Raw genomic sequence first — 202666 nt, forward strand, 5'->3', positions numbered from 1 at the left:
TATATCATATTATTATATCGAAGATATGATTGTATTAGTCCCCCAAAAATGGGGGATTTAGGGGGCAACTCCAAAATGTTTAATTTAAACCCCCTTCAAGTGAGACCTCATTTTAAAGTGTTTACAAAATCTTAAAGAATGGTGAAAACCAGAGTTCGCTATCTCTACTCTGTCCAAAATGGTAGCCAATATTACAATTACGAACTAATATTTACCATTGATTTTCCATAACATTTGACGGGCTACCATTTTGGATAGAGATGAAATAGCAAACTCTGGTTTTCACCATTCTTTAAGATTTTGTAAACGCTTTAAAATGAGGTGTCACTTGAAGGGATTTACATTAAAACACTTTGAGTTTCTCCCAAAATCCCCTCTTTTTGGGGGACATTTACAAATTTCAAAATCATAAAATGAAACTTTCTGCTAAGATTGCACGACCATCAAAAGGATATTCTGTATATTTACTTAGAAAAATATTAGATAGGGGAGTCTTAACTTTTTATTCAACCTGTAGATTTACAAATTTATTTATGAATAAATCCCAACATTTGCATACATCTGCTATAAAATCTAACTACTCTCACAAGACGGTAAAATAACCATCACCAACCAAGCTTCTGCAAGTGTCGATGAAATATTGTTTCTCCAACTTATAATTTATAGATAAAAACAATCATCTGCAATGCTATTACATCCGCATTGGACACGCTGCACAATAGTGGTTGACATTGAAACGTTTCAACTCATAATCGCAGCCATTACTCCATGGAAGCGAAATCAGCTGATCGTACATAGAGGTGAATGGCGATTACATAGAGTTATCTTGCACAATGAATAGCATCTGCCTCTTCAAAGGCAAGTTGCTCTGTGCATAATGATGATCAGATACGCGTTGTGGTTGTGTCCTTGTCTTTACTGTGTTGTTTAAACTCTTATATGTGGTTAGAGATGCTCAACAATTGCAATGTTATGCAGTGATGATCATAAAGTCGATCTTTAACGCTGCAGTGGCTTTACTGCGTTGAATCACTCTTCCTTGCAGTATTTTGTTACATGTAAAAAAATCTCAGCTTTCAGAAAATTTAACAGTTTATATTAAAATCGCTATAAGTGTTTTCGTCTTATTGTGGTTACCAAAACTAGTTATGTTTTAATAGGTAGACTTCCATATCTGTTGGCACAAGCAACCGAATGAAAATATTGATTATTCGATTGTTTCATTCGATACATCGTTTGGTTAGTTAGGTTAACTTTACCTAACTAACCAAACGATATAGGTATCGAGTAATCGATATATCGAACGATATTTTCATTCGGTTGTTTGTACAATCAGATACGGAAGTCTACCCGATTTAATATCAAATTATAATTCAATTTATGGAAAACGCTTTTCTCAAACAATCCAATTTTTTTTAGACTTCTAGTTCGATTCCTGAATCAGCCTTTTACCATCACAACGTACAGGGTTAGGTTTAATAATTCAGTTTTGAATTTGTGCAGCTATATTTTAGTGAATATCACAAATTGGCTATAAAACTCCCCTTCGGAAATGAGGATGGTTAAAGCTGTGAGCCTAGGTCGTGGAGATTGAGGTTCGAATCCCGCAAAATCACCAACCACAGTTAACAGAGTAAAAATGTCCTATTCTGGTTTTCGGGGCCCACCAATACCATTCAGGTCCACTTAACAAGTCAAAAGTTAGGTTGTGAGAATTATCGCTTTATATGAGTTCTCCCCGCAAAAATTGCACGAATTTTAACTGTTCATTTGACCGAGAAACACGCAATTTAGGACGATTCGAGCTAAAAATAAAAATAATAAACATACCTGAGCAATATGATAGATAACACCGTTATCACTTGTGTAGGAAGGTCATTTAGTTTAAAGATTAGAGTGAATTGCGTAAACAATGACGTACTTAATTCACCCCCGCACACTTGAGTGCATCATGCTTATCTAATGTTAATTTAGATGATTTTATATAGTTTTTAATCTGTACGTTGATACTTGTTTGGGGTCTTTTCAAGATAAGGACCGTCATGATTAAAATTTGTGTCATGCAAATGAAGGTGGTTTTAATACGGCTAGGTTAAGTTAAGTTGTGCTAGGTTAGGTTTTTTAGCCCAAGTTCCTGTTTCATAACTTAGGTTAGTTTGAGATGGGCTATCTCCAGGACCAGACATGTCAACCAAAGCTTATTGCATGGTTGATGAGAAGAAGCACAGGTTATATTAGGTTTGGATAGGTTAGGTTGAGAGGGGTGGACTCAAGGTTCGAAGACGCAAAATTGTGTTAGGTTCGGTTAGGTTAGGGTGAGAGGGGTGCACTCAAGGTTCGAATACGTAACATTATGTTAGGTTCGGTTAGGTTAGGTTGAGAGAGGTGGACTCAAGTTCCGAAGACGCAAAATTGTGTTAGGTTCGGTTAGGTTAGGGTGAGAGGGGTGCACTCAAGGTTTGAATACGTAACATTATGTTAGGTTCGGTTAAGTTAGGTTGAGAGAGGTGGACTCAAGTTCCGAAGACGCAAAATTGTGTTAGGTTCGGTTAGGTTAGGGTGAGAGGGGTGCACTCAAGGTTCGAATACGTAACATTATGTTAGGTTCAGTTAGGTTAGGTTGAGAGAGGTGGACTCAAGTTCCGAAGACGCAAAATTGTGTTAGGTTCGGTTAGGTTAGGTTGAGAGGGGTGCACTCAAGGTTCGAATACGTAACATTATGTTAGGTTCGGTTAAGTTAGGTTGAGAGAGGTGGACTCAAGTTCCGAAGACGCAAAATTGTGTTAGGTTCGGTTAGGTTAGGGTGAGAGGGGTGCACTCAAGGTTCGAATACGTAACATTATGTTAGGTTCGGTTAGGTTAGGTTGAGAGAGGTGGACTCAAGTTCCGAAGACGCAAAATTGTGTTAGGTTCGGTTAGGTTAGGTTGAGAGGGGTGGACTCAAGGTTCGAAGACGCAAAATTGTGTTAGGTTCGGTTATGTTAGGTTGAGAGGGGTGAACTCAAGTTCCGAAGACGCAAAATTGTGTTAGGTTCGGTTAGGTTAGGTTGAGAGGGGTGGACTCAAGTTCCGAAGATGTGAAATTATGTTAGGTTCGGTTAGGTTTGGTTGAGAGGGGTGCACTCAAGGTCCGAAGATGTAAAATTATGTTAGGTTCGGTTAGGTTAGGTTGAGAGGGGTGGACTCAAGTTCCGAAGATGTAAAATTATGTTAGGTTCGGTTAGGTTTGGTTGAGAGGGGTGGACTTAAGTCCCGAAGACGCAAAAATTGTGTTAGGTTCGGTTAGGTTAGGTTGAGAGGGGTTGACTCAAGGTCCAAAGACGCACAGGCTATTTTAGGTTCGGTTAGGTTAGGTTGGGAGGGAAGCACTCAAGGTCCGACGAATTTTAAGCAACAGTATTTAATTCTGTTTATTGCATGTATATAAATTAATTGTAAAATTCCCTCTTATTTGGATCAATATTGTTGGCTCTCTTCTTGAAAAGGTCAATTATTTTGTAGGTTGCGTGTAATTTGTTTAGGATTCCCATTAAATCGAACAACACGTCGCCATAGACTCGGTGATCTAAATACAGAGATGTACTGTTACAGTATTAGTCACATAGCTTAGTCAGTGATGACTGTGAGGACAATATAGTGCGTCCAGTGCAGGCTGGCTGGTTTCGAATCATCTTTGTCTGGCTTTTCAGCCCAATACGCTATAGTCTGTGTGATGGAACCTTTCTCCTGACCCTCCGCATGTAGGGATTGGCCAATGGTTAAGACCCGGGATAGTCCAGTAGAAAGGTTCCGTCATACTGATTATGCCTCCGAGCTACCGTGGTCTGTATATTACACAGCAAACCATCTATTAAACTATTTTGTGTTGATTTTAAAATATTGATATACATTTCGTTAAGTTTAGTTAAAAGTATTAATGTAAACTGATTTGTTTGATCATTTAGTTACCTGGTTTAATTATAACTTTTTTATTCTGTTATACTTACGTAGTTAAACAACTATTATTTATTAAATACGCTAAAATTGTTACTTTGTAATAATCCTACTAATATTATAAATTAGAAAGTTTTGATGAATGGATGTATATATGTTTGTGACAAGTAAACGCGAAAAATACTGGTCGGATTGGGCTGAAATTTGGTGTGATGATAGCTCACATTCCCGATAAAAATATAGACGCCTCAAAAGTCCTTTCGGGCTCTGCCCCAGTGGCTCCCATGTTAGTTTAGTCCCATGGAGTTTCCCATGTTAACCTTATAAGTAATCATATTTAAAAGGAATAAAACCATTTCGTCAGCTGTTTCAAATACACAAATTGGTTCTATGATATTAAATGACATTAACAAGTTATAAGGTTTACCAACAGGGTGCAGTACTATTAATTTTAATATAAAAGTTCATTATAGAATATTTTTTTAATTTATGTCAATGGATACTAAAGTGCAGCCGAATTTTGTTTCTACAAGCGTTGGTGGATGTGAAACTTTTTTATACAACAAATGTAAAGATCAAAATGTTTCTATTTTGTGTCCTATTCCCGTTGCAAAGCACGGGTACAGCAGCTAGTAGGTAAATAAATTACAACTTGTTACCTAGATAAAATAGAAATAAGTTCAGTTACACTACAACTTAATTAAGTTGCCTAGTTTGATTGTTACTTAGTTATGGTACCCTATTAAACTAGAATCGATTGTATTAAATCCAGTTACTATAGCTGAATGAACTATTCCGTAACTTGTAACCTGGTTAAACTAAAACTTAGTTAATTTACCTAGTTGTATACCTCTCTTAGGGTATGTACTGTACCATGTAAAAGTTTTTCTTTGCTATTTAATAAACTGAGTCCAGTTTACATCGTTAAGCTAGTACTACCTATATCAGTAAGTTACGTAATTAAAACTTAGCTTAATTTCAAACTAGGTCAGTTTTATTCTTACGTACAATGATTGTTGAATCGATGAAAATAGTCAACGTTTTAAGTTGTAAATATAATTAAAATCTATAAAATATTACAATATTATTGGTGTTTTTAAACGAAGACAAGAAAACATAAAAGGTTCTTGCTGAAAAATAGTCACAGATTGAACTGCATGTTTTCGTATGTAGCATTACTCTAGTAAATAATAAATTAGTTACTATACAAACCTTAATCATAATCAAGTATGGAATGACGTTAAAATCATTTTATCATGACGTTTAATCAATTATAAATTATTTAGGATGGGGACCACCACTAGGTCCGTATTTTAACCCAAATATGAGTGAAGGATGAGTGTATGATGAGTGGCGCGATCTTGTAGTTGTCATGTAGTCTTGTAGATCTATGTACTGATGCCAACATATTCCTTAGACACAACTGTTAATTGATAGCCCAAACAGGTAATGACAACTAAGGGGTAGTTTATAGTGCAATCCGAACCACATTCTTGCCTTGGTATTAACGAATTGGTTTAATCATCAGGATAGTACTGCGGATAGTCGTAGTACTCGGGTCCACACCAGGGAGTATCGCATCCACAGTGTATCTCTATAAATATCCACAATTCGTGACCTCCTAGTAGTTGAAGCTGAAATACAGGACCACGCCACCCGTCCCAGTCAAGTAAGGAATAAGGCTAAACGAATTAGTACATTAACGGTTAACATCGGCCAGTTGTTAATTTAACAAATTAATATTTTAGTTATTGCAAATATTACCATATTAAGTTTAAAGATTCAAGAACCTACCGATGGTTTACCCTCAAACCCAAAGCCGATTCTTGGCAAAGCATTAGTATTCCCGCTCAAATTAACAGTTTAGTTACAAATTTAGCGAATTCAACGCCTACAACGATTTTTCCTCACACCCATAAAACCTTAAGTACTTGCGATTCACGCCCAAACCATCAGAACCTTGAGAAATATTTGTTTAATCATGGCAAACCATTAGTATTTCCTGTAGACAAATGCCTACGCGAAAACAATCGTACAACTTGTCCGAGATTTAAATTGCACGCATAAACTATATTCTGTGCCATAAATTTCATTATTATGCGTTATTCATTTTCTGATTACCAGCTTCGCATGGCAGTGCGACTTCTGTGTGTTCAACTACAAGCATCCGGCATGTGATAAATGAAGTAATAAATATAACTAGATGATGGCCGAGTGGTTAACATAACTTGCTGTGTTACCACACTGAAAAACGTAAATTCCCTAGTTTCTTGTTTTTCCCATTCATTCTTGAGTTTATTTATATCTGGACAATTTCGTGTCCCTTAGGTTACAGTACAGAAGGGTGTATCCTTATACATTCCATCCCCATGTTAAATTTGTAGCCAGCTTTTTTTACCAAAATCGTCGTAGTTGATGTGAGCCACCGACAGATTGTGCTAAATTACTGATTTCTGTCGTATACACGATCTTTTTTAACAATTTGAACTAATGGAAGTGTGAGCTGTAGCAACTGTTATGACCAGTCTTACATCAACTTGGCCAGCAACAAAAATAAGGGTAGAAAATAGAGTTTTAGTCACTAGCGTATTCTGTATCTGGCTCACACAACTAAGCTATTTAAAAAAAAAAATTGTTACAGCTGGTCCATATAGATGGTACGTCTACTTATGTATCGTAAGGATGGTTAGGTATTTGTTTTGGTAGGCAACTCCATAAAGCTGTGACGAATTTGTTTTTGAGGTAAAAAAGTTTCTTATTCAAGTCTAATCATAAATTATCTTCATACACATTAACGGTTTCAAACTACAAAAGATGTTAGAGATTTTTTAACAGTCAAAGAATTATCATAATTACATATAAACCAGTCCAATAGTGTTTTCCCCATCCCTCAGAAAAATTCTCATTTTTTCCAATTAGTAACTAAACAAAGTGTTTAACTAGACAATTCGTTGTGTTACTCATAACATTATCCAATTCATGTTTCATGATAGTCAACAAAGACAAAAATCCAAATTGGTTCTGAATGTTGACAGGGGTATTGCATGGTCCCAGGTTATTAAATTACTAATTAATTAAACGTTTTAGGTTTTAATTTGGACAGCACATCACCGCCCTCTAAAATAAAATTTACAAATTTTTACACCAAGTGATTTTTTTCAAATCTTTGTAATATTTAACATGAAGCCCTAATACAATCGTGAGCCTATTTAGCTAAATCGTGGAACTTTGAACACAAACAGAAATTAATGATTTTAACAAGATACGAAATCCTCGTGTTGAACCGACCTGTCCAAAACATTGATAAATTCTGACACTTCAGTGATATAATTTGTTGCTCCATTCCTTGTAGCATTAAACCCAATCGTTGATATGTATATTCTGATAATTAGTGACCAAACCGTATATTTACTCAATGATGAAAAAACCCTAATTTCCAACAAAAAATCCCAAATTTTTTGTCGTTCAAAGTGTTTTTGATAAGACAGTTTGTTGTGTTATTCACAACATTCAACCATCCCGTTTAAGAATATTTAGCACAGACAAAAGATTATAAATTAGTTGTCAAACAAAAAACAACTTAATCAAGTAAACAACATACACAACTCATTAGTCCAACCGATTATTTTTACATGCTTCCAAAAAATATCAAATAATGGATTAAATATGAGATTCTATGTGTTTTTTGACTAGGCAATTAATTAAATATTGGAACTTTTTGCCTATGGTAACAGTTAATTTTCTTGGAAACCTAAGACACTAATCGTTATATAGTCGTGAACCCAAACCGAAAAACTATTTGTTTTTCACCTTCTCCCCCCTATACATAATATGGAGAACTGTTTTCGTAAGAATTTTCGAGTTTGAGTTTTGAGTGTATATATCTTTTTTGGTGCAGGGGGACCCAAAAAAGATATATTTTTGAGTGTATATCTTTTTTGGGTCCCCCTGACCCCAAAAAAGTGGTTTTCGAAGTGATGCCTGCATGTGTGTATGTGTACAGAGCTACGGAAGCCACCTGTGGTCCAATTTTGCAACTTATGTGATTTTTAACTAATATCATATTTACTCCCACCGCTTACCCATGATAAAGGTTGTTGACAAGCTTATGGGAGAAAGTATGTATCAGAATGCTGACACTGTTTATTTTAATATTTATCATAAATAACAACTAATCACCGAAACAAAACCCTAATTTCTAAAGTAATTAGTTCTAACCCAATTTACTACAATAATTAACAATTTTAATCGTAAACATAATATTCAACCAAATAGTTGTGTAACATTTAACACAAACGTTGATTAATCGCATATAAAACCCTAATGTCCTACCTGCCCTCCCCCCCCTTTGATAGGTGGTATCACTCCCATTGTTGATGGGGGGGGGGGGGAGTTCAGTTAGTGACACAGTGACAGTTCAGTTTTCAGTCTGCCGTGTATGCCCGCGCTGTTCAGACATGTGTGTTATAGTGTAGTGTCCCGTGCGTCGAATTCGATCACTCCATAGATTGTGCAACTCGGTAAGTTCTTTCTGTATAGTAAATATGGTTGTGTAAAGTATTATTTAGATAAGACTTTGCACAAGATAGTGTTAGTCAAATAAGGAGGTTTGTTGTGATAGCATTATGGGATTTGAAGGATAAGTTCATTTAGTTGTTTGTTTATGTAACATTAAAGGTGCTAATATTTTTGGTTCTTAAGTAAACACTCAGGCTTCGTATAAAATTTGTAAGTAAATTAAGAAAATTGAGCATACAATAGTGTGAAACATTTAAATAATCAGGGTTCAAATATTATTTTAGTAGATTTTTAATTATTGTTAGGCTTATGGGCTGATTTACATATATATGCTGCATACAAATGAATCAATGGCTCCTCTTGTTAATGGTTATAAGTTAAATAATAATCATTCACTACTCTAATGGACATAAAAAAGGTATTAGGTATATACGAGGCTATAAACAGTAAATTAAACCAACATAAAATACGTTAATTAATTGATTTGTGACCACAGTAGCCTAGTAAACATTATAAAATGTGTAGTTTGTGTTTAGGTTTAAAAAAGTCATAATAATATTTTCCTATTATTTTAGCGCGTTATAAAATTTGGCACACCCTTGCTGATAACTTTCTTGGCAATAACGCTGCCCAAACCAACTTGAAATGTCAAAGTTAAATTGTAGAAGCATTCGTTAGCTATAATATTTATCCCATCCTTATTTTTCGCACTTTATTTATTGCACACTCCCACTTAATGTTTTACCACGCTAGGAACCCAGTAAGTTAAGTAATACAAGTTATTCAGTAGACTTCCTATTTCATGTAAAAAATTGAAGCCAAAAAACGTGGTGCAATCTGTTGAAATGATTACCAACTACTGACAATATTCTGTGTTTAAGTGATACAGTTAATCAATCAGCTGTTCGCTATGATACTGCATTGGTTTAATATTCAACCCAATACACTAGTAAACTCTGGTGAGATGGTGCTGAACTTCATTTATTTTCTTGGATTCAAATTGTTATATCACATGGGAAGTCTAGACATAATCAACCTCCCAGCATTGATATACATCAATGGATTGACCGTATACAAATAGGTATGTTAACACGATGGTATAAATAGCTGTATAAAGACGAGTAAATATCAATATAAAGATATCCATACATTGTAGAGGTACTTTGGATTAGGAAGGTAGAAATACAAACAAGACTCTCATGGGGATTATTAAAAAAGACTTGTTATCAAGGTCAACTTCTTATCGAGGTTTGCAATGACATATGATTAGGTCTAAAATAAAATTCAAGGGGCTTAGAAAATTACACTTGATAAAAAGGGTGACTTGTTATCGAAGGTCTTGTTATCAAGGTTCCACTGTGGGATATACATAATATACATTTCTTCTAATATACATATAGATATCCCTGTATAGCGGGTTACATATCCAATGAAGATGCAAATTCTGATTTTGAAAGTATAATTCTTAACTTTTTGATTCTCATCGAGATAGCTAAGTCATTTTATCAAATTATTCAAGCAGTTTTTTTTGTTTTTTTTCCTCGAATCCTTAAAACCTCCAATTAAACAAACAGAAACAGAAAACACTGTTGTTCTTCGCAAATAACCATCTAACCATCCACAAACTATCATGTATTTATAATATTACATTCATTATAGTATGATCATTCATAACCTATTACATATGTTTTTTAAGAGTCAATAAAGAATAAACCCAAACGAAAGCATAGGAGTTTGCGGGTTCCGCGTGCGGTTTCAAGTATGATCCAAGTATGAGCCGAGTATGACTCCGCCACCAAGTATGTGGTTGCGGTCGTCCAGTTTTATGTGGCCATTTCGTGTAATTCTGTGCCATCTAGATAACATCGTCGGTGACACGTTACTGTAAATCCGCTTGACAGCGCGCATTTTGTAAGCTGAAGTTTGTGGACGTTTAAACTATGACGTCATACATTTAGCGTTTGTAAACTTGCCTAAATGGTTTACTATTACTTTGTTTCATAAATAATTGTCTAAGAAAATTCATGTTATTGATGTACTAACGCTGAGAAATTCGGATACGGTACTGCTAGTTTGGATTACTTGTATTATAATTATTTTTGTGTATCTTTCAACCTTACACGTTTTCCTAATATTTGTGTAACCCATGTTTTTAAGAGTCTTCATCAGTGGTAGCCATATTGGATTTTTGTCCCATAAGAGCAATGTTAACATTGAAACAGAATTTCTAAAAAAAAAACCTGTTGTGATAAAATAATGGTTGAGGTGTTAAGATTAAGGTTTAGTGGCCCTCTAGGGAGTGAGGATTTTAGTTTTGTAATTTTTCCTTAACTTAATGTTATTGATCATTAAATAGGCTGTAAATTAAATAATTTACTAAGAAAATATAAAAACTAATATTTGAAATATAACTTCCTCATTCAATAGAGCTCTATGTTATAAACCTAATTATTATAATTTTTCAAAACTATATCTTTATTAATAACATTGGTATGCTACTTCCAATGAGTTCTGTCAAATTTAACATTGCTCTTATGAGACTAAAATCCAATATGGCTACCACTGATGAAGACTTTTAAATACAGTTTTCTATTGAACATTTTTTTTTAAATAAAACTCTTAAACTCTGTTAAGTATAGATGAATCATAGGTATCTATTGTGCAATATCTGAGACAAATAGTTTATGTGTTTGAAATACGCTTGGTACATACGTTTGTGCTGCTTACTGTAAATATTATTATTTTAATTCTGATCCTTTATAGTTTGACTCTGGTGATAATTTACTGTACATCGCGAAATATACATTCCATTTACATGTAAACTAATTTAAGTCAGTTTCAATTGATTTTAAACTAGCCTAAATGGGCCACCATCATATGGTATGTTTTCTGTAATGTACAATTTTATTTAACTTGGCTATTTTACACACGTACCTAAAAGGAAACTTACTACGAATTGTAGCATTAGCTCATCATCAAAGAAAGGCCTTTCTGGAAGAAGAGATCCTTATTCGACACGTTGTAACAAGTTAAATAGATTGTCTAGTCTAGTAGTTCAAACAGAGTTCGTCCTCGTATGTAAAGTCAACGATTTTATCGATTAAATTTCATCTGACACCAAGGCAGCTTTGTTTGTAGTCGTGTTCGTTTGTTTTCTACAGGACTCGTCTGCAGAGGATGTCAAACAATTTGCCGTGTTTGTTCTTCCCTTGCTGTGTTTGTTTTCGGTTACCTGTGTTGATCTGACCTACAAAGTCTGGGAATTGACAAAGCTTCTGAATCTTGCGTCCAAAATGTGTTTCTGTAGTTCAGGGTCGTTTTTAAATCCTTCAAATGTAATAGTTTGCGATATTTTGGTCAAACAGCATTTTTATCGTGAATAGTCCTTATCGTCATTTTAAAAAGTGTTTTAGTGTTTGCTCCCATAAGCCATCGATTTGGTGAAAATGGTTACTTCTTTGAATTAGCATTTTTAGTAAGGTAGTTAAATTTCCTAATACGCGAAAGTTGAGAAAACCTTTTTGGTTCGTTTTCTGAATAAGTTCCTGAATACATTTTTTTAAGTTAATCATAGTTATGTATGGACAAAGTTCTTTCACAATTCACGGAATTCCAACCTCGAGATTGGAACAAAGGCCCCATGGTCAGCAGATCTCTAAATCCCACGAAAATATTTTTAAATTTAATTAGTCCCACATCTTGTTAATATTAGTAGTGTTCAGTAACTTTTACGTAACTTACTTTTGTACCTACATACGTTCTTTTGAGTTTTTATATTTATGGGGAATCCAGAGCAGTGAGCTTACTTCAATTGTACTTCAAAGTATTTTCCTGCATCTAATCAATGTTGCTTTCCCCATAAAGCGATCAAAGTCACAGCATATTTTATAATACTTCCAGTTCTAGGAGTTATAGTTGAAACTGTTAGAGTAATGAATGATGACTTTGACTTTATTAGAACAAACGTATCCACATTCAAAATTATTTTGTATTAATTAAAAGTGGCTACACAAATTATATGAAGCTAATTTAAGTCGAACCTCGTTATTAAGAACCTTGGTAAAACGAATTCCTAGATAGACGGATTTTATTATCCCCTTGAAACTTTTAAAAAGGCAATGTCAAAACACCTAGAGGAATTTGGCAAATTTCTCTGAACCATAGTACATAGTTTTCAAAACAAACAGAAGCTTGTCTCAAAATGAAACCCCCACCCAACCGTCTTCCTTCCTCGAAGTTAAATCAGAGGGAGGAGAAACCTCGGTAAGACGAATAACGGTAGTATTTCACCTTCAAACGAACTTCTTCATTAAGAAGACCTCGATGATACGAATCCCTCCCCCTGCAATTCGTCTTAATGACGTTCTACTGTATTGAAAAGTGTTAATTGGGACAAGAGGCAAACCCATAAACAGATTTTCAGTTACAAACCCCTATTGAATTGTAGTCCCCTACACACAGATTCCCTAAGAACACGATCACTGTGTGTCAAATTCTTCTTCTCCAAATGACGTCGTCTGCTAATGCCACAACGTAATGCAAAGTCCGTATGAATATTAACAGCCTTCAGTCGTGTCGCACCACCTACGTTTATACGTTTATCGAATACTGACCCTCGATAAATCGACCCCGACATTCACCGTATTTGTTATAAATGGCATTTTAACTGCGCTGCTTTCAGATGTTTCAATTATCCGCCAGATGTCTTAGGTGACCAACTGTATATTGAGTCTCGCAGGAAAAGTTTACGTAACGGATCGTCATAGTGGCGTCATATTTAAATGACTAGTGTTGACTTTGAATGCAAGTCTGCAACTTTGTTAGCATTTTTAGTTTGTAAAATTGTGATTGAGTAACTCAATAAATCATTTATTTAATCAAGTAAGACATATTTACATGTATTTATCAACTCAAACTAGCATAAAGTGTCATTAAGAATAAACATACAGTGTAGCTGTATCACCCTTATACTTCAGCTCAAGACTTCAAGATAGTCTTTAGGTAGTTATTGCCACTATAACATTATATAGGTTTATTTAGAAAGCACTGTTAATACTATTTGTTTCTGTTTTGGATCGGTGATTAATCATATATTACCCGGAGACCGAGCTTTGCTCGGGGGATAATCATTAGTTTACTCTGAAAGCAGTCTTCGTATAGCAGATACATTAATCCATTCCCAAACTCCACACTGCTTGCCTTTACCACTTCCATCACCACTCCTCACATCGTAGACATGTTTCCCTCCCTTCCCATGGCATTTTAGGATTGTATATACCTTAATCTAATAGTCATAAACAGTTCCTAAAAATATTGCTGGTACTATAACAACCAAAGTAGAACATTGCTCAGTTTAAGATGAGGAGTACAGTTTAAAATCAATGATAGTCTGAAGATCTTGTTTATCTTTAAGTATGCTGTCGACCAAATGTTTCTGTGTTATTTTATGGGGTTTCTTGGTACCTTTAATTGTAATACAAAAGACAAGCGGTCTTTAACGATTGTTATATTTACTTCAATGTATTTTAAAGATTTTTAAGCGACAGGAAAAATGTAGTGACCAGCAAAACCCCCTTCCTCTCTACATAGATCGGACGATAACGTACACAAAATAATGTACTTGATCCACAAAATAATCAATCTATGTAATTTTCAGACAAATTTCCATGACCATGGAAATTATTGACATAGTATACGATATTAACAAGTATCAAACGTTATTTCTCTATTGACAAATATTCTTAGCTAGTTTTCTGCATTGTTAGAATAAACTTGGGATAATGTACAAGGAGAAGAAGAAGAATCGCGTTTCGGTTTCCGAGAATTTCATGGAGTCAAAAGTCTGCATTGTTTCTGTTGAAACCAAATTTTCTATTCCAAAGTCTAACATTCCAGTTCACAGGTGTTATTTCTAGCTAGATTTAGTTTAATTCTGCTACGTGAAGTGTTTCAACTCCAAAGTCCTCTTGCTATTGAACAAAAGTCAAAGTTTGAAATGTACGAAAAGCCCACCTTTCTTTAAGGTCAAACACTTCTTAGTTGATCAAAGTACACCTATTTAAACTAACACTCTCATTCAAGGAAGGAACCGTTTGAATATATTCTATGCTGTAATCTTGAACATGTACCTTACTCAGTAAAGAAGAGTTAACCTTGAAGAGCTTAACTCAGTAAATAACGTCTCTTAAAACTGTTAAAGCTTATACATTCTTCATGCATAGAATATGGAAAATACTCTACGGGAAAATATTCTCGGTCCTGGCAGGTGATACATCTTTAAAATGTTCGAGTCACCCATTCAACATTCAGCTAAGACTCGGTTAAAACAAGTTCTTAAATAAGTTCTTGATTATTCATTCACCTATTGGGTCTGATGATGATTGGAGTGTCCAATCAAAATCTATCAGCACTTACCATCTTTTAAATGTGTCTTGTGTGTAAGTACAAGTCTAAATATATGTTTAAGTGTTATTAGACGTAATTTTGTTTAACTTTCTCTACTAAACGTATTCGCATAGCTCTATTTAAACTCATAACTCGATGTAAACAAAATTTGAAATGTGGAAAATGAACTTGTAAAAATATTTAAGGGTATTATTTAACCCAGTACAGAAAAAATGTTGTTTAAATGCGAGGATTACCAAATAAACTTACAGTCGAAATACTTAAAAGTGCAGCACCATCTTTTTTAGTTTATGGACTCCTACTGTGTTTTGACTACTCTACTTTTCGGAAGGAAACTCATTCCGTTTTCAAGTGAGTGACTATTAATCAACATTTACCTAACTTGATCCAACCTAACCTACATAAACTTGTTTCCCCACATTAATAACATTTCATGAACCACGAAACACCTAATAAGTTGTTGAGTTTCAAATCTATATATACTACAATGATCAAACTGTCTGTCTCGACTACATGCACTACGGAACTGTAACTGGTTTTTACCTTCTAAAATAGAGTTTTGACGGATTCCTCTGGGTCAGTAATAACCTTCTGAAGGGCATCCAAAGCTTTGTCCTTCAACTCGGAAGTGCCTAATTACTCGGGTTGACATTCTGGGATTATACTCCTGACGCCGCTGTCGAAAGTTCTTCAAACCCAAGAATTTATTGATCCTGGCGGCGGTGACCGAGGACTCCTGACGCCAGAGGTCCAGGTAGAGCAGACAAGTCTGGCTGTGGTCGTCTACTAGTAGGTCAGGGGGAAACGGTGTTACCAACTGTACAGGTGACAATGCCCTTTTAAAGGTTGAAACTTTGAAATTCCCTTTTGTCTTTGAGGTGAATCAAAAGAGATTGTTCAGTCTTGCCAGTTACCTTCGGCTCCGTAGGTTAGGATAGTTTCAGTGCATAATTTATGTGTTTTATGGGAAAATAATTTTATCTTCAAAGTTATGAAAATTAATAATAAACCTAATCTGATCCAAATGTTCAAGTAGTTTGTGACTGACAACAGTTTTTGGCAATATTGATTTTTGTAACGCTATTTTTGACAAACAATAATTTTGTCTTCGAAGTTATGAAAATTAATAATAAGCCTAATCTGATCCAACTGTTCAAGTAGTTTGTAACAGTTTTGGACAATATTGATTTTCTCTAACGCTATTTTTGACAAACAATACTTTTGTCTTCGAAGTTATGAAAATTAATAATAAACCTAATCTGATCCAACTGTTCAAGTAGTTTGTAACAGTTTTGGACAATATTGATTTTCTCTAACGCTATTTTTTACAAACAATAATTTTGTCTTCGAGGTTATGAAAATTAATAATAAACCTAATCTGATCCAACTGTTCAAGTAGTTTGTGACTGACAACAGTTTTTGATAATATTGATTTTCTCTAACGCTATTTTTGACAAACAATAATTTTGTCTTCGAAGTTATGAAAATTAATAATAAACCTAATCTGATCCAACTGTTCAAGTAGTTTGTGTCTGACAACAGTTTTTGATAATATAGATTTTTTTGTAACGCTATTTTTGACAAACAGTACATTTAAATAAACTCGGGTTGCGGTAAGTTTACTTCTAGTCCTGTTCTAAAATCATGACGCATTTACTTGTTCGTTCAATTTTGACAGAGGAGTGTGTATCGTATACCGAACGATACGCCCTTATTTGAGCTTATTTCTATATATTTGACATTTTATGACTGTGCTTTGCTTTTTGGTGCCAGAGGACTATAGTTTACATATCTAATAATAGAGATCGTCTAATAATAGAGAATATGCAATATTTTTGTCGAGCAAAATATCGTTAAAATTAGTTTTCAAGTTCGTTAAACAAGAAAGAGATACTAAACATCCATTTAATCTCAAGTGTGACCAGTGGGAGTACTTATAGTTGTTGTACATAGTTTGAAAGCGAAACTCAAACACAATTCTACTGTAATCCAAGCTAACTTTGTTTATTTGTACACATGGGGTTGTGTTAGTCTAGCTTATCTATAGACAAACACTGGAATCTTAAGAAGTATCGCTTTGCTAACTTTGTCAAAGATATGTCCAATTATATTATATTAACTTACGCAACTATTCTACAAATGAATCATACTTCAGAATTAGTATAACTTAAATATTTGTTTCGGTAGTCCAAAGCAATATGCACGGATTAAAATTTTTTTTGCATCACTCATTATTTAAATAAACTATGTATTTATTTGGTTTTGTTTTGATTACAGCTTAAACAATGTTTTTCTGACGGCAAAATAGTGTATTAAATTTTATAACACTCTTTGTTTACTACACGATGGTAAAATAGTATATTACGTTACTAGTCCTGAAAATAAGTGTTTACCGGACGAGTGTTGTCGTTACCATACCTGTATCGATTACCATACGAGTCCGGTACACACATTTTGTTCGAGTTACGTGCGATAGTTTACGCCATACTACTAAATCTGCAAAAATCCTTATATATTTCCACCAAGTAAAGGACTAAAAATCACTAGTCATAACCTCTAAGAGAGGTTAGAGGTTATGTTTTTGTTAACCACTCATTGCCACCTAAATACAGTATTAATCAGCTGATTGGTGTCCGGTAAAATCCATTACAGTACAGTAGTACGCAATGAAACCCCATTTGATTAAGCTGGCGGCAAACAGCTGTTTTCTGGACTAAATCCTTGCATAGGAAGTTCGCCAAAATTGTGTATTGTGGCGTAAAACTAATTTTAGGATCACAATAAAGTGCAAATAAGGTGCATGTCGAAATTCTTAGGAAACAAGTTGTTCCTAGTATAACGCCCCCCCCCCCCCATAATATTGACCCTAGTGGTAAATGTAACATCCGATTTCTGATGAATTCTGAAGTGAAAGGTAACATGTTACTCACTGTTGTAACGTTTCCGGACTTACGTTGGCATAATTGATTCCACGAAGGGAAAATATAGGTACTGATTGAGAGTGTGGTTGTCGAAAGAACATGTACCACTTAAAGTATTTCCACTGTTCAAGTGGTCCAAAATCGGTTTTGGTTGATTGAAAGTGGCGAAGTGGTATTAATTTGGCAAATATTGACATTAGTTGTATTGTGACAGATTCCGAATTTAAAATTTCTTTTTCTGAGTAAGTCCACTACCATTAAATCGTTATGTCTATTTTATGCCATATCAGGGTATTGCCTAACCAATATTTTCTTATGTAGGTGGTCGTATTTATTTAGATTTACCGTATTGAGGTTTTACAGTAGGAAACTACTTTCAAGTACTCTAACAACGTGTATCCAAGTGCCTCAGATAATACTGTAAAGTACATAAAAGCGTGTTTAAAGTTGATTTATTCTTTACTGCTGACTCTCAACGTACCACCCTTAGCTGTTTTTTCCGCAAACTTAACATAAATCATCTATAGTTCTAGTATGATTTGTAACTGCGTGGTTCAAGATGCCGTTTTCTGTTTCCAATGTAGATTTTTTCTTCACTTTTCAATGTCAACGCACTACTCTCAGCTAGTTGGACACAAACTGAACATAATTCATCTGTAGTTACAGGTGATTTGTGACGACGTGGGGCAAGCCTAGTTCCATACAATTTTGTTTTCTGATTGGCCGTGGCCTTCAGCTATCAGGTGGGCAGTTCAACCTACCAAGTGTCATATTATTTGTAACCGTCCGCATACTGTACCTGTGCCAGGACAATGTGACTGCTCCAAACAGCTGTTTTCTTTAGCTGACAGTTAAAAAACTGTTAACTAAATGCGTGTTGGTAAATTTACCTTTAGGAAAAGAGGTTTTTCTGGAATTTCTGGTAACATCTAGATACCGGACTGATGTACTTTTTGTTTAATGTTCCTACATGTCAAAATTACATGATTTTCAATGAATTATTATCAAATTATAACTAAGTATGTGTCCTTACGCGAAAGAACATTTTGTAAAATATCTTCAATTGACAAAGGTTCGTAAACCAGATCGTTTGCACCATATGGGAGGGTTGATCCAAAAACGAAGTTATTTTATTCCCACATAAAACTAAAATAAACATTTGCCAGGTATTTAAAAATTGATAAAAATCCCAAAATGTAAATCATATTACATTTGTATTGAATATCTATTTATTACCTAGTATTAAGAGTCTCGCTTAGATTACCTAAATTTTAACCTCGTGAAGAAAGAAATACAGTAATTCCATACATATTGATCCTGAACGCATTTATCTTCATAAAAATCAGTTTTGTCTCCTCCGATTGCAGTAAAGCAAACACTCATTGAAAGGAATAAAAAGACGTGAAAGAAGTCAGCTGTTGTATGACGTAATCAGGTGTCAGGTGGAGCTATGGGAAAACAGCTGATGAGCAACCAACCAGCACCGTAGGATCGCATGACTCTGTATCATCGGTGGAAGTCGGTTAACACGCTCGACAATGTTTAACTGTTCTAATGTAAATAAATAAATAGTTAACTGTTGTTTTAATCATTGAACACAGAAGGTTAATTTGTTAGCGTTGTTTTAGCTATTTTTAATTAATTAAAAACTCAGACGTGAATTTAGTTTAGTGACTTTGATCTAAGTTTATTTTCCTGATTCAGTTGGGATTGTATATACTCGTATTTTGTATGTGTGGGGTGACTTTTAGTAATTGAACCTGTGGTTGCATAAAAGTTTGCTCATCATGTGTGATAGAGTGAGTACTTAAACTTATCTTATGTATTCTCGGTTGAAAATCGTAGGCCTAATAAATTGACTCGTCTCATTTAGTTTTGTATATATTTATTTGAAAGTATGAAATTTAATATAGTATATCATTGTAAAATAAATATTTAATTGCAAATACTTGAGATATAAATCCGTAAATTGCATACAGATTCATACGTAGAACTATAGATAAAAGGAGTGTAGAACTGTTGAAATCACATCGAAATCCGTTGTAAACGTTTTTCCCTGAACATTTGAACTGTACCTATAACATTGATTTATTTATTTCTGGGGAAATTGTTCATATATGCTTAATAAAACTGATGGAAATAGTCACCGATGGTTCATTCAAAACACAACTTCCACTTCATCAAAAATAAAAAGAGCAAAAGTATTATGAAATATAGAACAAAAACTTGTTTAAACCATAAGGGTCACGTCATAGTTTTTACGACACACACGAACAAATAATATGGACAAAAATACATTTAAGTAGGCCTACTAACTAATTTATGGTAAACGGTCGTCACAACATAGTACAGATCTGATCAGTCGAGTCTCGGCATGCGATCAGATCTGTACTATGTTGTGACGACCGTTTACCATAAATTAGTTAGTAGGCCTACTTAAATGTATTTTTGTCCATATTATTTGTTCGTGTGTGTCGTAAAAACTATGACGTGACCCTTATGGTTTAAACAAGTTTTTGTAGATTTGACAATGACGCATTGACGTCGAAACGTACGTAATCCTAGATTTTGGACTACATGGATCACTTGGCGATTAAGGTAATGTAACCTCATATATATATTATATCTCAGTGGTTCAGAAAAACAACATACAACATGAAGTATAGAACAAAGTTTATTGAACTCTTATTTTCCGCTAAAAGTCAACTTTTTCCCTCCAAAAGTGACTGAAGTATCGTCTGCACAGTGTTCAGTATTCACCGCGCATGCGTGAAACGGTTTTACAGCTGTCACCGTGGAGACAAAGCATGATTTCCTTTAAAAGAGGTAAAATATTACCAAAATATGCAAGAAACTACTTGACATCTCATTTCCCGCCAGAAGTGGACTCTTTCCCTCCAAAATAGTACTCCAGTGTCGTCTGCAGTGTTTAGTATTCACCGCGCTCACCTAGAACAGGTGTCAACTGCCGGGAGAAAGCAATAGACAGATTAAAGTATTGCCCAGCTGATGCAAATGTGAGTGAAGAGCAAGTAGTTCTGGTCCGGCTGATAATGTGACCTTAGTGATAACACACACCGCTGACCTTCTTATCACTACACTCTCGGTGATGGTGCGAAGCTGGTGGACTGGGAGTTTTGGAGAGAGGAAAAATGTCATAAATCCATCTGGAGAGGAATGTAACTATTCTTTTTATATTTTCATAGTAGAGCACCACCAAAATTAATTTTTTTTTGGCACACGAAGACAATGTTACCTTTAACTAAAAAAAAACTAAGCTAAAAACTAAAACTAAAAACTTAAACCTTACCTAACTTGCATTCGGTAATTCTAATACTGCGGTGACCCTCTTCTTGAAAAGATTCCATTTTTATGACTAATGAAAATCATAGTTTTAACCTCTTAAAATGAACAGGGGAAAGTGTTACTTGGTTTCCCAATTTCTTGATTTACTTCCTCTTCTTCTCAGTCAGTTTTCCATTTGGCCATTTAAAATATTCCATTTTTATTGGATTTTATATAACGATTATCGAAATTCTGAGTGTATTTGCGTCTTGATGAAAAGTATAGCATACTTGTGGCTTAGCATAGCTTACTAAAGTTTGTTCTATAGAATCCCATATTCTGTTATGGCTTTTTGGTTCACATGCCTTCATTGTGCTCTAGAAAATGCTACTATCGGCACCTGAACTATAATAATTACAAAATTATCTAAACATGAATTGCGTAGCCTTTTCGTTGTTTCTTACTTTCAATATTTGTGTGTTTATTGTCGTGAGTTGGATAGATATTGTAGTAAGTGGATTTTTAAAGGTGTTTTAAAAAGTTAAAGAGGAAACACATTCAAATTTTAGTATAAATATTTCTCGTTAAGGACTCGTCCTGGACTTTATATGAATTACGATTTCTTTTTCTATCAAGTAACAATCTTTTGTGAAAGTGAGTGAAATGCCCTTGATTGCGATTGGATCAAAAAGATTTCGGTGTTTGAAGAGTTGATTACGTCACAACCAGCTGCTGGTAATTCCGACCAGCTACCAGCCTGGTTCTGGTTCCTCTGGACTGGTTGAGCCAGTCCAGGCTTATGTCAAATACTGGCTCTGAAAGTTAAGGGGGGATAATTATTTATTATCAATTTATGATTGTGCATGAGGTAATCTTTTGCTAGTTCAATCATAATTACTTCAAGTTCGTCGTTTAAATAATCCCCTAAAGACTCATAGGTGAGGTGTATTTTATATAAACCCCATTGTTGATCCATATTAAGGTAAACGCACCAGTAGCTGACAGTATAAGAAACTATACGCACTTAATAATCCGTGGTTTTGAATAAATAGGAACTAAAGAGATATTACGGGATTTATGTGATTCTAAATTTAGTGTATTTTTCAAATTTGTCATAGAAAAAGGGTTTTTTAAATATATTTTACAACATTTTTAAACTTAATTCAACCTTTGTACGTGTTCCAGTGGCTGACAGTGAAAAAAGTGCTTGTACCAGTAGTTGACTGTCAGTTGTCCCAGTAGCTGACACTGGAACTAAAAATGTACTAAGTAGCTGCTAAACCTAAGGGTTTTATAATTTATAAGACGAATAAAATCTAACTTAATAATTATTAAATTATGAAATCACGTAAAACGTAAAAAAAAAAAAATATTTTACATATTTTAAAATAAATAATATTTACATTAAAAAATATATATATATATTTTATATATATAAAAAATATACATTTTTTAAGATAATTTGGCTTATAAATTAAAAAATTAAAATCATTTTATAAAACTGTGAGATCAAATAAATTATAAATAGCATGCAAATTTCGATGGGTAAAACCAATTTGATATCGTGCAAGTAGCAAATATCCCCTGTCAGCTAGTGGAACTTGTATGGCTTTTGTGTTCCAAAGCCTGACATTGATATAATTTTAAATCCAAAACTCCTAACACCCCAATTTTATCATGAAATTGTCAACAAAGGTATAATTAATAAAAATAATGAGCCTAATCATTAATACTATTTAAGAAATTTAGCGAAATGACAAAAAACCAAACTTACTTTCTTAACAATTTCATTAAGGGAATCGACTAAATGTGATGTGTACAGACAGGGTCGCTTTCAAACCACCACCATTCCGCGAGTATGGGCTAAATTTAACTGATTTGTTTGTAAACAAATCAAGAATAAACATATGTTCTTCTAACAATGCAATCATGTGTAAATATTTTTAAGAGACCACATTATAATGTTAAGAAACTCAAACTGTCAGCTTCTGGAGCACTGTCAGCTACTGGTGCATATGTATTAAAAGTGGGAACAGCTGTTTATTTCATTATCGTTGATGCACTGTAGGTTTTCGTAAATCTTGCATGACCAGTTTCAAGTTGGAATTAAAGGATAGAATACTACAAACATTCAAAGTTAACATTGGAAATGTCTAAAATCGTACTAAACAAATTTGTATGAACCCAGATTAACAAATATGACCTCAGAATAAAGAGACAAACAGCTTCTCTTTATTCTATGACATAACTAATTTCGTATATCTTGTAACTAAGCAAATTTCCAAAACAAGTTATTTTTTTGGACTATGGCACGAATGAGCAATGAAAAGCAATCAAAATTATCAGACTGCCCTAGGGTTAAGTAGTATTTTCAAGGTTTCTGTGGTATTTTAAACTAAACTAAATTATATTAAATCGTAAAAAATGTACAATTTATTTGTTTGTAAAAAATGTATCCCATTGAATAATTTTCTTGTCTAAGAAGTTATCATTTTCATGGAGTTTAATATTTAACTCATTTTGTACACAATTCCTGACAATTGTTATCTTAGAGTTAATTTAATTTAAAATAGACCTAAGAGTAAAAAATCTCACACAAAATGTATTTTTATAAAATTAACTGACACGTTTTCAGAAATTAAATTTCACCCTTATAACTAGAAAATCTCCCAAAGCATACCACAGAGGCTACTTCTGCTCCAGCCAACATCACTAACCTACTTTAGGAAGCTAATAAGTAGAATACTTAGGATTTAAGCTGCCTTCTTTTTACTAAAATTGCAAATACCTTCGTCTCGACCAGACATTCCTACAGCATTCTGTTGAATGCTGTACATTTTCTTGGCTGGTGCTTAGAATGTTTTTCTTTGCAGTTGTAAATTCTTGTTAGCAAGTACTATGGCTCTGTTTACATTCCTTAATTATATTAATCCTAGAAAGGGAATAGCTGGAGCATCTACTCCTTTGCAGAGTTTATAACCTTTATAGGTCAATTTAAGTCCATAATTAATTATGCACGATGACAATCTAATGCGTTATGTTTATGTTTTGCTATGATCATGCCAAACAAATGTTTCTCCTCCGCTAAAACCAAACATTTGGTCGTCCAATTAATGTATTTTTGTGAACTTTTAAAGGGTGCAAGTTTATAGTTCTTAGTCAATTTGTGTCAACCAAAGTTCATACTGTGCTCTCTCAACGGAATTAATAATTTGGAAAAAAATAATTTGGACAACAAGTTGTAGGCCCATATTTTTATTGATAGTGTTAAAACTTAAGTGTGTATCCATGGTTTACCTACAGCAAGTCTGAATACTTTCATAGAGGAAAATCCAGTTAAATAAACGATCAAGAATTTGTATTGCCTTTGGTATTTGATCACAAAATGTTAATATTAAAAAGGGAAGCCAATCATTTTTCTTTCAAAACTCATATGGAATCTTGGATTCCATTTCGGAATATTTTTTTTTTTTTATTTAAGCGCAGAATAATTTTTTTTTGCTAGAAAGAACATTTATTTTATTTACGAGTAAACGCTGTCTGGAGCAAAAATTTGTTAGAGTGAGATTAATATAACTCTGAGATAAACTCAATTTTTTTCGGAAGAAATAGGGGTACCGGTGTTAACATTTCCCCCCAGATTCGTTTCTTACTCCGATTTTCCTGTTATATACCCATTAAGCTATCGGCAGACTAAAGACAGACACAACAGTAGACTTCTTATCATTTGATCCTGTTACAACTTCGTAGTGTCGTCAGAGCCAAATAGAAACACAGTTATCAGCAACAACGTTATCTCATATCACTAGTGCCATCGAGATACATGTACTACACATGTAGCCGTCAATCACCCGCCTTTATGGAGGCTTACGGTCCGAATTGGAGGGAAATATGGTCGAGTTGTGGTTAGTTTGGGGTCTGTTGATTATTGTGCGATTTTTAGGTCAAAGAGTAAAAATTGTATTTAGTGCCATCGAGATACCTGTGAAGGCCTACACATATAGTCGGCAATAACAATAACGGTTGGGATGTGGTTAGTTGGGGTTTTTCCAGTCTTTTGGTTGATTTTTGGGTAAATTTAATGCGGTTGAAGCGTTGAAAACTGTTTTAAGTAGGCTATGAAATTAGTTTTTTTTTTTTTTTTTTTACTAAGTATATCTTCAAGTATTTTTTTTTCAACAGTAACAGATAAAAAAATTCACGATTGTATAGAAAATATTAATTAGTTTAGCTAAACTATAAGAACAATTTAAATTACGTGCGATTCTTATTTTTCTTGTTTATAAACAAAGCTACAAATACTACTTTTATGTTCAGTTAAATGGGGAGTCAGCTGGTCTAGCTGCACTTTTAGCCCCTGAGTCCCGGGTTCAAATACCGCCAAATCACCAATGGATTTTATCTAAGTTATAATGCCGCAACCCCTAGGTCTAGCCTGAAGTAATGTGAAAAACAATACCAGGCTCGTGACTAGCGTCTTAGGGCAACAACAAAAAACTATAATGCATTTTAAGGAATATTAACATGCTAATATTAAGGACAAAAAAGAAAAATGCTCAGCTAAAAAGTATTCACCTTTTTCTTTATTTTACTATATCGCTAAGTTTATTTAGCCATAAATGTGTATTGCTTTGGCCTATTTTGTGTTTTTACGATCTATATATTTTCTTGCGTCAAAATAAATAACATGTAAATAAATATCTACAACACTAACTCCCAACACATTGGTAAAACTTTTTAGAACTATAATAAACTAGCTGTTATCCGTCGGCTTTGCCCGACCTTTAAACAAATGTCTTAAAGGTCGATTAATACTTCATAAATACTTGACAAAAGACAAACAAGCATACATTGGATTTTTCAATTCATCCCGTATTGCACGTGTGTTGTGTGTTTCCCACATAAACCCCAGCTTGTAATGCAGACCAATCAGCATAATTCATTCTACTTTTTCACCTGTTCAATCCATAAACATCACCAGATCACTATCTGCTATTTAAATATGCGATTGCGGCAGGCAACAATCGAATGAATACTAATAGTGCATATTTATATGCGATGTGGTTTTTATCGGTAATTGTGGTGGGTTTTAGTAACTCTATCAAAGGGGAAATGGTAATTCGATACTTAGTAATCGATATTAACTGCGTTTGAGTCACGCGAAGACTCACGCACGCGCAACCGCGTGTGCGATCACTTCATCAAAATAGTCCGTACACGATGAAATTGTACCATTAAAAACAGTACAAACTGTACAAAAATTGATAATTTGTCGTATGAATTGTCCCAAATTGTGTCTCTTAAAAAGAATTCAACCAAGAGCTGCGGATTGTTATTTTACTCTAAAATAATTCTTTGTTTGAAGTAGATTTTTTTTGTAAAGGTAAGATGATGTTTGTGGGATTACTGCGGAAATTTACCATATTCAAATCCAGTACCCCCACCACAGCAAATCTGCAGACTAAGCGAATTTCCACTCGTTTGATTATATTTTTAATAAAATATTTCCATAAATAAGACATATTTATTCCCAGTTTAAATAGGATTAGATTGAATGAGTGCTTAGGTTTGCTGCTACGGGAAAGGTAAAATGTGTTTTTTGACAAAATGTCAATAGTGTAGTATGAAATAAATAAATTTGCCAAATTTAATCAACTTATATCCATAAAAAGCTAAACTACAACAGTTTTCATTTTCCCCATAAGAATAACATGTGAATTTGAAATTTACACTTTTTTGAATTTTCTCTGTAACCATTAGGCATACAACAATATACTAAATTATTTCTTTTTTAAGCTCCACAAAATGGTTGGGAAAGATATTCCAAAATCTTATGTTTCAGGGTCAAAATGGGGAAAACCCATTTTTACCCCATAAAACCCCCCATAAACCCCCGTTCCCATGGTCCGATCATGCTGGTTCGCGAACTAGTTCGAACAAATGTAGGTTTACACGTTTATACAACATTTTATCACGGATGGTGGTTTTGGTCTCTAGGGACCTCAAAAGGAAAAAGTAAATCGCTCCAGAGTCCAGATCTTACCATGAGACCTACGGTAATAGCTTATTCCCTATATGGGAAATTCCCTAAAATGGATCTAAAAGTATATTTTTATCTACTGAAAATGGTGCATGTCTACATTTTTACCCTATTGGCAGATTATGATTGGTTCCAGTGACAGTGCTAATTATATATTTTATTGACAGTATTTTACAATTTTCGACGTTTAATTGCTTATATGATAACTCATTTAGACCGATTAGCTGAATTTTGTATTTTTTTAATTATATCCAAGGATAAAAAAGAGGAAACTTCTACCCTCAAAGATCAAATTTAATCAGGTTCCAGTACACAGTCATATCGAAGAGTATAAAAGGAATATCTTTTATATTTTCTTGTAGGCAGACGAAACAAGAGAATAAATGTAATTCGACAATCGCAGCTAGGGTTGGAGGGTTGCCAGTAAGGGTGCACTCTGCCAATTGGTGTTGGACCATCCCTAAATCACAGCCATCTCGAATAATTCTTCGAATAAACAGCAACGACATTGTATCCACTACGATATCCTCCAGATGTTTTATGTTTAAACTGTTATTTGAACGTTATAGTCTGTATAATGGAACTTGTCCCACCGTCTAACTAGAGAACAGGGGTCAGTACCAGGCAGACAGGTTCCATTTTACAGACTATAACACACAATTTTAGAGTTTGCACTGTTTAAACATTTAAGCAAAGATTTTTTAAATTTTGTATATTATTTATTATGGGTGAACATTTTTAAGCCTTTTGATTTCCTCTTTTATTACATATCTGTAAATTACAAATAGTAAAATTGATCTTAAGAAAATAAAATAAACACATTTAGTCTATATCTGCACACTAAAACTTCATCATCACGAAACATAGTAAAACAAGCATACAATTTATCCATATTATTAGAAACCTTCATACACCATTCAGTTATTTTATTATTTACAACTATTATTCATTTATTCACTCCATAAGCATACATGAACGATGTGTCAAACTGTTTGGTATATTATTTGTGTACTTTTGTAAAGTGGAACCTCGATAACAAGTCACCCTTGATAACAAGTGTCATTTCCGAATCCCCTTGAATTTATTTTACCCCTAATCACATGTTTTCGCAAACCTCGATAAGAAGCGAACCTTGATAACAAGACCTATTTAATAATCCCCATGAGAATCTTGTTATCGAGGTTCCTAGTAGCATTCACGTTTTTGTTAAGTAACCTTAAAATTTTACTTAAATATTTTATACCACGAACAAACATGAAACTAATTGTCCAAGCACAACCGGTAGCCATTCTCGTGGTTTATAACAGTAGCATTATGTGAAGTACACTAGACCACTTAGGCCAATCAGCCAATATAAACTGACCACTTGCTCATTATCAGCATAAACAAGGACGACAAAAACGCTAATGTGTAATTTATTTTATTGGTCTTTGAGCAGAGAACGCGCACCGTGCAAAGACCTCTAAACGATCAGCTGTTTCAGTTGAATCATTACGTTGTAAATTAGTTTTTGTCGTTTATAGACGTTGATGCTCCCTTAGGTAAAAATGTGCTAACTGGTTTTCGAATAGATTTTTAGGGTTTAAAAACTAATATAGGTTTATTGTTATTTAAACAATTAAACAATATTGTTATTAATCAATATTTATATAAACAATATTATACAGCATTTTGTGCGAAACGAAACTACTTTGTATTGTTGTAGATGTTGGTTTATTATAGGCAATACGTTAGTACAAAAGGGGGTCTTATCAATCTGAGTACAATAATGCATTTATTTAAAGATTACTAATAATTGTTTACATCATTTTTTGTGTATGTTTGACATAAAACTGATTTTGTAATATTGTTTTTGTTTTTAACTGTTCCTAAATACATTCATTTTATAAAAAAGCTAAATATTTTATCAAAACTTGAATGAAATTAAGATTTTATTTCCATTACGGAAATTTGTCATCAGATATTACAAAAACAAAAGCTTTCCGTACAATGGAAATATAGGCTACCTTTGCAAAATTATTTAGAGACTTTCAACCCACACCGCTTTGCAATAGACGTGTTATGTTCTGTTTACATATACATATTCATATATTTATTAATTTTTGCGGGGTTTTTATACGTTTTTGTGTATTTATTACCCTCGTCTGAACTACATATTGAGATAACTGAAGATGACACATTTGTGGCGAATCATGAACAATCCTTAAGCTAACCATGGTTTAGTAAGTAGTGTATTTTTTTCAATAATAATATCGAATCCATACAATTACAAGGTTTAAATTTTGAGCCTCCGCGGCACCAACCCGGACCTATGCTTGGCTCTAGTCCAATGGGCGCCGAAAATGAGCGAGATTTGAGGGCGGGGCAGGCCCACAAGCATTCTTAGTGGCGTACCGGTGCTGGGCAATGCCAGTGGTATGTCTGGGTACAAACTGATATTACATTTTTAAGGTACCAAAAAGGGTTTTCCCGTAACACCAATATCTGTCATCATATTAGGTTTTAGCAAATTTCCCCTATAGGGAATAAGCTATTACCGTAGTAGTCATGGTAAAACCTGGACCCGGGACCGATTTACTTTTTTCGTTTTGTGGTCCCTAGAGACCAAAAACACCATCCGTTTAAATTCATATATATATATATTTATATATGTGTCCGTTAGCGCGATAACTCGAGCAAAAAACATCCGGTTTTGATGCAATTTGGTATAACTGTGTAAACCTACGTTTATTCGAACGAGTTCGCGAACCAGCATGATCGGACTATGGGAACAGGGGTTTATGGGGGGTTTTATGGGGCAAAAATTGGTTTTTCCCAATTTGACCCTAAAACTTAAAATTTAGCATTTTCTTTCCCAACCATTTTGTAGAGCTTAAAAAACTAATAATTTAGTATATTGAAGCGTTATTATGCGCCTAATGGTTACGGAGAAAATTACAAAACACTGTAAATTTAAAATTCCCATGTTATTCTTATGGAGAATAAGTAAACTGTTGTAGTTTGCTTGTTTATGATCATATTTTGATCAAATTTGGGAAATGCATTCATTTCATACTAAACTATTAACATGGAAAAAACACCTTTTTACCCTCCTTGTTGCAGCAAACCTAAGCACTTGTTAAACTAATGTTATTTAAATGGGAAATAAATGTAATATTTTTAAGGAGATATTTTAGAGTAAATCCAATCAGGCAAATGGAAATTCGTGTAGTCTGCAGGTTTGCTGCGGCGGGGGTATTTTTCATTCTTTCTTTCAAATTTCAGACCCCTGTTAATTCATAGATCCGGATTAATAAGGGTCTACCCTATCTAGCTGACTTTGAAGCACGATATAAACACTCAATATTCCAAACACACCTTCTGATAGTAGTTGAAGAGTTTCGCGGAACTACAGCGGTTGCACGTGCGCCTTGCCTGGAACGCTGCGCGCGCATAATCTGTGCGCAGGTGTTCCTAGTTCTACGCAAGCGCAGAACACTGCGCGCATAAAACTGTTATATTGGCGCATAACATGACCGTCGTATATAGTTGATAGTGAGTACACTTTTGAGTCATGATATCATTGGTATTGAGTGCACTACTTTCATGATATAAATTTATATTGATTACACTTTAATTTATACTATGTGATTGGAATTTCTTCCATTTGTTTTGATTTTCTGTTTTTATTTCGTCACAAGCATGGCAACCCATAAGGCCCATGTTATTTTTTATAAAATCCAACTGTATGCGTAGATTTTCCCTACGATGCACACTAAACTGAGAAAAAAAGTTTTTAAAAAATTTGCTTGCCTATTAATATATGGATTGATTTGTGGTTGTAGTGTTTTAGTATTTGACTTATAATATATTTTAAGTCAATGCATTACCAATAAAGTCAATGCCAACATTTCAAAAAACAACCGCACAGGACTAACCTTAAAATTCTTAGAATCCATAAGGGTAAAATGGTCGTCTTGATTATGATATGAGAGTAAATTTAGAAAGCAAGTAGCCTACAACAAATCAAATAAAATTTTCAAAAGCCAAGAATAACTAAATATTTTTTGTAAAATTTTATTATCTTACAACGTTCAACACAGCATCTCGTTGCTTTTCCAGTTAACATCACTAACTTAAAGAAGCTAATAACTGAAATTCTCTGTATTTAAGCTTCCTTCGTTTTGCTAATATTGTAAATACCTCGTCTCTATTTTACATTCCCTTGTAGCGTTAAACATCTTGGAATTCTTTTCACTTCAGCTTGCAGTCTTGTTAGCAAGTACTAGGGAGTTCTTGGCAAAGTTAACATTCTTCAAGACGCTGTTTTAATATTAATCGTCGAAGGAATAGCTGTACTACATTGCCCTGTGCCTTATAGATTTATCATGATATCAGCTTAAGAGACCGTATCTATAGAGAATAACCGGAATTTTTAAGTATACACGAAACAAGATGCACTTTGTGAGTCAACATTTCAAGGATTAAATTCTAAAAAAAATTAATTGAGGTATAATTTTATGTTGTAGTTAAATATGTTCAGTTTCTCGTGTTCCATCAGTGATGATAATTAAAGCTCTGTTCAGTGATAATTTCTCCCAGAACATACACTTATACCAACACCTCTTTTTATACAAGAGGTTACCTTAAAATCTGGATATTAAATATCTTTTAAAAATACACCCTTTTGTAAACTATGCTCAGAAAGATATCCAGCCACTCCAGTAAGGCGTAATTCCGAAAAGCACTTCCCTATAATGTTTTCGGAGCACTGCTTGACCTTGCCAATTCTTTCAAAATAGTGATTTTCGGAGAAATTCTCAGGTACGTTTTATTTCATTTTATAAACTCAAAAATTTAATTTTGACCGCAAACACATTCTATCTGTTTAACCACACGTAGTACAAATTATAATACACCAAGCAAGTACATTTACATATCAACAACTCAACAAAAGCCTGAGTGCCTCTTAAATCTTTTATATCACATCGGAATGCCCGACAAAGACTTTGCATTCTTGCGATAAAACCCTTGATTCGAGTACTCATATCGAATAAGTGTCGATTACTCATTCGATAATCGTGAATCGATTTATTTTATACTTGAATAGGTGCCTAAGCTGAACGTTTAAAGCAGGTAGAATTTTTGGACGAGTGGAATTGTATCAATATAGGAATTGACTTTGGCGTTTCGACTTATCGATCGCAATCTTCGATTGTTCCATTCGGTTGTTCCGCGAAGGTCGACTAGTTGATTTAGCCAGTTACAGCGTGGGTAGACTGGTCCAAGCCGAGTCATTAAAATCTATTTTGTTTCTGCATTCCTTCAGTAGTTGGTTGTTTCAACACTTGTTTTGGACAAAATTATCGTTATCGCATTCCAATATATTTTAAATAAGTAATCCTTTAAAAATCATTTAACCCTATGAGAATGACTATATTTAATAAAATAAAGTATTCCATATGTCCTTAAGATGTATTACTTGATCATTGAAATTTCTTATGACGAAAAAAACCAACTTTATTTTCAATATCGATGTTATTCTTATGTACTACTAGCTGTAACCCGCGGGATTTGCCCCGTTTAACTTCTTAATTTTCAAGATTATCTCGTTCACATGGCTCAATCACGTCCTGGTTGAAGTTTGCTCGCTACGCTCACTCACCTTTAGGTTGGAGCTCGTTCGCTGCGCTCACTTGCCTTCAGGTTAGCTCGTTCGCTACGCTAACTCGCCTCCAGGTTGAAGTTCGTTCGCTACGCTCACTCACCTTTTGGTTGCTAATTAGCTGTTGTCATAAATGTAAAAGAAATAATAGTGCTGCACCCTGTTGGTAATCCTTGTAACTTTAATGCTATTGAACATCATAGAACAGAACCAACTTGTTTAATTGAAACAGCTGTTAAGATTCAATGATTCCATTTCTCATAAGGTTAACATGGGAAACTCCAGAGCCACTGGGGCGAAGCCCGAAAGGATTTTTGAAATAAGAATATGCCTATATGTTAATCGGGAATGTGAGCTATCATCATGCCAAATTTCAGCCCTATCCGACCAGTATTTTTCGCGTTCACTTGTCACAAACATACATCCATACATCCATCCATACATCTAAACTTTCTCATTTATAATATTAGTAAGATATAAAATAAATAGAATAACAATTAAAAAAAAATTGAATTGTTGAAACAATTTTTTTTACCTAAAAACAAAATTTTCTAACAATTCATCTATTAATGTATTTTTGTCATATTTAAAACAATTTCAAAACATAGCTACGAGAAAGAAATTGTAAAAAACAAAACGCTCTTTTCAAATACTGGGAAGAACCAGCATAAGTATAAAAAGTGTATAAGAAGTTTCTTTTTACTCCGACTGCAATAACTTGTACGACAAGTTTCGAATAAAAATCAACTCAAAACATTTATAATTAACGAAAACCAAAATTAATCATCCAACAATAAAAATACCTCAAATAAATCGTTGTATCTCTAGCAGAGATAGCCTTTACTCCTTGATAAGTGAGCGACGCAATGACCAATATTGCGATTTCTGTAACTTCGCGTTCTTTGAGAACATACGTTTATATAATTAATAGTGCAGTTCCTAGCAATCCATAATTAGTCTAGACTGTTGTGATTCCAATAGTTGTTTATTAGGCGCATAGTTCATCTATCTGTCGTTTGTTTCTTAACCGTATAATTGCTGAGGAAAATTGCAAAACGATATGATTAAGCGTTTGAGTTTATTAATGGTTGCAGCAACGTTTAAGGTGTTTAAAATTATTTTGTCTAATTTATTGGATGTTTGATTGTATACGATGTGGAAAAGTATATCGCTATTAGAAGAGTGATAAGGAGTTTTTCGATTTAAATGCGAATGGAAGATCGTTTGGGATTAGTGAGATTTGTGTAATTTTCTTACTGACTTAGATCAAAAGTTTTTTTAGTCAGGAACATTAAAAACCCCAATAATAAAGATCACCTGGACCAAGTTGCGAATGTGGCTATTGGTAATATCAACTCGTATCGTAAGTAAAAGAATTGTTGATAGAAAATTATTTTACAAATTATATATTTTTAATATCATAAAAATAGATTGTTAAAATTTGACAATGAAGTCAGGGATAGAAAACGTTTACACTGGTACAGTCTTTAAAAGTTAAATCTACTGTAATAATTACCAACTAAATACTTCTGTATGAATCCTTTTTACCACTCTAGGTTTAAAATCAAATTTATGTTTGTATGTTAGGAAAACATAAGGAAAACTATTTACTTTTAAAATTGACAATCCATAGCGGACAACATTTCTTACCATTTAGGAACCTTAAAAGAATCCAAGTTTTGTTGTTTGCTAAATTAAACAATTTTAACTACTGTAGTTTTAATAATAATAAACTTTAACTACATAAACATGCAGATATTTACAGTGGTATTCATTTATCTAGAATTATTTGTTTTACGATGTAGTGTTCATATACAGAGAAACAAACAAAATGTAAACCATTTATCGTTGACCACCTATAAAAATTTTTTTAACTAGAGGAAATCATTTTAAAATTCTCATTTACATTACAAATAAATCTCGAGAAGCAAAAGTACACGAATTTCGAAATAATTCATAATCTAAAAATAAATGTTCAACGAGTCGTTGAACACCGCAGTTTCTCCGCATGACAACAAGACGATTAATTGTAACAAGCCTGGTGATGCAAATACGCGACAGGGGCAATCAACGAAAAAACCTTTAAGATAAACACAGGCCAGCGATCAGCGACGTAAATCATCTGAGAGCAAATAATTAGCGCTAGGAACAGCTGATCAATCACGTGACGAGGCCAGGTGATGTTGTGACTACATAGAGTATAGAGTGTTTGGTTATATGTGACTTATATTATATTAGAGTGAATCTTTAATTCGCCAAAAATAGTTAATTTTGTTAAGCTTTTTCATAATCTGTAAACTTAGATTTAAATCCTTATAAAGTGAAACATTATACACATATAGTTTTCTTCATGTGGGTATTGGAGTCAGTTTTACGTTTATAACTTTTAATCCTTTCGTTACCTCAACTATCATTAAAAAAGTTGATGCAACAGTTCATCTTAAAATGAAATGAAAGTTTTTTAACATTCGATGTCACGTGGATATTTTATGCAAGCCGCGAGCTATAACAGAGCCATATGGTTGTTTCAGTTAAATATGTATTCAACAATTAATTTGAAAAATTAACATTACCTTGAGTAATAACATTACCAGCTGATGCAAGACGCAAAACAGCTGATCTTCGCTCGTTAGTCGCTGCCAATCTCACATTGAACATCTGACTAATTACGCGTTGTAAGATTGTTTGCAGTTAGAAGATTTATCTAAGATCTCATCCCGGGTAATCGTTCTCGTGGCAGTTTTGCATAAACCAACTAGTTGCAATTACTGAAGGCAACTGAGTTTCCTGGTTTGATTGTTGAAACGGGAGGCGTTTAAATAATGCTGTGACGAATCATGAAGTTGTACACCGTATTTTTCAAAGATTAAAACTTTTAAAAACTTAAAAAAAATTAATTTCGGTACTAGAGTGAAGCTATTGTGTTTTTTGGGTGATTTATTACTTCTTTTGAAAAAGGAAGAACTATTAGTAAACAAAGGTTTATACTGTCATGTTATATTTCTAGCAAGTCATTTTATGTAGGCATTCTTAAAAAATCTAACTTCAAAATATTTTTACAAATTTTATGTTTTTACTAGAGTATGACCACAGTACTTTAAAACCAATAGATAACTATTTTCCAAAGTAGTGAAAGCATGCCCATTTTAAACATTGTTGTTTGATTGCAGTTATGAAATATAAGGTTAAAGTCGTTTAGTATCATAATGACTATAGCTGTAAGTTTTGATGATTTAATACAGAGTTATTTCATTTCCGTACGGTTTGTCTGCTATTGTTAATTTTTTTCATCTACAGTAATACGTATAGTACTAAGTTACGGAGTGTTTACTTTTGTCAGAGTCACGGGTTCAAATCCATCCAATAACTAATGGCTAAGTAAAAATTCTTTGTCCCAGTGGTTCAGAACCCACTTTCAGTTGGACTACCAAAACAGCAACACAAGTTGGTATCCCAACCAAAGATAACTTTACACCCTACAAAGGCTACTGTCAAAGTTTACACGACGAGTCATTCCATCTGCGATATCTATTGACCAAGCTCCTGTGAGAGGAAGTGAAGCCACACGCCGGTAACACCACACCGTCACCGTGTAGGGCCTCTAGAAAGAAAAGAGGCGCCGACCAGACACCTTGAAGGGCGCCGTAAGGTGTAATGTTGTCTACAGTCATGACACATACAAAAGTGTAATACAATGTAAATTTTGTTAATTTAATATTTTATTTAAATAACTTCTTGATCAGCATCGTACGTTAAATTAACTGAAAGCACAAAAATACGTCAAATAACACTTGCAATAATGTATTTATACTTAAGCTGTTTACTCAAAAGATGGTAAGTACAAATAAAAGATGGTGAGTGGTGATCGATTTTGATTGGACACTCCAATCTTACCACCATCTTTTATATATTCACCTTCTTGTAAGTAAACAGTACATGTGTAAATGTATTATTACAAGTGGTATCTGACTATTTTTTGTACTTTCAGGTAATTTCTTTGCGAGGAACGGTTCTGTTATACAATACGTTGCTGTGGTTAGGTTAGTGACACAAAATTTACTTTTAGTAGGCCAATTACAACATTTACTTTTTACTAAATAAAAACAATAGAAAGCGAGTAAAAATTGACGTTAATACGTCTCTTTAACAATTTCAAATTACACAAGATCACAACATTTGTTTTTTTTTATGTCACCTTGTCTAAAACCTGACACGTCTTGGATTAAGAATATAATAAATGTACAGAAAAGTCCTTGTTCAGGCAAAATTTGATTCTTTAATATTACTTATCTTTTACAAGTAGCATATTTATTATATTCTACGATTAATATGTTCTTGTTACACACGCCTACGTATGTACCTTGCCAAGCTATGATGAATTGAGTGGTGATATTACAGTTTGAACATTGTATTGCAATGTAGGAAAATAAACGATCAAATAATTATTTTAAATTATGTAAACACGACAAATTACATCTAATACTCAACTAATTACACTATATAGCATAATTAAATAATTTATGCAGCAATTATTCCAATCTCTTCCGTTTAGGTTAAGGTTGAGGTAGATATTTTTTGTCCTTACCTATTAGTTTCCTGGTTCCTGCATATATTCTTTGGTAATTGATTTAATAAGTTTTGCTTTTATCAAATGCTCCTTAAATTGCGTAATTTTTTTTAAATATGACTCTTTCGCTATTTTTGGTATATTTAATAGATATTTTACTGGTGTGATAGTTAAGTTTGCAAATTCACTCTGGAAATATTTACGTGGCCCTCTGATAACTTTCAAGGGTTAGTTCAAAAGTTTATGTTTTAAGGGATTTGCGTAAATTTTTATCTTATTCTAAGACAGCCTTTCTGTTTTTTAGGATTTATAAAAAGTATCCTTTGGTCAATGTCAAAGCTACTCAATAGATCTACAACTTTCTTGGTGTTGGAACAAATTTCCTCTCAAGTTAGTTGTATGAAGTAAAAGAGAAATTGCTAGAAAATTAATGACTGTATATTGATCCATCCGGTAAAAACTTCAAACCATGGACATTGGTCTGATTAGCTCCATTAAACTATTTACAATCTCGAAATCATGACATTCAGGAACATTTAATGAAATATCTTTCACGTCTAAACTAATTGAAGATTCATCTATAACCGGCTGAATCACTATCAATATTTACACACCCAAACTACCGCATAGCTTTCTTGGTGACAGCTAGTTTATTCTACAAGGCTAAAACATCCAGCTAATTTCCATAAATATAGCTTCCAGTTAACACAGCTGAGGACAAATCCGGCTTTGGGACATTCAAAGAATTTCCTCCGACAAACTCCTAAAAGGAATCCACTCTAATCGGTCAAGAACTCCTCGAGTCCAGTTGTAAAACAAATGTGCCTTATCTGGACATTAAAGTATCCGGGACTTAGGGGGGGAGGGGGGCTGATAAAGCCATTAGCCTGAGAGCGGCGATCAGCTGTTATCTCACATCAGCTGTGTTATAAAACAATCTGAGAGTTCTCAAGGTCACCAGCTGTCCCAAGGTCAAGGTCAATATCTGAATATTAGAAGACCTAATAAAAATGGTTCGATAATTGGTGGGTTCAAACATTTCGTTAGATTACCTTAAATAGCGAAATTAAATTTTATTCATATTCGTGCAACTCTGAATTGAAATAGGTTGTAATGGAATAAATTAATACAAGAGGTTCTACCCGCGAATTCACGGGTGTACAGAAGCCACCATTAAATTAATTTAATCAACTTTGACTTTATATTTCATTTAAAGGGCCCAAGCTCGAGAAATTGTCGTCTTAAAGGATGTTAAAAGCAGTGGAACCTTCATACCTTACGTCCTGAGGTGGCCGAGGTGCGTACGGTTGTACCTGAACTCGCCGCTCTCCTCCACGACGTCTGTAATACTTTAATACTTTTCAATGAAATGGCAACCTGTTAAAGATCGGTGACAAACTCTTGGAACGAAAAAAACATACATGGTTTGTTAATCTCATATTCATCGTGTTTCGATCATCTTTAATCACCCACTTGTATCAAACAGCTAGAAATAGCTTCACTGTCCACTCACCGAACCTGTTTTAAGAACACAAAACTAAATAAGAAAATAAGTAAACAAAAATGTAAACAAACAAACTATATTGTCAATTGCATTGGCCAGCTGTTGTTCACTAAATTAATCGAATAACTTTAACTTCCAAAACATGCAAGGCGTAGCCCTTTGGAAATCAGCCTGTGGGGCAGAGCCCTTAGGGAGTTCGTCCATATCAATACTTTTCGGCAAATCTACACACTCTGAGCTTCATGTTGATATGCCATATGCCTATATTTTCACTTGATAAATGGCCTTAACCGTTTACATAAAATTTGATTGTATCACTTTAATAATATAATAGATGGTGTTTCCTCTACATTCAGCACAATTAGTTGAGAACAAAGAGAACTTATGTACAAGCGTTAGATCATCGTTTATTGCTCTTACATATGAGTACTTGGAACGCAGTTCTCCAATTTATATATATTTCAACGCATCCTTTGAATATCTTTATTATATGTCCTCAAAATGTTTGATTTTGAAGTAAACCTTTTTTGGAGGACCCACATGCAGTTTTTTAACAACCCATCTCAAACCCCGTTTTCAAGATAGCTAGTAAATCTAAAGTGTAAAATTTGATGGTTCAAAGTATGTAACTATTGAAATTAAAGTGAAAAATCGAGGTAATATTTTTATTAAATAATTTACCCTCATATGCTAGAATTATTTTTCTTTAATCACAAACCGTAGTAAGGTATATTTTTAGCTATTTTATCCTCTAACAGAGAAAACTCGGATTCTCATCAGTACCGTTTTTCCTTAAGTAAAAAATAGCATTTCGTCAACAGAGATTCATTGACCCACGAGAAAAGCCATTGACTACGGAGAAATTCCCATAAATTGACTAGTAAATAACTAGTTTCTACGCTGTTATTTTCCTCCAGAAAAATATTTCGTTTCTACTATTGAACATAGTTGTTGTATATTATGTATAGGCCTACGGTATCTACTTTCATCGTAATGCTGTACTTTAAATTTTGGATGACTATCTCTTTTTTCTGCTTTAAAATTTTAATAGGTATACGGTTGAGAAGAATTATAAAAACGCATACTTAACTTCTTGAACCAAAATCGTCATACAATTTAAGATTTTGACAGTAGCCACAACATAGTTCCTGGATTTGCCAAGAAACCATTCATTTAATGAAGGTTCCTTCTAAAAGATACTAAAATAAAAGTTGAATGAAAATATAAATTTAAGGTGGCACACTGATATGAGAGGGACTCTCTTATTTCCTCTTTGAAAAATATTACACCTGATTCTTATACGTTGTATGCACTCTTCCATGGCCTCCTGGAATACAGGAACACGAAAAGAGAAAAGTGGCAACGCCGCAGCTCCGGCCTATACAACAGCTGTTGCACGATAACCCATAGTGGAGCCTCTCAACTGTGTTTATGTTTCCACGTATGTTATTATCATGGCAGGCCAGCCGCTGCGACGTTGCCAAACCAACACAGGTCCGGCCTTGTAAAAAGGGAGCTATGACTTTTCCACCACACAAAGTCTATGGTAAAACGTAAACATAATTAATAACTCCACATTACTCCATTTAATAGCGACATAATAAATAGCTTAGGGACCTGAACTAATGGATAAAACACGTGAAAACACGTCTTTGATAACATCTAGCCAGTGTTCGAAAAGTAATGTATCTTGGAGTTGCTGAAAGCTTACAACAGCTTGTAGATCTGGAGCGCCATCAGCTGGAATAAATCAAACAGCTGGACCAGTGAGATTACACAAATTAAAAGCCGACCGAGACTTGACATTCCCGCCAAAATGAACCGTTCTAATCGGTAATTATACGTGGGATATTTGGAAAGGCGAGAAACAGGTTGGCAGCAATGACCGGTTGCGGAAGGTTTGCCCAGGGCTACCAACCTCGCCGGTCATTACCAGTGTTGCCACCAGGAAGAAGTTTAATTTAGCGTGATCATATGTTGAAGAGTGAATAATAAGTAATAAACGCAAGAGATTTAAAAGTTACAATGTTTCTATAGAGGTTTGATCTTTGGCTAAACTTACTTGTGCATGCGAAAAAAGTATGTAGAAATCAATCTTTAGGGTGAATTTATTTGCACTATGCCGTACGAGATCCCCAGTTATTACGAATATCTTTATTTTAAATAAATATTATTTTGGAGGGAAAACTGATTGTTCTATCTTTACTTTCCCCATTTAATGCTTGGTTCATGTTTAATGTGTTTGTCTTAAAAACTGTTTAATTTACAAATGCTGTCTAGTCAAAAAGCTATTTGGTTGACCAAATCGTACATGCTGTTTATAATTTTCTTCATTTCTGCTTACACAACATGGTGTGTAGATAGACAGGTTGGTAAGCCATATAAGTTGTAAAATGCCTGTTGAGTCAATAGAAAATGTTTTCTTACAAATTCCAAACTTAAATAATATTAATCCATGATACAAATTGTTTATACCAGTAACTCCTGAGAAGAAATAATCTAAATCTGTTACCTAACAAAGGAGTACGTAATTATTGTTTGAGTAGCATCAGTATATTTTCTGATGTCATACAACGGGATAGTCCGATCAGATTCTTTAAAGTTTGATTCATGTTCTGAAAGATATCGTATATTACCAGTTGTCTTTGGATCTGTGTCGTATTGCATTGAATATAAACTTATGCATTGAATATAAACTTATCCATTGGGACATTCCAATATGAGTTGTACTGGAAAGAAATAATTAGAAAAAAAATTATAACATCGTATTCGATCAGCTGTGTAGGGAGGCTGCGTGGACCTGTATTTCTGTCTAGATATCTGAGCAGCTTTCTACAGTTTAGTTCCTGGAATCACATCTCTCCGATTGTCCTGGTTAGAATCTCGAGTAGGCAAAGTGTATTGCAGACACAGTATACCTTGTGAACTCGTTGTCTTGATGTATGAAACACTAAAACGATTAAAATTAAAAGATCTATTGGGTCAATGGAATTAAAAGTTCCAGCATAGTATAGCATCAATTTGAAACTTTAATACTAAGTACTTTAAAACTACCAATTCTTTCTCAAATTTGTTATACCATCTTGAAAATTTGTGCGCTACTTACTGTCACAAAATGAGCGAAAACGTTCTACGATCACAGATCTTTTGTTGTAGTTATAATGAAACACGTAAACTTCAAGATCAATCTAATGTGTTTTTTCTTGCGTTTGTTTGTTTATCCCAAGAAAGTTCGAGGAACACAACTCTGCTTCTTGTTGCTTACTTGTTTTAATTTCAAAGTATATTCATGAAAACAATCTGTGTCTTTTCTAAGGGCCTTGACATTATATGCGTATTTGTTATTGCAATAGTTTGTATTCATGAAGTTATAAGAACACGATCAGACTATTATTTTTTTCTCACTTTCTTGTACTTGTAAAGCCTTGAGAAAGAGATATTTAAAATCGTGTTTTAAATTATTTGTACTTATACTAGTTGAATTTCAACACCTTCATGACTCAACATACTTGGCTCAACATGGTTGCCTTGAAGGTTACATGCAGGCTTTGACTATTAATACCACTTCAGTATCCAATAGTCAAATGAGACAGGTTACCCTAGCAAGGGATCAATGGATCTCCAAAGAAAAACTGTCTTATTCTTGCTTGTTCTTAGTCAAGAATAGTTAAAGAAACAATATTTTATTCATCTATGTGATAACCGCATCTTTGTTCTTTCTTGTTTATTATAATGTAAAAACCTTTAAGGAAGCGATCTTTTTTGATCGCTGGTTTTTTTGAACCAATGAATTTTTTGACCAATGGTTGATCAATTCTAATTGCTCTAATAAATTGCTCTAATTTCTAATTGCTTTTCATAGTGAGGAATCGAAGATCCTCGATGAAGCGATCTAAGATTCTTTGTTCTTGTTTTTCCTACGGATCCACAAGGAGATTATCTCTATTTGGCTCTTATTTGTTATAATTCCTGTATTTGTTTCTATGAAATTTAGGATCTTCAAAGAAACAGTCTCTAATTATTTGTTCTTTTTTATAGTCATGACATTTAGGATCTTCAAGGGAGCAGTCTAATTCTTTGTTCTTGTATGTAGTCATGAAATTTAGGATCTTCAAGGAAGCAGTCTCTAATTCTTTTTTCTTGTTTGTGGTCATGTCCTGGCGAGGCCAAGGCTGTGGCCAAGAGAAAGCCTCTTGATTGACACCACAGTTCTGGACCTGGAGTCTGTAGTCTCAACCGTGCTGTAATTAATGGCTTCTTGTCTCGTCTGGACTCTGTAGACTCAACTACCGGTCCACGTGTTCGACTACTCGGCCACGTATATCGGATGAACCAATCGGTTACTCAATCGGTTGTGTATCAATCGATCCACCTTACAACTTGTATGAAGATTTAAATTTTGTGGATTGTGGGTGGAAAATAGACCCTCGCACACTCTTTGAGATTTCTAAGATTGACTTCACTGTATATATTGAGAAAAGCTAAACTTTTCACAATTGAGCCACATACAAACCAATGTTAATTAGACGAGCGTTCTATTTATTCTATGGTATACTGACCGATTTCGTAGGAACACCCGTAAACGTGGTTAGATTTTTCAACTATTTAACCACTTTTTTACTTATCGTATAAAATAATCACGGCTTGTTATTTTTAGCTAAGACACTTCACAAGATTATTGGGTGCTTGGTCAAATTCAAATTCACCAAATCACTGTGGACCTAATGATCGAACGGGCATATTCTGATGAATAGATGATCTTGATTTCTTGACGCAACTATCTTTTATTCTGAGCCATTCCTATTGACCAATGGTACATCTCTCGACTTCAACCGAAATCAATCCCTTCATAGCTAATTTCCTTGATAATAACCACCGAGAATTGTAATTTTGTACGATTATCAACGCCTTCAAGAGGCCGAGCCCGAGGACAAAGCTTGGAACACCGATTGTTTTCACAAACTCACAATAAACTAACTACTGAGAGAAAGAAACCATTCTAATTGCCTACAAGATGGCGGCCCATTGTATGTGCGATGGCCAATTATTGCTGGCCTGAGGCGGTTTTACCCATCAGCTTCTGTACTACGTCGCTGGAAGCTTCGCAGGCAATACGCATGCGCGCAAGGCTACACAGCTGCGTAGACATTACGCATGCGTACAAACAACACAGCTTCGTACAAAAGCTGCGTAAGAGTGCTACGCTTCCTGGTCCCAAAAAACCTAAGATTTAACATTCAACTGTTTTAAATCTGTGCCATGTATTTATTTTAATCGCATTCTGTACTTGTTAAGCTGGACAACATTTTTCGTTAAGAGATTTGCCAATAGTTTTTAAGCGAGGATTTCAGCGTTAATCAGTTGTTGATAAATGACGTTAGTAGAAAATCCTCCTCAAAACTCATTTTATACAAACAAATTGTAATCAAATTGTATCTTTACTGTCAGCCTCTATGAGAGTAAAAATATGGCCTTCATAATTGTTCATCAGAGTAAAGCACATTATATAATTTAGATAAACATTTCGTAGAAGATGAAAGAAACGCCATAAGCTTTAAATTTTACGATATGACGAAGACTACTAGCAAAAAAAAATTAAAATGGTATTTACAAATTATCCTTCTCCTTGAAACCTGGGAGATTTTTAGTCAATTCCGCTTGAAATTTTGAAGATCACCATGAATAAAAATAGTGAGTTGATTGAACTCTCGAGATAACCCGGTTAGAAACGTTTACTAATCGAATGAGACGTTACAATCCACCAGTCTCAGTTGAATAGAACGTGATTACAGGCTTAATTTTGTCGTAAATCTGTTTCCTAAACTTCAAAAAAGACCTTTTGGGTGGATAATGTCTTTTAAAATTCGATATAGTAGTCATAAAAGACTCTAAATGTGCTGAACAACCTTGCCTCCATCCTATGGAAAACAAACTGTCGCCCGTTGTAGTAAATTTCCGAAATGACTCACCCTAGAAAAATCCGACCTTGCCAACCACTCTGCTCGCCAACCATTTGTAAGCTGTCTGAGATGTCTGTTTGGTTGTTTGTTTGTTTGTTCACCTTGTTGGCTGGCGGGAGGTCTTGAACTTTACTACCAGACAAGTAGTCGGGTTTAGGAGACACAAAAATTATATTTTTGAATTCGAATCACTGGTCTATTGTGTAAGTTTACCCCAAACAACAGCAACCAGAAACTTTCCTTGATTCTCTGTGGGAAAAAAAATCTTAGTCCAATTGCTTTCGTAATTAATCCTCACAATTAGCATTCCCATTCGTGTGAATCCAATAGAAATCAGAGTATTTTTAACTCAACGCTCTCCCTTCAAGTAGAGATATTCAATCCATCCTTACCGATTAAGGTTGACCTATTTACTGTAGTGTGAACGTGCAATCCAAGTAAAATCCAAATCCATACTTGAAAAACCCATAAAATCCTTTTTGGCCTTAGCTCATCTTGCTTTCATCATTAATACTTCATCAAATCAATAATCTGTCACCTCATTAATTTACTAAATAAAATTTTATCCTGCGTTATTCCTTTTTCCATTCAAAGGTCATTTCTCTTTGATTTGCCGCTCTAAGAAATGTTGTTGACAGCTTTTATGGTTATTTTATTCATTGACCGCTGCGTTTGCAGTTTCTTCCCAACTAGTTGCAACAAAGTTAAAGTTTATTAGTGCAGGGGTCGACGTTATCATTCTTTTGATTAAATTTTACGACTTATTTACCACGAAGATTGTATGGTGAAATGCGCTTTTCATTTAAGCTAAAGCTACGTTGAAATCACTGAATAAAGATATATAGGTTTTAAAATCACTTATAACAATTACAGTTTTTGGTGAGCACTACAGGGTGGAAAGTTACAAGTTTGAAAGGTTGTAGCAGTTTACGTACACAACTCATAAGGCTTTGTTATCCATAAATATCAAACACGTACATTTTAATATCAGTAAGATAGTTTAAGTTTCAAGTATAATGCATTGCCAAAAAATAAAAGTATCAGTATTAGCAAAACTATGCAGCGCTTATCTGAAACACTTTTAACCGTACACCTCAGTCATACCGTCTAAGATTTAATTTTTCAATTTCTAACTTTTTCCACGTAGACAGTTAGTTTACAACGGGTGAAAAACATTTGTACGGTAATGTATTTTGATAAATAATTGCTCCAAAATAAACTTCTACAAGCAGTGACAGTTTCAGTATACTCCACGTCAACATTTCAGAAATTCAGAATACAACGACCTAATTATTATCAGTTGCAGAAGATCTAACAATTTTGTTTTTCCACTCTAAAACTTCCGATGATGCAGTTAGTTTCTCATCACTGGGAAGGCCAAACAAGCGGGGAGCAAAAAACAAAACGGCCACACACAAACGGCCGGACCGAAAGTAATGGTTAAATTGACCCAACACAGGGCCTTGCCGCCCTTTGGCCCACGAGGTTAGACAGCCGTGAAAATCGTCGGTTCCCAGAAGATCGTCATGAATGAGGTGCGCGGGTTGAATGGACGCTCGGCCAATGGGAAGAGGGTGGTTGCTGAGGGGCGGAGCTTGCAGTACGCAGGCGCTTCGCTCTTCTGATCCCCTGATCCGACGATGAGTCAGTTGTTTCCCACGTGCTCTGCCACCCTGTTCCTACATTTCACAGGTGCTATAATAGAATCTAAGTCAATCTAGAGTCGCTCCATACTGTTCCACCATTGCACAGGTAACTTTAATTGATTTGGATTACCCTTAGAAATTGTTCTGTATTTTCACAGGTGCCTTCCTACTTTCTTAACCCTCCCTAAAATTGTCCCAGCTGATTTTTGTCAACGTCTTGCATCTTATCATGTGACCTCTGAATCTGATGGTTTGTATGTTAACCTCTGTGCATGAATCTTTACTTCAGTTTACTCCTTGATTCATTATTTACTCATAAACAAGAATTCGTTCTTTGGATCAATTGATACGTAACTTCAGACTATCTGCACTTAACTAACTTCTGCAGGTAACTTCTGACATTCACTTCTTTAGACTAAAATTTAATTTGTTCCTCTTGAATCTTTTAATTGCTTCTAAACATGAATCAATTTTTTTATCAGTTCCCCACATGCCTTCCAAAGTTTTTTTTTCTCGCTTTCCATTTTCTTACCGTCTTATCGTTATTCTTTACACGAGTTTTTAATTTTAATTTCCTTCAATTATACTAATTGCTCCTAGACTAATCCCATCCCCTGAAGCCCTTCCCTTGCACCTATTCCATTTACTTCTGATGTTGTATTCGCACTCCTTAACACATGTTTTTAATTCAATCTACCCCTTATTTCTTGTAATTGCTCCGAGACAGGAATCCAAATTTTCCATCATCAATTACGTGACCTTTAGAGCTTTCTTTTGCTTATCCTTGTAAATTCCAAATTATATACTATCAATTAAGTCCTCTGGCATCATATCACAACTGTTTATGGCCCTAACATTTCTAGCATTTATGCTTCTGACTGCCTATTCTTCCTGGAGACATAACCTCTGACCTCCTGTTCTGTTTCAGAAGCCATGCTGTTCCTTGCCTCATTGCTCCTGGTGCTGAGTGGTCTTCAGGTTATGCCTGATGCTGAGAGCTTGATTGTGGGTAAGTAGTACTTTATTTGTTTTAAATACATTATTTTTATGTCCGCATCCTTTGCTACTATAAAACTTCTCGTTGTTTCACGGTATGATGTCTTGGATTCAGCATCGAGGAGGAAGTTTTTTTTAGCTCTAATGATGATGTAGTTTTTAAATATAAAAAGAATTATGAAGAATCTTGTGAAGATCTCTTCTGTAATTTCTTATCAATCTATGTACTGTACATACTTTGCCCTTATTTTAATTTTTATGAAAAAAATGTTCTTAAGGTAGGCCTACTTTATAAATAAATACGCTTAGGTATTTTATGTTGTATGGAGTAAGATTATTTCTTGAATACCAGTTACAAATAGTTAATTATTTGAATACTAGTAGTTGCATTGCAAGTAACGTGTAGTGACGAAAAATCTTCGCAAAAAGTCTTGCAAGGCTGCAGTGGGCTGAAAATTTTTAACCAGGAAGAATTGCAACCATTATACTATGGATGTCGAGTTGAAAAGAGACTTTAGACCTTAGTGATGAAATATACTATTTCTAAAGGGTTTAGTATATTGAGTCAAACACAAAACCAAGAACTATTCTCAAGAAATAAATAGAAAATAGAAAACAAGGAACTTCATCTACCAACCAAACTATTCTCAACTCCAGCTCACGTTTACCAACCGTATATCTCTCCCAATAGAGGATGGCCAGTTTATAACTAAGATAAATGATTGAACAAACCCCGCCAACATTGTATGGTCAATGCCGAATCTATGTTTGACAACATAATTTAGTCGACGCCAGTTGACTCCAATCTCGTGAATCTGAACTTTAGCACAGATAATTGGTCAAACTTGCGAGGTCGATCACTTTGAGAACGCTTTGTCTTCGGAATAATTCGATCCACATCACTTTGGTGCATTGGAGTATTTGCGAGGTGGTAAAGTCGACCAGTTTTTGGCTTGTGTTTCCTTAATAAGACAAATTGTTTTCCGCTTGAATCGGTATATAATGCTGTGTTTCCGTGAAATTTAGACATCCATCAGTACTAAGTCGAAGTAATATTGGCCTTTTAAATAATTTATACCATTCATCGAAAGATCATTTATATCACTTAATGGTGGTGGTTCAGTAATTGGATTTAATTTAACTGTATGTACCTAAGCTGAAGAAATATTGTAATAGTTTTTATGTTACCTAGTTTGTGGTTTGTTGGTAAATAATTGAATAACAATTTCGATAACTGAAACATCGAACTCACTTTTATATGTTTGCAGTCTTTTAGCTCATTTGAATTCCGATAGTGCACATTTATAAGTTAAAGAAATATATCGAAAGTGGTGATATTTCAACTGAGAATGATAATTTCAAACTTCCATTACTTCTTTTAAGTTTTTAAACCCTTATATTTCAACACAATTAAGTACTTTACTTTCTTAGGTCGATCATATAATCTGAGCTTTACCGTTTTAGTTAATTATATTAAATACATTTTTTGCTTCAATAATTGTTGGCCGGGATTATAAGAGCTCGTATAGTTCTCTCTGCTAAATGTGGCATAGTGCCTTTAATGAAATTCAACAAACTTTGCATTCGACTTATGTTAATTAAGTAGGTAGCTATTATGATAACGTATATGCAAGTATTAAAATAATCTCGTAATAGTTTGCGATTCCCTAAAATTTGTATTTGTGCTAAATGTTTGAAGACGTTTTAAATTCCCTTTGATTGTATTTTGTAAGTAAACAAAGGAAACTTTCAAAACTACAGCTCCGTAAAGATGCGTTTCTAAGGCATTGGTCCGAAAGAGTGTGACCGGCCGGATACCTCAGTCATTACAGGATTCCTAAATTCACAACTCCGAAGAACCCACAACTGAAGCACTGTTTCGAAAATTCGGAGCAGCGCCTCTCAAAGCAATACTGGACCTCGTCCATCTCAGGCTCATATAATCGTTAGATCGAGTCGTAATTATTTAAGTCAAACAGGTTTGCAGCGTGTTAAAGTTTGAAGGCCCTGAACCTGATTATGCAAGATAGGAGAAACCAATAGTTTCCATCCCTTCTCTTCCACGGGGTTTCATTAAAATATTAATAGACCGGTCGGCAATTTATACGCGGTCATTTGAAATCCTGGTTGTTTAGTGTGGAGAGGCTACTCTAGAACTGGGCCCATAAATAGCTCGTTTCGGAAAAAAATTATTCTAAATTGTTCCAGTGAAGACGTTCAGAGTGTTTATGTATTTATGATAAATTTGAAGTAACAACTTTGAGAAGTAAGTAGCATACAATACTGCTAGTTTGATTTATCTTACAAGCTACAATAGGTTTGATTGATCTTCACAAAATAATGGGGGTGCTTTATATCCATTGCATATTGTGATCAATTAAAAATTACAGATACTCAATCATATACTCTTATATGGACAATGTTTTGCTTGTATGAATGTATGTATGCTTTCACAAGTTCACGGCTTCGAAGATTTCCTTCAAATGTTGTAACTAATTTATATCTGTCCTAAAACTTGTTTACTGCTGTTAAAACTACCAACAAATAACTAAATACGAAAAAAATCAAATTAAAAGTCAAAATTTTTTAACATTGGCCTAATGGGTTGCCAAGTAACCATGTTGGTTGAATAAAATAACAAGCAATAGGTAAACAAAAGACTTGTAACATGTGTTTATAACAAGCCATCCACAGTATACTAGCACATTACAAAGAACAGTACAAAAGGAAAAAACATCAGTTGGTACTATTGAGCAAAGATTACACGGATATTACTCGATATAGGGGTACAATGTAAATAAACTACCAAACCATTGATCGGTCCCCAGGTACTAATAATTAGTTTTTACTATCATAATTGCTACAATCTGTTCAAAGTTGTTAATTGGTGAAGCTACTTTCCCTCACTTAGTAAATGTCTGCAGTAATTCAAAATTTTATGGATTTACCAAGTTTTGACGTCTCTATGAGTAAAGTAAAATACCCAAAATAAAACAATTTACATTCCAAAATTCCTTTACTCACATGTAAACCAAGACCTCCCTGTGAGTTGTTATCTGTTTAACATGTAGCTGCTAAAAGAAGAAAGTAAAAGCCTAACTAATTAGCACTTCCATGCTCGGTGTATCAAAGGAATTTTGATAAGTTTTGGTCAACAAGGGTTAAGCAGACAGTTTAGGTTTATGTAACTCACTTAACATTCCATGGTAACAAGAGATGTTTGGTATACTAATTCTACCAAAAGTGTTTGTCTACATGGTTTAAGAGCATGGTTTCTACGATCAACATGCGTACATATTTTAAATTAAATGTAATTTGTGCTAAGAATGAGGCAATGTCTTGTATTTGAATGGCTCTATAACATTTTGCACTTACTTTCAAGAAAGGATTCAAAACGATAGAAATAATTTGTTAGTGTTTCAGCAACTGAGCATAGCGAAATCCGTTTAATTTTTTTGTTTGTTTTAATTGTTTTTATCTAGATGACATAATACTTTAAAATGTTATTACATCAACTACCTACAGTACTTGTTTTTTGTGAATACGGTGTATCCATCCTACACATGCGTGAAATACTAATTGTAAGTACAAAAATATTTACTTTGGATACTCCAAGGGTAGACTTTACAACCGAATGTAAAAAATTGGCCTTTTTCGTATTTATTTGTCTTTTAATTAAAGTGCATGTACAAGGTTACCCTTGACAGTAATGACAGAGGACTAGTAATTGCAAGAAAATTTAGTGTTTTATTATGTTTAACAAGAAATAAACCGTAACAAACACTACTCTAAAATATACGGATGGAAATGCCTTTCGTCCTAAGCTGATCCACAAGATATAAAACCTACAAATAAGTACAGAATATGGATTTAGATTAAATTTATAAGACAATTAAATGGGGGTTTCAATACACTTTAGAGGCCATTTTGTCGTTTCCCACGTTTTTTGTTATTATATCAGTGTTGTTATTAGTTGCTGTTAATTCACTGTATATAATAATCTATTTGTAAACTATTTCATGTTTTCTAGCATTATAACCCACTATTAGGGAACAAATCTTAAAATGTCCCATTAAATAGGAGAAACACAAGCCTAATCTGCACACTACACACTGAAACCATTATAGCAGGATAAAGATTTTACTAGCATTATTCAAAAATGTTTTTCATGTATGCAAATAAACACAATTTCTACAAATTCGTCAGTGTACCAACACGACACAACGATTTTCCCACAATTCCCCATTGGATAAATTTCTCCCCGCTTTCTACCATGCTGCTGATCTTGCGATACTATCGGAATAATTACCCCCCCCCCCTTCCCCTAACAAGTCTCATTACAGTTTTATTGGCTTGCTTGTTTTTGCTGCAGTAAGATGGGATCTCCCTCGTTTATCGGTCGTGTCTCAGTCTGCTGACGTCGTTCTGTCTTCTGGGAATATTAAGAAAATGTCTATTGGTTATAGCGAATTTCCCATATTGGGAATAAGCTATTACTAAGTACTCTTGGTAAGACCTGGGCCCGGGACCGATTTACTTTTTCGTTTTGAGGTCCCCGCCAAAAACGCCATCCGTCCGTTTGCACGATAACTCGAGCAAAAACGATCCGATTTGATGAAATTTGGTACAAACGTGTAAACCTACGTTTATTCGAATGAGCTCGAGAACCAGCATAATCGGACTATGGGAACGGGGGTTTATGGGGGGTTTAATGGGGCAAAAATTGGGTTTTCACATTTTTACTCTAAAAACATATTTCACAATTTTTTTCCAAACCATTTTGTAGAGCTAAGAAAATAAATAATTTTGTATATTAAAGCGGTGTTGTATGCCCCACGGTTACGGAGATAGTTAAACAGATTGTTAATTTAAGATTCCCATGTTATTCTTATGGAGAATAAATAAACTGTTTTACTTTGTTTATGGATATATTTTAATCCAATTTGCCAATTTTGTTTTATTTCATACTGAGCGATCAACATTTCAATAAAAAAACCCATCTCAATATCTTCAATGTAGCAGCAAACCTCACTAAAATTAATGTTATTTAAATAGGAAATAAATCTGAAAATTTTAGTAGAAATCCAGCCGGGTAAATGGAAATTCGCTTAGTCTGCAGGTTTGCTGCGGTAAGGGTATTATTTTATTGCAATATAATTTTTGGGTAGTATTTCACCGATATTTTAATTGTTAATTGTCAAGGACATGGCTCTGTGAATTATTGGTCTTTTAACCGTTGTGATCGGAAAGTAAATATACGGTGGCGTAGAGGATCGACCCTACTTCAGGGCTCTGTCAATATTTTGAGTCTTGTAAACATCACAGACCAACCTGGCCTAAAACCGAAGAGTTAGACTGTTAAACTTTCATTTTTCTTAAAGATGACTTTCCATAGTCAGAAGATTCTCATAGGCCAGTTATTTGTACCTATTTCTGTTATTCTTACCATTCCGCAGATTTTCACCTGTTTTTCTACTCATATTTGCCCGATTCCCACTGTCTAAAACATCGAACTTCCTCTCTTTTGAAGGGTGGTTTCATTAAACATTCTTGCTCTAATGTCTAATTTTTCTATTCTGCGCGTTTCTTCCCCTTCTTTTCTAAACTAACATCCCTAAACTCAAAACGCCATGTTTTGAAACATTAACACTTCTCTTTTTGAATTACAGTTTCCTTAATCGCTAGATTCTCAAATCTATTTCTTGTTCTTCTTATGTGTGATTGATTTTCCCTTCTATTTGCTGTTGGTTTTGCCATTTTGCCCATTATTATATCATTTTCTTTTATCATTTTCTATGCATATAATCCCTACTTCCTCTTTTTTAAAGGATGGTTTCTATTAACATTTCATTCTTACTATAATCTCTTCGGACATCCCTCTGGATGTAAATTTTGCTTTTCTACAAATTTCTTATTTTTCTGCATGTCTACTTCTCTATATTCCAAACCTAGTCATAAGAGAAGCCCTTCTTTTTTAAGATGGGTTTCTCCACTCACTAGATTCTCAAACCCATTTCTCTTTATTCCTTCTAATTTCTTCTTCATTGCTGTAAGTTTTCCAATTCTGCAGGTCTTCTTACCATTCTTTATGCTTACTCTTCTTCTATAAAACAAAACCCAAACATAAACCCTCCTCACTAAAGTCTTCTCACTCACTGGATTCAGAACCCCATTTCTTTTCCTCTTCTTGTTAGTTTTTCCAAGTTGCAGGTTTTCTCTCTTAAACCCAGAACCCCATTTCTTTTCCTCTTGTTAGTTTTTCCAAGTTGCAGGTTTTCGCTCTTAAACCTAAGTTTTTTTCTTCCTTCTCAATCTTCTTCTCTTCTAAGTCTTGCCACGTTGCAGTTTTTCTCTCTTAAACCCAAGTTTTCTTCTTCCTTCTCAATATTCTTCTCTTGCTGTTCGTTTTGTCACGTTGCAGTTTTTCCCTTCTTAAAAACATTTCTTTTCCTTCCTCACCACTTCTTCTTGCTGTTAGTTTTGCCATGCCGCAGTTTTTCCCTCCCATCCTGCCAGACCACAGACCCTAGGCACACAACCTACAATTATTCCGGGGTCGCGACGTGGGCGATCCCGACCTCGCTATCGCGTCATCTTAACTGGCTCGTGCGATACCTGACTGAACTAACCTCTCAATCAAACCTCCGTGGAGGGAGATTAACCAATCAAACGCGGCAAGAACATCACAGGGGATCCCGAGTTGTTTGCACAACAGACTACTTGTGTTGGAGAAAGAGGAATTTGATGGTTGTTGATGCTTGTTGATTCACAAAATGATAATTTCAATCAGAGTATGTTGGATTGGACACTGTTGGATATTTCTTTACTATATTGTTATCCTCGAACTGCTAGCTCAATAAAGTCCGTACTGTTTATTGAGAAATGATAGTTACAGTATGGATTATGTGTGTAAATAATTTTTCACTAAAACCTAAAAATTCAAAAAATATGTTTAAGTTACCTGTGTTGCTGTTTTCAATCCGTTGAGTAATTTAACTACAGCCCTACAGCTGTATCGTGATGGGATGAGCGAAAACTAACTGGGACGGGTGGCGTCGTCCTGTAATCCAGCTAAAATGTTACGAATTGTGGATATTTATACGCATGCACTGTGGATGCAATACTCCTTGGTGTGGATTAACGTCCGCACGAGTGAGTACTACAACTACCCGCAGTACTATCTTGAAATGTTTACCAATTCGTATATACCAAGGTTCGGATTCCACTATAAACTGTAGGTCCCTTAGTTGCCATTAGCTTTATGGGCTATTAATTAACAGCTGTTTCTAAGGAATATGTCGGCCTTAGTCACTAACAAGACTTTTGGCTTGAAATACCTACTTTGTATGGTTGCCATTTTTCAATGAAAAGTATTAAAGAATGGTGGTTTTCCGCAGGGTTGGCGGATGTAATGCTGGAAGTTATAATCAGTAACAAATATAATCAATATTTGGATCCGTAGCAATGTCTCAATACATGTAGCAGCTACGGTATCACATAGTCAGGGACAGTTTTTTTCTGCTTTTCCTAATGGAATTTATTGATCTTTACAAAGCAAACAGGACTTGCTATGGCTTGGATTGTTGATTGTTGGATTGTTGTTGTTTTTGTCTGAGAAGGGAGGTCTTATTTGACTGTGTTCATTTATGTATTCGATCTTTTCTGGCGGTTTCAGCTGAACGCAAGATGCTATTGGTTTGTTTTGCATTTTAATGATGACACTGCAATCTATTACGAGTTGACACAAACATATTGTCTGCGGGTTTCGCCTCTCTGAATCTGCAGGTTGCTGCGGGAGATACTAAATATCATCCTCTGTCGCCGCTTCGCTGTAGGTAAAGTCCCGGACTCAATTATCCCCCCCAAAGTTTTGACAGCTCACCTCTTTGTTTATTCTGTCAGCGCCCCCCCCCCCTCTTGGTCCGCCGTTTAGACATTAATAACCCTGTAAATTCCTCTGACCGGAGGCAGGTTCTTGTTTTTCCTTTTTTTATCCTCGAGAAGTCCCGAGGTAGTAAAGCCGTGACGACAGCCACTAAACTGTTTGCCGATGTTCGGCAAGCTTTAATGTCGGTTTTGACTAAGAGCTTTCGGTTTGAAATTTGCACTAATTTATGGTTGGTTTTGCATATACGGTGTGCTTGGATTCAAATAGGTTTTTCGTCGTACTGTAACTACTAAATGCTATTTTGGGGTGGATACAGTTAGTTTACATTGGTCTATAATTAAAAGGTACAAGCACTAATTACTATATTTTGTTCACAATATTTAGGCGATTTGAGGTGAAGTCCCCCACTACTTTCTTTTATTTAATGTATTTTGCTTAATCAGTTGTTGAGCTATTATTTTAAAGGAAAGGGTCAAGCGGAGGGGATATTTCTTCCCCTAAAACCGCCTTAATATTGTGATTGAAGTATAATATACTTTTGTCAAGACAATTTAAAGAAAGTAAAACAAAAATCAATTCAATTAAAGAAAATGAATGCTTTCAAACTTTGTAACTTTTTCAACTTCTCTTTCACTTGTGTAGTAAATCTACAGCAGATTTTTTTGGGGTGCACTTGGAACCCCACATATCAAAACATAAAATTATCATAACACCGTTTTAGAGTTATATTTATATACAGCGTTACTTGAAGGTTGAAAACAGCGTGTAGTTAAAAAGACGCAGGTGACAACCAGCAAGCTCACTTGAACAAACTCAATACCTTCACTTGTATTCGTTACAAACCCGATTACATGCAGGGAGAAACTAACATTACCGGATTGGTAAAGAGAGAAATAAAATCAGTACAAGCTGTCTTGCCAAATTGAGAAGTTGTACTAGTTCTGTGCTCTTTGAAAACGCCGCATTTTTTCCAGCTTTGAAACATGAGTGTGATCGGCTTAGTCGCACGTTTGAAAAGCATTACAAAGTGAAAATAAAAAATACAACACACTACGGACAATCCGAATCATTGTGGATAAAAAAATCAGAGATAATACAAAAACACTATACACAACACAGATAATGCAAAAACACCAAAAAACGCCGCAAATTCAAAACACAATGGAAAACGCCATAGATAAATCTAAAACTACCATGGATAAACCAACACGGTGATCATGCAAAAAAACAATCATGATATAATGCAACAACATCATAGACAGAATACCCTGGATAATGCAAAACTGCTATAGACCAAACCGCCACATATAATGTAAAAACGTCAAAAATAAGATTCTGCCACTGCAAAAACACCATTAATCAAAATACTTTTTTGATTTCTTTTAAAATAATCCAATCAAAATATCTGTTGGGATTATCGCAATACAATGAGCGGATTTCAAAATTCCTCTGATTTGAAAACAAGAACTATTAAGTTAAATTTCCAAAATCATTCTTACAGTTCCATTTTTCATCTCAATTTCTTCCGGAATTTCCTTCATTCTCTCCAATCCCGCGAACTCTTCTCCACTCAATTTCACCAGGAACCTAGAAAAAATTCTCAATGAATAGTTCAACAATACTCTTCAAAAACAAAAGAATTCCTCTCGCCCTCTGAATTCCTCCAAATCCTGAATGAAGCCCAGGTGCTTGGCCACTTAGTCGATGTTATCTTGGGCGGCAGAAAACAAAAGGCGGTATCATTTTGTTCCTAATTAAGGGATTGTGGGCAGGGGGTGGTTCTTCGAAAGGGCGCGTTTTGGGCGAAATTAAAGCGACGCCGAAGGACATGAGAAATGCATTAGTCTTCAAGGAGGTCCCCAAGGTTCGTTATAACAAGATGTCTTTGTCTTCCACATTCCTATGTCATTTACATTGTCAGATCCGCTGGGAATATCCTGGGAGGTTGGTAGAGGTGTTTTGTGTTTGGATCTGGGACTTTCTAGTAGAGTAGTTGGTTTTCATTTTTTTTATTTGCAAAGATCTCGATTTTCTAATATTATGGACAAAAGATTTTAAGCTGTGCACACTGTTCAGAGGAGATTAATTCATACATATTAGGAGAGCAGCAAAGAAAATGTCTTTGATTACGAACATTTTCTTTGTCTTTTATATGAAGTTAGAAAGTAAAATATGTTAATACCAATAAAATAAGTACCAATAAACGAAGGTACACAAGACCTCTCACTTAATTTTACACTCATCCTTCACCCATTTTTGTGTTGAAAAGTCACTTTATACCAGATATCTTACCCTAAGGCAAAACGCCATAATCCTTTATGTCAAAATTATGTCAACTAATCATCACGGGCTTAAATGTTTGCTTCGGGATTGGAAATCAAAACCATCTCTTAAGAAACCTTATTCACCTTACCAGAAATCTTATGTCCACCTCTCCTTAAGGCAAGTAAAGTAAGGCAAGTAAAGTAAGGCAAGTAAGAGTAATCCTTAAGTCATCACCAATCACCATCCTGGGTTTGCATGGGGTTTGAAAAAAAATCGTCAGCTCTTAAGTCACCAAAGTCCCCATTTTACCAGGAATCTCACTACAGGCTCAAGACTCCCTAAAATTTTGGTACTACCCATCACCATCCTAGGTTTGCTTGGAGCTAGAAATCAAAATCGTCAACCCTTGTGAAACAAGTCACATTTTTTACCGATTCCCACCCTAGGCCCGAGACGACCTATATTTACCCTAATTGGACTTACCTGCCCAGAGCCACCTGTTTGTAATTAGTCCTAGTCCGACGTAGCCTCGGCCAATTAAATTAATTATAATTGTGACCGCCTCAATTTGGCCTGTCGGGATGCGACACAAATATACGTAATTGACCCCCTCCCTTCGTCCAATCGGAATCCAAGCTGTGTGTTGTGCCGACTTGGAGGGTAAACATTCTGTAATACACAACGTTGATTTGTAAGGTGAAAATACAACTTTGTAATTGTAAATAATCAATAAATAGATCCAATATTAGATTTTAAGGTAAAATTAGCAATTTTTTACATTGATAGTTGCAGTTTAACAGATTGTAAACCGAACATTTTTTATTTTATAATATATGTTTGTCAAATATTATTTTAAGTATTGTTTGTTCCAACTTTAAATTCGTCAGGTTTTTAAATTACAACGGATTCATGACTTGGTTTCATAAACTGGTTTCAAGTAAAATGCTTAGTTCAAAAATAATAATGTGCATATTCACAATGAGTGTTTTTAATGCATTGACATTGTCGATGGGTCATTTTATATACGTCAACCTAACAATTGCAGTTTAAACAAAGGTTAAAGACAAACATTGTAATATTACTCGAAAATGATGTTCTTTTTTATGTATTTTGATTTATTTGTAGGTTCAATAGTAGAGTTTGTTGTTTATATTAAACACTAGCTGTACCCTCGGGCTTTGCCCCGTTTAACTTCATAAATTCGCATGGCTCATTCACGTCCTGGTTGAAGTTTGTTCGCTACGCTCACTCACCTTTAGGTTGGAGCTCGTTCGCTGCGCTCACTTGCCTTCAGGTTAGCTCGTTCGCTACGCTAACTCGCCTCCAGGTTGAAGTTCGTTCGCTACGCTCACTCACCTTTTGGTTGGAAATTGGCTGTTGTCATAAATTAAAAAAAAAATAGTGCTGCACCCTGTTGGAAATCCTTGTAACCTTGATGCTATTGAACATCATAGAACAGAACCAACTTATTAATTGAAACAGCTGTTAAGATTCATTAATTCCTTTTAAATATGAAAAATCATAAGGTTAACATGGGGAACTACAGAGCCACTGGGGCGGAGCCCGAAAGGATTTTTGATACTGTAAGAATATGCTTTAATGTTAATCGGGAATGTGAGCTATCATCATGCCAAATTTCAGCCCAATCCGTCCAGTAGTTTATGCGTGATTGAGCAACACACACACACAAACTCACAAACTTTCAGATTTATAATATTAGTAAGATTATTGTGTAGGAATCGTAAGAGTTAAACCAGTGAGTTTTGAATCGATATGTTTCTAACATTTAAGTTAAACGATTCTGTAAACGTGATTTTGTGACGTGTTTTGACTTAAATTTATAAGTCAGCTCCCATAAGAGCTCCCTTCTTGTTTCGTCACTACGAACATCTGTATCTGTGATTTGCAACGTTTAATACAATTTACCTCATTGGTACTTTCCTGTTAAAGGGAACATTCATTATTATCGATGATTTTTTCGATATATCGATATTTTTTACCGATCCATTACATATTGACAACTAATCTTGTTTAGGCTAAAATAGTCTATTATATGGATTAAGAAATGAAACTGTTCTAAGCTAACCTAACCTAACCAACCAAACTTGCTGTACTATTTAAAAATTCCTTTTGATAACAGAAAAGGCAAGTTAAACATGGAATGTTACACAGCAAGTTTGGTTAGTTATGTTAGGTTATTTTTTTTAGAACAGTTTCATTCATTATTGTTTGTTGATACTGAACAATATTTATCGTAGTTGTCAGCTGATATGTTTCAATTTGTTAATATCGATATATCGAGGATAAAATCATAGATAATAATGAATGTTCCCTTTAACAGGAAAGTACCAATGAGGTAAATTCTTATTATAAATCAATTTGTTTAAATTACAAACTAAGGGGTAATTACTTAGTAAAATATATCAACATGATGCAAACATAAACAAACAAATTATAATAACAGAATGGTATTATTTTCTTTTAATTGGAACTATTTTCCTCGGCATAGTAGGCGGACTAATTTTAAAAGTACATTTTGCCCTTGGGGAAACAGAACTACTTTAGCCCACAACTTAAAATATTTATTGAAAACAGCCTTGTTTTCCTGCTGTATGCCAAAATTACATTGAAGTCATCAATTAGGTACCCTAAACAGATTCTAGTATGGACACTAACTTTATAATTTTACTCGATATTTTAAAAACTGCTTGAATAGTTTTGAATCATAATTGAAATTCGAAGGGTACAAGAACACTACCACATCTTTATAAGTAGACCACTTAAGTTTCCCTCACAACGTTCGTAATAATGAACAATATAGGTACTTTTATGAACTCAGGTGACGTCATCGTATCACGTGACCGATTACGTCACCGTCAGCTGTTCTCACGGTGGTCGGCGGGTCGCAAGGGACAGCTATTAACATAAATGGGATGAAAAACAATGATAACAGTCGGCCGGTTGAAAGTGCATCACTGTGGTCCTCACCCCCCCCCCTCCCCCTCTAAATGTGGGGGGCATATTTATGGCCGTGTGATTGTAGGCCCTACATTAGGTCCTGTTATTTACCGTGCTCGAACTAGCTGGCTTCCATATTAATTGTAAATTGTGCCGGTGAGTAATTTTATGGGTTGTTTGTAATTGACTGGAGCTTTTGAGAGTGTTTTCTGTTTCTGGTTATAGTAGTATTTTACATTAGTTTACCAACATGATGAAAAAGATTTGCCATATAATATACATAAATACATGTAAACAAATTATGTGTTATGTTTGGTGTTGTCTAATGTTCATTTAGTGACCATAAAATAGTAGTTTACTTAATTACTTTATGGCGTTTTAAGAAGTTTCATCTGGGCCTCGAAACGATTTTCTTGGTATCAAATTTTCAACTTTGAGATATATTTAAAAGCGTTGAAAATGTTTCATTGTTTACCTTTTGAAACTCTGTAACGGTTTCATTTTTATCCCTTTGTTTGAAATTTATCGTAGATTGATTTAGTAAATAACTATTTTACACTCAAACCATATTTCATTTTAACTTACATGTCCATCTCCCCCCAAAACCCGACGCTCAAAGTGGTACAACCTTTTACCGAACATTATGGGGATTCTTTTAAAACATTTTGAGTCAAAAGTTAGCTTGTACTTTCTATGTTGGGGTTTGGCCGTTTTTTGGGGTAATTGCACCGTTTGGATTATTAAAATGTTGTCATGAAACAATATTTTATCAAATAAAAAGTCCCGAGAAAGTAAACTGTTGCATATTTTTGCAACATCTTCTAAGTACTTTATTGTAGCCTGTATAAAATTAAATATACAGTACTTTAATATTGGGGAGCGAGCTGACGTAGTGGTTAGAGCGCGGGACTTCAGTCCCTGGGGTCCCAGGTTCGATCCCCGCCAAGTTACCAATGGATTTTATCCAAGTGATAATGCCGCAACCCCTAGGTCTAGCCAGAAGTAATGTAAAAAACAATCCCCGGCTCGTGCCTAGCGTCCTAGGACAAAAAAACTTTAATATTAAAATAAACAACATAACGGACAAAAGGACAACTTACAGTTAAGGAAATATCGATTTGATCAAATTATAATCACAAGTTCACTCTAAAGCATATTTGCGAAACCCCTCGAAATTTTTTTGTAGTGAGTTTATCGTATATCATTCAATAAAGCAGTATATGGACATAAGCATTCGAACAGAACGAGATGTATCCCTATAAAAGTCTATCTCGATTCTCGTCAGTATCATGTAGATTTATGGGGCAGTTAAAGCCAAGATGCGGAATAATATTGCCGTCGGGAGTGGAAACATAGCTTGTTTCTATAGTTTTAGCACTATAAAAATGTATTTGTAATTTTTACCACAGGTTCAACTTACTTTTCTAGATGTATCCGAATTGATCAGTTGATAATTTTACGGTCAGTTCTGTGCAAAGAGCATTTTGTTGTTTATTTTTTTCTCTCGATATTTAACTTTAAAGCCCAAGACATATATTAATGAATATGACAAAACGTCGATTAAATTATGATTCATTAAATGTATAATATCATATATAGGGTGTTAAAAAAAGGTGGGGACATAATTTACGTAGTGATTCCTTGGGTAAAAATAAAGAGAAAATCAAGAATAACATTTTTTCCAAAATCGCTTCGTGAACCAGATATCCGCCAATTTGTAATTTTTACATAAGCATTTTTATCTTTGATTTTTTTCGACCGATTTTTATGAAACTTGGTATGTGTGTTTAGGTACAAGAGACACATGTTGGAAAAATACCCCCGCCGCAGCAAACCTGCCGACTAAGCGAATTTCCATTTGTCTGAATTGATTTTCAGTTAAATATATTTTAATAACATTAGGTTTAACGAGTACCTAGGTTTGCTGATACAAGGAAACTAATAAAGTGTGTTTTTGAGTAAAATATTGATAGCTTAGTACAAAATAAATAAATTTGCCAAGTTTGATCAAAATATATTCATAAACAAGCAAACTACAACATTTGACAATATTCTCCATAAGAATAACATGGGAATTTTAAAATTACAATTTTTTTAATTTTCTCCGTTACTAATAATCGAACAAAAATACTTTTATATACTAAATTATTTGTTTTTTTAAGCTCTTTAAAAAGGTCTAAAGAGAAATTGGGAAATTTTGTGTTTTGAGGGTCAAAAGTGAGAAAAACCAATTTTTACCCCATAAAACCCCCCGTAAAGCCCCGTTCCCATGGTCCGATCGTGCTGGTTCGCAAACTCATTCAAGTTTATCCCGCTTTACACCTTTAAACCAAATTTCATCAAAATCGGACAAAAATTACTCAAGTTATCGCGTTCACGGACGTATATATATATATATATATATATAAGTCTATATATATATACATATATAAAAATTTGAACGAATAGTGTTTTTGGCCTCTGGGGACATCAAAATGAAAAAGTAAATCGGTCCCGGGTCTAGGTCTTACCGTGCCACCTACGGTAATAGCTACTTCCCTATAGGGAAATTCGCTAAAATCATCTTGAGTCGACTTAAAATTTCAAAATGGCGGCCATTTTAATTTTTTAAACTTAAATTACACAAAAACGGCTGATTTTATGAAATAATGGCAAGAACACTTTTATTTAGCATTTTTTAATTCCGTATCAAACGGTAGCAAGTTCAAAATGATCGAATAAGAAATAGCTGAAATATAAAGACTTTTAGTAGAAAAATGGGGCAAACCGGACCATCTTAGCCTTATTGTACCCCATTTTACAACTAAAAATCGTACATTTTTAGTAGAAAGTTAAATAGACTTTAAACCCCTGACCTCCTATAAAAAATCTCATCCATAAAAATTTTACAACATTAGTAGCCTAGATGCAAACAAGTAAATACAATCTATTAATACATATTCAAATGCTTGAAATATGACAGTTTTGAGTGGTTTAACCGTCCCATATTTCTCAATCCGCGAAATCCTAGCGAAACCTTTCAAATTATATCCCCCTTCACTGTCGATACGACGTTATGTCTCCAATAAAAAGTGAAGTTGGTTTCTATAAAAGTTGGAGAAGTACTCTCCACTATATTATTGAGACTTTTACAGCTTGGAAACTTTAAACAGCTCCATAAATCTGAATATATTCGACAACCTCAAGGCGAAATCTTTCGCAGAACTTTCATCTTTCTATCCATAATACAATCGTGACATTTATTGATGTCTTAAAGTCGTCACTAGTTACATTAGTATGAAAATCTATTTATATTGTTTATTTGTTGTTTATTTACCGTACAAAATTAATTTTACTAATTCCTAAACGTTGAAAAAGAAAACTTTGGGTGTATTTAGGAAATACATTTAATCGAATGTATTTTTAACAGTTGTGGCGACTCATAATGCTGTGTATAATATAAAAACAGTGGGCAGGATAAATCATACAGCAAAGTTATGGACTGGGTCCTTACCGGCTTTTTCATGGACTGGATTTGAACTAGATAACACTCTTGAATTTAAGGAATAGTCCGAAAATGATGTCCTAATCCTGAAGTATAAAGTGAACACTTTTTCAGCTTGGTGGAATTAATTTACAAAATTTAGAGGGTAGGCCTAAACATTTTGTCTTCCAACCTAACGCTAAATTAGACGCTGCAAGGATCAATAATTGAGCAAATGGTTGCTTAGCCTGCTTCGAAATGTTGTTTTATATGTGTCAGAAATTAGCTCAAGTATACCTAATCTGTCAAAATTCTTGTTTCGTATATAGATCATAGTTGGTTTTCTTGTTGTTGCTACGGAGACCAATAAAAATTTACTTTTTAAAGACCCTCGAAAATTAGGGCTTCAAAACCCGAGGCGTATCCTGAGTAAATTTATAGATGAATTGGATCACAAGTTAACCTATTTAAAAAATAAACATTTGTGTAAAATGTTTCCTAGTCGGTACAGTAGTGTTTGCGTCAGTCCGCAGCAATATATATTTTATAATATTTTAAATTACTATCAATTTATTTTATTTCAACTTTTCCATATTCATTTAAGTCCGCACATAATTAATACTTACATCGCAAAATCTTATACAATATCTATAATCACATCTCAACCTTTGAACAATTCCAAGTTGCAATTTACCTTTTCAGTTTCCCCTGTCGGCGCCATTTTGTCGAGCCTTGGGCGGTAAGTCGTCAAGGAAACCAAGTGATCCCAGGATAAGTTACAAATCAGATCCTTATAATCAGCTGACCAACAATACATCAGCTGGCCTTGAAATCTGCACTGAAAGGCGGTTAATTCTACCTAACAGGCGCCACAAGCAGATTAATTCTGTTTTCTAGACAATTGCGATAGTATCTGTGCCTTAATTGACTGAAATACTTGCGATTTTTATTGCCCTGCAATGTATACATTAGGAGCGTGGAAACTTCCATATTTGGAATGGTTTTGCAACTAGGTGTTGTATGAACGAAGTTACAATCAAGATTGTGAATGAACGGTTGAGGAAAAAGTCAACGTAAACTTCATCAGTAGGCTAAAACTTATTTTATTCTTTTGCCCTGATACACATATTTTATTGATGATTTTGGTTGTAAGTTTATATTCTATAGAAAACTCAAAAATATAATCGATATTATTTTCTAGCCTTTAAAATAACATGTTTACTTGATATGTTTATCTGCATATTTAAATATTTTAATATCAAGGGTTGTTTCTTTGTTTGAAGTTCATTGTCGGTGATGGTAAGTTAATGTTGTCCAAAGGTTTATTGCGGACATTTTCCATCACGATGGTTACCCATTTACACTACACCTTTTATATACTATAGTGTTTTGTGATTGGTTATTATTTGCATGTTGTATCATGACTGCTATACAGTGCATATTTTTTGACTGCTACTCTCTGTAGTGTATTCCAACTTAGGTTGGACGTTTAGATGTAATGTGTTATTTACTAACGATTACTAATCATTACAAGCAACATCAAACCGATTCAAAGCTTTAAAACAGACCACCTAATTAGCTTTCAGAAAATTTATCATTGTAAAAAACTGAAATATAGCTTCAAAACAAGCCATACAATTTATTACCACTAAATATCACTATCAAATCCAAACCAATTAAAATGCTATTAAAATAATATTAAACTTATTATCACCCCAAACCCAGCAGTAACATAAAACTAATTAAAAAGCTACGAAACATGCTGTACAATCACTATAAACTATCAACATTAATCCAATTAACAACTAATAATACAATAAAACATCCAATAAAAATGTTTTAAATAGTTACCAATTAACTATCAATAAAATATTAATAGCAACATCAAACCAATATGAATCAAGTTAATCAGCATTGTCTCATCAAAACTAACAGCCAAATATTCAATAAAACTCACTTATGAAATCTTTACGATTTAGCTTCTTCAAATGTTTAGCAAATGATATGAAACGTTTGTTCGATTGTTAACAAACATCGAGCAAACATTGTTTGTTAATAAACAATCGGCGCAAACAGGCGCACGCACGCACATGAGCAAACTATTGCGCGCTTGCTACTGAATGATTGTTCAATCTAGCAATTTATGTGCAATACTTTGTAATGTAACCAATATAGATTAGTTATGTAGTAAAAAATGTGTATTCGAGAACAAATTAATCGGCAATTCTTTTTGCATGATTCAATCAAACTCAGTATAGCGTTTGAGAACGGTACTACAGCGTATTTAAAATTAACATTTTACTTAACTTATTTTACTTTTATGGTAAGACCTGGACCCAGTACAACTATACTTATTCGTTGTGATGTTCTCAGAAGGCAAAAACACCATCTGTTTGAATTCATATGTCGGTTAGCACTAACTGGAGTAAAATCTTGTGAATCATCCGATTTTGATGAGATTTGGTGCAAACGTGAAAACCTATGTTTATAGTAACGAGTTTGTGAACAACCATGATCGAACTATATGGTACATTTTGGGTTTTCTAATTTTTGGCCCTCAAAATATAAGATTTAGCAGTTTCTTTTCGAACCATTTTGTACAGCTAAAATATACAGGGTGTCCCGGAACTCTACCAATATTTTAGGGCATTGCTCCTGGGTAAGAAACATACCTAAATGTCATATTTAAATTGTCCGGAAGTCCTTAGTTACTCACACAGGCGCCATTTTGTTTTTTTTCAGTTATTATTTTTTTCTAAAGAATGGTTAAACATACGAAATGGAAACTTTGCACAAACATTTATGACAACTAGACAAAGCTACAAAAAAATTATGACGATTTTTCAAATTCATAAAACAAAATAGCGGCCATTTAAAATTTTAGTAAAATCAACGGTTTTTGAGTTATTTAAGAAACAAAATTTTAAAAGGCCGCCATATTGTTTTATGAATTTGAAAAATCGTCATAATTTTTTTGTAGCTTTGTCTAGTTGTCATGAATGTTTGTGCAAAGTTTCCATTTCGTATGTTTAACCATTCTTTAGAAAAAAATTTATAACTGAAAAAAACAAAATGGTGGCTGTGTGAGTAACTAAGGACTTCCGGACAATTTAAATATGATATTTAGGTATGTTTCTTACCCAGGAGCAATGCCCTAAAATATTGGTAGAGAGTTCCGGGCCACCCTGTATAATTCAGTATATCGAAGTGGCGTAGCACACCTAGTGGTTATGCAAAAAAAAAGCTAAATTACAAAATTTTTCCTGTGTGTTGTTTTTATGGAGACTGTTGTACTGAAATAATTGTAGTTTACTTCTTTATGCATATATTTTGAAAAACATAGTGAAATATTTGATCTCATACTATCTATTTTACATTTAAATAAAAAAAAACACCTTATGCCGTTCCTTGTATTAGCAAACTTAAGTGTTGTATATTTTTTTTGTATGTGCTCAAAATTAGCAAAAATATTCAGATTTCTCCCCAATCTTTCTTTGTGCTCCAAGTAAAATTAAATTCATGACAACTTTATTACAATTTAATTTATTTGTGGTATTACGTCGTTTACTATGAAATCCGCCAATCTATAAAGAGTCCAAAGACGTACAAAGAGCACGCAATGATCAATGCTAGCCAAGTCTAAGTGCAGTTACAAACATTATTGCCCCGGTTGTTTGATATGTGTCATCTAGTTGTCTTTTTGTTGACTATAAACAGCAAAGTCCACAAAACATATGGTCTGTGGTGTGTAAATCTAATATTTTGTATTGAACGGTTGAAAACCTAATGTTCTAGGTTTATGTGTATTCACTTGTTTCATTCGCTTTTAGAATCCATTCTTATTTTGGGATCTAATTCACTGAATGGGAAATTCGTTAATAAACTCAGTGGAAAAGTTTCGGTGCGTTTTTTCACACTGGGGCATTTCTAAACGGAAATTCCCCCATTATTGTAGTAATGAGAAATGAAATCCAATGCGGTGACGATGTTCGCGGTTTTCATCAAGGTTTAGCGGTCTCTGACGAACTAGGAGCACAAGTAAATAATGTACTTTAAACGTCTTTGGATTAGTAGTTAGATAAACCCCTTCGACTTAGAAACTGAATTAGATATGGTTTTTTATTAATTATATACAGTACCGGTACGTCTATGTTAAATTTGTGTTTTATGTCAGTTCCAGGAAAATAAAATATGCTCTTGTAATGTCCCACCTTTACTTCCCAGTAAGCTATGTTCCAGCCCGTGATGGTTTTCACATAACTTCAAGCTATGGCTACAGGTTGCGGCATTATCACTTAGAAAAACCAGTTGATGATTGGCGGGATTTGAACCCGGGACCTCAAAGACCGAAGTCAAGCACTCTACCCCTACCAGCTCGTTTCCCGGTTGCATAACCACTTAACACGAATCTTTGATTAAAAATGCATCGCTTGTGGTATAACCAAACATTAACACACTTTGTTAAGTAAGAACGCAAGAAACACACCAGTTTCCATCCAACTGCTAAGAAAATATTAGTTTTCTATTTATTCCAGAAATTACACACATTTCTTATATTCGTTGTACTGTTCAGACTACAAAGTGAAGAAGAAAAGAAGCAAAACAAAATGTGAAGTCAAGAAATATTGAAATACCACTAGGAGTAACCTGTAGTGTGTGTTGGCACGGTAGCGAACACACCTACGTTGTGATACTGTTTACATGTGGGACAAACATTGGGAGGCTATGCAGACTTCGGAGAATAGCCTCAACACAGAACTTAGTGAGGCAATGTTGTGGTACTCATTAATTAGTCCACTGGTTCGTTCCTGAGAATTAACCTTTGATTGGATTCGGACGAGTTTTCATTGCTTGGACTTTAAATAAATGGTGGCTTAAACAGCTGATTTGAAGAAGAATAGGAATACAGATGATATGATTTCATTCTACACTCAACACACACTCAAGTCCCGTGCTAACTCATTAAAACAAGCTTCCACAACTAGGAGTTACCAGGTAAAAAGAAAATACCCTCCAAAATTATACGTGGTTTGTTTTCCCCATTTTTCTCCCTTTTAAATTTTTTTGTACAAGGGTTTTATGAGGTTGTGCAGGAGCCTTAAAGCTATAAAAAGGGATAAAAACCTGAAAAATTCATTTTTTTTTTTTTTGCTACGAGGTTTGCAAATAATTATCAAGGACTGATGAGTCCAGTTTCGAACGATCAAAAAGCTGCTAGCTTTTCTCAACGCATCCGGCATCCTTTTCTTTGGAAACTACGGTCTTGTTCTGGTTATGAATGCATCTTAATTCGGTTCAGGTGTTAAATAAAAATTTACAGTTTCTTACAAAAAATGTTTGAATGGTCATTGAGTAAGTATGCTATGAGAAATCTCTGGTTTCAATCTATATTTGAGTTTATACTGCAGATAATGATTTAATTAAACGCCCCTCGGATTAAATATAACATTAACCCACAACGTTAGAACGCACGAATTAACACCATTTTGAACACGGGTTTTATTCGCGAATTTAACGCGGCTTTTGAGACTAAACAGTGCCGCACTTAAACTCAATATCAACATTGTCAAGAGCTTTGCGAGGACTCGACCATCGGTGTGGTCGTTAAGTCTCGAAAAGTACTCAATAATCGATAAACAATCGATAAGTGTGTCGCGAAATGCGGTTGTACATCGGCTTTATTGCAAATAAATGCCGATTAAACGATTATTTAAAGTTCTTAACAGTACAGTAGGTAGTTTGAAAGTATTTTACGTATATACAATATCCTTAAACACGAATTTCCCTTGGTAGCCAATAAAAACTACTCAAAAGTAGGCCTATAGTAAAAAAATATTTATGTCACGAAAATAAAATAAAAATCATTCTGTAGCTGACATTGATAAACCAAAGTGCATCGTACGGTAGCCTAAAGGACTGTTAAGACAATGATAAACTTATTAGGTAAATAAAATAAACTGGAAACTATTTGGGATACTATATAATCAGTTTTATGAAATAACATGGTACTGGGTTAACAAGCTCAATCGTAATTGTTCGTAAGTAATTTTCTTCGCTGACTATTATCATAGACTAACCAACACAAGTATGTTTTATCTATGCTATTATTAGCTAGTTAGCTAGTATATTGGTTTATTTAGTATATCCATAGCTAGTATATTAGCTAGTACAATTACAGTATTAGCTATTTGATCAGGAATACAATTGTTTTGGACATAAATACAGCTATTTTTCTAAATAAACATTTCCTAATGGGCCTGTAGAAATATATTCAAAATTGAAAAAAAACATTTGTGTTTTTTAAAATTGGTTGATTAACCAAGTCTAGCTTGTTTCAGACATAGCTCTTCTTTGAAGTATGGGTTTTTCTTGTTTTTTTCTACACCATAGGCATTTCACGAGAGAACAAATGTTTAGTACCTATGTGCTGAACCTTTTCTGTACGTAGCTCCTTTCTGATCAAAGACGTTTACCATGAACAATAATCCAAAACTCATTCAATGTTTTAGCTTGATTAGTAAAACCCCGGTGAAGTAGAAATTCAATAAGCAGAAATGTAAAGTACTGTCCGTACTGTATTATTGATATAGAAATTATACTAAAATTTGAGTATGGATCTAGTAGTTTAATAGTTTTAGAGACGCGTGTAAAGACTGAATCTTCACCTACTGCAATCGTTTCCAAGAACCAATCACATTCGGCCGTGAGTCGAGAAGGTCGGATTGCGTACGAGAAATGGTTGGCTGAAACTGGGTTGGAAATAGCTTGTGGATAATACGACTCAAACATTGTAAATCCTATTTAACTTTTAGTTTAGCAATGAAATTCACTGCTAAATATTGTTACGTCAGATTGAACGTTGTTTCGTCTCCTTTGTTTATTCAGGTTAACTTCCAACACATCAAGTTCGTTCTCTCTTCTAAATTTTCTATTTTATTTTCAAGAATTTATGATTTTTGTGTTTTATCGAATTTCCAATATAGGGAATAAGCTATTACCATTGGTATCATGATAAGACCTGGACCCGGGGCCGATTTAATTTTTCGTTTTGAGGTCCCCAGAGGCTAAAAACACCATACGTTAAAATTCATATACAAATATATATATATTAAAAATTAAAAACATAGTTAACAAAGTGAACGTATCCATATCACAAAGTAGTCTAAGGCTTTTTTAGGGAAATTCCTTCCTGAGCTGCTCGTGGAGAGCATAGAACCACAGACAATATAATAGAACTATGTTTATAGTTCTATGGTGGAGAACCGTATCCACTGAGTTTTTATTATAAATTGATTTTAACAGGCTAAAAACTAATGTATTATCGTACGGTGACCTACTTTGTGAACATTTGTAACAATGAAGATTGACAGTCAAACTAATAATGTGAGAAAACCCTTAATTTCTTTATGCAATTGTGTATGCCAGCTATAAAGAGAATTTAAAAAATTCAAGGTGCTTCCCTCAATATTTTTTCGTGCTACGCCCCTGGCTGAGGCTACTTTATCAGTAGGTCAGTTTATTGGTTGGGTAGGCAGGCTTATAAGGTTAGGTTAGATTATGTTAGGTTAGGTTATGTTAGGCTAGGTTAGGTTAGGCTAGGTTAGGTTAGGCTAGGTTAGGTTAGGCTAGGTTAGGTTAGGTTATGTTAGATTAGGTTAGGTTAGGATCGTGCTGAGGCTACTTTTTCAGCAGTTTATTGGTTAGGTAGGCCTATGTAGATTTATAAGGTTAGGTTACAAAATTTAACTTATGCAGAGCTAGGCTGGGCTAGGCGAGGCGAGGCTATGTTAGGTTAAACTAGACAAGTTGAGGTTAGGTTATACCACTTTTACAACGCTCTACAAACACTATGCAACTGTGTAGTGGAACGTAAACGCGCGAACACGTGCGGTGTAGCCCAAGTTATAATTGTTGTCCCGTTGTAGGTCGATATTTGGCAGACGCTGCCCAGTCTAAACATTTTGGCATTTTGCAACAAACTGCGCGTGTTTACGTTTGTTTGGAGATGCACACGCGCCCGCCTCTCCCGCCACCGTGCGTCAGGACCCGCCAAAACTGACTGAGCAAGTGTTGCCAACTTAGGAAAATTTTTGGAAAGAGTCAAGTAGACATTACTTAACTTATAGAGTAACCGTGCTTCAAAAGAGACGATGCAGTTTTACCAACTGTCTGTTGGATACATTATTAAATAACTTCTTGATCAGCATTGTACGTGTTATTAAATTTACGGAAAGTAAATAAAGATACGTCTTATAACACTTAAAACATATATTTACGCTTATACTGTTACTCACAAGACGGTAAATATACAAAAGATGGTAAGTGGTGATCGATTTCAATTGGACACTCCAATCATCCTCAGACCCAATAGGCGAATGTAGGTGACATTATTAAATCGAATCCTACAAAGTAAGTTATTCGACGACCATACTGAACTAGCTTGTGAGTTATAGTTTGTGAATAGTATATAGAATTTTCTTTTACTTGGTCTGTAGCATACAAAAGTATAAGCCTTAGATTTTTTACATATATTAAATACCCAAAAATCCAAATTAAAAACTCTTCTTCATATTATTGCGTAAATCATATCACTTATTGTATAATAAGTATTATAAGAAGAGTTCAAGTAGATAAGGAAATGATAAATTAGGCTATGTTATGTCTAGAGCTAGACTAAATCAAGTTAAGCTGGGTTAGGTTAGGTTTAGTTTGGTCAGATTAAATTATACACGTTTTTATAAACACTGACCAACTCTACAATCGAAAGACGATCATTTGTGTACTGAAGATGACTCTATTTATTAACTTATTAATAACTAATTTCGCAAGTCTATCTGAATTAGGACCTAATTACTGTATGGATTCGCATCAGTTCTCTCAAATAAAAATATATACATATATTTAACAGTGAACTCTTGAAGAACATGTAGTCAACCAACAATTCTTTTCCCCTATAGTATGTTTTTTAAGTAAATTAACCAATTTAAGAAGTTATGAGTAACAAAAACTAAACATTTTACAAACATTGTTTCAAACTCAAGTAAACAAAATTATGAACAATTAGAACATGAATCATATAAACCGTAACTATATACAACTGAACAAATAACCTAAAATTTTAAAACAACCCTTTAAACAGGTAAAAATCAACCTTAAACCCTGAAATACTTTAAATTCTTGCATGGTTATTTTTTCACACTTAAATGAATTCAAGCACTTGGTCTATCCTCAATTTTTAAATGACTCCTCCTCACCATAAAGCACCATAAACTGACCATAAACTAGTGTTGCGTTTTGGCAACGCATTGTAATCCTGGGGGGTTGAGGGGGGGCAAGGGGGGGTATGACGTAGATGCAGCTCCACCGTGCCAACATCCCAAAGTTTAACGCAGTGAACCGTAGGGGGCATCGTGGGCCACACCCTTACAACTTTATGCTACTATCAATTTTAACTGTCGATCTACTTCAAAAAGTACGTTAAGCTCTGCAGGAGTTCTACTCTTTGCGGCATAGTGGAAATAGGTTAACTCGTAGCTATTAATTTTGTGGACCAGGCCGTATTCTATAGTTTATTCGACGAAGACCGGCGGGGAATGAATACACACCTTATTTATTGACCACAGATTTAAGAATATAGGTCCCATTCCACCGCCTTCTTTATTTGAACAAACCATAGTGTTGTAAGGTTCAAAATATTTTTAGACATTTTGTTGGATATTTTGACGGTTGGAGGAATTGGAGCTTGCAGTGTTGAATTGTAACAAGTATATGCACAAATTCCAAAAGATTAAAAACTTAGAAAAATATTTACTATCATATAACAAACAACACAAGTGTGTTTGGTTTTGTCTATGTTATTATATATTTCCCACTATTGTTTCTAACCATAAATATGGGTTTAAATTGTAAATAACAAGAGGTGTGTATTTTTCTTTAACACTAACATTAAATTGAGTATATTTACAAATAAACTAGAAGATTAATATCACGATTATTATGGTATTACGTCCATCCTTCATATTAATTGTATATATTTTAACCCTAATTTTCATTTAGACGATTTGGCCTTCCCAATCATTCAAGGGTTTGCTGTAGTTACGGTTTTCAAGGTGAAGAACTAACAAGACTACAAGATCGCGCCACTCATCCTTCACTCACATTTGGGTTAAAATACACACATAGTGGCGTCCCCATCTTAAATAAATGATAATTGATAATTGAACTAATCTTAATAGAATTCTTAGGAAAACCATATCATAATTGCAGTTTAGTATAACATCTCGTGTTTTCCCAGGTGTCGGAGTAACGGGCAAGACAGAATCCTGCATCAACGAAGGAGAAGTTGTAAACACTGACAACATCAGCAAATCACGATGTTTTACATGCACTTGCAAGGTAAATATTTATATAGAAAATGTTAGTGAATTCCCCATAGAGTTAATTATTACTGTAGTCATGGTCTAAGACCTATACTGGAAACAGATTTAGGTCCTCAGAGGGGAAAACCACCATCTATTCATGATAACTTGAGAAAAAAACATTAGATTTCGATGCAATTTTGTACAATTTTGAAAATCTACGTTTACGTAAGGAATCAGCATAACCGAATAATGGAAACAGGGTGTTATTGAATAGATTGTTTCTCATTTTTGACCCTCTAAACATAGAATTTACCTCTTGAGAATTTCAATAGTAAAATGTGTATGTATATCTGCATTCATGCGATCCATAATATTGCAAATGCACAAAGATTCAACAAACTTAAGTCATCCTCATGCCATTACCACATTATTATTATAACATTATTATTATAATAATAACATAATAATAATAATACATAATAATACATAATTATAATAATACATTATTATTATAATGTATTGTCACTTCATTTGAAGGTCGTCAAAATTAACGGTAATTTATGACACATGCGTGCTCTTAAAAGAAGAACATTCAAAAGACAAAAACACTTGTAATACTTGTACGTAAGACATGACATGATCGGGCAGAAGTTATACACTTGTAGACTCTGAAAATAACATGATCATACACATGTCATTTTCATAATAAATAATCAAATGCAGGCAATGCAAATACGACCAAATGTGGCAAGCAAATCTTGAAAGGCAAATAGGGACAAAGAGGATCGGACCAGGTGGAAGGAAGAACGGTCTGAACGACATTGACCTGGAGGTTAAGGTCAAGGGCATTGACAAGGTCACAGCTGGTATATGTCCCAAGGTCACCGAAGACCCCGGTTAAGGACGTTAAAGAAATACTTGTAGAAATTTGATACCTGGAGATTCAGGTGTATTGGAATCGGCTACTTTTTTCATTAACATAACTCATTCGCATCCAACAGTGGTATATTTTGCCTAGATAGCTGAGTAGATTAAGTGCATCAGTCAGTGACCAGTTCGATTCTGAGAAAAGAAAAGGATTTTTTGTTAGACCCTGCTGACCTTAATCGTTGGGAGAATAATGTTGCGCTAACAAAGGTGTCATCTTATTCATTCAATCCTCATCTTAGTTAAATACGAATCCCGGTGTTGACGTTGTTTGAATAGAAAAGTTATTATTTACTCTTTTGTTGTTCAAACCTTAGGAATACACAGTTATTTATTGGTTATAGAATGATTATATTAAATGATTAGAGTGTTGAACCCCATTTTGTGGGCACCCCTTGGAATAATGCTGTTTGAACTAACACTGACCTAACCTAACCTAACCTTTCATAAACAAAACAAGCCAAAGCTTATGCTAAGTACTGCCCAAGTAGACAGAACCTAAATGCATAAAATGTGCTAGTTGAAATATAAGTGGTAAGAAAATTAAGTCTCGAATATCTAGTAAGCTATTTGATACGGCTTTGTCAAAATTTACCTAGTAGTAAATAGATAGACAGTTTATGTTTCCATTAATCAAAATAATGCGATGGCTTAAAGCTATCAGTTGTTAAAATATTGTGAAGCTGTTACTTTTTCAACGTGAAGTCACTCAAGACGGCACCAGGGATCTCAAAGAAGTTCATTACACAACGCTGTTCCATGATAGTTTGAAAGTACTGATTAAACGCTTATGAACTTTAAACGAATTTCCAAATTACTTACCTTAGATTTACACACTCAGGTGTAAGAAATTTCAAATAATGAAATAATCTGGATGTTTAAAATTTCTGCGCTATTCTGGCGCAAGTTTCTTCATTCATGACGTTTCTCACTGAATTTTTAACCCTGAGCTGGAATTTTAAAGATCATTTATATACCCACAGAAGTTAGAACATCGGCTTGAAAATTAGAAGATCCTTTTACTTTAGACATAAAAAATAGTTTTACAAATTTTCATAGACCACTTTAAACTCCTCTGAAAATACTTCCGCGTAGTGACATAAAGATTCTCATTGACTTCCGCTATCGAAATGTTTCTGTTGTGGACATTTGCCTTGTTGGCTGTAGTGACTTTTCAAAATTTTGCGAATTTTCAAAGTTCCATTGGTAGCCATGTTGTAGACTCATTGATGTCGATGCACTATGAGACTTTGGTATTCAGTTGTCCAAGTAGAGCGCAGCGAGTCGAGGCGCCGCTGGCCTGGTTTTGGTTCTGAAGCGGTCAGGGACACCATAGATCACAGAGAAATATCGCAAGGACGTACCATAGTTTGCAAAATACATAAGTTTTAGCGGCGTAAAGTGTACTCTATGTTCGATTGTTTTGCTCAAGGAGGAAAATGTCAATGTTAATCTAGTTGCAAGTTGCGCTCCATCAAGTAATTGGTTGTATCATTGACTTTCGGTATAGATTAAACTTACTCGTGAATTTTATCATCTTTATGAATCAACTAAAGACAATGATAGGTGAAAGATCGTAGTTTTCAAATATATGCATGTACTGGAGTGATTTTGAAAATAAAGTGGTTTAAAGGCACATGTGTTTCGCAATTCTGTTATAAACATCCGATTAGCAATACTTAGCTACAGTTTTATTGTTTTTAAAAGGCAAATCCTTTTTACTAAAGTTATTTTTAAACGTTTTAGTTTGAATTTTGTAAAAGAGGCAGCTTTGAAATGGTAACAGCTAGAAACATAAAATTTATTACGTTGGTTTTTAACACACATAAGTGTCCAGTTTGTATCTCAGAGTCGTGCGTTATTAAGAAGTTGGCAAAAATCACAAACCCACAAACAAACGGATAGTTACACTCTTTTGGTCTACGTTTGTATTGTAAAATATTTTAGGGGAAAACGAGGAACAAATCCACAAAATTATAGAGATAAAAAACACCCTGTGAAATGATGCGTCAAACCTATCGGCAATTTTGAACATTTAAAGTGTTGCTTCAGTCGTTCTATTATTATTGTCTTTCATCACACAACACCGTACTTCAACACCAGTTCATGCAGTACATCATCTTATAGGCCATGGTGCATGGTTCGGCCTTGCATGAAGTATAGCAAATATCACTTATCAGAACATAGGTTTCACTTGCAAATTGCATCATTTGTGGTCTTGAAAGGGTTAAACGTAAATGGCTGTTTGTTTTATATTTTGTGTGTGAAAGAGTGAATTGTCATTGAATTGGTTACAATGATAGTTGACAAACTGCATAGTGCTTCTGGGTCCAGTTTTGAGCCAGTTTGAGATCGAACTAAATACCCTTCCGATTGAAGGCAAAACTGTTGATTTCATCATATCTTTTTATTTTAATCGGACAACAACAATTTATTGAAATTCTCCGTCATGATTCAAAACTGTGAATATTACAGAGCTAGGAAGAGACTAGGAGGATCTTCCAACCTTGGAGTAGAGGAATGCTTTATGGCATATAACCAAAGCTGCAACCGTACTCTTGCAACTACAGTTTGCTTTGTACTCAATGGACTTAAGATTAATAGGTCAAAGAAGCCATAAAGAGATCCAGACATAAGTAGGACTATTGACACAATTGTGAAGAGACTTCTCGTCCCATTGTAAATCTAATGCTTTTATTTGTGTTTCATGTTGGTAATGTTTAGACTGCGTTGATGTTGAGTACACGTTAAACTGTATTTTGTAATGTAGATTTTACTAGTTTTACTCATAAAAACAGAGGACCAACTAGAAATAACATAACCTAAAACAGCAACACCATGAACCACTTCTTTCAATACAGACCCTAGTAACAATAAAGTCAATTAATTGTCTCAATGAACTACTTCAGAGAATCCATTGGTAAACAAATCTCGCATGCTGTTAAATAATGTTGTTCGCGAACTCTGACCACTTTCCTGTGATAAGGATATCGAAATAGACCGCTTCCGCATGATAGTGTGAATAGCAACGCGCATGAACATACTTGGATGAGTGTGAGTGTGTACACATAGTGAGTGTGTAAGTATGCGTGGATGGCTATCAAAGTAAACAATGGATACTTACGTTTAAACGCCAGAAACCGCGTACTACAAGGCTGTTACTAACAGAGGATAATGAAAAGACATGTGATTATTTTCTAAGTAGTCTGTTGAAACTGCAGTTCATCACTGTCTTTGAAATGATGCTTTATGTGTTGAGAGAGTGTATTTTATGTTTGTCTTTGTGTTTTGTAAATGTGTTGTTGTATGTGTTTGTAAGTGTGTTGAGTGGATGGAGTATGTGTTGGTGTGTTGAGTGGATGGAGTATGTGTTGGTGTGTTGAGTGGATGGAGTATGTGTTGGTGTGTTGAGTGGATGGAGTATGTGTTGGAAAGTGTGTTGAGTGGATGGAGTATGTGTTGGTGTGTTGAGTGGATGGAGTATGTGTTGGTGTGTTGAGTGGATGGAGTATGTGTTGGTGTGTTGAGTGGATGGAGTATGTGTTGGTGTGTTGAGTGGATGGAGTATGTGTTGGAAAGTGTGTTGAGTGGATGGAGTATGTGTTGGTGTGTTGAGTGGATGGAGTATGTGTGGGTTGTGTTGAGTGGATGGAGTATGTGTTGGTAAGTGAGTTGAGTGAATGGAGTATGTGTTGGTAACTGAGTTGAGTGGATGGAGTATGTGTTGGTAACTGAGTTGAGTGAATGAAGTATGTGTTAGTAACTGTGCTGAGTGGATGGAGTATGTGTTAGTAACTGTGTTGAGTGAATGGAGTATGTGTTGGTAAGTATGTTGAGTGGATGGAGTATGTGTTGGTAACTGTGTTGAGTGAATGGAGAATTTGTTGGTAAGTGTGTTGAGTGGATGGAGTATGTGTTGGTAACTGTGTTGAGTGGATGGAGTATGTGTTGGTAACTGTGTTGAGTGGATGGTGTATGTGTTGGTAACTGTGTTGAGTGGATGGAGTATTTGTTGGTAAGTGTGTTGAGTGGATGGATTATGTGTTGGTAAGTGAGTTGAGTGAATGGAGTATGTGTTGAGTGGATGGAGTATGTGTTGGTAACTGTGTTGAGTGAATGGAGAATTTGTTGGTAAGTGTGTTGAGTGGATGGAGTATGTGTAGGTAACTGTGTTGAGTGGATGGAGTATGTGTTGGTAACTGTGTGGAGTGGATGGTGTATGTGTTGGTAACTGTGTTGAGTGGATGGAGTATTTGTTGGTAAGTGTGTTGAGTGGATGGATTATGTGTTGGTAAGTGAGTTGAGTGAATGGAGTATGTGTTGAGTGGATGGAGTATGTGTTGTTAAGTGTGTTGAGTGGAGCACATACGTGTTGGTAAGTGTAAGTAAGTGTTGTGTGGTGGAAAGTATGTCAGATAGTCGTGATGTAAGGTGTAAGGTAGCGAGCGGAGTAGCCAGTGTTGAGCAACCATTGGCCTTCCACTGTAACCTGGAATACTCACAAGATAGCGAACTGTTAAGCATTTTAGAGCCTAGATCGTGGAACGAGCGTATAAAGCAATACGATAAAATACTTTAACAGAAAGTAATGAAGTCGCGTGGAACGGGTTTTCCACCTTCACCTTAATGTTCTCTGGAGTGTCAGCTTCGTATAAAATCGAATCCAATCCAACATAATTTCACAACATGATGTCGTGTGCTTAACAATATCGATGGTGATCATGATGAATCAACTTTTAAGGTATCATTGAAAACAAGTCGTTTTGTTAATGGTCCGAGACGTATACTGTCATGGCAGTGAGAGTTTATGTTTTAAGGGCTATTGCTCTAATTTCGTTTTTAATTTATTTGGCATTTATAAATTGGAAACTCAATCCTATAGTAAAATGATCTCCAAACAGTTATTTGTAAGTATCCTAGTCAAAGCCTTATACCCAACAAAGAGGCCGCCAACCTCTTTAAAAAAAAAAAAAAAAACAACAACCAAACAAGTGTACCGACCAACTTTTATTTTCGTCTAAGGATTTACATTTTTTTGTTTATTATGGGGTATTTGGCCACGAGAAATCGATTGGAGTTGGTCACAAGGCTGGGAAACATCCAGTTTCTACCCTACAGCCCTTGAGTGCTCATGTTAATACCTTTTTGTAGCTGCAGTTAATATAACTGCTGATACAGGTAGTTTTTATTGCAAATGTATTTATAAAGGTGTATTAAAATGTTTCCTTTGAATCATCAAAGATTTGTTCACATTGATTACCGTACATAATAAACATTTTTATGCTAAATAACTTATCTCATAAATGTAATGCCTAATTCAATCCGAGCAAAGCTGTCTGGTGGTATTAAATAAATTAAACACATTTCTTCATACTTTCCAACAATATAGTATCATTTTATGTGCTACAGCTCTCATTTTTGTTGTCCAAAGATTGGTCGGGTAACATAAATCGGTGTTGCAATGACGAGTGACATCAAGATCCAGATACGGCCCAGGTTCAAATCAGCAAATTGAAAACAATTTCACGTTATTGAAATATGAAATACAGTACTAAAGATTAATCTACGGCTACTTAAACAAGAAAAGAATACTTTATTGATTCGTAAGACTCATTTTGGATGGAATTAGTTTGAAACAGCCCTACATACAGCCGGACGTTGGTTCTTGTAGTAAAGTAAATTAAAGTGGTTCGTACAATGGAGTAATATTTTACGGTTGGTTCTCACAATAATTTTTGCTAAGTGTCACAGCTAAGTGTCTGACGTATGCTCTCAGCGAGCAGGGACTTTAAAAGAAGTGGCGCAAGTCGCCACAGTCAACAAGACTTGGACTTTGACTTGGAAGTGTTCAAAAATTATTTTTCATGTCGGTTCTCGTAGTAAAGTTGGACTCTGACGTTGGTTCTCGTGGTGAAGTTCGACTCTGACGTTGGTTCTCGTGGTGAAGTTTGACTCTGACATTGGTTCTCGTGGTAAAGTTGGACTCTGACGTTGGTTCTCGTGGTAAATTTGGACTCTGACGTTGGTTCTCGTGGTAAAGTTCGACTCTGACGTTGGCTCTCGTAGTAAAGTTCGACTCTGACGTTGGTTTCCGTGGTAAAGTTCGACTCTGACGTTGGCTCTCGTTGTAAAGTTCGACTCTGACGTTGGTTCTCGTTGTAAAGTTCGACTCTGACGTTGGTTCTCGTTGTAAAGTTCGACTCTGACGTTGGTTCTCGTTGTAAAGTTCGACTCTGACGTTGGTTCTCGTTGTAAAGTTCGACTCTGACGTTGGTTCTCGTTGTAAAGTTCGACTCTGACGTTGGTTCTCGTTGTAAAGTTCGACTCTGACGTTGGTTCTCGTTGTAAAGTTCGACTCTGACGTTGGTTCTCGTTGTAAAGTTCGACTCTGACGTTGGCTCTCGTTGTAAAGTTCGTCTCTGACGTTGGTTCTCGTTGTAAAGTTCGACTCTGACGTTGGCTCTCGTGGTAAAGTTCGACTCTGACGTTGGTTCTCGTTGTAAAGTTCGACTCTGACGTTGGTTCTCGTTGTAAAGTTCGACTCTGACGTTGGTTCTCGTTGTAAAGTTCGACTCTGACGTTGGTTCTCGTTGTAAAGTTCGACTCTGACGTTGGTTTCCGTGGTAAAGTTCAACTCTGACGTTGGTTCTCGTGGTAGAGTTCAACTCTGACGTCGGTTCTCGTGGTAAAGTTGGACTCTGACGTTGGTTCTCGTGGTAAAGTTGGACTCTGACGTTGGTTCTCGTGGTAAAGTTGGACTCTGACGTTGGTTCTCGTGGTAAAGTTACACTCTGACGTTGGTTCTCGTGGTAAAGTTGGACTCTGACGTTGGTTCTCGTGGTAAAGTTGGACTCTGACGTCGGTTCTCGTGGTAAAGTTGGACTCTGACGTTGGTTCTCGTGGTAAAGTTGGACTCTGACGTAGGTTCTCGTGGTAAAGTTGGACTCTGACGTTGGTTCTCGTGGTAAAGTTGGACTCTGACGTTGGTTCTCGTGGTAAAGTTGGACTCTGACGTCGGTTCTCGTGGTAAAGTTGGACTCTGACGTCGGTTCTCGTGGTAAAGTTGGACTCTGACGTTGGTTCTCGTGGTAAAGTTCGACTCTGACGTTGGTTCTCGTGGTAAAGTTCAACTCTGACGTTGGTTCTCGTGGTAAAGTTCAACTCTGACGTTGGTTCTCGTGGTAGAGTTGGACTCTGACGTTGGTTCTCGCAGTAGTAAGTTTCTCCCGGGTGGTGCAGCGGCCGGACAGGTGCGCCGTGCGGCTTTGCAAGTGGTACAACGCTAGCCTGGGGCAAGGCCGGATCAGCAACATTCCCGTTCGCTCTCTCCCTCTCCCGTCTCCTCTTTTCTCTCTCCTCTCTTTACGTATCTGTTTTCTTAATACACAAAGGTCAATAGTCATAAATTTCTATTAAAATGCTCTGTCCACCAAAACTGTTTATCCGCCACCTGTAACGTGAGGTATTTGTTTTGGGTTAATGTTTAATAGTATTTACATATTTTCTTGTATCTCTCTTTTGTATCTGTTTTCTTGATATTCTAAGATCAATAGCGGTAAATTGTTATAAGATAATCAAATATTTTTATTAATTTTGTTATAAATATTATGTTTACCAACCAGCAAAATAGGAACTGGCGTGTCGTGGGTTTTTTTTTTTAATTTTGACCCTTAAAACATAAATATTACCAATTTGCATTACCCCCATCAATCTGTGTAAATGTTTAAAAGCAAATCATTTTATATTGGAACGTTGTTGTGAAATTAAAGGTTACGGAGAAATTTCAAAAAATTGTATGGGTATTTAAAATTCCCAAATTTTTTTTATAGGGAAAAAAGTAAACTGTTGTAATATTCTTGTTATTGATACATTTTTGTCAACTTTGGCAATGATTTATTTCATACTATAACCATTAACTGTCAACATTCTACAACAACAAAAAACACTTGTATTCTCTGTAGTAACAAGCCTAATCTAAATAATATGATTGAATAGGGAATAAAATTGACAAGTTAAGAGAATATTTAGGTATAAATCCATAGAGAGGAATATAAATTCGCTTAGGTTTGCTGTGGTGGGGTTGTTTTATTTATTAGCCATTTTACAAACTTTAAAAGTCTACGTCCTAAAAGAACGATTTACCAGTAAAGTGTTGCTTGTTGCTTTCATTTCGTACCAATGAGTAAATTATTCATAATGTACTTAATAATATGAGAGCAACATTTAGCTTACACCAACACATCCAAATGTAATCAGTAATTTATTGTAACAAACGTCCACGTGGTAAAAACGCTTCAGACTGTACAATATGGTTATAAGTCTTCCTCTAACTAAATTCAATTCAGTAAAAATCACACTTTAAATTATCCCTCAGTGTTTCAGGAAATAGTTTGCAACAACTCAATACAAATCACAATAAAACTCCAGTTGCAGTATCCTTATTCCTAAGTCATTGAATTACTACTTCATGGAAGAAAGTCAAACATTTTTAAGAGAACCGTTACGCCGTCGACACGAGAGAAGGCTGTTGTAAACAGACTGTCGAGTTTGTTTGTCCAGCAGAAAAATCGGAACTGTTTGGAAAAGAAACGCTGATTGAGACTCCCGAGTGATTGGAGTGGCCGAAGTGATTGATATGATAATGTAAACCGCAGTCCGCTCCATAGCGAACCATTGATCACCTCCCGCTATCTGAGCAAAGTCTACTCTCTTGCTTTCACATGTCTTTCGTGGTAGGAATGTTGTTTTGGTTTAAAAAAATATCAGGTACAATTTAGGAAATCGCAGATGATATTCTTAGCGTCACATTTTATTCAAGGACATCCTAGGGCGCTAGGTTCTTTCCAAAAACTGTATTACAAATACAACAATTACAATTACAATTTCAATTACAATTTCTGTATTACAATTTCATAGGGTATGGCTAGTCCTAGAGGGTCCCGGAATTATATAGACCCATTGATTGGCGGGATTTGAACCCTGGACCTTGGGCTCAGAAGCCCCACTAAACCAGCTCACTCCCTAGATGATATTAAGATCGGTGGGTATTCTTGATTTGGGAAATTTAAAATTGTTTTAATTTGAAAGACAACTAGAAACGAATCTTCATGCAGTGTAAAGCATACATTAGATGTTATGCTAACGGGTTCCACGATTGCTGCGTAAGATTCTGACAAAAGACAGAGACAATGGTCTTCCTTGAAGCTCGAGACCATCCGACGCCCTGGGAACGCGTGCCTAGAGGACAGGGACCCTGGAGTTCCAGGAACCTTTGGAGTTCCAGGTTTCCTGGAGCAACCACCTTCACAGCTGTGTCTAGAGGAAGGATGAAATCATCCAGACAGGGTAACGAAATTCCTGCAATCTCAGTTGTTGGGAATCAAGAAAGAATTCATAAAAGCTATCTAGCAATAAAAATTTGTACGTACAGTTCAATTGGGATGAAAACTAAATTAAATATTATTTCCAGCAATAACAGAGTGTTTAACGTTTATTGATTACGAAAAGACTGGGATTGTAGTTTATATTCTACATAAGGTTTGGGAAACGCCAACACACAGGGTGAGGGAAGGCGAAGATGAAGGATGAATGTTGAAAGAATTAGATCGTAGCTTTGGCGTTTCTTTAGTCATTGAAAACATAAGGTCTAGGACAGCTAAGTCCAGTTTCCATCCATCCACAAGCAGTCAATGCAACATCTGCTAAATATTTGGGTCTCAACTAGACTTGTCTGCCTCTAGATTGCATTCGCTCTTGAACGGCGCTGCCAATCACTACACAACAAATTCCCAATAACCCTGCGTCAACTATGCTAAAATTCATATCAGCTGTTTGCCAGTGTGAATAAAGCAGGGCTGCCAATATATCAGCGTGTTTTGTCCCTGGGCAGTTAATCTATGTGGTACTTTTAAATTAGGTTGCGGTAAAACATCTCATTTGTGATCATGAGAGCCTTAATTAAACTTAAACAGGTCACATAGATTGATATTCTTTTTTTGTTCCAGAACGGCTATGTTGAATGTGCCAAGGAAAGATGTCTGGGTGCTGAAGGTTGCTATATGTTGCTGGACCATTCCAACGATGGCTGCTGCTACAAATGCAAGGGTAAGTATTTTCAGAGCTTTTTAGCTCTCTTCAGTTTATTCCCTCGTTTTTACTAGTAGTTCAGCTCTTTAATTCTTCAAACTCTCAGGAAAAGTTGCAAAAATGATTTTTGAATTTGACCTGTCTCCTTTCCGAGAAACTACGTAAAAATAATCTAGTACACACTCTATATTGCACTCATCCTATGCAATAATGTTGATTCAAGCGTTGTGAAAATGAACACCTTCTTGATTTCTGACGATGAAATTGATCAGTCATGATGCCAATAAACACTATTAAAGGATATTTAAACGGGAGAAGGAGCTAAAGACTTACAACACCAAACGCACAGGATTATCCAGTGTGTCTTTGACATATCCTTGTTGTCCCCAACGGCGACAACTGTCAAGCACAAACCCTGCACTTCATATCAGAATCTACCCCTCCCAGTCAAACTGTCCAACTACAGATTTTAGTATGGATGTATAAATTAAACGGTAAATGCTGATCAAGAGGCCTCCTTTAACATATCATGTGCCTACTGTTTCATACGAGTGTTAAAGTATTTTAACTTCTCTGATTTACGTAAAATCCACTCGGAGTAGAAAGGTTTAAGGAGGAAAAGTCAAAGCACATCAGTTATTGTCTTTGACGTTAATCATATAAAGTTGAAAATTGAACACGAAAGAGGATTAATCAAAATAAAAAAATTATATGAAACCAAAAATAATCGATTGGAAAATCTTTTTAAGGAAAACAAATATTTTGAACAGACATTGGGTTCTGGTGAGGACTCTCTCTAATCCACGAGTTGTACATCCCCATTAAGATGCTGGAACAAAAGCGAATCAAGAACAAAAGGAACAAACAAAGATGACTGGAATTTTTGTTTTGATTTGTTTGAGAACACCCTGTGAGGCCGGTTCTGTTGGAATAGTTAATATATGCAAATTACAATTAATATTCGTGTCCCGGCTCTCCGCATTCCTACCAAGGCAGACAGCCCGTCAGTGCCAAGATGGCCATAATGGCGTGGTATACGGTAACACAGTGTAATATTTCTTAATTTGTTCTCTTACGAATTTGGTGTCACACAAGATAATATCTAATCATGGTGGTAGATATCAACATAGTAAATATACACATTTTCCATAACCTAACCTAAGCATTTACTGCGTGCTAAAGAGATCTCCCAGCAATTGTTATCTAGGAGTACCTTAATATTCGTATAGGATTCAAATATCGTATTTAACATGTATACCAGCATAGAACATGCTATGAACTATTAACAAATAAACCCCTCTCCGTCAATCCAACCCAATCTAAAACTTATACTCAAAAACTAAATTAATGACAAAATTTTAAGCTAACAAAAGCCATCAGTGACACGATCATGTACAGTGTAGAAACTCTTGACCATAAGTAATTTTTGATTTGCCTTTTTAAGCTGCTCAAGTCCATCACCAGTTGGGAGGGAGGAAGTAAATTTAAATCATGGGGCTTTTTTAAAAGGTTTTTATTTCGAGTCCATCGTGATAATCAGCAAACAAGCGAACTTTACAAACTGATGGACTTACAACTGAAAGATCATTTACAAAGACAATAAATAACACCGGACCTAGGACTGACCCCTGAGGAACGCCACCGGACTATGTGTATAAGACGGCTCCGATATTAGGTTGAGATATTATCAATTGTGTATCATACCACTCTGTTAACGTTTGTTAAACCACAGTATTTGGCACATATCATTGCCTTGACCTAACTACTACCTAACCTAACCTAAGAAAAAACGCATTGTCTTTGCAAAGGTCCTTATGAAGTATTTTCATGTAATGTTTTCTTGTTTAACATTTAAACCACTATTTAACATCACAACGTTTTTACCATTCCCTTTATGAACCATAACCCGTCCTAACCAAAACATAACCTAACCCAACCTAACATTCGTTCAATGACGCTGACATGACGTATTTCCCTTCAAAGATTGACGCTTCTTCAGGTACGGAGTTCGATCCTCACCCAACTGAAGATTGATAACAGTGATAAAGGCCTCATGTCCAGCGGTTATCAAGGAAGCTGTGGCTGATAGCTTATCAACCACGCTCGCGCTACTTTACATATATTTTCGCACTTGCTATCTTCAAGGACACGACTTTGTCTATTTAAATTTTACATATTTATCAATGCAAGCCAAAATATGATTAATTGAAAGTATTCAATAACTCTTAGCTAGAAAACTAAACAGTGGTGTTTTTGTATGTGAAGAATTATTAAAACTTTTGCTAGGTTCCTGCATGCTTTCTAGTGTGGATTAAAAATATGCTTCAACTAATTCTAATAACAGCTTACGAGAAAAAATACAGCATAAAATTGAATGCTTATCTTGTCGACGAAAACATTTCGAACAAAACATGAGAACTACAGTATTATTTTTAATTGTAACATCAGATCCTTCGCCAAGAATGTTAAGGAAACCTCCCTTGGAATTAATTAAGTGTTTAAAGTTGATGTTCTGTTGTTTTAAAACCCTCCGGTTTTACCATACTATGAATACAAAACGTAAGTAGACCATTAATTGTTTAGTCCTCGATGAGAAAATTGCTAAAAGAAACCTTTTTGCAATTGTTGAAATGATTTATTATTATTTGCATACTATTTCATGTAGAAAATATATGAATTAAAATGGGGTTTCTCCTCAGTTTCCTTGAGAGAAAAATTTTTACAGCTTAACAATTCGTCAGTGGCTTAGTTAAAAGCTAGGTATTTTTTCTCTCACTTTTTAACGACGACTTTATCCTCAAAATGGGATCTTTAATTTACAATCGTGTATATTCTAAGGTTTGGAAAATTCGTTTTTTTATCATATAAATTATTTAATTCGATGTAACACAAACTCCAACATCATAATGCACATTTTATGTATCCACTCAGACTATTTACTTCGTGAGTGGTGAATCGAGTGAAAACAAACAACACGATAATCGAAAACAAGTTGATAATCACTACCTTGACCCAGCATCCCATCAGAGAGAAGAAAAAGAACAATCCGTGTGGTCGACCAAAGTTTATCCACTTCCAGCAAAACCTTTTACCGAGCGGCAGAAGCGCGGCGATAAAATGTAATTGGACAAAAGAGTTTTGCAGTGTTGTTACCAACGGGATTCGTGTTGAATTGTAGTGGGAAACGGTTTTGTGTTTGGGGGGAATTAGTCAATGACAACGCTTTTAGTTGATTATGTTTACGGGGGGGGGGGGGGGCCAGACTCAACAACCTTTGATTTTTTTTATACAGTAATCTTAAACACACTAAGGTTCATTCACTTATGGTAATTTCAAAGTAGCTACTAAGACGTATTATTTAAATATTTTTTACCGGTAAAGTTGATAAAATCATCTACTACTACGTACTGCGGAGCCATCATGGTTTTTATGCTTACTATAAAGGCTTGGAATATGGTAAAATGTTCATCTTAAAATAGTCTCATCTGGCCCAATTGGATTTATCAAATTTCCCCCTAAATGTGTGTTTTTTTGTTGTTTTTTTTTTTTTTTGTTAAAATTTACGCTAATAAACAATACACTTTGAACAGAAACATTCATTCTGTCGGTACAAGAAATTTAGCTGTTAACTCGAATATAAGACTGATTCGTCCGACCATAGTGAGTCTTGTAAGGGGAATCGTTCACTAAATTACTCATTTTTTCAGTTTCAGCTTTGACTATCAATTCAACTTCAGTATCCAATAGTCATTGGTTTCAGTTTCGAAGATAAAAGACTGATTAGTGATTTGTCAGTACTGATTCATCTGATTTTAGAAGTCGAACTAACTATCTTACCTTGCAAGTCTTGTAAGGGGAATCGTTCACTAAATTACTCATTTTCCTCCGTTTCAAATCTCGAAGATACAAGACTGTTTCGTCAGTAATGATTCGTTAGGAGTCAAACTATCCCACCTAGCAAGTCTTGTAAGGGAATTCGTTCACTAAATTACTCATTTTTCTTCGTTTTAAGTCTCAAAGATACAAGGCTGATTTGTCTGATTTTAGAAGTCGAACTAACTATCCCACCTTTCAAGTTTTGTAAGGGGAATCGTTCACCAAATTACTCATTTTCCTTCGTTTTAAGTCTCAGAGATATTCGTCAGTACTGATTCGTTAGGAGTCAAACTATCCCACCTAGCAAGTCTTGTAAGGGGAATCGTTCACTAAATTACTCATTTTCCTTCGTTTTAACTCTCAAAGATACATGACTGATTCGTCAGTACTGATTCATCTGATTTTAGAAGTCGAACTAACTATCCCACCTTGCAAGTCTTGTAAGGGGAATCGTTCACTTAATTACTCATTATTCATCAGTACTGATTCGTTAGGAGTCGAACTATACCACCTAGCAAGTCTTGTAAGGGGAATCGTTTACTAAATTACTCATTTTCTTTCGTTTTAAGTCTCAAAGATACAAGACTGATTCGTCAGTACTGATTCGTTTCGAGTCGAACTATCCCACGAGTCTCAAATTCTCAAGAACGGTCCGTTAGCGACTCAACTGGGTTGTCCAGCTAATCCTCGCCTAATCATTCTCAAACTCATTTTCTGAGTAGCAGCCCAGAAGAAGAGAGCCGACTCATTTGGCAATGCTGATTAAGTACAATCACCAAATGATCCTTTAGTGCCCTGTTCCCTGTTGCAGGCTGTCTGCACGAAGGTGTCTACCGGGAGAGTGGCTCACAGTGGCGTGACCCCCGACGTTCCTGTCGCATACTCAGCTGCAAGGCGGGGGTCGTCACCGAGACCGAGGAGGTCTGCTACACACCCTGCGCCAACCCTCGACCACCCAGGGACGGCCAGTGCTGCGGCATGTGCAAAGGTGAGTGGACCGAGCTTTGGGTAGAGGAAAGACGGAGTAAGGCATCGAGCTTTGGGTAGAGGAAGGATGGAGTGTGTCAAGGTGTGTGGGGCGCCGAGCTTGGGTAGAGGAAGGCCGGAGAGTGTTAAGGAGTGTGGGGCGTCGTGTAAAGGAAGCCCATTTTGAATGTGTGGAGGTCTTAGTGGGGGCCGAGCCTGAGCAGACGATGGTCTCAGAATGTGATAAGGTGTGTATAGGACCTAGCATAGGTAGAGGAAGCTCATTTTGAGTGTGCGGGTATGAGTGGGGGTGGAGCTTAAGTATATGAAGGCCAGATTGTGATAAGGTGTGTATAGGACCTAGCATAGGTAGAAGAAGCTCATTTTGAGTGTGTGAATGTATGGGTGGGGGCCGAGCTCAAGTATATGAAGGTCAGAGTGTGAAAGATTGTGACTGGGGACCGAGCGTGGGTAGAGGAAGGAAAGCTCAACTTGCTAATATGAACGGAAGTGGAAGCTTAGATGAAGGCAGTTCAGTTAGTAGAGGGACAAAATGAATGAGGTATGAGTTTGAGTAGATGGCGGTAAGTTTAAGTGTGCGAATGTGAGTGGGGGGTTGAGCTTGGTCAAAGGAAGGTATTTAGAGTGTGGGGGGACTGAGCTTAGGACGGTCACATAGAGTGTGTAAAAAGGTACGAGGGTCGCGTTTGGGTAGAGGTAGGTCGGAAGGTCACTTTAGTGTGTGGGGACTGATGGGTTTTCTTTTAAAGGGTTTAGGTTTACAAAACATTGTTTGTTAATAACATTTTAAATATTTTATAATTTTTTCCGTGAACAATTTTAATATTTCGTCGACTGTAGCAGTCATCGCACAATAAATATTATGTTTAAGTGTTATTTGTTATGGCAAGTTTAAGCTATACCTTACGCTACTAAACAGATTAAGTACCATCAGATTACATATTTTGAAACGCCATGAAAACATTTGTTACTAACTTCGATAGGAAACGTTCGCAATGGCTCCCCTAAAAAGTGAATGCTGTGTAGGTGGTTGAAATTAATTAACCGTAGAAACGTTTGCAAGTGTTTGTTTGTGGACAAAAATACAACGACCTTGCATCCAGCCCAGACACAACGCTCGGTACATTGTTGTTAACGAAACTGAAACCAAACTATGGTTAGCGCCAAAAGAGATTTCCTACTCAACAAGTGATATATGTATATCCACTTTGATGTACTATATTACTTGGGGGATTTTAGATTCAAATCATTTTATGGAAATACGCAAAAAAATTAGCGTTTTGTTTATTTGTATAAAATGTATTTCTAGACATTGCACTATGTGTTGTACTGGGTAATTGTCAGACAACTTTAACTCAAACAATTAAAAACTGTTTGTTAAATGAAAACAGTACGATACAATAAAACAGTAATAAACACGATTACCAATACCAGTCTGTGTATACTATTATAATTTCGTACTAATTATTATTTCACGGTATAACTGTTGTTGAGTATCAGTATTTCCACTATCCATACAGAACTTTTATAAGCTTTTGAATACATTTTTGCAATACAATTTAGTTTTGGATCGTAGGAAATCTGTGTGTGATGATGCATGCTCGATTTGAAGAATTAATAAAGGTGTTTAAATCAAATACTTGGAAGTCATTCCACGATTTCAGATTTTTTCACATTTGAACCATATAACTTTTCCTTGTAAAAGAATGTCATAAGTGGTAAAGTCACAAATAATTATTTCTAAAAATTAATTACATCATATCCTATAAATTTTTAATTGATGAAGATTTTTCATAGAATAATACTTCTAGTATTTTACAAGCTTTCCAGAAAATTAAGAAGTTAAAACTTAAAAAAATCTTAAATTTCTTTGTAAATCAATGTCAGAAATGGAAAAGTAATTACACCAAGAAATTTAGTGTTGCAAATAATTCTGACCAAATAAATTACATAATCACAAAACATGTTATAATTGGTTGGATATTTTCTGAATATACTCTTAGTCTTCTATAGCTATTTTATTTCCCAGAAATATAAAAGGTTTAAACTTTGACCAATCGTAAAACTAACAGTCAAAAATCGTAGTCATCAAACTAAGAGTTGTTACGAATAACGCTGGTCAATAAATTACATAATATCAAAAAATTTTATCTCTGGGGAATTTCATTGCCCTTTGGACATTGTTGACGCCTTAGGTGCTGTGACCCGTGGGCCCCCTTTTGATCAAACCCCTTCAAAACTCACACGAGAACATAGCCTTATCTGAACCTGATAAGTGAACGGCGGTTCCTTTGAAAGCCCAATTATGAGCGTGCTAATTATTTTCAATAAACCGAAAAACAACTGAACCAGTTAAAGGGATTATTGGCACTTTTGCTGTTTTTCTCATTTTTAATTTTGGTCGAGATAAAGGTGTTAACAATTTTTTTGAGGAATTTTCTCCCAAAAATGGGTTATTTTGTAAATATTTACAACGAAATCAAGAGAGTTTTTTTTTTGCAAAGAAAATGATGTTCTCCAGTAGATATTTTAATTATTGTTCCGAATATAAAAGTTAAATTTAAAATTTGACTATTATTACATTTAATTTTAAATCCACTACCAAAATAGGAAAATCGTCAATCTTATAAATGCCATGTTACAGACAATTATTTAAAATTAGTTAATTTCGGTACTTTCCTGTTATACCGACTACATCAAGTTAGGCTTGATAAACAAACATTTTAATAAAGTAAAGATTTTTTATACGTACAAATAACCTATTCTAATCTAATCCATATAGGTTGCAGAAAAAAGTATCTCAATTTTCAACCATGGACAGACATTTTTAAAGAAATTTTGTTTTGTTTATGGATTTACAAATAGGTATCCACTAGCCATATTTTTACGTTTTAATCCCTTAAAAATTGTTTAGCTATCTTTGAATATAATCCAGCAACTAAACACCATTCCCAACACTGGACAAGATACAATCCAAGCTCCTTCCTTGAAAGATTACACTCAAATACGTCATCACGTTGTAAACCATCACTCACAGCCTTCTAGATCGTCGTAATGACGTCATCCGAGAGGCGACGACGTGATTCAGTTGGCTGACTCAACAATGCTCTTAGAATCAGTAGGCAGTGGAATTCCTTTCGTCCTGCATCCTATTATGGAGTTAGCGACAGTTCTACTTTGTCTCCAACTCAATGTGTTCCGTTTTGCCATTTATATCCGTTAAATGAGTGAGGAAAATAGGAAATTGTAAAAACGGAATTAATTTATGATCAATTTCATGACTATTTTTATCTTTTAGTTCAGCCGCGTATAAAAATTTGACTCAGGAAGGAAACTTCGAGTTAGTTTGTATTGATACATTATTAATACATTATCGTAAGTTTGTAATAGACAAAAGAGCAAATAATAAGTTATACAATACAATATAAAACATCATTGACATTTCTGCATTACAAACAAACAATTCCACACTGAAAACAATTGTTGTTGATTTGTTTTACCAAAACAAGCTGACAGAAATGTCTTGGGAGATTTACAGATGAAATGCATTCAAACGAGGAAATATTAGGTATTCGTATCTTTACTACCTAATACATACGTGTATAACTGTGGGGTAGCTAGCTGGTCTAGTAGTTAGAGCACGGGACTTCGGTTCCAGAGGTCCCGGGTTCAAATCCTGCCAAATCACCAATGGATTTTATTCTAAGTGATAATGCCGCAACCCCTAGTTCCAGCCTTAAGTAATGTGAAAAACAATCCCAGGCTTGTGCCTAGCGTCTTAGCGCAACAAAAAAAAATTTAATAATTTGATAAGGAATATTATCATTTAGTAAACAACATATCATGTGTATTAAACAGTGTACTCTAAAAAAATTTCTCATCACTTGAATAATCTATTATTTTCCCCTAATACTTGAACAACGACTTAGGTTGACCTTCGAGCCGCTGGGTACAGTTATAAGACAACTTAAAGTCTCTAGTGACTGGCGGGATTTGAACCCACAACTCAAGGACCGAAGTCCCATGCTCATTGCTCAACCCATGTGACTAGTTACAGCTCGTTATAATTCATTGGGACAATATAATTAGTAAATAAAAAATATTATTTTTATTCATTATACCATTGTTTTAGATTTTTCAAATTAATCTAAAATCTTGCATATGATTGTCATAACTATACCATTTTAATTACCACTTTATTTTACCATTGTGTACAAAACCAAGCTACAATCTTTTCCAACCCCCTCCAGCTTCCCCCTTGCGAATTCCAAACGCCAGATCACCACTTTGGACATCAATTATTCATAACACACACGATGAATTATTAATGCCGGTTATTTATCGTCCGATGTTAGACCGTATTACGGTTATTACGGTGTAATGCCGTGTTTTCGCCGGCGTTCCGCGATTTATGCCGTTTTAATGTCGGTGATTAAGGACGCGGAAGTCGACGACATCTAGTCTGCCGTGGGGACGCCGTCGGATTACTACAATTATTTTTTATAATAATTCCGTCTATACGCCGGCGTCTAAAGATTGTAAATAGTGCAATACGTTTGAATCGGTGGTAGACGTGTACGGATGTTTTTGTTTTAGTGACTTTAAATTAAGTAGACTTCTCAAAATATATTTTTTTTAGTTATTTGTATGTTTTGTGTTTGAGTGGTATTGTTGACTATTTTTTCTCTTATTTTAGGTTAATATGCTTCATTTCGTGTATTGCCTTGTAGGTTACTTCCAAAATTATATACACAAGTTTAAGTCACATTTTCTTTCCAAGTAATCATTGAAGATTAAGCTCCTCATAAATTTGCCATGTATGTTTTTGCCATTGGGTGAAAAAGCACCCATTTTACCAATTTAAAATTATAAAACCTGCCATTTTTGCTAAGGAGACATAGCGACTTCAGGTTTGCACCATTGCTTATGTCTTGACAGCCCCTTCAAAATGAGGGGTCACTCAATAAGTGTTGTCGTAAAAAAAGGTCACCCCCAATCCCCTACCCTGTTAGGGGGACTAAAAAAGATTTTTGGTGTAAAAGATGGCGGATCCTTTGTTAAAAATCAATGCCACAAACACAATATTTCTATCTATTTCTCTTTAAAAAAATACAGATTTGTTTTCAATACTTAATTTACACGTATATAGGTAGTGCTAGTATAGGTATTGTCAAATACAATTTATTTTCTTCTGTTTCAAACAAGTGGTTTATTATAACTATCGTTCCTTGTAAAATGTCGTAAGTTAAAAACCCCTTTTTAGTGAAATCAAACAGTAGCACAATCTATGCGTAGCTAATTTAACTACGGGTTATTTGGGTAGGGAATTGTGGATCTAAAATCCAAAATTTCTTCTGGTACTTTTCAGAATCCTCCCAATTTGCATCCACAATGAAATGGTATTATCGTTGAGTCTAAAACGCGCAGCAACAATGAACATTGCAACAGCTGATCTACTATATTTACAGTTTTTCCAATTTTCCAGCGTACACGATCGCATAGCCGTTATGTTTTGAGGTTAAACACTTAAGTTTGACAAAATAAAAATAGTTCACAAGTGAAATAGTGTAGAAACATTTTTCGTTTTGTAATTAGTGCAAAAAATAGCCACTTAGTGAGGAGGCAGGTAAACATAAATTCTATCAAGTCTAACCTTTACAGAGGCGCAATCGATCCATTGAGTAGACGACTTTCAAGGTAATTGTATTGAAAAATAAAACAGGATGTGGCGGCGCAAATGAATAAGACAATGAGACTAAGTATATCGGCTACAGGCCCTATTAGGAAACAGGGCGTTAGGAATCCCGTCTGAATCACCGTACTGGTTAGTTGTTACTGAATCGAGACAATAGTATTGTGGAAACATAGGTAAGGATATCAATTAATTCAACTTTAATTTGACATTTTTGTCTGTCAATACTGTAAATTAATTATACGATCGATTTATACTCTTAGATTAAACATACTATTTTATTATATACTAGCTGGCCCGACAGACGTCGTCCTGTCCTAATGTGGTTCCATGCCAAATGCTCGTTCATTTTCAAGATGAGCTCGTTCGCATGGCTCAATCACGTCCTGGTTGAAGTTCGTTCGCTACGCTCACTCCTCTTTAGGTTGGAGCTCGTTCGCTACGCTAACTCGCATCCAGGTCGAAGTTCGTTCGCTACGCTCACTCACCTTTTGGTTGCAAATAAGCTGTTGTCATAAATTTAAAAAATAATAGTGCTGCACCCTGTTTGTAAGCCTATTAACTTTTTAATGCTATTGAACATCACAGAATCAAATTGTTCAGTTTAACCAGCTGTTAAGATTCTTTAATTCCATTTAAATATGAGTACTCATAAGGTTAACATGGGAAACTCCAGAGCCACTGGGGCGGAGCCCTTTTGACGGATCTGCACCAAACTTCACACAAACCATCCTTGAATAATGCCTGAAAGTTTCATTACAATCTGTCAAGCGGTTTCGGAGTCCATAAAGGACAAACATACATACATACATACATAAATACAAACAAACATACATTGGATTTTATATACCGTATATAGATTTATAAGTTTACTTGCCACACAAATACTAAACATTTGCCTATTTTCTTAAAATTATTTTCTATCAGATTATTTTCAGACATATTTTTTAATTAAATGTATTTATACACAAAAATTACTAAATATGTACTATTTTAATTGAATTTTCATCAACTTCTGATTACATTTAAGCTGCTTACACTACTATTCATCAAAGTTTAAGCTGATAGGTATTATAAAGCATCATATGAAAAAGTTAAAACTTGTATAGTACCCAGGTTTGCTGTAGCGTGGTGTTATTATTTAACAAGAAAGCTTGGCAGCACTTTAACGCGTGGTTGTATGTATCAATAATTACACGTTATTATTTAAATAATAACGCAGGCTATTAACAAATAATAGTTTAATTTCAAGGTCCAGGAACCGATCTTGACTGTTGGCGCCATTTTATCAGGGTTTTTAATTCGAGAGATTAGGCTAACTTATGAATAAATATTCTTATTCATGACCATTTTTGGGTTCAATTAAAAATTCGTATTTAATTCGTATGGGATAGTTAATTCGAATATTCATATTTTAATAATTTCTCCTGCATAGGTAGTTGGAAAGCAATTAAAAATCTCTCGATGTTGTATTATGTAATTGATGTTTTTACGTGGTAATAACATAAAAATGTCCGTGTTTGCATTTTAAAATGTTTTAAATTTAATCTAGTGAACATTTTATTCGATTGTCAGGTTTGCTAATTTTACAATACAATGAATTACGTTACTGACAGAGTTACTGTTTTAGCCACTGACTTTTTAATTAAACTGAAAGTACTTATTACTGAGCACTCCTGTATGGTCTTGTCAACAACCCAAGAGGAAATCAATTTACAGTCAACCTTTTAAGTGGCTTATTAAACTATGTTCTGTTTTGATACAAATTTTACTAATCTGTTTGATTGGGATTTGTACTTCAGTATTTAATAGCTTTGACTAGTATAGTTCACTATTGAATACCCAAAGCTATTTAATAGTGAAAGCTAAGCCACACAGGTGATTTAAAAAAGCTGAAATAAACAAAGCAGAATACAGTAATACAAACAATCACACCTGATTTTAATAAGGTATTAAACTAAAAGAATAACATACAAATAAGTACAGGTATTTTTAACACTAGGTATATGAAAAGTTCCCTTTAGAAAGAATTACGACCTCAATGGGCTTTTAATTTAATTTATGAAATAATTGATAGTTTAACGCAAGGTTTCTCGTCATGATGAACATTTTAAGTATTTGGATTATGTGGGTGTGACTTGTAGTTTTCTCAAAAGTTCATGGGTACTTTGGGATTCATATGGATTTTGTAAGAATGATTTCATTGACAGAATGAACGCTAAATTCTACAAACAAAATTGCTGTTTTGATACGATCTAGCTTTAACATTAAATGTTTCCTTGTTCACGCCTTGAATATCACGAAGCTACTCCTAAATTGGGAGCGATTAGTAGTGCGGACCCTTTAATCCTCAAAGTTACGGGCTCAAATCCCGCCAATCACTAATTGATATGTGATAATTCCATGATCAAGCCTGAATATAAACCCTTGAGAGCCTGGCGTCTTCAGAGCGTCTTACGACGCGAAGGGCATAAAGCATAATAAACTAATAAATGCAAAATAAAATCACACACGTCGCAAAATGGATTCCGAACCACCTGGTTGGCGGCATTACAGACTTGTGACATGGTGCTTGCAAACACAAAGCGTATAAACACCGGTAATTGCGGCCTAGAACCCACCATAGACCGGCAGAATGGACCATAAACGGCAGGTGTACGGAACTGTATAGAGTACACCGACCCTAGCGACCCTAGCGGCTTATCTTTGTTGCCGTTCGTGTCCAGAATTGTGGAAAACGTCAATAGAGTTGTGAGATTAGGTTTATTTTCATTTTTTCTTGACACGTAAAAAATTAATCAGCGCTCTATGTGGATTTATTTTGCGCTAAATGCGTATACAAGGATTTAGATGTACGGTAGTTGACTTTGGTGTTAAAAATTCGAATTAAATTTTAGATTATTTTTCTTTTGAGATGTATTTGATATGGTCCTATTTCAGTGTGGTTGCACAACTGGAGTTTTGTTCTTTGGTTACATGCCTAATACGAGGAAACGCATGTGTTTACAAATTCATCGTTTTTATCTAAAGCAATAGTTTTCCATCCAAAAATTGATTTTCGTTAAGATTTTACCGGCGACAGACGACCGCATATATTCAGCTACTGTATTCAGTATGAATAAAACAAATTAACAATGTTTTTCTGTAAGATTCCATTAAACGAGAAACTTTTTGAACATTATGCAACAATCTAGGGTTTTTGGATACAATATGAACTTTACTTTATCATCTGCTGTTATTTAGGTTGTAAGCGGACTTTTTAGCCCTGTTAATGTTGAGGCAACGTTGTAATTCAAATATTGAACTAATTTACAGTAGGCCTAATCCTATTTCCATCGTTGGGTTTTGATTTTAGAGATATTTCAGCGAAAATACAACTTGGTTAGCGTCTTGGACTTCGTTGCGGGAGCGACGGGTTCAATTACCATTACATGCACAACACAATATGGACACTAAAAGCGATTAAAAGTACTTCCACCTGTAAAGTCATCCCGTGAAAAACTACCGTAGAAGACTAGAAAATCAGTGTTGTTGATTTATATAAAAGCGTAACCTAATGGAGGAAAATGGTAAAACCATCAAATTCCTCTCAACAACGTGATTCGAAAACTATTCGAACGGTATATCTCCCGCCAATTATCCGCGCGGGAACAAACATGGGAGGCAGGCGCACCGCAACAAACCAAGGCAGGCGCGGACCAGTAACGAAGCGAAGGCAGGCCGAGGCCGCTTGTGTGGTCTGCACAAAGCTTTACTGTCATTCCCGGGAATTAATAATACATTGTGTGCTAGTTTCATTAGGCTTCGGTGATTAATGCGCTGAGCAAACGTTGGATACGATCTCCTCCCCTCCCCCCCACCTGCTGGATGGTAACGACTTTATTCTTCTTACCAGACGAAGGGAGTGTGGCAAGTGTGGAAGAGCAGAATATGTATGGAACACGATAACTCGAGTAATTTTGGTCGAATTTTGATGAAATTTTGCATGAATGTGTACAGCTGGATAAACTTTGGGTTCTCGAACCAGCAGGATAGGGTCATAGGATGTTATGGGGTTTTGAAATATTTGTGTTTTTTTTTTCAAATGTTTACCCTTAATGTCAAATTTTCGTCTACAATTCAAAACCATCGTGTAGAGCTGTAAAAAAACAATTTTGTACGTTGAGGCATTGTTGTACAATTAATTTAAAGATCTATACACTTAAAAATTCTATGTAATTCTTCTGGAGAAATAGTAGATGTGTTTAGTTATCTTATTTATAGATATATTGATCAATTTTAGTAAATTAAATCTACACTATACGTTTATTAAAAGCACTTTTGTTCTTTGCCTGTAACAGCAAACCCAAGTACTCGTTAATGGTAAAATACATTTTCGTAACACAATAAAAACTCCGTCCCCACAGTACGATCATGCTGGAAAACCCCGCACCTTTTTACTCTACTCTACATCTACATCCAATACATAATTACAAATTAACCTAATTATTGTTGACCGTTCTGCTTTTCTATCTTGGATCTTGTTTTGTGTGAAACTAATCCACTAATGCATTCTACTGCCAGTTGTAATTCCTGCATCGACTTGTCTAATCTATCTTATCCCAAAGGTCACCAAGTTGTTTCAGTTCTTTATCACTTCGGCCTCCTACACTAGTAAATTAATCTATTGATTGCTATGTCTTCGTGTTTTGCCATTCGTTGCCGATTAGTGTGGAACAATCCACTAGTGTGGTTAGTGTGGAACTGAGACATATTACTTATCTTAAACACAGTTCCACTAAAATAATTATGTAGTTGATGTCTTGCATTTTAGTTGCATCGGCTAATCTATCTTATCTCAAAAGGTCAACAAGATGTAATAGTAGTTAACTCTTCGTTTTCCTCCTACACAAAAGAATCAATGATCTTTTCCTCGAGTTTTCTGAATCTGTTTTGCCATTAATTTTCGATTAGTCGAGTTGTGTGCATTTTTTTGACATCTGCGAAAATTTGTGTTTGTATTAGTAGAGGTAAGATTCATGCTGATAGTGAAACTTGAGCAGAATTCGATAAGTTACCTATCAACCTATGTGGCAAAACTATGTTTATCGGTATTCTTAAATCGACTCTTGACGAAAATCGTCTAAACCTCAATGAAACAGGTAATACACGTGATCTCCTACAGCCTGAATGTAACTTATAGCTCAGAGTGATGCAATTTGTACCTTACGTCATACAAGCTGCAGAAACATTGCTAGATCCTGCTGAGAAACATGATTCACGATAACTCGTATATTCTGATTCTTGATGATCAAACTGTTTAATTTCTTGAGTCATCCGCAATTGTCATCAATTGTTTGGATCAAGAGTTCCCAAGAGTTTTTGGATCAAAAGTGATAGTTTGGAAGGTATATAGATTGAGGACGAGCCAAACATTAGGGCATTTTTCCCAAAATGTAAATGTGATAGTTAACAATACACAATTAGAATTTGTAGGTTAAACCTAACAAAAGATTAAATAACCACTGATCTAGAAATACAACAGGTAGCACTGACAATTCTTCTATAAAATCGAGACGAGGTAATTTTGTTAGGTTGACACCAACTAGGGAAACAGCTCGGCTCAAATCTTTATGTATGTTCTATTTCTCAATCCCTTAGTACAAATGGTGGCCAACGTCTTGAAACTCTATAATTCAGTGCACAGTTGTATCTCTAACTCAGTGTAAATACCCCTACTATAAACAGGAATTGATATTTATAACATTCAAACATAAAAAAAACTTAATGTTAGTGTTGAAGAATAAGGCTTAAATTAAGGAATACACCATTCTAAAAAGTTGTTCAAGTTGTTGATTTAAGGGTATAATTGTATTTTTTTTTTACTTGTTATGAGAGATATTTATTGAAGAAAATCGGTCAAACGACGTTTATTTATTTCTTATAATATATTTATGAAATGACTAGCTGTAACCCGCGGGCTTTGCCCCGTTTAACTTCTTAATTTTCAAGAGTATCTCGTTCGCATGGCTCAATCACGTCCTGGTTGAAGTTTGTTCGCTACGCTCACTCACCTTTAGGTTGGAGCTCGTTCGCTGCGCTCACTTGCCTTCAGGTTAGCTCGTTCGCTACGCTAACTCGCCTCCAGGTTGAAGTTCGTTCGCTACGCTCACTCACCTTTTGGTTGCAAATTAGCTGTTGTCATAAATGTAAAAGAAATAGTAGTGCTGCACCCTGTTGGTAATTTTTGTAACTTTAATGCTATTGAACATCACAGAACAGAACCAACTTGTTTAATTGAAACAGCTGTTAAGATTCAATAATTTCATTTCTCATCAGGTTAACATGGGAAACTCCAGAGCCACTGGGGCGGAGCCCGAAAGGATTTTTGAAATAAGAATATGCCTATGTTAATCGGGAATGTGAGCTATCATCATGCCAAATTTCAGCCCAATCCGACCAGTATTTTTCGCGTTCACTTGTCACAAACATACATCCATACATCCATCCATACATCCATACATCCAAACTTTCTCATTTATAATATTAGTAGGATGAACTCTTATTTTCTTTGTACGTATTTACTGAATACCTAACCAAACCCAGTAGTTCCGAACAATCCTACTAAACAGCTGATCTTAGTCACAAAGCTAATAGGCCTATCATCTAACTCCAATCCACACATATTTGGGTTAAAATACGCACCTAGGTGGCGTCCTCATCTCAATTGATAATGAAATAATAACTAGGGTTGCTTTCAGAGAGGTGAAAGCCAGTTGAGCGGAACAAACGTAATATTGATATTTGTATAAGTAACTAAATGTAAAAAGGTTAATAGATTTATTTACTAATGCTGGTTTTAAAGATTAAAATTATAATAATTCAAATTTACCTCTTCGAGAAGTGCATTATGGTAGTTTTGACCAGGAAAATATTACAGTAGTTGGAATCTGATATTAACATCCAAAAAGGGCATTAAAGTATAAAAAAGAGAAAGGAAATTTAACATTCAAATTTAACTGTAGCCTACAACAAAAACATTGGACTTCATTTTTCACCCTTACAATTGGTTAAAGTATTTAAGTATAAAAAAACAGTACCTATTAAAAACAAGTATTGTATAACAACAGGAGAGGAAATGTGACATTTAAATTCAACTGTGCAGCATAAACATCGGTTAAACTCAGCTTTCTTTGCTGGAAATAATTTATGATTGTTAATACCAAGTATTCTTGATGGAGGATATGATTGTAAAGTAACTGGAATGTAGGTCTTCTGCCATTATTAGGACGATTTAGCGACGGCATTTTAATACTGGCCTTAATAATACCATTGGCCATTGAATACAGTAGATTTTGATGAAAATGCTGGCTACAAATTCAACATGGGGATGGAATGTCTAGTTGTATTGATAGTCAAAGATAAAACATAGGCCTACGAAAAATGTAGGGCTATTTTAATGTAAGACTCAAATGTAAAACACCTTTAAAAGACTAAAATAAACTGAATTATCAGTCATGTATTTCAATGTGTAAAAACGTAAAAACTGCAAAAAGACTTACTTATTGAACAATAAAATAAGATGGCTGAAATGTAGGCATAAACATAAGTAAGAAGTAAACATCGCATTCAGCTGATTTAAGTGAAAACAGAATAATATAATAAGTAGAGAAGACATGCCTTAAATATACAATGTAGATAATACAATTCGAAATTAGTAGCCTACTTCTGGACAGGCCTAGACAATTATCCATACCGTGGTTGAAAATGTACTTCTATAAGCCCAGGTTTACTTATTACGGTTGTAACTGGACGTATGTATAGTCCGTGGCTTGGCAATCAAATAACAGTATTTATATAGGATAGGCTACTGTTATCAACATTTGAAATGACTGAATTGTTACCAAATTACTGTTTCACAAAATGCAGATTCCATTTTCAGCCGAGCCATGAAAATGAGGATTTGCCGAACAATTATTAATATTACAGAATAGTATATAATGATATACAACTTTTCACATTCCATAAATTATATGTTAGTTTTGCTATGGTCAAAGGTCCAAATCCAAATGTTCTCTTTTCTTTTGGTCAGTATGTAATAATTTGCTAGAATCATTGACTTTATATAAAGTCAAAGCTAGAATACTGTAGATGGTTTGTTAAGTTAAGACCATATGCAAGCATTTTTGAAATCGTTTCCCCGTTTATCCTTAACCAACTATTTCATTCCAAAAGATAAAAATTATATGGTGCAACACAAATAAACAACCCGATCACCTACCTATAACCTACACTTTACCTTCTTAATCTAACCTTACTTCAAAACACTTAATGCTCACGAATGCTCATAAACCCCGACCTACCTTCCCCACATGCCTAAATTTGATCAGTGTTCAATCTGCGTTTTATCAATAAGTGTAATAACTTACTGTAACCGTCGATGTAATTCAACATAATATAACCTATGAGGTATTATCGGATTAAATACCGATTTCGATGCGGTTCGATATATCGCTTATTAAATCCTGATTTCTAACATCGGCTGTTTCTAATCAGCTGGCAACACAAATAGGTTCCCAAGAAAGTAGTCACCGGTCAGTATCCCTCCGCTCCTTGTTTATGCTCCGCGCATTGAGAAAGTAGTTCCGTATATTTTCTCGATTTTCAGTGAATTCCGCGCCTTAAAAAAGTGTTTTAATGGCATTTTCTTGTTTATTAAAATCATAGGAATGGTTTAAAAACGTTTAAAAGAAAAGTATAGAAAGTTCAGAAATACCTTATGATTCTCTTGTTTACATTTTTCTTGTAAACAAAAAAACTGTCATAGCTACTTTAGTCCCATAAGCCTAATGTTAAAAATTAGAAATTTTAAGTTCGTTTTAAATTGCATTAGCATTATCTAATTGAAATTTGTTTGTTTACAAACCATCTCATTATTAGTCTAAGTAGTCTTGTTAAGTTTGGCTAAAATGTGTTCAGCCGTTATTGAGTGATGGCGTTATATTGTTTGCATTGAAGTTGATCCCAAAGAGCTTCGCTCGCTTCGCTCGCTCCGCTCAATAATCATCATACTGTAAAATACAAAAATCAACACAATTATCTGTGCATTTTAGTTTATACCGACAGTTTGAAGTGAGCTTCCATACTCTCCCCACTATCAAATGCCACTTGTATATTTGAGGTTAGATTTTTTATCGCTGGAAGCTTTCTCCGATAGCTATGAGAAAGCTTCGTAGACATAGACCTGTACCGGAGAAAAGGATTCTATCTTTACAGTCTTGCTTTTACTTCCGGATAGTTGGTATTCCTGCTCTTATTTTGTGTTGGCACCATGGCTGTGTAATAGACCCGATTGGTACATTTCGTACTTGATGAAATTGTTTTCTATATTGTTGTTTTAGGATATTTTTTAATATGTGAGGGATTTTTCTCCGTTTCTTTTTCGCCTGTCCTACTTAACCGGTTTTACTGATTGAGGTGACATTTAAAGCTCATGATCAAACAAAAGGACAAATGGTAACTAAAAAGATAATTTAATTTATGGCTTCGCCCCCTAGAGCTTGATATATTTCCAGAGTTTGTTATGAAATATCCAAAGATCCTGACCTAATTCATTTTCAACGGTTTTATACAGTACCTATGTTAATTTAGGAACAGCTGAAAAGATCCTTCAGTTTAATTTTTAAGCACGGTCTGATAGGAAACTAGAGGCGACACAGTTTGTGATATTGGTTTCTTTAAGCGTGATAATTTGTAACCTGATTGAATTAAATCACTCTTAGTTGAATAAATCAACAATCGACTATTTTATTTCGTTGTTGTTATAAACATGTCAAATTTCTTGTAGTCTTGTAAGATGTTTTATTGGGTAGGGAAGTTTTATTGTGGGGAAGTATTTATGACCCTAAACTTGATTGTAATATTTTAATTTGGTTTGCTGACGATAGTTCTAAAATCTTGGATTATAAGTTCCAAATTATCGCACGAAGTGAGGTTTTTGTGGCGCCTTCGTACACGGTCAGGAATAAACTTCAACCCACAATTATGCGTGTTGCATTACGATGTTTGCAGGCACTTTTCCAGTTTACACGGAGAAACTGAAGAAACCTTAGTTCAACTGTAGTGGGCAGTTAAAGTTTTTGGTGGAAAATAGGGAATTTATCAAGTAAAGTTAGTTTATTTTATAAAATCAATATAGGGATGGTTATTGATTGTACGTTGTTAATTTTTGGCCGAAACAAAGAATAGTAAAGTTTACAAATTAAAATTAAACTTATTGGGCTCTGATAATTGTAAGAAGTTAGCTTTTTCAGGTGAAAGAAATAAAACAGAGAATTTTATGGCTAGTATACTACTGACAGAAATCACTCAACTTCATACTATCAATATATTTTGTTCGGTATAAAAGTGGATGAGAAATTTTTCTTGAAACAGTTTTGTAATTGTTCTGTATGTAAACTTTTGTATTTCCTCAGTTTCTCACACACACTTTGTAAAACTTCTTTTCAAATTATACATTTGAATTATTTTCAACACCCTTCATTCTTACCGGACATTGGACCAATAAACAAACATCAACACGTTATTCAGATTGGACGATGACCAGCAAAGCCAGTGATAATAAAGTTATTCGTCATACAGGCAGTGGCCACTAATATTTTCAGGCACCTGCCACTGCCACCGTAATTTAATCGCCGCAGTCAGGGTGGCCGTGGCAAGCTGGTTACCCTTTGATAGATCGCGGTCAAAAAGAAATCAACTTTTGTTTCTCCGTTGAATTCATAGGCATTCCTTGAGTCAACATTCCATCCCCGCCATATGACCCCTGCTGCGCCGATCTTTTGTCTTAGATAAAAAGAGGACCGGACTTTTGTTTTGTTTGTTTTCCACAGATGAACATGTCAGCGTTTTTACTGCTCCTTAATGACCCCTATCTCGCTGTATCTCTGGCGGCTGCCACAATCAAATAATTACCTCCGTTGGATCGTATATTTACAAGGATCTGTTTATTGCTTGCGTTTTAGTGGGTTGTTCTTTCAGGGAAGTTATGGCAGTCCTAGTATTGTTTTGAATTTATGTTTGTGTAACACTTGGTAGGATAACAAATCACACTAAGTTTTTCGTAAATAACTTCTTGATCAGCATTGTACGTGTTAAATATACTACGGAAAGGGGAAGTGAGGAAAATACGTCTAACACTACTTGAAACATACATTTACACACACTGTTTAACATGACTTCAAAGATAAAGAGGGTATAGTTGAGATCTCAATTGGACCCTCCAATCATCATCAGGGAATTCACATATCGGGTCTGATGTTTGGAGTGTCCAATCCAAATCGATCACCTCTTACCATCTTTTATATGTATTTACAGTCTTGTGAGTTAACATTGTAAGTGTAAATATAGGTTTCAAGACAAATTTTCTCTCACTTTCAGTAAGTTATTTGTGTAATCATATTCAGAAGTTTTTTCCTGATTTAATTTTGGGCAAATCATCTTGATGCTTGTAATCTAAACTGAATCATTATACGCATTTCACATAGAAAAAGTTATACGCAATAGTTAAAACCATAAAACCCAATTTCATCCGAGCGAAAATTTTACTTCCACTAAGGATTCTTTTGTATCAAAATGTCACTTTAGTTTATACACAGTTAAGAAGGTACAGAGGAAAAATTCAAAACACCTAAGTGGTGTCTAGCACCAGTGCTGGTGTCTAGGACAAAGTCCATCACCACTCCCTCACCCTAAAGTACTACAACGCTCACGGTGGATGAAAACCTTGTGCTCTGTGCGATAGGAATTTCAGCAGTGCTCACCACTCAGGCCCTTCCTTGCCACAAGTATATTTCCGGCACAACATACTAGAGCTTAAAGCGCAAGTTTTCTCTGTGGTTTATACTGTTTGCAAATTTCCTTCAAAGCTCCTAACGCAGTCGTTTGCAGGGTGTCAGATCAATGGACAAGTGGTAACATCCGAGCGCAACGTCACTTCCACTGAAGACCCTTGTATCAAGTGTCACTGCCAAGACGGGCACATGACCTGCACCAAGAAGGCCTGCCCTGTCCTCAACTGTCCAGACTCAGCTGTTGAATACAACAAGGGAGAATGCTGTCCCAAGTGCAAAGGTGAGTGTGGATTTTACTAATTTTTACTTCCAAAATTTGGCCTAAACAACAAAGTCTTCCAGTTCTCAGAATTTTCTTTAGTCTTAACTATCTTCATATTGGTCATATTTTCACCAACTTTGTTCTTCTAACTTTAGAATGTTCAGGAAGTTTTCTTCCAGGGGGAGTAAGTTCAATGTAATGTTCAAGTGCATATAATGAATGAATTGTATATTTTTTTTTATTTGATTTTATGTATGTAACACAATTCTTTCTCTCGCTGTCAAAAGGATGCTAATTCCCTTTGGACTAGTTGCTGTCTTTAAAAGACGATGGAATTTATTAAAGAAAGTCTTGATCTGATTTTGAGTTAAGTAAAATATATATAGTAGGCTAAAATTCAACTTTAAAAGGAAAATTTTTCAAGTTCTGCTCGCCTACTTTTGGAATTGGTCGTTTACCGGGTATTTTCTTGACCATTGAAACCTCAGCGGTGTTTAGCTACGTCGACAATGGTGTAATTTTTTCTGCTGATTAAAGTGAAGTGCCAAGTCTAATGGTCTTTTTAACTTCACTATAGTGCTTCCACTTCTTAGTCATTGAACCACCTAAAGACATAGGCTTGTCCCTACATGGTATAAAGGGAGTGCTAAAAAGTATCTACAGGGTTTTACTTTAAGACAGCATCTTTTTTGCTCCCTATCGTGGACTTTTCTTAATTCTCCTTTTGTTAAAAATGAGTTTATGTCAGTCAGTATTAACTTCTCTGTTTTTAAAAGTTATGAGCATTAATGAAAGTCTGTACATGTAACACACACCTTTCTACTTGTTTTTTAGCGAATTTCCCATATAGGGAATAAGCTATTACCGTAGTACTCATGGTAAGACCTGGACGCGGGACCGTTTTTTTTTTCGTTTTGAGGTCCCTAGAGGCCAAAAACACCATCCGTTCAAATTCATATATATATATATATATATTTATATATTTATATATATATGTGTCCGTCAGCACGATAACTCAAGCAAAAATGATCCGATTTTGATGAAATTTGGTACAAACGTGTAAACGTACGTTTATTCGAACGAGTTCGCGATCCAGCATGATCGGACCATGGGAACTGGGGTTTACGGGGGGTTTTATGGGGTAAAAATAGGTTTTTCCCATTTTTGACCCAAAAAACATAAAATTTTGCAATTTCTTTCCAAACCATTTTGTAGAGCTTAAAAAAACAAATAATTTGGTATATTGAAGCGTTATTATGCGCCTAATAGTTACGGAGAAAATTCCAAAAAATTGTAAATTTAAAATTCCCATGTTATTCTTATGGAGAAATAGTAAACTGTTGTAGTTTGCTTGTTTGTGAACATATTTTGATCAAATTTGGAAAATGTTTTTATTTCTTACTAACTATTCACATTTTACAAAAAAAAAAAAAAAAAAAACACAGTTTTATCCTCGCTTATTCAGCAAACCTAAGTACTTGTTAAACAAATTTTATTTAAATCAAGAATAAATGTTATATTTTTAAGTAGACATTTCAGTGTAAATCCAATCAGTCAAATGGAAATTCGCTTAGTATGCAGGTTTGCTGCGGCGGGGGTATTAATTTAAATTTATCCAAAATGTGATTTTTCTTTACAAACTTTTCCCTCTCTTTTTTATTGCAATCGTTTCAACTTTAATAGCTCTTCTGTCTGCTTCTCTTTTACAGTTAATTGCAATTTGCCACATTTTCTCTCATTTTTTGTTTAACCTTTTCTGTCAGTTTTTTCAATCTTTCCTTTTCTTCTTGTGTTGCTGCCACTTTGTAATTTTTTTATCATCCTATATTTTGCTTTCATTTCCTTTTCTTTCTTTTAAGTTTTATCAACCAATTTCATTGCTAAAACTACAGCTACATACTTGTTCTCAGGTTCCCGTCGACTGATCGAGCCGCCCAAAGGCAGTTGTCTACTGAAGCTCGGTCTGCACCAGTCCGGTAAGACGTTCCAACACGACGATTGTACAGTCTGTGCTTGTAACAACGGCACCCTCCACTGCCACCGGGCATCTTGCCCACCCCTAGACTGCCCGGAGGAGATGCAGGTCAGAGTGCCCGGCATCTGCTGCCCGTACTGCCCGAGGAAACCAACACTGCCTAAGGGAGAGTTGTACACTTCTTGCCGAGTGGGAGGTCGCACTTATGAGGTAGAAATCGTTAAATTAGATTATAATGTGATTATTTTTACGTTAGTAACACACCAGGTTGTGTATTTTAAGGTGAAAATAAAATCCGATGAGTGATGAATGAATGTGATAACAGATGACAGTTTTGTTACCGACTAAGATGATCAGCTGGTTCATTAGCCAGGATTATTTATTAAAAACCCAATACTGAGACAGCTGGGTCCAGTTTCACACAGAATCTACTCGTTGCTGTTAAGTGAAACTTAACCTTTGAGGAAATGCTAAGACATTATCCTTCTTATAATAATGGATATCGATTTTTCATCCACCATGCTGGAACAACTTCTTAACTGAGATTACTAACTATTTCAACACTTTTCTTATGGTTAACTTTGAGAGCAAAATCGACCCCTTCACTTTTGTTCAACCTCTCCTTGAATATTTGCACCCCCTCCCCCTAACGATATGACTAATACAACAAAATATTTTCTTCATAACTACAACTTCTATAGAACTAAAACTCCAAATCATATACTTCAATACAATTATTATTTCCTGTCGTCAATACAGAAGGATTCTCACCGCAAACTCTCTCTTGAACAGATGTTCGAGGTTGAAAATATGTATCATTTGGAGAAGAAATTCAACAAAACAGTTTATTAGAATTACAAATATCTGTGATGACTTGACGGGGCAAGGAGAACCGGTCGGTGGCCGTGAAACTGGTCGACAACCGCCAGGTCAATCAATCTACCGCAAATTAATGGTCTTTGAATTATATCTGTCATAAACTATACCCACTTGTCGAGAATTTACAAAAAGGGAAGTGTTTTTACACTTCTGATTGCTATCTTTTGATCGTTTGATGTTTATCATGAGTTGAACGGACATGAGATTGTTGTTATTGGCAATTTAGATTTTTTTCAGTTAAGCGCAGATTAGTGATCAGCTGTTGGATTGTTTGTTCAAGTTGTAGAACTTGTATATGCTTGGACATTGGCAAACTTATAAACATGTTTTGTTTGGTTTGGAATTTTAATTGAAGTAATTTTAAATTTTATATGAAAAATTATAATGCTCTTTTAGTGTCTGATACTTAGTTAGTTAACTCATTTTAAATCAATTTGGCATGATTTGAAAGTAGGTGAACCTAATTTCCAAGCCAATACTCATTCTTTAAATTGATCTGTTTTTTTTTTTTTTTTTAAATAGTAGTAGTATTATTTATACATTTTTTATGGAAGGGTCTTAGAGTTATAGTGGAGGATGGAAAATAGGAACCATAGTAGACAATAGACGAGTTGGTACCTCAAAACGCTCTAAATTATTCGATAAACTGTCTCGCATTGCTATTTGAGTCCATTCTGGTCTCACACGTCACTAATTCTGGAATTCCCGGATGTGTTTGCAGGATGGAGAGACCTGGAAGCTGGATCAGTGCAAGTCTTGTGCCTGTTCCGGGGGATTGATCCGTTGCGCGATGCCGGAATGCCCTCAAGTAGGCACGTGTCCTCCGAGGTTCAAATTACAACGAGAGCCTGGCCAGTGCTGTCCCAAGTGTGTGGAGGGTGAGTTAAAAGAATGTTAAGTTAGACCTCTATATTTTTAAAGAAAATCCTATTTTCTAGTTAAGAGTTATTTAATGAATACCCATGTAGCACAGATGGTTGGGCCAACGTTGGCCAACTGTCGGACAGTTGGTCGATGGTTGGTTGGAGCTTCCACAACCAACCAACCGTTGTCCAACTGTATATCTCGTAGTTGGGCCAACCAATATTTACAACTGTGGACCAACATCGGTTCATTGTTAATGAAATACATTAATATGCATTGTTGGGTATCATACATCAAGCCAACCGTTGTCCAACCGTTTTTCACTCCGTTGGACCAACAAAAGATACTTTTGTTGGACCAACGATGGTCCATAGTTGAGTTTACACGACTTTCATTCTCTGGGTCTAGCTTTCACAACATAATTATAATAAAATATCTGGTTTTACAATACCTTTATCAGTTCCAAAAGTTTCCAAAAGTTTTTGGAACTGATAAAGGTATTGTAAAACCAGATATTTTATATATTACAGTTCCGGGGCTACAACAATGAATTTTAATAATTATAATAATGCAAATATTTTTTAAATTAATATTCTTTAACTTATTTGCAACAATTTAAGGGGAAAGAGTAATTAATCATATAACAGTCAATTATAATAGCATTAATAATCTAACGGTAATTAATTAATCTATATTCAAATACCAGTATCCTCTCTAACTCCAAAAAAAAAATAACTACTTATGATGCCTTAACAGATTAACAGAATCATATTATACTGTGTAGTATCAAAAATGTTTGAAGTATTGCGACCATTGCAACTGTCGGCTACTCTTTCACCACTTGAAAACTCTCTGTATCAACAATCACAGATAGCTCAGTGGTAAGGTAAGAGGCTCATAAGTCGAAGGACTCGGGTTCGAGACCCATCTGAACCAAAAAATTTTGTTCCAGCTTTTTTTCAAAATTTGTTTTATGAACTATTTAATCAATTTACTCAACTAATAATTATGCTTTTCGTACTAAATCTTTATTATTTTGTGTGAAATAATTTTGGTTGGGCCATTGTTGGACAAAGGTTGGCTGGAAAACGGTTTAAAGAGGTGACATTTCTACCGTTGGCCAACTGTGTGGCTCCACAATTTACCAACGTTGGCCCAACCATCTGTGCTACATGGGTAAAGTTCAGCTAGCTGAAAAGGTATTCAAATGAAATATCAGTGTTATGTGACACTCTTTTATTTACAGAGGACGGAGTTTGCACAGTGTTTGGCGACCCACACTACAAGACGTTTGACGGAAAGTTCTTCAGCTTCCAAGGATCTTGCAAGTATCAACTCGTCGCAGACTGCAGTAAGGAGAAGAGTTTTAACATCCGAGTGACAAACGATGCGAGAAATACTAAAACATCGTCGTGGACCAAAACTGTATCTCTTAAGGTGACTTAACGATTGCAACTTTTTGTTTTGTAAAATCTTTCTTTTCATATTAAATTTATTGTTTAGGTAGCCGAGTGGTTAGGGCTCGCCTTCAAATATGAAAATTGCTGGTTGGTTATAAGAGAAATCAACTCTTGACCCAGATGCCATTTGCCTTTGTGATAGCAATTAATGACACTATAAAACATTTTTGTCAACTGTGGGATGGTTTAATTGAGCGTATTCTTTTTTCTGGAACACAGTACTTTTACTCTGCTTTGTGAACGTTAATCCTAATTGATTAAAATGTTTTGGCTCTATTTTGGTACCGTATTAGATACAAAAACAAGTGCACAACTGTGTCATACATTAACACAAAGGCAAAACGCATGTGCCGCCCATTATTTTTGTATAATTCCATGTAGAACAATTTATTGTGTTTAATTAGTGATGTAAAATACCCAGGTATTTAAAACTCAGGGTAAATACCCTGGGTATTTACCCGGGTAAATACCCAAAATCCATAAATACCCGGGTATTTTGGGTATTTATGAAATCGATTGAAATTCATTTTTATCCACCCCTAAATATGTTATGGTTATCATTACATGATTAATTAGGATAGTCTATAACACCTTTTACAGTAACTTGAAGCTTTGCTAGTACCTTTTATTTAAAGATTTAGGCCCTAGCACTTTTTTTGATGAAATCAAGACAACACCTCATCAGAGAAATAGTGAACCTTAACCTACTTCTTCTGTTATTAAATTATGATAGTTAAAAATTGTATTTTGTAAAATGGCTTGGAAGGCTAGACAGACCCAAGGCCTGATTGATGTAGGCAGAATGGCAGAATACTGAAAGTACAGTAGACTCCCTCTTATCCGGACTCCTCGGGACAGAGGCTAGTCCAGATAACGGTTTTTCTGGTTAACCCGACGTCCCCAAAAACTTGTTAAAACGGAAACCGTGTACCGGTACTGTCATACTCGACTTTAATTTAGGAGAGCATTGTATTTAGATACGTAATCACTGGTCTCAAATCTTTCCCACGAGAACAGTCGTTTCAGTACCGCTCACTTCTTGCCAATCTAGTCAGGTTAAACCAATGGGCTGATAAAAATTGTCCGGTTAAAAGGTGTCCGGATAAGAGGGAGTCTACATTAAACTTTTCTGTGTTACCGCTTAGTTGGGAACAATAATATATTTGGATAAACCTACTAAAAAATGTATCTCCTGTTTTTTGGTCTAACTTTGATATATTTTTGAAAGATTTATTGTGCTATAGATTCAAACTTTTTGTATCACAAGTTTATGAAATTAGTTTTATTTTTATTTTGATACCAACAAAAGATCTAGAACAAAAATATTATTAAATCCTGCCATACTACAGTTTGAATTTTAATTATTTTCTATCATAGAAATTAAAAAATCATTAGTAGTCAGGACCAGTGCAACCATGCGACCAGGGTATTTATGCCGATTATGCTTTATGCTCAGACCTGGGTATTTATGGTGATCATACCGAGAAGTAAAATGCTAGTAGTGACCATATGAAATTTTGTTTAACACATTTTATTATCATTTTGCTATCTTTACAAGGTAATAATTGCAAAAAAACATCTCAATCTTCTCTAACTTTAATACAAATTATAAATACCCAGTTTTTGGGTATTTACCCGGGCCTGGGGTAAATACCCAGGTAAATACCCAATTTATATTTACCTACCCACTGGGTATTTACCCGGCCCACATCACTATGTTTAATCATTATTATTTATTATATGTGAAATGATTTATTGACAGGTCGGAGGTATTAAAGTGAACCTCGGTGAGAGACAGAGGGTGAAGATAAATGGGGTGAAAGTGACGATCCCGTACAGAATGTCCAGTGGCCAAGTGACCGTGAGAAGAGAAGATGAAACGTTACACGTTCACACACATCTGGGGGTGAAGGTGAGGCTCCTTAATTACATACTTACTTAATTCTTGCTCTTCACTGCCTCTGTCCTTAGACTGGGGGTTCGTCAGGGTAGTTTTGGGCCAATCCACTTCAGGTTCGGTTATAATTGTTATGCCCGAAACTTCTTATTTTTGTAGTCTAGCCGAACACCTACCAACTACAATTTGATACATTTCTGTCACAAGTTAACAAGATTTTTTTTAACCACTCATAGAGAAGTAATAGCCCAGTCAATAAAGACACAAAAACAACCAACGTCGGAACAAATTAGTGACAAGCAAAACTATATACCACTGGATAGTACATATAGAGATGTACATTTTCCCAAAAGTCCCCTAAAATCCCCCCGGTGCTTTCCCCCCCACCCCCCCTCAAAGTCAGGAATTGCAAGGTTTTACTAAATCACGCTTAAGTCCAGTATGGTTTATCCGATTGTAACCATTTATAGCTCGTTATATTCCTAAATAAATTGTCTAAAATAAGTTCCTTTACACTTTTGCGTTAAATCCAATACTTTCTTCAAAATTTAATGATAAACTCAAAAAATAAGCAAATCTTTAAGTTGATATTTCAGTTTTTCTGCCGTAGTTTTTTAAATAGTAGAAAAAATGGAAAACGCCTTCTCCAAAGGTTGTAAAGAATGTCTTTCTGAACATTTTCATATAAATAAGTATAGGATTGTGATATAAATATGGGCAGGGGAACGGTAAAACGAGACGAGAGTCTGGGCCTCGACGACGCAGCGCAGCCGTCGTGCCGCGCGCCGCCTTATAACCGCGAGTGAAGTTATCCACCCTGGGTAAGGTACAGTACAGAATGAGTTTGTTATGCAAAATCAATTATCTATTAATGAGGTTTGAACTAATACTGTCAGAGACTACACAGTAGACTTTAGTGTTATACCTATTATTTATTTATTTATCTAATTTCTTATAATCTTTAATGAAACTTTAAATATCGCCCTAGTTTCAAATAATTACAAATGCCAGTATGCCTGTAATTAATTATATGAACTCTTATTAAATTATAGTTTAAGATAATGGATAGAGAATATTGTTCCAACAATCACACGTTGCGAGGTTCCAGACGGAAGGCCTAGAGACTCAGTGAGGGTGTGGGGCTACTGACACTTACCCCATTTATGACGTGTCAATCAAGTTCGGTGGCTCGCTTTTAGCACCTAAAACAGCTGTTGAAGTTCTGTGTCTCGTCAGTCTTAGGTGGAGAGTTATTGTGAACGGTGCTGATAAAGTCTTGATTTGCTAAAAAGTTTACAACTTTAATGTGCGGTTTCAAGAAGTAATTCAGTGAAAGGCGTATGACAGTACAAGAAGTAGTACAGTGGCGTGATGTACAATTAATTTTGACAAGTGATTTAGTTTTTGGATATTCTAACTAGAAGGTTGGTTATATCCATTATAAGATTGGTTACTGAAACTAAAAGACTATTTGAGCTTCGAGTTAGCTGCAAGACCCCCTTCAATCCTTGATGACGTCTCCATTAGAAAAACGACCAAGTCTTCATTGATGAAAATCTTCGAGTGCGGCATTGATGATCATACAGATACAACTGATGTGACCTATGTTGTTGATGGAGGATTCTTAATCCATTATGTTAAATGGCCCGAAAATTCTACCTATGGAGGAATCATAAATAATTACTGTTACTATGTAATATCCAAATACGGAGAAAATGTAACAGTTGTGTTCGACGGCTATCCAGAACATTCAACGATTAAGCATGAAGAGCAACTTAGGAGGGCTTCTAGTAAAACGCCATGTGAAATCTTATTCGAAGACACTACAAGATGTTCAACTTTAAAAGAAAACTTCCTGGGAAACAGAAAGAATAAGAAAAGATTGTTGCTGGCGGTTTCAATGGAGATGCAAAGGCGCGGAATAACTACGCACACTGCCGAAGAAGACGCCGACTATGACATTGTTGATGTGGCTTTGCGAAAGTGCATCAACAACACAAAAGTCTTTGTTGTTGGCACAGACACATACCTACTTGTTATGCTAGTATCTCTGGCTCCCCCTGACAGTAAATTATTCTTTTGTAAACCAAAAGTTGGACAAAATGACCCAATCATTTATAATGTGGAGAAACTGGTGCATAATTTAAATGAAATCCGAAGCGACTTGTTATTTGCACACGCAATAAGTGGATGCGATACCACCTCATCTTTTTATGGTTTGGGCAAGTTAAAGGTGATTGAAAAGTTAAAGTCATCCGAAGAGACTATGAGTCAGGCCCTGGTGTTTAGTAACAGCGATGTTCCAAAGGAAGAGTTGTTAAATAACGGAGAAAAGTTTGTTCTTGGACTGTATGGAATGGATAGGTTCTCGAGCCTTAATGAAGCTCGATACTTCAAATTCAATCTGATGACGAAAAAAGCTAACTTAAGAACAAATTTTGATCTAGCCAGACTACCCCCGACAACAGAAGCTTGCCAGCAACATATACTGAGAGTGTACCTCCAAGTACAAAGATGGATGGGAAATAAGTTGGTGCCAACTGAATGGGGATGGAAACTGGAATCTGTAAAAGAAAATGGAGAAGAAAAAAAAGTTCTCAAGCCAGTAACCAGTGTGAAGCCACTTGCACCAAACGATATCCTACAAATGGTCTCGTGCTCGTGCAAACAAAATTGTGGGAACTATTGTGGATGCCGTAAGCTTGGCTTGAACTGTTCGTCAATGTGTGAGCATTGTAACGGTCTGAGTTGCCATAATACAGCAAGTATGGAGGAAGAACAAGACGAAGATGAACTATAATTAGGTAATACCTTATCATAAAAAACCTACTTAACAACAACAGCAAAGTAACAACGAAACTTACAACTAAAAAAAGATTGCCTCAACAAAACGAATGTAGATATTAAAGTCTCTAACAACTCTTATTATATTTATGTTATTAATTAAGAGTAATTAGGAATTCATAGCTACCGGTTTTTGCCAGTCCGGGACACGGCGGGTCCATAGGTGGTGGATAATGGAAATACCTTTAAAAGGGTTAGGAGCAAGACTTCCCCGAACCAAAACTGGCACAAAGAATATACTCATTATTAATAAGTTTTACTTTAAAATTAAATAATAAACTTACAATGAATTGCCTTCATCTTATGTATTTCTTAATAACAAGAAATAATACAAGTTTAGGTTTAAAGCCAACCAATCAATGTTATCTCTGACAGTATAAGTTCAAACCTCATTAATAGATAATTGATTTTGCATAACAAACTCATTCTGTACTGTACCTTACCCAGGGTGGATAACTTCACTCGCGGTTATAAGGCGGCGCGCGGCACGACGGCTGCGCTGCGTCGTCGAGGCCCAGACTCTCGTCTCGTTTTACCGTTCCCCTGCCCATATTTATATCACAATCCTATACTTATTTATATGAAAATGTTCAAAAAGACATTCTCTACAACCTTTGGAGAAGGCGTTTTTCATTTTTTCTACTATTTAAAAAACTACGGCAGAAAAACTGAAATATCGGCTTAAAGATTTGCTTATTTTTAGAGTTTATCATTAAATTTTGAAGAAAATATTGGATTTAACGCAAAAGTGTAAAGGAACTTATTTTAGACAATTTATTTAGGAGTATAACGAGCTATAAATGATTACAATCGGATAAACCATACTGGACTTAAGCGTGATTTAGTAAAACCTTGCAATTCCTGACTTTGAGGGGTGGTGGGGGGGGAAGCACCGGGGGGATTTTAGGGGACTTTTGGGAAAATGTACATCTCTGAGTGTACTATCCAGTGGTATATAGTTTTGCTTGTCACTAATTTGTTCCGACATAAAACCTTTATTGACTGGGCTATAAGGTACAGAAGATAAACCTTTATGGGCTTAGCTCTGGTATGTTGTGCCAGGAGTATACATGTGACGAGCAAAGAAGAAACGGCTAGCACTGTGTGGAAATCCTTATCCCACTGGGGACAGGGTCTTCCCCCACCATAAGCGTTGTAGTAATGAGGGCTCTGGGGTTGTGTTAGACTTTAACACTTGTGTAACACTAACACAAGGACACAAGAACACATTTTTCATTATTTTGAGAATTAATAGGCAATATTTTTCTCTACAGCTCTTTTGGATAAACCAAAGCTAATCGTCTCATTTGTATTTTCTGCAGGTGGTGTGGGACGGAATGAGTTTCTTGGAAGTCTCCGTCCCGGCTAAGTACAAAGGCAAGCTGTGTGGTCTCTGCGGAAACTTCAACTCAATGTCTCGAGACGACCTGATGACAAGGCGAGGCAGAGTAAGTGTTCGGAAGAAATCTTTTGTTTTTATTGTAAAATATATTATATTTTAGGTTATGTTCTATGTATTTAATTTATAACAACTTCTGTCCTTTGCAGGTTGTACTTGACCCAGACAAGTTCGGTGCGTCTTGGAGAGTTGGCGGCAAACGAGCCTGCATGCGCAATAATGAGCCACCCACAAGAGCTATCCAGTGTAGCCAACATCTTCCACAGCGAAGGTACCAACACAGCAAAACAAAAACTTAGATTGTGTCAATTAGGATGGAGTGTAGGGAAAGTTATGGGATAGCGACAGAAAACTCCCCCCCCCCCTTCACTCTTCTCTTTCTTAATATGTATATATTAAAATTAAATGAGATCTTTGATGAATCTACATAATAACAAAATGGTGGTATGGTTCTAATGTCGGGTCACCAATCTAAATTATTCAATCTATATACTGTATTTCCAAATACTTAAATCAACAATTCTTCTATTTCAGTTTAACTACTACAATGAAAATACCGACAAACTTAATTTTTTAGTCTGGAATTGTTTTCCACATTTTGCTTCAGGCTAAGAGGTCACATTATCGCTTGGATAAAATCCGTTGGTGTTTGGTGGAATTTAAACCCAGAACCTCGGGGACCAAAATCCTGCACTCAAAGTATCACTAGACCAGCTTGCTACCCACCTAAACGCTTAATAAACTCTTTTAAATATTTCCACCATCATTTTTGTAAAATGTGTAGTACCTATCAAGCTTTGGATAACATAGTTAATTGGCTTCAGTGCAGTGGTGGATCTAGAACAGTCACATGGGGGGGGGGGGCTAACCAGGGGGTACCCCCCCCCCCCGAAAAATTTGTGTAGACTCAGTCTCCAAAATGGCAGTTTTATACAATTTCTTTGTCAAAAGTGACAAATTACTTTACACAATGTGTATGCACTACTGTATTACATGCAGAAAAAATAATGTACATGTATGCCCGAGGGGGAGGGCAGTCGCCTCTCCTCTGGATCCGCCACTGCTTCAGTGCAGCCAACACAGCAAAAAAAAAAAAATCCTTTTCCAAGTATATGCCTTTTAAAACTTTGCTAAACAACTAATTCTTAAATTTCAGTACAGTAATAAATAATAATAACACCTTATAAACTCTTCAAAATGTTATAAAGTGCACCTATTACCTTTTCATCAAAGGTATCAACACAAATACTCACGTACAGTAGTCTTATAATGCTGTCATCTTTAAAATATTTAAACACAAGCTGCTATACCCGTGCTTTGCAACGGGAAGAACACGTGACCTAGAGAGCTATTAAAGTGGTGCTGATGTGTGTTTTAAAATACATACAGCAACTCTATGATATAGTTTGAAAATATAAACTGATTTAAAAGCGTAAACTTACTTACTTTCAAACCCCTACTTTTGATGTTATAGATCCCTAAGAATATGACAACATACCTTAGTGCAGCAATAGCATCAATTATTGCTTCATATTGATGCTTTATGAATGACATGTTTTATCATTTTCTTCAATTGTATTCAAGCTTCTTCAAATGTAAATTAGTATATAAATACAAAAATGAAATTTTGAGCAATACTTTACAAAACATACAACCTCACTTTAAAACCAAACATAACCCTCCTCAATATACATAAAGCGTCACAAACATCTTATTCGAGTAAATAAACAAACACCAGTTCATTGTACTGACCAGCTGTTTCATCAACTAAATTAAATTAAATCATGTAAACATTGGAAGCATGCCAGGCGCAGCCCTTTGTGAATCAGCCTGTGGGGCAGAGCCCTTAGGAAATTCGTCCATATCAATACTTTTCAGCAAATCTACACACTCTAAAGGATTCATAGTCAATGCTGTAAGCTTCATTTTGATGTGCCATATGCCTATATTTTTATTTGGTAAATGGCCTTAACCGTTTACATAAAATTTAGTTGTATCACTTTAATAATATAATAGATGATTTTTTTATTGTTTATATGTAATATGAGTATTGTATGTTGTTTATTAAGTAATATATTGTAAATTTACATGCTTAAAGAAAGTATGTTTAGCTGCTTGTTATGTCGTTCTAATGAAATTCTTTTTTCAGGTATCGGGACCGGCTTTGCAAGCCTTTGAGGACAGAGGTTTTTGCTCCGTGCCACAAGAGGCTGAATTACGCAATGTATTTCAAGTGAGTATAAATATAACTAAGCAGGGCCGTCCCTAGGGTTGGCGGCGCCCAGAGCAAACGTGGTCGTGGCGCCCCCTCCCTCCCAGCAGTAATAGTTGCATTCGCAAATTTTAATACTATGTTAATACAAATAGCCGCTGCGCGGCGCCCCCTCAGCCACAGCGCTCGGGGCAGCTTGACCCGGTTGCCCCCCCCCCCCTTCGGTCGGCCCTGTAACTAAGTGTGCAGTTTGAAATTATCAAATTTATGTCACATTTAGTTGTAATATTTTGTGAATATCGTTTTAAAGAGTTGGTTAGCAGAAAACCTATACCCGACAGGAATATTCACCTAGGAAGCAGAGACTACTTTCCACCGACGAAGGTCACGACTCATTTTGTGTTTCAAGTGTTCAAATTTTGTATAGTACGTGTTTTCGCCAGTATTGATGTTTTGACTGTCTGCTCGAGAATTTTTTCTTCTCATGTTTTCTATGGTAAATATATTCATCCCTTTAGCCGCGTTAACATGAGTCCAGTAGAGCAGGCAGGTTACTTGCCTCTAATGTATTTCAAGTTACATGGGGCAAATATCCTGCCCGCCTACTGGCTTCGTATAGACATAAACGCGGCTTTTGAGATAAAACACTTCACTGCTGTGTACCGTATCCAATTTACAAATAACAAAAAATACTATCTCGTTGCGATGTATCCGATTTTAGTATCAGCCAAATATAAAGTCAGTATGAACAATAAGTCGTCCAATCAGTTTCAGTGATTCACATCAGTGTACTCTGTACTACTATGTAAATATTTTAATTTTCATCATTTTAAAACAAAGTAAATTAAATGAGCACTTAGGATAAAATACAGTATATGATATAATTTGTTGTTTGGTTAAGAAGAGCAAATCACTCTAACCTGTTGGCAATCCTGAAAATCAGCTGTCCTTGGTCAAAGATTAGATTCATGGTAAAGTCATTAGTTCAGTGCTAGTTCATGTCTGGGCCCCATAGCAAACACACACTCGTTGTCATAACCAGTTTCAAGTGTGCTGTGGCTATCAATTTGACAACTCGAATCCGAGCCCTGGGGTACCAGTCCGGTGCTATATTTGCAAGTCTACTGACTAAAGTAAGACTGTTCTTATTTATATTAGAAGTAATTAGTTACAAGAAGTAATGTACTTAGAAGGGAAGAATTTGATTTAATTAAATGTCATGTATATTACTATGAAGATCATTGATTGCTCACCATTTAACCAATTGTAGTATAGCCTATGAATATCTGAAGAAGAAAATAATATTTAATATTAAAAAAGGCTAGACAAGGCAAAATTAAATAGTAAAGTACTGTTTGTTCCAAAATTGGCATATAATTGGGCAAAGTGATACATGGGGAAGCAACACTACTGCTATCTTAAACATCTTATAAATTACCCTATATCATCAAGTGTTTGAACAAAAAGTGCAAACTATGCAATTAATCATTTTACCATCAAATGCAAGCACTTGGTTCAAGGCTTGCGGTACATAAAAGTGCGCAACTCTGCTAACTTGTCAACTTGCCAAATTTAAAAAAATTAAATATTTATTTAACAAGCAAACTTCAAGCTAAATACAAATCAGACTGTCAATATTATATGAAGTGATTATATTTCAAGCATAATAATCACAGGGAAATTAAATGGTGAATTAAATTTAATAATAATTTTCCGTAATGGAAAAATTCAATATTAATTATTTGAGTAAGGACGAACTCAAATATGAGATTTTGTGTAGAAATCAAGAATCTACACATGATAATGTAGAAGCATTAAGAAAGGAACTACGGTGTATTTTAAGTACATTGCCAGATATATCTAACTTAACTGGCAAACTTAGTGTAAATGAAGAATTTAACACAGTACAGGCCAAAATAGACTTACTAGGGTTATTGATTGAACAAGCTGAAGAAAATCCTACTAACCTACAAATAGCTAAGATAAAGGCTAAGTTAAGTCATATACAGTTAAGAATCACTAACCTAAAACAATGTCAAGTCATCCCAAGTTTAGCAAACACACTAGGGCAGCTAGAATCAAAGATAAGAGATCTGTCAGAGAAATTTTTAATAGTTAAAAATAAAATATCTGATCAGGATTTAGAAATCTATCAAGAAAATCTAAATAAATCATTATTAGAAGAAGAGGAAAAATAAATGCTAAATCAGATTTAGATGTAAATGTAATGACAACATCCAATGAAAGCTCCACTCCCATTAAACAAAATCAAGTAATAGTTAATGAAGCTAAAACTACACTTGAAGCTAACCCAAACTTTTACCCAATGATTCCAGTAAATGTGCAAGACCCATCAATTCAAGTAGCTATGTTAAACTCACAGCAAGCTCCAAACTCAAATCCAAATCTAAGTATTTTCAATAAATTATCTAACCCAGCTGAAGCTTATTTACATAATATAACAATCACAAATGGACTTGACATAAACCCATTACTCGCATTTTTAAGAAATTTGGTTAAAATAAGATCTGAAACCAATTTAACAGACTTCCAACTTTATGAAATTTTGCCAAGCTATTCGCAACCTCCCCTCAGTACAAAAATATTACAAGGGAAAATGCAGGGAATAACTTTGGATAAAGTACATGAAGATATTGTCAACACATTCATTCCAATAACATTGAGAGAAAAACTTAAGCAAGAATTAATATACAGACCCCAATACCCAAATGAACCGTTATCTTTGTACATAAATGAGGTCAAGATAAGCAATCAGATCCTTAAAACTAAGTTATCTGAACCTGAGCTTATTTGTTTCATCAAGAACGGATTGAGACCAGAAATTAGGAATCAAATAATTTTTGAAAGTAATCCTAAAACATTCAGTGACCTAGAGCAATTATGTATAAGCCTCAACAACATTGGATACAATGATTACTTACGGAATAACATGTTTCCTAACCAAACTCAAGTCCATAACTTCACACCTCAGCAATATTGTCAACCCACCAGCAATAACTTGAGACCTAATTTCACACCTCAGTGTAATCAGCATTCTAAACCTCACCAAAATCAAGCTAGACCATATTATTCAAGCTCTAATCATGATGCTAGGATTAAAACATGTTTTAATTGCAATAGAACAGGTCATATTGCTAGCCAATGTTATAGGAAGAAAAAAAACTCATAAATGAGGGAGTATTGAGTAATACTAACTTAAATACTTGTATTCCCGATGACACCAAGATATCTAATACTGAAAATCAATCACCTGAATATAAAACTGAGTTGAGAAAAATAATAAAGGATTGGAATAAATTCAGGAATGTAAAACATAACCGAGTGAAAGTATATGTAAATAATAAGCTACCTTGTATTCAAGTCAATGTACATAAAAATTTAATTGTAAATACCTTATTGGATACTGGAGCCAGCCAAAACTTCATAACACATGACCTATATAAGCAACTTAATAAATTAAAGGTTGTAAAGTCATTAACAAATTGGAAAGGTACCATGTTCGCTGCTAACAATAGCGAAATAAACGTGTTGGGTAAATGTAAATTTAAAATCAAGATTGGTTCATTTACTTGGAGGGAGGAATTTTTGGTCATGAAACATGACAACTATGACATGATTTTAGGCATGCCATTTATGTCAGACAAAGGATTGATAATTGATTTAGAGAATAATGTTTGCTACTTCAAATATAAGCCTGGAAAAATAATAAAGCTTAACAATTCATTAAATGAAGAAAATGAATCATTAAATGAAATGTTAATTGGTTGTTCTGACATGAGACAGGAAGTTAACAAATTAATAAATAAGTATCAAAATGTATTCACAGATAAAATTGGTTCTGCATTAAATCTAGAGGTGAAACTTGAAGTTACAGATAACATTCCAGTAAGTTCCAGACCTTACTACTTAAGTCCACCAAACTTACAAAAAATGAAAACCATAGTTGACGATTTATTAGCTCAAGATATCATTGAAGTATCGACTAGTCCATATTCATCACCCGCATTCCTCACCAAAAAGGATCGATTAGTTATAAACTATACAGAACTAAATAAGAAACTCGTAAAAATGGATTACCCGATAGGTGACCTAAATAACCTATACCAACATCTACAAGGAGCCCGATATTTTTCTGTAATAGACCTGAACAAAGCATTTTTACAATGCCCTTTAACAAAGGACAGCCGCCATTTAACAGCTTTTTGCACATCATTTGGTAAATACCAATATAAGCGAGTCAGCTTTGGACTTCAAGTAGGTAGCAGCGTATTATCGAGTTATCTTGATGGTTTATTTCACGACATAAACTTTGTATATTTAATAAAATTCCTGGATGACATTGTAATATATAGCAAGGACAAAGAAGATCATCTAAAGCATTTAAAGGAAGTAATAAACCGCTTATCTCAAAACAACCTTACCGTAAGTGTAGAAAAAGCCAAATTTTTCTGCAGGGAGATAAATTTTCTTGGCCATCGCATAAAAGATAACACTATATGCATTGATCCCGAGCGCACCGTGGCCATTAAAGATTTTCCCGTACCGAACACAGTAAAACAGGTACCTACGCAGATTCGTAGGTATGTGCGGATACTGGAGCCGATATATCCCGAGATACTCAGATATATGCGCGCCATTGCATCGACTAAAGAGAAAGGGTGTTAAATTTAAATGGGATAATGAATGTCAGGAAGCATTTGAAAAACTAAAGCAACACATAAGTAACCCACCGTTATTGCAACTGGCAGATTTTAACAAACCATTTGTACTACAAACGGATGCTTCTAGCATAGGTGCTGGTGCTGTACTCTTACAAGCCAATGACTTAGAAGATTTATTACCGATAGGATATTTTTCCCGAAAATTTACAGATGCAGAATTAAAATATTCCATCTATGAGAAGGAAGCCTTAAGCGCTATATATGCCATGGAACATTTTCACCAATATTTGGAAGTGAGAAAATTTAAACTGATTACTGACAATCAAGCTTTAAGTTATGTCCTAAACACAAAACGCAAGATTGGACGTTTAGCTCGTTGGGTAGAGCGATTAATAAATCTAGATTACAGTGTTGAATTTCGTCATGGTTCCGAAAATATACTGGCGGATTGTTTATCAAGATTATATGCGGAAACTGCTAATGAAGATGATCAAATAACTTCGGAGTCACATCAAGAAATAAATATGATATTAAATAAGTGCAAAACTGATAAGAAGAATGCAACCCAAAATCACACTAGAACAAAGTCTATGAATGAAGGAGATAACAGATCACCGAAGTCATCCATTGAAGATAAACATTTTTGCAATTTAGTAGATGAAATTCCCTTAGCATTCACACAATTGGAATACCAACAGAATAATGACGCGGACTGTACTAAGATAAAAGCTAGTATAACAAAAGGAGAACATAGTAACTGTTATTTCATGAAGAACAATATTTTAATGTACAAAAATAGCAAAGATAAACCACGGATCTACTTGCCTGAAAAGTTATTTAATCTAATATTTACATTTTACCACAACACCATTTTTGGAGCTCACTTTGGAATTGCAAGAACTACTGCCAGAATAAATGAATATTTTTACCATCCTCAGTTAAATAACTTCATAGCACAAAAAGTAAAAGGCTGTAACATTTGCATGATGTCAAAAAGTACACAAAGAAAATATGAGGGAAAATTAATTTCAATTACTGCTGAAAATGCTATGGATACAATATACATGGATGTATTAGGACCTCTAGTACGTTCCAAAAAAGGGAACAAATATATATTAGCATTACACGATGCATTCACGAGGTATACTTGGCTATATACATTGAAGGAATGCAATTCAAAATCCATTATTGAAAAATTGAAATGGACATTTGCCAACTTTTCTATACCAAAAACAATTGTTACAGATAATGCTAGTTATTTCGTATCAAACCAATTTAAGTCATATTTATTTAAACATTTTATCAGCCAAAGATGTACTCCTGCATACAAAAGTGGTGGAAACAAAACGGAACGCATTTTTAGAGACCTAGGAGCCGTATTAAGAAGTTTTTATCATGATAAACAAACTGAATGGGATACAGAGCTGGATTTAATTCAGATTAGTCTCAACACAGCTGTAAACTCTTCAACAAAATCCAGTAGCTTCAAACTGATGTTTAACCACGAGCCTAGCTGCGCCTTGACTAACCTATGGGACATCAAGAGCCTAATTTCATCGGAATTAACCTTAGAAGAAAGAAAAGAAAATCTGAAGAAAGCTATAATGAATGCAAGAAAAAGTATCCAATTCAACCGAAACCGTCAGAGATTCTCCGCTTCAAGAACTAAACATCCATTTAAGCTAAATTGTTTAGTATATGTCAGAACGCATTATTTAAGTAGCAAAGTTAACAAGTTTTGTAAGAAACTAGCCCCCAGATACATAGGAATTTTTCGCATAATACATTGGTTAACTGATGTGACATGTTTGATACAACGAACAAGTGACCCACTTGATGTTAGGAAGGTACATATAATAGATTTGAAATTATATGAACCAGGTTAATTGAAACGAGTCTAAGAATTGTACTTTGTATTATAATCGCAGTACTAGAAAATGTAAATAAGAAAAAAGGTTAAGATGCAAAACATTACTGGGAATACTTGGAATTTTAACTTGTTAAGTCATGTAGGGAAAAGTTAACATGAGATAACATGATGAGATTCAGAGATTGAGAAGGGAATTAATTATTTTATGTATGTTATTTAGGGATGATTTAAGGTCGTAATACAATAATTGTGTAACGTAACGATTTGGATTAGAGTTTACAACGCGAAAGATTTCGGATATTAAAAGGTTAAATCACAAGAGGGATGCATGACTTGAGTTAATGTGTTGTATGCTAGATGATGAATGTGATGCGAAAGTTGTATATTTGTGTATAAATGTAGAGAGAGAATGAGAATTAGTATTAGGAGACATTAATTGCTGTACATAACACTTCACTACACCGAACGATTGTATATAAATGAATTTTAAACACTAAAAACACACGATTTAACACAAACACAACACGACACACGCACACGTTAAACAGATACATAATGAAAAAGAAGAATGTGTAGCTAGGAATAAAACAATATCTGAAATCACGCGACCAGTATTGCCAACGCAACTTGTTTCCTTGTTTGAGAAATACAGAAATGTTGTATTTAAATAAATGTATTACGATTTTAAACTCACAGACATGGTTTGGTTTATATTATAATAATGAATTTTCTTGTAAATAGAGGTCGTTTAGTAATTTGAAGGGCAAAATGTATCAGTTATGAAACTCATATCGGTGAAATGGATGCAATTAAATAAGTTGTATGTAAAACATGAGGTTGGTATTACAGTAATAACGCAATGACCCGCCGCCTGGTCAGTGCTGCGCTCAGACAGCAAAAGATGTGTACTATTGCAGGTTATCAGCTGTGCAGTACGTTGTCTTAGCATTGTTGATAGAAAGGCACGAATTCAAATGATAAATGAAAAGAAGGAAATATTATTTTAAGTTATAATAGTTCATAAGTGAAAGTGTTTAGTTTTAAAATAGCTGAAAATTGAGAAGCGTGGGGATATTTTGTACTACTATGTAAATATTTTAATTTTCATCATTTTAAAACAAAGTAAATTAAATGAGCACTTAGGATAAAATACAGTATATGATATAATTTGTTGTTTGGTTAAGAAGAGCAAATCACTCTAACCTGTTGGCTATCCTGCAAATCAGCTGTTATCATCCTTGGTCAAAGATTAGATTCATGGTAAAGTCATTAGTTCAGTGCTAGTTCATGTCTGGGCCCCATAGCAAACACACACTCGTTGTCATAACCAGTTTCAAGTGTGCTGTGGCTATCAATTTGACAACTCGAATCCGAGCCCTGGGGTACCAGTCCGGTGCTATATTTGCAAGTCTACTGACTAAAGTAAGACTGTTCTTATTTATATTAGAAGTAATTAGTTACAAGAAGTAATGTACTTAGAAGGGAAGAATTTGATTTAATTAAATGTCATGTATATTACTATGAAGATCATTGATTGCTCACCATTTAACCAATTGTAGTATAGCCTATGAATATCTGAAGAAGAAAATAATATTTAATATTAAAAAAGGCTAGACAAGGCAAAATTAAATAGTAAAGTACTGTTTGTTCCAAAATTGGCATATAATTGGGCAAAGTGATACATGGGGAAGCAACACTACTGCTATCTTAAACATCTTATAAATTACCCTATATCATCAAGTGTTTGAACAAAAAGTGCAAACTATGCAATTAATCATTTTACCATCAAATGCAAGCACTTGGTTCAAGGCTTGCGGTACAACTCCCGAACTCCGTTGGTAACTCAATTCAACTACTATTTTGATTCAAAGGCAAGCGACAACTCCATAGGTATAGTATGTCTAGTTTAATAGTCAAAGCTTCAAAAGACAGTCGCTTTTATGTATTTCTGAAGAAATAATAACATTTTTTATTCGCAGGTCCTGCTTGCTAGACATGTGTGAATGTCCTGGCCGCAAGTGCTATTGTGAGTCGTTCACAGCGTATGCTCACGAGTGCGCGAGGCTTGGTGTCAACCTACCGTCGTGGCGTGAGGACACTGGCTGTCACGCGCTCTACTGAGTGCTGCTCCTCTCGCGCTCGAGCGCAATACCCACTCACTAGTCAACTCCTCTCCCCCTACCCCCACCCCTCACCTAGCGCCAGTTAATTGTGAGTATAAATAATTTAATATAGAGCTAGGTTGATTTTTTTGGTTTCTTCATTAGTTGCATTTTTATGTAAGATTATTTAGTGGTTAGAGCTAGGTTTACCTAACCACAGAAGCAGAGTGCAGATAAGCGATTTTCCGCTTGTCTGCTCTGCTTCTAGGAAAACGATACCATTAAAATTACCAAGAACAAGAGGAGAGCAGACTCCGCTCGTAGTAAACCCCAGCTTTAATGAAAGTAGTAAAAACCCCTTAAAATTATTGGAATATATTGCGTATCGAACTTATCCTCCAGCACCAAGTCCAATAATTTATAGTAATCTGTGCTTGTTCAGATGACAGACAAATATAAATTACTAGAAATCGCTAGCATAAGATAAAAGTTTTGTTTACGTCAATGAACAAAAGTAATATGTGGTATTTGATGAATACTTTAATATTGTTCATGATAAATTTATGTCTGAAAATATTTTTTTTCTTTAGTTGATCATAAGTTTTGTGACATTTGTATCTGAACGTGTCTTTAGATGTTTGTACATCCACCTTACGTGGGAAGGAACCTAGAAAAATGTCCAGTTGTCAGACTTGGAGCCAGTCCCTTGTCAGATTTTTTTTCTGAGCAGGACGCTAGCCTCTAGCTTTGGATAGAATAATTTCTTATCCATATCATTGTTGTTGTTGCAGATACCAGTGAGATCGGCGCATTGTTGTTGTTGTTAGTCGTTGTCGTGTCAGTATTCCCGCTTTGCCGGATGTGGAGCACAATTTCGACCAACCGTTGACATTCTGCTCCGGCATCCTTGTAGTTAGTGACTGGATCACGTGTTGTATATATTTATACAGTTGCAAACTAAGTGTATTTTATTTATGTTAAATAAAAATACAGCGAGAGGCCGAAAAACATTTGAGAGAAGCTGAGAGCAATGTAGGAATTTAACTTGTCAACAATGTATATAACTTTGAAAGAAATTGTAAAAAGTGATGTGACAAAAATACATAAAAAATCATTAAAATTTAAAATTGGAAAGAAATACTTTTACCTTTTTAAAACACTGTTAAGGAATCTATCAACCAATGATGTTACTTAATAAAAAGTAAAATTATAAACTCTTGAACCATTTTATTGTTATTGAGTTGGAATTAGTATTGTTCCGCCCTAAAAAATCTTTACACAATATCAAAATGAATTCACGAAGCTTCAAATTTAAACAAAATGTTTTTCGGCTTTACACAAAATGTTTAATATATTAAATTGTTTATTTGATAAGTATTAAAGTAGATATAGCAAGTTATATACCATTAAGCCTAGTTTAATGATTATTTTTATAATTAGAGTAGGATTATAGGACCTAAATGTTTACCTTTTGATTCACTGTTTACAATTATCTACCAAAGACAAATGTAATCGTTCATTCACTCATAAAAACTCATCGTTCAATAATCATCAATTTTTTCCTTTGTTTATGTTGAAGTTTATTTGTAGAGTGTCAATGTATGTTTGATTGAACAATTTTACTTTCTTGATTGCTATATTTTTTTTAAGGTTGGCAGCCTCTTGGAACAAGAAACTTTGGATTGTGCTTGACTAGAGGTCTATGGTCTAAGTCTAGAGGACTAGAACACTATTAATTATTTATTTTGAAAAATCTCTTAGAGGTTGAAAAATGTTTTATATGAGATATACGATAACAATAATATGTTATAATATATTTTTAATATCGTTGAGTGGAAAATGACAAATGTTATTGCTTGGAATGATTTATAATTACTTTTATACTAAAGTATTAAACGTTGAAAGAATGTATACAAAAGAAAAATGAACAAACAAGGTATCTTCGACAAGAACCTCTTTTTAAAAATCCTTGCATTTATTTATTTGATAGGAATTTATTGTTTTGGCTGGTCCAAATTTAATGTAAGTTTTTTTTACGTTGTGTTTGATGAACAAACCTATGTGAACATAAGAAGCATACTGAAATTAATAGAATTATGAAATTAAATGTAATAACTTAGGTTATGAAATATTTCTATAGCTCTGTTAACTTTTTTAACTGTGCTGTTATTCCCCTCTCTGAGGAGTATACTGTTAGGATGTACATTTTTACACGTCTTACTTTTCTCTTTATTTTTCTGTTTACTATTACAATACTTCCCTTATACTACTGAAAACTCTACTATATAGTGCAATACTTGATCGATAATAAGAAAAATGTTCTTCTTTCCATAATTGCCATCAATTTAATTAAAATAAGCACAAACTGAAAAAAAAAACAGCCAAAATATTCATTATTAATATATTATAAAGCTACAAATTCTTTGAATATTTAATATCGGGCTGATGATTTTTAATTTGTAATTTTACAAAATAATACGCAGGTTAAATAAAATTTATAAAATTACAAAGTATAGAGCTTTACTTCATTGTGCTGTTTATATGTTAAGTTATTTAGATGTGTTGTATTAAGCGTTGAACCTATTAAGAATCAATTTAAAAATGTTATGTGAACTTTTTGTCTTATGATAAACTCCTTAATGCCTTAAAAGGTGATTAAATAAATTGATGAATTTTCTAAATGTTTATCCACATTAAAGCATACGAGAAAGGGCATGTAGTTAGTATACAGTAAAATTTCTTAACTTTAGAATATGTTTGTCTTTAAGAAACTTCAATTTTGGATAAGCATGGATTTTATCCTCTTGAAATATTTCTTACTATTAAATCTACTAGGTTTTACTTCCTTAACCCACAAAAATTTCTTCAATTTTTTAAAGACCTTTTAGATAAAAATTAGAAAGAATTTTAATAATTTTAAAATTGTAATGATTTTCTCCAATCAAAAGGAGACAGTTGTAAAGATCTCATGATATCCATCACCATGTCTGTAAATAGCCATAATTTCAAGCAATGTGTTCCTAATGTATTTTACTATATTAATATATTTTAGGTAGTATTTTTATTTGGTTTGTAACTATTGTACGAACTGGAAATATCTCTATAGTGTAATTATTTTTGTACATAGCCTAGTGAAAATTATTTAAGAAGAGGTGCAATTGTATGTAACTTGTTCGATGTAATTTGATTCATTCCTATAAAATATTAAATAAATTCTTCAACTCTATTCTCAAGAGAAATGTGATCTTATGAGGTATTTGTACTGTAATTGATAATGTTTCCTTCTTCAACTCCTTAACATTATATTACAACTAGTTCTTTGTTAATTTTTGATGATGGTGGGTTTTTGCCTTTGGGTTTGATGATTATTAATGGGGACCTGGGTGTGTATTTTTACCCAAACATGAGTGAAGGATGAGTGTAGAATGGTGTGTGATGACATTTGTAGCTTCGTTACTGACTAAGATAAGCGGTTTCAGTAGCCGGGATCATTTATTAACAGGGACAACTGGGTCCAGACTCGAACCATCAAAAAGCTACTGACTTTTCTCAGGATTGACCCGGCGACCTTTTGATTGTTAGACGAGCACTATAACAACTGAGCTACCCATCCATGTGAATAGTGTTTGAGATATTACTGCGGACATTTTACATAAAGATTGGTGAAAAAAAACTTTCAATACACTACATGGAAATGATCGCATTGCCACACCTGTTAACAATACTCAAATTAACTAATTTACGCTTTATTCATTTGTGCACTATTCCTGCACGCTAAATCAGCTGATTTCACTTGTTCATGTTTCTATAAGACACTTAATATCTGGTAAGCAAATAACATAACCTACTGTAGGGCCACGAGAGTCTGCAGTTGAAGGAGGAGCCTATGTATCACATGACTTCCAAGTAGCCAATGAGGCCATTGTTGCCAAATCTAATAATAGATTAATATATGTTTAGTTTACATACATTATCTTTTCATTCATATATCAATCTATACTCTGGTTATTTCTGTCATATCTTATTTACTTTAGTTTGACCAATTACGTTAGTTGTTTAGTTTGACAAATGTGTTTCAACGGTGGAAATTTATAACAGCTGAGTTGAAAATCTTGTTTGTGTAATTTAAATAATGTTGCCACGGCCCCGTGAGAGCAGGCGATGTGGCAACGACACGCTAATCCGATCTTGGTATTGGCTGCCTACAACTGCAGACTCTCGTGGCCAGTACAACGAATGACATTTTATATACGGCTAAAAAGTTAATCTCTGTTTTATTATAAGTCCATTATGGTGCTAGGAAAAATCTGTGAGTATTACGATCAAAAACAGTCATCACTGCTCTCAAAATGTATGTCCACACTCAGCTTAAGGTTTGTGTGGCCATCTACAGTTCTTGGGCATCAATGACGTAATTTGCGCTCTTAATACACAAATAGCTATTTAAAAACATTTCAGGGTCTGGAATGATCCCGTCCTCAAGTGGGAAAGTATAACGAACAACGATGGTTATTTGGTGCAGTTGGTTTCTGCTATAGAAAGATACCTTACTTTTAAAATACAGTACCTTATAAAACGTAGTGAAATAAAATGTTAGATGGATTAGAAAGGGTAATAAAATAACTCAAGTAATTATAGCTTCATACAGTGAAAATGCATTTGTACTTTTAAAGTAATGGATATATTTACATCAATAGACTAAACAATAGACTTAACACTAATAGAAATCTTCTTCAGCCACTTTATTCGAATCCTGTTGGTTTTTTATTTGGTCTTGATTTTTGTACATGTCTGCAATCTGTGAAAGGAAAAGTAGTAATTATTTAATTAACTAAGGAAACTCATGGTTTTAAGCTATTAAACGCCATGAGAAATTTCATTTGTGATTTATTAGTAACTTCAACTACAATATAAAGGGTTTTCTTCACTATAAAATATTAAATTTGAATTTTATTATGTTTTTTTTTGTTTTAACTTTAACTTTGCTGATAACCTAACCTGACCTAAAATAACCTTACCGTAAACATGTCTGTACATAACAACATTCCTAAGTGAAAAACTCATAGTGGTAGTGAATTAACGGAAAAGGTCCGCAAGTTTTGTCCGAATGTAAAGATAATTTATACCTGTTGCGCAGATGTCGCTTCTTCCGCTGATTTGTCCTCTCGCACTCTCATAAACCGAGGGAATCTCAGCGAAATGCCTTTGTCTGGATCGACCTGTCAGCAAATAGTCTTGAATAGCATCATTTTTTTATAAAAAAATAGGGCTATAATCTAACTTGGCCAAGAATAAAGGATGTAACATAGATGGTAATTTTTAAGACTTTTTTGTGGGGATAGCATACTTATCTGAATGGGAAAGATGAACTGGCAACACAAACACAAAACTTTACACTACACAAAATATTAGAATTTGTTACTGCCGCTGACAGCATTTTCAACCAGGAGCGTTTTGAGTAGGGAAGAGAGAGTTCATTATGACTATTTTCAGCAAAAGGCCAGCATACTTCACTGATAAAAATACAAAGGATCTGAAATAAGAAGGCAGCTGGTAGGTTAGGTAAGTTCAAATACCTTCCTGGATCAAATACGCACCTAGGTGGCGTCCCCATCACAATCTTAATAATAAATGTGAAAGTTTGGATGTTTGTGAGTATGTCTCGTTTCGATTATTCCAATAGAGCTGAATATACCACAGATGAACATAAGACTATTCTTATTTTGAAACACTGCTAGGACTCTGCCACACGGGCTTCCAAAGTTGCCGTGTTATTCTTATGATACGAGTAAATTGGTGTCAACCAGCTGTTTGTCAATATTTTTGTTGGTTTATTTACAATAATTGGGTTTGACCATTAACTTTGGATACCAAAGTACACATCCCAACCCAGCTGAATAAAACACAGTTAAATGAGCCACTCACTGAATAAACTAAAATCGTAAATTCTACCTACTTTGATTTTTGTTACTGAAATAGTTGATGTGACATAAAAGATGCTAAAGCTGATGTTAAGTCAGTTTACGCAAGTTTCGTAGGCGTATTGAACTATAATTTACATCAGCATATTCTGTCATTCTGTCGGTGGTTCAATTGTACAGCAATATTTTTAAAACTGGTGACAACATTAACATGGGGTTGGAACGTCTAGCTCTATCAATATTTGGTATTTTTACTTAGACCAGTTCCTGATGTCACTTACGATGCCGATAGCAGCGTGATGTACAGGAGACAAAGACAAGTCCGCACACTTGACCTCCCAAACTTGCGCTGCGTCGAACCAGTGATCGGGCTCGTGGCCGGAGTCGTAGCGATAGTACGGTCGAGGACTCGGAATAATGGATGTCTTCAATGTTTCGGAATGTTTTTGTAGAGCCTCGTCACTGAAGCCGGTACCAATCTGTGAAAAAATGTTCTTTTGAATGTCTCACTCAAATAGGCTTAGTAATAGGCTTAGTAAATAGGCCTTAGGCCAGCCTACTAATTATTGTATTCTTTAAATTAAATATCCTTGTTTAGCAATTACTGTATTGTGTACCTGATTGTTTTAATACCACAAACATTGATAAGCTGATGTTCATTATTCTAGATACAGTACAACTCCGGGAATTTTAAAGAAAAGTCCTTATTTTCGGTACTAAATGAACTTTTAATTAATAATAAATGAAATCAGAACATTTTTACAGTTTACAATGCTCATAGTACAAGTGTTCTGTACATGTTATTAACCTTTCAGAGGGCGCATTGGTTTTTAAAACGGGAGAGGGCGCACCCGGAGGTTACTTCCGGGTCAATAAAAACCAACATTTATGAAGTAAAATTTGTATTTTAGTACACAAATTAAGTTTTATTTTTAATTTTAAACATAAAAAATATGTTTAGTGAACTCTTAATTGTACAATAATTTAATTTAGATTTTATAAATATAAAATGAAACTATTATTCTATCAAATTTTCTAACATAAAAGTATATGAAGAAATCTTTTACAAGAATATATTCAAGAAGTTAATTTAAATTTTACCACAATGTCCTATAATGTGGTTTTAATTGATAACACTCTCAATACCCAATGTTTTAAGTAATTTAAGATAATGGGTATCTTAATACTAAATGGCTCTGTACATACGTCGTTCGTGAATCTCCCTTTCAGCATGGCTAAGAGAGTAAGAGTGTTGCAATTCGAAATTTATCTTCTTCTGCCATCTTGTAAAAACTATATATTTACTAAATGATGACATGAATCGTAAAAAAATAATTATTTACAGTAATAGTTTACACGCAATAATGAACTAAACTAGAGGTCGCATCACGGAAGTTGCCTTCAGGCTGTACGAGAATCGGCAGAGCGCACACGGAAGTTACTTCCAGCCTCTTACAAAACTGAACAAAACTAACAAATATAAAATAGTAGGGGTGAGTTTTGACCTTCACTCTATTCTAGGAATGAGGTGCGTAAGGTACAGTGACACTCATACTGCCGACACCACTCAAAATAATATAATCGCGAAAAATAAAACATCTCTAGAGGTTACTTCCGTGATGCGACCTCTGGAAGGTTAAGTAAATAGTGTCCCATCAAAGTCCAAAATTACACACTGGCTAAATGTGTTTAATAACAATTCTTTGGTATTTTGCAAAACTTATTACTGTAGCTTTACGTTTTTAAAATTGATGAAGTAAGCGATTCGGATAATCGGCGATTCGGTTAATTGGAATTCTACTGTAATTAATTTTTCAAGATTTGAGCTATTTCAGCTAATAGAAAATTGATAAGGCAAATCAAATCCAAGTTCATTTTAACTTATTTTAAGTGATTTAAAAAATTGAAATAAGTTTACTAATGATTCTTTTCCACTAAAATGCTTAATATGTTTAGCAATAATTAATAATTGAAACAAATTTAAACTCTTATTGGACCTTTGTCATTAAATTGACTAACCCCTGTAAGTTGTATGCAACACTAAAAAAAAAAAAAAAAACCAATGGTAGTGAATTAACAGAAAACAGAGTATAATAGAGAGAGAGTATAATACTACTCAGACTAGCATAATCATATTTAAAAATTTTCAAAAACACTAACAAATGTGAGGATGATATAGCTCCACCAGACTGCAGGATTTCCTGAGCGCTCCTCGAGCTCTGAGCTTTCAATTAAATTAAAATAATTAACTAGGCAAAACCGTAGAACATTGTATCGCACCTTGCATTTCATCAGCTCCTTCTGAGCACTCCGGAGAAGAAATTTAAGTGTTGCTGGTTTAGAGATAGGCGTAGCCTGTTTTGCGAATTTATTCTCCCCTCAGAATTTACGTCACAAATGAAGTAAAGAAATCAGGGCTGCTAACATGTGAGCTTGTTTTGTCTCTACTTTACGATGAAACAATATGAATCGTTCTATGATGAAAATACTTTTTACACTTCCTTACTCACCTTGCAGACTGTTTGATAGGCGTAGCCTGTTTTGCGAATTTATTCTCCCCTCAGAATTTACGTCACAAATGAAGTAAAGAAATCAGGGCTGCTAACATGTGAGCTTGTTTTGTCTCTACTTTACGATGAAACAATATGAATCGTTCTATGATGAAAATACTTTTTACACTTCCTTACTCACCTTGCAGACTGTTTGATATTCCTCAGTGTCGGGGTTGTAGCAAGCCAGAAGGAATCCTCCGTACACCCCCGCCCTCTTCCCCTTCCCCAGGTATCCCCCGACCACCACCAGGTCCAAAGTGTCCCCGACGCCGTCCAGGTAATCCTTCTTTAACTTGAGCCAATTGCGGGACCTCTTTGCAATTTCGTATGTAGCGTCCGTCTCCAATGTCTTGACCATTAGCCCTTCGCAGTTGCCTAGTGCAAAAACACAACTTTTACAATCTTTGAAAATATTTTGATCTCATCTATATAATTAATATAATAAGCACAACAATATCTAATACAATATCTATATAGGCTACAATAAGGGTTTTTTGTAATGTCTCTTTTTTCTTTTTGCCTGTCCTTCTTAACCGAGTTTTTCAATTGAGGTGTCAATTTAAAGCTTATGATCTAGCGAAGGGAAGAATTGTAAGTGAAAAGATATTGTCTAGGGGTTTCCCCCCCGTTTGATTATTTCTAGGGTCCACTTTCAAAGATCCAGTAATGCTGATCAACTTTCTTATTACGGTTTTGAATGTGAATTGTGATTTATTTACAGCTGACCTTTAAGTTAAATGTTTAGCCACAGTCAGATGGTAAATAAGAGACAAAACAGTTTATGAAAATGGGTTCTAAATAGCTTAAACGCTACTTTTCTGGATAGTAACCTGAATGCGGCAAATAAATCACTCTTTGCGGCAAAGATCTACAGATTACATTTATTGCAAATTAGTAGTTTTTCACCTAATAACAGCCGTAAACAATCGTTATCTTTGAAAGGTGAAAAGGTATTGCTTTGTTCGTTTTGCCTCGGACACAATTGTGAACTCGATTTAAGTGCCCAAAGAGGCTTTTGTATGACGATTTTTGTAAATCTAAGATCTGCTTAGAAGTAGGGAGATTCTCATGTATACAAACATTGTTACATTGGCTAGTAATTTTGAACAACTCTGTTCTGGGTGAATCCATTTATGAGTTTTTACTAGAATTTCCTTTACCCAATCCAAGCAAACACCCCATTTTGATTCAGTCTCAAACTTAAAATGATCAATATAACTAGCCTAAACCAACTTTAAAAAACACATCTTTTATATTTTTAACCCTTTGTAAATAATTATAATGTAGAACCATCTTGTGCGTATGTGTAGTAGGCCTACACTTAGTTTACCTAATTGTGTCTGTTAAACCATTATATTGTTTATTTAACACTTTTGCTGCGGCATGTCAAATGGCAGGCATATCCCCAGTGCGGCGCAGCCCGCAGCGTCGAACAAACCCGATTGCCGTGTGTGATTGGCTTTCCAATTTCGGTCTGACGAATAGCAAATAACGTGCGGTGATGTCCTGCTTTACAACGAGAGTCAACGTAGTTCGCTAAACACCCACAGATAGCAGCACTGCTTGGAACGTAGCCGGTCCCATTGGAATTGAATTGCCAAATGGAGGGAAAAAGACGGGACAAAAATTTAATTTTTAAGCTAGCCAGACGGGGATTTTACGGGGAAATTTACTACCAACAAACACCACTTAAAAGTGCAAGTCACACACTACACGCTAACGTGGTATAGGTCCGCTTTTGACCGACGCTAGAGCAAAAACGAAGATATACAAAAGGCATTGCCGACCGTTCCAGCATTGCCGTTCGGGTATGGACGCATCGTACAGGGGCCGAGCACCATACCCGATCAGGAACGGCCACACTCATCGTGTTAAGGGCTATTGTTTTGATTTTTGTTTGATATCCGTACAGTTTACTCTGAGCGTGTGTGTGTTTTCTTTGTGATTTTTGTTTTTATTGGATTTGTGATTTGTGATCTACTCTTGTTATGTTTTAGGTACTTTATTATCTGTATTTGAACACCAACTATGATGCTAATCAAAACATGAGAAGTAATTAGGTTCCTAACCCCAGAACTTTTTTTCCTTCTCTGAGCAAAACATGTGTTTGAGGAAATATGATATTTGAGAACAATTTGAAATTTAACATTTATTTGTTGTAAAAACCAACCTTTGACAGATCCGTCGAGGAATTCCTGCATCTCCTCCAATATACTGGTGTCGAGACTGGTCGCAAACTCAAACTGTTCCGCGACTACTTGGAAGTTCTCTCTGAGCAGTTCTCGGCGCTCGACCAACGGTTTCTTGACCAACGACTCTCCGTTGAGGTAGAGCAAGTCAAACATGAACACGCACACCTGCACCTTGATCTCGCTTTCCACACAATCCTGTAACAGATTAAATATCTGTTCAGTATTCATTAAGTAGGCCAGCTGATCTGAGTTTTTGTGACTTCTAACGACTGATGTTTTTTTCCCCGCAGGAGACGATGATGATGTCTGCAAGATTATGAAAGATGTTCAAGATTTAGCGTCAATCACGGAAGACGAAGATGTATTCCCAATTTACAATTTTTGATATCACGGACGATGTCAGAAATGAAATTCAGTCAATGAAAAATAAGGAAGATAATTTTGAAGATTTATTTAAACATTGGAAATGAGCTTGTGTTCTTAACAAAACAAAACAACAAACTAAACTTGATTACGATTTATAATTTAAACACAATACTGTATTGAAAAAAAAATCTTTCAGCAATAAATAAAAGGAGTTTTACTGTACTGTTTACTTGTGGACTGAAATAAGTTTGCGTTTGATTTCAATATCTAGAAGCGCAGTTACCTTTTTCTTCCTAGTACTGAGGACTTGGAAGGGTTGTATCCGTTTGTTGACCTTGTCCCAGGCTACGGCCTCCGTGTCCAGGACACACGACTTGACCTTTGGCCTCAGACAACTCGGCAGTCTACTGACTATGTCTGGGTACTTGCCTGTGTTGTCTTCCTGGTTACGACTGTAGATGCTCACCTTGCCATCTTCACCTAGGTGAATCTGAACAGACATTTTGAATTGTGTAAAATTATTTTGCGACACTGTTTTCATTAAATTTCCATGTATTTAATCCCAAAAACAGCAGTTTGCCATAATCTTTAATCAGCTGTTGTACAATTTTGTAAAATTTATTACTGTAGGCCTACAGTAAAGAACTCATTCCAGACTTCAGCTGGTTCTAATATTTTTTTTTTAAATAGTCATCAAACAAAATTTAATTTATACTAAACTCAATTCTGAAGATAAACATCACCAAAAAGAAAAAGTTTCAGAGTAACGAGACTAATATTCTATTGGCAGTGAGTAGTTAGAAACAAAAACATAACCTCTCCTCTCAGAGAAATTGTTCGTAGTGATTGTTGTGAAGTCCTTGAGTCCGTTTGTGATTTTGACTGTTTCCAAAATGGTGACACTTTGGAAGATTGATCCAAACAAACTATTGTAAGTGTTGCACAAATATACAAAACCTAAAAAAATAAATTATTCTTAACTGAGTTTTCACTCCTCACCTGAGCTCTCTCTCCGTCGTACTTCCACTCACAGGTGAATCGAAGGCCGTCAAACCGCTGCAGCACTTCCGACACCCCTTTGGACGGATGCGCCAACATAGGCTTGAGCGGGACGCCCGGAGTAAGGCGGCAATGTTCCGGTAACGCTCTGACACCCTCCGACAGGATAACCGGGATGATCAAATCGTAGTTGGGACACTCACTGAGAAGGAATTATGCTATTCAATTATTAAATTCTTTGAGACACACTTTTGTGTATTTTAAGCTGAATATGAACGCAAAGTGAGAATAAAATAGAGTGAGAAGATCTGTGTAGCTTTGTCACTGACTGAGCAGAAACTTCAGTCAGGACTATTTATTAAAAGCCCAATGACTGAGGACAGCTGGACCCAGTTTTGAAGCATTAAAGCAATTGACTTTTTACAGGATTGAACTGGCAGCCCTCTGACCATTAGGCAAGCACACTCAGATAGGCATTAAGAAATTGTATTAAGAAATTCCGGGTTCTCTAGCAATTCATTGTCACAATTACTAGAATAGCCTATGAAAGCTTAATAATCCTAATAAAATTTCTGAGGTGAAATGAAATAGTACGCTTTTATCAATTTGCCCATATTTGGATCACAGACGAAGATGGCATAACCTAACATAAACTAAAAAAAAACATAAAATTTTAAAACTTAACCTTTAATGTTCCTGGGTTTTATCTTAGAGGTCAGAAATCAAACCTTTATCATCATCCAACTATTCCATAGAATTTAAAAACGTTCAGTCCATGAGATTAAAATAAATACAATTTTAAACTAACATCTACAAAATATGGAAATTTCAAACCAAACTGACCAATATGTTGTTTTGATAATAAGGGCTTCTTCGTCGAGTTTTGACTTGAATGAGTCCGCAGACATTGATTTCGCCACATCGATCGTCTCTGGAGGGTATTCTTGACCTGGAGGTGTCGTCACACAAGCCAAGGCTAGCGCCTGGATAGACAGTAATACACAATATAAACAAAGCGAACAACATCCTCGGATTCTACAGCCCTGGGGGTTTCCCATATAGGGAATAAGCTATTGCCGTAGGTCTTTAGACCCAGGACCGATTTATTTTTTTGTTTTGATCAGGTTTCAGTTTGGCCAAAAAAACCATTTGTTCAAATTCTACGATTACAACTCTGAGCTCTCCTCACCTAGTACTGAGCTCTCCAAGATCTCATCTATCCAGATTGTCTAATTGTCTATTGTCTATTGTACATTTAACGTGCTTTTTTCAAATAAATGTATTTTTTTATGCTTTGTAATGAATAATGTTTTATTTTTATTTTTTAAGGCAAAACATTTTAAGTTGTAAAAGAAATTATCAGGAATTATTAAGGGTCTGAGTAGGGTAATTAATAAACATAATCAGTTATCAATTTTATCCTGCCACATAGCTGGTTGAATAAAACCGAAGAGGTTAATTATAAAACTAAGTAAGTAGTACAGAGTTTTGTTTCCGCCAATAGTACGTGAGAAACTGTTTTCTACAATTAGAATCAAGATTTTGTTAAAGGGTTTATTGGAATAGTAGACTTAAAACCAAAATCAGATTAATGTATTCAAACCAAAATCAGGTATTAAACATTTCACAACTTACTATGTAAGATAGAAAAAGCCAAAATTCTTTTTGGAATATTTTCTAGTTATTCAGTGATACTTAGAGTAAATATATTTACTTACCTGAAGAACCGATTGCTCAGCCAACCCGATGCGGAGTTTTCCAGCGAGAGATCGAATCAAAAACCGGGCTTCCGAATAGCGACAGGCTACAAACATCGACTGAATCTTGTCCACTTTCTTTCCCATCGACTGAAAAAAATAAACACTTCAGACATAATAGTTATTTACAATTTAATACATTTCTACTCTGCAGCGCCAGATTCCCAGCCATACTTCATTTAAGATGTTCATACAAAGCTCAACATTTACAATGCTTTAATATATTAAATAATTCCATATGGTGCAGGTACATGGGTATTTGGCAAAGGAAAATAAAGCCTTGAAGATAGTATTTGGACCAACAAGAGAAAATGGAAAATTTAGGATTAAACGCAACAAGGAAATTAAGAGACCTGTATTATACTCCAGACATTATAGATGATGAAAAAAGTGGTTTGCACATGTTATTAGAGGAAATGCTGGGGCTTTGAAAAAGTAAGTGTGGTGTAAAACCTGGAAGCAGATCTTCTGGATGTCCAATGAAGGGATGGAAAGATGAAGTACATAAACATTTTTAAATTATTGAGGCATTGTCATCTGTAGGCCCCAAAATATCTTGAAATAAAATATGTACAGCAAAATCTGGTACTGCTTACCTATTATAATGTTAAATCATAAAATACTCTACCAAAAGTTTTGTCTTTTAGCGAATTTCCCTATAGGGAAGTAGCTATTTAGCGAATTTCCCTATAGGGAAGTAGCTATTACCGTAGGTGGCACGGTAAGACCTAGACCCGGGACCGATTTACTTTTTCATTTTGATGTCCCCAGAGGCCAAAAACACTATTCGTTCAAATTTTTATATAAGTATATATATATATAGACTTATATATATATATATATACGTCCGTGAACGCGATAACTTGAGTAATTTTTGTCCGATTTTGATGAAATTTGGTTTAAAGGTGTAAAGCGGGATAAACTTGAATGAGTTCGCGAACCAGCACGATCGGACCATGGGAACGGGGCTTTACGGGGGGTTTTATGGAGTAAAAATTGGTTTTTCTCACTTTTGACCCTCAAAACACAAAATTTCCCGATTTCTCTTTAGATTTTTTTAAAGAGCTTAAAAAAACAAATAATTTAGTATATAAAAGTATTTTTGTTCGATTATTAGTAACGGAGAAAATTAAACAAATTGTATAAATTTAAAATTTCCATGTTATTCTTATGGAGAATATTGTCAAATGTTGTAGTTTGCTTGTTTATGAATATATTTTGATCAAACTTGGCAAATTTATTTATTTTGTACTAAGCTATCAATATTTTACTCAAAAACACACTTTATTAGTTATTAATAAATCTATTATCCTTGTAGCAGCAAACCTAGGTACTCGTTAAACCTAATGTTATTAAAATATATTTAACTGAAAATCAATTCAGACAAATGGAAATTCGCTTAGTCGGCAGGTTTGCTGCGGCGGGGGTATTTTTAGTTGTTTTTTCCAAATAATCAATTACTCTACAATTAATAACCCACCGCTTGTCCAGTCATCTGCGCGATATCCTTGAGTTTGTCGAAGACTCCGCGCACTGTAAGAGCCGCAGGTTTGAACATCATTCTCTGTGTGGAGCGACTCTGCTCAGCCACGATGCCCAGATCTCCCGCGGCAGCAGCGTCTGACTTGATCTGAGCCATGGACCGACCAGTGCTCTGAGCTATAGCCTGGCAGAAATAACATGGAAAGAGCTACATTAATAATGGTCTAAATATAGATTTTGTTTATCTGTGAGGGTTTACTTTTGAGATTACAGAAGATTCCTGGTTGGAAGATAGGATTTAATTAAGAAATGCAGTTCAACTTGTTTTATCAACACAATATTTTATATTGACAACACATACAACTACAAAACTCCAACTATCCTAACTCTAATCATCAGGATCGCCAGATATCTGAATCACTTCAAGCAGAAAAAACCTAATAAAAATTAAAAACAAAGATTTTCATTGCAGTTTATTAAAGTTAGCAGGAATCCATAAAAAATTTTAACGTGAGCTAATTGTGTCCATCAGGTGGCAAGTCTATTGTAGTCTCATATCAATCGGTGTGTGGCGAGTCATCTGCTTAGTGCCAATTTAAACGTCCGGATAAGGTTCAATCAATCCCAACTGATCGGTAGGTATAGTTGACCCTTTAATGTAGTTATTTATATTAAAACACATAAGAAAATACAAGAATCTTGTAGTCAAGTTTACCTGCTGTAAACTTGTATCCAAACATTAGAATTTTCTCACAATCATTTTACATTGTGTTATAATCCAAACATATTCAGTATATGAATTATGTAATCATCAATGTTTGGATGTACCTATAGCAGCCTATTCTTTTTTTATGAGGTTGACAGCTCTTTGAATCTCACATATGCTCAGGGTCTATGCGTGGAACGTATTTTTAGCAAAGCAACGAGTCAGTACAGTACAAGGGTGAAAACCCGATAAAATTTAGTGGTAGGCACCAGGATCCGAACCTATCGCTATGACATCCCTATCTTCGAAGGTCATCCCGCTGCCAACTGTCCCACCTACGTATTATACCAATGGCAGAGATACACCCATCATACATAAGAAAAACTTCAAAACATTTCTCAAAAGAAAACTAAGAACGTAACAGGAATTATTGTACCTTTAACATAGTGGTTTCTGCCACACCCAACTCCAGACTGTGGTAGGCCGGAGCGAGCTTGTTAAGACACAGGTAGACGGAAGGTAAGAGGTCGTCAGGACTAAGTACGATGACTGAGCGAAGGTAGTTCGACAGAATCTCAATCATTTTGAGTCGGGCACTCACATTCTCAATCTCTTCCATCGTCCGAGCTAAAGCTAGGTACGGAACTCTGTAATAAGGAATAGAACATGTATCAGTAAAAACAGGTGAAGATTGGCTTCAAATGGAACAGTCGAAAAGGGAAAACAGGGATAAGTACAATAAGAAAGAGAGGAATGCCATTCTTTGGACATTTATTAAGCTCTCCAATATCCAGAATAAAAGGAGAGATTGCAGAAAATTGTGGAACAGAAAAAGCATAAATAAAAGGAGAGCAGAAACATGGATCTAAGTTAGATAGAATATTCAGTATTCAAAGTTCAAGGTGAACCCCATTTTTGCTAAACAAAAAGATTAAAAATACTTACTTGTCTTTATGCTTCCAAAACGCATCATCTATGGGGTGGTATTTGCTTTTTGCCGGGTTGTAGCTAGCGCCTGGATCTTGAGGTGGGGGAATGGCCTTCCCATCTTTGTCTTTCTTAGGGGCTGAAAATTATGAACAAGGGTAAAATTAGGTAATGTGATTTGTTTTTAAATCGTAAGATAAGTATTTACTATATTTTACTTTAAATTGAGAGTTGATCATAAACAAAGGTCTTCAAAGTTTCAAAAGGTCTTTGGACGTTCCAACCAATCCTAATGGGACATAACAATTGCGTTAGTGTTGAACTGAAAACTTGTACTTCTCATACAAAAAGGTGTAATAATTTTATCTTATTACCATACGAAAAGCTTCTATCTATTCCTACCAATATTTGAAATTGTCATGCTCTTAGAAGAATAAATTTAATTTAATAAGCTTGCTTGCAAGCTATGTTTTACAGTCAGTTGTGTAATGGAAACGGGAACGCATGGAATAGTTATTAGTTATAGTTCTTCCAACAGTTATACAGTAGAACCTTGAAAACTAGACTCTCATAGGGATTATAAAATAATGCTTGTTATCAAGGTTGACTTCTTATTGAGGCTTGCAATAACATGTGATTAGGGGTGAAATAATTTCAAGGGGATTTTAAAATGACCATTGTTATCAAGGTTCTACTGTATAGGCCTAATAATCCTACATGTAAGTCGGTTCTAAGACTCTGAGCATTCCCACACTGGACATTTTACGACCACACCACTGTTTACTTTACAGCACTCTAATAAATAATTCAGTGTATTAAAATTCCAATATTTGTATCCAATTAGGTCTTTGATCTTTACACAAGCTAGAGAGGCAACTTCAGTTAAAATCATTGTTCTAGGATTCACACTTCATGTTGAACATTCTTTTTACTCACCAAAAAATGAAAGCAATTCTTTTTTCTTTACTGAAGAGTCTGATGAAGTGATGTTTGACTTAGGAGAATTATTTTCTTTCTCTTCTTTGACATCTTTCTCTTTTTTTACATCTTTTTCTTCTTCGACGCCTTTTTCTTCTTTGACATCCTTTGCATTTGTTTCTGTTTCTTCGATAGGTTCCTTAACCTCTTTCTCTTCTGATTTAATCTCTTCTTTAACTTTAGGTGATAATGTAGAGGATTTTGTATTCTTAAACATACTTAACTTTGATTTTGGTGACTGTTTCTTTCTTTTAGTTTTACTGTTTGAACTACTTTTAGACTTCTTGCTTTCTTTTGAACTTTCTCCACCAGGCGGTGATTTTGATGCTGAGGTCTCTGAATCTTCAGACACCTTTTTAGGGGGGCTACTTTCCATTTTTTCTTCCTGACTCTTATTGTCTTGAAGTGGTTTAATGTCTGTTTCCAGTGATTCGTCATCATTTTTATCTGAAATCAAAACACACCATTCTTTAAAATGTTTGATAGGCCTTGAGGAAAATAAAATTCTTAAGCTGTTTTAATTTAATTACTTTGAATAATGGCAATTTTGGTATGGATCTAGTTTGTGGCTAATTTTAACAAGGTTTTAGAAATACACAAAAGATATAAACTTCCGATAAACAATTTTAGTTGATTTTTGCATTTTGTTGAAGTAACTTATATAGATCCTTTGAGCTTCAGAAAAAATGGGGCCATTTTCTTCTTAGGTACATAATGAAAAGGTCTAAAAAATGTTTTTAAACGGAAAAAAATAAACCAACCATATTGGATTGTATATGTCAATGCTTCATGCAAACTAATAAGTCAATCAACGTAACTAAAAGGTGATAAAAATTATCAAGTAACCTGGAAAAATATGTCTAAGTTTTACAGTAACTATTATATTAAACAAAAATAGTTTTGTTACCCTACTAACTACCCAACTTACCATGACACAGTATTAAACCCACTGCTATAATCTGTTCACAAAGTTTAGACATTTTAGGGGAAGCGATTTCAACGCCTCCACCTCATCCTAGGTTTGAAGAAAACAGCAGACAGCTGATCAGCTGGTATATGCATTAAGCTAAAAAAAATGGTGTTGTAACCCAGGAAACCTTCCCCTTAAACTGCCTAAATTTTGTGAACGGTCTATAGTGCACTAAGATAGTAGGATAGTAGGATCTAGCCTACTCAGGATAAAGTGATTATGTACCTTCTGAAGTGCTAGATTTTCTTTTAAAACATCCTCTCTCTTCCAATATTTTCTTGATATTGGGACTAAGAGTATTGCCCGGGGGTAAGGTTCTAGGAGCTGAAAAATGTCCATTATGTTTCAAGATTAACAAATGAAGAAAGTGTCAGAAAGAATCTAGTGTAGCCTAACCTTCAATTATGTAACCTAATCCTAACCTTAATTATGTACAATTTTATTATCCATGTGACTGAATAGGGGCAATCTAGAAGTATGGGCAACAACATAAACAAAAACGGGAATATTTTATTGATGGGATGGTAAAATACTGAAAAAAGCTGAACTAACTACTTAGTGTGCACTTTTACTTTTCTCCTGTTCGTCATACTAAAAATATGTACCCAAAAAACAAGCCCAAACTTCAGAAATTAATCCCTCAGTCCAAAAAAAATTATGAGACGATTAGAAACAAAGGCAGCCTTTAGAGAACAGTTTAGGTACAACAGAACAGTGTCAAACTGAAATTTCCAAATTAAGCTTAGAGTGGTTTGGTTACGTATAAGGGATGAAGAAGTCTTGCTATAATCTAGCTCTAGATAGGAATAGGATACTTGGAATAACACAATAGAAGTGGCAGGAATTGTAAAAGATGACTTTAAAAGGTGTAAGAGAAATGTAGATAAAGAACATAACAAATGTGGATTTTCCAATCATTTTGAGCCTCAATTCAGTTTCATCTTTCATGAAAGTGAAGAGGTTAAATTCTCAAGTAAAGTCAAGATAGAGCAGTCATAATTTCTTTTCAGATCATGGAAATTGAATAGTAATTGGATTTACCAGTTTTTCTTATAGGTTTTCCATCTTCTTTTGAAAAATCCAACAAAGGCGAATGTGCTCGTTTTCTTTCCTCTGGCGATTCAAGTTTTTCATTTTCAGATTTTATATTTTCTTCACTTTTGGATTTTTCAGGGATTTCCCCTGCTGATATCCCATTAACTTTCTTCTTTGCAGGAGATTTTCTGGACATACATTCAAATTGATTATTTTTAGTTGTGAAACGAAACTAACTAAAATATAAGAGGCTAATTTTTCCATGAATAAATAATTCAAAGCATATGTGAAATAAATATAACTTCTTCAAATATATTGATGGAGTCCATAGTCACTTATAGCAGATATGTGGTCTTTAGGCAACAACCTTGTCTAAATCAACCGTAATTGTTTTTTTCTTTTACCTTTTCCTATAGGTTTAGATTTGATCATTTTACTGCCTTTTTAAACTAATCTACTACAGTAGAGTCCCGCAAACTCGGTGTAATGTGGACTGGAAGGGTGCTGAGTTTGTGAAATGCCGGGTTATTGGGAACTAGGGTTAAAAATAAGAACAATACAATTGGTAAGCTAATTAACTACCTCTTTTATTTATATTTATATTACAAGTCAGTGTATTAAGTCATCAGATATAGTAAAACAAATAATTTGTACGAGCTGAGAATGATTTGACTTAAGCTGGCTTGAGTCCATGTTTAACTCGGACTCAAAAAATCACTAATTTTCTGAGCCAGATGATGGCCGAGTTATCCAGACTGCCGGGTTATCGAGTGCCGAGTTTGCGGGACTCTACTGTATTACAAATTTTACGGTCTTTTACCAATCTACTAGATTAGTAAACACAGCAATGATAACTTTGAACCACAAGTTACGTTTTTGAGGTTAGCCTTCGGATTATGTTGAATATATAAAAATTGGTGTAAATACCTGCTTCTTAGTAATCTAAAATGTTGTTATGACGCAACTAGTTTCAACTTCTCATGAAGTCATCATCAGGCGTCCAGGGGATGTGATAAGATAAGATCAGTTGCAACGACTGCCCTAAATATTATATTGGCTAGACAGCTCGTTCTTTCAAGAAAAGATTTAAAGAACATCTAAGAAAAACAACGCCCGCTCAAACCTCAACCTTTTCTAAACACTTAGTTTCCGTTTCCGATAATCATAATTACACAAATATTGACAGCAACATGACCGTGCTGCATTTATCTAACGACCATTTTTGTACACTAGTAGAATTTGAAATTTACCGAGCTGTGAAATTTGACAAACAAAATAAATGACAAACTATCTTTCCAATCTAATTATATTTATGACACGGCCATCAAGGTACTTGAGAGAGAGTCGGGAATGAATAACAAAGGAGTGATGTCACAACGCCGCGACAATCTAGACACTACATCCATCCGGACGTGACGCATCATAAGCGATGATTGTTACCATTTTTAGTCTTTCAATCGCAATAGATAAATATACCTTTTTACTGTTTCTGTGTTCATGATCGTGTCCATATTCGTTTATGAATGTATAATATGTGTATCGACAATTTTCTGAAGAAGTGATTTTCACATCCCCTGGACGCCTGATGATGACTTCGCCTGAGAAGTTGAAACTAGTTGCGTCATTGCAACACAAGTTACGGTATGAACAGACCGAGCATGGTTATGGTATCAGTATCAGTATAAAAACATCATAATTACGAAGCCGGACAAAAGGCTATGCAAGCTGGTAACGCCCGAGCAGTAATGCTACTGCTAGGCTTATTGTTTACACCCTGCAGACGGCTCGTCTCTCTTGCCAACGCGGCCAAGATAGTACAGTGATTTTTAATTTTTTAGTTTATTGCACATCATTTGTAACTTGAAATATAACTTGTAATAATTATTTCAAGTGTTAATTTCTGAACAAATTACAAATTAATTGCTATTTAAATAACTTGAATAAGCTAATAGGCCTATATGATATATTATGGCCTAAAACAACCATGCAAGTGTACTTGAGTGAATTCTTAACAAATAGTCTATATAAGTTACGGTATTATAAACACTGATATTTAAGGTACGTATCATACTCACTCTGGGCTAGTTTTCTTGATTTCCTCCTCTTCATCACTGCTATAAATTACTTTGACTCTCTTTCTTTTTCCACTTTTCGGTGAAGGACTCTTGTTAATTTCCTTTTTATCACTGTATGATAAGAACACATTTTTCACTAGATTAAAATTTGATCCATGAATCAAAGTATTATTTAATTGCAACAGTTTAGATGAAACGATGGAATATTGTCTTACGTTGTCAATAAAGCCAAATTGTGATTGCCTTACAGCCAACTTCAATACAGAATATTTTCGGAGAGAACTTTTGCAATTTGTAAAACACTGCAATTGCACAAGAAGACGTAAACTTCCAGACATAACAAACAATTTAATTTTGCATATTACATGCTTCTATTACTGTACTGGGTAAGCCAAAACATACTTAGCAGAGTTGAAAAAAGAGTTTATTTCTAAAGTTTTGAGCACTCTCTTAATACTTGTTTCCTACATACCCGCTTTCTTCTTTTGCAGAAAGTTCCTCATCATCTGTCTTCTTAGGAACAGGTTTGCGGTTGAAAAATGATCTGCAAAAATAATCATTTTTAACTACCAGTTGGAAAACGAAATAAGAGATAGGCCTAACATGAGACTTGCTTGTTGATTTGTTTAAGCAATGAAGCAGTTGAAATTAAATTAGTTAAAAAAATATTAAAAGTGAGTAAACAAATTGAAGCTAACCCCTTAAGTTAACATTTGTATTAATTACGTTTTTTTGACATCTTTGCCCAGAGCTAAATGTTTGTAACATTTGAAATCATTACGTTTAGTAAGCACTATTAAAATCTAGTTTTAAAACAGGTTCAACATTTTATAGGCCTGATTAATTGTTTGCAATATAGGCTATAATTTTAGGGTTTCAGTCAATGATTTTAGACAAAATCGTTGATTCTGCAAACTTCAACAAATTAATTAAATTTTTTAACCTATAAGAACAACTTAAGTTTAAATAACTAAACTAGGTAAGTGGAATGTAATCAGTTCAGTTCACTCTTGTACTGTACCGGCTCACCCCTTACTTTGCTGGAACTAGATACGTACCACACACAGGCCCGCTAGACTGGCCCGAATAGACTTATGTGGACGGCCAAATGAAAAGAAAATTTGAAATAAAAACTTCACCAATATTTTAATAATTTTTAATTTCATGAGGCCTTTTGCCAGCTATGCTGGCATCATCAGACACATCACAAAACAAATGAAAGGTTAAAAATGCTGCCAACCTCTTAAAATAGTGTAAGTTAATTTATGAAAGGTTTCTTTTTAAATGCTGATATTAACTTTGATAGGCCTGTGAGAGATTTAAGCCTTAAGCCTTCAGTATTATAATTCAATAAGAGAAAACAAGAAGGGCCTACCGGTAATAATTTAAATTTGCTTTTCAAACTATAGGCCTACCTAAGTTTAAATTCAATTTGTATTAGCCTACTAATTTTAAAATGTAAGCCTGGGCCCTAACTTAACTTGGGCCAAAACAAATTTAGGCTGAAAACAAATTTTACTTACAATGTTCCTGAATTTTGTTCAGTAGGCCTACCGTGAAACTGTATTCTGTTACTTCTACGATTGCTAAAATTTTTTGTAAACGAATAATGGAAGAAAGTGTAATTTACATCCTCAAAATTAAAATGTCTGCTAGGCTCACGAGGCAGTAATTCTTGATAGTCTTTATTGACCCAACGATTAGTAACAAGGATTCTTCTGCATGATTGTATGGCGGTTTTGTCATATTGTGCAAACAAATTTTCAAACATTAGAAATTTGGAATCGGGAAAAAGGCAAAAATCATAATCATTGAAAGTAGGCAAAACCTTTCCAAAGTTAAGTCGCCATATCGCGTTTGTTGAACTAGATGAAAATTGACACATTTAAAATATACCAGTTAATTAGTTAATACTCAGTGTACCACAACACTTGAAAAATTCACCATTGATAAACTAGGTTCTAACCTATACTTTGTTGGTTCATTTAAATGTTGAACTGTTCATATTCTAACAAAGCTATTCACAACTTTTCTCCTTTAAGGTTATAGTAACTGGTATTTAATAACAAACTTGATCAAAAATACTGTACTGCATCTCACCGTTGTGTGATAAGATAACTATGCCTATTAATTACAATGACATAATCAAGAAACTTGATAAATTTATTGGTTATTTTAGAACAAATAAATATAGGCTACATATTGGTTGGTAGGCTCTGTTCAAATTTGACAGATAACCTATACACAACCAAACTTAAATAAACGGGAGAAATTTAAGAATATGTGCAACATAATAAGAAAACAAATATTGTTTAACTTACGTAATACTCCTCTGAGACATAATCTATCAATTATAAGAATAATGAATTAATTATTTATTGTGAGATAAACATTAAATAAAATTAAAAAGATCAGACCGAACTGAATAATAACAGAATGGCAGCAGAAAGCGGAGAAAAGTAAGAAGAAGAAGAAAATAGTTCTCCCGCCTTTCAAAGCTTTATGAAACAATGGCGGGAACTGTGCGAACATCTGTGGGAACATCTCAAAGAGTAAAACTGTAGCATTAGTGAGAATGTGTATAAAAATAACGCCTAAACGGTCTTTAACTATAATTAAATTACTAAAAGTATTAAAGCTTAATATTTTATACATAATATTTAATTTAATGCTTGCGCATTTTTGATATCGTTATTTCATTGTGTTTCACCCACTATTTAATTGTGCAAAAACAGTCTGGAAGTAGCATAAATTAATGAGTCGGTTCATTATAACCTCACCTTTACCTTCCTAGTCTAACCTCACTTCAAAACACTTAATACAGTCACGAATCGGCATAAAACCCGACCTACCTTCCTCACATGCCTAAATAAGAACTAACTGATATGATAACTGATTATTTGGTTTCAAAACGAATTGATTTCGTTCCACATTAAGTCTAACATAAACAGCTGTTTGCTCTCCTGCTCACTCACTCCACAGTCCACATACCGACCCATCCAGACCACAATTAAATGACAATGACAAACTTTTATTGCCTTTTACCATCCATAGCTATGCCATATTGACCATCAGTAAGCCTATAGCTCAATGAACCATAGATTCGTAATTTTAACCTTCGTTTACGGCCACTTATGAATCTCTCCGACAAAAACTGATTGCATTTTTGGATTCAGCGTGAAAAATACTGTAAGTAGACATCCAAAAATTACAGGATATCGCATTGTAGATACCTATATAAAATATTTGCCCAATAATTTTCCATAGTCAATGCTACATTTGGTTAATGTAAATGGGATTTATACTTGTAGTATCATAAGTCAATGCTAAACTAGTTCACGTAAATCGGTAAATGAGATCTCTCCTTACATTATTCAAAGTCAATGTCAAGTGCACATCTGCTTCACATAAATGGGATGTCTACTTGTAGTATCCAAAGTCAATGCTTCATCTGTTTCTCGTAAATGACTATGATTTCAAAGTCAATGGTAGGCTATATTTTGTTTCACAAAAATGGAATGGCTATAAGTCAATGGTGTATTCGCGTAATTCCAACGTCCATAATTATACCATTTTTGTAGTTAATCGGTTTTTGGTAAATTATGCTCAACGATATTAATCCGATATTGCTCTTCCCTTTTGATGTGTATTAATTGTAATGCGCTTGTTTCGATGATTAGATTAACAAAAATTAACCTGGAAAAAACACACCCTTGGTGGTATTTACTCAGGGGAGGTATAGAAGAGCCTACGATGACAGCTGTGGACTTCTTATTAGCTGAAGGAACGCCATTACCGTACAGTTCGGCCAAAACTTCTGTGCGCGTGGACGGGTCGCTACTAGCCGAACTAAAACATACGGGTACCGGTTATTGGCAGTGCTGGGGGTAGGGGTGAGTGAGCAGCAAGACGCAAATGTTTTCACAGAAGTACCCCCACCAACCCCCTCGCCTAGACCCAACTAAATCTGGTCGCGCGCACAGAAACTTTGGCCGAACTGTAACAATACGGTCCGTGGCCATCGGCCTCGGTGGTCTAGTGGTCAGCGTTAGAGGTGTGCCTTAGTAGCTCCGGGAGCAGAGCCGCTCCAATAGCTCCAGCTCCTGTTGCGGAGCTAGCTCCACAAACAGCTCCAGCTCCGGCTACCGCTCGCTCGGTTACTCCGATGGACTAAGGTTGTGTGCAGCTGGCACAGTTCCCAGACATGGCTGATCCAGTTAGTGATGAAATTGCTGGTGTTGTTTGCCTCAAAACCTCTTGGTGACAAAATGTTAGATTGTTTGAGACGGGGTGTGAATTTTGACACTTTTCATCATGAAGGTTTGAATCAAACTGTTTGCTTGGTTGTGGTCAACCGGGGCACATCAGGTGAGATTGTTACCAGAAAGTACATCTTTGGTCTTTGCCTAAAAACTTAAGTTGCTTACAAGGGGAAAAATTACCCAAACTGCCCTGTGAGGTTGTAGTTAAGGAGAAGGCCCGTCATTGTCATCCGTTTCTGTCTAGACTGTTGTGTGTTTGTTAAAATGTATCTGTGTAAATCGTTTAGTGTCTTTTTTGTTCAAAAACCTTTTATCGTCTGTAAAGTCATGAATTAAGTGTGCCAACGTCAGATGAGGATCCGGATGGGAGGCTTTTACCAGTTGCTGTCTTCGGAGAGGGTCGCCCGGGGAGACACTACACCTTTTCCCTCTTCGGGCTGCCAGCTACCCTGCTCCTGGAACCAGTAAGCCGCCCTCCGCCTTCTACCACCACCGCCCACTGCTAGTGTGACCACTGCCAATGTGTACAACCACCCGTCCTCAAGTTACAATTTTGAACTATTTTCAAAATTTTAAAAACTTTCTTTTAAGTTTCAAAGGGCCCCCATGAAATATTTATTATTGGTTGTTTATTAATAGTATTGTTATTTATTTATTTGTTAGTAGTATTTTTATTGGTTAATTATTCAGTTGCCATTGTAAGTTCAGAAGAATTTGATGAATTGTATTTGATGAATTGTATTGTATTAATAATGAAACTGATGAATTTATGTTTGACAAAAACACTTTGTAATTCTTTGGATGGCTGTATTTTGTCGTCTTTTTGTTGTTGAATTTTTGATATTATAGGTTAAAGTTCCACAGCCTTACAAATTATAGGTATGGATGTGGGGGGAACACTCGCACTATCACTATGGGGGGCATGCTTCCACTTGTTGTTAGTTAGGGGACGGTGCGAGGGGTCGGCTCAGATGGTCTCCGACTTTACCAGTTCCATTAAAAAAAACGGCTTTCCAGCTTAACAACTAGAAGGAAATTCCCGTCTTCAAACTGGTAAAAATATTGGCAGACATTTTGTATGTATTGTAGCAATCCATCTTTGGGCCAGGCAACAATTCAACAGCTGTTTGGGTTTAAAAAAAAATTTGGTTTGAGAACTTGCTCTGAAGATGTATTGCGACACAACTGGAATGGTCAGTATTTTTTGTTGGAATAATACATAAATATTTCATATATGTAGATTTTGATAGTTTACCCATCTCAAAAATTGATTTAGCTGAGTCTAAGTGGCTTTAATTTAATTCAGGATTCAATTCAATTCAATTGATTTATTTACGGCAAAATCCATTGTACAACAAGTGCCATGCACAAAGATACAAAGTTATACAATCAGTAATACTAAATAATCAATATACTGTACATTTGAAACATAATAAATAAGAATTAAGTAATAGCGCATAGTAAATAACAAATAAACTCAAAATAAAAACAGCAACTGGCAATTATTGGGGCAAGATTTGTGGATTTAAAATAGAGCAAAATAAACATTTGAGAGAAAAATCAAGCAATACTAAATAAATACAATAAGTGAAAAAAGATAAGTAGTTGACGGCCAAAAGGAATACAACTGATCCAAGACACAAGATGCATACGAATAATAATGAGGACTTAATAATAATACTTCTAGATAGTGTATACAATTCTGAAGAAAAACGGTAGCATTACAAGAACAGGATAAACGTGGACAAAAGAATCCCAACCTTCCATCCAAGTTTAAATTCAAGTTGTAATGGTTCTGAATAAGCAAGGAGATTATGTACTGTTTCCCTCCTTTAACACCTTTGCTGCTGACGACTGCTATCGGATTCCCGCAGCGAACGCATCGGCGGATCCAGCCAGAACATAAAAAAATGCTCAACTATCGGGTAGGCCTGACATTGAATAATGTTGGGCCTGGCCTACACTCTTACCAAATAATTACTTAACTGCCAGAAATTGACAAATTTATGTATTTTCCCTCGTAACTTACTTAACCCTGCAAGTGTATTCCACTTAAGTATCTTTCATTTTGACAACATTCGACTGAATAAAGGATATTTTGTCTGAGCATCTTCTGTGAACACCAAAACATTATCGTCTTTTGCAAATGAGACAACATTTTGAACAAACCCGTGGGTGCCAAGACACCATCATCGTCTACCGCGATTTCGGAAATATCTTGAACATTCCCACGAAAGACTCGTTAATTTATCCTGACATCTGGACAATACATGAACACCTACCACCATTGCAATTTGCAAAGATATCATCATTGTATTTTGCAATCGCGGCAAAATCTTCACGTCTTGCGCGTGGGGACATCATTATCGACTTTCATGATCGTGGCGAAATTATTGCATAACAACCAATAAACCAAACAAATTTTCACCAATTCAGGTTTTTTAAAATAATACCAGTAAACCGAATCCAACTTCAAAAATGGGTTTTATTTTGAACCCTCATAAAGTTCACACATTTTTGTTGTTTGAAATACCTATGACCTATGGCAAAAATTCCACACAATATGTAAAAATGTAAGTACGCCCCCCCCTCACCAAGGTCCTGGATCCGCCTCTGAGCGAACGTGTTAACTTGTGCTTCAATATAGGATGTGAAAATAATTTTTAAACACCATTATTTTGTAAGATCACAATTTTTTATGTAATTAACAACCTATGTTCCAAAACAATTGAATGAATAGCAGTAGATTTTGGCTTATATATAAAACTTATTAACAACAGCAATAAAAAATGCTTATATTAAATGCATCACAATAGCAATTCATTAAGCACTATAACAAGAGGCACTAATACAATCAAATTTATATTGAGGCTCTTTAAAATTTGTGTATAAAACAAACCTTACTGTATTATCACATTTGAAAGCTTTGCGAATTGTGTACATTAACTTCATTAAAAAGAGAGCAAAACGAGTTTTGAAAATGAGTTACGACCTTACCTTATGATGGATTAAAATATGGAATGTAAAGGAATAAAACATTTGAGTATAAAATATACTAATGAAACAGTTTTTATTACAAAACAAATTTCAAAAAACACTTCTGATATGTTAACTGTTAAAATAGTTTTCACTCATTTTAGGGAAATCACGGGAAGTCCACTTAAAAATACTAACACTGTTAAACTAAATGAATTTGAATACAATACAAGATTTTTTCACTAATAAGTTGTGTTTTCAACTTGTAAAATAGCCAGGCGCAAAATGTATTTTCTAAACTGAGAATAATAGACGACATAGACATATTTTATTTGCACATAACATTCTTTACATGTGTTGCTACATACAGAATAGGTGCATTGTCAGAGTTAAATTATCAGAATATAAAAAAAATAAATAGTAATCAAGAAGATTATGTGAATTAACAAAATTGACTGAAAAACTACTCTAAACTAAAGGGGTATTGTGAAAATCTGCAATTAAATAAAAGGCTCTGTCAATTAAGTGTTTACCTATTTTATTAATAATTATAATCAATATTTCATAAATTATTGCAAAACAGCAAATTTCGGATTTTTTTTGCTTAAAAACTAGAATATATGCAGTTCTGAAAATAAAGTAAAAGAATATGGTTTATAAAATTTAAAAGAGAAGGAAAACATACGGTTGTGTTAACGAAAAAGATGAGTCTATTACTATGAAAAACTAACAAAATTGAATTTAAAAAAATTGGGGCCAGATTCAAACGATTAAAACTCTTCTTCAGTCTAACCCGCAAACATCACCACTGTCTTTACGATAATCTGCGTTGGCGTAAATGCGGTCGCCTTTTTTGGCGATTGCACATACAATGGAGCCTCTGACTCCAAATCGTGCCATTTTGTGACCAAGTTTTTGTAGGCTCTTGACTAATGGCTGAAAAATGCAAATTATTTTATTAATAAACCCTATTAATCTACTAGTGCAGTAAAGATACTTTATGTCCGAGTCATTCATACAATTTTCGTATAGTTAACATAAAACATAAGGAAGAACTTACTTACTTACTTAAAAAGAGAACAGTTTACATCAGTGTTAACGTTTTTATTTAGTAAACTAAGCATTGACGCCTACTTTGTTTTCTTGTCCATACAATATCGCCTGTTCAAGTGTGAAAAAGTAAAAAACAAATGCAGCAAACTATAAGCTATTGCGGAAAAGTAAATTGAGTGATTTGAAGTAAAACTAGTGTCACACCACTAAAGATGTAGATAACGCAAAACCTATTGTCGCAAAGTAAAAACAACTGTAGCAATTTGAAAACTAGTGTCGCAAAGTAAAAAGCTAGTGCAGGAAAGTACCGGTATTAAAAAAATTACTAATCAACACGAGTGCTGCAAAATGAAAGAGCGTACGAATCAGCTCTTTTACTACTTGTTTTCTTGTCCATACAATATCGCCTGTTCAAGTGTGAGAAAGTAAAAACGAATGCAGCAAACTATAAACTATTGCGGAAAAGTAAATTGAGTGAATTGAAGTAAAACTAGTGTCACACCGTCAAAGATGTAGATAAAGCAAAACCTATTGTCGCAAAGTAAAAACAACTGTAGCAATTTGAAAACTAGTGTCGCAAAGTAAAAAACTAGTGCAGGAAAGTATTAAAAAAATTACTAATTAACACGAGTGCTGCAAAATGAAAGATTGTACGAATCAGCTCTTTTACTTCTTCTAATCAGTGCCGCTATTTTACAGGTGGCTCTTTTGTAGATAACAATTAATTGTAGGAAAATATTTTTTAACTCGTTACAACCAAGCAAAACAAGGTTACTTACAGAAGTGACTCCATATGCGTATTCAATCTCCATTGGATACAGCTGATGATGGATTCTGCTTGCATCCACTGCTTCTTTGATTGACTTTCCCAACCATAAATATTGCATTATGACCTGAAAAACAAATTAGCATTTTATCATTCTGTATAGGCTGGAATAATTACACTTTATCAAGCTCCAGGTTGGCCGATGGACCCGGGACTACCTAAGGCAATCCCTATAATCCCTCGCTGTGTCTCGCCAAAATATAACATTTTAAATCTATTGAAACTGTGAATCTGATTTGCTATATACTTTTTAATTTTAATTGTTATTATTTTGACACACCACATACCTAAACTGTGATTTTGTTTCAACCTCTAAAAAGTTTTTAAAATCCAAAAAGCACTTCACAAGGAAATTTAAGAATCACATAAAAACTTTCTATTCAGTAGTCAAGCTTCCAGTGCATCAATATACTTCAACGTGAACACATGTTTTTGCTGATCGTCGCTATAAGAACCATTGTTTAGCCTGGCATCTGAGGTCAACATCAATGAAAAATTATTGACTCCTGCCAACTCTTAAAGGCATGAGGCGGTCTCAAAGGTCAATTTTTCCCCATATGAATTACATAGAACAAATTTTAAAACAAAAACAGCTGTTTTTTTAAAAGAAACCCATTAGCTTTTTTGGGAGTAAATATTGATGTTTGTTATTAATTCAGGAGGTTACTGACCAATGTAAACAGTTAATCAGTTTTGTTGGAAGAACAGAAAATGCTTTGAGTTCCAATGAGAAATATTGAAAACAGGAGGCAGACAGTTAATAAGAGATCTTATTTTATTTCATCTAACAAGATCAATGCAGACATCTGGTCAATGATCGCCGGTTGGTAATGGTAATGGTGTTCGTATGAGAAGAGTAGAAGACGATAGGGTTGGTCTAACAGTAAGGAATCCAGATACACACTCAGTGAGATGAGTTCATATTTGCCGGTTGCCCAGTTCTGCAATCCACTTTCTTTGGAAGAATATACACATTGTGTTGTCACGGTGGTAAAGTAAACTTGCCCAATGTCAGATCAAATGAATACATACATGAAATGTTTACATGTAACACTGACAGATCGAGACATTTCAAAACCTTGAGTGGAAACTGTAATACTGCCTTGGCTATGGTAAGCTCAAGTAGTAAAGATTAAATTGTGGCAGACCTTATGTTTTTATTGTTGACGTTTTTGTTACTCGCTCTACTTCAATTAAGAAAAAAATGCAAATAAATTGTTTGCTTCTTGCTGTCATAACGGCGAGTCCCGCAGGGGGCCCACGCTTGCGTGGGTACGTGGCCTAGCGACCACGCGGACCCTAGCTCTCCCAGAGGGGAGGTAATTGCCTGGTGTTTGAACCGACACTTCAGGTAGGCCACAGTTATGGACGACTGGTAAGCGCCAGCCCCTTAGGGGGAGCCTCCAGTGACACTCCCTCCATTCAGGGTGGTGGGGTGTTTAGCTCTCAGTGATGTCGCTTTTGCCGCCTCTCCTCATCTACCTGTAACTGTGGTTGTGACTGGAGTTCTTCGGGCTCGTCCTACCTGTTGTGTTCGACTGACAATTTGCGAGGCATATCCTCGGCTCTGGAAGTAGCCTCGTCCTGGGAGGTGAAAAACCTAGCCCCTAAAGGGGAGGTAACTGCTTGGTGTTGGTATCGGCTTTTCAAGTAGGCCATAGTCATGGACGTCTGGTAAGCGCCAGCCTCTTAGAGGGGAGCCTCCAGTGACATTCCTCCATCCAGGTTGGTCGGGTGTTTAGCTCTCGGAGAGGTGGAAGTGCGCCATCAATCTCCTATCTACCTGTGACTATGGTTCTTTGGGCTTCGGCCTGCTTGCTCTGGGCGACCAGCATTCTGTGTGGCAAATCCTCAACTTTGGAAGTAGCCTTTCCTGGAGGTGAAATCGGGCAAGTACCCGTAAGCTCACGGGGACACTCTAGGGGAGCGTAACTTTCCGCAGTGTGATGGCAACTGCTGGGCGCACTCCATCAGCCAATCCCTGTCTCTGAGACCGGAAGGTATGGTTATCTAGAGTGTGGGGAGTTCTCCCTGGAACTTCAATTGAGCAAAGGGTGTCGCCACCTATGGTGGATAGGTTCATTCGGGTGGGACCCACTTCTATTCCTGCCTCCTTTAGGGAAACCCTGATGGCCTGGCAGTGATGTTGGGCTTGAAGGGCAACGAAGTAGATCGGGTGCTGGGTTCAAGCCCGCTGGGGGTGTTCAGGGATCTATCGCCTTGGTCACCTCTGGTTTCCCAGCAACTGGCCTCGATCGGGTAGTGGTGTAAATAGGTGGTTGGGGTTCCCCCATCAGCTTGCTGGTGGTCCCCTTCTTCCTGGCTTTGATGGCGGGTTTTGCCTGTCAGGGATTGGATAGGTCCCGAGTGTTGCTTGCACTAAATGTGTGTGCATTCCACTAAGGTCCTTTTGGGTTTCGTACCTGGGGCAACCCAGGTGGAGTGACGCTTAAACAAGTAGCCGGTATCCCTGGTTAGGATTGAGGGGCAACCCTCTCTCCGAAGGGTTGCTTCGGCAGCCGGTGAGCCTGATGACCTTAAGTCATCCTCCCATGATGTGCCAAAGGTCGGTGCGTATGCTTCGGCCTACATCATGGGGCCCGGGTATGTTTGATTATGGGTACCGGGTTTGCAGTCAGGGAGCTTCTGGCTCTTATGACAAAGACAAAACAAAATGTGAATGCGAAAAAATGCGATGCGAATGTCATAACGGCGACGTTACGTTGTCAGTTCCACAAACAAACAAACTCATTAGAAGTTTATTGACTGGAATTCCCAAAAAATGAAGACAATTCAAGTAAAAAACAAGAAGTTTCAACAACTAATTTGTTGTGGTATGTGTTAGTGGCAATATTAGACCAAACTCAATATTATGGACTTATAGGTATGCATTCAATGGTCAAGTTCATTACAGAATTATTGGAATAACACCCATGGAATTACAGTCGCTACGGTCAAGTTTATTTTTATGATTCCGGAGAGGCATTAGACGTTACAATCGACCAAAGCAGATGATGGCTGTCCAGTTGGTAACCCAGAGTTTTTGGTATACCTCATAAATGGAACGCATCAAATGGTTGATATCACCCCAATGTTCAGGATTCCCCTATTAAGTAAATCCGTTGGTTTAGAGTTATGTCTCAAATCAACCTAAATTACCTTTGAATTTACTTCACATAGATTACTAGCTGGCCCGACAGACGTCGTCCTGTCCTAATGTGGTTTTATGTCAATGCTCGTTCTTTTTTTAAGATGAGCTCGTTCGCATCGCTCAATCATGTCCTGGTTGAAGTTTGTTTGCTACGCTCACTCACCTTTAGGTTAGAGCTCGTTTGCTACCCTAACTCGCCTCCAGGTTGTAGTTTATTCGCTACGCTCACTCACCTTTTGGTTGCGAATTAGCTGTTAACATAAATTTAAAAAAATAATAGTACTGCACCCTGTTGGTAAACCTATTGACTTTTTAATGCTATTGAACATCACAGAATCAAATTGTTTAGTTGAACCAGCTGTTAAGATTCTTTAATTCCATTTAAATATGAGCACTCATAAGGTTAACATGGGAAACCCCAGAGCCACTGGGGCGGAGCCCTTTTGACGGATCTGCACCAAACTTCACACAAACCATCCTTGAATAATGCTTAATAATGCCTGAAAGTTTCATTACAATCTGTCGAGCGGTTTCAGAGTCCATAAAGGACAAACAAACAAACAAACATACATTGGATTTTTTATATATAGATCAATAAGGCAACAATGTTCTTCAGTTCTCCATGTTGGAATAACTTTGTTGCAACATATATTAGACATGTTCACTTGAATTGAAGGAGACCGTTTAGGATTCATTAGGAGTAATCAGTCAAAACTGAGAGCAGAAATGTATTTGAACCTTCACAACACAATTAGAGATATTCAAAATCAATTTGTAACAAGTTTTATAAAAACTCTAAGAATGTTACTACAATTAAGCACAAAGTTCCCCTCAACGTTATGTGAGCCGCGCAGGTTCCCTAGTTACAAGATATATAACAAATTACTGTAAACTACAAGCTTGGCGATCTGAATAATAGTTAAGAGTTCTACTTTAGATGTAAGAAATTATCCAAATCCAGCCTAAATGCAAACAAAGCAATATTAATTAATTGTCTGGGTAGCCGAGTGGTTAAGGTGCTCGCCTTCAAATTTGAAGGTCACCGGTTTGATTGCAAGCGAGATTGTTACTGGAATTAGATGTCAATTATCATTGGGCTATCATTAATGATGTTGTTCAACGAAAGATTAGAGTCAAGTGTATCATCGTTTTTGAGTAAATGTTTGATTTAATGATGAGATTTAATCATGTTTCGATTAATTTTTGGTAATGATTTATAGTATTTGAGAATAATTATAGAATACATATTGGGCAATGATAGCAGGTAAATAAATTCTCATTTGATTAAGTCTTCCAACTTAGATAATTTTGTCACTGTCTACCCTTTGCATCAAACAATTTAGTTTTATAGACAGATTTATATTTAGATGTAGTTACTGATAATGTATAATCATGTATGAAACATACTCCCTTAATAGATTTGTCATCTTAATGGAACAGCTGAAGCCAATTTTATCGTTAGTTCTGTACGTCCAACTGTAGAGGTTGTGTTTTGTTTACAAGTTGTTTCAAGTCATTTCAGTTATTTAAAAACTCATTTAACCAAATTAAACGATAAAATTTTGTCTACCCCAGCGATCAGTGTGGACGTACATGAACTAGAAACAAAAAACAAGCTTCACAATTTACTATGGGATGACGAGTCTACTTGTGTTGCTTGGTCTATGGTATAATGCATCTTTGCATGTCTAATGACGGATAAAAGTTTTGAAATCTAGAAAGTATTAAAACCAGGGTTTGGATCACTCTATTACAATAAAAAATGTAAAAATGCCACCGAGATATTTAAAAATAATGAATGTAAGAATTTTCTTGCAGATAATTGTCAAACCCTGCCTCCCCTACTCACATATGTCACTGCGGTGGTGATATGGGTGCCCCCGGCGGCCCCGACGACCATCCGCACGTCTCCATTATCGTCTACTATGATCGTGGGGCAGGTGGAGCTCATTGACCGCTTGCCTGGTTGTATGAGGTTGGCGGGTGACGGCTTAACTCCGTGGTAATCGTTCTGGCCAGGTATGGAGAAGTCATTCATGCCACTGTTCAGTAAGATTCCTGTTCTCTTTGACGTCACTCCTGAGCCAAAACTGTCCACAGAATGGTTTCAGAATCAAATTTCTGGCAATGTACATTTATTTTATTTTTGCATTTGAGAATTTACATTTCTTGTGTCAGAGGTACTCTATTTTTGTGCAAATTTTAAAAACATTCCTAAGTGTTATCTGAGGGGTTATATCGGAAAATTTCCATTCAAAATATCAAACGTGGTACCCCAAACCTGTAATGTCTCGTCTTTCAGCAACATGTTATGTTAGGCCTACCATTGAGCTACTATGTTTGGTAATTGATTTATTTTTTAAGTGGAAAAGATTAAACGATAATAACACACACCTGGGGTGCGAGCTCCTCTACTGATAAAAAACACTGTTTCAGTCCCTGAGGTCCCACGTTCAGATCCCGCCAATCGCCAATTAATTTTATCTATTTGTGTTACCCTCTGGGTCTATATCTAACTAGGTGTAGTAATGTGAAAACGGTTCCCAACAGGAGCCTAGCATCCTATATTTAAAATACCCCCGTCGCAGCAAACCTGCAGACTAAGCGAATTTCAACTTGTCTGATTACATTTTAACAACCACCCACTGCAGTTGTGGTTTTTCTTTACACTTTACACAACTGCCATTGAAGCGCCGTCAATGAGTGGAAACCTTGTTTATAAGCTGGTCATGTTTATGAGCTGGTGAAAAATGGGAAAACTCCATTTTTACCCTATAAAACCCCCAAACCCCTGTTCCCATGGTTCGACTATGCTGGATCGCGAACTCGTTCAAATAAACGTAGGTTTATAGGTTTGTACCAAATTTCATCAAAATCGGATCATTTTTGCTTAAGTTATCGCACTAACGGACACATATAAATATATATGGATTTAAACGGATGGCCTCTAGGGACCTCAAAACAAAAAAAAATCGGTCCCGGGTCCAGGACTTACCATGAGTACTACGGTAATAGCTTTATTCCCTATATGAGCAATTCGCTAAGAAGAGAATATAAAAAAATGAAAGTCCACTCACATGAGACTAAGACTGCTAGTGACTGCCACGGCGTCTCCGTCCGGCGCAAGGATGCTGATGTGTGCTGTGCCGTGGTCTTCAGCGTTGTAGAACACAGCGCCATAGTGGGCGGGGTCCTCAAACGTTTGATCGTCCTTGATCTGTGATCGTATTTCGTTAACGAAGTCCTCAGACATCAGGGTGGCTACCCGCTAGAGAAAATAGACCATCATTCATTTGTTGTTTTAATATTATCGAAGGATGTGGACAGGTTATAAAAATATACCTACAGGTTTTTTTTCTTGTTGCAGATCTTTTTTAGGCTGTTCCTTTAAGTGAGTCGACAAAGCTTTACAAATAAGTGCTATATAAAAAATTCACTTGAAGCAATTATTTTTTTCAAAAACGGTCCACAAGTAAAAAAAATAAAAGGAGGAAATCTTAAATGAGGCTATATTTTTAGTAGCAAAATACTGTTACGCAGGTTTAAAACAGTTTGGCAATAGGTTACCGAGAAAACCATTTTATTTTTGTATTGTCATTTGAAGTGTTGTTTATGTTGTTTATTGTGTTTATGCATGTTGTTTTACAATAAAAACCCATAAAATCGCAAAAATATCTGATTTTTTGAGAGAAGCTGGTTTTGATTAAAAATCAATATGTTATTATCCTTACAGTGCCAAATTATAATTCAAGTAAATTGTTTTTTGGACAAACTTGAAAAGCTACTTGTTAGTTTACAAAAAAAAGCCAAAAGGAAAAATGTTTTTATAACAGGGGATTTAAATATAAACATTTTAAAGGATGATGCAATCACAAGTACGTTTAAGGAAATTGTTGAATGTAATGGTTTCTGTTTGCAGTTTAATGAGCCAACTAGAATAACTGCCAATTCATTTACTTGTATAGATAACATGATTACAAAAAAAATGTATAAAGTAGACCACAAATTGAATAATGATTTAGGTTTATCTGACCATAACGCCATATTCCTGAGCCTCCCTGGGCAATATAAGAATATATTGACTACTGGTAATAATAATAATAATAAAAGTTCCTATACCAAAAGAATAACTTCAAATAGAAAAATAGATGAATTTTGTACATATTTAAACCAAAATATTAATTTTACATTTGATCCAGTCCTGAACCCAAATGAAAACTTTAGTAACTTTTTAAGTGATTTTCTTTTGACTTTTAATTCTATATTTCCTCCAAAGTTTCTTAAAAATAATAATAATAATTCTAAAACCAAGTCTTTCTCTGTAAACTGGATTACTCAAGGTATAAAAAATTCAAGTAAAACAAAACGGCATTGCACATGCAAGCCAAGCTCAGTAATGACCAACAGTTTATTACATATGTTGAGCATTATAAAAACATATTTAACAAAGTTGTAAAAAGAGCTAAATTACTAGCGAATAGCAATTTTATAAAAACATCAGAAAACAAAACTAAGGCAGCTTGGCAAATTGTAAATCTAGTTTTAGAAATTAGATAGATGGTTTGACTTATGACAAACAGGTGCGACATCAGTTCTACCCATCATAACGGTAGCTTGCAATACAGAATATCCAGATTGTGGTGGCTGCCCTGATTTAAGAGTGCGCGCGCAACCTTGGACTCTGCCCCAAAGCGCCTATACTAAAGCATTGGAATGACGTCATGGCACCCTCAGCGCTGTTCGGTTGTTCTGCCATAAGACTACATGTATTTACATGTATTGGGATAGGGGCGGTCTAGCCACCGTCTGCGTCGTCCTTACTAAAGCAAGCGACGATCAAAAATGAGTCTTTACTGAATTGAATTATCCAATTATTTCACATATTTATGTTGTATATTGTTTAAAGTACTCGTTAGAGTAATTTTAATTTGATTTTACCAAAGACTATATAAAATGTAATTTATTTATGAAATGTAATTTATTTATGAATTGTTGGGAGGGCGGCGTCCGCGAGTCCTTATGGGCTAACCGCCACTGCCTTGCATTAAAACGAATGGCTGGCATGTATGTGGCTGTACCTAACCATCTGTATTCAATTGATTTTAATTCAAAACATATGTTAGGAAATATGGTTAACTTACTACTTCTATTTTTATTTTGATGTTGTACTTTTTGTCCATACAATAAATTTTCTTAAACATAAATTATATCATTTTATTAATGTTGTACATCACCATCAACTACACGTACTTGACGAGGAAGTTATAGGTGAAAAAAATAATGGCATGGTTTCACCTATTACCAAAAAAAGCTAAGAAACGTTCCTGACTGTCATTGCAAATTGACATTTCCCATCTCTACCCAGTATAAAATCACACTTACATCTTCGATTTTTTCAACAAAGTCTGGATCGCCCAATTCTGTGCGCTTGGCGTAGGCGTACTTAAACGCCTCCACCATCCTGTGAATGGTTGTTGTCGTTTTTTCGAGCGTACTCACGCTGTCTGGGGTCAGGTCGAATCCATCGAGGATTTTGAGGATGAAGGCGAGGAGGACGCCGGCACCGGGCGGAGGAGTGGAGTACAGTGTGTTGTCACGTAGCTTCATAGTGATAGGATCTTTCCATACTGCTCTGTATGAGTAAAATGATTAGTGTGTGAGGTAACTTAAATAATTTACATTGGGATTTCAAGAATAAATTTAATCTTCAAGACTATCTTTTGCCACTTTTTTTTCAAAAAAAAAAAAATCATATTCATATTCATATTCTTTATTCATATTTTTTGTACAAAGGGGGTACAATGAATAGTGTCAATAAAAAGAAATACAATTACAATGACATTAGTAAATATTAACAAGTAAAATAATAACAACAACCCTTTAGTTAGTCAAGAATGAAATACAAAATTAAAATAACTTAATGCTACCTATGCCAGGGAGGTGGAGAACTCTTCCATAGAATAAATAGCTAAATTTAATATATAATCTTTGAGTAATTTTTTAAACTTATTAAAATCTGTTTCTTTTTTTATATTTTTGGGGATAAATTTTAAAAATCTTTGGCCTGCATTGGACGGTTTTTTTCATAAAACTTGAGCCTATGAGGTTCAACAACCCCACTTTTTTCCTAAGCTTATAGTTGTGGCTTGTCATCGGGTTTTCACTCAAATTTTGTTTTCTAGCAATAAGAATAACTTCATATATATATTGTCCATAAACTGTAAACATTTTTAGATGTGTAAAGTGTTGTTTGGCTGAATCATCCCCCTTAAGCTTGAGCATTATCCTGATAGCTTTTTTTTTTTGCTGTTTTAAAATAGAGTCCATATTTCTTTGTTTTGTAGAACCGTATAATGCTATGCCGAATTGGATATGGGAATGTAAATGAGCAAAATATATATTCTTTAAAGTGTTTATATTGCAATAAAAAGACACTTTTGATAGAGCATAAACTCCAGAATTAATCTTTAGCAGGATCTTTTTAACATGCTCATCCCAATTTAGGTGCTCATTTATCGTTAAACCTAGAAAATTTATACAACTTTCCCTGTTGATGTTTTGTGATTTATATTCTAGTGTTGGATCTGAAGATTTTCGGTTTTGTTGTGTTTTAAACGTTATGAACTTAGTTTTTTTCAGAATTTAAAATAAAGTTATGATCATGTAAGTAGTCTCCAATGTTATTAAGTTCATTAGAAGAACAAATTTGTATCTCCTCCAATGAGTCAGCTGATAAAATTAAATTTGAGTCATCAGCGTAGAGACATAGTTTTGAATTTTGTTTATGGATTATCATATTTTCCATGCCCCTCAAGTAACACAAAAAGAGCAAAGGCCCAAGAATAGAACCTTGAGGCACCCCAAATTTGACTGGTCTATAAGCTGAGTTTGATTTCATTACTTTATTTTTATCCGTTAGATGAGATATTTCTACAAATTGAGACCTATTTGTTATGAAGTGAACCAATCAAGAGATCTTCTTGATACTCCCAGAATTTTAAGCTTTTCTAGAAGTTTAGAGTGTTTGACACTATCAAAAGCTTTTGAAAGGTCCATGAATATACCTGTTGTATACTTACCGTGGTCAACTGAGTTGATCACGGTTTCAACAAAAGATACAGCTGCACTGGCAACAGATCTCTCCCTTCGGAAGCCATGTTGATTTTCATCCAGCATTTTAAAACTCTCCAAATATTCATCAAATTGTACATACACAGCTTTTATATCATATATTTTCATATATTTTGGAAATGGACGGAAGTATAGATAACGGTCGATAATTTGATACATTTGATGTGTCGTTCTTTTTATGTAATGGAATTAATTTTGCTTGCTTTAATTTTTCTGGGAGTATTCCTGATACAAATGAAGAATTTATCAAATGGCACAGAATTTTATTAATGTTATTTTTAACACCCTTAATCACTGTGACTGGAATTTCGTCATGGCCACAAGAATACTTGTTTTTTAACGAATTTATGATTCCTTCCACCTCCCTCTCACTTATTGCTTTAAGTTCAAATTTTTGCTTAATGTACAAGTCATCGCTAAAACTATATGTGGGTACATCACAATTCACAGAATTATTATTACTAGTCAGATCAGTTACAATATTACTGAAATGCTCATTGAACATGTTTGCAATTATATTTGGATCAGACACAATGCCAGAATCTTGCTTTAAAGTTATATTTTGTGATTGTCTCTCATTTTGACCAACTTCAGAGTTAATTATAGCCCAAACTGTTCTTTGAATATTAGTGGAATTTTTAATCTTTTTCTGAAAATAATTATGTTTTGCTTGATTTAGTTCAGTTTTATATAACTTTTTTCTTTGTCTAGATAATATTTTAAACCCCTACTCTTTTTACTCCGATACTCCTTAGTTGTTTCTATTATCTGCTTTTGTTTATCCTTCAGCTCTTTAGGTATCCAGGTACATTTCTTCTTTCTTTTTGTAACCAGTAATTTTGGAAAAGCCTGATCAAAATAGAAGGCAAATAATTTGTAGAATACATCATATTTATTTTCAACCTTAGCATAGTACACGTCAACCCATGTTTGCTGGGAAAGTAGCTTTGAGAAAAGATTTATATATTCTGATGAGAATTTACGTATTTCTTGTTTTATTGGTAAATTTAAATTTTTTATGTAATTTTGACATTTTATTTTTAGTAACTGGCCATCGTGATCAGATAAAAAAGTAATCAGACCCTCTACCTCTACCCTGGATAAGTTGATATTTTTTATCAAAAAATTGTCTATTGCGGTTTCAGAATTTTCCGTAACTCTTGTTGGGAAACTGACCAGGTACCTCATGTTCTCTGATTTTAGCATCTCTTTTAATAGCCTATGTTTGCGATCATTTTTTAATACATCAATATTAAGATCCTTTAGATGTTAAACCATAACCCAGATTTACAGATATGCTATCGGTACCATAATAAAAAATTGAAAACCAATTGGAGAACTAGCTCGGCAACGGGAATCGTCTGCCATGATCAACATTGGCCTGACTTGGCCAACAGCATATAATGGACCAAATGACAACACAGATCTCACACCGTGATAAAGTGTAAGGGTCTTATTTTTTAAAAGGATTGTATTTTAATTCGAAAGACAATTTTATTTTATTTTGAAGGAAATGAAACCAGAGATGATCCCGGTCAGTGATGGATCTATGTGTCTGTTTGCCGATGATTCTAATGTTTTGTTTTCAGGAAAATCCAATTTAATTATTGAAAAATCCTCAAACAGGAGTCTTCTCTCTATAAAAAGTTTTTGGATGAAAGAAATCTACTTATTAGCACAACAAAATCAAATCTAATATCCTTTTCAACTAAACAATCAATAACAGCATTTGAACCTAATATTTTTATAAAAACAGACAAAATTGATCAGGTAAACCAAAAAAGTTTCTGGGACTGGTCATTGATGAAAATCTATCTTGGGATAATCACATAAACTATATAGTAAATAAATTATTATCTGGTATTCATGCCTTGCGGCTGATGTCCAAGGTTTGCAGCTTGGAAACTATTAGGACAATCTATTATTCTCTAATTCATCCCCACATATCCTATGGAATCGCCATTTACGGAACAACAACTAAGGCAAATTTGGATAAAATACTTATGAAACAAGAAAAAGCTATTAGAGTGATCATGAAAATTAAAAGATCAGATTCAGTTAAAAATATCTTTCCTGAATTGGGTGTAGTTTACAGTTTGTATATTTATGAGACAATATTTTTTGCAAAACAATTTCATTTATCATCCACTGCAAGTAAATATAACACATACTTTCAAATTAACCTTCCTAGACATAATTTAGAATTCTATACCAAAAAACCTTCATATGCAGGATTAAAATTTCTTCAAAAATTACCTATTTCACTTAAAAAAGAAAATAATACAAACAGATTCAAAAGCCTACTAAAATACTTCTGGATAAGAAACCCATTTTATTCTATCAAAGGACTTTTAAATTGTAATCTCGAAACGACCATTTGAATTCCACATACTACCTGGTTTTACTCTGATGTATAACCTTCAAAGATTTTGTGATTTTTTACAGTTATAGCACTCATTTTAGCGAATTTCCCATATAGGGAATAAGCTATTGACGTAGTACTCATGGTAAGACCTGGATCCGGGACCGATTTACTTTTTCGTTTTGAGGTCCCTAGAGGCCAAAAACACCATCCGTTCAAATTCATATATATATATATATAAATGTGTAGTAAAATGTATAACTAAATTTAAAAGTTCAACAAGGCCAATATATAATAAAAGGAGTATTTTAATCCACAAGCGCTTTCAGAAACATAGTTTCTGAAAGCGCTTGTGGATTAAAATAATTTATTATACATTGGCCTTGTGAACTTTTAAATTTAATTATACATTTCACTATTCATTGCCAATATCTCCAATATAAGTTATATATATATGTGTGTCCGTTAGCACGATAACTCGAGCAAAAATTATCCGATTTTGATGAAGCTTGGTACAAACGAGTAAACCTACATTTATTCGAACGAGTTCGAGAATCAGCATGATCGGACTATGGGAACAGGGGTTTATGGGGGGTTTTATGGGGTAAAAATAGATTTTTACCATTTTTGACCCTAAAAACACAATATTTCAAATTTCTTTCCAAACAATTTTGTAGAGCTTAAAAAAACTAATAATTTAGTATATTGAAGCGTTATTATGCACCTAATGGTTGCGGAGAAAATTCCAAAAAATTTAAATTCAAAATTCCCATGTTATTCTTATGGAGAATAAGTCAACTGTTGTAGTTTGCTTGTTTACGAACAAATTTTGTTCGAATTTGGAAAAAAAATTCTTTTCTTACTATCATCAGACACTGTCAGATCTGAATTGCTACCGTCTAACAGAGGAGTTCCCCAGGGCTCTGTCCTAGGGCCAGTTCTGTTTGTTTGGGCTGTTTATTAATGACTTCATGGAACACCTTGAGGAATACAGCAAGATGGTCATGTATGCAGATGACATTGTTCTGCTTACATCAAACAGAAACATAGATCAACTAGAAGTAAACACCTATATTGCTTTCTATATGACACAGGACTACTGTATGAAAAATGACTTAGTCCTCAATGAAAGAAAGACCAAGCAAATGACTTTTGGAAATAAAAGGTCTACAGTATCTGAAATGCCCAACCTGACAGCAGCTGAAGAAATCAAACATCTAGGTGTCATAATTGAGGAAAATTTATCCTGCGATCGTCATGTAGCTTGTCTTTGCCAAAAATTTGGGCCAGCTCGCTTTGCCATAAAACAAATCAAAGAGACTAGTACCCTTAAGGCAACGAGGACTGCATACCATACATTGTTTGAAAGCCATTTACGCTATGGTATTACTGTCTGGGGTGGATCCACTATGGACAATCTTAACCGGGCCCTGGTTATGCAGAAAAGGCCTATCAGAATAATAGCAGGCATAAATAAAGAACAAAGCTGTAGAGATGCCTTCAAAAACCTGAAAATCCTGACGGTGTCTTCTATCTACATCCTAGATACTGTTTATTACTGTGTAACCAAAGACCCGCCTAAACAAAGACATATACATGAATACAACACCAGATATCCAGGGAACTATGTGTTGCCTGGCCACAGAACAGCAATATTTGAAAAGAAACCACTGTATGCAGGAGTGAAGATACTAAACAAGCTACCAGACCACTAGAAAATTGGAGGCCCTGTGCTGATGAAGAGGAAGCTACGGAGATGGCTGCTAGACAAAGCTTTCTACACCCTAAAGGAGTCATTTGCATGGCAAGACCACACACAACACTGAAGAAGCTTTTCCATTTCACTTTGTACCTATTATACCAATGTTATACAATTTATTTAAATTTGACGCTGTAACATTTCTTGATGAAATTGTAATAAAAGATATTGTCTATTGTCTATTCTCTACTCCACTTACTTGTAGTTCCGCATGTCGTCTTCGGTGATAATGCCTCCCATACTTTGTACGTCGTCAACGAACTTCTTGGTGAGAGAACCATCGTGTAATGCGTTTCCTCCCTCTTGCGCAATCACTTTGAGAGTTTCGCACAACTTTTTGGTTCGTACCAGACTCCCCGTGGTCTTATATTTTCCAGTTGGGTCCACAAACCATTCCCTGCAATCGTCATTTGAATGGTTATATTATTGTTTAAATCAAAATATTTACTGTTAAGAAGAGAAAATTGTTATTGGGCTTCACACAATTTGTTATAGACCATGAAAACAAGTGAGCAAGTGAGTAGCTCACACTGCTCTTTGAGAGTCAAAAGTCACTTTTTGATCTTGAGAAAAGTCATTAGCTTTTTGATGGTTCCAAACTGGATGAGCCATCTTTGATCATCATTTGACCTAACAAATTCGGACTAAGTGGAAACTTTGCACAGTAGTTTAGTAAGCCTAAATAAATTAAATATCAAAAGTCCCCATAAATCCCGGCTGTGCTTCAGCCGCCATCTTGGAAAATGGCGGCCAATTTTCACTTTTTTGACAATATTTCACAAACTATTGGTATTAGAGAATTTTTGTAAATATAAAAGTTAAAGAACGTCTAAAAATACAGCTTTTTTATATTAAAAGGTTTGCTCTATCTCTAACGGTTGTTGAGATAAATTATAAAAGTTAGTATTAAATTTAAAATTCCAATGTTATTCTTATGGAGGAAAATAAAATTGTTGCAGTTTGCTTATTTATGGATATATTTAGATCAAACTTGGCAAATTTATTTATTTTATACTAAGCTATTAGTATTAAACATAAATACACACTTTATTACCCTCCCTGTAGCAGTAAACCTAGTACTCGTTAAATTTAAAGTTATTTAAATAGGGAATATACATTTTTAGGATATACTTTTAGTAATGATCCATTCAGGCAAATGGAAATTAATTTTTTGTCATATTAACAATAGTTTTCTCTTATTAGTATTAAGGTTTACTCACTATCTTTTCACTACTATGTGACTACTTATATAGAAGGCCTACTTATTACTCCCGGTATAATTATTTTGTCGGTGAATATTAGGAAATTCAACCTTAAAATCCGAACTAAATGCGGCAGGCAGGCACAGCCGGAATTTGTGGGGACTTTTGCCATTTTCATCAACTAGGCTTACTGTGCTTAACTGAGCAAAATTTCAATTTAGTCCGGATTTTAAAATTTAATTTCCTAATATTTACCGACAAAATAATTATACCGAGAGTAATAACATACCATGTAGGTTTTGAGTAGTTACATAGTAGTGACGAGATAGTAAGTGGGCTTTAAATCATAATACTAATAAGAAAAAAATATTATTAATATGATTAACAAATGAATGAATACCCATTTGCTTGACTGGAGTTTTACTAAAAGTATATCCTAAAAATGTAAGATATATTCCCTATTTAAATAACTTTAAATTTAACGAGTACTAGGTTTACTGCTATAGGGAGGGTAATAAAGTGTGTATTTATGTTTAATACTAATAGCTTAGTAAAAAATAAATAAATTTGCCAAGTTTGATCTAAATATCTATAATATTAAAACGAAACAGGGTTTTTTTATTTCACGATTCTGAATCAACCACTCGACGGATTTTCATGATTTTTGTGGTGGAAGAAAGATAATTTTGAGAACTAGGGAATGTCGAAGCCATAATTTTAGTTTAGGGTTCCAGTTATTTAGAAATTAAGTTTTAATTTTTGAAAAGTCTAGCAGCCGACGCTAAGATTCTAAACTAGCTTTTGGTGTAATATAATTTGTTTAACATAACAGCTGTAAACATTCAGCGTTTTGTAACACAAATTCAGCATTTGGATAAAATTAAGAGACATACTAAGGGTTGACTTATTTATACTATATATAATGCTAATCATTGATACGTTCAATCCTTCGATAAGAGGATGACAGATTATTTAAATATACATACGTAAAATACTATGATCTTCAAAGGATTTTTTAAATAAATCTTTGCAATCTTGGTTTTTTTTTAGTGCAACATATTTTTTTTTTTAACTAACAGCTCGTTAAATATAAAAATGCTCTGTAGAACTATGAGGTTATTTTATTTACTCTGATTTGTCATTGATTTTTAGGAAATAAGTAAGATTAGTAGACCACCGAGAAAAGTAACACTATCGATGTATACAAGTCGAGGCTCTGTACACGAGTCTTAAAAAAAGGATATGCAAATTATTATACTGCTCAACTTTTTAGGAAAGGGTAGGAAAATCCATTTTTACACGATCTAATTCATCTTGGTTTGTTTAATTCAATGTTTTTGAATGATTAAACTTTGTTTGGATTAGGCCCGGAAATATTGATGTCATAAAGAAGGAGATCAAGAATCCTCAGGAATACAATTTTAAATTACCACCACAACCCAGACGGTGTGGTGGTAAATTCTCTAATACCAATAGTTTGTGAAATATTGTCAAAAAAGTGAAAATTGGCCGCCATTTTCCAAGATGGCGGCTGAAGCACAGCCGGGATTTATGGGGACTTTTGATATTTAATTTATTTAGGCTTACTAAACTACTGTGCAAAGTTTTCCACTTAGTCCGAATTTGTTAGGTCGATTTTCCTAATATTCTTCCACTATTTCTAGGGAACTTAAATATCCAACAATGCTTTAAAATTATTGTTGATATTTTCTTTCTGTTTAAATAGTTACATAATAATTAAATCTTGCCACATAATGTTTATGACTATTTCACAATGAGAAACTAACAGATAGAAGTATCCCAGAACATGTAGTTTTAGACGCCTTGTACATTTAATCTATGTATAAGTATCAAGACAAAAGTTTTTGTAATCTTTTATCATATTTCTTGATTTTAGCGAATTTCTCTATAGGGAAGTAGCTATTACCGTAGGTGACATGGTAAGACCCCAGGACCAGGTCCAGGACCGATTAACTTTTTCATTTTGATGTCCCCAGGGACTAAAACGCTATTCTTTCAAATTTTTATGTATAGTAACTAGCTGTTACCCACGGGCTTCAACCCGTTTGACTTCACAAGTATTATAAAAAAACTATTGATTGGTTAAGTTAAGCTGAAATAAACATAACAGAATACAGCATTACAAACAAATAATCACAATAGATTTTAATAAGGTAATAAATTGAAAGAATAACATACAAATAAAAACAGCTGAGGTATTTTTAACATTAAGTATATGGAAAGTTCCCTTTGGAAAACAATTATGACCTTAAAGGTCAATTTATGAAAAAATGGATAATTTTGCGCAAGGTTTCTCGTCATGACGAACATTTTAAGTATATGGTTTATGGGGGTGTGACTTGTAGTTTTCTCAAAAGTTCATGGGTACTTTTGGCTTTATATATAGATGGTTTATGGGGGTGTGCGACTTGTACTTTTCTCAAAAGTTCATGGGTACTTTTGGCTTTATCTATAGATAACTGTCAAAAGCAATGAATAAATCTATGTGAAAGTTTGTGTGTGTTTGTTTGTTGGAAGTTCAATCACACATTAACTACTGGTCGGATTGGGCTGAAATTTGGTATGATGGTAGCTCATATTCCCGATTAACTTATAGACCTATTCTTATCTAAAAAATTCCTTCGGGCTCCACCCCAGTGCCTCTGGAGTTTTCCATGTTAACCTTATGAGTATTGATATTTCAAAGTAATTAAATAGTTTTGTCAGCTGTTCTAACTAAACAAGTTGGTTCTATGATATTCAATAGCATTAAAAAGTTATAAGGTTTACCAACAGGGTGCAATACTATTAATTTTTTGCCAATTAATACACACCCTCTAAGAAGCGCAATGCTTTTGTAAAAATTTCAGTCTGGAAATATTTTAATTTTCAATAGTTCCCGCGGCGGCCGCTAGGCAGACTAACACAAGCGTGCGGCCAAGTAAGCTGACTGAGTGAGAAGGGGGGAGACAAAGAATCTGCTTAGAAAGAGAGGGATATAGAATAGCGTGGCCGCCGTGGGAAGCACATTTCGGTGACAAAATTCTCCATAAGCATTTTGCTACTTAAAGGGTTTGTATTCATTGTTTTTTTTTCATTTATGACAACAGCGTATGAACCAAGCAACAAAAATCTGTAATACACAATGAGAATTATTGTCAAAGTAGGATATTTCACAGTTATATTTATGCTTTTAACTTAATAAATAATTGTGATATTGTGCGGATGTTTGATAGTTTACTTTTTTCTACTGTTTAGGTGCAGTGGTAGGACATTGTGCAGGGTGTCCACAGAAAATTTGTCATTGATTTCCATGACTTACCATGACTATCCATCACAATTTACCATTAATTTCCATGACTCACGAACTTTACTCGAAAATTATAATATAACATTCACACACAAATAATACTGCCTAGACAAGTTATTTCGTAGAAAATACTTTACAGATAACAATGGAGTAATACATTTTGTAAAAATATGGTATTCAAAATATGGAGGGAAAAAATAAAACCCAGTCTACTCCGTCCCCATAGCTGGCCAAGTTCTCTCTCCACTTTCTTGTTTCCTTACTGTATACTTTTTATAATTAATTATTTATTGAGTTCACAGTGTTTCCAAAAATTAGCTTAACAAAAAAGACATAACTTACCTTAAGACATATCAAAACATTATAACAATATTTGTACTGTAATTTGAGTTGTAATGATAAAGTTGTAACATTTTAATATACTGTACACGACTGTTGCAACAATATCCTACAAATATTAAATTAAATTATAAGATAAAGTAGGTACAGATTGCATTGAACTATTACAAATTCAAAACTCTAATCAACTAATACAACTGTAATAAATTGAATTGATGTAAATTTATGAAAAATTCTGAAAAATGCTACAATAGTCGGTGTTACGGCCGACTAGAGCATTGATTCCCGTCAAATCCATCCATCATTGAGGATTTCCATGACGTTTCATGACTTTTCCCTATTTTCATGACTTTCAATGACCAGAATTTTTTTCCATGACTTTCCCTGACTTTCCAGAATATGGACACCCTGATTATGGCTATCGCAGATGTGTTAACTACAGCATACCGTTAATTTAAAGAAACAAATTTTCTCAAACCCATTGCAAACGTAAAGCAAGAGTATAACACTGCAATCAGAATTTCATACTTATACGCCAACCCCGTGCGAAGGACAGTACTCTGCAAGTAAATATATATTATCTTATTATGTGTCTGTTAGCGCCATAACTCGAGCGAAAATCATCCGATTTTGATGAAATTTGGTACAAACGTGTAAACCTAACTTGTAAACCAGCATGATCGGACGATGGGAACAGGGGTTTTTGGGGGGTTTTATGGGGTAAAAATAGGTTTTTCCCGTTTTTGACCATAAACACTTAAAATTTAGCATTTTCTTTTCAAACCATATTGTGGAGCTTAGAAAAACAAATAATTTAGTATTTTGAAGCGTTATTATGCGCCTAATGGTTACAGAGAAAATTTAAAAAAACTGTAAATTTAAAATTTCAATGTTATTCTTATGGAGAATAAGTAAACTGTTGTAGTTTGCTTGTTTATGAACATATTCTGATCAAATTTAGAAAATGCATTCATTTCATACTAAACTATTATCATTTAAAAAAAAACACCTTTTTACCCTCTCTGTTGCAGCAAACCTAAGTACTCGTTAAACTAATGTTATTTAAATAGGGAATAAATGTGATATTTTAAAGGAGACATTTTAGTGTAAATCCAATCAGGCAAATGGAAATTCGCTTAGTCTGCAGGTTTGCTGCGGCGGGGGAATTTTTTTAATTTTTGACCATAAAAACTAAAAAATTTTGCAATTTATTTGCAGCAGGCCCGTTTTTGACCCTATCAGCACCCTAGGCACTACTAATAGCAGCACCCCTTTCCAATACATACAGTGTGATAGAAAAGTCCCGGAACGGTTAAATATTTTAAAAAATAATGCAGATAGAGCTAAAATACTTGGTACAAAGTTACAGGGCATAAAACTCTATTTTAACACATATTCAGTGATCCAATAATTCTTCAGGGGGACGGCCCACAAGGAGTCGGAAGAAAATCTTAAATGGAAGCATAGGTCAATATGCACATCAAATTAAAGGTCTTTTTTAGTAGAATACAATGCCGCAAACCGCACTTCAAAAGGTTGATCCTGCGCAAAATGGCAGATGTTTTGTTGACCAGATGTGTATTGTTACCTAGAACTTATAGTGATAGAGAATTAGCGGAATAGATCACAAATTATGATTCAAATTGTAGGAATACCTAGGAAAATTACACTACCTCAAGTTAGGATCGGAAATGGAAAATTTAAACCGGAATGGAAGGCAGCCACTTGTATAATCACTCATGCGGAAACCCTCTTCGCACATCTTTAGCGTAGGTTCTAATACTTCGGCCCAGGAGAGACGGCCGAACTTCTGGTGTGCCTCCCAGTATCCTCGCAGCTCTCCGGGAACCCCTGCCGCGAGCGCTCCTGTAACCAACCTTAGCTCAAATCAAACATCATTTATTCCATGAATAAAGTATAATAACAGTAATTCCAAACAAACCAACAGAGTAACTTAGGGGGGGGTTCACGAGCTCGAGACTTCATAGTCCGCGACCAGACGTCCCAGATTATATAAGCGCCGACCAAAAAACGGGTTCACGAGTCAGAGCATAATGATGTGAAAGCATTGTAGGTCGAGACCAAATCCGTAGCGGAGCCTAATGGCAGGGATTCGCAGGGAATTTCTGTTGAGACGTTGGTAACAAACAACCAGTAACAACAGTCTGGAAACACATGTGAAGCCACTGCTGCTGACATACGCACTTCCATACAATAGGATTATCGTGAAAAAAGGCTGAATCAAAGCGTCCAAAACGATTATTTTTCTCAAAAAAACATTTCATTGTCCCAATGCTCGCCTATGATAATCTATCTAAGTTAACTGATTTATAAACACAAAAATCCACGTTTGTATGAAATCAGACAATGGAAGTCTTTAGTAAAATATACATTTTGTGTTGATACGATTTTAAAAGTCTGTTTCATTACAATGCGTTTATATTTAGGAAAACATAGTTTTTTTTTCGTTGGGCATCGTTTCGAACTGAAAATTTGATTTATTCTGCTTTCATTACCAAACAAATAGCTACCATCCAAGCTTTACCAACATCCAATAAATCACCAGTTTCTCGATGAAAAGTGTCATCAGCCAAAAATATTAGTGTAACTAACATTTTTTTTTCAATTTAGAATACTGTAAAGGATTTTTTGTAGGGAAATCCGTGCCTTGGAGTGGAACGCCTCAAATGACTCATTGATGGCATCTTTGGAACATTTAAATCTATCTTTAAATTCATCAAGTCATAAAAGGGTTTTAGTCATGATAACGAGCTGGTCCTATCCTATGCGAGGTAGTGGAGTGATGGTACATAATTGTTAACATTATACAGTATAGATATTTCATACTGTAGTCATATTCAATACACACGGCGACCAGTGAGTACAACACAAGACGGTGATGTGATATCACCGCGAACCTCAACGACTGACGGTTTGCTTGATGTTTCCCACGGCAAAAAAACTATTTTTGATAATTATGTTATATAACGATGGTTTAACTGTGGCTGATTAGTTATATTTATATTCTACGCATAATTTTGTCGTTAAAATTGTAATAACATGGGGTTTATCAGTAAAAATATCTTTGTTATGATACTACTTTGTTACGTGCATAATTTATCTGTCGTTTTAAGTTGTTTGATGATTTTTTTCATGTTTTATGAGCCATTTTACCATTTTTACATAATCCGAAATCCGAAATTGTTCGGAATTTAATGAGGAACCATATTTAAACATTAGTTTTTAACAAATAATAAAAATAAAGGAGTTAATTAGATAAAACCGGCATCATGTCACCTTAAACCTGCCTCCTACCAGGTCTGAGTTGGAGACCAAACACCATTGTTCTTTTGGGCCCGAACCATCTCATTTGGGCTCGGACTTGACTCGTGAACCCACCGGGACTAATGATCAGAAGCCGGGACTATCTGCAATTGGACTCGTGAACCCAACTTTTAAAACCAGGTTTTATCCCTGCACTAATTGTGTGCCGCCTATCAGTTTGGTCCGCGGCTTATATAGTCTCGAGCTCGTGAACCCGATTTTTTAAGTCGCGGCCCAAATACCGGTTATTTCCGGATTCTGGGCTCGGACTACGATTGTCCCGAGCTCGTGAACCGCCCCTTAGTCTACTACTCAAGTGGGTTACCGGTTCAATCCTAAAAAAAAGTCAGAAACATTTTTCCTATTCTGTGGCTTGTTTATACAAGAAACTTTTTTGTCTAGAGGTGTAGTTCGGACAGTCAGTAACACAAAAATCCCTGTTTTTAACGAATATACAGGGTGATTCACCTTAAGTGTTACAATAGCTTTTTTGAAACATTTTACAACATGCTATTTTTTTTTTAAGTTTTGCCGCTCATTTTTTTTATGACAATCCCTAAAAATGTTTAGACAATTTTACTCTTGTAATTTTGTTGATAGTCCTAACCGTTTTGGAGATACAGCCATAATAAGCCACGATAACCATGGATATTGTATTACTGTTTACAACAACATATCAGTTAAGCTTTCATATAAAATAAGAAAATAAATAGCAAGATCCCCAGACCTGACTCCTTTAGACTTTTGCCCATGGGAAGCAGTAAAGGAGAGAGTGTTTAGCACCCGGCCAACCACGCCAGAAGACGACATGCAGGAGAGGATTCGTTTAGCATGCAATTCTGCTTCTCGCTCAACGATCTCTACGACGAAGACTAAGAATATGCAATGACCACGAGGGTGGACACTTTAAACATTTGTTATGAAAACACATACTATTGTATCAGTATGAATTGAGAGTATGTGACGTCAACCTAACCACGGCTGTGATGCCTTTGATCTTCACTTTATTTTAATATTTATTATGTAACAGCTGTTGCTAGATTGTTAAAATGTTAAGTTTTAACTATGTCATGATTTTAGCACACTTCTTCATTCGTTTGTAAATAAAACATTATCAAAATAATCGTTCATATAGTGATGTAATTATTTCATACAGATTAAACATCGCTATATATTGGTGATCCCGAAGAACAGCAAAAAGAAGTACGGCATACCTTCCTCAATTTTACCAATGTCTCAAGAAGAAATCGAAGCTCAATTGGCGAATCTACGAGAGCAACAAAATGAGCTCTCTACCAACATTAAGCAATGCGACGACCCTGGTAATGTATCAGTTCATGAAGTTGCAGTAAAGCTTCCACCATTCTGGGCCTATTGACCTAGTCTATGGTTTGCTCAGGTAGGTTCCCAGTTCACCATCTCAGGCATCACGAGCGATGACACTCGGTTCCACTACGTCGTTTCACAGCTTGAAACACATTACATAGTGGAAGTAGAGGACATCATCACAAATCCGCCTGCAACGATTCGTTTCACGGTACTTCGTTCGAAAGCTATTTGAAAGGCTAGGTCTACTAGTGAAGAACAGTGCGTTCGCCAGTTGATCAGCAACGAAGACATCACAGTTCTTACGCCACCAACGTAGTCTGATCAATACATTACATTACAATACATTTAAGAATAAATTCTCAAGTGGGTATGATGATATCATTATTATTTTGCTAAAAGCAGTAAAATTTGAACTTGGTCAAGTTTTATACCACTTAGTTAATTCTTCTTTTATCTCAGGAAATTTTCCAACCCAGTTAAAAATAGTTAAAATTATTCCCATACATAAAAAGAATGACATAAAAAATCCATCAAATTATCGGCCGCTATCTCTATTGCCAACTTTATCTAAAATCTATGAAAAGGCAGTTTACATACAACTAACACATTTTCTTGAAGAACACCATCTCGTGGATAGCTCCCAACATGGGTTTTGTAGCGGAAAATCAGTCACAACTGCTAGTGTTTCTTTTATAGAATCAGTGATAGACTCAATATAGATGCTGGTGAACCATGCGTTGGAATCTTTATGGACCTGTCAAAGGCTTTTGCCACTGTGGATCATAAAATTCTTCTTGCCAAATTAAAATTACTCGGCTTGGATCCTCATTCCTTGAATTGGTTTAGTTCATACCTAAATAATAAGTTTTTTCAGATTACTCACTTGGCCAAAAACAATAGAATTATAAATCATAAATTAGAGTTGAAACCAGTAAAATTTGGTGTTCCTCAGGGATCTATGCTGGGACCACTCTTGTTTATATGTTATTTGAAAGATATTTCTAAATCATTATCAAAATCAGATAACACAAAACAATGCTGATGATTCAAATCTTAAAGTACCGGGTAATAATTTAGAACAAGTAGAAATTTTATCATTCACTGAAATAGGAAATATGGTTACTTTTTTGAAAATCACAACCTCCACTTAAATATTGAGAAAACTAACTACATTTCCTTTAAAACAGCCCAATCAAGGATAAAAAAGAACCCTTGATTTTGGTGAATTCTGAGCCTATTGAGCTTGTCAAAAGTACAAAATTTCTTGGTCTAACAATAGATACAACCAACCAACCGTTTGGAAAATGGCGCGAAATTTTAAATAAATAATAGCTTGTCGTAAAGTGTTACAAAAAAATAAGGGGAGTTTTTCATTTAAAGTTCTCTGTAAAATAAACGCCTAACAAGTTAGCTATTGTAACACAGTTGAATCACCTTGTATATACTGGATGAATGAATATATACACTCATTCTCCACTCATATTTGGGTTGAAATACACACCTATAAGGTGTCTCAACTCCATTGATAATTGATAATGTCAACCAATATGTTCAATAGCAACAATGTATTTATCTACCCACCAGTACAATATCAAAAGCGTCACTTGGATTTGAAGTTAAAGCTTGCAAAACTATTCTTTTTTAGCAGTTTACAGTGATATCCTATAATAAACTATAACAGTTCTTCATCCTTGTGTCCCTCACACAATACTGAGTACAACATTGTCTAGATATCAGTGATTATAGTGGTTGCCTTCAAATCTGAAAGTCCCTGGTTTGATTCCAATCAAGATGGTTCTAAGCCCAGATGCAATTTGTATCATTGAGATGTCAATTAATGATGGAATGAAACAAAAGGTCAAGGTTAGGTAGTAACAGGACCAGGGTTAAGATTGTTCCTTTAGAAATCAAAAGTACCAAAAATTTTGTGAAGTACACAAAATGCTCTAAATTACGCTAGTTCAGGTGAATGTTAGCCTAACTTGTACCAACCACATTTCAGTGGTAAACCCTAAGTAAGTATCAACCTAAATTATAAGAAAAAAATTCAAAATTCTGAAACAACTAAAACCCATAGTTTTAAACCGCATGGAATCACTCTCTACATTTTCAAAAATATGTGACAGAATGTAAAATAAAAAAAAAAAAATTACATTCAAAAACCTACCATCTTCTGACAAAAGGCGCTTGCGGGCGAACATATCCTTCGTAGCAAAACCTGGTGCAGTTTCTCTGGCAACCAGAGCGTGAGCGGTCTTGGTCTCGCGTTTGTACACTGTCATCATGAACCCTCCGCCCAGTCCCATACTCTGCATGTTGAACACCCCGTTGCAGAATAGTGCTGCCACAGCAGCATCCACTGCTGAACCTTCCTTTTTCAAGATGTCTCTGGTAATCACAAAGTATACTTTTCAAAACGGTTTACTTCCAGGTTCCAGTTAAGGCCTAGTTGTTGGCAGGTCGTTTGGCCTCATATAGGCTGCATTTTTACTTCCCACAGTAACTAATAGGGCTGATAACTTAAATTATGACAAAATATAGTTCATCTCACTGGCAAAAGTGTCTTCCAGCCTTGCTCTTTTTTTCGACCTAAGCTTCACCAAATCACCTCGGTGGTTAAACTTGAACTCAAGTCGAAAAGAATCACTTTATGCCCTGGTGATAAAATATACTTTCTCTCAAATAATAAAATCCACTACCAACTTTCATACAAAAAACTAGTTGTTTCCAGTTAATAATATTAACTACATTTCCATTTCAATAATTTAAATACAATTTTATCTTGTCACTACATAATAAATCAAAAGTCAATACTCAATAGGCTACTGTTTTAATAAAGGTTTTAACACATTCGCTACTGAGCGTCGCATATATGTGACGCCGCGGTCAATACCACAGACCGAGGTATACATTTGAATCTTACACACAGACCGGCTGTCACTTGGATAACAGTACACACAGACCACGGGCGAAAACCTGTAAAACAGTGATCATTTACATTGTAATACGCTACAATCGTGTTTGTAAATAATGTATTCTTGTTTAATAACCTTTTGTAATGTTGCATATTTGCGACGCCCGGTCTACAGCGAAGACAATAGTGAAAATTATCATAGTTTTCTTGAAATAGACCAAACGTTGCATATATGCGACAGTTCATTTTTTGTGTTTTGAGGTGAAAGTAAGTAAAATAAAAAACAGATTGATCAAGAACAGCTTATAACTAAACAAATATAAAAGCTACATAGGATAGTGCAGCATTCATACTGCATACATACATACAGTGATGCAGAAAAGTAAAGACCAGTTTTTCCAACTATCATATGACGTCACCAATCATTATATCCACAGACCAAGCGATGCAGTTGTGCGTCAGACATCTCTGTAGACCACTGCAGGGAATTCAGTGCCTTCAAATAGACCGTTACAAAGATATAAGCATTTTAATAACATTAAAACCCCGACGCAAATATACGATGGCAGTCTATTTTAATGTGACTAGCCGACGCATATATGCGACGGCAGTCTATGGGTGGAACCCGGCCGACGCATATGTGTGTCACTGGTCCACGTGAATGAAAAATTTCGTACTATTGCAGTAGCGAACGTGTTAACAGAGTACACAATACTGCATGACAGAACAGTTAACATTTACATCTTACATTTGACATGTTAAAGGTGAAACTCTTTCCATACAATTTTTTTTTTGCAAACACTCTAATAACGACTTTAACCAGAAGACCTTGGTTTCGTTGTTTTTTCACCATTATGTTTAGTTAATCAAAAGCACGGTACCCCCATGCTGAAAGCAGGGCTATGGCAGATAAGACAAACTTTTCAAGTGTCTGTCCTTGAATTTTTGATGGTCATGGCAAAAACTTTTCAAGTGTCTGTCCTTGAATTTTTGTGATGGTCATGGCAAAAGCAATTTGGCATTGGAACTGCAGATGTTTGAATTTTTAGTAGAAAATTTCCCTCTGACGATTCTAAACTTAATTGGAATAATAATACTTTACTCGTTTTGTTCCAGCCGAACTTGCAGTAATCATTTTCATATTTAAGACTTTGTCATTAATCTCTTTCACCATTACTGTATTCTAGTTCTATTAACCAGTCCTTTTTATGGATTTAAATTTCTTAGTAAAATTACAATTCCACCTTTTTATAAACATAACTTATGTGGAGAAATTCATCAGGGACATATAACCGGTCTTCCTCGTCTTGAATCAAAGTGTCCACTGAGTAGTAAATTCTACTTGTCATTATTTAGTTGCTTAGCTATTTTATTATTAACTAGTGGCCTGTAGGGGCCATAGCCCCTAATTTAGACACGATTGTCCATATGAAGGCAACTCCCCATTTCGCGGTAGTAAGTCAGAAATATATCCATGAATTTGTCCCTGAATTTTAAATCAGTAGGCCTACGGCCCATTTCCCGGAATCTCTTTTTGTGTAGCGGAAAGCGAAGCAAAAGCCATTGCACTGTTGTATTGCCTTATGTTTTTTATGAAGTTAGAATCATGTAAAAACATTACTTTTAGTTCGTCTTTTAAATGTGGTTGTGGCATGTAAAATGAGTCCATTGTGGCAACATGCGTCGAAATGTCCATTTGTGGCCTCCTCTGCAAAGTGAAATGCGCCACAACACAAGCAAGGGCTGTTAAGAGGACCTAGCCTAGATTGTGAGAAACAACACACAACTCATTTTCCAGCGTTCTTCTGAAGGCTTGTAAACCAACGTGTGGATTTCTTTTATATTTAGGCCTTACATGACGTTCTCCTTCAGCATTTCTTGTGTTAGTTGAATTCCTGGATACTCTTCCACGTCTTGCAAGTCTTCCCCTACCCTGTCTAGTTACTTCACTCATTATAAAAACGGAAACCCAAAAAAATAAACGAATACATTTCATTTTGAAACATGATTAAACAGCATTTACTCTCGGAATAAATGTAAACATTACAAATAAATAAGCAACAGCTGATTAGAATGCAGACGCTTTTCAGTCCCCATGCATTTCTTATGGTGGATATTTTACATTATATCTCGTTTTCTGGTAACTTTATGGGTATTCTGCAATTTTTCCGAGTCCCTGGGGTTAAGACCTCTAATTTGAGACCACTCCCACCTTCTGCGACTCGCCAGACGTCCACAATTTTCTGGTAAATATTTTTTCTTACAGAATTATATATAAGGATTTGGTCACCATGTTCATTCTTTGGTTAAATTATTGCATGATTTTTGTCTTTTTTTAAGCATTTTCAGAGAATTTTTATTTGCAATATATTGTGGTGGAAGACTTATCAATGTCTCACAAAGACCATAAAGGAAGCTCTCTTGGCCATTCCTTATTCGTAAAAGATATTCATCAAATATTGATTCCCTTGGATTTGCTCTCATGTTTTTAACAAGTGAAATGTTTTTAAACATTGACCATAAAGGTGATATAGTTATTGAATTTTCTACCATTTCACAGCGAATCACACCAGAGACTATGGTAGCTCATTGCCGGAAATTACCTCCTAAAACCTTTCCACCAAAAGGCTTTGCTTCGCCTTCTCTTCTGGTGATATCTCGCAGTAATCATTCTACAGACGATAAAGCATACTTATTGGACATAGAAGTTTCATCCTATAATATTATTTTACAAATATTTAGCTTCGTTACGATTGGATTTTATTCCAGAGACTGAGACTGACTCATTTAATTTTATTGGCAATTTAAATCTGTTTTGTACTGTACGTACGCTAAGATCTCTTAAGTCAAAATAGTCTGTTTTGTGACAGCATCTGTCCGTGCAATATTAAAAAAACTTCAAAACCCAGCATAGGTAACTTTTCAAAATTTATTATCATACCATCGTTAATACGTCGCCGAATCGCAAACACATGATTGTTTCTTCTAGGTAGAATTTTATGATAATCAAACAAAATTAAAATTTGGAAAACACAACACATAAAGATATCTATAAAAACGTTAAACACACCATTATATGAAAATAAAATACAATCACATAATGAAATAGACTGGTTTTTACTTTCTATGACTGAAACTGCATAAATCAACTATCCCATCTCATAAGTTATCATTGTATTTTAAAGTAAACTGATAGGTAAAAAGAAAAGTAAATATTAAAATGACAGAAGGGAAACAGGCTATTTTTATGAAGACAGATGTTTACATTTAAGAAATGAATTAATTAATAAAGAAAAGAGCGTGAAAAAAGTTATTCCATGACTTCTACAGAGAATTGCCTTTAATTTGACACCTTAATCATCAAAATCAGTTCATAAATAAAAGAGTTTTGCTGTGCACATGAAATTCCTTACGGAATAATAATAGATAGAAGTTTAAATCAATATTAATTAAAAAAAAACTAACCAATATAAGAATAAATATAAGAACTCTTGAGAACTTTGGTCACAAGGAAGTGACCAATATTAGATTTTTAAGTGTTCATTGATATCCTCTGTTACCACTGGTTATATATCTACACAATCTAAATATATAAAAGGCAAAGTCCTCACTGACTGACTCACTCACTCACTCACTCATCACTAATTCTCCCACTTCCCATTTACCTAGGAGGCTGAAATTTGGTACACCGATTCTTTAGGCATTAAATAGGAAAACTAAATTGTTTTTATTCTTATCGGTCTCTCGGGCTCCGCCCCAGTGGCTCTGGAGTTTCCCATGTTAACCTTATGATTTTTCATATTTAAATGGCGTTAATGAATCTTATCAGCTGTTTCAATTAAACAAATTGGTTCTGTTCTATGAAGTTCAATAGCATTAAAGTTACAAGGATTACCAACAGGGTGCAGCACTATTATTTTTTTTTTTTATTACGACAACAGCTAATTTGCAACCAAAAGGTGAGTGAGCGTAGCGAACGAACTTTAACCTGGAGGCGAGTTAGCGTAGCGAACGAGCTAACCTGAAGGCAAGTGAGCGCAGCGAACGAGCTCCAACCTAAAAGTGAGTGAGCGTAGCGAACGAGCTTCAACCAGGACGTGATTGAACCATGCGAACGAGCTTATCTTGAAAATTAAGAAGTTAAACGGGGCAAAGCCCGCGGGTACAGCTAGTCGTATATATGATGCAGTTACGCTACCTGCCGATGATTGAGCACGGGTTGCCATCAGTGCAGACGGCTGCCTTGCGGAAGCTGTGCTCTAAACTCGGGGAGGGTGGCAGTGCTTTTTCGGGGTCTGGGAGCTCCCCTTGCTCCACCCAAGCCCCCTTGTTGAAGAAGCGAGGAGCGAGACGACCGAAGACTTTCTGCCAGTTAAGGCGGGTAGAGGAGGCGATCAAAATAACAACAACGCAAACTGCTACGTAGCGCCCCTGTACACTGTACCTGAAATTAAAATATGTTGATAAAATTTTGGATGAAATGGAAAGCGAATTTGTGATTTGGGGAAGATTGTTTTGTGTCCAGAGTGTGCTCTCATACGTTGATGGTTTGCTTAAGCTGAGGTTTGACATCACTTTCAAAAACCAATTTTTTGGGGGATATAACCACTCAAAACTCAAACTCGAAAACAATACTTTCTCTATACTATGGTTTAAGGGGAGAAAGTAAAAATAATAATAATAATAATAACGAGTCCTACGGGAATCAAGTAGTCCATTAAAACTGTATAAAGGGCGTTCATTTGAACACTGTCCATTTCTGTTCTGTGCAAAGGTAAGGCTTTTAACACTTTGTTTGTTCTCATTTCCCCCTAATTTGGACATGCCAAATCCAATCAAATTTTCAAATTTGAAAAATGCCCCAAAAGGGCCCAATTTGGGGGGTAGTGGTGCTTTTTGAGAAATTTTAAAATTTAAACATGGGTTGTTTGATACATCAATTTAAATGTCTAATCACCCCGATCATTTTGATGCAGAAAAAATATAATTATCTTTAACCGTATTAACAGGGTGGGTCAAAACGTAAAAAAAAAGACTTTGAAGTTAAGTTCCGTATTACCCTAACTACTGAACGGAACAGCGCGAAATATCTTTCCAAGCTTATTCTTGAGCTACTCTTTAAGATAACTTCTAGTAAGGGCATTTTCCATGTTATTTTCTAATTTAAAAAAATCACAAATTCGAAGAATAAAAGAAAGCTGAAAACTCGAAATTCTTAAATAACAAGGTATAACAAATTTCATATCATGTGAAAGGTTCTTTTTTAACAAACATTTTATGTATTTAAGTTTTCTTTCTATCTCTTACTGTTTAAAAATTTCAGTAAAAAAACAGAATTTTCTATGGTAAAATTGTAACTAGTTTTCTAATTTCTAATTTGAAAATAGAACTTGCACATGAGCAGTCATTAGCTTTTCAACCTTTCTAAAGTTGATAAAAGTTCTTTTTCATTCATTCTTACTCTCATTACAATTTTCATCCAAATGCTGAATTTGTGTCGAAAATGCTGAATGTTTACTCACTGTTACGTTAAGCAAATGGTGTTATACCAAAAGATAGAGTAGAATGTTAGCATCGGCTGCTAGACTTTTTAAAATTTTAAACTTAATTTCTAATAAAATGAAAACCTAAACTAAAATTATGGCTTCGACATTCCCTAGTTCTCAAAATTATCTTTCTGTCAACACAAAAATCACGAAAATCCGTCAAGTGGTTATTCAGAATCTTGAAATAAAAAACACTGTCACGTTTTAACATATATGATAATTAGAATAAAAATGAACCTTTTTTATGAAATTTGGTACAATTATTTACCCACGTTTATTCAAATGAGTTCACTATCGAGCGTGATCAGACTTTGGGGATTTTATTAGGTAAAAATTTGTGTTTCCAATTTTGACCCCAACACATAAAATATTGCAGTTTCTTTCTAACTACGGTATTTTGTAGACAATAAAACAATAATCTTATACATAAAAAAAATTGAGTTTTCTTTTCCGAGTTCGATTAGCTCTTCTATCCGACCGATTTTCATGATTGAGGTCTCAAACTGAAGGTATGCACCCACAAAATTAGCCATCAAGCATCGGCATATATTTATCTATAATCCCACTCGGCTTATATGTAAACGAATTTGGCTCCCCATGTATTTCTTATGGGAGTTAAATTTGGTATATATTTTCCGAGTTCGTTTGGCTCTTCTACCCGACCGGTTGTCGTGATTGAGGTCTCAAATTGAACGTATGCACACAGAGATTTGCCATCAAGCATTGGCATATATTTATCTATAATCTTACTCGGTTTATATGTAAACTAAATTTGCTCCCCATGTATTTCTTATGGGTGTTAAATTTGGTTTTCTTTTCTGAGTTTGTTTGGATCTTCTACCCGACTGATTTTCATGATTGAGGTCTCAAATTGAAGGTATGCACAAACAGATTTGCCATCAAGCATTGGCATATATTTACCTACTGTATTACTCGACTAAAAAACATAATTTGATTCATTTTTGAATTCTTACTTCAATTTAAGATGTATTTCACCAGTTATTATTATATAATCCTATATATTTTGGCCTAAGAACCAACAATGAAATACCGGCTTTCATTTAAGCTATTAGTTATTCAAATCGACGAGTTTCAAGCAAACGCAAGGTGTACAACGAACATTACAAATTATTTTTCATAAGATTTTTCTGTGATTAAAAACCAATCTCTCCAGTATTGTTAATGTTTTTTATATGTTTTAGACTCAAAATAATCAGTAAATTATAGGCTTTAATTTGAGCTATTGAACGTTTGAATCAGTTAAGCTCAAGATACTGGATTAATCAATCAAAAATCATAAATTTAATTATTTCTTGGATATTATAATTATTCTAACGCTGCGGAGCAGTATGGGTCCTCTAGAATTTTGTTACCAGCATCACACCACAATCATTCGACTTTGATAAACTCAAAATACTTATAAACTTTATTACTCCGGAAATCGACGAGTACATAATTGAAAGTGGTACGTATAATGATGCTATATCTGTGTTAAAAAGTATCTATGTAAAACCTGTAAATTAAATATATTCCAGACATAAACTATCTGCACGTCAGCAGCAACCTGAGGAGACTATTGACCAATATCTCCAGGCTTTAAAATTATTAAGTAAAGACTGTCAGTTTAAAGCTGTCACAGCTGAAAAGAATAGGGAATATTATATCCGTGACACATTTATTGCTGGAATAAAATCTTCTGCAATTCGCCAGCGCTTACTAGAAAATGTTTCGTTGACACTAGATCAGGCATATAGTCAAACCAGATCCCTAGAACTTGCACATGAGAAATTGTTAGCTTTTTAACCATTCTAAAGGTGATAAAAGTTAATTTTTATTCATTCTTACTCTCATTACAATTTTATTTTAAGTCAGATTTATTTTCTTGTCAGATTTATTATTGAAATTACGTTTTGAGATGAGTAATTAGGATTGCTGCTACAGCAGTGGATTAAAGTATGTGTTTCTTTAATGTAAATAGCTTGTTATAAAGTAAAAATCCATATTTTATAAGAATATTTTTTTAACATACAGGTTTCGAGACTTTATATATTCTCCCCAAGAACAACAAAAACATTTATGATATATATCGTTTTTTGGAATTTCTTTTGTGACCATTAGGAAAAACCACACAATGGTCACAAAATAAATTCCAAAAAACGATATATATCAAAAATATTTTTGTTGTTCTTGGGGAGAATATATAAAGTCTTGAAACCTGTTTGTTAAGAAAATATTTTTAGTTTACCAACAACTGAAATGCCTAACTCACAATAGTTTACCTAGAACTATTTACAATTAGAAAACTCACATTTTACAGTTCCGGCGACAATTCAATGTGACAGAGCACGGCCAACAGCAATGATCTTGGTCACACTGAAGTTTAGTGGATGTGTTTTGCACTAGAGCACTTCTACACTTGTGAGATGAGTGACATACCCATTAATCATGTAGCTTATAATCATTAATCATTAAGTTAAACGTTTTCAAACTCATACAAAGTTTTAGTTACTACTAGGTGAAACCCGTCGAAATCGACGGTTACTCTCAAGTCCTTTGCCACATCGGTCATCTTAGCATTTTACTGTGCCAATGAATAACCCTCTAGCATAGTTTTGAGAAATTGGTCGTGGCGTTACTGTTAAGGCTGGAATTCCTAGACATTCGGATGTCAGTTGTCTCAGCCTTATCAATAACATAAAGTTGTCAATAAAATCTCTCTTTGGAATGTTAGGTGTAGTGGAATTTACTTGTAGGGAAGCTGGCTTTTATTCAAGCCTCGTTCATATGGTCGTGTGGCTTCATTGATAACAAATAATGCAAATGACAAAGCAATGATGCTTTTCAAAAAAACAAATACTGTAAATAGGCTGATAAGTAAATATTGACATTTACATGCATTGTTGTTAATAAACGTATCTTATAAAGGATACGTTTATGAGTGAAAATTTAAAAACGTACGTTTTCATGTCCCTGGCCTTTTACTTCGTAGATACTGGATTTGTAGTATATTATTATGTGTTTTAATATTTTTTGGGACGGGGGCAACATGTTACACACATTTATTTGGTTTTAAATAGGTTCTAGGTATTTTTTTCGTATTTTTAAAGTCTCGAAATTCACGACCATGACGTGTCCCTAGGGTACATTTTCCAACTTTCACGCTGTTTTTAGACTAATTATTCATGCCGAAATATATAAAGCCATATTTTTATGTCATCAATGGTTATTAAACTTACAAAAAAGGAGCATATTATAATTTTATTGTCATTGCAAACTGACTACCATGACAAAATAAGTCTGTCCCTCGATTTGGCGTCACGACCATTTGGGAAAAATTTTCAACTTTGGAGCACGACAGTGGCAAGCCTGGTGTCGATTGAGTCAGTTGGTTTTAGAGACTAGTTCGGGGTGTACGTCAGGATTGTAGTGCCAGTCGTTTCGAGTTGAAAGGAGGAATTACAAGATTAATAAAGGAAAGATTGTGTTTTTTGTAATTTTGGTGTGTCCATGACCGTAAGTAGTCATTCGATGAAGTAGGCATGGTGTTAATTTTTGTTTATAAGATATTTCAATTGCTAGATTAACCTAGAAGTTCACTTTGTATCCTCGAACATGAGGTGCAGGGCTACCGCCAGAACAGAGCCAAATAACACGTAATTTCACGACCAAAGTTTCACGACCAATCCAGCCTTATGGATTATAGTGTGTTTGGTCGTGACAATAACTTTAATATAATTGTAATTTGAACAGTTTAGTTCAATTGAAACACTTATTTTTATTATAACTAACAGTATAATTGAAGGATTTTTTAGAAAGATTTAGATTATTTCAGAAAATTCACGACCGTACCGCTTGTCCCTGACCATCACGTTTATGATTTCTATCATAAAAATTTCAAAAATTAAAATATCGTCATATTTCAATGTTTTATACACAAAAGAAGCACACCTCTATACAAACATAACGATTTTTCGGGTCTCAAGTAAGTTTTTTCGGAGATATACAAACTTAAAAAGACTTTATTGGCTTTTTTTCAATTTTTTGAGTTTTTTTATTTTTTTATAGAAAGACCAAATATACCAAAAGCTCAGTGACCTTTTTATTGTATAATGGTCATTAAAGTAAATTAGTTTATAACAAAACATAGTTATAAAAATAATATTAACTATTTTTAATATTCATTTAAACGTCTGTTATGGTCGTGACAGGATTTTGTGTTTTTCCACTAAAGATGCTCTTTTAAAAAAAAAATACCAAAGATATTGCGTTACCATGGACATTTTATGAAACTTCAAATGTTAATGAAATAAAAATAATAATATAAGTTTTGAAAAAAAGGGGAAAAAATTTGCAAAGTGCTTTTCCTGAAAACGTACGTTTTTAAATTTTCACTCTTATAAGAATTCAAAATTTAGTATTGATTCTTCAAATATCAATAAAGGGTAAAATAATAAAGGGCAAGAAAATTAAAGTTAGAAACTTGTGTTTATAAATTAAAAAAAAATATTTACTTTGGGAATAAAACCCGTACTTTCATGTTAGTTTACTAGGCCTACCATAGTTTTTATTTAATACACAATAAAAGTTATAAATTATGTCTTTATTCTGACCTAATCCAATAAAAGTAGGATTTGTAGACAATTATACAACAAACATGAATGAAGGAAGTGGTAGTATTAAGGAAAAAGGTCCTAGTAGCCCAATTTAATGCTGCTAGCCAGTTATTTAGGGGAGATAAATTTCTCTACGGACGTCAACGAGCCAATAATAATGTACCTATTGCAATGAAATATTTTTCAAGCTGTAAAATAGAGACGAACCGAAACATTCTGGGTTAAACGTAATTGATAACACCTGTTTCTGCCACTGTTACCAATCAATCAGCCAGTTGAGGCCCAATACGGGTTGTCATCAGGGTTACCAACCTTGAATGTTGGCTCATAAAATGCATGTAGTTCAGTTATAGTTTGCGGTAAAACGTCATACGTAATATATAGATTTAGATTTAAAATTCTCCTATTTTGGGTAGAATTCTCTTATAATTCTAATTACAAATTATGTTCACCTATTTTCTGTTTATATGCAATTTAATAGTATGTAATGTGTAATTAGGGCCTAAATAAATATTTCCACCAATAAGTATAGCTAGTTGCTCTGCCCGTGCTTCGCTACGGAGTGAGAATGCAGAAAAGAATAATTCGTTTTATTTAATCTACTATAAGAACCAGCTAAAATATACATACCAGAAAACATAAAATAGGCAAAGCTCAATCATACTTATTGATTATTTAAATGCAGATTTCTTTATGTATTATCATCACTTTATATAGTGTATTGCATTTAAAATATATGCAAAAGTCTAAATCGTTGACCACGTGTTACCATAAGAAACAAATCAAACAAATTTAATTAAATAGCAGAACGAAGCATAACAGCTGGGTTAGTAAATTTTATTCATCTTACTAATATTATAAATCTGAAAGTTTGTGAGTTTGTGTGTATGTTTGTGTGTTGCTCAATCATGCATAAACTACTGGATGGATTTGGCTGAAATTTTGCATGATGATAGCTCACATTCCCTATTAACATTTAGGCATATTCTTATCTCAAAAATGCTTTCGGGTTCCGCCCCAGTGGCTCTGTAGTTCCCCATGTTAACCTTATGAGTATTCATATTTAAAGGGAATTAAAGAATTTAGTCAGCTGTTTCAACTTTAAAAGTTGGTTCTATAATATGCAATAGCATTAAAAAGTTATAAGGTTTCCCAACAGGGTGCAGCACTATTATTATTTTGTTTTTGCATATATGACAACAGCTAATTTGAACAAAGCAGCAACAAAAGGCTGTGATACACAATGAGAACTGTCAAAGAAGGATTGTTTAATTACAGTTATATTAGGTTTGAGTTTTTAATTTAATAAATAATTTGAAATATTGTGCAAATGTTTGATAATTTATTTTTTTCTATTGTTTAGGTGCAGTGGTAGAACATTATGACAATGGTAGATGTGTTATATTATATCATACCATAAATTTATGAACCAAATTTTATCAAACTGTATCCTCCCCCAATTGAAAACGCAAAGCTTGAGTATAACTGCAATAAGCATTTTATACTTATATGCCAACCCCGTACGAAGGACGGGTGCTCTGCTAGTAAGAAATACATTGGGATTTTGATGGCCTGTGGGACAAAGCCTGAGGACTTGTATTACAGAAATTGGTGAAAGGGAGCGTCTACTCAAAAAAAATTAATTTTGAAACATTGCTTGTAAAAATCCGTCCATTATTAATGGAGGAGTAGTGTTTCGTATAATTCGCCTTCACGTAGGAAGGATACTAAGTAAAATACTCCATAGCACAATTTGTATGATCCCGCACTGGCAGGGTTGTAAGTTACAAAAAATAAAAAATCTCTTTCTTCTTTGTAGGCCTACGTCCACGGTTGGTGCTTATGTGCCATCTTCACATCCGCTATACTACTTACCGGTACTTGATACTTCGATATATTACTTCTCTTGTCTGTACCTAGAGGTTCACGGCATTATCACTTGAACATATATTAGTGATTGGCAGGATTTGAACCTGGGACTCGCCGACCAAAGTCTCACGCTCTATCAGTAGACCAGCCAACTCCTAAGCTCCATCGATGGTTGGTTAACCCATAGATTAAGCACCGATTTGTTTTTCTTTTGGATCAGTTGAAAACAATAATTCTAAGGTATATTTCATTCGGTCCCAGTAATTATGTTTTGTTGTTTACTATTTATTTTATAATTTTGAACTACTTTGAAACGTGTACTTAACCAAAAAAAAAGAACAATTTTTATAAAGTTTTGCTTGTTCTATAATTGTGCGGTTGGTTATAATCACTTTGTTACTTAAGGAGTTAAGAAAACATTGAACAATACCATGAAATTAGAGGGAAAGTATTCAGTCGACATTAGTGATGTGTCAAAACCGAATCTCAAATCTCAAAACCATCAAAATTTAAGAAAAGTTTCGGTTTCGAGATTCGATCACCAAGTTTCGAGATTCAAAAGTTTCGCAATTGAAGATTTTGGCAGTTTTATTTTTGAAACTGCAGAAATTTTTTATGCTTTTGTTATTGTTTTTAACACTGCTTCCAAACAAGCTGGTAGCAACTGAGCAAACATCACCATTAACAGTAATGAAACAAGTAAATTTTATTCTGAACTTCAAAAGGTATCATAAATACTATAACTGGCACAATTCAGTTTCACATCAATATTTACTTAACACAAAGAAATATTGACGACTAAATGTTCTACTTAATCTAATATTCATGTTTATGTTGGTGTTAGAAGTTTAATTTATTTTTTTGTTGGTTGTTTATGAAAAATTATGTTGTATATAGGGTTTTAATATTATCAGTCACATTCACATATTTATTTTATGTCACGGTCAGGAGTCGATCTCTTTCAGTTTTAATTGCATACTTGACATTTTATGATTATTTGTATTTTTTGTAACCTTAACCTTTGTAACCAGCTAGGCCTAAGTAAAAATGTTATGCGTTTAGGTTTAGAGATTTGAGATTTGATTTTTTAAAGTTTCGGTTTCGGTTTTGAGATTTGAAATTTCTGGTTTTGACCATCACTAGTCGACATCACAATCGAACATTGTACAAGAAATTTGTGTTAAAACGGGGATCATATATTTTGACACAGAATAACAAATTTGTTTGCATTATCTCAAGTCAATGATTCGACCTATGGAGTTTGTGTGCATTTAGTTTTGTTGACTTGGGGTATTCAATTTATATAAAGTTGAACCTCTTTAATCCGAACTAATTGGAACCAGGGGTAGTTCAGATTACCGATTTGTTCAGATTTTCAAACATAACCTAGAAATGCCTAATAGACACATAATTAGGCATAGAGTATTAAAAATACAGTTCTAGGATACAGTGAAAGAAATAAAAATAATGATTTTTGTACTTAGGTATTTTCGTTATATAACTGTAATTTGTTTCTTGAAAAAAATATGTAGAGCTTATACATTGGAAACGAAAAAACACAGACTGGCTCGGTGCGTTCACTCATTTCCCTGCCAGGCACCGACTGTTTGGCCCGTGTAATTGTAAAACATCTGTTTTCTCTGTGCTAATTCAATATTTTAAAACTCTCAGGAGCGGTTCGGATTTTTGACGTTTCAGATTTTCGACTCTCTACTGTAGTTCGGACTATTGAATAGTTTAGGTTTCAGAATATATTGTTGTCTCTATATAACAATAGCTAAATGTAGCTAAAATGGGTCAAAATTGTCACGGGCAAAGTTAAAAAATGCTTTATAAGGTAAAACACAGTGTTTATTTTATACAGTTCACTAAACATAGTGAATAAACAGTACATTAAATACAGTATACAATATAGAACTTCTGTACTGTGTATAGAGTACAACAATGAGGTGTTTGGATTAGTGGATGTTGGGATTACAGTGTTTCGGATTTAAAGAGGTTCTACTGTATTTGAAATTGTTAAATTATTAAAATATTTGTTTTGTAGTACTGTGATGTTTGTTGTTTCGGCATCATTAGTTGTAGCGATCAGGTAATATTTTACTTTTGATGGACGTGATCAGGTGTGTCAACACAGAAACAACTGCGCAGTCCTACCAACCACACCTAGTTTAAAACTGTAAAATGAACCGCATCTACACTCTATGAAAAACAATAAACCACGGATTGTCATATCTCTTGTTTTGTTATTAGAAAACTGAAAACTGTACAGGGTAAAAAGTATCAACCCATTGGAGACTTTGCACGAGACTGTTTCGTGATAGGTTATGGTGACCCAAAAGTCTCATCACAAGACTATCTCGTGGCGACATGTTATTTTTTTATTTAATTGAAATAATCTTTATTTACTTAAAATAAATATGTCTAAGTATAAATAAATAAATGGTAGGCATAAATAGCTTCTAAAAATAGATCTTAATAAAAAAATAGCGCAATAAATATTTTTTTAAGGAGTATGAAGCTCATTTTTTTATCGTTTTG

General features: G+C 34.9%; 3 protein-coding genes across 6 annotated transcripts; 1 reads left to right on the forward strand and 2 right to left on the reverse strand.

The window, feature by feature from the left end:
- The first annotated feature begins 8364 nt into the window (after nt 1-8364).
- LOC128994313 (BMP-binding endothelial regulator protein-like) lies at nt 8365-133438 on the forward strand. Of its 3 annotated transcripts, none has more exons than XM_054418758.1 (15): nt 8365-8453; nt 47352-47432; nt 74288-74388; nt 85286-85385; nt 90055-90231; nt 107851-108033; nt 109926-110200; nt 111591-111747; nt 112980-113170; nt 114956-115105; nt 119257-119382; nt 119483-119604; nt 121483-121566; nt 130077-130308; nt 130991-133438. In XM_054418758.1, exons 2-14 carry the CDS (start codon nt 47357-47359, stop codon nt 130216-130218), a joined length of 1884 nt encoding a protein of 627 aa, XP_054274733.1. In that variant the 5' UTR covers nt 8365-8453; nt 47352-47356; the 3' UTR covers nt 130219-130308; nt 130991-133438. The 3 variants fall into 3 exon arrangements, with proteins under 3 accessions (XP_054274733.1, XP_054274743.1, XP_054274752.1); XM_054418768.1 differs by having other exon boundaries at nt 8391-8453; nt 47355-47432; XM_054418777.1 differs by lacking the exon at nt 8365-8453 and having other exon boundaries at nt 47378-47428.
- A 1393-nt stretch (nt 133439-134831) lies between these two features.
- Nucleotides 134832-154595, reverse strand: LOC128983512 (DNA ligase 1-like). 2 transcript variants are annotated; one of them, XM_054402811.1, is made up of 18 exons: nt 154481-154595; nt 152632-152703; nt 152160-152270; nt 150091-150272; nt 149275-149373; nt 148038-148526; nt 147120-147240; nt 146611-146821; nt 145467-145652; nt 143948-144076; nt 143073-143212; nt 142230-142431; nt 141514-141720; nt 140843-141059; nt 138812-139047; nt 136402-136599; nt 135326-135418; nt 134832-134997 (listed from the first exon to the last, which is right to left on the reverse strand). In XM_054402811.1, the coding sequence occupies exons 1-18, from the start codon at nt 154498-154500 to the stop codon at nt 134917-134919; spliced, it is 2994 nt and encodes a 997-aa protein (XP_054258786.1). In that variant the 5' UTR covers nt 154501-154595; the 3' UTR covers nt 134832-134916. The 2 variants fall into 2 exon arrangements, with proteins under 2 accessions (XP_054258786.1, XP_054258787.1); XM_054402812.1 differs by lacking the exon at nt 149275-149373.
- A 4291-nt stretch (nt 154596-158886) lies between these two features.
- Nucleotides 158887-196048, reverse strand: LOC128994329 (scoloptoxin SSD14-like). The gene is made up of 10 exons (XM_054418790.1): nt 195952-196048; nt 192296-192541; nt 187351-187571; nt 182204-182396; nt 175879-176076; nt 169810-170059; nt 167505-167695; nt 166277-166517; nt 161230-161343; nt 158887-160333 (listed from the first exon to the last, which is right to left on the reverse strand). Coding segments are annotated over exons 1-10 (1809 nt in total). The 5' UTR covers nt 195954-196048; the 3' UTR covers nt 158887-160180.
- Nucleotides 196049-202666: the final 6618 nt, after the last annotated feature.

This window comes from Macrosteles quadrilineatus, unplaced genomic scaffold, assembly GCF_028750875.1.
Source record: "Macrosteles quadrilineatus isolate MER2022 unplaced genomic scaffold, UCM_ALF_1.0 Scaffold_1__1_contigs__length_201487025, whole genome shotgun sequence".
NCBI lineage: Eukaryota > Metazoa > Arthropoda > Insecta > Hemiptera > Cicadellidae > Macrosteles > Macrosteles quadrilineatus.

Excerpts from the sequence above, each read along its gene's own strand:
- LOC128994313 (XM_054418758.1), top strand. The coding sequence starts at position 47,357 with ATGCTGTTCCTTGCCTCATTGCTCCTGGTGCTGAGTGGTCTTCAGGTT. Across the intron at positions 108,034-109,925 it reads ATGCTGTCCCAAGTGCAAAG|GTTCCCGTCGACTGATCGAG; the intron begins GTGAGTGTGGAT and ends ACTTGTTCTCAG. Across the intron at positions 119,383-119,482 it reads TGATGACAAGGCGAGGCAGA|GTTGTACTTGACCCAGACAA; the intron begins GTAAGTGTTCGG and ends TGTCCTTTGCAG.
- LOC128983512 (XM_054402811.1), bottom strand. The coding sequence starts at position 154,500 with ATGTCTCAGAGGAGTATTAC. Across the intron at positions 152,704-154,480 it reads ATGTCTCAGAGGAGTATTAC|ATCATTTTTCAACCGCAAAC; the intron begins GTAAGTTAAACA and ends TTATTTTTGCAG. Across the intron at positions 141,060-141,513 it reads TCAGTACTAGGAAGAAAAAG|GATTGTGTGGAAAGCGAGAT; the intron begins GTAACTGCGCTT and ends AATCTGTTACAG.
- LOC128994329 (XM_054418790.1), bottom strand. Across the intron at positions 167,696-169,809 it reads TTGTTGAAAAAATCGAAGAT|CGGGTAGCCACCCTGATGTC; the intron begins GTAAGTGTGATT and ends TATTTTCTCTAG. Across the intron at positions 166,518-167,504 it reads ACTAGCAGTCTTAGTCTCAT|TTTTGGCTCAGGAGTGACGT; the intron begins GTGAGTGGACTT and ends TTCTGTGGACAG.